Genomic DNA, 288358 nt, shown 5'->3' with positions numbered 1-288358 from the left:
CCCCTTTGTATTTCCGCCTGGCTGTTTGTCGCTCTCGTGTTTTGCTCTCGCTTCTGCAACAGCCGATAATGGTCCTGCGGTGACACCGTGTAACGGCAACAAGGGAGATTGAGGAAATTTATGTTCTCCCCATCAACACGCTTCCCCGAGCATGTGTCCCCATCCCCCCACCGTACAGCAGCTCGCTCTGCCACCTGCCTCTCGATCCGCAGCCCAGACCTTCATCAAGGCCTCTGGTGGAATCTGTGCGTCCCCGTGCTGTTGCTTGTGTGAGCTTCTGCACAAACATCTTGTGTTTTTCCTCAGGAGCTTCTTCTGATTGGGTCTCACATTAAGTTGGAAGCAGAGCAAAGATCAAGGCCTTGGTTTGTCCAGCGAGCTTCACTTGATGCTCAGACTGGAAATCCTCATGAAATATTGAGGCTGGGTGAAAATGGAGGCAAGATTTGTCATGCTTCAGCGACACTGAACCTCACAGAGGATCATCTGCTGTGGAGACATAAAGAAGCTGAAGGTGAGGGCTGCACCTGAAAGCAACAGCTTCACGCATACCTGGACACTATTAACGTGACGTGCAAATGTTAATATGTAATATACAAATGCACAAATATGCAATTTTAACGCATTTTATGTTCAATTATTATCATTCCTGAGCTTCCACATGCTGGAGGATGCAGGTTTTGTTGGTGGTGGAGGCTCCTCACACGCTCCTCACTGTCACGCTTTGTGTAATATGACAAACCTCCGGCCTCTTTGGACCTGTGGTCACACCTGCACAATCCTGACACCTCCCAGTTACAAACCAGCTAGTGCTGCCTGGTTCCTCATTTCACTCCAAGCAAACACACATGATTCCAGGCAGGAGGGGGAAAAGAGGAAGAGCAGGTTTTGTTGCAAAAAAAAAAAAACCATGAGATAATAATAGAGGTGGAGAAAACACTTAACTATAAGATTCTAGGGTTTGACTCTCACACCTGCAGATACACAAACACCTATAGTGGGAGCTGAGCCCACATTTTTTAAATTTGACTGCATAGGCAGCAGCTTTATATCATAATTGAAACTCCTGCAGAAAAATAACACAAATGGCTCTGGAAATAAGGAGGTTAATAGAAAAGCTCAGATAACAGGATGATCCGCAGTCTCTCTCCTGCAGATGCAGCTGTGCCAATAAATCCAATTATCAACGAGATGATGTGCGATGGAGATCGAGGAGAAGAAGAAGAAAAGCTCCTCCGGTGTGAAACGGAGCTTCTTACCGTTCACAGTCCGCAGGTGATCCGCTGAGAGAGCATCGAGCCCGGGGAGGTGGGACGCGTCCAGCCCGGGAGGAGGTGAAGAGGCTCCGGTCCGCAGCAGCATCCCCGGGATAACAGGGAGGAGAGGAAGAGAGGAGGAGGAAGAGGAGGAGAGGAAGAGAGGAGGAGAGAGGGAGAGACCCAACGCCCATGTCAACATGCACTCAGGTCGCCCCCTGCAGGTGAAACCTTCACTTTATTTTCCAGAACCTTCCCAGAGCAGCAAAACTGTACAGTAGTCTTTAATATAACAAATACAAATAAATATTAATGTCATATATCATGTAATCTTTTTTGCATGTGGCTAAGCTCTAGTGTCTAATGCAATCAGTAATGAATAATTCATGAAAATCCTATTTAATCAACTGTGCCTAAATATTGTGGATTAATTAAAAAGGTAATATAAAGTGCTCTGTGTGTTGTGGACGGTGCAGAACTAGTTACAACTTATTCAAAATTATGTAATTTAATTTATGTGAAAATGTAAAACACATGAAGCAACAGGATTTATCTTTTTATTTTTTTAAAATGCAAAATGCAACATGTGCAATATTGTGCATGGTTCTGTTCGAGGCTATGAATATTGTATATATTTTCATACTTCACTATTTTATTTTATATATTCAATGTCATTATATAGTGTTGTACTACAGTACAGGTTTTTAACATACATGGAATTTGCTTTGGTGTTTGGTTCATAGAAAATCTAGATAAAAAAACTAGGGTGAAGGATAAAGCAAATAAAGAAGGAAGTAGTGTGGTATAAATATATATAATAATTTTTAATATCCATGAAAAAATGCATAAAATAACAATATTTATAGCCCTATAAAGAGCCATAGAGCGCATTGTACATTTTGTATTTCTTACTGTGATAAAATGAAAAGATAAATCCTCAAAAATCTTCATGTGTCCACAACATTATCAGTCTTGCACTGTCCGTAAAACACAGGGTAGTGAATCTAAGATTTTTTTATTCAAAAATGTTATAAATAATTAATGATGCAATTATGAAAAACCAATAAATGTTGCATGGACACAGGAATAAAAGGGGAAACAGGACAGTACATAGAAAACCATTTGTGACATGAAGGTTGAATGTGTTGCTACAGTAGCTAAGAAAAAACACACAAAATAAGTGGCTTTAAAATTTCAGCATTATTTATTTACAGCAGAAAACTATACAAACTGCAACCAACGAAAAAGGCGGCTGTAGAGAAGCTGGACATCTGATCTCCTCGCAGCCCTGTGATGTTTACACTTTAAATACGTCACCATGCAAATAAAAGGTTTTTACAGAAGATACAGAGTGAAGGACAAACATCCAAACACGGCATCGATATCAAAAAAGACACAACATCAGTGAAGATGGCGTTGACCTCGAGAACAACTCCCGTCTGGTTCTTACAAAACAAACGCACAACATGAATTCAGTGCTGACACATTGAATCAGTGTGATTTACTTCACATGATGTCAGTAACAAATGGGTTTAGATGGACGCTGATAGTTGTAGACAAGTTAAACTTGTACTACGGGCAGTAACTTCAAATAAATCAATCAAAACTGTATTTACAAATATTCAAATGTAGAAAATGAGCCTTTCAGGTAATAATGCAGATGTTTTAATTTAAATAATTGCAAAGAAAACAAATTATTATTATTACAGATGCATCTGCGTCTACATGTTATTTACATCTAGTATTCTAAACTTAAAATTACGTCAATAGAGGAAATACAGCAGCTTTGTCTTTTTTACCATATAATCCAATTAAATTAACACAATTTCATTCAGGTTACAGGTCAAAACTAATAGTTTAACATAGAGTAAATTTAAAAAGGGGAGAGAGATTTTTTACCTGGTTGCATTTTCCGTTTTTTAGTGCAAACTAAAAAAAGGGTAAATCATCTGAAATTGCTCAATTTCTCCTATAGATCTATTTACATGTAGGATTTTCAAAAATCCAGAGTGTACATTATATACAGATAACACGGCTTATATATATATATATATTTCACAATCGTAGCAGGTCAGGTGTCTAAAGGTTTTACATTCATTTGGCCAACACGCACTTAAATACATCCCTTTAAATACCCAATGAATCCAGTCACATTAGCAGCTTATTTTACTTGTGTTACGTTGACAAGGTGAGTAAGTGCAGTTCCCTGGTAGAGACAACACTGTGGTGTGGGGCCGTGTATCACTGATACACACAGCTGCCGAGAGGACTCACGCAAGTTACATCAACAGAAAACACAAATGCAAAAAGCCACACAATCTCATCGGAAGCAAGCGACAACAGATTTTGACGATGAAACGAGAAGAGTAACCTGATGAGATAAAAACGAGGACAATCCAATCACTGCTTAAAACAGGATGCTTGTTTATTTTAAGTTTTACGGTAAAAAAGGTTAAAAAAATGCACCTATACCATAACTCCTCAAATAGAAAAGCATCAAAATTTGAGTGAGTTCTCACAAACGACAGATCGTGACCCGACAGCAGAAAGTTACTCTGCTCATTTCATCGTCAGCCTCCGTTGTCGCTCACTTCTGTCGTGATTGTGTTTCCATTGTGTGGCTTTTGAAGTCGTTTTTTGGATTTTGTGTTCGTATCTTCCGTTAAAGCGAGAGACGACCGGACCTCTGCAGATAAATGTTTGTGCCGTTAACATGAGGACAAAGACAAATCCACGAAACATCAACCTCTTCAAATCACAGTGTACGTAGCACCATGCTGTGACTGTCCGAGCTCCACAGTTATTGTATAAAAATAAAAGACACACAGTTGTGTTTTCTAGAACTTTCCCCAGTAACAGCAGTCATCCTTTTAAAACACAGTGGAATTCTCAGCTGCGATTTGAGGAATTATTATTTACAGATTCTTAATTCAAAATTCAAATGCAACGGAAAAGGATGTGGATGTAAAAAGTAATAACCCGGCAAGATGAGTGACAAAAATCTACCAAGAAATCTGCCAAGCGAAGTTGCCCGAAAGCCAAGTTGAGCTGCATTTCATTAAAAAAGCTTTTATAGTTTGTAATTATGTACTTATTAAAAGTCCCATCGACGTCCTGTCAGTTAATTTACTGTTAAAATGCTCTTATGATGTGTGTGTGTGTGGTGTGTGTGTGTGTGTGTGTGTGTGTGTGTGTGTGTGTGTTTGTGTGTGTGTGTGTGTGGGGGGGGGGGGGGGGGGTTTGTTCATTGTTCAGCATCGTTCCTCATCAGGAAAGTAACAGATACTGAACTCTCAAAAAGGTCAAGCTCAAATAGAACTTTAAAAAAAAAGAAAAAATAACAATCGTAATAAACTTTAACCTGTAGATGAAGGAACCAAAATAAACGTTACCAATACACATGTGTACGGCCCGTATTGAACTTTTGCTCTGGTTCCTATCCACAGCTTCATTTGTGCTCAGTAAAAATTGATCATATCAAAATTGTTAAAACATAAAAATCCCATTTTATCTATAAAAAAATATTTTTGGGACTTAAAGTCTTAGTTTCCAGATAGTCATCTCGTCTTTTACTGAGTCAAACAGCCAAATTAGATGCTCTGAGTGACGGGTTCACACGAGTCTCCAGACGTATTTACAGCGATTTCTGACACACATCATTGTTTTTGATACGCAGAACAGAGTCGATTAGGGAACCTCCTGTTTCCTCAATCGTCGTCGTCGTCTTCATCTTCGTCGTCTGCGGCGGCGCTCTGGCCGTCAGGCAGGAAGGCCATCTTCTCCTTGGTCATGGGCTCGCCCTTCATGGTGCAGGCCGGCTTGTAGGGGCCGGACTTGTTGGACGTGGCCTCTGCGCTGTTTCGAATGCCGTAGCCAAAGTAGATACCAAAACCTGCAGAAAGGGTGGATGCATTAATGCAAAGAGGAATTCCTTCTAACAATTAATAACAGTACAGGTCTTATTCTTTTTATAAATCACAAAAAAATCTTAAGTACCTAAAGCCATCCAGATAGCAAAACGCAGCCAGGTTCCTCTGTCGAGCTGCATCATCAAGTAAACGTTAATAAACATACTGATGACTGGGAGGAACGGCAGCAGGGGAACCTGGGAGGAGAGAGAGAGAGTGAAGTTTAAGACTTTTGATATCGAGAAAAGACACAAAAAGTGAATTGTAGACAATATGACAAAACAGCCCAGAGAGTAGAGTTACAGGGAAATACTTCGAGCAGATGAACTGGAAAGATGAATAACTTTATATATTTGCCAAACAACTTTCAAAAGCCATAGATCTTAAGTATTTTCCAATTTTTTTTCCAAGAAACCTCTGGGTTTCATTTATGTTATTTCTGCATGAAAAAGTTTGCAATGAATCTGTGTTACTCTATATAAATAAAAGTGTCTTATGTTACTGCAATTTTGTTATAAAAATGAGTTGTGCAAAATGTAATCAGTTAAAAAAAGGTTTGATTCATTTTGTAAATACTCCATGATAAGAAACAACTTCTTGTCCAAAAGATGTGTAGTAACTGAGCAGGTAAGAAGCAATAATAGAGTCTTCAGTGAAACTATAATAAAGCTGTTCTCTCCGGGGAGCTGTACCGTGAAGGCGAGCTTGGTTTTGCTCTGAGGTTGTCGGCACACGATGCCGCAGAGGAGCAGACAGATCACCGTGACGATGGTGAGGATGGCCAGTGACCAGGGCGCCATCCCTCCATGAACCGCTACAATACTGAAGACAAACACCAACACACCTGCAGGGGGGGAAAGGGAGGGTGTCAGGGGATGATAACCGGGTAACCAGGAGAGAGTGTGTGTGTCTGTGTGTGTGTGTGTGTGTGTCCCTCACCGAGAATACTGGTGGAAACATTCACGATGGAGCCAGACAGTCGGGAAGGTTCTGTGTTTGAGGGGCAGAGCAGGTTCCTGATGGTGAGGCGATCAGATGGGGGGGGCAGCATGTCGATGTTGCTGCACGACTCGCCGAGGTCCGGCTCCTCCTGAGTGTTCGCCATCTCGTAGGACGCACTGGGCTGCACGGGCTGGTACCTGCACACCACAAACCACCACACATGAAGGAGCAGCAACTGATGGAGATGATTCAGAAATGTAATCTGACATCTGTCTTAACCCGCTGTTAATATTACATTTAATTCTATTGTTTTATCACACATTTGGTGGTTTATTTTATGCATAGCTGTATAAATAAAGTTTATGATTCTTATTTTTTAACTGCAACATGCATAAAAAACATGAAATGTACAAGATACATTCACAAACTTTAGTAAGGCTGAAGGTTAGTTTCCAAATCATCGTCTCTTTTTATTTTACTTGATAAACTCTCAGTATCTATTAGACTTTTGGACGGACTGGTCTGATTAGCCTCTCCATCCTTAGTGGAGGATTTCCTTCTCAGCCTGTGGATATACTAATGTGTTGTTCTCCAGCCTGAGGACTCTACCTGAGGACCAGCACACAGGCAGCCACCAGGGTGTAAGCCAGCAAGGTGCCGATGGACATCAGGTCAACCAGGTCCTTCAGGTCAAACAGGAACGCCATCACAGCTGCAGGAGGAGAGGCAAATACATGTCAGCAAAAAGAAAAACATCTTTAAATTATTCCAACAGGTTAAAACAGCAGAGTAAGCCCATTATACACAGGGTAAAATAATTTCTAGACTTTGAATTTTAGAAAGTTGAGCAGAACAGCACCCAAAACACCACCATCCTCCTGCCACAAGGGGGCAGTCTTGCCTTGGCCCTCAGCTCAGCTACCTACCAGACAAGAGCCCTGCCACCAAGGTGGCGATGATGGGCGTCTTCCTCTTGCTGACACGAGCCATAAAGGAGAAGAGAAGACCATCGCGAGCCATAGCAAAGATAATGCGAGGCAGAGGAAACAGGGAGCCGAGGAGACTAAGCCCAGGGTGAAGGAAGAAGGAGGAAGAGGAGAAGAAGGAGAAGAAGGAGAAGGAAGAGGAGGAGGAAGAGGTTTATAATGTGGAGCAGAAATCCTCAGTTTGTGAACCCTGGTTCCTCACACAAGGCCTCAGCTGCAGCCACACACATCCTCACATCCTGATTGGACAACACAACATGTTGTAATCAGGATGTTGCCGGGTCACGGTTTCAAACGGCTGAAATTAATTTAGGATACATATAAGTTTTGAACTTTACGCCGTGTGACCATCTTTTGTTTTGTGCCGGTGCTGAGGCCGTGGGAACCAAGAGTCACACAAGGCTCTGACAGGAAACCCCCCCCACCCCCACCACCACCACCTCCATAACCAGTTAGTAGGTTTAGGTCGCGGCCTCACCTGCCACAACACCCGATGTTATTGTAGCTGTTAGAGGGGTTTTGGTTCGTTTGCTGATTTTAGCCAAACACTTGAAGAGCAGCCCGTCTTCCGCCATGGCCCAGATCACTCGGGGCATTGGGAACATGGAGCCTAGTAAACTAGTGTGGGGGGAGAAAAACAAAAAGCATGCCGTGCACGTGAATGCACACGATTAGAAAAGGGAACAAGTGTGAGGGTCAATTCAAGTATTTAATTGCACTCAGAAGATCACAGAACTCCGCCCAACTGTCCCTTTATGAAACCACATTTAAATCCACTGGATCAGGATTTTTATTTCTATGAGCACAAATTACATAATTAAATATTAACTGCTGTGACGAATTGAGGAAAAATGTGGGTAAACGCCCGTCATTGTTAGTTGGTTAAAAAAACATTCCTGGATCCAACCGCTGATCCAGACCTGCAGCAACATTTCATAGGTTCTTCCTAGGGTAATAAAACCTAATGTGCATATGTCATCATTCTAATTCATCGCAAACACGTTCAGAGAGTCGGCCGAAGTCGGCGGCTCGGGGAAAGTCACACATGGATAAAACATTGATGAAGTAGGAAGTGGAAAAACAGATTTGCAGAGGAAAATATTGTTTTGCTTTATCGTTACCAAGTGGCTCAAACCATTAAAAAAATCATCAACATCATCTTAAGATGAGCTCTGCAAATTAGCTTGGGCTGTTAATGTCAACTAGTAAATATATTATTTATACATCACACCCACATGCAAAAAATATTTTAAATTTTAGGACTACAATTTTTCAACGAACAAAGGTTGTGAAGCTGGATTAAAAACACAGGTTTTTATCAGAACAATTTCGTTAATATGTGGATGCCCATTTTGTTTGCTTTCATGCACCAGTGACAATACAGGTTCCTGCCAATGGTTTCAGAGAATTCCACTGATCTACAGGTGGTGTTTACAGCAAAGCACCAACACAAGGCTCACAGGATGCAAACAGGAATACAAACCATGCTTTGTAAATGTTTTACGATGCAGGAAATGTTTTTCAAAGTTTCATGCAGAACAATCCCAAGAGGCGGCAGGAGGTCCTCTTACCTGGTGGACAGGGCGCACAGAGAGCCGATGGCCACAGCGTAGGTGGCTCCCTCCCAGCCCACGTACTTAAAGGCCACGGGCAGAGGGCTGTTCTTGTCCAGCAGGTAGTACGGCATCATCACGGTGAGCGCAGCCGACACGGCGAAGTACGCCACGAAACAGATGAGCAGCGAGGCCACGATCCCGACCGGGATGGCCCTCTGGGGGTTCTTCACCTCCTCTCCTACGAGGAGGAAACACAACCCGGAGACGTCAGAGGAAGTGATCGTCATCGTGTGAGTCGATGATCAGATCGATGGGTTTCCTCTCACCTGTTGTGGCGATGCAGTCAAACCCGATGAAGGCATAAAAACACGTGGCCGCACCGGAGAGGACTCCGGAGAAGCCAAACGGCATAAACCCGCCCTCACCAAGGGATTCTTTTGTTGGCAAATCAGTCATGCTGGAAATAAAAAAAGGGAGACGTTTGATTATTTGGAACAGCAATATTTTTTAATGGGGACTTTCTTAAAAGGTTCCTAATGTCACCCACTTGAGGCTGGAGTTTCTGGTGAAGTTGAGGATCTTCTCAGGGTTCACGTTCCAGTTGTCCAGGTTTCCCTTCACCATGCCGGAGATGACCACAAACAGCAGCACCAGCACGTTGATGCAGGTGAACACTTTATTTACAATGGCCGACTCCTTCACTCCGAATACAAGCAGTCCTGCACGACGACAGGAAAAAAAGACAAAAGAGAAAAATTAAAACATAAAACATCAACAACAAAAAGAACATGAGAGTTTTCGCATCTTTGTAAAAGAGGTTTCAGTTTCAGTTTGTGATTCTCTCTCTCAAAACCCTGCACTCACACTCATACACCGTCCTGTGCTCCAGCTTCAGCTCTTCTCTTCATGCTCAGAAGAAACAAATCTGAGCAGAAATCCAAAAGCAGACGTTTCACACGTGCACGGAAGCAACCCAAGCAGGAAATATTTGAGTCCAAGCGGCGAATTTTGAGAAAAGAGCATCACAAACATCTGAACGTGGAATCATTTAGTCCTGCTCTCAAACTGAAAGACTGAGCTCTTGAATAAAGATAGCAAAACAAAAGAGAAAGAAAAAGAAAGTATAAATGATCCGTTCCTGACCCGTCAGAATAATGATGATGAAGACGGCAAATATGTCGGGATATTCTGCCAGATAGCCCGGGGCATTGATGGGCATGTATTGTCTGCAGAATATCTCAATGTGCCGTCCAATCAGCTCGTCAAAGGTCGCGCTCCACGCTCTGGCCACGCTTGACGTTCCTGTGCAGAGAAAATCATTTTATAGAAACTGAAGGGAGGGAGGGAGGGAGGGAGGGAGGGAGGGAGGGAGGGAGGGAGGGAGGGAGGGAGGGAGGGAGGGAGGGATGGATGGATAGATGGATAGATGGATAGATGGATAGATGGATAGATGGATAGATGGATAGATGGATAGATGGATAGATGGATAGATGGATAGATGGATAGATGGATAGATGGATAGATGGATAGATGGATAGATAGATAGATAGATAGATAGATAGATAGATAGATAGATAGATAGATTACTTTATTCATCCCCAAAGGGAAATTAAGTCGTCATAGCAGCCGGTATATTTACAATACAATACAATAAAAAATATTGAGGTAGAAGCCAAACTCCTCCCCTCCCTTGTTTAAAGGGTCTCACCGATGATGTAAGAGAGGATGAGGTTCCAGCCCGTGATGAAGGCCCACAGTTCTCCCACGGTCACGTAGCTGTACAGGTAGGCCGAGCCGGTTTTGGGGACACGGGCCCCGAACTCGGCGTAGCACAGGCCGGCGAGGACGGACGCCAGGGCGGCGATGAGGAAGGAGAGGATGATGGCAGGTCCGGAGCTGATTCGGGCCACGGCGCCGGCGAGCACGTAGACGCCGGCCCCCAGCGTGCTGCCGACCCCGAGGGCGACCAGGTCGAATGTGTTGAGGCATCGACACAAGCGGGAGTCCTCGGCGTTACAGTCGACCACCTTCACCCGCAGGAGCTGCTTCCCCACGTCTTTCAGTTTGGCCAGAATCATCCTGACTGGTACCGATGCTCCGCTGTAGGTAACTCACCTGTTGACATAACAAGAGCTTGGAGTTACCACACGACTGAAAACAGACACAATGCATGTGGTTTGTATTTCTCACTTCCTCCAGGGAGGGTATGGTTTCACTCCAGTCTGATTTTTGGTCGGCTGGTTTGTTTGTAAACAGGATTACTCAAAAACAACCTATCAGATTTCTCTGAAACTTGGAACGTGTACCATGCAACTAACATGGAGGAGGCAGGGTTTATGACATGTACTGAAGCCAGCCACTAGGGAGTGATTGAGATGCTTTGGCTTCACTTTCGGGGAGTTGTTTATTGGAATTATGAGATATGGACTGAGAGAGAACCCCTTCAATTTGGGGTTGGATCTGGACATAGGGCAGATTCTGGATTTTGTAACCCTTTCTTCAATAATAAAAATAATTTTAATCTGTATAGCCCTTATCTAAACAAGGTTACAAAGTACTTGACAGAAAAAATATCCATGGCAAAATGAGGAATGAACTATAATAAAAGATATTATGTTCAATTTGAAGAGCCAAATCAAAACGGTTAAAAAAAGGTTAAGACTTTAACTTTATAGAGAAACCCAACTGTTCCTGTTCCAAGTTCAAAAGGATTCCAACGGCTTTGTGCTCATCAAGAAACTAACACAACAAAACCTGCCTCAGGAATCAGAGGAAATAACCTGAAGATACATATATGGAGGAGTTTGAGTTCAGTTTTCTCAGCTGTGAAGATGAAAACATGACAATAAACAAATGTAGAAAGTGTTTAGGAATAAATATCAAAATGATTAATGGAGCTGTTGGTCTGAAAACAAAAATATCTCCCAAGATTCTTTGCGTCTTGTTTCGATGAAAAGGTTCAAATATGCCTTTTACAGTTTAATAGCACTGTTACATATTTACACCGATATAAAGAGTAAACTGGAAACTGCTAAAATGTGCAACAAGTACATTGAGAGAACAAATTTAATACTAATACACAATACATCTTTAGTATTGATTAGAGCCTCAGAAAAAAACAGACATGAATCTCAACAAAAACATTTTAGCTTAAAAACTAATGTGTAACTATTCAAATATAGTTTACATCTAAATGTTTCAATGCCAAGTATATAATTACGGAAAATGCCTCTGATCTGTTTGATCTTAAGGAAGCAAGGCTGATTGCGTAAAGTCCATTAAATGACATACTTCAGCCAACACAGCTTCTGATTGGACGATCATTCTACCTTAAAAAGACAGACTTGTTCCTATCCTATAATTATCCGTGGTGAAGATCTTTTGTTCCAGGCTACGATGACGGCAGCAGCAAAACAGAATGGACGAGACCAAGATGTGAAAGGATTGCTGAGCTTTTTTCCATTTAACAGAAATATAGCAGGTAGAATATCCAGATGCTGTAAATGTGGATTAATCCGGACTTGCCAACCTTTTCTAAATCCAAGCGAGATCCAGTTTAAAAGCACAGCACAGCACAGAAGGCAGATCTACACAACAACACACACACAATACTCACTGTCAAAACAAAACAATACAAAGCAGGATGTTCCTTCTTCACCCTTCTTTCGATCTATAAACCCTCTCCACCACTTCCTCCGAGTGTGTGAGTGTGTGTGTGCAGCTGTGGACCGATTTCCCTTCTTCAGATGAACAAAGCCGAGAGACACAGAGGTTTACAAGCGCTGGCTCGACATGTGACGCCGAAGCCTCTTAGTATACAAACCATTCAGGTGTCCGGTTCACAAATAGAAGCGTGACGTGTCACATGGCCTCGGGACTCAAACACCCGGAGCAGCTGTGACGCTGGCCGTGTTCCACCCGCACAGGACTGACCATCATCATCATGGAATAACAAATACAAGAGGGCAAGATGACCCGATTTGACAGCAGAGATACGGTCATTGTAGATAGTGGAAAAGTTGTACAAGACTTAAGGAGGGATTGTGATTGTAAATGTGTCTGGGATAAGTTGTTACAATCACAGAACTCTTGAAATATGAAGCTGCAGAGAGAGGGTTATCTCTTCTAGTCTCGATTTTCTTAGAAGAAAAACAAATTCAAGGACTAAATGAGCCGTAGTTGTCGTTAAACAATTTCATGTTGTCCGTCTGGGTTGGGATGACCTGGGACAGTCGGGGCCAGATATTGAAATCAGGCCAGAAGTGTTTGATTACAAGAAGGCAGAAGTGTCAATAAAAGTATAGGACATGGAAAGAAAATGTCCTTAGAGGCGGCTCAAGGGTGAACGTCCCATCCCAGCCAGGGGAGAGAAAACAAAGGTGGTGGAGCAGTCGATGGTTCAGCACGAGCACATACGCACATGTGCGGGCACGCAGAGATGGAGCTATAATAAGCAGGTTGGGCGGAGAAAGGACCCTGCCCTCTCCTCGGCCAATCACGGGGCTCACTGCGTGGGTGAATCTGGAATAGCAGTGAGTCACATGCTCGTCACTGCTCGGCTGGAGGCAAAACACTCCTTCAAACGAACCCTGTGCTGGCTGTGACATTGTTTAGGCTCACGAGGAATTCAGCACAAAGCTCCAGCATAATCTATACAGCTGAGGTCAAAACTTTACACAAACACGACCTGAATCCATCTGAAGATAGTTATGTTTAACAGATTTTATCATATCTTCGCAGCCACAACAACAAGGACACCACTCAAGCGGTAATATTGAACCAGCATGTGCGTGTTGGCTGATAAACGATGCAACAAATGTTGTCACGTCCGTAACTCACAACAGACGGACACCTGCACAACCACCTGCGTCCGACAAAACACCATCATCTCACAGATTTCCACGAGGCAACTTGACATTTTTCTCTCCCGAACAGAAATTTGAGAAATGCTGCCGGGTGTGTTTGATTACAGTTTTTCCTTGCGTGGATTGGAGCTCCCATTCGCTTCCCACTGAGCTGGCACTGGGCACGTGAAGGGCGTTCAGCCGCACACTACAGAGAGCCCACCTGCCCTTGTTGTGTAACCGGGGACGGAGCACACAAAAGTGTCATGTGAGGGCCATCGCACAGCAGACGGCTCACACCAGCCAAACAAACGTTCCTTCCCGGGGATTCGGGCCTTGGCGACACCTCGAGGGCCACGACGACCTTGTAGCTGAGGGAGGACAGAACTAAAAAAAAACAGCCATCTTTTATATAAAAAGAACAGCTTCTACTATTCCGAGTCTGAGGTGTTTATAGCTGGAATATCCGTGTAACGTTTATTGCACTTGTGACAATTACTAGCACACAATCACTTTGATTTAACACTGGAACAACTCTGCCTGAATGACGCACATGAATGAATCTTCACTGCAGACGTGATATCTCATCTCATATATAAAGTGGGAAGCTGCTCTCTTGTGCTACACTGGTCGACTGGATCACATCAAACTCAGTCTAACAACTGGCTTTCACTGCAGCAGGGGCGGGTCCAGGGGCAGGGCTAGGGGGGGCACGGACCCCAGCTGAAATCTGATTGGTCCCTGAAGTTCCCCAGTCCTTTAAGTAGTCACTAGTCAACCACTAACAATAAATATGACAACATATAAAATGTTTATATATTTTTAGTCTGTGCTTGAACAAGGAACGTTTTTCAGAACATATCCAATGATGTGTGGCTTTGCAAATGTAACATGCCCCTCACTTGTCCTCTTGTCCCGATAAGGCAGATAAGTCCCCATAATTTGACTATGTAAACAGATTTATGACCCCACAGCATGAGGAAATAACTGGACACACAGACACACACTCACACACACTCACACACACACACAGTAGCCCATAATAGTATAATCCGTGATGTGGATTCTGAGTTGTCGTCACGCCCGTTTGGAACCAGGTGCGGTGTCAGAAGCCGGCTCCTGTTCTGGCTCGGCTGACGTGACCTTGCAGCTTCTCACCGTCTGACTCGCTGTTTACATTCTGCCCCCCCCCCCCTCAGGATTCACACTCCAACTTGTCTCAGCATGACACCACAGGAAGCCATATGTTTCAGGCTAACGTTTCACAAACTGAATATTTACATATGTTAATATAAATGTCCCGGGTTTGCCAGGATCCCTGGGTGACACACATTAAATGTTCGAGAGAATAAAACAGTTGGCAGGTTGTCACACTGTCACAATGCACACATCGTTGTTGAGATTAATTTGCAAATATTTTGAAAAACGCACCTTATTGGCCCATTCGATATTCTACATTTTCAGTCTTCCAACCGTGCTGAAAATGTGAAGCATCAAATAAACATGCATCACTAGAAATATCACAAACCCATAACAACCCTTTTAACAGAGGTCTGAAACAAGAGCCTGTGTTTCCAGGTATTGAGGCGTTAATGATCATAATAATTATTTGGGATTACAGAAACTGTTTGGAAACAAATGTGAAAGAAGACACAGCTCCTGATTTAAATAATACGTGATTAATACTTAAGCTGCTTGAGGGCTGACACACACACACACACATTAGGTACATATCTGGCAAGCGTTAGCCTCATATCAAGTGACTGACTCTCAGATCAAACATGTTTGACATTAGATATTGTAATATGTGGGATTAACATTAACAAATTAAAAGAAGCTTAAGAAGCGTTTGTGCCTCATGCCAAAGAATCTGCTCCAGGCAAGTACAGAGCAGAGGAATGTTTAGAGAGATCATAAAACGTACGCACATGCAGACACGTGAGGTGGGACAATATATATATATATATATATATGGAGATATAGATATATACGTGGGCCACGATTCCTGTATCGATTCCCAACCTGAGAAAGTACGATTTTAATCCCTGCCAAAACCTTAAACTTTTTCCTTTTACTATTATTGGGAAAACTTTCCCCAGTACGCCGACTGAGAAGTTTCCTGTTTGCCTCTGTCTTAAATCTAACAATTGCTCATTTCTTACACTTCACTGTTACCGTCTAGCTTTTATAACTGATGTTAATCATCAGTTTTATTCTCTATTTAACTATTTTCATAATATTCTTTTCTCTATTGTCTTATGTTGCTTTTTACAATTTGTCATGCTGCCTTTTATATTCCACATCAAACCATTTGAATTGCCTCGTTGCTGACAAATAAAACTTGTCTTTCCCAATATGTTGATATTGATTGGAAATGAGTAAAGTCTTTATCGGAAAACTGTGATTATGAGTTTCTTTAACATAAGTCTAATATACACTAGGGACGGGAATCGGCAGGGACCTCCCGATACGATACTATCACGATACTTAGGTGGCGATACGATATGTATTGCGATTCTTTGGGTATTGTGATTTTGTAAGTATTGCGATTCGATATTACGATTTCCTGGGATTTCTTTTGGTTATTTTTTTTTTTTTAAGTACTGGACCATGGAAAAATTTTGAATCATAACTTCAAATACAACACAGTCAAATTCACTTAGAGCTTTACAAGTTTTATTTCAAATATTAACATTAACTTAATGACTGCCGGGCAGCCAATAGAGAAAATAAACAAAAATGTGCCCTATTATTGTATAGCCTCTGTCAACTGCACACAAACTGACAGATTAAGAAATGTATGCCACTTAGGCTACTTTTAAACAATAAATAAAAGGTAAATTAAAAAGAATGAATAAAAGTTTACTTAAAATATAAACTTTGAAATAAACCAAAAGTAGGCTATTGTTGTTTGCATGTAGGCGATACAAAGCTACTGCTTGGGTATGTTTAGATTCTTGTGCAAAAACAAGAGCTGGTCAACATGCTCTGGGGTGATGTTGCTCCCCCCATATATCCCCCCCCTTATAAACCAATAAATATGTTGTTTTTTTAAAAAAAAATCGATTTGGGAGGCAGCATGGCGATTTAAAATCGTCATTCACAAGAATCGCGATTTGTAACTGAATCGATTTTACCCCCCATCCCTAACATACACAGGGTTTGTTTGCTTACATGCATTTTAAAACATATAGAATTGACGGCTGACAGCTTCACATAGTCAGAAGATAAGTCCTCATCGTGGGAGAGATGTTCCACTTAAGTCGTTTGTTGTATTTACAGTGTGGGTGTGTTATTGTTACACACACACAATGCATTGATGTGTAGGCGTTCTCAAAGGAAAAGTTCCCCCTTCTGTTCTCACTCGATCTGTGGAAATGAGTCAAACTGAAACTTGCAGGAAACACATTTCTCTCTCTCTGTCCAGGCACCGGATCAGATTCCTCCTCCACAGTAAAAGCTTCTGTGTGATGAGCTGAGTTCATGTTGCATCAGCCTCAGGACACTTCCTGGTTCCTTCTTCTCAACACGTGGTGCACAAACCAAAAGAGAGAGGAGAAGAGAAAGAGGAGCAGCGCGCGCATTCTTCTCCTTTTTCCGCCACAAAGTAACAAACTTCAAAGCACCGCCCGTGCAACATGTATCATTTCAAGCTCTGATTTCAAAATAAGAGTTTGGAGAGGTTCTTATTAAAGTTTTAAACGCCTCTTACCTTCTTCTGCACAAACACAAAGGAGAGGAGGTGAAGAACTGGTTTCCTGCCACTGGGACGCATGCATCGACTGGGTACTACTTCTGACAGATGGGTTGAATAGAGGTGTCGCCCTGAAAGTGTTCGTGGCTCCGCCCAGCTGTTTGTGGATCCGCCCAGCTGTAAAAAAAAAAAAAGATTGTCAGGCTATAAATGCACTCTTTTCTGCAAGCATCACCTGCAACCATTGGGTGGCGCTGTTCACTAGCAAATGCATCCTCCATGCTCGTGCTTGCTGCAGCCACCTCTCTCACAACACACACACACACACGCACACACACACACACACAAACACACTCACAGACACACACACACACACACACACACGTTGCATAAACCGTTGAAGAGCATTTCTTTGTTGTAACAAACAAGAAAGGACAAATCGAGATTTCTGGCAGAGGGAGCTCAACACATGCAAATATATATATAAAAAAAACACGTGTACATAAAGAATATTTGTCTACAAACATTAATTTGTCGACACATGCTCTGCACCCCAAAAAAAGTGATGAAGCTGCTCTGTAGTTCAACGCTCCGTGAAGTTGTTGAAGTCTGCTGCTCGTCAGTGGTGATGGAACTTCACAAAGCATTGAGCTACAGACAGCTTAATCACTTGTATTGGGTTCCCTGGAAACTCAATTGTTGTTTTTCACTATTTGCATGTGTTGTGACGTTTTGCAGCTCATGTGGTGTCAAATCGATGAAGTTCTCTCGGCCACCTTACTCTGCTGACAGGTAATACAATCAAGAACTTGCCGAATGGGTTAAACTCCTGCAGCAGGTGGAGAACTGTTTCTCTTTAAATTATTATAATGCAGGACTTGGATCAACCTTAGTATTCTGAATGATTGTGTCCTGGACATTAAATGCCGACTGGCTCAACATTTCTTGCAGGGAAAGGTGATAACTACTGACCCGACAAAGTCAAAACCTCCACATTGAAGCACCTGTGTTCTCTGTCAATGAACATTGGATTCTAGTGTAAAAACCTTGGAGTCACCTTCGATAATGGCCGACCTGAAAGAGAAGGTGCAGCCTGGTTTCTTCAGATTAGACCTGACACTTCTGACCAATAGGCTGAACGCAGGTGTTGCCCTAAGTCCGCCCAGCTGTTTGTGACTCCATGCAGCTGTGGGAAAAAAAAGAAAAAGGGAGGATCAGGTTATGAAGGCTGCCTTTTCTTCAAGGGCCATCTATTTGCTACCATTGGGTGGCGCTGTGGACAAGCGCATGCTGCCTCCATGCTGGTCCTGCTGCAGCTGTCTCCTTGAGGCCTCCTGGATGGCGATCACACAACAACACACACACACACACACACACACACTGCAGTCACGTCTTAATTTTGAAATTTGGCTCCGTGTCGGTATGCATATGTTGACATCTTCCCCCTGCTGTTCCTCCTTCCTCGTCTTCTTCACGTCAGCAGAGGGTGATTATTGCGTCGCATGTGAAAGTTTCCCAAATTCCCGGTGGGGGGAAACAAAGCTGTCACGCTCTATTCTCCCAAGTTCCCTGCTGGGGCTGCAGAACGCCGCTGCACCACGTCGTGATCCTCTTACCTCAGCCCGATGCTCGATATACCAGCCGAGACCTCAAGTCCTGCTCCAGGATTTGGGATTATCGATATAAGGGGATCCGGGCAGTCAGCAGAAGCGGGGGCTCGGTGCAGCCTGGGACGGAGAGATTCCCTCCAGCTACAGATCAGTAACTTCTCAGACCTCGCAGGGACTAACTGCAGAGGTTGTTGCGATCAGCTGGGGATCTGCTGCTTCATGATTCCCTGCTTTGCTTTGACTATAACTACTACATGTATCAAAGCTCGCAGAGACATAATTGGTGGAGAAGTGCTGTATGTGCTAGCTGCCTTATCTGACATTTCTGGATTTACGGTTGACTGCCGCTCACCCTCCGGGCCAATTGTGGATGGCCTTGATAAATGGGAGTCAGTGCTCTAAGGTGATTTTGAAGTAATGCAGTTCCTGTGGGACCTCGGAGGAGGAAGTACTTCGTAAGAAATACTTGCATGCTCCCCCAACCCCTCTCTCTCTCCAGATATTGCAGCATTTTTGCTCCTTTTAGACACAGTAGCACTTGTGGTGGATTTGTCTGAAACCTCCCCTGCATCTTACCCTACGTTCACAGACGACAGCCGGTGGATTCTGTGTCAATGCAGTTCTCACCATGTACATTATTTCCCTGTTCTGCTGCTCAGGAGCTCCAGCGCTGGTGGTTTCCATTCAAGCCGTTTTTAATGAGGACAGAATAGACATGAGACACCAGGAGGATGCGGTTAATTACCTTGTACAATAGAAAACAAGTGGCACTGTGGGTCCTGAAGATCTGCACTGGAACCAGTCACTGCCAGTGTTTTGCATAACGTGAAAAACTGAATGTTATTAATGCCCTCTGCCTGATATACTGTCTATAAGAGCCTTTCACAACCATCTCAACCACATTAAAACTAAAACCAGTCCAGTCAGTTTGATCCAAGACACAAAGGACGCCCCCTCCCCTCCCTCTCATATCCTCATAATGACACTTATGAATATTAAGACATTTTGGGAGAAATTTGCTGGTTTGCTGAAAATATTCAATCCGCGACACTCTCATGCTTTCAATGAGTGATGCTCACATGATTAATTCATCAATGACCTTTGCGAATGAAAATGAATATAAACAATAGAAAAATGTAAAAATAACATAAAAAATGTGTTTTTCATGTATTACCATTGTTTAGCTCTGCAACTCAAATGTACACGGGACTTTTTCCATTTTGTATCCACTGTCTGGTTGTGTTGAAGCCCTGTTCATTCTGACCTGTTACACACCTTTCCTCCAAACCAAACCACAAATGCGACGCCTTTGACCGCGTGAGAGACTGAAAACGTTCTGGAGAACAATGACTCAGTCCTGGAGAAAAATGCAGCCAGTCGGTGTTGAAAGGATCAGGTTCCATACTGCGTGCCCCAGGTGCTCACATCGTCAGGAGCTGATTGTTCCTGAGAACCACAGGCAACCTCTTCTTAGAAAAACAATGATGAAAAGTACATGTGCTTCTCCTGCTCCACATACTTAGCATTGAAAAGAACAAGTGGTCTTGAGAAGGAAGGCGAACTTTATTCTTTATATAACAGAATGGGAGAAATGTATTGAATAATCAAAAGGATGCAAAAAACTTCTCTTAGTTTGTGACATTAATGGTCTATTATATGTCGGTCAAGGTGCAGCACAATGGGTAAAGAACCATTAGACACAATTACCTTAAAGACATTCTGTGTATGTTATTTCAGCAGGTTTTTCATCTTTTCCCTAGAAGTTATTTAAACACCATAACAGTCACAAACTCATGTTTTCTTGACGGATCTTGTTGCTTTAAATCCGAATTTGAGCGCTAACACCAAATAGCCGCCAGCGTTTGTCCCCAAAATGATTAGATAAAACATCACGTGACCTAACCAACATTTCACAAATTAACCTTATTCACATTGCATTTCTAATTAAGGCCCGAGCACTGACATCAAAGGTCAGGTGAGACCCTATCGAAATTGTAAGGATTATTATTATTATTCAGGCAAATTAATTGGCTTTTTGAGGGCTTTACCATGCTCAAATTCTTACCAAAATTTGCAGAAAGTTAGAAAGTGGTGAAAGTGTACCCCCGGAACGTGTTCACATTGACCGATCTTCACAAAAATCAAAACACAGGTGTATCATGACCAGACAAACAAAACAGTCTTAGGTGCAATTGGAAAAACGCCACAGGAAGCCTGCTATTTTGCATTTAGTGGCCATTTTGGCCATGTTCCACATTTTTACTTTGAGGTACTTGTATCAGGGCTTTCATCAGACCGACTTCAAATTGAGATGAGTGTCATCACAACAAGATGCAAGATGGGGATACAAAGTTATTCAACACACAACAACTCCACTCCTGCAGTGTCAGTGGTCATAGATCAAAGGAATCTTTTTAACTCGTATTAAATATGTTTCTGACAGCCACAATTACTGAATGCCCAAAGTCACACTGTATAATTGTGTCACACGTAAGGTATAATAATCACGACAAAATATACAATCATTTGATGATGTCATACTTTTTACTGCACTCACACACAAATTAATGAGAAAACTTGAGCTGATTTGAATTTATAAAACCATCTTTTAATTTTCTGACAATGTGTCCATTTGTTTACACTTTGCTTCTGTTTCTTTAAAAATACTTCTGCACGTCACAGACTAAACAAACACCTCGACTCAGACAGGAAGAGAACCTCAGAGAAGTTTGTGGTCTGTTTTCAGCTTCACCTGGAGAATCAATGGCTTCCAGATTAGAAGAGGATCTCTGCTGTTCCGTCTGCAACGATGTCTTCACATATCCTGTTGTTCTGTCATGTAGCCACAGCTTCTGTAAAGACTGTGTGAAGAGCTGGTGGAAAGACAAAGAAGTAAAAGAGTGTCCACTATGTTAGAGAAGACCTTCAATGATTGAACCACCTGTTAGCCTGGTGTTGAAGAACCTGTGTGAGACCTTCTTACAGGAGAGAGATCAGAGCTCTTCACATGCTCTCTGTAGTCTGCACTCAGAGAAACTCAGACTCTTCTGTCTGGACCATCAGCAGCCAGTGTGTGTCAGCTGCAGAGATTCAAAAAAACACGCTGACCACAGATTCAGCCCCATTGATGAAGCTGCACAACAACACAAGAAGCAGCTTCGGGAAACTCTGGAGCCCTTGAAGAAGAAGTTACAATGTTTTAAACGTGTAAAAGTAGAGTTTGAACACACAGCAAAACACATTAAGGTCCAGGCCGAACTCACAGAGACACAGATCAAGGAGCAGTTTAAAAATCTTCATCAGTTTCTGGAGGAGGAAGAGGAGGCCAGGATGGCTGCACTGAGGCAGGAAGAGGAGCAGAAGAGTCGGATTATGAAGAAGAAGATTGAGGCTCTGAGCAGAGACATAACGGCTCTTTCAGACACAATCAGAACCACAGAGGACGAGATGAGAGCTGAAGACTACAAGGCTGCAGTGGAACGAGTCCAGCAGCACCCCCTGCTGGGTGATCCACAGCTGGCCTCAGGAGCTCTGATAGACGAGGCCAAACATCTGGGCAACCTGAGCTTCAACATCTGGAACAAGATGAAGGACCTGGTCTCCCACAGTCCTGTGGTTCTGGACCCAAACTCTGCTAATCCAGTACTCGTCCTGTCTGAAGATCTGACCAGTTTGAGACTAGGAGCGAGACAGAAGCTTCCTGACAATCCAGAGAGGTTTGATCATTACTACTTAGTCCTGGGATCTGAGGGGTTTAACTCAGGGACTCACAGCTGGGACGTCCTGGTTGGATACAGTACAAGCTGGGCACTGGGTGTGGAGGCAGAATTTATCCAGAGGAAGGGAGACAAACTGTCTGGAACATGGGGAATATGGTTCCATGAAGGTAAATACACAGCATGGTCACCATCAGGATCATCTGTTCTCTCTGTGAAGAGGATCCAGAGTATCAGAGTCAAACTGGACTGGAACAGTAGTAAACTGTTGTTCTCTGATCTAGATACTAACACACACATTCACACCTTCAAACACACTTTCACTCAGAAGATGTTTCCATACTTTAGTATTGCAGGTCACTTGAAGCTGTTACCTGTGAATGTCTCTGTGACGCTGGATCAGAGCAGTTAGAGATAAAGATTTTATTCATCGTGTTTATTTCTTCAAGAGAAATCTGCTGAATTTAAATATTAAACTTATTATTTCTAAAGCTTTGTTTATTTCTCCTTTTACTTCTCACTCATTTTTATTTCTCCAGTCGACTTTCCACGTGTGTTTAAATATTTAATTTTTTTCTGATCTTTGTATTTGGTTTGTTTTTTATTTCCAGGGAAAATATTTTCTATCATTTAGATTTTGTGTGGATCCATGAAGTCGAGCAAACTGATGAAGATCCACATAAAAACACATTTATCAATCACAGCTGATCATTGTTTACATTCAACAAACTTTATTAAAACTCACACATGAGACATGATTCATGTTTAATCACATAAAGTCTGTTCACATGTGAAATAATCCAACATATATGAACATGTGACGAAGCCAAAATGATTCTGTTTGTAAAAGTGTTTATTCAACAGCAGCCTGGTGGTGTGATTTAATATTGTGATAAAAATAATAAAAGCTATGAAACAGAAACAGAGTTTCCTGACCTTATTTAAGTTGTAATATAAATATAACATTATCTGTCATTAAGTAGGATTTAACACTCAGATAGTTTCAGGTTTTTAAATTGAGATATATATACGTTTAGTCATGAATTATTACTTATTTAAATGCTGAGACCTAATAGTTGTGAACAATAGTTGGGCCTACATGTGAAGACAAAGCCTGAGACCACATGTCTTCTTTGTTTTGGAGACAAAGATGAGCTTCCAGAACTCAGTCTCCCAGGGTGCTTCACACATCCAGTCATTTACTGTAACTAAAAAAATAGTTCCCCTAGAACTGCACTAAACAGTCATTTACTGTGACTAAGCATTTCCTGCACTGACTGTAATAAAGGGATGTAATTAAATAACCTCTTTTGGTCTACAAATAAATATTCAATAGATTCTACAACCCTAACATTTAGCTTGTTGCTTTCTTTTGTAAGAAGAGGCAACAGTGCCAAACTTTCCCAAAAGTTTAGCCACAGGGTTAGAAACACATACAGAATTGGCAAGTTCTTCAATAACAGCCTGACCAATATGGAGGTTATGGCTTTGGAACATTTCTGTAACTGTACGCTTTGTGACAGGTACACTAGCTGAACTTAACAAAAACAATGCAACTCTTCCAATAACTCATCTACGCCTTTTGCTGGAATAGGAAATATGTTTTCCAATTTTAATAATATTACGGCTATTTTTCGCTAAATTAGTTCGGGCATGTTTTCAACAACACCATCAACACTTTCTGTCACTGACTCAGTTTCCACATCACCATATGATCCATCAGCAGAACAGCCAGCTCTCACATTATCAGAGGTATCTTGACACTTGCAATGGGGACACAAATACAACTACATTGGCTTTTAAATCTTTTATTGTGTGTGGATGATGCTTTCTCTATTTGTGTGTATAAAATGTGCTGTAAATATTTGACTTGAAAGGGCAACCAAGAAACACACAACTAACAGTCTCGTTACTTCGAAGATGTGTTCCAATATGAACAAAAAAATCTCTCCCTGTGGAGAGGTCACTGCATTCAGACTTTATTCCTTTTTTTAATTAAGTTGTTTATTAGGGCCCGAGCAATGACATCAAAGGTCAGGTGAGGCCCTATTTTCTCTTATCTCTGCATTAAAGAGCATTTATCATAATCCTCCAGTCGTAGATTTGAATGCATCCTCACAGGCGTGTTTACATTCGAGCTGCAGCGGCGTGCGCGGGGAAACCACTGCCTGACTAGTTCAGTCTCACGGGTCAGACTCTGAAAACATCCTCTTTGTGCATGTCATCGCTTCACTTCTGACTACGACAACATTGGATTCCCCTGCATCCTCCCTCCAGGCATTTCTATCCTCGTGTGCTCACAAGAAATACACAAAAACAGACAAACTGTTACAACACAGAATACACTCTGCTGCTCTCAGGGTAAGGAAATCTTCTCATGTGCAACACGACACACATACACACACACACACAAACATGTTACTGGTTTCACTGCTAAGTGTGTGTGTGTGTTGTGTGTGTGTGTGTGTGTGTGTGTGTCCTGCATATTTCCTGGCAGTCGTATCTGCAGGGGATGGAGATGAAATAACCATGTATCCATCTAAAAGCATGTTAGTGTGCAGCTAGCATGCAGTTAGTGTGTTGACTCATAGACTGTATTTAAAGATGGAGGGAATGAAATGACATGCGTGTCTTGATCGCCCCCTAGTGGCCGGCTGCAGTATCATAAACCCCACCTCCTCCGTGTTAGTGGATGGGACATGTCAAGATACAAAAATGGTTTCTCTCATTGTAGATAGAGTTCTTATTTATGTTCAAGTGGGAATTTTTCTGATAAGTTTGGTTTTAATTAGTTATTTGAGATGTGATGATTGACAGCTGAGGCTGCCTTGCGATTCGTCGAGCTCCCTCCCCCGATCAGCGAGATGACAGGATTCAGGAGGAGGTGGAGATGGGTTGGCCATCTTCAAACACAGAATTACCTACGTCTGTGTTTCGATCTGCGTTTGTTTGTTTGTCTGTTAGTTCGCAGGATTATACAAACACCTGTGGACTGTTTAACACAAAACTTTACATTCTTTAACATTGAAAAGTAGGGTGTTTTTTGTTGTTGTTGACATTTTCACAGTTAACCAGGGAACAGCTCTTGGATCTAGATGAAAACAAGAATGATATGAAGGTGAGTGACGGAACAGCAGGATTAGACTCGGGGGACTGATGGGCCTCGTTGGGAGAGATGAGCTCCACCGATCAAGTTTCTTGTGGATTGACACTGATTTACTGTCATTAATAATAATAGTGAAAGAAATGTGCTGCAATAGTTGCTGTGAACCAGACATCAGATGTTCTTTTGAGAACAAATGCAGACAATTAATTTCGGCAGAGGTAAACTGACGATGACACGATCTGATTAAACTTCTTTCTACCAACCTCGTTGCTTCAGGTTCACGCAGAGCGATCCTCTCAGAGGAGGAGAAAAGGCTTTTTTTAAAAATGCTTTGCTGACACACAAAAAGAAATGACACGCTCATGATACTTTTGGCTAAACACAGGGGGATGGTCCTGAATATAAATGTGTTGTTTTTTTCCTTCAGCTGCAGGGGAGGAAGATCAAAACCTGCCATATGCTACAATACACGGCTTAAATGACTGAGAGTCTGCACTAATGCAGTAGGTGTGGATCGCAGTGAATCAAAGCATTCGCTTTTTATCCGGGCTGCCCACAGTCAGCTCTTGTTTTACTCGTAACAGAATTACTGTTATAAAACGAGGATTGAATCCTGAAAATGTTTCCAAATGAAATTCGTTTGTGTGGAAAAAAGGGGGGGCTTAAGAAGACGGGTGGAAAATCAAGAGAGGACACGATCAGTCATCACAGTCGTCTGAGAAACACAACCTGAGAAGAGGGAACCCGACGTATTAAAGAGCATTTAAACGACCCTGTGAGTGAGTGAGCGAGTTCAGCTGTGACAGACCAGTCACCTCTGTTCCTCAGCTGGAGGTCAGGTCAGGTCACGTCCTACTTGTCTGTGAAACACAAAGATGCACCGTTGATGGACCGTCTCACCGACATCACAGCTCGGACAGCCTCAAACGTTTTCACTTTAATGAAAGTGACCAGTGGTGTCTGGGATATTAACCTGTGTTCTCCATTATATGTAAAACCCACTGTAGAGAAATTACTTAAATTTAGACAGATTCGGAGATCAAATCTTGCTTTTTAGCTCCAACAAGGTGATTATTTCACCCCAGTTTAAATCTGTCTATTTTATTTGTATTATCCTTCTCTTTTAACTTATTTTAAAATGTTCATACATATTTTTCCCTTTTACCCTTTTAAATCTCTATACCGCTTTTATCTTCTAAATAAAAACTGTAAATGTGCTTTCCTAGTGGTGTAGAATTTTCTTTTATAATAGTGCTACACAATTGTAAATACTAGCTGAGACAATGTGGATTCAGGGAAATCAAGTTTACATGAATCTTCAATATTTTAAAGTCCAAACAAACATGACGGATTCAGGATTTGAGGAGATTATTGATGTATATGAGCTCGACTGAGTGACACTCTATAGTCTTTAAGATGTTTGAATGATTTTGAAGGGTAACACATGAGTTCATACTTCCCTCATGTATTTATTTTGGTGTTACCAGGCTCTTCTCCAACAGTTGGTGCAGAACGCTGCAGCTCGTCCTCCTCCGGCCTCCCTTCATGTTGTAGGATTGATTTAAGATTTAAATGTTCACCTAGAAATCGATAAACTACAGCTCCAAACCATCTCTCTGACCTCTGACAACCACCTCCCCAACCCCCCATCCAGGTCACTCAGGGTCCGCTGACCAGTTAAGACTTATTGGTTTGTCCCAAGATCAATGTCACAGCACAGGGGACATGGTGTCATCCGGCTGACCCCTGCGCCGCCCGTCTTAAAACACATTTTTATTCCCCCCTGGGTTTTTGCTCAGCACGACAGTTATTTTTTTATTGTTATGGTCTTATTGCTTTTACTACCTTATTGTCTATTAAATCGTTTTTTTGGTTTTATTGTGTAGCTTTATGATATTTGCTGCTTTGGTTGTGTCGCACAAAACTATTGTTTCTAAACGTGCTTTATAAATGTATTGGTTAATAAATGCTCTTCTCACATTAATAAAAACACAGGATTTGGGCTTTTTCTATGTATTCTGTAATAATCCGAGTGGAATATGATGAGGTCTCTCATGAACATGGTGAAAAATGAACAAGAGTCTTTTGCAAAACAAAATAATCACGATCAGAATCAATTTATTTGAATTAGCAGTTTGAAAAGTTTGCTGAACTTCACGCCACACATTGACTTGATGGGATCTACTGCAGGAGGAAACTGTGCACGACTTTATGCAAAGTGGAAACTCTGTGTTGGTTCAGTTACTAGTGCATTACATCCTACAGTCTATGAACAATCCAAATTAGGGGATTTTATCACTTTGCTTCAACTGCAAATTACTGACTTAATAACTGGGCCATAAATAACCACATAAATGCTCCTGGTAGCTGAATAAATTCAAACATTACAACACAACTGTTACAGACACCCATTAAAAGTGTAATAATTCAAAGCATCTTATTATTTTGTGCAAATTACAACATTTTTTATGCGTCCCACAAGGCAAATTAACACCCAACTCAGTGATTAAATACGTGGACGTAAGTGCTGGTGAAACTATAAATTGCTCCGTGTCTTTGACACCATAATACTTTTTGCATTTAAATACAAAATAATCAAATCAACTAACGTTCTAAGATATTCTCGTTTCTCTGAGCTTTCATCATGTGTCAGGATTCTGCTTTTCCTCCGCTCGGCCACAGTTGTCAGTCGTGTGTTTCAGACGACACACACCAGAGTCAGCAGAGCCTATAAATGGCTGCTGGCTCGTGGTGGATGGGCTCTGCAGGGTTGTGGGTTTTAGCATCTAGCTGCTGGTAATGTTGGACGCTGCCCAAATGGACCAATCTGCAGCAAATGGGGTTACACAGCATCTAATGTTGCAGATGGTGTTTTGAAAGCACACAAGCTCACAATTTTCTCCCCGTTTAGCAAAAAAGACTCAAACTCAAAAAGTGGGTTTGGGTGGCGCGCAAGGTTGACACTTTAAGATGAAGGTGATTGTTAACACTCAGTTGGGGTTGGAATCCATTCTCGATCCTCGTCTCTGTGGAGACAATCATCCTCTAATAACAGTAATCTATCTCCTCGTTGGCCAGGACAATAGCTGTTCTGCAGGGGATGTAGACCTGAGAGAGGGAGAGAGAGAGAGAGAGGGAGAGAGAGAGAGGGAGAGAGAGACACAGGGAGGGAAGAGAGCAGGGAGAAAAGTGAGATGACAATTGGAGATTAATGACGTTAACGTGATCAACGATTTTTGGAGATTACTGACTCCTCCGGTTTATCCTTTTTTTTAGGAGTGAGAGAGTTGGAGGTGCCTTGATGAACAGGCCTGATTGCTTCTCACAATCAAGGTCAACGAAGACGAGGAGAAAGAGAAAAGAAAACTACAACAAATGGCTGGACCACATGCGTGTGGAAATGAGGAGCTAGGTGAAAACCGCTGCAAACAGCTGCAACGGAACGTAAAGAGTGGAAAAAAGTCAGTTGATGACACGGTGCCCTAATTAGCATATTCATGCAGTTTCATTTGCATTCCGCATGGTGTCAGCTGGTTTTCAAACCTTTATCTGTCTCTACCCGGCTTTGTGTGATCATAAATACACCATAATACAGCTGAATTGCAATTTCTATAACTGTCTATAACCGAAATATCTACCCTGTTCACACTGGACAGATTCTGTTTGCTTTACAGTATTTCTTATGTTTTATACTTTCTTGTGTTCACATATGTTTACTTAATTGTTTCTTTCTAAGTCAGACGAGGATGTTCTGTCTCGTCATGTTGATTTGTTTGTTGGTTGATTTGTTTATCGGCAGAATTTGCATAAATACACGAAACAGAATTTCCATGCAACCTGGTGGAAGGATGGAACATGAGCCAAGAAAGACTCCATTACGTTTTGCTGCAAATCCGGACAATAGGTTGGATTGAGGCTTTTATTTCTACCTTCTTTAACATTACTAACTTTAAGTGGTTCCTGATTAGAATCCCAGCTTGGCCTTTCTCCTTCCATGTGGAGTTTGCATGTTCTCTGAATCCCCAGGGAATAATTAATGGATCTTGATGAATAGAGTCAGTCACACAAAAGGGGAAACGTATTATCAACGAGTGTGTGGAATTTGGTGCAGCTCGGCTGGATTCCGTGGGCTTGTGCTCGAGTGTCATTCTATTTTACTGATGTTTATATTTTCACTATCCCCTTTGTTTCTGCTACACTGCAAATTTCCTTGCAGTTGGGACTATTAGAGCATCGTCGCTTTGTATCTAATGAATTCCTAATAAACATCTGAACTGAGACATGTTCAACAGTCACTTCCACTCTAAGCTTGGAATCCTCCCTGGGAAACCGTATCCAGATCATGAAGCAGAAACTGCAGCATGAAGACGAGCGGGTTGCAGATCTGCAGCGAGGAGAAGAGTCACTGAACTGGTGCTGCAGCAGTTCACTTTAAACTTTGATCTATGGAGAATATGCGTTCCTTAATCATTGATTAAACAGTCTCAGATTCATTACATTAGCATTACGCTGCATTACGAGCTTGTGCACTCGGGTGAACCATCTCCAAATGAGCAGCCCAGCCCGGAGTGAGGAGGCAAAAAAAGAAAAAAAAAATCCTAATTTTCAATTCTGAACGCTCTGATCAATGCAATAACTGTGCGTTTCATCATCTCTAAATATTGGCCGTGCATCAACTGTAAATGTGGGATTCTGTGAAGATGCAGGCTGCCAGCGGGCATACGTTCGGCTAAAAGAATCTCCTGAGCTCTAGTGGACTGAAGAAAAAGAATAAATATGTCAGCAAAAAATAAGCACAGCACAAAAAACAGAGAGGGAACCCAGTGTGGAAATGTCAGACACCTCGTATATACAGTTCAAGTTGGTTCGGAGCGGCGCAGCTAATAAAGGGTTTGATCAATCCTTTTGATATTCACAGTGTCATTTGGAGGCGAGACGCCACTCTGTACCATTTGTCATTTTCAGACGAATGCCAAAGGAACAGCCGAGCAGACGTAAACGATCCCGCGTTTCCCCGCGGAAAATAAAAAGTGAAAAAGAGAGCAGAGCTGTAAACAATTCAATCACCCCCCCGAAACTCTGGGAGCCGCCCCTCGGCTTCAGTAGATCTGAGCTCGCTGTGGATGTGTTTCTTTGGCAACAGTTTGTCACAGAGGGAGTCGAGCAGCCCGGCGCTGAAAGCACTGACACAGACATCGGTGACTAATTAAACAGTCACAGTGGGAGAGTCTCCACGCAGGAGAGACGGGGGAGAGAGGGAGGGAGAGAGAGAGAGAGAGAGGGGGTGCAGTGAATCATCGCACCTGTTTAGACGACAGCGACCGCCGCGGCTAACCTTGAATGTGTCAACAGCTTTCACTTCCACCAAACAGACGGAAACACAAACCAGATCCTGAGTCATGCCGAGGAGCAGGGAGCAGACGTATTACTCTTCACGACAGAAAAGGTGCAAATTAGATTCATATTTTAACTGTCAGGTGAATAAAAAACATTTTATCGGTTAACAGAAGAGTCATTTCATCCGTCTTAAAGGTCCAGTGTGTAGGATTCAGGTCATAGGGACCTAATGGACGGACGTAGACACAGAGGTTGAGCCGGGGTTAACGGCTGCTCCAGTGTCAGTGCCGTGCTGATCTCCCAGTGTTAATTACTTCCCATTACTGGTTAACCACTGATAAGATCTGATTCAATCACTCATCCAGGATTAATATCCTTTTCTCAGACGCCATGTCAGACACAGTTCTCGTCTGTGCAGCACAAAGTTTGCAGGAATCCCACCTGGACCTCCTGCGTCGGACTGGACTCGTGTGAACACGTGCATGAAGCTCTCTGCTGCTTTCTGATGAGTCACTTGGAGTAGGTGTTAATCTCTTCATCGACCAACTCTCACAAGCCACATTTCAATATCCAAGCAACAGCAGCAGTCAAATCCGACAGAGTTCACAGAGACAACAGAAGCTTTGCAAATCGGATGATTGGTCCCAATTGCTGACGTCAAATCAAAATGAGACGAGGTGCCTGAGCTGTGTTGGAAGAAAGTTAGCCGGGGCAGTTTGTCCTTTTTTTGACTTCTTGTGTTTCGTGGACGCTCTCGCCCTCGAATCGAGTTCACACGTGAGGATTCAGATATTCTTCTCCCTTCAAGAGCAGAGTCCAGCCTTCAGGCTAATACTGGATCTGATCAATGTTCAAACACACCGATAAAGGATTCATGAGGTGCTTCCACAGGAATATCTCATCCTCCAGGTGTCGGTCTCCTGACCCCAGCTGCCGGTGAGACCACCGCCTGAATATCTGTGCACTCGCCAGACATGTCTCGCTTTCTCTTCATTAAACGAGGATCAGCTCCCTCTAAACACCTGAATACGCAGCTTGTACTTCAGGCAAGGACCAAGGATCTGAGTGAGTAACAACACAAACCGGACTAGATGGTAAACTGATCCAGTGCTAGATTAGAGGAGCCATAATCCTAAAAATGGATCTGTTATTATTTCTAGATTTGCTTTAAGATTTATTGGATTTTCTCCCCAGGCCTATCTCCTCCTTATGGTATTTGACTCAACACCATCAATATACATTCATTTATTTCCTGGGAAATTGGTGAAAATGCCACAAAATGCCATAATCCTAAAAATGGATCAGACCAGTATTTCTAGATCTGCATTGAAAATGTATGGATTTTTTTCCAGTCATATTTCCCTCCACCATGTCTCGGGAAAATCATTTCAGTAGCTTTTGCATATTTTGTGTAACATGGATGGACCACATGACGTTTTCCAAAAGTGGAGCCAAAGTGTCTTGTTTGCCACCTAGTGGATGTGTGCAGTACATGTCAGAAGGGCTAAAATAAAAAGTCACAATAACATCAAATATATATATATATTGTTTAAAGATGATTTGATGTAGTTCTTATCACACTGACATATGTCCAATAACTAATTTTTCTGCGAAGTTTGTTTTTAATCAATAATTTGACACGATTTAAAAAACAGGTGAATTGTCAAGATGGCAGCTTCACTTCTGGAAAGTGAGAGTAAGTGGATCTTTATTTACAGTCTGAGGGAAACACAACCTCCTTTGTAAAGGTAAAAGAAAAAAGAAGCTAAATGAAGCTTCAGTAAAGTGGAAAAACTTAAAATAAGATCATGATTCCGCGTCGTAACTTTTCTGAGGCGACAGTGTTTCAGTCTTCAGCTCACAGGAAGATTTACACGACAAACTCAAAAAGAGAAATTTAAATGACCTGATCTGCATCACACACACACACACTGTAAACACACACTCAGGATCATATCCCGTTACATATGAATGCAGGCTCAGTTCAGTATATGTTCCATATGCACGTATAGGGACTTCACAGTGTGGAGCAGGTCGTCTGCGTCTCGTCACACTCTGACTCGGTTACTTCACACACACACAGGCCTCAGATCTCCCTGATGTGCGTCTTTTGATCATTTGCAACAAGCCCGCCACACTTTCTCCTCACTTTCTTTTTTCCCTTCCTAACTTCAGCTTCATTTTCTTTTTTTCCCGTGAATCTGTCAAAGGAGACAACCGCTTTGAAGCGTGCAAAGTTTATCAAAAGGTTTCCGAGCGGCTAATTACTCATCAGTGTTTCTTAGTGTTACGTCTGACACCATAACGCTCAAACAAAACTGTGAATTTGACAAATACCAGAGGAGGTTATCATACATTTCCTCACTTTGGCAATTTTAGGTCCCCAACTCAAGTTTGGGCTTTGATTGATGAATTCTTAACGTTCAATTTGAGTAGTTATTGATGAGAGAGATTCTCCGGAGCGTTGAACTGTCAAATCTCTCAGACAAAGCCTGAGCGGCAGCAATGTTTTTATTTGCGTAAAGAGAAGAGTGCGTTTTTCATTTGTTTTTAATTCATCACCACGGCAAATTGTTTCAACACATCATCAAAACATCGTTCTCCTCATTTTACCATGGGTGAAATGAAATGAGCCGGAGACCCGATTCCTAAAAAAACACTTAGGAAAGGGAAAACAATAAAGACCTGTTACGTCAAATAATAAAATACACTTAAAGAGTAATGAGGACCCACTTAATACATATTGGTACTATCGGTATTTAATGGCTACAAATATTAATATTGAAATTTTATTTAGAGCTAGTCACTGACATTGGTGTTATTAGAAAGAATATATGTAAATTACCAAAAAAATGGAAAACATTTGTAGAGATATATCTAATAAGGCACATTTTCTTCAGGATTTACAACTAATAGCTTCTTTCGTTTGTTAACAAATGATATATAATTAATATGAGTTATATATTTTGGATGTTAAGATTGTCAGCATATCACCTGTTGTTTTGTGCAGTTGTCACTGTTATCACCAACTCAAACTTTAACTTTACTCCAATGAGCATCCGTTGTTTTGTTTTGAAAGACTCTCTGTGGGGGAATCGATCAACACTTGATTCTAAACTGCAGCAGAACAATGTACGACAGGGGAAACATTACATTAAAACTAAATATAATATGAAGGAAAGCAATGGCTGGAGTAACGATAAATGCAGCAGAAGTAGCTGTGTGTAAAACTCTAACGTATTAGTTTAATCTCACAAACCACATTTTTTTCCCTTGTGAAATATTATTTTTTGAAACCGAAACACAGCATGAAATCAACTTCTTCATCTATTCCACTATTTTCAAAGCCTATTCAGCATCTGCAAAGTTTCTTTCTTCTTATTACACTTGTTTAGTTTGTGGAGGGTGCAGGCATTTCTCTTTTTTAATAATTTTAAGAAAAAGTCAAATAGAAAACGCCTGGAAGAACCATAGAGATGTCAAAAGACAAGAATCCGGCTTCAGATTAGTAAACACGGGGCGTTACAGGTACACAGGGTTCACCAGGGTGGTCCGAGCCCCCCCCCCCCCCGGTGTTCTCGACTCCGCTGGTTTCATCCAATTATGTGCATCCTCGGTTTGAGGAGTGATGCCTTCGCGGAGGATATGAGAGTTTATTATCGCTCCGTAATGAGGACGCTGGAGAACTTTTAAAAAATACACGTTTGTGCAGATGTAGAAAGCAACAGTTGTTAAATTAATCACGGTTGGTGTGGGCACCTTTTGCGGCCCCCCTAGGTTCACCCCGACCTGATTATTCTCATCAAATCCAGGTAGGAGGAGGAGGAAGAGGAGGAGGAGGAGGAGGAGGAGGAGGAGGAGGAGGAGGAGGAGGAGGAGGAGGAGGAGGAGGAGGAGGAGGAGGAGGAGGAGGAGAAGGAGGCATCTTTATGCAAGACTACAGTCGGACCATGCAATCTCTATACAAGTGTCTACAGGTTATACAGTGTGTGCATTGGGGTCCCCAGCATTTCTGTCAGCTCCATTTCATCCACTTCCTTTCATTCCCCATTCATCAGCCGTGGTGCCAACATTAGCGGATGACTTGTTAACTAAACTTCACATTCACGGCCGAGAGGGACGCGGGCGAGGCGGCGATGTGTGTGAATTAATAAGAGTTGGAGAAGATTTAAGAGAATGTGGAATTGGGAGTCCTCACCTGATGAAACCTAAGCTAATACGACGGAGGATCAAAGCCGGCATGAGAGGGGACGGGTCGACAGAGTCTTAAATAATGCTGAGTTGATGCTCTTAAAAGCAGCGGCAGTTTTGCCAAACACATTTGCGATGCATTAAAGTCCGTCCGTTGCTTAATATGGAGAAATATCCTGTATCCAATAACAGCAACACGTTCTGGATTAATCTGAGGAGGTCTTCTCGAGGGGATGAAGGTCAAACAAACATCAGATAAACAAACTTTCCCCATGTGATATGTCAACTTGAATAAAAACTAAACCGACCTAAGAGCACTGACTCTCGATGTTTGTTTTTTTTCCACTAAACCCAGAATGATGATGTGATGACCACTTCACACACTTCACTGCCCTCACACATTAATTGGATTCATTTAACATTAGATCCAAGCCGAGCAATCAGCAAAGTTACAGCTGGAGTGTTTGCGTATCTGTGCCTCGCTAATTCATCCCCCGACCTTATTCATAAACATCTTGTTGCCTTTCAGCGACTTTAATCAGGAAAACAATTACATCAGGAGGCGAACGTGCGCGCTCCTCCAGGCGTCTGCTTAGAATGCACGTCTGTGTTTCTTTCTCTTTTTCAAGGACCGACCTATTTCGTGCTATTAAGCCCTAAGCAGTCTCCTCCATGGAAACCCGGTGGTTCGTCCTGCCAGATATTTCTCTGTGTAATCTTAAGAGCCGAGAACATGAAAAGGTAAATTCTAACACCATCAATAATGCACATTGTTTGGTGGAGAATCTGAAACCACATAACGCAGAGCAAAGAACGCACAAATTCGATATTCACAAAAAAGTTTGAAAAACCAAACGCTGACAGGCATCGAACCTTCTTTTTCTAAACGCAGCCCTTTTTGATACATGTCTGGATTCGGCATTAAAGGATAATCATGTTAATGAAGACCATGTTAAATTATAGAGCAGCGTTTAGCCAGCGAGGCTCAGACCAGGGAGACGCTGTCGTTCTCCGGGAACAGGCAGAGCTCTTTCATGGCGACCCGACGCCGCCTCATTAGAACGACTCGCAGAGATCCTCCCGCTGCAAAACTCTTTTTCAAGCTAATTAAACCGATTCATGAAATCAAGCATAAAAAGGACGAAACATTACCACGCTGACAGCTGACATTTGGTAATTGTGAGCTGCTTTTGTGTTACACCTCTGTTCCTGCACAGAGAACAACGTTACCTATAAAAAACATCCAGCTGGTTTCATTACATTTTATAAATGGCTGGCTGGGGCTGCAAAGAAAATTGAAATAGTTTATCTGCTCCTATGAATTATTGGGGTTTGGTATATTTATTATTTATCTTGGGGAAAAGATACTGATCCTCAAATTGCCCTTGACGGTCGTACCGGCAGCGTGTGAGTGATGTGTGACATCGACAGAGATGTCAGGAGAGTTTTGTGGTGATAAGAGGCAACGTCGGTGTCAATGTGTTGTAAACAAAAACACTCAATCTACGTTAGGTCCCGCCGCCGCCTGCTGCTGCACCAGCCCTCACCTGGATCCTCCACAGGATCTGTCACTGTGTTGTATATTGTGTGAAAGACAAACTGCGGAGAAAGTCCGGACCCACTTGAAAAGGTTTGCGTGCTCTACTGCTCAGTGAACACATCACTTTCCTCAGACTGTCCATGCTGCAGCTCCTCCTTTCAGCCTCTGTCTGAAACACTTGGTTTCAGGTCCTGTCTCTTTAAGGCCCTTCCTCCTGATTAAGCCCAGTCTGCTCTAATTGGCTGGCTGGCCCACTTCGTTGTGATTGGTCAACTGATTCTAGCACATATAGGAAATCACGGCCTCCACTCTCGTTTTACCTTGCATTACCTGTTATGGGAATAAAGTATTATCTTATTTTATCATTGTTGGGGGGGTGTGCCAGACAGGGTATTATTCAAATGTAGAATATAGGGATGTCACATGACAATTTGCAGTACTTTAATTTAATAAACAAGCCTAAATAACTAAAAGAGAAGAAAGAAAAACTGAAAAAAAGCATAGTATGTCTCCTTCAATGGAGTTTTGTGTGTTTTTCAAGTCAAAATATCTGAAAAGTGAAGTGAAAAACATATGTGAGACCGAAGCTTAAGCTCAAATGACTCAAGTTTTTACCTTATTGGTTTTCCACAGTGTTCAGTGACTTTTTATAATAACAGGAAATAATCCAAAAAATTTGCATCCTACATTTTTTACTTCCTGAGATATTTCTGGAGCCTTCTCATCAGCGCCCACACCTCCTTCTGATGTTTTTCAGCTTTGAGAGTCACCCCCCCACATCACATGTGTGCAATGCATTGTGGGACAATAGTGCCCATCAACAGCCCTCTCAACATTCATCTAGTGTGCACGCTGACATTCATGAGTACACTTAATTTTGTCACTTTTTCAGTTCAGCTCCAGACCTCGTCGGGATTAGTATGCAGAGTGGGGGGGGTTGATACGGCGCTAGGTTATTAGAAGAGCGGTCTAGAGTCCGGACTCGGCTACAACACCCCCGCACTTCTAATTGGAGCATCCTCCATATTTAGGAGCCAACAAACAGGTGACCTCCGATGAGTCTAAAAACAGTGTGATGATGGAGATAGTTACCTGCATGGAGTTGGCCCGGCCGTTGAATGGCTGCGTCTCGGTGAAGAAGTCGGCGTTGTGGTCGACCCGCCCGTGACCTCCGTACAGCCCCTCATCCGTATCCAGCTTGATTTTGTATCTGGCGAAGACGTTGGGGTTAAGGTGCAAAAAACAGCAGTGGGAAACTCGCTTATGGGATCTGAGACATAAGAAGCAGCCGAGAGGGTTTTTATCACGGGTGCTTTCGGTTGTACAGTCGGGGTTTAGCAGTGCTCCGCTGGTTTAGACTCATTGAAATCCTCACATCCATCAGCATCCGTCTCCTCCTCTGTAACAGCTCAGAGCTCCGACAGACAAAGAGAACGCTGCCGGGAATTTACATAAATACAAAAGCGATTCAGTAATGGCTCAACCATCCTGCCTGCCTGTCTAATTTATCTAATTCACTGCATACATTATGAATTTGATCAAAAAAAGTGATCCAAGTGAGTGACAACAGATATACAGACACAAAGAGAGAATCCACTCCTCCTCCTCCTCCGAGACGCATTTATATTGTTTTACAACTCGGAGCCACAGCGGATTAATCAAGCTTCTTTTCGTCACAGATCAAGAGAAAAGATTCATTAATGTGCAAATCATATCATTAAGTGCTTCCATCCATCCCGCTTATCCTTTCAGGGTGAAAGACGAGGGGCTGGAGTCGATCCTGTCTGACTTCGGGTGAGAGGCGGCGTAAAAACCTGGACAAGTCACCAGTCTATGAACAACTTAACCTGCACGTTCGGACTGGAAAATAAAAACATGCAAACTCTGCACAGAAGCACCTCCGACAAAACTGGGACTCAAACCGGGAACTGGTTAAAGTTCGGAATGTTTAAGAAAGAGATAAAAACAATTCTTCCACCAGGTTTCAATAAAAATCAGTTCTGAACTTTAAGCATAATACTGCTAACCGACAAACAAAAACAAAAAGCAATGAAATCATAACTTCCTTGGCAGAGGTAATAAATCACCTTCATGATATTCATTCCTGTTAAATTAGTAGAAGTACATCTACCATTTATGTTTAATACTGACTTATCCAATACTATATCAACTTTGCACATCTGGACACTGAAATCTGTATTGCTTTCCTATGCAAATGCTGTTTTGTGCTGCATCTGGAATAAACTTTGCATTGTTGGTGCATTTGATATATTTGTAAGTGTTTTTCAGATGATGGTCGTTGCCAAAAACTATTGATTAATCCACAGTGGTTTAAAGTTGTAAAGCGGTGCATCATGTTAGAGCGGTCTGTGGGATGTTCTCTGCTGCACTGAGACGGTTAAGAAAAAAAAAGCAACTCTCTTTGATCATGCAGAGCAAAGATGCACGTACTGTGAGCGTGTGTGTGTGTGAGTCTCTGTGTGTGTAGTAAGGGAAGGCCCATTGCCATCACTTTTTCTTCATTCTTTTTGCACAATGTCTCCGCTGTGCCTCTGAACAAGGATGCTCAGGCACTGAAGAGCTGACTGTTGGCAGCTTCCATAATAAGGTTACCACAGTTTCATGGAATGTGTGCGTTACTGAAGCGGAACCAACGTGAGAAGCCATTGCATTAGAAGTAATATGTAAATCGCACCATATGCTCCAGTGGGGGCTTCAGCATATATTCAGCTTTCCTTTTTTTTCTTGCAAAAGTGCGAGATCGAATTGATTACACGATGAAGTGGCCTTTCAGCAGGAGGAAATGGAGAATACTGTCACATGTGATATCTAAATTGTCGGGGAAGACAGCCCCAAAGTCTGACTGAAGAAATTGATTCTTTTTGCTTTACAAAAAAACCCCCAAAAAGGTTGGATGTCAAAATCAGTTACCAGGCAGTTTTCTATGTGAAAGGAAATATTTGAAAAAAGACAGATTTAAAATGAGGGAAAAATCCACTTGGAGAAGAACGTATTTTTTCATCTGAAAACTTGTCTCCAGGCAAAGTTTAGCCTTGCTCACGCCAATCAGAAACACTTCAACTTGCACTCTGATGTCCGTGTTTAATGTAAATACCCTTAAACATCTTATTAACTCCCGTCTCTGCAGGGACGGCGAGCTGCGAGGAGCGGCACTGTGGCCACCGCCGTGAGAGAGGAGCACACATGCAAACAGCGCCCTAATTGGCTGGCTGAATAATCACCTTTCTCTCCCCATGGGCGGCGTTCTGGAGAGCGTGTGTGATCCTCAAACACCGCCTCGCTCTGCCCCCTAGCCGGGGAAATTCTGCTTTTTGCTGCTTGTCTGCTTTGATAGTGATGATTAAAAAGAAGTGCCGCTCGGTGCATTGTTTTCCTGCCGAGGAGAAAGATCCCCTCCTTTGCACCTCCTCTCACCGCCGTGGAGGGTTATTAACAGAACAAACTCAAACTTATCTATACGGAGGTTCCACAGGAACCATCAGAAAGATATGCAAATAGATGAGCTCCAGGGATATACTGCTAAAACAGAGGATATATGCGATTTCAGTCGGGTTAATAATAACAAAAATACCTTTCAGTAGCTATAGTGCATGGAATATGGAAACATTGCATGCATAAGGTATTTGTGTGCATCTATGACACTGAATGCACAGAAATGTCAAGTTTCCCTGCAGCAACCCAGAAGCAGCACAAAGTGGGAGCTGGTGGCTTAGAGTGATTACATCAATAGCAACAATAGCTTGCAGGCGCAGAGTATTGTTATCAATACAGCCTTTGTGAATAAAGGGGGAGTCTTAAAAAAAACACAATCAATTCTGCCCGGCGAGCAGAGGGCAGTCCGACGCTCGGTGATTAGAGTCACTGATGACCTGAAAACAATCTGCCCGTGACCGTGATTGCAGAACAAACCACCGCTTTCTCCAGTTTCTCCACCAGCTTGTCATTTTTCTTCTTCGCTGGCTTTATGAAAGCAATAGCACTCTGGTATGAGTGATGTCGCCTGTTTGTGTGTGTGTGTGTGTGTGTGTGTGTGTGTGTGTGTGTGTGTGTGTGTGTGTGTGTGTGTGTGTGTGTGTCTGAGGAATGAGGCACGGCCTTGTAAGCATTCTAAACACCATGTCGTGCCTTTTCAGAGCCGCTCTCTGCTCAGCCCGGGCGAGAAACTGTTTCTAAGGAGAGGCGGCAGCAGCTGAAACACAGACACTGGATTAATTTGTGACCCTGAAAGTGTTTTCATTTTTAAAAAAAAGAGCATAAAACCTATTGGACTGATCAGCCTTGAGAATACATTTGTTTTATTGTGACACGTCCAGACAGGATTTTGAAATGATCATTGTAAACTGACGAGTTCTTGGACAGACTTGGTAAATGTTTATGCTTTTTCTTGTGAGTTTGACTATCTCAACCATAGCCTGAATATAAAGATGGACGACATGACAGCCGCCCTAAAGTGAAGCCAATCGTCTTAATCACCCCCTAGTGGCTGATTGGAGTATAGTTCACACACCTATGTTAGTGGAAGAGACCTGGATCCTAAAATAAATTATTCCCGTAGAAGGTTTCTGTCATTTTGGGCAGTTCTTATTAAACTGATGCTTGTTTGTTTTGCGTTTTACGAGCTTATTTGATGCTATAAAAAAGGGGTCGAACAACACATTTTTGACAGCTGAGACTGACTCTTGATTGGTTGAGAGGATATCACCACCACGGCTCCACTCCATGATCACTGGCTCCAAATGATGGCGGAAGATGTGTCCAGGAGGTTTCAGCTCCATATTTGCACTTGAAGGAGAAAGTGGAGACACGTTGTCCATCTTCATTTACTGGACTTTACCAAATCAAACCAATCACCAGAATCGTGTTGTCAAAGCAGACGACATGAAAACACAACAACAATTTGTTCTCCAGATTAAATGTAACAAGCTGTCAGAGAACATAGAGTCTTTACCGAGCCGTTCAGATATTTAAGTTCTGTTTTATGCCTGAAAGTCAATCATGATTTCAGAAGGCTTGGGATGTGATTATCATTCAGATTTACCTTTTATAGTAAAGTAGTGAGTTTTATTCAAACTAGAGATGAGACTAAAATTGCTGTGACACATTTACGGATGTCAAAGAGCTGTTATCATAATTCAAGCTCCAAAATAAAGTGGCAGATGATTTGGCTAAACTGTTCACTTGTTTACAACCTGTCTGAACATCTGACTGCTCGTGTTTCCTGTGAAACCAATAACCTCGGGCATTACTTTGTTATGAACGTCATCTTGATGGAGACAAACAGTGGTCAGAGCTGCACAAATAACACACAAGTTGTAATATAATGGAATTTTCCCATTAATACCTGAACCGAAGCAGCTCATCAATTTGTCTAAAGCAATAGAACATGACAAAATTCAGGATAATTGCAGCTTAAGCATCTGGAGTTAAACCCTAATGGGATCCCACACAGAGAGAAGTAATACGACTTTGTTGTCGTCATCCATCTTGATGCAGCTCACCTGCGATGACTGATTCTGGATAATATCCGAGTAAATTATTGTCACCTCTGCGTATTTGACTCTGAATTCTTGTTAGCGTCACCAGCACCCGTGGTTGAATTATTCCAAATGGCATTCGAGGAACGGCTCAGAGAGAAAGAGAGAGAGAGAGAGAGAGAGAGAGAGAGAGAGAGAGAGAGAGAAGAATGATGACCTGACACAATCTCAACCGCCTATTGGCACAGTGTAAATCAAAGACCAATCTGCCCTGACAGGTACAGCTTTCATGACAGGATCCTACTGGGATTTCAAATAGTCTAACCAGCCAGATAAAGCCCACTGCCTGCAGAAAGCATCCACCACCAGTCAGAGGGAGAATAATACAAAAAAAAATAAAAAAAACCTCTGATGGTTTGAGTGGCTGTCGAAAAGCTGACTTTGACTGCGTTTTAATGGTCGACGTTTTCAGTGGAAGGTGCTTCACTTCGCCCGCTCTCCTCTTCCTCGTGCATTTGAAAGAAGACAATGAAAAGCGATGAAAAAGCTTGTATAAAAAAAATATGAAGAGGACGAACAGTCACTGAGCTTCCGACTGAGGACTGCGGGATGACGTCCATATCGCTGTTGAGTTACGACAGCAGACTTTCAGCTTCACAGTTTGGCCCGAGACGCTAAAAACCACAACAACTCCTCCACAGCGTCGACTGTGGAGTTTTCTTCACCGTGACAGCTTATTGTTTTTCTTGTATACTTAAGCAACCTATTGAGAAGTCATGCAGAACAAGTGGGGTTTCTGCTGCAACCGGGCAACGTTCTGCTTATGCTTCTACCTTAAGAGATAAAATAACCTGAAAATCCATCACGGCCAACATGCGTCACAGAGCAACTGAAGGTAACTTAATGCTTGTTTTCTTTGCTAGAGAGGAACACCCTCTGATAAAACACAGAACTCGTCACGTTGCCAAAGAGGATAAAACCTGCATTGGATCCATTTTCAGTGATGCACAGCATGGCCGGCTCCATCCAGCCATTATTTCCAGATGGAGCTGTGGTGTGGGGGGCACCTCCGTGACATCGGTGACCCTCACACAGGTAAGAAAGTTTAAGTATATGACAGCTGAGTGTAATGAAAAAGCACTTTTGGACTCATTGAGCTTGTCTTGTTTACCTCCTCTGCCTCTGAGTGGCACTTTCATCTGTCTTCTCCCCTAATTGGATCCTCTGCACACATTCCCATCGGAGGATCGGCATCTCCTCATGCACACGGCACATTTACCTTCCTCACACACACATACAGACACACACACTCACACACACACACACACACACACACACGCAGAGCACATTTGCCTTTATGTGTTTACTGCTTCTCTGTATAATGACAGCCGGAGCTTTGCCCTCGCATTTATTTGCATTTCCTCTCAACCCACCCAGTGTCTGAGGCCTCCTCTCAAAAACATCAAAAGAAGCACCAGGAGGAAAAGATGTGGTTCCATCTAAATGAAAATAAACCCTCAAAAATGGTGTTACAGACACTGTGCAGCGAGGCTATTAGCGCTGTGCCCGAGCCTCACCCCCATCAAGGCAGAGCGGGAAGCACCAGGCAGAATATACAATAATTGCACATCAAACAAGCTGACAATTAACACATGATCCCGAAAAGATTAGAGGTTAATTCTGTTGTTTCTTTTAATCTTCAAATACACTTGATTAAAGTCTCACAATTCATATTTAAAATGTGGTTTGTGGTTGTAAATAAACACCTAGAGATTAGAAATGTTCTTGTATTGTTTTTCTTTTTCTGATAATCATGGTATTCAGTGACATTTGCCAGATAATGACATAAGGTAAAATTATAAATTATTCAATATAATGAGATCAGGCTGATTTTTTAATTTTAGGTTCCAAATAGAACTGCAGATCGAGTGAATTTCAAAGTTTCCTAACAGGAACAAAATTCAACAAAGCATCAATTTATCCATCTAAATGAAACAAAGACAATCCAGGAACAACTGCTGTTTAACGGCCTCATCGTCAGACGATCCAATCACCATCATTTGAGTCTGAGCCGCTCATGTGTGGTGATTTGAGCCGCCGGCTTCCAGAGGAAACCAACAAACTCTGCGTCTCCACTCGCCGCCGCATTCCTCAAGTCACAGACGAGGAAACCACACAGCTTTGAATCCCGTTCCGGTGGAGAAACCGTTGGCGTGAGCGACGCAGAGCCCCAAAAGAGAATGATGTCCGTTATAATAAATACAAATCTGTCAGATTTCTCTGTCCCCCTTCACATCCCTGATCATTAAGCCTGGTGTAATCACAACTGTGGGACTCATTAAATTCCTCCGCGCCGTTCGCTGGGAAGACAGACAGCCGCTGCAGCTAAAGAGAGCTCTTTCTGAATCACTGCGTCCTGCTATTATTTCTCGACACCAGCATAACAACACCACGATAAACAACTGACTTATATTCCTCCCAGCAGTCAGCGCTGAGATGATATCACACAAGTGCTGGCCTCGGACAGAACGCTGCCATTAAAAGTTTGGGTCTTTACATTTACTTCAAAACTCTTGTGGCAACGTGTTTAGATCGGAGATTCACTTCTCAACTCCGGGGGAAGGAAGTGATTTTTATTTATTTCCTTCCATGCGCCGACGGATTTAATGGTAGACTCGTTTAGAACCACGTCCAGGCTTCAGTCTCGTATCAACAGTTTGTAGTGAGGCGGAGAAGTGGGGCAGCCTGGTGACAGAAACCTACAGTACAGTCACAGAGCCAGTTTCAAATGGAGCTGGTGGTCACAGGCTGGAGATCAGTGAGTAAGACCTGTCGCACGTTGTGTTCTATAAGAAAAACTTCATGAATTCCAATAGCACTCGGTGGAGCGCACACACTTGCTATGGCCCAACAGTTGCCTTAAATTCAATCAAGCTGAATCAAATTTCACACAGTCACAGATATCAGTTCCCTAAACGTGCATGAATCTCTTCCATTCAGGACCATGAAGTATTCTCTGGGAAATCAGTTGATATGTCAAAGAACGAATGTGGTAAAGAAAGTGAAAAACATCCTGGATCCACACCAGAAACACCACATCCTTCCAGCAAGTTTCGTGGAAATGTGTCCAGTAGATTTCTTGTAATGCTGATGACAGCAAGACAAAGAAAACATCCTTGATGAAGGTGATAATAATACTCTGACACTTAAACAGGAATAAAGTGCAATCAACACACACAAAGTGATCATATAACACACAATCAATGCGGGAAAAGACAACGGCGACAAACCCACAACCAGCTGGTGTGTGTCGCTCCAACAGAAAAGTCCAATCCAATGGAAAATCAAAAAACCATCAGTATATTTAAACTACTGCCAAGTAGCACTGCCCAACCTGCCAGGGCCGGCAGATGAAAACTAGCTTGTATGGCTAAATCTGGCAAATGTACACGTTGGACTCAAATATGCATGTTAATCAATGTGCACTGTTCCATTTAAATAGACATAAACTCAAATCCTGAGTTTACCTCTTGGTAGAATCGCATTTGATAACACTCCCCATTGTTCTGAAGTTAACAGGGACACTAGATCATTTGTAAATAAGCAGAACAGAAACCGGAAGACACCAAACACAGTAGCATATAAGGTCTATGCCCACTGGCGTTTTGGTGACACACACACAACTATGAATGCTCACAACGGCGACTACATGCCTCCTGCAAAAAGTGGAAATTTAGACATGTTGGTGGTGCTAGACAAAAGGTTTATATGATTTTTTTAGTTGGTACTGAATAGGTGTTGACTTATCTCTGCGTCTCAGTGAGGCACAGAGATAAAAGAGACTGTCAATGTCTTCCCAAATAAATGAGATAAAAAAAGAAAACCCATGTTTGGATTTCTATCTCCTTTCTGTCCCCTTCTGACGAGACGTCTCGGGCGAAAAAACGGCACAATCCTCAGTTAGTGATCGAGTCAAGCTCCAGAAGAGATTAATCATGTTATTGTATCAAAGAAGTAACTAACAAAGGCGTCATTACTCCGAGAGGCAGAGCGCGTGTGCAGCCTGGCGTGACAGAGGGAAGATTTTCAAACAGAAAGCGGCGCCCGACATGACAGATGACGGCTGAAAAAGGATACTTCCCTGGAACGTCCACAGCCACCCGGTACCCCTGGAAGCTGGTGGAAGGGTGGAAGTTGAAGATAAAGAGCACGTTTGCCCTGTCAAACACTATGACCTTGTCTCCTTCATGCTGGGCGCTCACGAAGGCCTGGAAGGGGGGGTGGGGAGGGTGGAGAGGGGGAGAAGAGAGGGAGAAGAGAGGAGTTAATGAACGACTTCTTCATGAATAGTCATTACCTTTCTCATCTTGGATTAAGAGAGTTATAATGGGGCACATTATATCAGCGGCCGACACATTTCCAAATAGACCGGAGTAACATTCCCGCATCAATTTTCAGGTGGCGCTCATCAGCAGGAAGCAGCGGCCCGGGGGGGGGACGGCGAGGCGGCGGGCGCTGTCAGCTCGAGTCAGGCGCCACGTGATAAAGTCGCCGCTCTCCCGCCGAGCCGGCTACTGTTAACGTGTCATTAGCGGAGATTATCAATGTCACCCAACCCCCCCTATTTTTAGCGCCTTGTTCCCCGGAGCCAATTTCTGGGCAGCGTGTTCACGGCTGAGCGAGGAGATAAGCGCCGCTGCCCCCCCGTCCGTCAGCGAGGACGGAGGTTAGGGAAGAACGGGATGACAGTCTGGAGTTTGTTTTCTAAAAGAAGAAGTCTTTAGATTTGTAGCGATGCCAAAGCTCCTCTGGCTGACGGCGACGGCTTGAACAAACGGAAAAACAAAAATAAACCTGCATTCATTACGTTTGATCCTAACAAGCATGTACAGTAAGTACAGATGTGGGCGGTGAAGAAGTACAAATACTCTGGTACTGTTCTTAAGAAGATTTTTCAGGTATCTGTTCTTTACTTGAGTACTTATTTTCTGTAATTTTTACTACTAACGTTTTTAAAAAGGCATTGTACTTTTGTTTTAGACATTGAAGGGATTTATCCATTTTCTAAATATTTATTTGCAGTGCAGAGCAACAAAACATTACCCATCTCTGGCCTTAAATCAATAAAGAATAGTTTATTCAATTCACTGAACACAGTCTTCATGTTTTTAGGATATTGTTTTTTATATTATTTGAAGTAATTTCAAGTGGTTTAAGGTACATATTCTTCTAACTACACTATATAAATGTGACACAGGTACAAGAGGTAGAAATTACCTTCAGAGGCAAACCTTTAACTTTCAGTACATTTCAGTGTCATACTTTGGTACTGTTCTTAAGAAGATTTTTCAGGTATCTGTACTTTACTTGAGTACATATTTCTCTAAACCTTCTACTCCATCCTTTTTAGAACAGGCCTGTTACTTTTGTTTTTATTTAAGGGGAATTATCCATTTCTTTCTCTTTTATTTTGCAGTGCAGAGCAGCAAAACATTTGCATCTCTGGCCTTGAATCAATTCAAATACTTCATTCAATTCACAGTACACACTCTTGTTTTTAGGATATTGTTTTTTATATTATTTGAAGTTATTTCAAGTGGTTCAAGGTACATATTCTTACTATATTAATGTGACTTTGCACAAGTACAGGAGGTAGAAATGACCTTCAGAGGCAAACCTTTCACTTTAAGTACATTTCAGTGCCTGTACTTATAAACTTCTACTTGAGCAGACAGAAAGAATCGGTGCTTAAACTTTTGCATAAGTTGTTTTTAAACACGTGCTATCTGTACTTCTACTTGAGTAAAGAATGTGTGAACTCTTCCGACCTCTGGATTAATGTGCATTTTTACTTATAAATGAATAAATACATGTAAATGCAATCAGCAGAACGGGAGGTAATCATAAATGTATTCTTATTTTATTCAGAAGCCGTTAGTGAAAATGCAAATTGTTATCTTATAATTTTCAAATGAAAAAAAAACATCTCCCTCAGGCGATGTATATGATGTATGAACAGTCATCTAGTGTTACACTGCTGAAGGAGCCTGAAGTCCCAGCAGCCTCCCACTGTACTGAATCAACAGTTTTGGGTGGAACTAAGTGAGGCAATGGAAGTGGGGGGGTAAATCCCTACAGTCGCCCCATTTGTGACCTCAGCACTCCTGAATGAAAACATCTTTTTGTGTGAACCGCTGTTTCGAATGCAACATTTCCACAAACCACCGCCTCAGTCCAGTCGCACTCGGGACTGTGTGTGGGAAACAAAAATTGCTTTTGCCCCGGGTAAACATTTTATGTATCCAGGGAGAAGGGAGAGACATCCAAAACACATCTGAAGATGCAACCTGCTATAAAATTATAAAATTAGATTTTCCATCCCTCCCTCCCCCTCCCCTGAGGTTTTCTCAGGGAACGCCGACCACTGACTGAATCCCAGCCCGATGTACGAATGCTGCTCGGTAAATCCCTCCAGTGACCTTGAAATGATTAAATACAGCTTTCTAATGTGATCATAAAACAGATTTTACTGCTGCACATACAGACGGATACAAGTTATACTGCTGGAAAATAAAAAGCACTTTACGGGCGTCTGAATTGGCGTCGCAGCCGTTAACACAGGTGTAAGTGGAACACGGACAAACACTGAACGCTGGAGTGGGCGTCGCCTTGTTTGCATTTCATCACAGCCGCCTCTGCACCGACTCCAGCTTCACGTCCTCGGCCTTTTGAAGCTCACAGCTGCCCGGCTTCAAAGCAGGAACACAAACCAGACTTTTAAGGCAAAGTCAGTTGGCTTCTACCTGGGACGACCGGAGAACGGCCGACAGATCCTCTCTCCGCCCTGCTCCTCTTTCCAACTCCACAACCTTGGATCCTCCCACCGCGGCTGAATTATTGAACCGAGCCATAGAATATTCCCACTAAGCACGATTACCTTGGCAATGTCATTGATAAGCTGTGCAGGGGGATTCAGACTCATCTGGTTATTACAGCGGAATCTCGGAGCAGTTATTGGCGTTATCTGTGAGCAATGTTCTACAAAGAGCTTTTGTGATATTGTATCAATCCCTGATTTTCTTTTTGTATCAGTCGCTTCCAAGGACGGAGCCCGGAGCTGGAGAAACTCCTGGAACTGATTTATTACAGAGTACACCGTCATTTTGTCTTTTTCAGACCATTTACCTGCTTTCTTAGACAGTTTTTTTTATTAGTATGTATTAAGTGTCTTAATATTGAAATGCTCGCAGATGTGATTCATGAATTGATTTTTTTGCTTGTGATCTGTCATGTGACGTGAATCTTCTGCACAGATACACTGATGAGTTTAAAACTTTCCCTGACGAAGGCCTTAAAGGTCGGGTTGGTAATTTGACACGTTTTGTCCTGTTTGTTGAAATCAATAAATTACATAATTGTCCAGGATTTCCGATCTTAGCTTGAATGTCTGGAACCCGTAGCTACGTTTTCACAGTTGATCTTAATCAATAGATAAGAGAAATTAAAGGTCATTAAACTTGTCTGACCTGTAAAAACCTTCCTGATGATCACGCTCTTATTATTTGGCAGCTTTGTATCACAGCAGACTCTTAAATTGGATTTGATCAAAAAACAAATCCATAATATATAGAACTAATTACCTCCAGTTCATCCTCTGTCAGTCGGTCGGTAGCCACAGCCCTAATTCAATGTTGTCCTCGAGAACCCTTTAACAGGGTAAACTCTCCACATCAGAGACAGTGTCTGTAATATTCATTATCCTTAATTATCCTTTTTTTGTGATGGATGATCTTCCTGCTCCCTACACATCCCAAACGCCTGCAGCTTCGCACATAATTCAACTTCACGGAAATGATATCCTTCAGAGCGCCACGACGTAAACTGAAATATTTTACTTCAGTTTCTGAGGTAATCAATCACCGAACCAACATAATTAGATGATGTCTTGAGTGTACGCTTCAGAGCTGTCATCCGCGGCAGTAGATGAAAAAAGAAAACTTAACAGAAACAGCCAAGAAAAGCAGCACCCACAATGTTTAGCAGGTCAGCACCGGTGCCAAATCTATGCATCCTCTCTGCCAGGAGCATCCTCTGGGATCAGCTTTCTATCCAACTCCACAGCAGGGAGCAGAGGAACCAGCCAGACTCGGCTTTTCCTTTTGCCGCACCTTCAAAGCTGCGTTTCATCCAGTTGTAAAATGTGTACGTCAGAACACACCTCTCTCTGATTGATGGACCAATATGCAGAAATTATCCTCGTGAACCAGACATGTCTCTTAATTACGCTCTCTGCTCAAATACATTTCCCGACACCGCTGCATTTGTCTGTCTGCTGCGGGGGGGGGGGGTCAGAGTGTAACGCAGCAAGGTGAAGTAGTTCTAATCTTCAAAACGAATTCCCGGGGATGTGAGGGAGGTTTTTTTTTAATCAATTACACAGACTTACTTCTAATCCCTGTCAATTCAGCAACACTCTCCATTTGCATTATCCCATCACTTTGCTACCAGAGAGTCTAGAGAGAGAGAGAGAGAGAAACACCTTCTGTCTTTCTTCCAGAGGCGTCGACAGCTGGCGGAGACAGAAGCTACAGGATGAACTTTATTAACGTTCACCTTGACAGCAGCCAGAGAAACAAGACGTCTCCAAGATGAAACTCTCTTTATGGAGCATTTATTTCCTGCCTCAGTCCAGGATTTAAGTGCCTCCAGAAATAAAGCTGTACGTGCGTGTTAAGACGGAGGCTTCAGAAAACATTCACTCAAAATCCTACATCAAATAAATCATTTTGTAAATATTGGCTGAGTTATAATATGCATCTGACTAAAACTGGTGGAGAATTAGATACAAGACCTTTACTGTGATGTTTCTTAAAGATGGACAACGTGATAACTTCCCCATTTCATTGGCCCCCTGGTGGCTGGCTGCAGTAACGACCATAAACCCCACCTCCTCCATGTTAGCAGATGAGACATGGGCCAAATGAACAAGTCAAAGTACACGTCTACTCATTTTTCTTGAAGATATTAAGTAATTTTTAGTTCATATTCTTGTGTTGGTTCAAGTGTTACTTTTTAAAGTAAATAATTGTTTTTATTTAGTTTATTTGATTTTTGAAATGTCATGATTGACACCTGACCGACGGGAGATCGATCAAGTGTATCAGCAGGACCACGATACCGCTGCTCCATTGCTCGATCGCTATTTTATTATTATTATCTACCGTCTATATATGTCCCATTTCATTTTGGATTTTTAACTTTATGTGTGGTGCCACTATAATAACATGTTAGACAGAGGCACTTAAAGAAGTGAGTAGAGACCCCGAGTCTTTAATGGGGACTCAACCATTGGAGCGACATGATTTATATATAATCTGTTTTCTTATAAACACTGTATATGAAACCTTGGTTGTTTAACCTTTGTACGCTATGTTTTGTATATATTAATAATGACATTTCTATATGTTTTAATTGCTTTAAATTGTTGTCCTACATCATGTGTGTAAGAAAACATGGATCGCAGGTATTAAAGATGACAGAAGTCTGAGGAAGGGTTGTGCACTTTAAACGTCACTACGTCAAATACAATCCATTAACAAGGTCTTTTAGGTGTGCGTGTCTTGTCCTAAAACTTATCTCAATATCTCTAATGTGAATGTGTAATTGAGTCTGTCTGCACAAAGAGCCTGATGTGGAGTGAGCGTGTGAAGTCCTTACAGGTGGGGCAGCCAGCCAGCCGTACTTGTCCTCGGTGCGGTTCATGTCCCGGTCAAAGGCGTAGAGCTGGCGGTAGCGGAGGTGATCTATATCCAGGAGGTTAAACTGCCGCCGGGCATAGTGGCAGCTCTGATTGTTCCCCTCTCTGGGGAAATCCAGCCACTCAGGATGACCAAACTCGTTCCCTGCAAGAGAGAAAGTTATTAAAGAATGTACATAATGAAGGGAAAGGCACACACAGTCCCTGTGAATTAGCATTCTCTATCGCACCACTCTATATGAGCTTCTGTTCAGGGCCGGTGCAGTTTTTAACAAGACCAAAAAGAAATGATCAAAAGAGACCGGAGCCACAATCTGTGGCCTTTTCATAACCTCAGCAGAGGTTAGTACATTCCATATTTGAAACAGAGACACAAAGCTCCTGCAACTTTTTCATCCAGAAAGTGCGCCGAGCTTCCTGTCACAGAGGAACCTGCCCATTCATGAATACAACTTTGGGAAAAGAAGCCAACGGAAGTGAAAACACTGCAAATAAATCCCAACGCTTTTATTTGACTCACACTTTTTCAACAAATATATATGCGAGTCATTGCTGGAAATGGGGAAAAAGTGCAAATAACTTTATAAGTTCACACAAATAAATACATATAAGTCTGGGAGAGAGTCCTCTTTATAACCTTGTTGATTAATTCAACTTTATTAAAACATTATCTGCATTTTCTGAATCATTCTCCCACCTAACAACTGCTGTGATTTAATGCAGCTTCTCCAGCAGACGGCTAATTTTCTTTAAGAAACAGACGAGTATCATCGAGGCATTCAGAGCTGCACAGGCCAGATGTATAAGCTCAGCGTGTTGGAGACAACGGCCCCGTCGCCGTGAGGCTGTCATGAGACGAGATAATGAATCCGTCTACGGGTGTCACGACAACATCATAAAAACAACGGCCGGGATAATTGAATTCCCGGCAGAGCAAGAAATACACGAGACAAGAGATGGAGGAAGATGCACAACAACAGAACGGAGGCCAGTTGTTTGTTTGTGTGCGAAGAGCGACTCCCTCCTCCTCCTCTTCCTCCTCCTCCTCCTCACAAAGAGGAAGACCTCAGAGTGGGGATGAAGTGGAACAGACAGGGAGTGACGGTGGATTCTAATGAAGTACATCATGTAGGTGTTAAAGAAGTAGCAGGCATTAAGGCATGGACTGGACTTGCCTAGGAGGAGGAGGCGCTGGCTTTTCTTGTGACATGTGCATGAATAACAAGCCTCCCACACTGCTCCAACTCGAAAAGTAAAAGGAGAGAATTGCACTTTACACTCGCAGCTCGGGCAGTGAGGTGCCCCCCCGAGAGGAGCGGGCACGCCACATGTTTGGCGTGCACCGGAACATTTCCCCAGTTATGAATATTTCACGTGCAAATAATCTCACACAGCAACAGGAGCTCTGCAGCTTTACACCCTTACAGCAGGGGCACGGCTTTAATTGATCCTAATGCAAAATGAAATGAATCTAAGTTGTTGCTCTTTGTTTGATCTGTAATAGAAAATCCTGGGAGAATTACATCTCATTTTGTATCAGGCCATGAGATCTACGCACTTTTTAAATCTCTGTGTTGTTCTCTAACGATCGAGCTACAGTGAACGTCACGAGGTCAACGGAATCAATAGCATTCTTGCTAATAGGAACATTCGTTTTGTATTAGAGATATGTGGAGCATTTATCTTGTTGTGCACTCGGTGTTGAGCAGGAGGGAAGGTCACAGGGTTTCTCCTCCTCGGGGGAGTCGGAGTCGAGATTACATTTTAACACCAATGTGGTTGTTAACGTTCGAGATACGACGGTCGCAAAAAATGAAGTATAGCCTATATAACGGCTGGAGTGTAGGTCAGACACCCAGTCTCCTCCATGTTAGTGGAGAAGACATGGACCAAACTGAAAAGTCACAGTACGTGTTGAATACTTTCTTCTCTAAAGATATTTTCTGTCATTTAAGGCAGCTCTGATCACACTGAATATGCTCATTTTTTTGGTAAGTTTTGTTATTTGATGCCATAGAAACAGAGTGAAGGGACCTGATTGACAGCTATTGCACAGACTCTGGCCCAAATTACGTCAAAATCTCATATCTTGGAAACATTTTGGGTTCAACTAGTGGAGGTGGAGACACATCATCCATCTTTATATACGATCTATTGTCATGAACCACAAACCATGAATAAAAACTCAAACTTGAACTCCTAAAGGAATAGCATATTGCTGCAGATGCTTTGGTACGTCCTGAAATATCAGCTTATTTTATTTTAAATAGTTTACTGTGAACACAAATTAAGCTTTGGGCAGTTTAGCATCTACATGGTGCGATTGTCCTGATTCGTCTTCATCGAATAACGCGATCTCCTGACTCAACGGAAGTTATAGCTTCGTCTTCCAATCCCAGAAACAGCCGCTCTGCATTTTGTCAGAGTGAAATCTGCCTGCCCTGTGTGTGCTCAGCCAGTCAGAATGAGTTTATCCAGCCCCGGGTGGAGCTTGTGAAAGGGCAGCGATGATGCCGCTCTTCATTTACTCTCCTTTACTGCGGCTCACCAGTGTCACCTCAGTGCCGACACTGCTGCCACGGGGATGAACCACGAGCCGGAGTGTAAGGATCACATGGCTTTGTTGTGAGATGACAAGAAAAACGGCAGTGCTATACTGCTGTGTAACATATTCACGATGGCTAAAGCTCCAGTGCAATCAAAGTGAGGCATACTGGAGTGTACTGGGATCCCCTGTCCCTCCCAGATCCTCTCTGCTGCTGTGTCCTCGCTTGTGAGATGAAGACAACTCTACACCTCTCGGCACAGCAGAAGACAAACCTTCTCGTCTTCCTCACACTGGGGATTTGGTGAGACATCACCCTTGTGGCCCTACTTAACTTTTCTAGAGGGCACCTCCAAGTCAGCTTTTAATCCCATCAGCCCCTAAGAGTAATTTCACACTGGACGCTGGATACAGCCTCTGTCCGTCGTGTCTTCCGGAAGGCATGAACGCCCTGGAGCAAAAAGAAGTTCTCTTGAGTGCTCTGTTGCCACTAGGGGGAGTGTGTAGTGTCAATCTCCTCAACTAAATGTTCAGCGCCTCGAGGAAGAAAAAAACGATTTCATGCACCTTCCTCAAATGTGCTCCCTCCCTCTCTGCTCATCATCCACAGAACTGTTTAACACAATGTGAACACAACACACAGTGAGTAGAGGGATTATTAATGTGCAAAGATCTGAAAGACTTGTAATGGAAAAAGTGCAAAATTTTAGCTACCTCTAGACAATCCTCATCTTTAATGAGGTTGTGTTTTTTTGTCGTTGTCCATGATTAGTTTTTTTTGGAAACAAGATTACAAGAAAAAATACTGAGCGAATTTCCACGAAACTTGGTGAAGGGTGGAAAATGGGTCCAGAAATAACTTTAATGAATGGATCCTGTTATTTTTTCTCTTTCTCTAACGTTATGAGATAGGAGAGTTTTACAGAGAATGATTCAACGATCTTGATGACAAAGAATCAGATGTATTTAGGGGTCTGACGTCTATGAGTGTTCGCAATTTGGTTGGTTTCGGCTTGACTGAATTTAAGTGGACTATTGGGCTTTAGCTGATGAACTGACATTCTGGTTTGTTTTTTTGGTTTGTTTTTTTTGTCAGCATGATTAAGCAGAACACTACTGAATGGATAAAGGATTGGGCCAAATAAAATCTTTACATTTTGGCCTGAATCTGGATAAAGGGTCTGATGCAGCACTTTTCTACTCATTTTCACCATTTACCAGCAAATAATTTGTAGATCCTGATGAATAAAGAAAAAAAGGCATATTTATGGGACTGATATTTAGTAATGTGTGTAATTTTGTGCTGCTTGATTGAATTGAAAGGGAATGTAAGGCCTTTGCCGACATATGCGCTCTATCACAGATCTGTTGAGGGAGATTATTGGTCCAGCTCACATCCAGGCAGCCACAACAAGAAAAATGAAGTTTTATAGAAACCTCTTGTGCTTTATGGACAGGAACAGATAATATGTCTTAAGTCACTATGAGCCACGTCAGGATTGTTCTTATCTTCTGGAGGATGGAGACTGTTTCAAGGAACTTCTTATCCCAATGACACGATGGCACCAAAACACTCAAATCTAAAACATTCCAATTACTCAAGGCCTCTCAACCACACATAAGGCATGGGACATCATACACGACATTAAAGATATTAGAGGATGTATTAAGTCATGGATTTACAATGAATGAATGAGGAGCCAGCAGCACTGAGGTGGACAATCCCAGGCCTTAGTGCTCCTTCTAAGCAGGACCAGTGGCACCTGATGTGTGGAGACTTGGTAAGTGACTGGATCTGCTACACGTGAATGACCTCTACAGTTTGACAGGAGTAACCCCCCCCGACTGTTTTATTGTAAAATTCTCTGCAGTCAATCACAATTTAATGCAGCAAGTGGGGGTCTGAAAAAAATCAAGAAGACGACGTCAGCCTAATAACAATTTGCCGTCCATCAGTGTCTATTAATGAAGGTTTCCACCGATTCCACCATGTGTAAAGTGTGGCCCCACATGGTTTAATACGCTCAATGCGATTGGCCGAGCTCATGCAATCCACATTTTCAGTATAAAGGAATAATGATCAAGAGATGGAAACGAAGGAAAGACGTGCAACAATTAAGCAGTCTTCCTTTTTAAAATATTTACAAAAGCAATCAACGTATATTCTCTGGATTGTATCAACGACACGTCAACGGCAGGAATGAGGCTCCTCCCACCATCACCTCCCTGTGATCACCTCTGGGATCTCGTTCTCCAGGAGAAAAGTGGAAACTGTCAGGTATGAATATGTCATGTTCAATGCATAATTCACTATTTTGGTGTATCCACTCTCCGTCTGCCTCGTCAACTTCGACACTACTTTTGAGTTCCTACATTTCCCAGAGTGGCTCCCCCCCCCCATGGGAAGTGGTTCTCTCTGGGTTGCAGTGTGTTGCGTACAGTATGTGTAGGTGTTGGGACCGAGAGCAACCACAGACGCATTGTTATCCTTCTTTTTTCCTCCGTTGAGGAAGAAGTGAGAAGAGGATCAATGCGGCGGCGTGTAATGCACAGTGCAGGCTGTTGAACTTCACATGCCGCTGTCAACACACACAGAGGGAGACGCCGAGCTACAAATGAATTACACAGACGTTCAGCTGCGTGCTATGTGTAATACCACTGAGTCGAACCAGCTGAGACACAGTTGTGAGTCGGTTGTGTGTTCACGTTGAAAGGATTAATCAGTGTCAGGGACGGGAGTGTGTATAAAAAAATCGTAACAACACGCACAAAGGATGGGAAGCTACTCATTTTGACAAAAATATAGAAAATGTATTTATAGACTGTATATAAAGATAAATGAAATGATGTCTCCACAAAAGTGAAGTCTATACATCTGTATTGCCCCCGGTGGCTGGCTGCAGCATAGGTCATAAACCCAGTCCCCTCCATGTTAGTGGATTGGACACGGGCCAAACTAAAAAGTCAGAATACACACCAAATAAATGTTTCCCGCTTCAAATCCCATCCAGACTGCACCCTGCCTTTTGTCAGCTGCTTTGGCTCCAGCAAACCAGCCGATGGAATGAGTCTGACTCGTGATTGGTCGGGCCTGCGAAATTCCACGAAGACGCAGGTTCTGGAACCAAATGTGGTCGGCGATATTTTGGCTTCTTCTTTGTACAGACGGAGGAAGTGAAGACGCGTCGAGCATCTTTATTTACAGTCCGTGAGTGCAGCCGGCAGCAGGGTTCCAACATGCACAGTTTGAGTGACATCTGGTGGTCCCACTTGATTTTAGATTACTTCACCATGAACATTAGTATGCAGTGTGGACTTTGGACAAGTTGTTCCAGCCAAAAAAGTGCAACAGATGATTTCACTGATTAGTTCCTTCTCTGTGGTCGAAGATGCACATCGGTGAAAACGCCTGGTGCAGTGAAGTGGAACGACACGGCATATGTTCAGAGTTTGGAGCGACCACACACACACGTTACACACTGATAACCCCGAAGACCAGAGTGGAAACACGTATCCAGATTACTGTGGTTTGAGAAGGAAAATCATGTTGATCTATGAGTGAGATTATTGTTGCTGTTGTTACTGTAGAACCACATGGACCGGCCAGAGGGAATGTGAGTACGTGAAATTCAAATTCAAACTGTAAACTAAACGATTGTCCATCATTCCTCTGCTGGTTATGGCAATAATCCACCAAATCATTCTTTGGGATACGACGACTCATGTCTGTCTACTTTCTTGAACCTTTTGTCACTTCTATGGCAAATAAAGTTTCTTTTTGAGCAAGCTTTTTCTGATCTATAGAGAAAGCAGGTAAAGACTTCAAGCATCACATGCTCTTGATATCAATTTTGTTTTGGATGACTGATGATGACGCAAGTGTCCAATGAAAGAGCACCCCATCAGCCCATGTGACTCTCTGTTTACGACTCTGGGTTCAGAATAAGTTGGCGTGAACCTTACATGAACCAGAACCAAAGGAAAACACTGGATCCCTTCTTTTTCTCCTTTGCTCCGGATCGAGGGAACTGAACTCAGAGAGGGATAAATAATGAGCAAAAGAAAACCCGCTCTCCACATCGGTCATTGTGATGTGACTTCCTCTAGTGGCCTGCACACGACCTCACAACCAACTGTCCCCAGTATTTTCCCCCTATACTAACTTCACAGTGTTTAAATGTTAAAGTGTGGACTCCTCCATTAATGAGCACTCAGCATTAAGCTCCTTCTTATCATGCACTTGCTCTGTGAAGCCTATGGAGGAAATCACACATTTACAGGGACAAATACACACACACACACGCGTGAAGACACAGGAGGAATAAAACAGTTTTTTATCCGAGATAGCGATCCTCCGTTTTTAAAGAGCTTCACTTCATTAACGGCGTTTGGGCTCCAGCCCCTTTTTCTGCCTGTATTTACTTTCAGTTTTCCCTACGTTATTATTTTATAAAGTCTAGTGGAGATGATTGATTTCCTGCGCAGGCTGGTTCAGTAACCCATGGAAGCCTCTGACTCTTCACATTTCATTTCAGCTTTTAAAGAAACACATTGGACACACCTCCATTAGGTAATCATTCCCCTCTCCTCCACGATAACACGCCAATGTTCCTCCCATATGCCCAAATTAATCACCATGATAATCACCCTCCTCTGCCCCCCCCACGGCTCAAACCAACCAGAGAGCTCATTCTGCACGACCCAGAAATAAGATGAGTTCTCACCCTGAATACACATAAATAAAATAATTTTGTGTCTCATTATATATCTTGGGTACTGTTATCCGGAGATGAAATACAAAGAAGGGTTTTTCTATAGTATATTACACACGGCTTGTTCTTTTACACATTATTAAAGGATAGTTACAGCTTCTTCAGCAATTTGCACTGGAAAACTATGCATATATTATGGTTGGACACAGTCAACTCAGCAAGTTTATATCAAACAGTTTGGCTTAAAGTTTGTTTCTCTTTTAAAACACTATAAAGTAAAACCCCAAATTACAACAAGGGATTGCAGTGTCAGTGAGTCTCTTCTGAAATATCTAAATAACTATTAGACTGATTTCCATAAATACTAATAACTAATACTCGTGTTTATGTTCCTGTAATTTTCATCTACCGCCTCCAGCAGGTTCACATTTTTAGGTGTTAAGTGAGATATCTCAACAACTGATGGGAGCACTACTGGTCGAATAATAAGCAAAATTCATTCCTCATTACTGTGGTGAATCTCTATTTGTGTACCAGGCAGGAAGTACGCACATTGTGTACCCACCGGTGTAGCTGCAGTGTATCCTCATCGTTGGAGATGTCACCACATCCACAGCAGTTAAGCTGCTGAGTGAGACATTATCATGACCATTAAAAATGATGGGTAAACTAAAATATATATAATCAGGAGGTTGCCCCAAGGTTTTGCACCCGTGTTTTAAGGGTAATAAAAATAACTTCAGCTTTGTCGGAAGATGTTGATGCTTAAATTTATCGTGGTTCCAATAATGATATGATTAACGGGGGCGACCGTGTTTACACAGGTTGATGTCGGACAGCCTTTCAACTGGCACATCCCATTACTCCTCTACAGCGGCCGGCATCAGATAAGAGCCTGACAGTGACACAGTCGCCTCAGTAATTAGCAGCACAAGAAGAAGCCAAAGGATCAATGTGTTTTCCATTGGAGGGATTCTGGCAAAAGGAAGATCAATGACGGAATCAAGAGGGGGTGGAGAGGACGAGAGTCACAGAAGGTTTTAGATACAGCGCAAAGAAAGAGGAGGAGAAGAAGAAAAACGCCTGGAGACGAGATGCGATGTTCATTTCCACTTGCGGGATTGATTTCCTGTTAATGCGTCCATGCACGCTCCAACAGAGAAGTCCAGATCGGCACATGTATCTACTAATTCCACAAGCTTCTGTTCAACTTATCAGCTTCAGACTTTGCACGTGTATTGGGGGGCCCGGGAGGGTGAAGTCACAAATGCATGGTGCATTTTGATAATTTGGTTATTTGTATTTGAACATATCGGACTGACACACACACGGAATATGTTCTGATCGCCGACATCACAAAAACATTGATAGAATCACTTCCTGTTTGGCAATTTGTCTTCAAAGTTAAAGCACAGTCTTCAATTTGTTGCTCGAAAACCTTGGTAACAAGCAGAAGTATTTAGAAAAACTATGAACTTGAGTTTCAAGACACCCTCTGAAATAGACAATCATTCATATACAAACCACACACATTAACAATTATAAAGAATAAGATTCTACAATCTGTAAAATCTTCATTGCAGATAAACCAGGCAGGATGAACGCAAAGTTTTCTAATTTCCCTCTGCACCACAGACTGTTTATAAAAAGCTCTGCACACAACATCCAGCACACATTCAAAAAAAGTGTATTGTAGAAGTGTGTGAGGTGGACTCACTATTCACAATGAATAAATGTGAAAATAGCTCCGCAGCATCAACACAGGCGAAGCTAACAGCCGACTCCAAACAGGCGAGAGGAGAACTGACACTGCACTCGTGCAAACCCAAAGCTCCACACGACTGAAAGCACCGTCGGCTCTCAGCAGTGAGATTATCTGTGTGAAATGTATGAGGAGGAAGCGCCAGCTCTCAATTCATCATCCAGGGCCGCAGCATAATGGCTGCCTGTTGCACTGTCACACTCCCTGAATACAGAGTGCAGGGAGAAGTTTTTAGCTCAATAATTTAGGCCGTAAATCTGCAAGGTTATCTTAAGTCTGAGTGAGCGCTGAAAGTCAGGAAGTGCGAGCGGCTCCATTCTGCCCCTTGCCGATGCGATGATAAAACCACTGAGGCGTTTCATTACTGCCACACCACTCGGCGCTTTAATGTCATCGACACTCCAACATCCTCAACAGTATCCATCGCTCAGCATCTCAAATACCGGCGCTGCCTCTGCCCTCCGTCTGTGGGCTGTTTGCTATCGGCCAGGAGTAAATAAATGTGGTTTCTTTTCAGGCACTTCAAATTGATTTGGCTTGCTAAAAGAATTTGCTCTTGCTCAGCACTGGCTAAATGACTCTCATGTCATTGATCCACTGACACGGCATGTCATCTCGGATTCACTTGATTTTCTTCTTCTGTTCTGTGAGCGTTTCCCTTCTGGTCGCCCACCTGGCGGCTTGAACTCTGAGCGGTTCCCAGCGATGGGTTTAAACACTTTCTTCTCTCTTGCTTGATTCTGTAATCTTCAGGAAAAAGGACTTTCATCCATTATTGTGATGAAAAGACGACATCATCGTTCTTTTAGTCGGTAGAGAATCTTTCTTCCTTTCCGTGACTCTGCAAGAACTACTTGACAGCAAAAGGGAAAATATTAAACTTTTCATTTCTGCAAACTATGATTTAAGTGTAAAAATAGGATTCATCATTGTGAAAAGGCCGATTTGTATTCGACTTTACTTGCTCTGTTAATATTGCAGGAGACGTTTGCCCTTGCACATCCATGACACAACTCTTACAAACAATAACTGATAAATTAACTGACACATAAAAAGATTTACACACTTCTGTCTCTTCCAATAAGGATCACGATCGCATGCATTACTGTTCGCAATAAAAAAGCTTTCTACGTCCTCGTAAACCTTGTGGGGAAAAATAGAATAACTGGGGGAGTGGAGGACAGTCACAGAGAGTACGTGATAGAGTATCCATAAGTTCCTGCAGTAAAACTGGTAATAAACGTCCTCCAGTCTCAACTGCATCAGCGAGAGGAATTATCTCTGATCTGGATTTTAAGACCTGCTCACAGCGAGGAGGACAAAAGGCCAGATTGCTATTAAAGGCAGATTTCATAAGGTAATAAGAGACGTGTTTCCACTTAGACTGTGTAAGGACGGGTGAAAGACACATTGTCAAGTTCAAATTCAAAATGAATATAGATTCAGAACATGTAAAAGTCCAAGGTTATATTTGAGCAGCTCTAATTTTGGTTTAATCCACCAATAAATTAAAGCATGATTTTGAAAATGCAATTTGTATCTTTCCACAAATCTAATTTTGATGTTTAATGGAGGCTATCTGAGAATTCCATTGTATGGCACATTGTCTGTTTTACAATAAAGACAAGCCCGTCAACATCATTTTCACAAAAATATGAATAATAATTGGAAATAATACAAAGGTCTTTTTTGGTCTTTAAAGATAACACCTACTCAATATGAGTCGACTTAATGGACTTGGACAAAGTATAAGCTGAATTTAATTCACATAATGAGTTGCACGTAGACTGAAGCATTTTGATCTGCAAGAATATAAAACTCTCTGCCTTATTTTCTATTTTTAAGCCCTCTTCTTTTATGCATTTGTTAGTTTGTCCCTTTTGTTTGTATTAATTATAAAAATGTTGACCATTAACAATGTATGATTTAAAGCTAAGACTTTACAAGTGAGCCATACCCCAGGGTAGCCCTTAGAAGAGATGATTGACTGATTAAATGAAATCATTGTGGTATTGACTGTGCAAGCAGCACTGCATCTCACTCGTTGTATCGGCTCCTTGTGCACTGATTGGTTGAGAGCACAGGAGATCCGAGAGAGACAAAGCACCAGGAGTCCACCAGTAGGAGTCAAGCAGGAGTCCAGCAGTAGGAGACTAGCAGTAGGAGTCCAGCAGTGGGAGTCCAGTAGCAGGAGAAAGCAGGAGTCCAGCAGTAGGAGTCCACCAGCAGGAGTAAAGCAGGAGTCTACCAGTAGGAGTCCACTAGTAGGAGTCCAGCAGCAGGAGTCAAGCAGGAGTCCAGCAGTAGGAGTCAAGCAGGAGTCCAGCAGTAGGAGTCAAGCAGGAGTCTACCTGTAGGAGTCAAGAAGCAGGAGTCCAGCAGCAGGAGTCAAGCAGGAGTCTACCAGTAGGAGTCCACTAGTAGGAGTCCAGCAGCAGGAGTCAAGCAGGAGTCCAGCAGTAGGAGTCAAGCAGGAGTCCACAAGTAGGAGTCAAGCAGGACCCCAGCAGCAGGAGTCCAGCAGCAGGAGTCCAGCAGCAGGAGTCAAGCAGGAGTCTACCAGTAGGAGTCCACTAGTAGGAGTCCAGCAGCAGGAGTAAAGCAGGAGTCCAGCAGCAGGACTCAAGCAGGAGTCTACCAGTAGGAGTCAAGCAGGAGTCTACCAGGAGGAGTCAAGCAGGAGTCTACCAGTAGGAGTCAAGCAGGAGTCCACCAGTAGGAGTAAAGCAGGAATCCACTAGTAAGAGTCAAGCAGGGCCCCAGCAGTAGGAGTCAAGCAGGAGTCCAGCAGTAGGAGTCAAGCAGGAGTCTACCAGTAGGAGTCAAGCAGGAGTCCAGCAGCAGGAGTCCAGCAGTAGGAGTCAAGCAGCAGGAGTCCAGCAGCAGGAGTCAAGCAGGAGTCCAGCAGCAGGAGTCAAGCAGGAGTCTACCAGTAGGAGTCCACTAGTAGGAGTCTACCAGTAGGAGTCAAGCAGCAGGAGTCCAAGAGCAGGAGTCAAGCAGGAGTCTACCAGTAGGAGTCAAGCAGGAGTCCAGCAGCAGGAGTCAAGCAGGAGTCTACCAGTAGGAGTCAAGCAGGAGTCTACCAGTAGGAGTAAAGCAGGAATCCACTAGTTTAGTCAAGCAAGGCCCCAGCAGTAGGAGTCCACTAGTAGGAGTCCAGCAGCAGGAGTAAAGCAGCAGGAGTCCAGCAGCAGGAGTAAAGCAGCAGGAGTCCAGCAGCAGGAGTCCAGCAGGAGGAGTGAGCCTCTTAGCTCCACTTTACTCAGAGAATCAGACATAATTACTATCAACCGTTCCTCCACTGCCCACATGAGGTCAATTCTCTGACATCCTGTTCATTACGAGCTGCCCTGTTATCACTGTCTATCAAGAGCAGCTGCTTTGATTGCACCCCCCACCCCTCACACACACACACACACACACACCCCTAAGTCAGACATCAGTCCACTTAGCAGGAAGTCACAGGGTGCTTCACTCTTTTCCCTTCGAGTACGACTGGATATGGTCGTAAAACCCTGAGTGATAGTGAACACAAACATCTCAGGGAAGAGAAAAGCATATTGTTTGGGCTCCGGAGTCCGACCGGATCACCGGGTGGAGCTGAAATGCTGCGACCACGCGTGCAGGCTGTATACGTACATCACACCAGAGAGCAGCACATAGAGGAAAACACGTTCCCCTCAAGGTCGGTCGTTAATTATCACTTTATTATCTTTAGCAGCAGGCCTCGATAAAAATCACACAGCAGCTCGGTGCTGAAAACTAGGAGCTCCCCTAACAGCGACTGAGACAGCAGTAGATCCACTGGAAGAGGAAAAAACCAGATGGGATCTGAGACGGCTTTTGTCCTGCACGCGTTTCACCATCAGCTCTGGAAAGTGAGTGTTAATGTCAACCCCACTTCAAAAGGCTTCTTTGATGCTTATCGCCAGCCTTGACTCGTCGGTGGCGAGCTACTCCACTGATATATTCCGTTAAAGAAATACAACACATCTAATAACTGAGCACTTTAACCCCCGATGGAGACTGAGTAGCACGGGGCTGTTTTGAAGCCTTTTATGAATTAGAACATGTTTATCATTGCTGATTTTAACAGAAACACACACACACACACACACACACAAACACACACAGTGAGATCTCTGCTTCTCATTCCCTGCTAATGTGTGTGAGAGTTATAATTAATTATCCCTTGTTGCCTTATCTTTATATCTGTTAGTTCAGTTGTTGTCTGTCTGAGCGATAAACATGGAAATTCGGGGGGGGGGGGGGGGAAGGGGGGGATCCTCGCAGGTCACACGAGAAGGATTTGAAAATATTCCCCTCATCTCTTTTAATAACAAATAAAACAAACAGAAGGACGATGCCTCATTCTTACGACCTCCGCAGCCTCTCGACAGCTGAACCACAAATCCATGTGGCATGATTCTATAATGATATGGCCTAATTAGATTGTATGATTATATGATAGCATATGAAATTAAATTAAATAACATATGAAATATGATACAAGCTGTGAAAATGATGTGATGATGGTGATGATGATGATGATGATTATGGAGCCATTGAACTGGGATTAGAGTAAATTAAATTTAGCCTTACGAGGGTACTGTATTAAAATATAAATTACAGAATAATTTGTCCTTTCTGTCTAATTAATCAAATCTTTGTTTGAATCATTGGCTGCAATATTATCATAGATGCGCAGTCAGAAAAATCATCACTTTTTCCAAAAGTGACATTAAATTGCTATGTTTTGTTTGATCCTCGTTAAAAATGATATATTTAATTTAAAATGATGTAAAAGAAAAACCACAGTAAATCCTCAACAACAAAAAAATGAATTTAAGACCGATAAAAACACATTTGATGCATGGTAGGTGATTAAAATCATCCATGGATTATTATGGATTAATTATTTCAATAATAAACCATAGGATGATATCTATATATTACTGGATCCCATTGAATTGCAGATAACAACTACTACTTTAAAATGACATAATGGTTTAATTTACTTTATATACAACCGTGGCGTTTACGGTGTGTTACCATGATGACTCACCGATGAAGTTGAGGTATCCTTCTCCACCCAGAGCGTGTGTGAGGAGCCGGATCATCTTGTGCAGCTGCATGCCGCGGTCAATGACAGCGGTCATGGGAATCCTGGTGCTCATGTTGGTGTACATCTCCTTGTCCATCAACCAGAAGGCCAGACTCTTATCCCCAACCAGAGCCTGAGGAGGTAGACCAGGTTTTTATTATCCCCAGTGGAGCATGAGACGGACTCTGTTTGACACCGGGATCACGTAGGACAACAGCCCACCTGATCGTGGCTTTCTGCATAGGCTATGCATTTCTCTCCGTATCGCCTGTTGGTCAGCGTGAAGACAATATCGCCCATGCTCCACTCTTCATCCTTTAACTCCTTCAGGATCTGCAGAGTGACAGAGAGGGGTTATTGAAAAAGGGGAATGATAGATGTGTGGCTGAGAGATCCACTCGGGCTCTGACTGATGTCTGAAGCCCGGTCTTTCAGTTCCCGGAACCTCTCTCTACCCTTCCTTAAGTTTTTTTTTTCCTGGGTTACACTTCTTTCTCAGATCAATCTCTGTTTTGACATCTCTATCTCCGCACGGTGAGTTATGTCTACCTTTGAATGGCGGTAATGGAGTTTTTAATAACTTCAATACAGCCCATGGGTAGTAAGGCATCAGCTCTCCCCGACCCGAGATGGGCAAGGTCAGAGCCTCTCATCCAAACCTGGGGATCTGACGATAAATCCAAGCGGGGAATCAATGCCCTGTCGCTGGCCTGCCTACATGCACACTTCCTGCCACAGGAGTCATTTCCAGGGGTCAGAGGGAAGCGGGGGGGGGCAACACAACGTGCATTCAAAGCACATCTGCCCACACGGAGAGAGCAGCAGTGCAGTTCCACCGACTAACAACCCAGAGACACACGAGCAGATGATAGCACAGGGCAGAGTGGAGATAACCACATGTACTGCAGCGGGCACTGGGGGGGGATTTAATGAACAGCAGAGCAATGGAAAGCCGCGGTGTCGATAACATTCCTAAATGTGTAAAAGAAAGAGCGTGTGCCCTCCACGAACCCCCGGTGATAGACACGCGCTCGGGGTGATTGGTGTGGGAGTTGGCGAGTCCGACCCGGTGACAGGCTGACGTCTGCTCGCCGGAATTGGCCGAGACAGCTGATTGACACGTCAGGAAACCTTTATGTTACTCTACAGAGCCATAATCCTCTGAGTAAAGAGAGTAAATTGTGGCGATCAATATGTCGGAGATGAACTGGCTGGTCCACCGACGGAGAGGCTTCCCCTGCTCTATATATCACCATCTGTTCACACCAGCTCCTCCTCACCTTAGCCTTGTGTGGTCGTATTACTCAGCGCCGACGCCACCGGGGGAAACTGGCCAAGGAACATAAGGTGTCGTCTCCGTGAGCGACACATTCTCAGACCTTTTCACTCTCTCCCTGTGTGCTCTGTGCATCGCCTCGGATCCTCAAGAAAATCTTTGTATTGCATTTTAACTCACTTTGTTCCACTTAAATGGATTTTAACCGTTTTGGGTTGCAAGTTTCATTCGTAAAAGTTTGACACGCCAGAAATGAATAGTTTTTATTTGTGAAAGATAAAATGTGTCAAAGCTAACAGAGCTACTCATGATAAAAAACTTTTAATCGAAGGCAAATATCCATGGAACAAGTTATAATTATTCAAGGAACATAAGGTGTCCTCTCCATGAGCGACACATTCTCAGACCTTTTCATTCTCTTCCCGGTGCTCGGTGCATCGCCTCCGATCCTCAAGAAAATTTTTGTTTTGCATTTTAACTAATTTTAAATGGATTTTAACTGTTTGGGGTTTCAAGTTTCATTCATAAAAGTTTGCCACGGCAGAAATTTATAGTTTTTAGTTGTGAATGCTGAAATGTGTCAAAGCCAACAGAGCTACTCATGATTAAAAAAAGGAAAGAAACTTTTAATCAAAGGCAAATATCCAATACAACAAGTTATAATTATTATAATAAATGCGACGATAAATAATCATGTATAACAGTATAAATTAAATCTGAAAAAGAGCAGAGATCAAGAACATAGAAAAGGGGAGATTTTAAATTACCAAGGTAAAAAACTAAAAGTAAAGCAGGTTATTTGGCAGGAGAATGAAAAACAATGAATTCTAAAGACATGACAGATATTTTCAAGCTCTTTATCTAATTAATACTGTATTTTCTATTGTATATAATAGTGACGCAAATAAAAACTATGAAATATGAGTAGAATTTAGCAAAATATATATAGAAAAACACCAGGGAGCTTTGTGGCATTGCAGAAGCACAGAACCATAAATGACAAAAGTATTAAAACTGTGAATAGCATAAATACTAAATTTCCTGCTGATCAAATCATAGAGGTCACAGTGACCAGGTTTCTATGGAAATGATCTTGTTAATGCAGGCTGGGTTATCATCATCCTGGACAATATGATAATACAACACTCAATTGTATTATTTATGTGAATAAATTGAGCAGTAACATAAAGTTTGAAAAAAGTGGATATTATTCCTGTGGTCTAAACTTAAATACCGCAAAATACACGACTCCTCTAAACTCTGGTTTCCTTTCAAACAAGTGAATCCACTGAGATCACCCCCCCGCCTGCACACCCACCTACAATCAGACACTTTACACTTCCTTATGAATCATTACAATCCAATTCAACCGCAAAAGTGGTCTGGGAGCAATTAATCTGGGAGTGGGACTGTCGGAGCGGAGACTGGGAGTGACTGGGTTGACGACTTCGCCCCCCCCCACCAGCTCACCCACATCAGCCCCGACCAGCCGAGCTTCCTGGCGCCACTGACAGTCCACTTCATCAACGATAATGAGCAGTGCACAAATCTTACTTTACAAGCCTGCTGTCAGGAGCCAACCGGAATGCCCGGATTAATTAGGCAGAGCCAGAATAAAAATAAAAAATAAATAATAAAAAGATTCTAGCAGTGTAGGATGAGGTCATCTCTCCGCCGCCGCTGACACGCTGTGACTGACTCAAGCTTCTCTGATTCGGTCACATGGTGCAGAGACGGACGGCCGACTGTTCCCGGCACCTTTCCAATCTCCAACAGGATGTGTGTTTGCGTTGCCATGGGGACGTCCTCTCTTCAGCACGCTCCCTGCTGCCCCCGGGGGTCAGAGAGTGAAGGTGTGAAACTCTCAAATCCCGCGGATCAACCCAACGCCTCCACCGTTCTTTATCTTTTCACAGTTTTTAGAAATTAATGAACTTTGCCGCCCACGCTGACGTCTCCTGCCGGAGCTTCACTAAGCTGAGCGGCTCTCCTCAGCTCACCTCACAGTTTGAAAAGGCTCACGGCTCCGTCTCCATCATCCTGCACCGCCCGGGTAACACCAGCACCAGAGAGGCCTCAGAGTGCAATTAGCTAATAAAACGAATGCCAAAAAAGACGGGGGGGTCAAACAGAGTGGGCGCCCTTTTAAAAGGCTGCGATAAAGCCACTGACATGTTTACATAACCGAGCCTGACTCCATCGCTGCTTGCCAGCCGCCTGGATTTTTTATTAAGTCATTTTAATTGAAAGTGTTTTCAGTATGATGGACAGAGCAACGTACAAGCACCAGAAATGGATTTTTCCTCCTGAAACTAATAAGGAGAGAGCGGCGCAGACTGATATTTTAATTAAATTAAAAGGGAATAACGGAAACAGAAAAAAATTGGGGCCGTTTGACTCGGCGGTCGTTTGAGTTGAGGAGCCGAGAGAAACCAGAAAATTCCCCCCGTCGCCCGCCCGCTCTCTTATCCACGCCGCGGCCGGCTCTCTCTCTCTCTCTCTCTCTCTCTCCCTCCTCCGCCTCTAATTGTTTCAATTACATCTCAATCCATTGTAGCTGGAGGGAAGGGAGCCTGTTAAATTAGAGGGCTTTTGTAATATTATCCATTAGGAGTGACAGCATTTTATGGTCATAACCAGATCGAATCATCCAAACTTGTGCCGAGCGCCTTATCTGCCCCTCTCATTAGGATATCTTCATTCCTCACAGCCTGTTGGTCCTGAGCGTCTTCTGCAGCCAGTAAATGAGTCGTATCAATCCGTCACGCTGGGGACGAATCGCAGCGTGGGGCCCGGATCCAGGAACCCAGGGAGATTCATTCATGCGCACATGTGAATCTAAAAATAAGCTCTGTCGCTCTGACTCTTTGTCTCTCTTTCCATCTGTTTCCTCCCGCCTCTCTCTCTCTCTCTCTGTCTATCTTTCTGAATGCCTGTAGCCCGTCTGCTCCATGTCTCCTTCTCTGCAACACACCCTCACTGGAGGCTCCACTTCAGTCCATTCAAATCCCTCCCTAATTGACACTCTGTGAGAAGAGGCAAGGCGAGCCCCGAGTGCACTTCACTGACTTTACCAAGGCACGTTCACACCCATGCTCTCCTGCACCGGAACACATGGAATTTCGCTGCTCACTTTGCCGACTTCTACGATTCGCTAGGCATCAAAATCTCATCAGGGAGACGACAAATCTAATTGAAAAAAGATGCATCCAGGAGAATCTAAGTGATAATTGCATTGCGAGCGATGTTGTCTGGAAAGTGTCGGAGCAGCAGCAGCCTCTCGGGGGGGCGTCCCAAGGATAATCCTGTGAAAGGAGGCAGACTCTCAGCGGTACAGCGCCGCCCGCCACGCCGAAGTGCAAGCACCGCCGAGGAAGGTCAAGTCCGGGACTATCCCCCGGCCGCTCCCTCCCTCTGCCCCTGTGCTCCCTTCCCTCCATCCTCAGCCACAGAGTTAAACCCACCGCTGCGATATACAGACTTGATTAACGATGCATGGTCTCCTCCCAGTGAGAGACACCAAAAAAAACTGTAGCGCAGGAGGATGCATGCGGCGCCGAGGTCACACGCTCCGCTTCGCTTTTTCCACCCAAAATATGAGTAAGTGCAACTTTCAGTGTGGGCGAGCAGATAAGAGGACACGGCGTTACATGAATCTTACAGCAGATAACCTCTTCAGGCATTCTGCAGCGATGTTTGTCAAGTTTCAAACAGGAGAGGGATTCTGCGTATACTCGTAACGTGCACACACACTGAAACAGGACTCAAAACAATACACCAGCCAAAACACACACACACACAAACACACACGCCTCCCCAGAGATAACCTGCTGCATGTCTGTTTCCCTACAAACGTACTTGTAATATCTGCTGATTTCATTAAAAAAAACATTGTGGCGTACTGATGATGAATGGTTTGGCATTTTTATTAATGCAGACTTTGAAGAAAACTCCAAGGGGGGGGCCATGGAAATAAATGATGAGCTACGTGTTGATCCCAAATACTGTCAATTTATCCAAGTTCTCCAGAGGAGGCAGAAAACCTCAACAAAAACTTGTCAGATAAAGAAATGCATATTTATTCACCTCTGGATTGGGATGCACGCTCGTTCCCTGTGCTACACGGCGTCACCATCATGCAGATTTTCAGACCTGATGGCATCACGGTTATAAACAATGTTTTTCCATCGTGGGCCATTAAGTACTTTCCCAGTGGCTGAAGTGGGAAGCATAAGGGGGCTTCAACACTTGTTGAGCGGGAACGGAGAAGATTCGTCGCCCTGAATTTCCCATCCAGTGTCCAGAGTGTTTAACAACTCCCTCATCGGGGTTATCATGCTCAGCAGTAATAATTAATATGGCTATTAGTAGTCATATTAATTATTTAAAGGCTCAGTGTGTAAGATTTAGGTGAAAGGGATCTATTGGCAGAAACTGAATATAAAATAATACTAGTCATGTTTGTCCACTATGTTTCATTTAAATTGTATGAATTGTTGTGGTCTTTACCATAGAATGAGTCATTTATATTCAAATACTTTATATTTACATCAGGAGTGGCTCCTCTATACAGAGGCCACCAAGTTTTTTACAGTATTCCAGACTGGACAAACTTTACACCTTTTGAGTTTTTATTACAACTGAAGCTGCCACAGGTTCTCTGTCATGTTTGGAAGTGGAGGGTGAGGTGAGGTGCATTCAGCTGCAACATGTAACTCCACCACTAGATGTCACTAAATTCTACACACTGAGCCTTTAAGTTGTTTTGGTGAATAAATACTGTATCAATTAACTGAACAAATTTTGTTCTCACATTTGGTGAAGATGTATGATTGTTTAATTCATTGACTCAATTTAAAAATTGATGACTTTAAAAGTGACACCGAATCACCTTGATCTCCCCCTGGTGGCGGGCTGGGTCATTAACCCTGCCTCCTCCATGTAAGCAGATGAGACACGGGCCAAACTAAAAAGTCAAGTCTCTGTCATTTTAGGTACATCTGTATTGATGTATGTTCGAGTAACGATGTTTCTGGTAAGTTTGATTTTAATTAGTTATGTGATGCTATAAAACAGGATGAAACATCATCATTGCCTCATGATTGGTCAACGGGCCCTGGCTACAACAGCGCCACCAGATGGTCCCTACTGGGAAGATTGTGGCTCAAAGCATGGCAGCGTTCCTATTCGTGATATTCTACCTTAGTTTCTGGAGAGTGGGAGGAGGTGGGGTCACGTAGATCATCTTTATTTATGTTCTATGATTCATTCCAGAGTTCAAACTCTAATTCATGCCTCTACAATACTTTCATTTAAAAATGAACCATCAGTGTTCAGGGAAAGTTTAATTTTGTTTTAAATTGTAAATTACAAACTTACATCCTCCATAATTTAAACCCTTGCAAGTTCACCATGTTTGCACAGAATATCTTTTGTCAATTATGTATGAGATGTAAGAATTCAATATGAAAAGCAGCGTGAAGGTTTTTCCATCCGAGGTTGTGTGTGCAGCTAATTAATCCACTTTGAAATTATATCAGAGTATTTATGTAAAGCTATCAGTGAGTTTTCTCTGGCTGTGTGGAGCTATCAGTGTGCAGAGTGAAGAGGACGTCTGTTAGCAGAGAGATTAAAAATAAAACCATATTATTGTAGGAGTGAAGCAATGGATATATAGACGTGTTCCTCTCAGCAGATCACAGAATGTTTGAGTTACATTGAATATTGACACAGGAGTCATGATAAATACACATTCAGTAAGTATTTCTCCAGTGTTTGTGTTTGAGCGTGTGAACACTACATTGCATTTTGTCCAGGAGATAGAAGAGCAAAAATCTGCCCTTTGCTGGACGCTGTGAAAGATGCTAACCTTCAGGAAACATGGAAGAAACTCCGAAACTCTGACAGGACACGAGGAAAGAAAACTGCTCCGACCAACAGAGCATTTTACTCACAAGTATTTTCACTGCTCCACAGAAAAGACAGCACAACCGAAAATAAAAAAAGAAAAGCACAATGTGGTTCATGTGGTAGATAATGTTCACTCTGCTACTAAAGATCAAATTCTAATTTAATTCATGAAGACAATAAAAAGCAACAGCGGCCCCCCCATCAATCTTGAATACTTGAACCTCACACACAATAAAAAAAAAATTAAATAATGAATGTTCATTTAAGCCTGAGAATGCAAAGTAAATCTGGTCAGGGAACTCACAGTTTAACGAGTGTCTATAAACTGTCATGCTCTATTGCCATTTAATGCAATTTATTCATGGGAAAGTTCCTTCAAGTTCAATTTAAAACATATTTTTCAAAAAACAAAATAAAAAAGGGAAGATTATAATTGGTAATTTCCTTCTTTGATTCATTACGGGATGAAACTGTATTTCCCTCAACGACGAGCGGAGGACGACACGAGCGTGAGGATTTGTTTGTCGTTGAAATTGTGTTTCTGTTCTTCAACTATTCAGATTTTCCGACTGGTTTGTGGAGAGAGAAAAGCAAAATCAACAGCGCATTGAATTCAAGAGGAGAAATAATCTTTGCTTTATCGTACAAAAAAAAATATACGACCCCGAGGAAAGAATATTCAGGCTTGATAATGAATCAAAGTGAAATATAAAAGGTGACGCTCTATTCAAATGCTTCACTTAAGAAGAAAAGCATCACAAGAAATATCCGCCTGGATCAGTGACTCGATGACCTTCATGATAACATTATTAAAGCTCAGCTTTCTTCCCACTCACATCAAATGAAAGCATACATCCACTGAAAGGACTCGGAAAAAAATTACTTATCTAAGGTCGTTACTGATGAATAAGTCAAATGCTTATATTTGTTTGTTTCTTTTCCATCGTGACTTTGTGTTTGGTGGGAGGAGGAATGACCTTCCCGTTCGCACAGCAGGTACGATGAGAGAATGAAGCAAAAGAGCACTTAATGAGAAACAAAGCACAAGGACCTTCTTTGGTTTGATGAGAGAAAGAAACTAACTCTCAGCTCCGGGTGAAAAACAAACACAAGAGCAAAGAGTTTATGCCACAAACTCCAGAAAAGACGTAAAGATCCAGAAAACTCATGTACGTGATCTGTGTCCACCTCCAGTTGACATGTAATGGTTTGTAGTCTGACCAGCGTCTGGCTGGTTGTGGTGTTTTGGATTCTGCGATTGCATTCATGAACATTTTTGAATTAATTAAATAGGAAAGACAGCTTCTTTCCATTTTAATTGAGACAACTAAAAGAACTGGTTTTCTTTGTAAATTTCTTTGTCACTGAAATATCATTTTAATATTACTACCAGTAAAGTGAGCATCCATGTCATTCAAAGATTAGAGATTCTATCCAAAAGACTGTTTTCACTATGCAAACTATTTAAACCTGGATTGATCCGGACTGAGATCACTTCTTTAGGTCAGATTACATTTTGGTCCATGGTTCCTGAAACCTGTTACCTTGGTTCGGACTAAACTAAAAAGTTGGAAGGCCCAAAACAAGGTGGGTGTGAAAGTTCCCACAATGTTTTAATCCAATATTTATACCTCATTGTATTATATAAAGCAATCTAATACAACATTTATATCGCGTAGCAGCAAATAAATTAAACTGAACATTATAGAGTTCTTTGCCCTGGGGATATTCTGCTATTAAATGCATTGTGCAGTTTCTCTGTCATTGAGTGTCTCGTACAAAAAATTACTTTTCTCTAAAGAGAGAAACACTTACACTGGACTAACACATTCCCGGTATCAATTGACAGTATTTCTGCTATTTCTCTACGAGTGTGTTGCCGCAAATAACTCACATTATCAAGCCTTCACCAGAGTCTTGCACCCGAGCACAGCGGTGTGCAGTTATCTCAAGGAAAAATAAAGGCTGTGGATCTCGTGTCACTATCATGCTACGATTTATATACTTTCTAAAAACGCTCCAATGCTTAGCAACAAGCCACAGAGGTACTTCAATGCCTCCCAACATACCCAGTTACTCCCTTTGTCTTTCATCCCCGCCTGGAAAAACACATGCTTTCATTTCTCTCTCTATCTGCGGCTCGTAGAGAAGTTTCTCTGTGAACTTATGGAAAGAGAGAGAGAGCGAGAGAGAGAGCACGGAGAAAAAGAAAGAAGTGAATAATCTTACCTGGATCCACTTGTCAGGGATGGCCATAGCCAGTCGGTAATCAAACCCAAGCCCCCCCTCCACCACTCCTCTGCACATAGCCGGCATCCCTGACACATCCTGTGGGGAGAAGTCACACTATTTCATATCACAATTTTTCCCTCTTTGTGTGTTCACAGGTTCCTTGTCCCAGGCGTCAGCCCGGATCGCGTCAACAGCACACCGCCACCCACATATTAAAAAAGGAAGCGAAGTCCTATATCACAGGGCCAAAGGGAAAAAAGAGTGACATCCCATTTCCTTTTGCATTACTTCTTAATTACGCCAATGAATACGTAAGTGGGCTATAATAAGTGGTTTTAATTAATAATAGCTGTGGGCGGTGTCATTGCAAAGTGAGTGCATGCTGACGGCGATAATGTGTGTGTGTGTGTGTGTGTGTGTGTGTTTCTGTTACCTCTGCAATAGTGATGCAATCAGGATAAAGGGTATGAAGAATGTGATTGGCAAGCATCAGGTAAACCAGGGAGTCTTCATCCACCTGAAGGCCAAAGTACTCGCTGTAGTCCCCCGAGAAGCCGGTGCCTGAGGAGTAAACACCCACACAGTCAACTCTCCTCATGTTTTTCAGTTCGAAACTTCTGAAATCCTTCACTCTTCCCTCTTGCTTGTTTTTTTCTTTCTCACAAACACATGCCGCTGCTGGGTTTTTTTGCTTCATTTCTCTGATATATATTTTTTTCTGAACAGTCTTTATTGTAAAAGTCTTAAATGTATTCTTTTTTTTTCAAGGTTCATTTTCAAACTCGCTCATGTGAGAAACTGGGGATTCACTGTCGGCTCACAGGTGCATTGTAAAGCAGCAGCTAGCAGCACTTCTTCAGAGATTCCTGGGAACATACTGCAGATACTCCAAACTGTGTGACAGCTGCTGCAGATGTGCAAGAGGGATTCAGACCTGTTCTCTCCACAGGTTTGATTTTTAAGTCCATGGATGCAACTAGTATTCACAGGATTTGAGCTAAATATACTGTATTTATGTGTGTGTTTCTCACATAAAAAATGATACGTGTGAAAATGATTGTTTAAAAATCTGGCATTATTGTACAATTACACACTTTCCTCTGAAGAATAACCTCATTTGAAGGTTTTGTTAAGTAACCAGATATTCTCCTGCTGCGTTCAGAGTGGGTTTGGACCCAATTTTCACACATTTTCCGGAGTTCATGTCTGAAAAGGGCTCGGCTGTTCTAAACTCCATAAATAGATGTTTCACTTTCCTTCATGTGTTAATTAAATTGTTTCATTCCTGTTGCTTTATCTGTGTTTAATTGAAACGAGTTTTTCAGATAGATATTTCACAGCGTGTGGGCTGAGATCAGTCAGACCTCTTCTGGTTTGGTTCTTTAACCCTCTGGAAGCAGTCGTGCATATTCTGGTGCCCTGCTGGTTTTACAGAAGATGATGCTTTACCCTCACAAACCAGTCTTACCGACGCCATGGTGATGATACAGCATGGAGGTCACACCATCAAATCTGAAGCCGTCAAAGCGGTACTCCTCCATCCACCAGCGCAGGTTCGACAATAGGAACCTCATTACCTCCCAGCTGGAAAAAAACACACACACACACAGACACACTCAAGGTCAGATAAACAAGAGCCTGTGAATTATTCACGCACCTCATCATGCACTTTAGGCGCCACAGATTGATTTTCCCAGCTACAGGACATTCACATATTGATAACCAGAGCTTCATTATGTTGGTGAGTCACTGAGAGGAGATGGTGTCTTCATTCACAACAATGTAAAGGAGGATTCTGTCTTTCCAGCTGAGGGGGCTGAGAGTTCAGTGGTTTACAGTAGACACTGCAAACTTCTTTGATTTCCATCGAACCACCTGCGTGACCACTGGGCGAGCGTTTAGTGCAGCCGGGTCCATTCCCCAGTGTTTGAACTGATGGGATTTCACGCCGCACTTTGGTAAACACACAAACAAACAGCGAGCCGGGGAACTGAGTTACCTCTCCTGGGGGGGAGGAGATAAATCGCACGCCTCTCCTCTCTTTGGCTTCCATCATCAACACAGGACGAGCTCCTCTGTCCTGCATGCGAGAGCGAGAACACTCTGGAAACCAACAAGCCCTCTGAGTGCGAAAGCGTAACTCATGGCTGTGTGTTGTTGCCCGTGGCGAGCTACAAAGCACATGAACAGCCGCGTGCGCCTGTTGGCAGGACTGTGTCGGTGGAGGCTGGAGGAGGTGGATTCCATAAATGGCCCCAGTCCCCGTTTGCCTGCCTGAGCGATGGGAGAGTCATCTGGATCTGAGCAGCCACTCAAGGCAAAGTACACTAAGCGCCTCACCTCTTCCCCAGCTCGGCGGCGTGTTGCCATGGAAACGTCGGTTAAAACTCAAGATTTGGTCTTCTGGTCTATAGGCAGTGTGCGTAATGAGCATCGAATGAAACATTGTACTCGCGGAGAGCGGCCGCAAAGTGTCGGGGACGTGAGACGAATGACACATCGGTGCCGGTGATTAAATGAGAACTGCTGCCTCCGCTTAGGTCGAAAAATTCACAACTCTCCAAGAACGATTTTAATGATACGTGTCCAAAACACCTGCAACCATTCTGGTATTTCTGCTCCTGAGATAAACTGGAACGACATCTGGGGGTTTTTGTTATTTTTTTTTCAGACCAAAACTTTCACGAAGTACCTTTTGACCTCCAAAGCTTCACACTAACCTCTACTGAGCCTGTTGGGTTTATTAACACTATACAAAACAGAGTCAGTGGAAGTCAGTACTACAGGTACCTGTGTTTATCTATGAAAACACTTGATATTATGAAGAAGACCTTTCATGATTTCAATGAAGTTAATAATTGATACATCAACTGAGTAACAGTCCCTTCATCTTCACGAGCATATAGAAGGTTCTGAATCGGCCATTCAGAACAACATGAAAGCTTGAAAGTTTTTCTATAGAGCCGGGCAACATGGTCAGACGACCTTGCTACAGATAAAGATGTAGATATAAATGGCCCATTCTGACGTAACATCATTATAAAGCAATGAAAACACAATTATGAATATTATATCCAATTTCTGCCAATAGATCCCCTGACATAAAACCAATTGGACCTTTAACAAAATCCTACAAACACTTTATTCCATGACCAGAATATAAATAAATATATATCATCATGTTTAGGTTTGAGTGAGAGGATATTTTATGTGGCAGATTTTATTAGCAGGTAATATTGTAATGACATTAGGTTTAAGAAGTTATGATCCATCAAAAAGGTAATTTTGCTGTGTTGAAACGTTTCATAGGAAAACATAATATACAAGAACTGCAGAGTCTCCAGCCGGTTTATGATTTGAATTTGCTAAAAACAGATTTATATATTTACCTCCCTGTCGAGACGTGAAATGAACCAAACAACCTGCTGTGATCAGAGATATACTTTTACAATGAACTCTAAGCTATTTTCATTATTGCTAGATTTTCTCACCTCTGGAACAGAACTTTAAAAGTTTTTGATCTACAGAGGCCGTTTGAAAAAACAATGAATCCCTTTCTGAATTTAAAGAAGTGTGATACAGAGCATCATTTGTTTTTCTTTTCGCTTGTGACACCACCACACCGACCGGGCAGTTCAACACTTTTCTGCTCGAATGATGAAATTTCATCATGTCAGAAAGTTGGCGAAGCAGCGAGCGTAGTCCCGGACTCATGCTTCAGCAACACTTCAATAACATCTCAAACTACGAAAAAAATCCATCCAACCCGAGACAGCTCCTGCTCTCGACTACACCTCCTCTTTAAAACGTATCATTGATTCTCCCTCTGCATATTCAGAGCTGAAGATCACATCCTCCACGGCAGCAGACACAAAAAAATCCCCTGATTTATTTCATTTCGCTCGGGTGAGGCGTAACACAAAACACATTTAAATGCAGTGCCTTCCGTGCTCTGCTCCTCAGGGATGACCGACCCCAACTCTGTCTGACAGGTGTGAAGCCGCATGTTACATCAGCGCTGCCCCCTTCCCCTGAGGAGGAGCACGAGCGAGCCTAGCATGATCCGATATAGCAGCCTGGCTGGGTGGTCACGCAGACCCTGTGATAAATAGATTAGGTCCTCCACTTCGCTGCACAGAGCCAACAAAGGCTCCCACACAATGTATCCCCACGGGACACAGATAATAGCCAGCGAGAGCCAGAGGCCCAGGATGAAACCATACTGCCACATTAGGGCCCACAATGCCATTCATCATCAAGTCCAATTACAGAGGGAAAGTTAGATCTCTGTACCTGATGCAACCCAGCCGCTTATCTGCCCGAGCTCGATGGAGCCATCGCCGAGTCTGTGGTGTTAATAAGAGAGCAAATTGACCTCATGCTAAAACTCAGCAATGACAGTGAAACCTGGTTAGGGGGCGCTAATGGAGTAAAGCTCTAATGTCCTTGCAGAGTGAGACAAGGTCATCGATCATGTGAGCTGCTTTACCTGCAACAACACGCTGCTATAAAAGCTCTATTCAAAACAACATACTTGTTCCACATCTGCTTCATGCTTAGCGGCTTCTTATCGGACTCCATGACTGTGACTGATAACACAGCACATACGTCCCGTTCTTCCAGGAGTCGATTTTTGCATAAGGCGTCACAGCAACTTATTGTCATGATGGCGAGAGATTTAAAGTCCCTGTGTTTTTCGCGGCATCGCAGGTAAGCCGCGGATAAGAGCAAATAAATTTCAGGCGCTGACAGCCCATTCCACAAGAAGTGTGATGCTCAAACAACGGCGGCCGACAGCCTGATGGATGGTGTTGGGCCAAAGAGGACAAATAAGGTCCTTTATTTAACGCATTTCAAACTTCCTCCAGCCGCTGCAGCCATTAATGCAAACAGGACAAAGACTATGACCCTGCAGGAAAAGTCATATTACAATAGTGCAATAAGTCATTAATTCAGCTAGTTTACACATGAAATTCACATACCCACAGTAGATTATTAAAGGACATGAGCAATGAGCACATTAATTACAGCCGTGACTTAAAGGTAGACATTTTAATCACATCTAGGTTTCATAAAATAACCTTCAGTTGAGTGAATCGCAGCTGAATTAACCAGTGAGCTCTGTTTTGTCTTTATTCTTCACAGCACCCTGTTCAGCAGCCTTTCAGGCAGTCTGGTGAAGCTGGCGGCCTCGCAGGGTAAACTCTCATCTCGCCGTCTGACAGTCTGTCCCTGTATCGCTGTGCTTTGTGTCAGATATCTGCCATTTGTCTGTTCTTAAGGCTCCCTGGCAGCTCGCCGCTCTCGCTCAGCATCCTGGGAGGGAGACTCTGCAGCCTGTGAGGCTGCCTGACTGCTTGGGAACCTGTAATTAGGATTGTCACGTATTCACTGCCTTTAGGAATCAATTGCTCTCTGATGGGCCAATTCTAAACTCTGGTTTGAAGGTTTTCCCCAATGGACCATATTTCAGTAGTGGCTGGATATGGAAGTGTATAATCCCTAAAGATATTTATACGGTAAGACCCTTCTGACAAAGTAAGAGATAAGGTCAATTATAGACATGCCCGAGGAATCATAGCTGTACAGTTATCTAGTTGGCTGACATCATCATAACCCATTGTAATGTGCTCACCTCCCAGAATTGGTTAATTATAAAAATAGGAGGGTCGGAACTTGGCAGAGAGCCCTGAGGGAGGGTGCAGCCTTACAGGCTTTACTGAGGGAGTAGCAGTCCCTGAGGTCAGGAGAGCAGAGGAGGGAGGATGAGCTGCAGCAGGCACAGCGGAATTAGTATTTGTTACACTTATAAAACAGCTTGATACACCGGTGGTGATGGAAATGAAACATTCATTAGCAAGATACTGCTAATTATCAATCTTGTCATTTAACTGCCTCTCCTCGTTGAATAACTGCTAAAACATCCAATCAGGAGATATTGTAAAACAAGTGAGTAATATGTTTCACGAGAATTCAAGATCGGCATGTACTCAAATAATAAAATAAAAAAACATTTATAGGTTTATGGGCCTATATTTCATTTGTATGATCTTAACACTTACAAAATACGTAATTTCGTTGCAGTGCTTGAGCATTTAAGGGTTTTCATTTTGCACCATTAAAAACTCTTTGCACATATTGCCGACACAGAATCTTTTTGATCTATTTATAGTTACAGCCCAACCTATACTTGGATAGTTTAAACCCATTGTTTGTCTAATTAAACCTTGAGAACATCACACTTCACTCGAGCACAACAGGTAAGACGATACATGGATTTAAAACCCTGCTGGTACACATAGGGCCGGGCAATGTATGAACCGAATTAACCATCATGAGCAGGATCAGAGGTTATAAATGTCGGTTTCAATACATTTTGGGTTAATTGCCCAGAACACCCTGTTCTGAATAAAAATATTTAGTTTTGCAGCCACGTATTGAGGTAAGCTGTACACAAGAAACTTAATAAACTGAGTTCAAGCAAATATGGTTTCGTTCAGTTTATACAAAAATAATATATAGACAAGCAATGTGTAGGTTTCTGCTTATAAAGTGCGGGGGGCGGGAGGATAGCGAGCTGCTAGGATCGTTCCCACTGGCTCCGTCCAACACCTACTGGAAGCACCACAGGCTTCTCCCACCAGCCACCATGCACACCTACAGCTCAGCTCATTAGCTGAAGCTCACCGGAGGAGAAAAACTGCTTCTCCTCTTGCTGTGTGAGTTGATGGAGCAGAGGGGGGGGGGGGGCATCTCATGAGTACTAAACCCTGAAAAAGACTGAACTTGGATTGAGTTGATCTTTTAACTTTATTGATGGATCAGACATGAGTCAGGTCCTGACTACAGTGTGAAGTCCCAGTTCACTGAAACGTGAGGGAATCAGATTTATACAATGAAAGCTGTCGTTTCCCTTCACATGGTCCCTTGTGTATGAGGCTATTATGGTTCATTATTACATTACATTACATTACATTTCATTTAGCTGACGCTTTTATCCAAAGCGACTTACAATAAGTGCATTCAACCCCGAGGGTACAAACCAAGAACAACAAGAATCAAGACAGTACAATTTCTTTGAAATAAAGCAAAACTACAAAGTGCTATAAGTAAGTGCCATTTTAGTGCTACCAAAGTGTTAGTTTCAAAAAGTGGTTAGTTTTTTTTTTATACACATTATTGTGTATTATTACACACATTTCCTAATTCAAAAGGATATTTAGCAGTAGGTCGACAGTGAAACAGTAAATGCCACTTGTAAAAGTCATGTTTATGTTCTGCTGTTTGTTCCATGGCTTTAAACACAACATGTAAATGTATAATAATGGAACAAACTAAAGTATAATGCAGGGCAATAAGGAAACCTACATTACTTCCAATAAAACCCTACTTTGATCAATGGCTGTAGAACTTCATTATATATCAGAGACCATGAATTCTTTGATTCTGCTGTATTTGAGCTCTCATGCTATAGACCATTACAATCCGAGCTATGCTAAACTCCCTCGTGAATATTAATGCTCTCCTCATTTTTACTGCCTTATTCACACATCATTAACTAATATCTGGATGTAATAAAAAACCCACGTATGGAATAATCATGTCAAAGAGAGAATTATTGGCCCTTAGTTCTCAGACACCGGGCACATCTCTCAGCACGAGCTCACCAAGAAGAGTTAAAGGGAGTTTTCAAACGCCTGGCCGTGGGCCTGCGCTTCATATCTTGTGAATTCACACAAAGATTTGATAAAAAATGGATGCAAATCATCCTGTGGGACGTGAGCAAGGGGGGTGGGGGGGATTACAGGACGAGCCCACATCAAGCTTCTCAGAACTCTCACATCTGAGGACCCTGATCTGCAAAAAGGCTCGGCTGCTCTGACTGCCAACCACCCCCCCCCATACACACACCCAACCGTGGGCTCCCATCACTCAGTCCCCAGTCTCAAGGTGACTTTGGGCTCTTTGAAAAGGAATCATGAAGGTGACAGTGGCCAAAGAGAAATGCAGATAAGGCCGAGTTCTGCGTGTGAAGAGCAGCAGAGTGTGTGGAACATGAACCTCTTGACACACACACCCAGCAGTGTGTGTGTGTGTGTGTATTGTGAGTCTCCACCGTGCGTCCTCACACATTCTCAATGCAGCTCAGTCCTCCGACAATCAAGTTGGTATTCAGCGAATGCAAAAGCTACTTCTCGCATTTCAACAGCCTGGAACCAATGTTCTTAATAGTGAATGAGGACGACTGGAGGCAACTGGAGTTAACAAATAGGACAGCAGGCATCTATCTAAACAGCGTTCCTCCCAGACGGAGTCGGAAGCCCTATGAGGGGAAGTTGAATAAACACGCATACCGACTAAAAATAAAGAAGGTGCTCTTTGATAACGAAGGTGGAAGCGGAGAGCGTATAAGAGGCGGCAACGGGGAGAATATATCTCGGGCTGCGATAGCCCGCATCAGTCAGGCGTCTCCCAGCCTAATAAGAACATCTTGGTCAGACGCTGATGGCTGATAGCGGCGCTGCTTGATTAAAGAACAGCCTGTGTTTGGCACGGGGTTCGCGGCCAGCCTCCGAGGTTCATTTCCCTCTGAAGGGAGCGCCAGAAAAAAGCTCGACACAAGCGACGCGTCCAAACAAGCTGCCAGAGGCAGAGAAGACAAATGAACCCAGGGTGACATTGCAGAATCCTTTGGGCTTTTACAAACGACTCCTCATGTGCCTCCCGGTGGCGGCACACGTCTGCACCGTGGCTAATGAGTGCTTCTGATATGAGGAGAGTTCAATAACTAATGAAAGAGGAACCATGCTCTCTTATTATAGCCTCCGTGTCTGACACTAAGCATTGTGTAATGTATTGGAAACGGCTGCACACAGAAGACACACGCTTATTAAAAGCCAGTTTGAAAAAAGAATCCGATGGACCCGACAGTGGCCGGTTCCTCTTTACTGCGAGCCGGGATCACGTTGCTGCCGAGGCGACAGGAGACACACTTCATTAAGACGACTTACAACAACACCAAACAATAGTTTTGGTGCCGACTGAGCTCTGTTGATGTTTTTTCACCTTTTTACCTGTGTTACCATCAGCATTTGTCTTAGTTTGTTTGTTTCTCTGGTATTTTTACACAAAAACTGCAGGACCGTTTAGCAAGAAACTTTTTAGACGCACTCGGTATCGATCAGAGAAGAACTAATTCAATTTTGCTTTGGATCCAGAAGATCTTGATAAAAACAAGGACAATATATACGAATGTGTGAAATTTGGTCCAGTCTGATTGAATTTAAATGGACTGTTGGGCCTTGGTGGTAGGGACGGGAATCGGCAGGGACCTCCCGATACAATACTATCACGATACTTAGGTGGCGATACGATATGTATTGCGATTCTGTAAGTATTGCGATTCGATATTACGATTTCCTGCAATTTCTTTTGGTTATTTTTTTTTTTAAATACTGGACCATGGAAAAAAGTTGAATCATACCTTCAAATACAACACAGTCAAATTCACTTAGAGCTTTACAAGTTTTATTTCAACTATTAAAATTAACTTAATGACTGCAGGGCAGCCAGTAGAGAAAATAAATAAAAATGTGCCCTATTATTATATAGCCCCAGTCAACTGCACACAAACTGACACTTTTACTACAACTTTTAAACAATAAATAAAAGGTAAATTAAATAGAATGAATAAAAGTTTACTTAGAATATAAACTTTGAAATAAACAAAACGTTTTTTGGAGTCAGCATGGCGATTTAAAATCGTCATTAACAAGAATCGCGATTAGTAACTGAATCGATTTTTCCCCCGGTCCCTACTTGGTGGAGGTTAATGCCATTCTAGTTCCTCATGCTATTGCAATTAGTTGATAAACTGAATATAACCAAAGTCTAACAACACCGTAAACATCAAACCATTTCTGTATTTAAATTCAACACCTGCCTGGAAAAAGTTGTCAAAGTTAAAGAAAAAAATCTAAATTCAACATTTATTAGCCCATTTGATGCCTAAGGGGAATATCAGATTGACAGTAAACCTGACTGCTTGGCCACTTTGGGGAAAGATTGAATCAGTCACTTTTGCGATCATGTCTTGCTTCTGACCTTCAACACGTCGCGCCGCATCAGATAGTCTCAGAAAATATAAAGAGTGGTATGTCAGCCACCGTTTGGGCCCATTCATCAATCCGTTAACATGTGGATCACACGTTTTTTGATTTTAAATTCAAAAACTCCTAAAAGCAATGCGCTCATTAATCAACCTTGTTTTTTAGAAGGTTAGCTTTTATATATCTGATGCAGCCAAAGCTGGTTTTAAATCTCCTACGTGAGTTAAGAGTCATATACAGCATTTGAAATCAGCTTTTAACCTCAACATCTACTGCTCGACATACAATACGCCTCTTCACATATTCTAGCATTACTGACAATAACTCCTAAATTCATTCGTCACTGCTGCTCCCTTCATCTCTATCAGACATGCTCTTATATTAATATACATAACTACTTAGAGGACAGAGGATGTTGCACCTTGTTAAGCCCTATATAGATAAATGTGATTTGTGAATATGGGCTGTACCAATTCAATTTGATTGAGGATTAATTGATCTACAGCACAAAGGAGTTCAGAGGAAATTGCAGTAATCAGTCGGCAGTTCTTTTCTTTTATATCATGAATTGTGCTAAAAGGCAAACCGTTGGATTTACCTCAGTTAGCACAAAGTCAGACAAAAGAAAAAAGGAGTCCTACAGAGCTTATTAAATGCAGCTCTACTGTTAACACGATATAAAAAATATATACGTCAGGATAATTGCATTCTGACTAAATAACACCGTGCAGCTCTCTGTATTGAATGTGGTCTAAAGGCTCCGGCAGCTTCCTGAAAATACTTCACAATTGCCCGTTAGTGTTTCCTAAGAACATGCCCCCCCTCCCCTGATGAAACAGGAAATGTAAATTGCAGTTTGCGATACAAATGCATCAAAGTGAAATACATCATGCTTTAACCATAAGCCACGATGCACATCTAAAAATACGTTCCGCAGCAGAGCACAATGTATTTTGAAGGCGATGAACTTAATGCATATTTATGCTGCAGAGAGACAGCGTGACGTGAGGCCCTGCAGGTGGGGGGGGTGAATACATTTCTCATTCGAACTCAATAAACATACAGATCAAATATATTAAAAAGGTAAGACTCTCACTCTCACTCTCACTCTCCTGTGAAAGCAAATCATTTACCGATATTCTTTCTTTGGCAATAAACCTTCAGGAATTGACATTTATCGACTGGACCCTCTACTCCAACAAGCCTAATGGATTCATGAACTGCAGCGTGATAAAACCACACAGGTACACACAGGTTTAAAAAGTACAGTAGTTAACACTGGCACCAAACAGGAAGTACCTGGAATAGTTGAAGAGGCGGCTGCCCCAGAGCTTGTGCTCCCCTCTGGGCGGCGAGTGGAAGAAACACGAGTCGGAGCCATCGAACTGGTTCAGTCCATCCACAGTGTTCATGGAGGCGTGGCTGTGAACCACGTCCAGCAGCACCATGATGCCCATCGAGTGGGCCACATCGATCAGCTGCTTCAGCTCGTCTGGGGTCCCGTAGCGACTACACACACAGACACACACACACACACAAACAGCGGTATAAGTTGTGGGGATGGTTCACTGCAGTCAGGCCCGGTTCTAACCCAGTTCATCACCAACATGTGACACATATTTAACAAGACATCCAGGTTCTCGTTTGAAAATCAACATCAACTGTCATCACAAAGGCAAAACCGTCCAAGCACACAAATAAAATGACAAGGACACACACAGGTGTTCAAGAACAAGCTTATGTAAACATTTCTTCTCCTCAACATAACTCTGCTCCTTAGCCAAACTCCTTATACCCCAAAAAGAAAAGTTCTCGATTGGGAAATTATATTTTCCTATGTATGTGCGTCCAAGTTTGAATTTTAACCAAACTTGGTAGGAATATTATTTGGGATGGTATCTCCACAGGATTAACTTTGAGAGCTGATCAATAAAGGGAAGTTGGTTATGCATCCCCTTTCACATGCTTTATATTTTCACTAAAACCCATCTGTGATTTATGATAAGATAAGATAATCCTTTATTAGTCCCACAATGGGGACATTTGCAATATTACAGCATCAAGAGTCAAAAATATGCATAAGTAAGAAATAATAAGTAACATGCAATACTTAAGTGTAAGGAAATATAAGCAGAAGACCATTAAACAGTTAATTATTTCCCAAACAGAACTTTCTTCTATCTATAGATGCATCGTGACCACACTGTCAAGAGGGCCTATGAGGATTTTGTAATTTGATAGCTATGAAACATCAACTTTGTGGAGCTTTATGGAGACACAGCAGACCACAGAGCATTTGTATGTATGGATACACACCTCCAAACACAAACAAACATACACACATCTCTGTGTGCGCACTTCTCATCTTGTCCAGTAACGACCGTCTGTCCTTCCAGATATCGTTTCATCAGCTTCCTCACAAACCAGGACACATAGCGGCAGTATTACCCGGCTTCCCGGTACTCAACCGCTCCGGTTTTAAATGACACCGGGGGATCAATCATGGGTGAAATTACACCATATACATTACACTTTGGGTTTATGCTCTACTCGGAGCAAGGAAGGAGGGATCTTTGGAAGGAGATAAATACTGTCCTCCTTTATCTAAAACTCCCTCCGCTGCCTGGATTAAAGGAAAATGTATTTATGGAGAGGTCTGGGTTTTTTTTTCTTTTTTTTACCGGTGTCAAACTCCCTAACCTTGATTTAAGGTGATGGAGTTGAGCAGGAAGTTACTCACTTTGTTCTCTTTCATGATGGAGGGAAGCGACTGCCAGATACATTCCTCAAAAACTATTTGCAGTTGTAGAAGCTGCAAATGGCTTCGACAACTATGTTAAGTGATGTAAATGACACCGGGAAATGAAAAGCAACAGAGAGAGAGCAACTGGTGTTGTTCTGCTCACAAACTGTGAGCTGAGAGGATTCATCGCGTTACATTTAGAAAAGAAAGACAAAAAGAAAATGTCATCTATCACAGAAATATTCATCTCATGATCCGGTCCTAAACTTCATGTGAAATGTGCACCTGATCTAAATCGGATGGTTTTACATGTTGTTCTTAAGTGTGCATGTCATAATAAATAATGCATTGTCCCTTCTAAGTCTATCTAATAATTCCAGAAATTTTAAGAACCGCTCATCGTATCCATTTGGACATACGATACATTCTATATCAATAAAAACAGGAAACCAGTTCTCTGTAGCATCGGCTTGGACTCATCAACGTTAGTGACGTCAATGCAGCTCATGCACAACAACAACAACAACTGATTCTCGAGTTCTGCAATCTGAGTTGAGCTTCACCGAACTTTTGAATCACCAGAAAGAATAAACAGACAGAAAGCTACAACCAAAATAGCCCAAATCGCCAAATAGATTAAACCTGGAAGATGAAAACATCGTCAATGATTCATATTTCTGACTTGAAGACTGTTGAAGCACTAAATAAATGGCACAAACAGAGAAATATGTACCTGGACGCAGCAAAGAAGCTGGTGACCTGATATCCGAAGCTTGCGTAGTAGGCGTGCTCCATGACGGCCATCAGCTGAATACAGTTGTAACCTGAACACAAAGGACACAGAGAGATAAAATCAGAGAGTAAAAACCTTATAGTATTTCAAAATCTCAATTTCACACGTTCCCTACCAGATAAAAAAGAATACATTCTCTAACTGATGTAAATACTTTAGATATTAGCTGTGGGTAAAGGACTAAATTATGTATGGTCAAAGAATCTGGGTGTGTTATATACTTTATGGATGGCAGAATGATGCAATGGCGCTTGACATCCTGGTGCCGTTTTATTATTAACATTACATCCTGTCTATTTGGATAGCCTCATTTCCTGCAATAACTGGAAGGGCCATTATGTTTGCATTATTTCTATTTAAATAATAATAGCTTCTTAAACAGCAGAACAAACAACAGTTAAAGATTTAAAGGACTCTGGCCACACAGGCTAGAATAAAAAGGATAAAGTGCATTTAGATTCACACACACTGCTTTCATTTAGAACCCTGTACTCATACGCTGGATTTGCATATTTCTATACAAAATGCACATTAATTTGGTGCAACATATTACAACCTGACTCTATTTGCCCTGTGACAGTCACACTGTGATGAGGATTTTGCTCCAGGCGCTTTCTTTCTGACACCAACGTTCTGGCATCTCAAAGACAAGCTGTGGCTACGAGGAAACACCGACTATCAGAGTCACCAGGTCGCGTGGAACATTTCAAAACAACCTGCGACAAAACGTCTCAGAGGAATATGAGAACAACAGCACTTTCTCCCTGTCGTGTGCAGAAGACTTATTTATTTGTATCAGAGGTTCTTTATGAACAAGAGAGACGGGTGGAAACAAGTTTGGCTTTTCAAGGAGTATGACAAAGCACTATGGTGAGAGGAAGTTTCCCCTTCTTATAGTATATATATATTTATATACATAGACCTATATATGTACCCTCCATAGTCTAGAAAATGAAATTGGCAAAGTCTGCCGTCACTAGAGACAGTGGAGTTTATCCTCCTGGAGATTCCCATCGTGCAGATTCCCTCAGCCGCTGCCGGTAGATTCTCTGACAGCGTTTACTCCTCGACTTTCCTCCCCCACTACACGGGATGACACGAGCAAGGAAGCTGCGTTTATCAGATTGCTCCCGGTTTGCTGTGCCAGTCATATCTGTGCCTTTTAATAATGTCACTGCAGCAGGGCCGTATTTAAATGCAAAATAATGCCACATCTCCCGCGAGCAGAACGGCAAACAAAGATAGGGCATCTGCTCAATAAGGTTACAGTCACATTTGAATTTATATCTGCGTAATGATTTGAGTTAAAATGGAAATTAAATCATGCACTGCAGTTAATGAGTAGGAAGACTTGGCCTGTGTGGAGACAAGATCATATGTTAAATACTTTCTTTTTTCCTTCAACAGGAAAAATAGATTTTATCTTTTCTTTTGTTGTTTCAGTTGAATTGTCTTTGTTTGATTAATTTTCATCACGGCAGAGTCTCGGTCAAGGTACCAGCCGAACAGTCACACTGACTCGGTCATTCATAACACTAACACTGAAATAAAATCACAATTACACTGAATGTTTTCTACTAATTTAAGAATTGATTCATTTCTTGAATTGCTGCCCAATCACTCTTGTGCTTGTCGCGTCATTTATCAAATAAAAATTGTGAAACGATTTCTTTCACCAAATCCCTTCGTCTGTTATATTAACTTCATACACATTAAATATTTGTTGTCAGTTACATCAATATTCCCAGTCACCTGATGAACATTAAACCTTTGCCAATGTTCATGTTTGTTTTTTGAGCAAAATAACACATAAACCCTTGGATGGATTACAACAACACTTGGTGGAATGGTGCATTGTGGGTAAGGAGGTTGGCAGATCCACTTTCTTTGACATTAAGAGAAAAGGATGTTTTTTGTCATTTTTACAAATTTCACAGAGAATAATTGATGAATCTTGGTGGAAACAATCAGATTAAACTAATTTGATGTGCTTTTTTTGTATTTAGTATGACTATATTTGGCCTCAGCAGAGATATGTGCTCTATGTGCACAAATGTAGTTGCTGTAGCTTATTTATTAGGCAGAAGGATCACACAGTTCTGTTAATTCTTCATGCAGCAAAACTCAGTGAACTGCTCTTATACACATATAATGAATTCTTTTATCAAAGTTGACTTGTATAAATATTCAAAAAGTTAATTATCTGAAAACTGTATAATTAAACTGAGAAGAGCTGCAACCGCCAGTAAAACAGCCCGCAGCCACATCATTCATATATATACTATATATACACATACATGCATGCATCTTAAAATATAAGAGATGCTTATATCATCTAACCCCGAGTACAAGTTTGTGTGATATTTCACTGAACAACACTAGTTGCAGGGAGTCGGCTTCTCTCCACTACTGGCAGCCTGAGTCCAGATCATGCAAATGGAAACAAGTCGTCTGTTTTGGAGCCATGACTGCAGAGTGGTGTGAACTGTGCTGTGGAGCCCTCTCTACAAAACACTGTCCAGTGGTCAGTGAGCCCCTCAGGTCAGTGAGCCCCTCAGGTCAGTGAGCCCCTCAGGTCCTGCCAGTAAACATGATGTTGACTTGCTGATGTGCCTTTGTGCAGAGGGAGGGTGACAGGTCCGCCGCTGACAAGGCTGCTGGTGCCACTGAAATCTGCTCGGCATGAGTGCTCAGTTACAGCCCAGTGTTGACAGAGATGGAACAGGACACTGACAGTAAAAAAAAAAAAAGCATCTCTCAGACCCCCCCTTAACTATTGTTTTTCCAAATAATCCGATTTGAGGCATATACAGACACCACCCGGATACTTTCCCTCTGACAGAGAAGAGATGGAGAGAATCGCGGCGGGATGATTGCTGCTTTTACTCGACAGACCGGAGAAGCCCAACAAAATAAGAGCCAGGCGGGCGGTAATGAGGTCTGACGTCTCACCCAGGTCTTTTATCCGCGGCAGCACGTTGGTGGTGAAGTTGGTGTACGAGGCGATCTTTGCCTCCGGGGAAGCGATGCCCACGTGGGCCTCGTACGTCCTCAGGCTCGCTGGCTTCTTGGGCCGAGGGTGGATTTGCTGGTGAACAGAAACAATCAGTAAGTTGATTTTTCTTCCTAAAAGATGCTAAACATTACAGCACACAGAGTTATTCTGAACCATCAGGTCTCTGCACCAATATCTCACCACAGCACGGTCGTTCTGCACGTTAAATATTGAAACGTCCGTGATTCACTCTGTCTGAGTTACACAACGGGAGAGGGGTTTTGTTATATAAATTTCCTAATGGCTGCCCCACCAGGCGTCGGGAGCCCACTATCTTCACTACACGATTGCCACTTGAAAATAAAGCGAATATACGAGAGCTCCTCTAATTAAAACGGTGCCGAATAACAAGCCATAAAGAAAAGCGAGGGGGTCTTAAACAGCTTCTCATTGTTTTGCTCGTGCACACTTGTGCCGAGGATGTGGAATAGATCCTCTCGAATCAGCGGCATCAAGAAGACACTTGAAGAGCGGCCACAACTCGGTTCAGACTTGAGGACGTGAAGATGATTTCAAACATGTTTCCCTCTGCAAGAAATCAAAACTGTGACGAGAACGAGGGACACTTTTTTTAAAAAGTCTTGCATGTTTACTTATTAACATACTAATGTGTATTTTTGACATCTCATCTTGTGATTTTTACAGTAAATCCTAATTGTTTTCACTGAAATAACATCCTGATGTTTCCAAAAGGACCTCATTTCATCCCATCTCATTTCAAACTTCAATTTAATCTTTCCTGAAAACCCCCGAACTGATGCAACAAGACACAGATCCCCTCCGTTTAAACTAAACAAGGTTTTCCTGTGATATTGACAGCTCGGAAAACGCAAAAAGAAATAAACCAATCTCTCTATGACTCACTGTGCTGCAGTGGTGTTTTTCAAATCCGATTTAACCCAGACATTTTTTAACCCATTTCAATATAAAAACAGACAAATAAATCTCAAAGAATTAATAGATCGAATAAATATCGAAAAAGTGAAAACCACGTACAATGTAAGGGTTCGGGGGGTCCCAGTGAACCCAGTCGTAGATGATGGATTTCTCCTCCCTGTTCACATATTTTGCCCATGGTGAGATCCGGTACAGCCGCTCGCCGTCCTTAGTGTGAACTACCACCTGGGAAAATAAGACAAATGAGTTGTATGTTATAGGAAGGGCACTTAGAGAGTGACAGTCATTCAAAAGACACTTAAGGTACTTTACACAGGCTGAGAGGAAGAGGACAAAGGATACAGGTTGCAAAAATAAGGTTAAAACATTCAGAAATCCCTCCGTCTTGAGAAGGCCAGGATGCAAATTGAATTAAAATAAAGAAAATGCTGCAAAGATGAAAACATTATTGAAAAGGAACGGGTGGAAACGTTTGACAGAGATAACACTCATCTGGCTTTTAAAAGCTCTGAGCAACACAGCGAACAGGTTTCAAGGTTCTCTGTGACGCCTCTCCCTCCATGTTTGCCATTTCAACATTTGTTTACGTCCTCCAGCCATGAAATGCTTACAGAGAAACCGTGCTGTTGCTCCCAATCCATTATACAGGAGAGATGGTGCAGATTGTTCGAGCGATAAACATTTTTCAATGTGTCGACATAAAAAAAAAAAAAAAAAAACTACAAAAAACAGGCAGCTCCTTCCTCTCCAATGCAGCGGCTGTAAAACTTTTACACAGGAGGGATCTCGGGGGGGCACTGAAGACATAATATGGTGAAGAGGACAAAACGCTGCAGTATTGACTCGAAAACCTGTTGTGGGCGAATCTGGATTCAATGGTAATTATGTTTCGTTTTTCTTATTTTGCTAAGGGGGCAGCTTTATCATTGGGTTTAATGCAGCCACTTACTGGCCCCTGCTCGAGAGGGGATTTGAGCCAGAGAGCAATTTAGAGAAACAGGAAATCTAAATCATTATCCGTTTTTTTGGTCCTCTCATCTATTATGTCTGCACTGGAAGGGGGTCAAATAAGCAAAGTTTGAAAAATCGTACGCGCCACGTCGCTTTGCCTCCATCGGTTAAATAAGAAAGGAGAAGGCCAGCGTGAGAGTTTGAGAAACCCACCGAGGAATCGATCCGGTCGAGTTATCCCCAGTATGTGTTCGCCCTGTTTGGTCTGCCTGCAGAAACCGGCATTAGAACTCAGCTAATTCTGGCCGCTGTTGTGAAGTAATGACTGTTCCAATGCCACCTGCCTGCGAGCCTTTGGCCAGACCCCCCTGTGGGGTTTTTTCATTATGCCCGGGCCACCTGGGGGTTAGCTGCCTGGCCCCCCCCTTATGACATGCTTCACAGTTTATAGGATTAGGAAAAAGATAGTTGGATAAATGGACTGGCATAAAGCCTGACAGAGCCGAGGTCCTTCAGACAAATTGGCCATCATCAGGTGCATTAAAGAAAGAAATCTGACTTGCTGGAGCGGCCGAGGGACAAACAACTCGGAGCCAAGCAATTTGCAAGAAGTTAGTCGTGGGGACGGTAAAACGTGGGCAGTCGATCACTTCGATAACGCTCGCCACCTTCAAAGTCGTGCACACTTGCAGCCGTGAGATCTTGCGGTGAACACTGTACCTACAAGAGCACATTGATTGTGTAAGGGGACAAACTGGGCTCGGGAACAAAAGGGGGGCTGGACGGACAAGCTGCTCTACATGGGAGCGATTGTGTCCGAGCTTGTGCTTCCACCAGGGAGTGCTGTGGAACGAATTCTAAAAGGGGGGGGCTCACGGCAAGACGGCCAATCACAGGCAGCAGGGGGGTGGTTGCACAAGGAGAGGCCAGGTGCCAGCGTTTCCATCTGCTTCTTATCGTCCTCAGACTGACCTCCGCTGACAATGGGAGCTGGGCAGCCTGTCTAGGGCGGGTGAGCGTGCCAGCGATGACCCGGACGGAAGGAGGGAGGCCGTTCCTCGCCTGGCGTCTCATGTCAGGATTATTTCTCCTCCGCGCTGTTTGCTTGGAAGACAATGCAAAATCTGTCTTTTGCATTTTATCCCTGATGAATTATTTACAAGAGCTAAAAAAAACAAATCATCTCCGCCCACTGTGGGCCGCACCAGCCCTGAGGGACACCTGCCACCGATGGGAGTGGAAACAAAAAGGGATCAGTCGGGCTCCTCAGGTGGATCTGGCCTCCGCTGTGCAGGCTGTGTACAAACAGTAATCTCCCTTCTGTGCGCCGCGAGGATGACATGTTGTTGACGGCGACACGCCAGGTTTTCGCTTGGTTCATGAGACACCACACATGACAGGCAATCTCCCTCGCACATTACGGTGACACGTTCCCCGTGCCGGCGCCCCGGCAACACGCCAGCGACTGCCGGAGTGGAAATAGGCATGGAGACGTCCAGCTCTCTACCTTGAGTCTGGTGTTGTGATCCACAGCTGGAGACTTGTCCGGTTTTGGCGGCAGAATCAGTTCCCACTTTCCAAATTCCTTCTTGGTGTAGGAATGGGAGAATTTGTCCCAGTCATCTGAAGAGGATTGAAAAAACACATCAAATGAAATGGGTTAGAACTCGGATCTGAACGGTTCTGGTTCCCTGCGCCCTGATCAAAGAAAGGAGGACGATCATATGACAAAATCTAAATCAGTACATAAATCCCACTCTCACATAACTTAATTATTCTACTTTGTTCCATTTTCATTTCTTCATACGTTTGCATTTACACTTTATATTTTAAATTGTTGTATTTCATTCTCTCCTCCCTAATATATATTGTGTTTCTTTAATCTGGAGCAAGATGGCACATTCATTTCCTTTAGGATCAATAAAGTCTCATCTTTTTTTAGGAAGTGACTACAGACCTAACTATGCATCATTTTAGATATCATATGTTATTTTTATTCATGTTTTTTTTTTAGGCTCTGCAATTTGCTGGTAACCAGTCTAGGATGCACCCTGCGTCTCTTATCTCACCAATATCCACTGGGATTGGCTCCAGCTTCCCCATGACCCTCAAAGAATAAGCGGTAAAGAGAATGAATAGATAAAAAACATAAAGATAAGAAATCTTCGCTTCAAAACAACCAATAGGCTGAACTTACAATGAATTTGTAGACAAATGAGACGTAAATATTTTTTTGACCTAAAACCTGTATATGCAGAGTTGACATGTTTATAGGTATAGATAATAGATTAATGTTCTATAGGTTCAACACCTCTTAATTGCCAGAAATAATTAAATTCATCCACCAGGGCTTTAATTATGTTTGAGTGCCAAGAAAACTGTTACTCCAGTGACATATCACCATTTCTCTACGTGCTAACAACAGTTTGCAGATGAGACTCGCCCACGGTGGCTTTTGCTCTATTTCAATATCCCCATGTGGTCGCCGAGCCTCTTTATTTCCCTGACTTCTCCACTCGCTCTTCACACAATTTCTTCCTCTGTGCTCGTCTCCTCTAAATTCTCTTACATAATTCGTCCTTGTTGTTTTTTTTCGTACTCTGCACCGCTTCTCCCGCTTCCTGTGACTTTTGCAGGCAAGCGAGAATAAAGCAGCAGGCTCAGTGATCTCAAAAAAGCAAAACTGATAAAATACCACTTCACTGCTCATTGAATTATATCTGCCAGTGAACAACGGAGAGGCGTTACGTTCATAACCTGCTGATGGCACATTACCAGCTGCCGTTGACTGGCAGGAATATATTACGACTCAGAACATTTATTATAAAGTGACCACCGTGGCATGTCAATTTAGGGCTTTGTTTATACTCACTAATCCATATCTGCTTGTTATTCATGAACAAAAGAAAACAACGACGGGGTAGGAAATGAATCACGGATGATGCTCCAGAAGTGACCCGGCACGTTTCACAATTCCTATTTTATTCCACAATTTATTTCTCTTCCTTCGCTTAAACTCCTCTGGAAAAAAATGGAATTAAAAAGGTGCACCCAACCTGCATCATATTCATGAATACGGCCGTCTGGGCTGTTTCCACATTGACTCTGATATTGAAATCAAATAATATGACGGAGCGGTGTCAGAATATAATCTCTGGGGGAATAGAATGTTGGAATTGAGCGGCTGCCCCAAGGTCCCGGGAAGTGAATTTAAAAAAAAGGCACAGGCATGATATGGAAAGACGGAACAGCGGCAACAAAACAAGCAGAAAATATATTTTTTTAGGGACAATAAACAAAACGAGAAATCTCGGGTTTCGCAGCAGTATCAATCCAGGGATATTGCTTTTAGCATTTGCTTTTCCTTTATCATTATCTGCGGGGTGTCGGCTCTGAATAGCGGTGGCAGAGGTGAGTAGTGTTCCTGCCGTGGTCGGCATGACAAATGGTATTTGAGTTACCGGTCCATAATCACTCACCTTGTTATTTTCTTTTTTCCTATCACTATATTTTTGAATTTGTCCAATAAGAGTAATACACGGCTCCTGGCGTCTGTAATAGATCTCAGTGCATTAACAAATTTGATAAAGAGAAAAGGGCGGAAGAGAACAAAGAGAATGAATTGTTTTACCTTGTGTATCTATGTGATGGATGAAAGCAAGTCTCATTTAATCTTGTTAATGATGATAAAAATAAATAATTTTGCCGCACTTTCCAAAGCATTAAACCGAAAATAACACTCAGAAGACTATTAACCTGAAATCACTTTCAAAGTTGGCACCGGGGGGGATAGAGATTTCAGTGCAAATACAGAGGTTGCACTCTCTCCCCAACTTCGCAGGCGATGATGAAATAACCAGCTACTAAAATATTAACCAACTCTCCCACATTCAAAAGAACCCCCCTTAAGTATGCAAGTTTATCCCGTGTAATCAATATATTCTACACTTCCTACTCCCAGGTTGATTGGATCAAAAGGGTCGATGCCCTCGTACCACGATCCGCTGTGCCTCTTCTTAAGAGTCGGTCCTTTTGTGTTCAAGAGTGTAGGAATGTCAAATGTCTTATTAAGTTCACCATGGAGATACGCAACCTTTGTATTTGCACTGAAACTTCTTTTTTTCTCTCCGTTTCGACAGAGGATTTAACTTTATACTAAGGTGTCCATTTACTTTTTCATCCCCAAACTGGGATGTTAAGTTTAAGTCTGTGGTTTTTTTTGGTTTTGCAGAAAAACGCTAAAACTACTGAGCAGATTTCCATGACATTTTGTGGAGGAAGCCTTTCAATTTTGGTGTAAATCTTGATAAAAAATAAAAACTACCATGAATGTTTGCAATTTTGGTGCAGCTCCCCATAAAAATCCAGATCTGGTGAATTTAAAAGTGGTTTCATAAGGGGACTGTTGGGAGTTGGTGGAGGAATCAGCTCTACTGAGTTGTACTACTACTTTGATAACTTCTTCTTCATCTTCAGTCTTCTGCATGTTTCTTTAAAACATAAGATATCTGCTGCGTGATAAAGACATTTAAAACTCCTAAAGCTTGACCTTGAGGGGCTCAGGGTGCAAACTTCCGCCTGAGCCAACGTCCTATCTGGCCATGTTAAAGATAATGAAAAAAGAATCCTGGATTTCCGGGTTTATGTGCTTGGAAATGTCATGGATTATTCATTGGATCCTGCCCCACCCCTCCACAAAATGTCATGGAGTTCAGTTTTTGCGTAATCATAATGAAAAACAAGTAAACAGACGTGGCAATTATGTCAAAGCTCCAACTTCTAATTTCCGGTTGTTCACGTTCACATCAACACCTTTATCCACACAACAAGCAAGTGTGGATACAAATAAATGAGGAGCAGCACTCAAACTCACTTTGAGGGAAACAACCTGGGTATCACACTGGTGCTGTATTGTTCGGGAGCCGACACTTCTCTTCGGCTACTTACTGAATTCGCCGGTGAGGAAGAGGGCCTCTGCAGCCGGAGCCCACTCGGTGAAGGACAGGCTGTTGTCCGGCTGCCGCTGCACACCGAAGGTCTTGTAGCTGCGAGTGAACTGGTCAAAGCCTCCCTCCGCCTCCTCCAGCTGGAACAGCTTCTTCTGGAGCAGCTCATACCTTCAAACCACAGGAAACACACACACACACACACACACACACACACACACACACACACACACACACACACACACACACACACACACACACACACACACACACACACACACACACACACAGACACCTGAATGAACAGACTGGATAACTGAGGTGTTACATATCATTTCTCAGTGAGGATGAATATGTTTCAATTACTTTGCACTGTTTGAAGTGATACATTTGTGCGTGTGTGTGTGTGTGTATCTTTGTGTGAGTGTGTCCAGGTATTACTCATGTTGTGGGGACTCTGTTTATACAGGTCAACATTATGTAAATCAATATATTTTAAGGGGAAGATTAAGATAAGGTTAGTTTAAGGTTAGGTCTAGGTTAAGTTTATGTTACAGTTAGGTTAGGTAAAGGTTAATCAATGTAAGTGTGTGTGTGTGTGTGTGTGTGTGTCCGCTCTGCTTCTACACTCTTAACCCGGATTTTATTTGAACTAAACTTGTTTAGTGGTCATAACTTATAATGTCTAGTTTCGTGAAAACAGTATGTCATTACTTAATCAAATGAGTTGTTTGCACTATTCACCTGAAACACACAACGTTACTAATGATGTTAAGCAGAGCTGACTTAGAATGTTGCTTTTCTGTAAGAAAGGGGAGGGGCCTATTTGAATTTCTGCTCGGTGGCATGTTGGGACATGCCTGCAGGGCCCGGTGTGAGGAGTCTGGCTGCTGCTGCTTCACGAGTGATATTCGACGGTGTCAAAGCCTAAACCAAGTGGAACGGTAAATATAATTTTCAGTAGCTTTCCTGGATATGTTACTACAAAAGAAAAACGGTCCAGTGACCATACAAGCTAAAGTTAACTTGTGTCAATGTGATTTTCTGTCGGCTCATAGATAGCTGCCGACCACAAAGCTTCAGCATTCATTTGAAAACCTTTTTTTTTCTTCTTTTGTATTAAGCAGCGTTTATTAATCCTACACCAAGTGGAATGGCGAGTGTTTAATTGAACAATCTGTGGATATCTCTGGGAACAGTGACCTAAAGGCTTTGTGTTAGTGAGGGGCATTATGATTGCACGTGCTTGTGGCTAACGCTAGCTATTTTCTGTTCATAACCATATTTATTCAAAATGCGTTTATGTTACTGCAACTAAGATGTTAGGCTGACGTTTTTTAATTTTCTCTTTGTTGTGAAAATGCAGTGGAACTGTAAGTACTGTGATTTTATATCTGAGAAAAGGGGTCACCTTTTAAAACATTACAGGTTAAAACATGGGAGCTACACCAGAACTGTAGCATTCCCTTGCTTACACCAATAATGTTTGTGCTAATTGAATTCCATAAATGCTCTTAAGGTATACTTATCTAAGATTCACCCAAATGCACAGGAGGCACACATGTGTGAAACTGCCCAACTGACCTTTCGACTCTGAACCTGACATAAGCACGATAATGGAACGCTGGCCTGCTCTATTCACAGAAGACCAGGTATGTTCACCCATTATCTTCTCACCACTACGTCGAATGGAGGGGTGGGTGAAGTGTTTGAGTCTACAAAATACTAAAAAGCAACCAAAACCAATACAAGTGAAGTAACTTGTGACCACTTCTTCAGAAGTAATAAAACGGCAGAAAAAACATAACATGCCTCCATTCTGCTTCCATCAGTGGTGTCATCTGAGTGTCACCAAGCCCTGACATTCATATTCGTCTCGAAATGGCATCATTTACACCAAGTTTTTAGCCTAAATGTCCTCTGATATCCTCCTCTGGAGTCTGTTCACCCTAGCACACTCCACACAAGCTCTCACCCTAGGCTGCGCAGTAACATAGCTTCTTCAGGTAGTGGACATTTAGGGCAAAAACTTGGTGTAAATTACGCCGTTTCGAGTTGAATTTGAATGTGACAGTGGGAGTGGGCTTGGTGACACTCAGATGACTCCACACAAGCAGTATGGAGGCATGTTATGTTTTTCTGTTTAATTACATCTGAAGAAGTGGTCACAAGTTACTTCACTTGCATTGTTTTTGTCTGAAAGCTTGTAAAAACTTTAAATGATACATTTTTTTAATGTAACTTTGTATTTTTCAGATCTACATGAAGTACAGTAGGATTGTGGGCAAGAACCTCAAAAAAGAATTCTTTGAGGGCATCGATCGGCACAGTCCTTGTCTCGTTGAAATATTTTGATGTAAGAGAGGGATCATTGGGCAGCAGTTGATTCAGCTATCACAAGAGACCAAGGTTGGTCCATACCCATCCTGTATTTGCATTGTTTTCACACCTTATGTAATTTTCCAAAAAAGTTGTACTTTATTAATTGTGCAGTACAATCCAAATTGTGCTTGGTTATTTGGGCACTCCCATACAAACCATTAATTTCCTGTCATTGCATCCACAGTATCTAACTCTTGTTGTCATATTACTCTCCAAAAGACTACAGATCCAACAGATATTCGTACAATGATGCTCAGAGGCCTTCTCCAATGACTTGTTCAAAGCTTGCTTTGTAAGTAACCTCTTTCTTTATCAAAGAGTATATAACATTGTGAATGTGTCATGTTGATCTTTTATCAATTATTTGTTAAAGGGACTCATTATCTACTCACCACTATACCGTAGGGGTGGGTGAAGTATTTGAGCCCAAAAAACTGCTTTTTTTTTGTGATGTGTTTGTTAATTTACTCCTTTAATCATGACCAATTCAACCCTCCCTCATGTTTCGCAATATCCCATGACTAGGCTACATTGCTAAACGTTACTAATGCTTATTTAATGACAGAGATGTCTTTGTGCTCTTATGTTTGTCTCCTTAAGGACTCATGATGATTCCTACCAACACATCGACATTAGGATCCTTCTTGTTGAGCAGTCAACAAGAAGATGCTGCATCTCTATCCAGCATCTTTGAAGATAATCATTGAGGGAAAAGTGGTGATGGTTAACATTGAAGACCTGCTGAGGGCTGTTTGTCTTCTATTGGGACTTGCATACGCACTTAACCTCAACTACCCCAAGTCGATGAAGCACAGATTCCAGTTCATTCAACAGGTACTTCTATCGTTGGGCCAGAGTGCGCTAAAACCAAGGTTGCAAACACTGAAAAATGTAATGATCTTAAGTGAAGGTCAATGTGGTTTTAGGTCAGTTAATACAAGATGGTTTAAAAAAGGCCATGCACCCACAAAAACTCCAAATCCACAATTTGCTTTGCCCTTTCTACATGACTGTATCTGTAAAAATAATTCTGTGGGTATATTTCTGACTAGTTTTCTTACGAACACAAATGAATTTGTTAGCACTCGATGTATAACATGTATACATGTATATAAAGTTTTGGTCTCATATGGACAAATCCACAAGCTTGGTGTCTGGCTACACGGGAATAGCACATAACAAAACGTTTTTTGTTTATTTGTATTATGCAAGAATTTATCTAAGTTTAATGAAAGACAGGAATTTCCAGCCATGTGTGTTCCATGGTACAATATGTGTTGTGGTGTATGCTCAGGACTGAATATTGTGTTCACCAGATTTGAAAATTGACACGGTTTATCTGTCCTTCTCCAGTCAGTTTAAGTTTTAGAGGCTTGTAGCCAGTTTATATGTCCAGTTTTTTATACATACATCAGATATTGTTATATGCTGTGTGTTATAATCCCTTTCCAAACAAATTTTTATTTAGTTTATTCAAGCTATTTGAGTGATTGTCATAAGTGGTTTATTTGCCTTAGTTTCTAACAGTACTACTAGCAACAGTGGAAGAGGCCGATTACGTTTTATTTGTGGTTGTTCTAAAAGGTAGACAAAAGTCAAAAATGTCAACACTGAATCAGTGTTTATTACTTTGTATTATGTTAAAACTGATATAAGTAAAAAAAGAGAGAGGGGAAAGGAATTTTCAGCCACTTGTATTGTACGGTGCAAGATATAGAGGCATATGTTTGACTGCATTTTCTACTCAGTTGATTTTTTACAATCTCTTAAACAGTGTTAAATTGTTGTTTCCAGTTTAAATTCACTGATGTATGGGTCATAATGTTTACAAGGATTTAGCAGATATTGTTATACAGTACGTCTATGTTCCTTCACCAAACAAAGTGTTACAGGCAGTTTTTTTTGTGTCTGTTTATACTTGTCTTAAAAGTATTACTGTTATATAACATTTTAAATGTTTTTTCAAGAATAAAATACATTGGAGCATTTATATGTATTGTTTAATGTCTTACTTTTCATTTGATTTTGTTTAAACAATGCATTTTGCAAACTCAAAATATGATTACATTAAACTTAAAGACATCTCTTACATTAACAAATGATTTTAAGTACAGTTAAATAATGTTGTAGTTGTTATTACTTAAACAAGTTAGTTTGTTTAACTTAAAATTATAATTTCAATTCACTTAGACTTTCTAGTAGAATTAATTTATGTTAACTAATGATTTTGAGTTCAGATTACTAATGTATACTCAAATATGTGGACTAAATCAACTAAGGTTTTTATGTTAATACAACTTAACTTGTTTAGTTTTTACCTTATGTAAAAACTTAAACGGTTTAAGGCAACGGGTTTCCTCACCTTTTTCAAGTAATGTCAACTTATTCGGGTTAAGAGTGTACTTCAAATCAGTATTTTCCTCCATTTCCCAGAATGCCTTTTGACAACGCTCTCAAAAACATCATTTGCATTTCTCCGGCTTTCTCTCTACATTCAAGTGCAGATACAGTGAATCAAGCATTTGAGGATTCAATTGACGCCAAACCTAAAGCTAACTGTTAATTCTTAGTTAAATTATCGAATAATATATGAATTTTTAATGTGCACTACTCATACAGTATAACAGTTTTCATTTAAAAACATGTTAACACCACAATTTCATTCCCAACTAGCGACCTCTGTCCTCAAAAGGAAGAATAATAGAGTTGAAATTATAGTTATATACACACAACATATCACAAAACAACGACTCATCAAATTGAAATTACTGGTGGAGAAGATACTGATCAGTAATTACCAGTATTACCGGAAAAAGCCGCCTCTCTATTCTGCCTCTCTCTCTACAGTGTTATCACTTATTGCTTATTGACAACTAATCTTAAGGATACAGCAGCGGAAGCAATTTTCAAAATCACCGGTCACACTGGAACGTCGTTCAAACGCAAACAATCAATTTAACTGAGTCTTTAATTATTTCCAATTATTTTTGTGCAATTAATGGTTTTAAATTTAGACCGTTCATTAACCTTTTACAGTGGATTTGTCCTTTAAGGCGGAAGTAGGAACTAGTATGATTAATAAAAAGTATTTCGTTGAAAACGAATGAATGGAAATAGGCAGTGAGCTACGATAACATCGATATTATACATTGTAAACGACCACTTTAATGATAACATCGCTTCTTGTCATAGATTTCAATATTCTTTACAACAAATGTTAACAAAACGTTCTGAAATCCTTATCCGTATCTTTCGGACGAATTCAATTATTTTAGAATGTTCCATTTCATTTTGTTTTTACTCTTTTCTTAGCTGTAACATTTTCATTCTTATGTTTGTGCTCTAATTTTGTCTAGTGTTGCCAATTTCCTATTGACAGTGCTATATACAATAGTTATCATAAGTATTATATATTATTATTGTTGTTATTAATTTGAATATAACAAATTATACTCAAACTCTCTGTGCCTTCACATTCTGAGTAACAAAAGTTTTAATACATGCATATTGTATGTATGTGTTTTGAATTTGAAAAATACACTTTTACCACTTTTCTCAAAATATTGAAGCACAGGCAAAGCCGTCGTGCCGGTGCGTTATCTCAACGTTCCCATGCTAACGCTATCTTAATGTTCCGATGCTAACGCTATCTTAATGTTCCCATGCTAACGCTATCTCTCTGAGGTCCGAACCTCAGGATGCAGACCTGCCTCGCTCCCTCAAGAAAGTGTGACTACAGGCATATCCGGAGAGATAAACCTCTGTCCGTTACCTGCGGCTGGGAAGGATGGACTAACTACTTTGCCATTTATCTCACTTAAGTTCCTGCAGCCAGCTGGTGTCCGTATCAGATCCCCCCCCGGTACAGAAAGCCTCTTTCAGCCAGCTGAGTTAAGTGCACTCTCTCCCCTATAGCCCCGGAGCCAAGCTCAGACTGGCCTGTGAATGCCCTGGGGCTGGTGATGATGGGCTGAAGTAACAGCGCCATTTCTCAGCAGCTGCTCCCTGTGTCGGGCGAGGTGGATTCAGACGGCGCTCGCCAAACATAAACCTTTAAAGTCCCGACAAATGCCGCCACATGACTCCTTTCGCCACTTTGATGCCACGTCGAGGATCTGCTGAAAGGAATGAGGGACAAAGGGAGGATTCATTTAAAAAGGCAGAGCTGCACTGCCGGCGTATTAATAAGCATGAGAGTCATGCCTATGATTCTAACAAATGAGTTCCGGGTGGGCGGGAGGAAACCAAGAGCCAAAAAATCCCGTATGGATGCAGCGTTCACCTCTTGTGTCTGTTTGCACTCGAGGAAGCAAAAATCAGCCGCACATCACAAATGAATTGTGCCTGTGAAGACACAGTTCATTTCGGAAAGTCATTAACGCAGTTGAAAGCAAGAAGCAAAATCAAAAAACTTTCATTTATTTCCCTGTTATTGATAGTCAGACGTCTGTCTCCACTGTGTCTCCCTCTCTCTCTCTCTCTCTCTCTCTCTCTCTTTTATCCTCACACTGATGCCACATCCACTTTTTACAACAGTACCCAGCAGGAGTCCACACACGGTATCCATGGGCAACATGTGGCCGTCAAACCCTCACCCATCAAGCTGAAAGGAGCAGAGCCTCAGACTGTGACCATTTCATAACATATGGCAAACCTCTTTTTTTTTCTCCTCCGCCAGCAGCAGCAGCCCTGAATTCTTAATAAAGTCAAGTCAATGTTAGAGGAGCCGAGTTGGGGAGTTGTGTTAAACTAGGACACAAAGGGTCGAGAAAGATGCATTTTGGAGCTGCAACAATGCAGCAGGAATAAAATTCATCTCACTGTTATAGGTTGTTGTGCAAAGTTATCAGGAGGAGTGTGATTAAAATATAGAGTCCGGCTCGGGCCGACATTTTCTGTCCAAACCCCGACTTAGTCAGAGAGAAAATTGTCCGAGCCCAATGTTTTCCCCATTTAAAGTTACGTACATTCTAGTTATTAGTATTGATGCACTTTAGTCAGGATTATATCAGGGCTTGTACAAAATTCTGCAGCCATGGTTTCAACAGGAAAAGGGCAAAGAGATCACATAACTCTTTACACTGGCTTCCCGTATCACTGAGGATTGACTTTAAGATTATTTCACTTGTTTTAAAGTCTCTTATGGTGCAGCACCCTCACACACTTCTGATTGTTTATGCGAGTATGTTCCAAGCCGTTCCCTCAGGTCTTCTATTTGCTCGCTAAATATACCAAAAGTGAACTATAAAAAGTGAAAGGCAGCAGCTTTACTCCCACCACACATCAGACAAGCTACTTCTGTTGATGGTGTTAAGAAACAACACAAGATTTATATCTAGGATTGTTGCTTTTAATTCACTTTATTAAACATTGCATCTATTTTATATTTGTTTTTCTTTACCTTCATGCTTTTAGTTCTGTTTCAATGCTAACTTATTGATATATCTTATTTCAGGTCTTTGATTTTATTGTAAAGCACCCTGAGCTGCATTTTATTGTAAATACTGATGTTATTAATATTATAACTATTATTATTAATATTATTATTATAAGAAGGCCCAACCAACATGTGCAAACCCAACCTGATCCCAGATATCATTTCAAAACTTGAAAGTAGAAGTCACCGAAGTCCGAATTTTAAAAGGCGTACATTTAGGAGCTGTAAAAACTTTTTTAAGTGGAGTTCCTCCGTGGGATGTGAGAATCAATTGTTCCTGACACGACAAAGAATTCAACTGCTCTCAAATCGACACGCATTTCCCAAAAGTAAGTTGAATAAATAAACACAGGAGTTGATAAATTGCTTGTTTACACACCCAGAAGACATAGAGCACCACAATCATTCATTTGTCCGGCAGAAAAAAGGTGATGTCCAATAAACACTCCCCTTTTAATTCTGTTCAGGTCTCCATCGTAACTTAAAAGTGATGATTCTCATAGTTAGAAAATAAGACTATTTCATATGATATCTCTAAAATGAAATAAAGTTAGAGTTTGAGTCTTGATTGTGGTCCACGGTTTTAAAATTCTCCCCACAGCTCAGCTCGGCTCTGTACCTTGTTCATAGACTCACTGTTAGACAATGCGGTGTCTAAATTTAGCCCGAGCGTTCAGGTCTGTTGTGTTGCGTGTGACTGATGGTGACAGCTGAAGCACAGAGGTGTCAGGACAGCCTGCATCAGCCGGGAGAAACACAAGTAGAAAGTGGAAGCGCCGCCAGCCAGTCGAGTCGCAGGAAATAAGGTCACATTCTCCACTTCTGCTCCGTGACGTCACAGGGAAGTCGACATCAGACTTGGGTATGGATATTTACTGGATATAAAACTTTCATCACTTTATCATTTCATCCAATTAGACTGATTTGACTTCATCCTTGAGTCTGAGTGGACATTTGTGCCAGTTGCAGTTAAATTCCCTCCACCAGGTCGTTTCTGATATAGCACACAAAAATTTGACGGACTTGTGGTCGCAGTGAACTTGACCTTTGAACAAAACTCCGATCAGGTCATGCTTGAGTTCAAGTGAGTATTTGTGTCATATTTAATGACAGTTCTTGAGATATGGCCTTGAAAAGAATGGGACGGACGTAAAAAGCACAGACATCATGAAACCATAATGTTCACCACGTGTAGAAAGTAAAGCCTGACCAATGAAACCAATATGGGCCTTTCACAGATATGTATCAGCCTCTATGTTTGCAGATATGTGCATTACATTTTAATGTTAAAGTATAATGTTTATTTTCTTAATTCAAGTTCTATATATTGAGATTTTTGTTTTAAGCTATAGTTATTTATAAATAAGACGTTTACAGCTGAAATGTAAAGTATCAAACCTCAGTTATATTTCATTTTAGGAATCCTTGCCATATTCTTTTCAGACATATATCGGGTGATATATCTGTTTCGTATATTCGAACATTGCCCTAAAGTCCCCTTGACTCAGACGTCTCAGTGTCCTGATCTCAGTTCGCCTCCAGGGCTTCAACGCAGCCCAGGAGCAAGGTGACTTTCAATTATTGTCATTTAATTCCCGTCTTTGACTAAGTGCAGCAATGAAGCTGGAGTGAGACCTGAACATTTGCAGAGAGGTTGATTGATGAAGGCGAAACTCCCCCGGCTTGAACTTCGTCCCTTTGTTGACCCTCAAGCTAAAACAACTGCTGCCTTAAGAATAAAAAAGGTGTATAAAAAACCTGTTCATTATAATTCAACAGGCAGTTTCAGACATTTAATCCAGTCACTCTAATAATTCCAATGGAACCGCCCGCTGCCTTTTCACTACTTATCTTTAATTCCTGTTTTTGAGCTCATTAATCTTCAGTCAGAGCACACGCACTGGTAGTTATCTCTTCAGAGTCGATAATCAGTTTTTGCCTAAAATATATATTGCATCACCGTCACAAGCACAAGACTCAGGCTTACTGCGCTTTTTCACTTTGAAATGAGCTGTGATGACATACTGAAATGCAAAAAAAAAATTAAAAATAAGAACTTTGCCATAATCCCAAAGCTCCCTTCCTTCATTCGGTCCAATTTAAGAGATACTCGGTGCCACGAGCCTCACACTCCTCGTAGCACTTCCTGCTAAATTGTGCAACAGGAAGGGGGGGGGGAGTGAAGTGTGTCAACAGAGCACTGCTCACTGGGGGTGTAACCCCGCGTGCGGCATCAACGGTTGTTTTCACAATCAATCTGAAACAAACATCCTGGTAGGAATAAAATAAGAGCGGCCTGCAGCCACGGAATAGTAAATCAGAGCCGGAGCTTTGGAAAATGTGTCGTCTGTCCACACCGGCTGGATCTGACACCAAGCAAAGTTCAACAAGCCCGAGATGTGGGCAGCGGTGAGCCGTGACATGGCGGTGAAATCTAAAGAGTCACTCTGGGTGGTCATAGGTCTCCTGATAAGCCGGCTGAATTCGTAGAACTGTGCGGCTCAGTGGGGGGGGGGGCTCAGCGTGACACCGCAGCCCGAGAAGGTTCTCGATTTATAAACCCTGTGTTCACGATATGGTGTTTGGACGCCGAGCCTGAGAACAACGGGGGTTTGCCGAGATTTAACCTTCACACAGCAGCGATCCTATATGTTAAAAAATAATTTACCTGTACCTTTCATCAGCGGGACGGGCGTTTGAGACGCGTCTGCAGCTCGGTGAAGCCTGGCAATCCCAAGCTGTGTCTGTGATGGAGCTGACACGCTCATCTCTCTGCCCGGCTAGAGCTCAGCACGCATGTTTCAAATACAAGGCAGGTGGTCTCCTTACCTGCCACGTTAGAGACGGCATCATACCCGCTAATGAAAATGGATAAAACTATATGGCCCCTAAGCAGAGTTTTAAGGCCTGATTTTGGGCACAAGCCAACAGTGAGCAGGCAGCACTGCAGCAATGTGAGCAGGAGATGATTACCACTGTCACACTGTAAGTAAAATACATTACACTTCTTTAAATCCAACAGGTAGAGCTAATGTGACATGAGGTCGGGAATGGAGCTGAGGAATGAGACTCATTGTGAGCCAGATGTTCTTCCACCCGGAATCAGTTTATAAATGATGATGATTTCAGCCTTGTGTTATTATTACATATGATATGCTCCTCAGTCACGGTGGAGCAGAAAATCTCTTTATTCTAATACAATCTGTTTTTATGTGTTTAAAAGCTATTTATAGATACAAGTAGCAAACAATCATATTTGAGTGTTGACTTATACAGAAGGTTTGGACACATGATGGTTATTTTCAGGTACTGCACTGATTTGAACCCATTTATAATTTTTCAACTGCCTTCAAATATTTATATTTATGTATAATATAATACGTCAATTTAATTAATATTCTAATAAAAGGTTTTGTATGTTTTGTCTCTCCTGCATAAACGCAATCCTGGTATATGAATATGTTTGGCAAGTTTTCATGGTCTGTATATAAAGATAAAAAATGAAGCAGAATCATTTTGCAAAAAAGTGAAAAGGATAAATCCAAAGGTTATAAACAAAGTTATAATCTGAAGATGGATTCTGGTTTATCTTGTACCTATGTGTCTCTGACTGAAAACAATATAAGCGTCATAGATTGGCGTTAAAACATCTTCCAGTGAACCACCAGCGCTGGAAGTATTATTAATCAAAACCTTTTGCTTTGGTTTGTCCATTTCTGTCATTAACTCATGACCCAATTAAGAAGATGCCGCATGCAAACATATTCTAGTCTGATAATAAAATCTTGGAATCTTCTATGTGTTGCTTGACACCATCAACCAGCACAGCTTTGGCAGCTGCAGTAAAATGTGATTGGAATTCCTGCTGGAAATAATCCACAATAAATGCACCAGCCCACACACACACACACACACTGCACAATCACCACTACCACACATACAGTGTCAGCTACTTAAGACTTCCACCCTAATAATTAATTTGTACGGTGGCCAAATGGAGGCTGAAGGAGAAAATCGTGCAGCATACGAGTTCTGCATGAAGTCAATTAATGTCTGAGGGGTCATTTCCTTTTTGCAAAGCCTGCCACAATGAGAGAAGCAAACCAATCAGCTGCTAGTCCAGTCGGAAGCGTCCATATCTGGGTTTTCAAAACACAACTCTGATCAATTGACAGCTTCAAAAAGCTCACACAGGACAACAAACTGGTCTTCGAAAGGCACACAACAACATGTAAATAAAGAATTTGTGATCATATTCTTATCATATTCTTGTGTACACAATCAAGCCAATAGTTTTCATAAACCTGGCTATGTAAACATTTTCGGCTAAGCCTTAACCCAAATAAGGTCATACTCGGAATAAGCAAAAATCTAATTAAGACATTCTGACCTCAGTCGCTTTATGTAGACATATAGATGCATAACGTGCATAATGTTTGAAATCACCAATTCACTTAAAACTGCACTGTTTCGCCAAATAAGTGCATTCACAACCCAGGTGTCACATTTCGATCACTGGAGCAGAATCAACCCTGTGTCTATCTGCAGAGTCATGGAGTGAATCCCATTGGACCATGACTGTGGACTATAGTGGATCCCATCTTGATGCTGGATCATGATCTTGCTGGCTGCTGACCATAGACTATAATGCAGGAGGACTGCTTGATATAGTATTGAAGTTATCCTTCAAAATGTTTACCCTCATCAATGCTGCTAAAAACTTGAATCCCAATGAAGGTTTTCCTACACTTGACATCTATTGCACTTCTGTCCGACCTGGGAGACAGATCCTCACGTGTCTCTCTGAGGTTTCTATGTATTTTTACCTGTTAAAAGGGTTTTTTGTAGTTTTTCCTTACTCTTGCTGAGGGTTAAGGACAGAGGATGTCACACCATGTTAAAGCCCTATGAGACGAATTGTGATTTGTGAATATGGGCTATACAAATAAAATTTGATTGATTGATTGATTAGAGACTAGAGACAGATGTTAACAGGCTGTGAATCTTTTTAACAAATGGAAAAGGGGCTTTAATGCCAGACAGGTACAAAAGCAGCCAATCATTAGCCACGTCGTATTTCAACAAATAAGATATTAAATAAGTGTTCCAGAAGCAATTGACCAACCATTCCATTTAATACAATTTTTAAAATTTTAAATAACTGATGCTTCCATTGCAACCCGTCTGGGGAGGAAAGAAAAATCATTTAAATATAAAACCAATCACGGAGGAGCCAGGTCCTGCACAAGGGAAACTCTGCTGCTGATGATGCACCAGACTCTCACTGCAGGACCAGCAGATAGCGTGACGAGGGGCCGTGACGTCACGACGCAGCGCGCACGTCAGCACACCCGGAAACGCGTGCGTCCTCTGTCAACTGTCAAACAGGAGAAGTTGAGCAACAACGACTCGATACATTCTGTTACATTCACTGAGATTCCAGATACTTTGTTATTATCACAAACAGGCTGGAGAGAGAGAGAGAGAGAGGGGGGGGGAGGTGAGAGAGAGAGAGAACAGACAGGGGAGTGAGAAGAGGGAGGGAAGGTGTGGGGGGGAAAGGGAAAGGGACTCGACCTCTCCCCCCCCCCTTTAATGTCAAACCCGCTTGTTTAATCTGTTAAATTAAGTGTTTTTAAACGTGCATCACGCAGGAAGCCGGTCCCCCTCCTCCCTCGCCCCCCCCCACGGGGACGCACAAGCCATGACGCACAATCCGCTTCCCAGAGTTCCCAGTGTTCCCAGTGCTTTACCTCCGCTGGAAGTCCTTCTCGTAGGCTTTGAGCTGCGGATCCATTTGGAGAAGGCAGCTGAACTCGGGGATCGAAACATGATCCTCGCTTTCTGCCATCGCGTCCCCCCCACCGCCCACCTCCACACCCCCTCTAGACAGAACCAGTCGAGCACGGAGCTGCCGATGCGGGGTCCTCTTGGACAATGGATGGCACAGACAGAACTGACCCGGTGCAAGGACCGTGCGGTTTGTTTTTTAAATGTCCGGAGCAGGTGACAGCGAATCGGGCTGCGACGTGCAGAAGCCCGGCCCATCAGATCCAACGTGCCGGGGTTTCCATTGGGTGAGAGATGAGAGAGAGGGTGTGTCCCTTTAAGATGACAAACATCTGGCGCGTCAGAGGAGGATGACCCCATGCGTGAGGGCAGATGTGCACGTTGGCAGGCTGAGGCTTCACCTTAATATTCAATTCACCTTAATACACATGTAGGAGCAGTGGTGGGAAGTAACGAAGTAGAAATACTTTGTTACTGTATTTAAGTAGATTTTTCACATATCTGTACTTTACTTGAGTATTTATTTTCCTGACGACTTTTTACTTTTACTTGTTACATTTGAACAGAAATATGTGTACTTTCTACTTCTTACATTCTCAAACTGGCTCGTTACTTGAGCAGCTGACCTCTCTCTCTCTCTCGCTCTCTCTCTCTCTCTCTCTCTCTCTCTCTCTCTCTCTCTCTCTCTCTCTCTCTCTCTCTCATCTAGGGAGAATTATACATTACATACATTATATTCATATTGTTGTTATAATTCTTCAATCAGTTGAGATAAATCTTGAGGAGAAACATTTTGGGTTGTTTTGTGTCTGTATAGGCCTACTATAAAAAGCACTTTGCATTTTAATTTTGGTACTTGTACTTTTACTTTTGATACTTAAGTACTTTTAATATGAGCTACTTTAAGACTTTTACTCAAGTCATTTTCTGACGGGTGACTTTTACTTTTACCGAAGTCACTTTCAGGTAAGATATCTGTACTTTTACTCAAGTATGGCTTTCGAGTACTTTATACACCACTGTGTAGGAGCATGTTTGAAAGTCATCAGAGCTCAGAGGGGAAAACCAAACAAAAAAATACGTCACATCAGAGCTAGAATTATTTATTGTGACATATTTGTATTCTGTGTTTTTTAAACTTTCTTAGATTTGTCAGTATTTAGTCTTTTTGTATGCGTCCGGATGAATTGTCTGTGCACTTCTGTTTCATCTCCTGTTTGAACTGGATTGAATATCTCTGGTCAACTGAGGTTTATTTATACCGCGCTAAAAATACCAGCAGTTGAGTCAGAGGACTTTAGAACAACAGCAACAATGATAATCCTGATAATAAAGTGAGCCTGATTTATATAGAACAAAGTCACAACGTGCTTCATAAGATGATGAAAATAACAACAAAACAACAACAAAATACAATTAGATTCTAAATAGTTATAAATCCAATTAAATATGTTTTAACAACGGATTTAAACGCAGTGCCAGATTTAGATTGAGCATTTCTGATCTCAGCTGGTAAATCACTCCAGAGTTTGGGGACCTCTAGTCCACCTCTGCCCAGTCGAGCACTGGGAACTAAACCATTATCAGCTGATGGCCCCCAGGCTCATAGGGAGTCAGTAAATCCTTGATATACACACAGGGGTGTATCAATAAATCACGGCGAAGGAAAGCAATTCAAGCATGAATATAAGAAGAACAAAGATAGAATCAAGATCAATGTCATAAAATAACACAGGCAGAAAACGAGGCTATGTTGAAATAAAATAATGATGAACATTGACAGAACAAGATTAAAAAGGTACAGGACTTAAACTTAAGATTTTGTCATAGTGTGGATCAGGAGAAGTTCCAGATACTTGTGATCAACAACAGGAAGCTCTGTCTTTTGTAGTTTTAAGATGTGAGTTGTTGTGAGGCTGCATTTGTGTTTCACTGAAAGGTATCAGTCGTATATATTTTGACCTGGGCTGGTCGGTCACTTGTGTTCAACACAAAAAAATATCTGAAAAACAAGAGAGCTCAGATCACGTTCACATTTTGTTTGCCTGCCGAGTCAAAGTTCAGAGTCCAGAGCAACATGGAATAACACAGGTTACTTCAGTTGTGTTACAGACACTCACTCACTTCAGAGAACTTCTAACAAGCGGGAAAACTTCCACTCTCGCAACTTCTGGGATGTGTAGGGGGCGCTCACAAGGTGTTAGCTCTAGCCACAAAATATTTTGTAAAAAAAAAGAAAATCTGACAATTTTCTTTATGTTTTTTGATATAAGGGGATAAAATAATGTGATATAGCTTAATTTGTGGCCTTTAATTGTAGCGATATAATTTTCTGTAAGTATTATTGACGATATTCACTATTGTTGTTTCACCTGAGCTAGTTTTTGTGTGTCACCATGACTGATTAGCAGCCGCTACATCAGCTTGATTTACATCCGGCCTCCTGCTTCTCTTTTAAATGATCATTGACTTTCACTCGACTTGTGCCATCAAGGAAGGTGTGCTGTCGTAATTAGAATCCTTAACGGACCAATCAGCTTGCATTAACAGGATGATACTGGGCAGAATCGCCATTAGTATTTTTTCCTTTTCAATTACGGCAACTAAAATAGAACTTGTGGCTTTGTACTTCTAAAGCGAGTGATTTTAAGCCGTTTAGCTCCATTCACTCCAATTTATTGCGTTGTACCTCGTGACTGCCCTCTAGGTGAACTGCATCCTATTGCGACGTCTCCTTCTAATCTCCTGGTGACCCCGCAACCTTTTCTAGAAGTAGGTGAAGGCCAGTGTCGGGTCAAAGTTCTGACAAGCTCTCCTCAGAGTTATTGGCTGAACTTCTGAGCAATATGAGATGTTTGTCCACTGTCCATACTTCTGACGGATCCTCAGACTTCAGTCTAGACCTACCGTCAGGCTACATTTTCCATTTTCGAGGAATATACAATATAAACTGATCAGATTTTTGTGGATTTATTTGCTGAGCACATCAATTCTTCACAGGGAGCGACTCATTCTCATTATGGACGCTCCCTGAGTCTGTCACCTTGCAGCCAAAATACCAACCTCACACACTCATGAGACTTCTTACAGTCCATTTAGACAGATTTGAATTAAATTGACTTCTTGCTCCTAAAAGAACGAGCCCCTTGGATCTTGAACGACCCCTCCGCTGTTCATCACGCGCTTCCCTCAGGACACTTGAAGCCTTTCCACTGTTTCTGCTTCTAAAAATAAAAGCTGCTCCGTTTATTGTTCGGTGTGTCCGACTCTTTCGTAATATGAGGTGTAATGAACAGTGCAGCCTCTCGGGGCCACTTCTGGGGCTGTAGACCTCTTGTTGTTCTTATAATGAGTCATTTTCATTATTTATTTCTTTTGAAAGTCATTTAATCTTGACATTTTGTTCAGTGCAGGCTGAAAATTAAAACACAGGGCTTTTTAAAAGGAAGGTTTTGCAAAAGGGTAAAGGTAATGTATTCCCATTTAAAAACGTAATGGATATAATACCTAAACATAAAGAATTTTACAGAAAATAAGGAACATGAATGCATTTGCTGCGTGAAATCATTTCTTGCTACGTCATGTAAGGTGGAGAAAACGTTACCAGAGGACCCTGCATTGATTTAAGTTGGACGATGATTCTGTACAAAGTTAACCATGCATTGGCAGAGTCACGCTACACGAGGAAAGATCCCATTGATCTGAGCAAAGTTTAATTTGGGCAAAGTTTGTTTAATGTCAAGGCCCGATGTCCTGGAACCACATGGATCCGCCTCCAGCTCCGAGACAAACAGCAGCAGCGTGAGAGCCTGTGTGCGCTCGTGGGTGAGGGAATCGTCTGTAAGGACATCGAGTTCATTCGCTGATTCGTTGTTTTCAGCTGGATATGTTGTGGTTCTCCTCCACAGATTCTGCATCTGCTTCCACTGCACCGCCTTCTCTCCTTCTAATCTTCCCGTCTCCCTGGAACACAAATCTCACAGTGTTCTGCTCTTATTGTCTGTGGCCTCGATAACTTTCAGCACAAACTGCCTCACAGAAGTGGAAGAAGTAACTTAATAATGGACTCCAGACGGATAACCTTGCGGTAATTTACATCGACTCCCTCTCGAAAAACAGGGCTGATAAATATGCACTGCGCCTGGAGAAATAGTGCGGCTCTGGAAATTGTTGTCCTTGTCATGACGTAAAACTGTCCACACTAAAGGTCACGAGGTCAGTGTCATTCTGTCTGTGGGTAATAGATCTGTGTCGCTGTCCAGCCCAGAAAGTCCCGCTCATAAAAATTCTTACCAAACAACAAATGTTCACTCAGGGATTTGTGGGGAAAATGTTCGATTTTAGCAGCTGATTGATTTCAATATTGCAAAAAAACAATAAAAACAGCATCTAAACCTTAAACCTCAACGTGATCTTCATGTTTAAAAATTCAGAATCCAAACGGAGAAGCTACTCTTTGTTTTGCCTGCAGGTGTCACACACAAAATCCTTATTCCTGCCAACCTGTCTCTGATCACAGGTCAGGGTCAGAACTGTTTGTTCAAGTTTCACCTGCCTTTAGTTTGACTACAGGCTTAAAGTCATGGGAGGAAAAACTTTTAGCTCTACAGAACATACTGAGAAAGAAACAAAACAAACATACACATACATATATATTCTTTCCTAGTACTTTAGAATAGTCAAAAAGCATGTTAAACAATTTCTTCTCAAAGATCTGTGATTCTTTGCATTTTGATATCAAACTGATATAGGCTATATGATATATAAGTGTTCTTGATTCCGATTATTTAGTTTTTTTTATATTGTATAAATGGACGATCGACAGCTAAGACTGACTCGCGATGGGTGTAACGGGTGTTTCAACGGGACATCTCTCACATGCGCCAGTAACTTTGATATTATAGCTTTATTTCCCCAAAGTGGGAAGAAGTGGAGCTGTATCGTCCATATACATGTCTATGCATTTTATACTGTATCTTGAATTGAGAAATAAATGCTATAAACCGTGGCTCTCTCCTCGAGCTGACATTAGATAATGACCCTGTACCTTTGACAAGTAAGAATCTGAATAAAAATGGTACATTTATATATTTTGTCATCAAAACATTATGCAATTTATTAATAATTACAGTGTGTGGTGGTGTTACTCCTCTCGTCCTATTTACCCAAATTTCACCCCAAGAAAATCTCATTTGTTTTCCCCAAGACGATGCAGTTATATCTGAATTTTTCTTCGTCAACAAAAATACAAATGCTTCAAAATTCCCGAGCTTTCAGCCCTGCCTCCCTCGCTGCAGAACTGAACTGTCCCACAACAGAATCCTATTTTGATTTGAAAGACTCACTCAGTACACAAGCCAGCTACACTAATACATTGTGTAATGATGACAACACAAGTCGTCTTTTAGCTCCTGTTATTAGCTTGATAACGAAACCAGGCTGAGAGAATTGCTTTCCTCCTCCCAGACAAAATGTAAAGCTGTTGTGATTGAGACGGGAAGTCAATGAATAATGAAGCTGTTACACTGAGTGTTTATCATCAGACAGAGAATAATTTATTAGACAACTTGAAGTTAATTTCAGTGACGCACAAAGACTTTCATTGAAAATTGCACAAGAAAGTAAGAAAAAATCTGCTTACGTATAAATAAGATATATTAAAGTTTTATCTCCTTGCATTCTTCTATAATTTCGCGTGTTATTAGTGAAACAATATTACTTATATTATATATAAGGTATATTCTAAGCTATTATCACTATATTTTGGTCTTTTGCTGCATGTATTTTGAGTTCCTGACAGCTTTATACTTTGAAACTGACAAAATGATAAGTCATACTAGGTTTGAACTGAAAACCATGAACAGCACACATATGGGATATGAACAGTTTAAAAGGTGAAGACAGAAAATCGATGCATAAGCTCGGCAAAATCTGATCCGAAACCTGATTCAGAGCATTTCCACATCTGTGTCTCTCCGTCTCTGTCTTCCTCTGCATCTCCGCACTTGACTGCATGCGACCAGATGAATGAGGACGAGGGCATCGCTCGAGAGAGACTGAGTTTGTTCAGCAGAAATCTTGGATAAATGAAAGTTGAAAGGAGGAAAACAACTGGTGGCAGTATATGTGTGTAGGCAGCTGGTGGGCAGCAGCTGACAGAAACACAACAGGTATTATACTGTTATTGTGTTTTTTCCTCTGCTTTTATTTGTCTTAAATCGTTCTCAACACAACACAAGACAAAAGTCCCACAACAACAGAAAAATATGAAGGACTTAACTGTACACGGTGTTTGACGCAGAGCAATTCAATGGAGCTTCGAGGGAAACGCTGAACTTGTGGCATGAGAAAGTTGCCGCCCGCCTTTGTTCAATATTTTAGTTTTAAAGAAAGACAGATTCATTTGTGATTCCCAGACAAATGTGCTATTTGCATACAAGTAAAGAAAAACAGCTTTGTCGAAATATCTTTCACGACTGAGACGTTGACAGTTTGATGTGGAAATGAAGCGCTAAAACATCTGCTGCGTGTCTGAGGATCACGCGAGGACACGACAGTAAAGGATCAAAGAAAATAGAAATGAGACGAATGCAACTCAAAAATCAGGTCCATTTGTTAAGATATTAAAAAATATATATCCCAGTGAGCAGCAGAAGAAATAAATTAAATAATATATGCATGTCCAAATGGCAAGACAACGAGGATAGATGAATTCAATGTCAATATGAAAAGTGGCGAATCGCAAGTCTGCATCTGTGCATGTGACACTGGATTAAGATAAAGACGTTGTGTTTTTGAATGGGGGGGGGAAACATGTGTGGACACTGCATCACAGCATTCTGTGGAAAAAAAAGATATTCTCAGAGGAGCAGGTTTTGAAAACAACAGACATTTCCTCCGACTCCAGCTGTCAGACAGGAGCAGAGTCAGCTCTTCTGTTTGTGGATTGAACAAAAAAAAGCGGCGGCGCCAATTTACTTGCAAAATACATCAATCACACTAAACAAAAGCATAAGGCAATGCTTCTGGAACTGCATCCATCCAACATCATAATTGCGTTACATTTTCTGTGTCTCAAATTGCGGCTGATTTCTAAGTCTGTGGAACTGAATATTACCCAATTCTTCATCGGACAATTAGGTTCAGACAGTTTTGTGATTTACAAGCCGTGAACAGCTCAAAAATATGCTCTTCAAAATAGGTTTTCCTCGGCTCCAATCGCTCTAGAACGGAGCTCTATAAATTAAACTGCTCGTGCACTCCTATTAAAACAGGTCTCCTAAACGGAAAATGGAAATGTGACAATTAATGAGAAATTATACTCGGCGTAATCGGAGGATCCAGGCGGGTCACAGACAACCTCCTTCTGTCTGGGTCTCAAATTAGATGTCACGGATCAGAGTGGGGTGAAATATTGCAACGTATGTACAGGAAGAAGGACACCACTTCTCCGTGAATACCACCAAAGTGAGAAGGTTAACATCCGGCAATAAAGGGAGCCATGAGAGAATTGGAGAGGAGCAAATGAGAGGAGATAACATTCACTCCAGCCTTCAATTTCAAGGATGGGGGAGCTGGGATGTCAGAGGACCGGAGACTGACAGAGAGACAGACAGAGAGAGAGAGAGAGAGAGATCTCGATGGTGATGATGTCTGAGAGACATCAGAGACAAGACGAAAGCAGAGATATCAGTGCGTAAGTGTGAGGCGGAACACAAAGCCGGTGCTGACTAAGCCCACCAGGTACATGGAGCTCTTTATGTAGGCGAGATGTTTCCGAGCGATACGTCATATCAGCGCTCTCAGGGCTCGTTGTGCTCAAAGGATGAAGATGCATTCAAGCAGTGAATGCAACAAAGTTTAAAGCAAGGGCAAGTTGTATTAATTCAATCGACTTTTTGTCAAATTTTGCTAATATCTCTGCTCGGTGTGCTCTGTAGCAGCCTTGGCTCTGTGTTCGGGAATCGACCCTAACAGCACAACACTGTTTCAGCCAATCAGCAACGAGCATATTCATGCACAGGAGACAGCGGTAACCAGAGTTTCTCTGAATGGTCATAAAGATAAAATACGCTAATCCTTTTGCTTGGAGCCATTTTGAATAAAAGTTGTTCAAGATTCAATTGAAGATTCAAGAGTTTATTATCAAATGCACAACACTAACATTAAGCAGTCGCTGGCAATGAAATGCTTGAGTCAAAACAAGATAATGTAATCATTCATCTGCCGTCTACTGTCCAGGGACGACCTGAAGAAGTGGCCTGAGATATCGTGAACCCCCCCCCCCCACTGGTCCAGAAGGTGTCAACTACTGTTGGGCACTGGAAACGCTAACACCACTATCACCAGTGGATATTCTAAAGAGTCAAATCAGATTAGTGACATTATAAATTCCCCTTTGGCCCCTCAAACAGCGTTCATCCACATTATGTTATAAATAATCTTACTCTAACAAAGGGTAGAAAGTACACTTACATAAGTACATTTAAAAAAACAAAACAAAGAACATTTAAACCTTCCTATTTTAAGAATGAAAATATAAAGAACAATAAAAACCGAAAGAAAGAGCCAGTGTTCACATTTACAGACGTAAGTTGGTAAAATATAAAACATCATAAATAACTTGAAATAAAGTCAAAAGAAATATACAACAAAATAAAAAATATATGCAAAAGTATTTGCCTGTTCACAAATACTGTCTCACAGGATGTTATACCCACAATTACTTTTTCACGTTCTCCAAAAGCACATAGCACGATAGCTAAGCCAGAGAAGGTAGCGAAATATCGAAAGGGCGAAATAACGAAAAGGCTTCTGAAGGAATCGTTCTGCAGAATCAATAACTCCCCCTTTTTAAATAGATGAATCTCTGTGGTTTCCTCTGGTCGGTGTCGTAGGACATGATGTAGTCTGAGGACATGAGGAGGTAAGCAGAGCCTTTATTACCATATCTCGGCTTTTCAGGCAATAGCCGTTTATGAATTTCAGACGAGTCAGCCCCCTCAAGAAGGAGTGAATTGTTAACACTTGACCTCACGATATAACAAGCCAAATGGTTTCAATCGAGCCGCTGGAACTCAGGGGACGACGTCAAAGAAACGCGGGTGAAGAGGCCAAGTTGCTGCTGGTCCTCAGTGAGGGGAAGTCGAGGCTTCTCTCACAGAAACAAGGATATGATTGTCAAATCATGTTCGCAAAAATTAATCACACTGGCCGCTCAGTATTAAACAAAGCTACTCAGTGTGTGCTGTGGTCATTAATGTATAAGGGAACCAGTGACCCGGTCAGTCAGGCTCGATTGGAACGCCAGGAGAATAACATTTCACTCTCCGGTCCTTTGAGATTGTAAAATACTTATTGTGTCCGAAACCGAGTGATGTCCGACTGTGTTGTCAATCAAGAAGAATTCATGAATAAAGATTGACAACAATGTCTCCACTTCCTTACAATCTACAAAAATTAAGCCTAAATATCACTGATGCAGTGGTGACATTATTTAGAGCCGGGGTACTTATGTGGGAGGGGTTTATGACCCATAATGCATCCAGCCACTAGGAGGCGCTCAAGATGATTAGGCTCCACGTTTGGGGAGCCGCCACATCATCCTACTATACATCATAACAGGCTCATATATATTAATATATAGCTCAACGTCAGATACATATAAGGATGGAGCTCTCTGTATTAACACGTCTTCTAAAGATATAGACAAAATTGAGCAGTACCACTGGAAATCATGCAGGGGGCACTATAGCCAATAGTTCAAGCGAAAGGATCATAAGACAAGGAAGAAATTTCACCAATGGCAGAAACCTCTTGAAGAGAGACTTGGTAAGAAACTACACAGACATCAAAATGATGTTACTTTCCCGGGTAGAGGGGTAAATATCCACATGTGCCTCTTTTGTTTGTGAAACTCTCGCCTCTGTGCTGCCCCCTGTTGCAGGAATTACTACAGTGTCCAATATCCATATTATCAAATTTTTGGAAAGTTAAAATGAATCCATGTTCCATAGGTATCCGTATTTTGTAGGAAATCAAACAATGGTACAGAAATAATAATTCTCCTTCAGTGGAGCCACACTTAATCTGGTCAGACATAATAGATGATCATTTATTTTTCAGCCAAATTGTGTTATCCAGAAGGAAATAGCACACACACACCGTTATATACAGAAATTCATGTTCAGATCATAACTACACTGAAGCTACATAATGACCGCTTTGATCACGTCACTTGAATAATGTCGGGAAATGTCGTTACAAGTGTGAAGTGACAAAGAACTAAAAGTTTAATTCAAAGCTGTTCCTGTTTTAAGCTTCTTTTCTAAGTCTTTAAGCCCAAAAACCAGTGATCAATTTGTACCAGCGAACATTTGCATTAAAATAATTAACTTAAGAGGCACATAATGTTCTCCATTAGCCTCGACGAATGCACGAATGCCTTGAAGATCTGAATTCAACTGCGTTCTGCGGCGTGCCTATAATTTGACTGAATGTGTCCATTAATGTATAAGCTTCCTCATAACCTGTTCAGTCAGGGCTAACTGTTCCCAACTCAGAAAATATTACTTTCATTAAAAGGCTACGGTAACATTTTCATATTTCATTTCACCTGACACTCTAACACTCAGTGGAGGAGTCTTCAACACGGTCTGAATGTATAATCAGAGGCAATTACCAGAAGAAGAAAAAAAAGCGAACCACATCAGTTTTAATGAAGAATGTAGAAAATGGGCTTTAATTATTTCTCCTGCACGTTACAAATTAACTTGTTTTTAATCAAAAACATAATATTTTCTTAAGTTACTGATGTATTTACGCTTTATGCTTAATTAAACTCAATTTGCACTTTTTCCAATTAATCTTGTACCAAAACAGACACAAATGGTTACTACAATAATTCATGAGCTTATTGAAGCCATAACTCATCTATAACAATGATATGTGTGCAAAGTGATGTATGCAGGGCCGTGGATATAAAATTATATTTATCAATTTAGTTGTTCTCTTATGTAGTGAAGATGAAAACTGAAGCAGTGCAATTATCATGTAGAGCTGTGAACATCGTGAATACAAGAAATCATGCTCCTGCACCACTGACTCCACTCCACAACAATATTTCAATCCCAGCAGGGTTTAAATAAACATAGGGATAATTTACAAACTGAACATACACACACGCCAATTTGAAAGCAGACAAAAGAAGAAAATGTGTAACTGTTCATTATTTTGGTAAGACATGTATATATTATTTATTGTACAGTAGGGGATGTGGAGTGACTCATTTTATTCACAGTCTCTGGTATGAACTGGTTTGCTACTTGTTTCTGGTAACTGGTTGTAAATTTGGATTTCTGGTTTATCTGAGTGCCACATTTACATTAAAGATAAACAGGACTCATTCCAACCCATTTACATAATACATAATAAATGATATTTCCTGGAAACTCATTAAGGACGCTGTCACACAAGTGGTCCACAAACCTTCACTGCTTCATATTGTCATGCAGCAGCCTTCATGGATCCCTGAACACAAACATTCAGATGCATGGGGTGGAAATTAGAAAACACATATCATGAATATTGATTCATTTGATTTGTATACAAGCAGACATAACACAAACAAATCCAAAGGATAACAAGGTAAAGGGATAAAACACTTATTTCCAACATGGTCACATGTCGAGACGAAAGCAAACGTATAAAAAAAGGCACACAAATATTTAACAAGGACTAATTTAAAAACAAAATAATCTAAAATAGCAAATCCATTCTTCTTAATGTTGAAAATGAAGATCACAACCATTTTTTTTGTTTTGAATAACAAACAAATTAAAAACGATATCAGAAGCAGGTGAACAGTTAACAAATATGTGTCTTTGAAACTTCTCAACAATGGTTACATGAATTAAACAAGATTAAATGATGATGAAGAGTTACATGTATTAAATTGTCTTTTCAGCTAATTTTGGAGGAAGCTTCGTCTTTGTCCGGTGCAAACAAAATCAATAAAGTTTGAGGTTTGGTGTTGAAAACCCCCCCAAAACAAAGCAGGTCCACAGGAACAATCAAACGCACCCCTCAGAGCACCTGCGTGTGTTGACGAAGTAAAGTTGCTCATGTTTGGATTCATAACCACCTGGATAGGTGTGTGTGTGTGTGTGTGAGTGTGTGTGTGTGTGTGTGTTTCCTCTTTGGGACCCTTTCTAAAATATGCACTGATCTAGACACAACTAGTGGACGTCATAGATTAGGATTAGAGTGAATTGGTCATGGCTAAGGTTGGAAATACGGTTAATTGGTCAAGGTTAACGTTAAGGTTTATCTGTCATGGTTAAGGTTATAGATAAGGTGTATTGGTCATGCTTAATTCTTTCAACAAGGTTTATTGCTTATGGATAAAGTGTATTAGTAATGGATAAGGTTACAGTGCAAACCTGTGTGTATTTGTGTGTTCTTGTTGGAAACACAATGTTAATGGGGTTTGTGTATGAGGGTTGTGGCAGCCAGCTGTTGTCCCCTTTTACAGCTGCTGTGCAAAAAAGTGTCATCCGAAGGAAACTGATTTGGCAGCTTCTTAAAGTGGTATTACACAAACCTCTATATTTGCTTTTATCTGCATTAATCAACTTGTGCACACTTAAGTTGTCCGTAATAAATCTGTATTAACGTTTCTTAGAAAGAAATAATCAGATTTGTGGCCAAAGAGGAGTTTCAGGTGGACTGGTGAGCGTTATTCAATCCATCTCTATTCAATACATTATATATCCTCCACATTGTTACAGACTTTATTGAATAGTATACCAGATGGTGGCCGACACAGTCAATTCTTTATAGTCTCTCTCTGCTGAACTCAGTGAGTGGATGTGACAAATGGCAAATCTAGAGCAGAAATACTAACCGAATTTAAGACTTTGGTCATTCAGGAGCCAAAAGAGTGTGATAGCTTTTGAAAATCTGCACTTGCTGTTCATTCAAGTCTTGAGTGGGTTCAGTTAGTAGAGAAAGAATTCTGTGGTCAGTTGTCTTTGTTGAGCTGCACAGTCAAAGCTGGAATAACAAGTGTTTCTGCCGAGGTTCACAGCTTATTTCATCTAATAGAAAGAAACTGTACTCTTTTCATACACTGAATATTCAAATCAAACTTAATTGTATTTGCAGAGACCTATTACATAATAGTTGTTGTTATTTGAAAATTGTGTTGCTAACAATTAGGCTGTATCCAATGATTCTTTCATCTGTGATTTGTGTGCCAGGTCATTTTAAGCACACCAGGTGGAAGAATAAGAAAGATATAAAACAAGATTTACAATATAGAAGCCCTTAGTTTTATTTCAGCGGAAAAGGACATTATGTTTACGGATGTCATGGCCAAGTGGGATCATATACAAGGAAAATAAGATAGGACCTAAAATTGAACCCTGTGGGACCCCACATTTTATTTCTGGTGAGGAGGATGATAAACTGCCTACGGTGACAGAAAAGGTTCTTTGGGAAATGTTGCAGCTGAGCCAGCAATGTGCTGTATCTCCAACCAGAGCTGGAGGCAGTCAATTAAAATTTCATGATCTCTGGTATCAAAAGCGTCACTGAGGTCTAAAAGGATTAAGATTGAGCTTTCCCCGGCATTTCCTGTTAGAAATAAGGTTATTTGTTAATATAAGAAGACATTTCTCAGTGTTAATAGAGCTCTTAAAAATGTTAAAAAGGAAAAAATGCTGATATCTTTCTCAAAAGGAGCAACATGTTGAAAAAATAAAATTCTAAGCAGACATTTGAAGAAGATGCAGGAGCTGTAATTTCTGTCTGAGCTCTCAGATCCAAACTGTGATTATTTGAAGTCTGAATTTAGAAGTGGACAGCCAAAGAGCAGCAAATGAGGCTTTTCCATCTCAGTCCGAGTTGTCAGCCTCGTGACTGTAAAAGGTCTTTTGAGATGAAGCCTAAATACCCGACAGAAGAACTTAAACTGTGGTCAGGACAAGCTTTCAACATTTGATTAAATAATAGTGAGTCCTCAGTGCAGAGTGGTTAACTATGAGGTGTCTTTCTCTCAGCAGGACTCGAGAATTATGACAAGTCTTTCCTTTTGCCATCAAAGACAGTTTAATAACTTCCATTAAAGTTCATATTACGCTCTCGCCCCATTAAGACCTCCTTCTGTGGCCTCATCCGACCATTCAAATTTGCTCGGCTCCATTGAAAGAAGTCCATTACAAAGACTGACATGAGATTTTCTCCACAAGTCTCAAGTTCTGGTTTTTGGAAGGTAAACGACTTGTCGTCTGCTCCTATGTTCTTTAAACCAGCGATCGGCTTCAAAGACCTTTTTGAAACAAAAGCAGAAAGCAAAGTTCAAAGTACAACAAATCTGTTTTACTTGACACATAAAGTGAATTCATTATAGTCTTCAGAATTCTAACTTGTTGAAATAGAAACCCTGATTTGACTTGTAGTAATCGAGTGGAACATGCAGCTCTTCCTTTCTGATAATCTGTCAAACACCTGCACACACGTCCAGCTTGCAAGACTCGGCCAAATTAGTCAGATTTCAAAATAATAAAGACAAAGGGTATCTATTAATTGCATAAAAATAGATTTGGGTGTTATCAAAGCAAAGAGGTAAGAAAGGATGCATCCCAAAATGTATCTGGAGCAATTTAATCGGTTACATTGCATCGAGGACTTCTATGCAGGTGCATTCATGCGAATCAGTAAATCTTAGCATCCTTAATTAACACCTAAAGATTAGATCATTTGAAACAAATATCACGATGTTCCTCTACAAGCACAACATAAAACAGGAGGGTTAGAATTGCAGTTATAATATAGTTGCAAAGAAATCAAATCTAATCCAGAACGCGATGTGCAGTAAACAGGTAAACACCATGTTCCCCTTGTCGCTTGTGTGTGTGAGATTTTCACAGCTGGAGGTCTCCGGGGGGGGGGGGGCGATCTGTTTGAGCATTCATGAGCGATCGGTCACACGTGCACACTGTTGGTGAGTTTACCTGAGGAAACTGAACCCTAAAGCCCAAAATGAAGCAAGAAGTAGATTTAGAAATCCTGATACGGTACATGTGCTGAGCACCGTTGTTGCTGCTTTGTTCTATTAGGCTATCGTCCATTTCTAAGTTGTAGTTTTATTCTTATATTGCCTGTATATGAACTGGAGGCCACAGTTAATCCACCAGACCAACTGGTTTTGGTTAAATAGACGGCATGAAACACTCACATTTCTTTTTCCTTGATAACAATATGTTACTTTAATTTGTTGTAGTTAACAATGGGCTGTTTTGTTAACCTGTGGTGATGCTGGTTGCAGCTTTTCTTTGTGAAACTGTAAAACAGTTACCAGTAGTAAATGAGCCACAGCAAGTAAAGACAGACTGTCGGACCCGGAAGCTGCTGCACAAAGAGCTGGTCACCTGTTCATTCAACGTTCGGTGAAACTCGGCTCACGATCAACATACATCGATGAGTCCCAGCCGCTGGTCTCCTGTTTATTCAGCTTACAGTATATTAACAGCTTCTTCAGATATACGAGTAAGAATTCTTGAATTCGTACTCAGACACATTATCTTACCGCCCTTCATAGAGCAAGGTTGAGACCTTTTACAGAGAGAAACCGACCATTTGACAGGTTTTAATGAGGGATATAAGAAGTATAGCTCCCTGTGAAAAGATCTCTTAAATGCACCTCCATACCGTCCCTCTCTGTGTGAGTCTCTAATGTCCCAATTAACGGTGATGACATTGTGCTGCAGATGAGGTGAGAGCAGCTCCGTTATATGTCAGTCTGACTTTGCCCCCCCCCCTCTCTCGGTGCCATGAAGGGGCCTCTTCTGTGCGCAGACCTGTTTTGGAGTAATGCCACAGATGGTGATGAGCCGGTGTAATCCCTGTAGATTTCCACGGTTTATAAACAGCAAGACAAGCAGCAGGTCGCTCCGATCTGAACAAACACTCCTGAATCAGCGGGTGGTTATCGTGCCTGTTTGGGGTGCAGGTTGTAATTATTGCAAACAAGAGCAAACATGCAAAGAGAAATGGATTTCACAGATCTAATTGATTGGGGGAAGAGCAGCAGATTCAGCTGGTGTAACCGTCGCCCCCCTCCCCACCCTCCCCATCTCCCTTGCACAGTGCTGCATGACACGAATTAGATTTATTATAGTTTACAGCACCTGAAGTATTCATCATTTCAAATGAGATGCATCCAAAGTGATACCGGGGCGCGTTTTCATTTCCTCGGGCTAAATCTGCAAAACTTAAGCACAGTTGGAAATGGCTTATTGCTATGTATCTCTCCGAAAACAACAGATTTCTGGCTCATAACCCTGCGTGCACAGACAGAGAGAGTGTGTTGAGATAATTGACAAAGTCCTCGGTGAAATGAAATGCCGCGCACGCCGAGAGGAACATCAGTGTTTGCTCTCTGTCTGGCGAGAAGAATCACAGCGTTTTGATGTATTGCCTCGCCCCTACACAGAAAGGCTCTTTTCTTTTTTTTTCTATGTGTGTGTCAGGTGAATTCCTTCCCAATTTTCCAGGCAACAGCAGGAACATTGCGAAACTGGTTTGATCCATTACGTGTTGACATTTTCCTGCGGAGAAATCAATCCGAATCTACCGGTAAAAAGGGCACAGGAAAACGTGGGGGAATGAAACGGCTGAAATCAAAAGTTTTATGGGGAATGATTTTCGGAATATTTGTCAAGTAAATGAGATATATCAGAGCATCACACAAATCACAGGAGAACTAATCAAGATTTTTTTTTTTCCCAGCTCTGTTAGCGAGAGCGAGCACCCTGGGGAAATTATTATCATCTGCAAGGCTAGTTTTGTTTTGTGCTTCTTTGATGTGGAAAAAAAACACAAATGTATTAACGTTGCAAATTGGAAAATCTATTTTGATTGATGGTATGTGACATTAAAAACACTTTTACTGTGAGCGTGCAAGCGCCGCAACACAGGTTTTATGGTAAGTACGCTTTTTGCTTTTGAGGGCCTTCACCTTGTTTTCACATGTACAGCGACTGGAGAGTCGTCTAAAATTAGCTGCACAGTTTGAGAAACAGCAGGTTGTGCGCACTACTAATAGACTCTAGAGGTGAATTAGCCATTAACTGAAAAGGCAAATTCACCTCTAAACCAGATGTCCTTTGTGAAAGTGCAAAAAGTGAAATTGTAAAACACAGAAGTGCTGACAGGAAAAACAAAATGTGTTGATTGGCCCAGAAGTAAATGAGCAACCACGGTATGATTTTCCACTTTTGAGTTGAGGTGATATATTTGCCACGAAAATATCCTGAATGTTAAAAGTTTAGGATTTGAAGTTCAGGTCATTGTTTCAAACTTTGCAGTTCTCCGTGAGCTACTCACCTGGCAGGTCGCCCTCTCCTCCGCTGTGGTCTGGCACTGTCGCCCTGGCAGCTTTTGTTTTGACCAAAGAGGACATATTGAAACTCTCTCTTTAGGGGAGAGGTGCAAATGCCTCCTAATGGATCGGGCTTGGCACCTGTCAGGTCTGCACACAGAGCCCCGGTTAGCATAGAGCACCACAACAAACTCGAATCACCCTGCTGTGGCCTGACAAGCTGTTCGTGAGGCCCATCTTTAAAGTTTCGACCGGCCGGGGAAAACAAACACAAGTGCACTTTCAAATTCAGCTTTTAGAGAGTGAAAAAAATCAGCTCGCTTGACCAAAAAAATATGATTATACAACTTGCACTGTGGATTCTCCGGGAGCCTCTATTAGCCTGAATGCATGTTTCCTTACGTACCATCATTTATTCATATCAGTTTATTTTACTTTGATGATGGCAAAGCTTGTAATTGCGTGTACCTCAGTCATCATGTTTCCTTGATGAAATTTTCATCTGCGTATGAATTATTTACCAGTTATGCATAATGCACTGAAGGAATTTCACTTTTTCTCCAAAACAAAACTTATGAAAGTTATCTTTTCTATTTTTTTGTGGGAACTTCCATTAATGTCTGATGCTCGCGTTTAGCAAATTGGACACAAACATCATAATGGTCATATTTGCCAAACGCCGGCGTTCAGAACGTTGGAGAAGACGCAGACCTCTGAGTTAAATGTGTTGACCACAGTGTATCACTGCACCCACATGCATCACTCTGTTTAGGTCGAGATGTTTTACAGCGGCCTTTCAGCGGTTTGCAAAGAGTGTATTAGTCATTACTTTAAAAGCCTGAGGCGAGCAGCGGAGTTCTTAATACACTGTATTGGACGCCAGCCACTGGCTCCAGGAGGACGTGGTGAGTGCAGAGGTCTGAGGAGGAACAGGTACAGTAATGTTCTGTGGGGAAAAGTAAAGTTTTATTTTAAAATATACAACGCGAGATATTTCCCTGGAACACACATCAATATTTGGCTGAAGATGAATATTCTGCTCGTAGATGTGTTCTGGTCGGCCGGTAGCCGGGACACGGTGGTGAGTTGACTGCAGGACCTGGTAATGGGTGCTTGTCCGATAATGGGAAGCAAAGTGAAGGTTTGGTTTGGTCGCAAAAACCAGAAAGTAGCACTCACCACCGCGGCTGGACCATCATTTCTTTCCCTTCCATTAGTCGGCTGAGTTGAACAATGAAGTATTTTCTCAAGGAAAGCTGGTGGCTGAACCTTTTCTTACTTTGCTGCCGATGCCTCCGTCTGCAGCCAGAATAACACAATATGTTTGGTTTTTGTGTTTCAGTTTGTTTTTTATTTTTCAGTGACAGCAGATCAGATGACACATTTTTAACGAAAATCAAAAAACCTTGAGTCGCAGACTTATTCTAATTAAACTCAAGGTGAAACCAATGTCTGGTTTTGGCTGATCAACAATCTAAAATCAAAAAATATTGAATCCAGCATCGTAGGAGGCGACAGAAACCAGAAGTTGTTTGTGAAGCTGAAATCAGAGGATTTTGGCACATTTTTTTCCACAAACAATTATGCAAAATGAATGACTGAAAATTTGGGGATTCATCTTTTTGTTGCAGCTTCATCATAACTTTAAAAAATATATTCGAAACAACCACTCATTGGTAACCAACAATTTTTTATAACAACCGTAATAACCAGAAGACAAAAGGCTTCTGTTTATTTAATCCTGATATATGAAATATTTGACAGATTCCTTATGGTTTCTATTGGACTGTACGTCAGCTAAATCATAAGTTCAGGATGAGTGACACAAATCAAACTATATATTCCAAACCGCCGCACTGATCAAGTCTTCTGTTTGCAGCTCTATTGTTCTTCAGACTGACGTGTGTGTGTGTGTGTGCGTTATTGTGTGTGAGTGTGTGTGTGTGAGTCAGTGTGACTGAGTGAGAGGAAGAAGGACAAGAGAAGGAGAGAGGGAGAATACGATATCAATACTAAGATTGGCTCAGGAGAGAGAGGCTGTCGAGGCAGAAGCTGGCACGCTCAGAAGATTGGCAGCAGGGAACAGATGGTCAGGAGGAGAAAGGAAACATGACCAGGATGTGTAGTTATGCTAAAATAAGCAAAGGAAGTGCAGGGAGTGCTGATGAGCTACGAGACACCCGCATCATAATTCTGTGCGTAACTCCGCCGTCCAACTATCAAAAGTTTTGCTAGCGCTCGGCGTGTCACAGTGCAGAGGAAGTCGTGCAGAGTTTCCGAAAACTCAATGTGGTGAGACGCCAGATGTGGCACTTTTTGATTGATTCCCATATTCAGATGCGGTGCATGAATATATTTGAAATATATATCGCGTCAGAATCATTTAGGTTTATGCTGTTTTTTTCCTCCTCTATTTACATCGACAAATGCGATGCGGTGACCTTGATGCTTGAGTTGAGGCGTAATTCTCCCGGTCGTCGTAACGACCACAACAGATGCATCAGAGGCTGTTTCCTCACTTCAGATGCAAATATTGAATAGCTGTATGATAATTGGGCTGCTTCTGTCAGAGCAGTGTGATGACAGGCCCATAGCAGGACAGACGAAGGAAAACTCAGCACAATGAGAATCTATAGAGGCTAATCTTTCGCCATGTGAAGTGTGTCTGACCCCAGATCAAAGATTATTCCTTTAATCTAACCCAAGATGACACTAAATGTATTTTCCAAATGATTAATTGTCTCCAAAGCCTTTCGATATTGATTCAAACACCATACAAGATCAGAGGATTTTGAAATTTTCTCAATTGTTTTGTCTAATGTCTCTGTTGATTGACTGCCGGAGGAATCAAAGCTGCATGATGGCGCACGACAGCAACAACAACCAAACTGGGACCAGGGGACTGAGAATGTTGTCGTCTATCTTTAGCTCAAAGGGTTTCAGGCCCCAATAAGCACAGAGGGAGAGAATCGAACCATCGCATCAGGGTAATTAAAGATTATTCCATTTAGGTGAACCCAAGATGACACTAGTTTCCCCTTTTGACTGATTACCTGTCCTAAAACCCCTAAATATTGATTTTGATATTATATATATATTATATTATTATTATATGTATTTTGAATTATATAAATTGGCATTAGTGAAGCTGAAACAAGAGGAATTTGACATGTTTTCCTCAAAAAGTTTAGTATTAAGTAGTTTAAAAACCTTGATTCAATACTTGGGTAGTCGAGTAACGGGCGAACGTCAGCAGCAAACAACAGCACTGAGACCAGGGCCTGAGAATCCTTTTCCCTAATCTTTTGCAAGTCCACATCAAAAGTGTTTCTGGCCCCAACAAGCGCAGAGTGAGAGGATCCACCACGGGCAGATAAACCCTGAGACCAGCCCACTTTCCATGCAGTGGCCTGTGAGAACACCAGCTGCCGTGGGCCATGGTGGTGGACGTGAGCCCGAAACACAAAGCTCTTCACTCTGCACAGCCAGGGCAGCCGGCTGAGCTGGTGTCGGCCCGAGGCTGGAGAGGAGGAGAGGAGGAGAGGAGGAGAGCTGGAGAGGAGGAGGAGAGGAGAGGAGGAGAGGAGGAGAGGATGAGAGGATGAGAGGAGGAGAGGAGGAGGAGAGGAGGAGGGCTGGAGAGCTGGAGAGGAGGAGAGGAGGAGAGGAGGAGAGGAGGAGAGGAGGGCTGGAGAGCTGGAGAGCTGGAGAGGAGGAGGAGGGCTGGAGAGGAGGAGAGGAGGAGGGCTGGAGAGCTGGAGAGGAGGAGGAGGGGAGAGGAGGAGAGGAGGAGAGGAGGAGAGGAGGAGAGGAGAGGAGGAGGAGAGGAGGAGAGGAGGAGAGGAGGAGAGGAGGAGAGGAGGAGAGGAGAGGAGGAGAGGAGGAGGGGAGGAGGAGAGCTGGAGAGGACGAGAGGAGGAGAGGAGGAGGAGGGCTGGAGAGGAGGAGAGGAGGAGAGGAGGAGAGGAGGAGAGGAGGAGAGGAGGAGAGGATGAGAGGAGGAGGAGAGGAGGAGGGCTGGAGAGCTGGAGAGGAGGAGAGGAGGAGAGGAGGAGAGGAGGAGAGGAGGAGAGGAGGGCTGGAGAGCTGGAGAGCTGGAGAGGAGGAGAGGAGGAGAGGAGGAGAGGAGGAGAGGAGAGGAGGAGAGCTGGAGAGGAGGAGAGGAGGAGGAGGGCTGGAGAGGAGGAGAGGAGGAGGGCTGGAGAGCTGGAGAGGAGGAGGAGGGGAGAGGGGAGAGGAGGAGAGGAGGAGGAGAGGAGGAGGAGGGGAGAGGAGGAGAGAAGGAGAGGAGGAGAGGAGGAGAGGAGGAGAGGAGGAGAGGAGGAGAGGAGAGGAGGAGAAGAGGAGGGGAGGAGGAGAGCTGGAGAGGACGAGAGGAGGAGAGGAGGAGGAGGGCTGGAGAGGAGGAGAGGAGGAGGGCTGGAGAGCTGGAGAGGAGGAGGAGGGGAGAGGAGGAGGGCTGGAGAGGAGAGGAGGAGGAGAGGAGAGGAGGAGGAGAGGAGAGGAGGAGGGCTGGAGAGGAGGAGGGCTGGAGAGGAGGAGAGCTGGAGAGGAGGAGATGAAGAGATGAGGAGAGGAGGAGAGGAGGAGAGGAGGAGAGGAGGAGAGGAGGAGAGGAGGAGGAGAGGAGGAGATGAGGAGATGAGGAGAAGAGGAGGAGAGGAGGAGAGGAGGAGGAGATGAGGAGAGGAGGAGGAGATGAGGAAAGGAGAAGAGGAGGAGAGGAGGAGAGGAGGAGAGGAGGAGAGGAGGAGAGGAGGATGAGAGCTGGAGAGGAGGAGATGGAGGAGGAGATGGAGGATGAGAGGAGGAGGAGAGGAGGAGAGGAGGAGAGGAGGAGAGGAGGAGAGGAGGAGAGGAGGAGAGGAGGATGAGAGCTGGAGAGGAGGAGATGGAGGAGGAGATGGAGGATGAGAGGAGGAGGAGAGGAGGAGAGCTGAAGAGGGGGAGAGCTGGAGAGGAGGAGAGAAGGAGAGGAGGAGAGCTGGAGAGGAGGAGAGGAGGAGAGCTGGAGAGGAGGAGAGGAGGTGAGGAGGAGAGCTGGAGAGCTGGAGAGGATTAGAGGAGGAGAGCTGGGGAGGAGGAGAGGAGGAGAGGAGGAGAGGAGGACGGGAGGAGGAGAGGAGGAGGAAGTAGGAGAGGAGGATGAGAGGAGGAGAGAAGGAAAGGATCAGAGGAGGAGAGGAGGATGAGAGGAGGAGAGCTGGAGAGCGTCTGCCTGAACATGCCTCCTCTCTGGTCCCACGGGGGCGGAGCCTGCGTGTGTGTCCTTGGAAAAGATGCCTGGTTTGTAAAGTTAAGACAAAAGGCCGTTATTGATTGAATTATTACAGCTGCTGCCGGAGCTGTGCGGTAATGATACGGTGATTACCAGCTCCTCTGGCCCGGCGATGACTCATCATCTTTCAGTGGTACTTCCAGCAGAGACTGAGGTGGGGGGGTGGGGGTGGTAGTTCTCTGGTGGCCCCCGTGTTTATTTAACATTTCATTGGCAATCAATGAGCCGTACGAAGGTGCTGCCCAGAAATCCTGTGATTTGAGTAACACAGCATTGTGCACCGTTGTCCTACGCTGGGTTTCCTTAGAAGCTCGTCTACATTAAACGCTCCTGAAATGTTTTACTCGAGCGAAAAAGGAAAAAAAAAGGAAAAACCCTCACTGAAGCCAAAAATGTAATATGTGTCGGGATACTTGGAATCTGAAGGCAGTGTTGGATAATGGGGCTTTCAGGGAATACCGTGCACCTGTTTGTGTGTTTTAACAAAACTTTCGTTATAGATTTAAAACCCCTGTTCAAGGTTGTGTTATATTTTCAATAATCTTGAGTGGCAGAGTGTGTTGTGGGTTAAATAGTTTGAAAGGAGAACATGGTTGTTTCCTGGGGCCGGTTGCAACTCACCAACCCTGAAGATGAGCTTTTAATATCGCATGTGAGAGGGAGGTTATCTGGATTATTCTCCTGTAATGGTCTTGACCACCAGTGACCTGCACTGACTCCCTTTATACCCAGCTGGCTCAGAGCGCCTAGCAATTTTTATGGGAAATTAATTAAAGGTCAGTGGTGTTAAAGTAAATTATTATTAGATATTTAGAGCCATGGGTTTTGTGTAATATCTCAGACCGCTAAGGGAACCAAAATAAATAAACCACCTTTTCCGGGGGCTACACAAAGCAACACTGCAGCCGGATCAAATAGTACATTCCTCATTCTGTCAACTCTTCACAAAAGAAATAATACTTTTATTGTTACTCGTCATCCAGGAGTATATTTTTATCCATGATCAAATGTTTGCGGGCGGGGGGGGGGACCAAAGTTTAAATCCAATATATATATTTATTGACTCTCCCAGTGTATCAGAACATATGCAGACCTACAAAATGAGTTTTCCCCGAGATTAGAGAACTCAATTGTGATCCAAGCACAGAGTTCACAACATTCACACATGCAGCTTTGTGACTTTTGCATTATGCACAATCTATTTTTTTCCCTCCAGGTGATCTCGAGCTACAGTTACTGTAACAAACGGGTTCTGCATGTGAAAGTGTTGAATCTGTAGGCGAGGGGGGGGAATATTTTTACGGTTTTTACGTTTCTAATCGTGTTTGAGGCGGCATGCGCTTGCTCAGCTGTTTCTCTGCACTCGTATGCAGCTAGCTGTTCATGGAAATGGGCCAGAATGTTGTCTGGATCTAAAACACCTATAGAAGAAGAAGAAGTATATCTGCCTCGTGTTGAGACTAACTTGGGGAAGACAGCTTTCTGTTATAAGGCACCCTACATTTGGAATGAGGTCCAAAAATCTTTAAGGTTGTGCTCATTTGTTTCATTGACGGAGTTCTCGAGTCTGGTCTCATGTACAGCTGACTTCTCCTGCAGTGATTGTAACTGCTAGTTGACTTGGCCATAGTATTTTATACTGACGATGTATAATTCAATGTATTAACTCTTCAATGTATCAACTTTTTATTGTACCCTCGGCACCATTGTAAATGAGGGTCTTGTCCCTCAATGTGTTTTCCGAGGCTTAAATAAATATTCAATCAATCAATCAAGTATCACTGTTTGGAGAAATGTTTAACTTGTGTGATAAAGGAAACTAGTCAGGATGGAAACAGAGAAGCTAAATCTCTGCTTCCCCCAGAGGCCATTTGGTTGCCAGACAATAGTCAGGATTGCAGCAGGTGTGTCCCGCTATAGGAATGTTGATCAAGACCGATGAGTGAACTACTTTAACTTTGTCCAAAATCTAAATTCATTGATTGCAATTTATATGGTTTATGTTTTTAAATGTGAAAGAACATTTGATGAAGTCTCAGGTTACTTCTCTCCCTGTGGCGTTCGACACATTTGTTTTCCACTTCTAAAAATGTTTATCAGAACCCGCGTGCACAACAATCATGGCTCTGTATATTTATGTATATTTGATTTTGAATTTACATTAAAACACTGTTGGGAAATGCTGCGGGGGGTGCGTTCATCTCCAGACGACATATTTAAATGTTTATTTACATATAACAACAACCCGCTGGCTGCTGACTTGCATGTTCTTTGCCTGGTACAGAAAAGCCATTTTCAAATGTAATGTTGTTCGCAGTGTCCCATCCATAAGGCCATAAGCAGATGGTGTTGTATTTCCCACCGAGCAACAATAGCAAATATTCCTCTAAGAAAATCCAGTGAGGACATGAAGCGTTGATTATAAAACACTGTTAAAGTTCAACCTTTGCAAAGCTTGAGAGAGCAGGTGTTATTTACCCGTGGAGCACCGACAGGAAAAGAAAAACATGCATGTGTCAGACGTGGGATGGAAACAGAAACGGTCTCACAGAGGGAGTCGTGTGCAAAGTGCTGCTGAGCTTCAACCCTCGGTTCAGTTCAGCTGCAACGACACCTCCTGAGCTGCAGCCGCTTGTTAGCCTTCAAACTTTTAGTCAAACAAGAAAAAGCTTTTTGCATTGAGTCAAACTATAACGTGCGTTACTCTGACACAGCGGTGGTTGTTTTTTCCGATATGCAAGTTATAGCAGAAAGCTGAGAGAAATACAAATGGTTTAGAGCAGAGGTCTTCAACATGAGGTCCGCGACCCCTAGGGGGTCGACGGAGGTACTGCAAGGGGGTCGCAAAATCTTTGGTTTGTTAGACAATTTTTTAAATTTTTAATTTTTTTTTATCATTTTTTAATTTATTTTTGAACCAATTTTTTTCCCACAAATTTAAATGTCTTTAAATACACATTAACATGCATCCACCATATTGAGAGGCTGATTTGACCCTCTGCCTGACAACCTCCATCCGTCCAAGGTTAGATAAGTTGTGTGCTACCCATCAGGGTCCAACATATCACTAATGTGGGAGTATGTGTGCCATCCACAGATGGCTTGAGGATTCACTGTCTCTTCTACATGTATGTTAAAAATAAAAACATGAATCTGTGAATTACTTTAATAGCTCATTGTTGTATGCAAGATGTATGTTTATTAATGGCAGTGGCATGGCCACCCTGTACCTTGCACATGTTTAAATTAAAAACATAAATATATGAACCTGTGTAATATTTGAATAGCTTAGTATTGAATGCACAATATCAGGGTAGTTATGTATATACATGGCACTAGGCCCATTTTAATATAAAACACAATTTTATACAATATATATAATAGTTGTATAAAATAGCTGCTCCATCTCTCCACCAGTTTGGGGGTCCTTGGCCGGAAAAACGTTGAAGACCCCTGGTTTAGAGGAACTGGTTTGAACTTCTAAGTGCTCCTCTTCATCTTTGTCTGCTAACGTCTCTAACAGCTACATTTACTCACAGCACGTCGTTACACAGACGTGCTGCAGAATAATTAACCGTGGCCTTAAAATATTAGTGTTTATCTCTCGTTATGATAAAGTCTCTTAGTGCTATTTAAAATGTTCAATTGCTTCCCTAAGCATGCTGCTATTTGCAAACTCTTTTACATGATCAAGAATATCAGAGGCACATTAGAGCTGCATACGATTCCCAAATTACATGCAGGTACATATGACAGCCAAATACTCTTCTGCAGTTTATTGATATTTTGCATTAAATTGAGCAAAACATGAACAGTGCTGACAGGAGCCCTTTCAAAATAAAATAACAACTCTCAACAGCGGGAGAAAAGCGCCTGAAAAAGTGTCTGATGAAAATCGGAGTAAATGTTGTAATCTCAGTGACAACATATGCAGTATTAATTTAATTCAAAGGGAACAAGGGTTTCCGATGCCTTTGCGTTCCGTAACTTGTTGGCACACTCATTCTTTGTCTTCTCGGTGTAAAACAGAATCTGTAATGTGTAACATGCGTAATTCTCCCTGAAGGGAAGAAGCAAACTGAAAATGCTTCTGTGACTGATACGTATAATTGAAATTGTATTATATAATTAATTAAAAACAGTTCCGGGAGCTCATTAGTATGAAAACTGAAGATTTTAATCTCAGTTATATCTCTGAGTCAAAACAACACGTCTCGTTCAAAGCCGGCAGATTTAAACTGACCTTTTGTCAGGTTTAACAAATCCAATAGATTCTGCACATGTGTAACTGCTTTAACTAGTTTAATCTTTAGCTTTTATGTCACCAGGAAATAATATGAAGAGATTTGAGAAGTAAATTAATACTGGATTTCAGTAGAGTAATCCCCATATCAATATTTGAGAGTTAAATAACCACATCAGTCGTTATTTGAAAGGTTTAGTGTGGAGGATCTAGTGACCTCTAGATATGAACTTGAAAACTGCAACCAGCTGAACATCTCTTATTACAGAACATATAAAAATTAGAAAGGGCCTCTCTACAGCCAGTGGGGAGTTTGTGTACTCTGGGCTACTGTAGAAACATCACGACACAAGAGAAGGACGTGCTCCTGATGTTTTCATCACTGCTTCATCACCTGACATTAAGAACCATGTTTTGTTTCCTTAGAATATTCATCAATATCTATGTTATTTCTTAAAACTGTATTTTCTTTCAATAAATGGAATACAATTATGTTTTATCCCCATACGGTTTTCAATCTGGACCTTAAATGTAACTTTACACATTTGATATAGACCTTAAATTAGTTTATTAAAGAACTGAGACCAACATATGTTTTGAGCAGATAATTTCACTTTGTTAATGTTATCTGTTGAATAAATTGTGTTACGGTAACTAACCTGATTTATATAGGATTTTTCTCGACTTATGGAAAGAGCTTTTCTACAAGCTACATTCACCTGTTTGCACCAAAATTCATAAAGCACTGGACCCTTCTATAAGCCCTGCTATCACATATTTATTGTATTGTCTGAGGACACTTTCATACCCAGAATGGGGGAGCCGGGAATCGAACCATCCAACAATCTAGCTCCTGAGCCACAGTAATGCTATGCTACTGCAGATATCTTAAATCACACGTTTAACATCTGCGTTATAATTATTTGTTCACAATCCAAGCAACATTTCTGCGGACTAGCCCGGTCTCTTTACAATAAATCTTGTAGTTTATGATTCATGAGCTCTACTGAATGTGGATGTTGTTTTAAATCCTGTTTATTCAAACCACACACAGAAGAACAAACCAAGACCGCGATCGGTCCAAGTTCAAAGCTCATTTACATGTTGAGAGATTCCATTCGGGAGAAAACCCCCTGATGAAAATGGCGACATCAAATTTGGATTCACGTGCAGGATCATGTTGTGTAGTTCAGTATTTATTGCACGAGAGGCAAAAAGATGGAAGCAGCCGATCCTATGAGCAGCACTTCATCTCTGGAAATGGACGATATGAAGCATTCAGCCGACGACTGCTGTCACTCAGGCCCGTGCTGAAATGGATTGTGCACCGAGTGTGTCTGGATTAGTTGTTTTTCGATCAGTGCGGAGGATTAAATGCTATCAGTGACAGGTTAATGCATATTAATGTGTTTCAGCTGAGCCTAAACTTGTGTCTCCTGCTTTGTTTCGGATGGTGTCAGGTTGGAACCCAGACTCTCTCGTTGTGTCGAGTTTCAGTTGAAACTGAACGTTTTCAATAAAGATTCTCGGATGAAAACAACGTGACGCGAAGCTGCTCTTCTATTGTTTCCTGTGCAGGTTCATTCTCAAGTGCAGCCGGTGACCTTGTAATATCTGGCAACGCGAACACAGTCGGGCATTTTAAATGATACAAACACTCCCAGGGGCAAAAGAACAGAGTATCGTGCTCCTCCGGATTACAGATGTGTGTCAGCACCCGTGTGCTTTTCCGCTGAACCCACATGGTCAATACATTCTCAGTGTTTAAACAGCACACGAGAAGAATTCAGCTCTCAAAGATCTAATGAAATGACTTGGAATTGACCTTCAGGACACATGGGATTGATTCTTTACCACCATCCTCATGGTAATTAGGTTTGCATAGTTCTGCCCTGAATTATAAGTGAGCCGTATAGAGAATGTGTGTCACGCAAGAGCGATTAGTCCTTCAAGGTTTACAGTTCAGAAAGGCAACAATGGTTCCGTGGGGATTAGAGATGTGCACGGTTCCATGTTAAAAAGCTAAAAGGCAGCATCAGCATCCAGACCACAGGATGTGCACATCTTCTGTAAAAGGCACCGATTTGAACTGTTCTGATTAAAAGCCATAATGGATTAGAAAATGCAAACAACAACAATGCATTCATTTCTTGTTTGGCAATGAAAATTAGTGATCCAACAGATTGCTTGTTTAGATAATGAATGGTGCAGGTTCACGTCCCATTTCCTGTTTATCCCCTCTGAGAGCTCGGCTGCTTTTTTCCTCAGGTGGCGCGGCCAGGTCAGCAGTTTGATTCGAAGTGGGAGTGGCGTGGAAGGCCACTGTGCAAAATTGAACCAAATTCCCCCAGCAGCATGTTAAACCATGTGTAAAATCCTCCCGATGGGCTCAGAAAACGATCCCTGGCTGGAGCCGCCGCTGCTCCCCCCCCCCCCTACCTCTGTCTTTAGGGACGGTCACACTCGCCTTCCTGCACCACTCACAGGGACCTTTGAAGGGAGAGGGATGTCTGGGAGCCCATTAACCTTCCCTGTGGCCGGGCACTGCTACACAGACGCCAGGTCACAACCGGCTTCTTCCACACAACGCCGCCCAGGTCTTTTCTTTTTGTTACTGCACAACCTGCTGCCGTTTTCATTGCATTTCCAATGAGTGCAGAGATGTTTTTTCTAGAAATGAACTCTGGAGGATGTCCGAAGAATTGGGTTCGTACATTCTCCGGAGGTTTCCCTCTTAAGGAGAGGCGGTGGACTAGTGGCAGAAAAAGGTCTTTGGTTCGACTCCACGGTTCGACTCCACGGAGTTTCAACAAAAACTTACCTGGATGGAATAACAACAAAAAGACGAACCTGGATCTGTCCAAAAAAATCAAAAAGACTATTCGCCCTACCCTGTCAAATTTCCCTCCTTGCATGAGTGTGTCTGTGCATGTTTGTGCATGTGTGTGGGATAATAAATAAAAATGTATCTTATCTTATCTTACACAGGGGTTTTCAACCGGGGGTCCGCGGCCCCCTGGTGGTCCGCGACGGCATTGCAGAGGGTCCGCGAAATTCACTTTGATATTTCAACACATTTCCAGATTACTCTTGAATGTCGTGAAAAATATCGAAAAATAAGAAAAATATGTCTAAAATAATATAAAGGTGCTGGTGATCATGAGGTTAAACTTAAGTAGGCCTCACTTGTTGGTGTGATATTGTATGATTATCATTTGTGACATATTCTGCCTTACTTTGTCATCTTCCCTCTTCAGTTGTAGCCCCAGTTTATGTTGATTGTTATTGATCACCGTTACTTTAACGTTCTCAACATGTCAGCTACATGTACATTTAAGTCATCAACGCTATTAACGTTATATATTGATGTGCATATGGTTCTCAGATGCAAACTGCATTTTAATTTTGTTTTCAATTCTTAAGCACTGAAAATCAACTGTTTTTGTTGTTTTTTCACAGATTTTTCTAGATTTGTTTGAGGTTTTTAAATAAAACCAACATGGAAAACCAAATGTTAAAGCTTCCTTCTATTCACATGCACGGGCCTCGGATTATTTTCTAGTCAGAATGGTGGTCCCTGGGACAAAACCAGTTGAAAACCCCTGCTCTAACACATGAAGAACTCAGCGGGAGATTCTCCACAAAGACATGTGTATAAAAAACTCACAACCTGACAAATTCAGGTGTGGAGATCAAGTTATTTCATATTTGTGTGTTCGATCTTCTGCTGTGTTCTCACGACTGTTCCTTCGGACATTCTGTGGACTTTTCACTGTCCGCCCGCAGAAAGTCCTCAGAAAGTCAGAAAGCTCTAACTGGTTCATTCCCACACATCCAGCCCCTCCAGTAAATATCCGGAGCATCTCCAGAGTTCAGTTCACGCCTGAAAGCAGCTGAAGCGAGACACTTGTTATGAATCCTAAATGTTTTCCCCATGTGATAATAAGTGTTTTTGCAGTGGTGCTTATTTGGCGTAGTGTGGTGTTGACTGCAGGCTTGTGTTTGTGTGTTCACGGAGCTGTCGTGGCTCAGGGGCGGCTGTTCAGAACTGTTTAAAAGTGTTAAATTGACTCTACTAGCTGTGGGCATATTTTAATACATTAAATCACTGGCATTGTGATGTTTGCACAAACAGTCGACTCACAACGACAATAAACACGGAGCAGACAGCTTCATGGAGAGCTTCATCGAATGGGGGGGGTGTGGTGCTCAATAACGGCCATGCAGATTATCAGATATGATCACCCTCATGTCTCAGGGTGTGATTGTCTGGACAGTTTACCAGAGATCACATTTCTAAGTGTCCTTCATTGGTGAAAGGTCTCCATATTAAAAATGTTTAAACATGTGCATGGAGTGTGATATTCCTGCAGAAGGTGCTCACTTTTATTTCTCAGGGTGTGATTGTTCTGACAGTTTAGCAGAGATCACAACTCTCTCATCATCAGTGAAGCATCTCATTATTCTTCTTTCTTGACTGTCACGAATATTTCTGCAGAATGTGATCAGCCTCATGTCTCAGGGTGTGATTGTCTGGACAGTTTACCAGAGATCATATTTATAAGTGTCCTTCATTGGTGAAAAGTCTCCATATTCACGTTTTTGTGCATGGAGTGTAATATTCCTGCAGAATGTGTTCACCTTTATTTCTCAAGGTGTGATGTTTGGACACTTTAGCAGAGATCACAACTCTCTCTTCATCAGTAAAGCGTTTCCATGTTTATTAAGGATGTGCATTGACTGTCCCTATGTCCCTGCAGAATGAGATCCCCCTGAAGTCCCAGGGTTTGACTGTTTGGACAGTTTACCAGAGATCACAACTCTTTTCGAGGTGTCCTCCATTGGTGAAACGTCTCCCTATTCACATATTTTTTTTAACATGTCCATGGACTCTGATATTCGTGCATAATGTGGTCTCTTTTATTTCTCAAGGTGTGATTGTTCTGACAGTTAACCAGAGATCACAACTCTTTCTTCATCAGTGAAGCGTCTCATTATTCTTATTTATGACTGTCACGAATATTTCTGCAGAATGTGATCACCTTCATGTCTCAGGGTGTGATTGTCTGGACAGTTGGTGAAACGTCTCCATGTTCACATGTTTGTGCATGGAGTGTAATATTCCTGCAGAATGTGTTCACCTTTATTTCTCAGGGTGTGATTGTTCTGACAGTTTAGCAGAGATCACAACTCTTTCTTCATCAGTGAAGTGTCTCCATGTGTATTAAGCATGTGCATTGCCTGTCCCTATGACCCTGCAGACTGTGATCCTCCTGATGTCCCCTGGTGAGACGTCTGGACAGTTTACCAGAGATCACAACTCTTTTGGAGGTGTCCTCCATTGGTGAAGCGTCTTCATTAGTCAAGAAACGTGGGCGGGACTCTTGCTCTCCGCAGCGAGTCAAAGAGAAAAGGCAATAAAGGGAGGCAGGCAGGAGCTGCACTTTGCCGACGAGCATCTCTTCCGTCCTGTCTCCAGCAACCACACACACTCCTCCCTTGCTCCCCCCACCCCCCCACCCAGCAGCTCCGGATCTGCGACCGGATCTCACACACACAGGGACTCCGAGGAGGGACACAGGCAGAGTTCATGAATGTAACTCCGGTCTGTCCACAAACCTGCAGCGTTCACCTGGATAAGTCCGTCCCGACGAGAGGAAGACTACAGAGGAGAGGAAGACAGAGGACAGGAAGACAGAGGACAGGAAGACAGAGGACAGGAAGACAGAGGAGAGGAAGAGAGAGAGACTACCTACCCGCGAGTGGAGTGTCGACGCACGCACGCACGCACGCTCCTGGGAAGGAAAGGAAGAAGCAAAGAGACGAATATGATTGTCAAGCAGCACTTGGTCTTCATCCTGTACAGCCTCTGCGCCAGCGTCTTTAAAGGTGAGGGAGCTGGATGCTGCTGCTGCTGGGGCGTGGTGGTGGTGTGCGGGGTAGTGTGCGGGATGTGCGGGTTGGGGGGAGAGAGAGAGAGAGAGAGAGAGACAAGGTGGTGGCTGCGTGAAAGTGAGAAGAAAAGAAAGATAAAGATGACAATGTGGCGATGCCGGGAGTTCAAGTGCGCAACGCAGATAAGAGTTGATGCTGTGTGTTTCTATGTGTGTGTGTGTTTGTGTGTGTGTGTGTGTGTGCGTGTGTGTGTGTGTGTGTGTGTTTGCGCAGCGGCTGTCTGCAGCCGGAGCTTCATCATGTACGCGCTGTGCCGGAATGTGCTGCCTGGGAAGTTGAAATTGTGCAGAATGCGGCTGCACACAAGTTTTGTGTGTTTGTGTGTGCGTGTGCGTGTGCCCCCCCCCTCCCCTTCTTTTGTGTGTGTGAAGTGACAGATGAGGCGTGAGGCTGCGGATGAGTCGTGTGTATTTGCGGTTGGGGGGGGGGGGGGTTCCAGCAAGCCGTGCGTGTTGTCATGTTGCCAGAAGAGAGCTGTGTCATTGAATGCATCGTTTCTGTATAACGCGCACGGTCTTCTCACGCACGACTTTATGAAAACCAGTGGTTCTGCAGAGGTGAGAAAGTCGTGGGGGGGGGGGGGGGGGGGGGGGTCGGTGGCTGTTCCACTCACTGACCCCTGCGTGCCATCAGGGTCGGCGGCAGTGAAAGTTGTGCTGCCGGGACAAGGGGCTGTGAGTGAGTGATGCCTCCCATCATCCCCCCCCCATCCTCGTTGTCTCCTCATGACACTGCCCCCCCCATCCCACCCCCCCCACAGACCGTCCCGCTCTTGGACATGATCACGCAGCCACCGCCCTGTAGGCGACCGGTGCGCAGATACATAACGCTTCCAACGCGGGAGGAGGAGGAGGAGGGTGGGGGGGGTGGTGGGAGCTGTAAAATAAATACATAAATAAATAAATAAATAAATAATCCTCACTCAACCCAACCCAACTCAATAAGATCAATGTGTTTGTGCTTCAGGTCTCACAGAGTGAATCAGGAAGGAGAACTGACGTCACAGTCTCTGTTCGGCTTTTCATTAAAATCCAAAACTCATAATTCATCGATTTTTCATCCATAAAAAACTCTCACCGAAGTTGAAAGTATTGGTTTCAAATATCACTGAACTAGACGTGTCTCTTTTAAAGCTGGGGTTGGTAATCTGTGAAAAGCTTTGATCCCACCCCCTATTGTGAAGCCACGCCCCTACAACACCTAAACACATGAAGGAGCACAGACCAACTCCTAGTACTAGTGATGGGAAGTTCGGATCATCTTACCGATTCGGTTATTTGAATCATGTTCAGTAAAATGAACGAATCTTTTTTCGAGTCATTATCAACATTCATATCAACAAATGTATCATGACAGTTTTGATGATTTGAAATGGTCATTTATTATCACACTAGCATTTAATTATCACGGCAAACAATAACGCTGCTCACTGAACTGTAAGTAAAGTACCAAAAAGTTAAAATAACGAAACCTGTAATTATTACTTGTGAACGAATATCATTCACGTCTTACTAAAGCTAGTCACGCGAAAGTGAACGAGGTAAACAAATCCTTTCTGTTTCCTCTTCTGAGCCTATGCAGGTCACGTGAAAAAGGATCCAAAGACTCGGAACGAATCGTTCACCTCCCGACTGTGTCTTCGGATCGATGATTCGTTCATCGGCCGGATACGAGTCTTTGGATCCTTTTCTCACGTGACCTGCCGATGCCCGGCCACGAGAAAATGAACGAATCTCTCTTTGAGAGGACTCGTTACTCCCGAGGCCCTGTAAGGATTCGTTCAAAATGAAAGAATCGTTCACAAACGACACATCACTACTGTGTACGTCTTGGTACACAGTAGCAAAGGTGAGCACCGGGGTGAGCACCGGGGGGGGCAGCCAGGTCGCTCAGTTCCAGACGAGAACTTTATCTCCAGACGACGTTAGCTATTGATGACTATCGGGTGGATTTCAACAAATAAGAAAAGTGTATCAAACAACTTTCCAACCTTACACCTTTTTAAAGTTTCAAAGTGAAAATGTTATCATCTTTCCGCCTTGATGTGTGTTGTTTTCATCCGTCTCTCACATTGGGAGGTCGTCCCCCCCCGACACATCTCACTGATCTGCCCATCCTGAGATGCCATCAAGTGGTGCACATCCAGCTGTGACTTGATGACACATCCAGCCACATCCTCCTCACGTCACGGCCTCCGTCCCCATCGATCTTTCCTCTTTTAGCCTCTAATCCTTCCTCTGAACAGTTTCTCTTGTAACTTCGGCATCAGAAAACTTTTCTTGGACGCGTCCACAGGCTCTTACAGGTCGTACTCTCCCTCCCTCCGTCTTCGCCTCTGGCAAACCAATCGCTGCTGGTTGACGTAAAAAAAAAGCATCGCGACCGCTGTGCAGAGCGTAAATGTCGCCCCAGACCACAGATTTAAAAACAGACTGTTATAGTGCGAGACACAGAGAGATTTACCTGCTACTGACGGGATTAATCAGCTCTGTGTGAACTGGTTTGGCAACAGATTAAATACAACAGACATTCATTTTTATGGAACAGTCCTGCAGTCCAGCTCTAAAGGTTTGTTGGTTGGCAACAGACCGATTGTTTTCATAACTGCACATGTAGGTTTTTGGCCTTTTTGGATGTTTCTATCGAGGGTGACGTTAAAATATTCAGAATACTGAATAGCTTATACACATGTTAATATTAAGATTTGAGATGCAAATCAGAAATACCAAAGATCAATGTTTAGTTTTAATGCAAATCAGAAATACCAAAGTTCAATGTGGATTTTTTTGAGGAGGCTGGATTTGGTTTTTGCTCAGAATTGACAATTTATAGTTCCTTTTTAATATTTCTATTTTTGCGCCGGGAGACAGTTTGAAAGGCTTCATCTATAAATCATGGCCGCAGTCCAAAAAAGAAAATCTCGGTCAGTTTAAATCAACCAACTAATCTATTAGTCACTGGGCTACAATATAAATCTGCGCGTCATCTGTAGATGAACAAAATTGGTAAAGAAACAAACAATTGGTGCAATTTACATAAAACACACTCGTGAAATCATCACTAGGATTATTTTATGTTAATCCATTAAGTTGGTCAAGGTTGAATTTGCAAAAAACGCCTTCTGTCCACATCTGTTCGTTCCACCATGCAAAACATTGGATTAATTCTAAAGGGCTGTTAATGTAGCTCCTCTTTCCTTACGGATACAACACTGGTGGTTTGAATATAAAGAGAATACCTGCTAAGGTAAAGCGTAGGATTTTATTCCCAGCATCATCAGCTGGACATAATAGTGGTGAGCGTAAAAGTGGACAGCAGCGAGCTTGGCCATTGTTGGAACAGATTTCTGGTCCATGACTTCCTGCCAGAGCGAACAGGCCACAGAGAGTCATCCCGTCCAAGAGCTCTGCTAAGATAGTGGCCACTTCAAGGGCAACTTTAAATATTCATGCCTGTGTGGCTTAACTTCAAACACATGATGTAGCCGTTCCCAGGACAGTGGCCCGAAAGTCTGCATCTAAGAAACTATAGAGAACTTCCTGTGTAGAGGAGGCGAGCAGGTAAACAATGAATGAAATAAATAAAAACTCGGAATCATCCAGAGGGCACGCCTCTCTCCAAAAGGTCGGCACCAGCCTCCCAATTCGTTTTTAAAATGTAAGTTTCTTTTTCCATCTGCCCTGAGATCAAGGTCTTCTGCTACATACACAAAGGTGGGCAATTATCAGATGCAGACATAAAAAATAAAAAAAATCATATAGGAGTTGCAATTTTTGGCAAACATTCAGTTTTCTACCTTGCAATGTTAACAGGTCCTCTTAAAATTGTCTGACTTATCCGTTGCTTAACCGTTCATCAGATATCCGACGTTGTGCCAAGCTAGCTGAGAGACAAACAAACACACAAACGAGACTGACAACACAACCTCCTCTGCAGGAAAATAAGGTAAAAGCATCTTCTGTGTGATCGCGGCCTAATCGACAGTTAAATCGTCGAGCGCCACATCACACGCTGCAGTTAAAGTTCCCGACAGGACTTCAGCCGGAGCAGCTTTCCTCGTGCTCTGTGTTGCTGAGAGTCATTTCACGCCGGCTCATCCTTCTTAGAACAACTACATTATAGTATTTTGCTTAAATGCATTGTTGCACTCTTATCTGCAGCCGCAGCCCATGGAGCGGTACACTGCTTAAATGTTTAATGTGCTGTAGTGACCCGGTGGATTAATTCTAATGTGTAGTTTGCTGCACATCTATGGTATTGTGTGTGGTGTGTGTGTGTAGATGCTCCTGCTCTGATTCTGAGGTCCCCGTTGTCCCACATGTGCACCAGTGGGAACTTGTGTCACTCTTTGAAGTGTTGTTGCATCACCAGACCTGAGTCAACACAACACATTCCACTAAACGCAGACACCTGACTCGCTTGTCAGGGCCAGTTAGCAGCTACTGTGGCTGGCAGGCTAGTAATGCTAATTAGCCACGTGGTGCGGCTCTGCTCCATCGCTCTGCAGACCTCTGGGCTGGTTGTGTGAGAAACGTAAGTTTTATAATCTGCACGTTTTTCTTTGTCGGCCTCACATTTCTTCCACTCAAGTGTTTCATCACCTTCCTTCTCGTAGAAACTCCCGAAAAGCTCCCGTACCGCCTAGGGAACTTTTCTTTTGTTTGACCGAGGAGCCTTTCATCATTTCTGATCTTGGCCAGAACAACCTGCAGGTGACATAAGCAGCAATGTGTGTTTGACCATCACATGTGAGGGCAAGCAATGCAGTAATGAGGACAGAGCGGAGAATAAATGAAAGTGGCTTCTTCTTCTTTTTTTTTGCCACACACGTCAAAAAACTACAGACACGGGAGGTTGAGGATGAATAATTCCCTCATAATGTAAATGAAAAATGTCTTTCTTGATTAGGGAGGGAATTGAGGTTTGTCATTAATAATCCAAAAGAACAACGTTTGATATTCATTGAAATATTAGCCTAAGACTGGACTCATGCGTTGATCGTTGATCTGATATTGTGGACAAATCGTAGTACAGGATTCAACCAAACCTAATTAAAAAAGTTGCATCACAAACATGCAGACATAACAATATTAATCTGTTTGCAACAACATTTAGGTGAATAGAAATTGTTTATGTGCACATTGTGACATTGGTACAATATTCCAGTTCTTCTGTTTCCATCTTTTTTCATATGAACTGGAATTCACATCCAAAAGTAATGGGATGCATAATGTACAAATGCATATTAACACATGCATCACATAATATAAAGTGCTTTGAATTATGTCCGTGTTTTCATTTGCATTCATCAGGATGGAAATCTCAACAAATAAGCAGGATGAACTGAATGTATTTGAATTTGAATCTTGTCACATAGTCGGGACCATATGCATACAGACCAATATTCAATCAGCTTACAACAGAAACATTCATTATATATATAAAGATAAAACGAAACACAGCAAAAGTTTAGAAGGATGAGGATTAAAATCGAGGATCTGCGTGAGTCCTTTGAGCTTTAATGTGCAGCCGACAGTCGTCTGGGGCAGAACTCATGTGGCCTAGTATAGAATTCACCATGGAGTCACAGTTTCTACCATTAAAACCCCTGGTTCCTGCTGCAGCTTTCACCGAACCCAGAGAGTGGACATCGATGTGAGTGACTGTCAGACTCCACAGTGGATTTGTCATTTTGAGTTTACTGGAGGACGGTAGGAGGTTCACCTCTTTGCATTTTCCATATGTTAAAAATGGAGTTCTGTTTCACCTCGGATCTGGTTGTTTTGAGAATATCTGAGAATGAATAGTAGAGACTGGGCTCGGGTGAAAGTGAACCCCCCAAACTGTCACATACTGTGAGACACAGGGAGCCGGGGAGATGTATGCATGGGCGCATCTCCTGTGGGTTGGAATAATCTGGCGGGAGGAATAAGCTGGCTGAGCCGAAGGCAAGGTATGGCAGGAAGGTGGTTTACACTCAAGGATACCCATTCCCCTCAGCTGAGGGTGAGCTTATCCCTGCAGAACGTCTCCCAGCTGCCAAGTGCTGGCTCCGGAGTCGTGCTGCTGTGTGCTATCGCAAATGAATAATCCAGTAAAGGGGACAAACGCTTTCCAAAAGAGCCTGTGCTGCCCTGCTTGCGTTTTTGTTGACAGATATACATCTGTAGGGATAAGCCTCAAGCCAGAGGCAAATGTGCTCAGACAAGTGGGGAATGGGCTTAAAGATTAGCTGCTCGCTGCCCCGGCCGCGCCACGTGCCGTCAGGCTCCCTTTGCGATGCTCTTTGTCAGAGCACTTCTACACACTGCCCTCTCGGAGTGGGCATAAGCTTAGCAATGAAGCTGATAGACTGTAAGGCCAATTACACCATTAAAGATTATTTTGACCCCTATTTTTGAGCGGGAGAGATTTCCTTGACTTGCCAGGAAGCGCCGGCTCCAGATACTCCTGATAAGCCTTAATGCCACAATTGGTCACGCTGGCGAGTGGTTAAATCTCCGGCCTCCTGAAGAGCCACCTGCTGTTCTCACGTCTAAGAGTGGAACTCACAAGGCAGAATTTACATGATCCCAAGCAGTCGATTCAATATTTCCCAAACATTAGTGGCTCGCCAGCGACGCCGACACCCAGAGAGCCATAAGTATTTCATTTGTCATGTCATCAAGCAGCAGCGGCGCCTTTACAACCCGAGGAGAGCTGCTGCACGCGTGGAGGCGCACACCTGCAGGAGACCGGCTTCATTGTCGGGGCAGGATTTTATATTATCGTTTGGAACCATATTGATCCGAACCCTCGGGGAACGGAGGCTGATTGTCGGAGTAAAATAAGTGGAGATTTGTAATGCGGGGAACATATATCTCAGAACACTGCAGTCTCACTTCCTGTTGCATCCTTTAATAAACAGTGGCTCGGAAAATATGGGGGAAAAAGGAAAATAAACCTAATGGAATAGAATCAATCAGGTCTATCTGTTTGTTTTCTCAAATCATAATCATTACTTATACTTATAATGATAGATAAACATATTTAACAATGACAAAATGATATATTGGTCTCTGCTGAACATTATGTATTAATGTTTACCTGCCTGGGTAACATTAGCAGCAGCTCCTTAACATTTAATTTGTTTGCCAGAGCTGATCCTCAAAGCTCTTGTCATTCAGGTTTATAAATGACAACGATTAACTCTCTGTTAACCTGTTAAACATATTAGTGAATTATTGCAGTCATTCATCATCCTGCTCACAATGCAACACACTGCATTCTGCAATCTAATAATACAAATGAAAAGACGAGTTTTCCAAAGCTTGAGAATTATGCTTTTGAACACTACAGCCTGAATTTAGTCTTTTTGTACAATATTCAATGGATTCAGGAGCGTCCTCTGAATCCATTGAATATAAATAATATGTGTTACTGTTTAAATACTGCAGTATTTTCACTGTTTTTGTGATAAAAATGTGATATGTAAATCACCACTGAATAGATAAAGGTCCTCAACATATGTGGATGTACAAACATAAGGAAAAAACTGGACTCAAACCTTTTTAGTGGAATCTACAGAGGAGGGAATAAAGTGCATTTCTCATTGAGGTTCAGATGAATGAGATTCAGCTGCGTTGTGTGTGTGTGTGTGTGTGTGTGTGTGTGTGTGTGTGTGTGTGTGTGTGTGTGAAACAGTCCTTTGTGTGAGTTTTATGCATTCCCTACATTTCAGTATTGCGCCCGAAATGAAGCCTATACTTCATTTTATGCCCGTTTGCAGCGTTGACCTTTACCGATCTCTCTTGGCCCTCATCTCTGCTGAAGTGGGCTTTGTGCCCGACGCTGGATGAGCCTCTGAATCTCATTTAGCCCGTGTGATGATCTCCAGCTTCTCCTCTCGCTGGAGTCCACATGAACAAAGTTAATATTTTTTCTGTTCAGATATGACACGATACACCGGAGCACGACCTGGCGGGTGATGTTTTTTTTTGCGGAGGAAGATGTCTGGTATCATCCAGAAGTCGCCTCTGTTTTGTTTGTGTCTGTTTAAAAGCTTCTCCGATTAATATCGCACAAGAGGAAAACATCATCGCAAAAGTAGTTCCTCTTTATGCTGAGAATATACCTCGGTGTATTAATGCAGCCAAGAGAGGGAGAGAGAGAGAGAGAGAGAGAGAGAGAGATGCAGAGTGCACCGTATAAACTGTGACATACCGGGAGCGTCTTTGTGCGGTTGCCATAATAGATGCTCTTTTCCGTGTCTGCTGTGCATGTTTGGGAGGCTTCCAGAAAGAGTGATTGACTATCTGAGGGTATCGCACTGCAACCAAACACCTGGCAGCCCGACCTGCAGCGGCCGCGCTTGTTTTGAGTTATGTCAGGATCTTCTGCCAAGGCACAAACAAAAGCTGCAATATTGACAACAAACTGTGGAGCCTTTGTTCGGGGGCTGTGTGCGTTGTTTTTTTTTTCAGATGTGGCGATTGGCAGACGTGTCAAGTTCTCACAACCTTCCTCCTCTTCCTCCTCTTTCATCCGTGAAAAGCCTCGGTATTCAGGAGCAGAGGTTCCAGATGAGCTGTTGTCAACCTTTGTTTGTTTGTTTGTTTGACTCCTTTTCTTTGCTGTTCTCACAATAGTCCATTATCCTTTCAAATAAGACGTTTCTTAACAGTATCCAGAGGTTCCTGCAGATCAGAGAGCTAAATGATTCTGCTTTAGAGGTGAAGTGATTGTTGTGGTGATATTGGTTAGTTGTTGTCTCAGTTTATTTTATGAACTGATTTGTGTTATTGTAAATTAACTGTATTTATAATATGCGCTTTGCACTGTGGGCACAGTAGAACAGCGGCACACGTGGGGTTCTGTGTCTTTGGAGGAGGAACCAGGGGATCGAACCACCGACCTGGTCCTGGATGACCCTCTCTATACTGGGACTGTGTGGGAGTGAAGACACCACACGTACAGCGCTCGGGCCTCTTCATTTCCAGCACACTTTATTTTGTAGCAGATTTAATTGTAAGTGACTGAAATCAGTATTTTGTCCATCACTTGACCACAAAGCCAGATCTTTGCAAAATGTATGAAATTTAAAAATTTAATTTATTCTGCGGACATCCGAGTAGAGGCCTGAAGATGATGTTCGCTGCAGCTTCGCCTCCCAAGCGGATGAAGGAGGAACAATGGTTCCATCCAGCTGTGCAGAGCTTTCAGAGGCTTGCACATGAAGGAGGAAGTGAATTAAGGGTCTGAATTCTCCATCCATTTGAAATAACACATGTGAACACCTTGTTCTTTTGGGGTTATTGAGAGTAGATGATGGATAAGAGTGGAAATTTTACCCATTTAGAATTACAAATCTGTCACAGTCAGCGTCTGTATTCCAAATGGCAACAACACAACAGATGTAATTGCATTGGGAACGACTGTGTCCTGGACTTTGAGGTTTTAAATGTTCCCTCTTTTTATGTGTCAACACATAAATTCCATCAGTCTCACACAGGGAACTGGATTTTGCATCAGTGTGCGTCTGTGCTCGTAAAGCCCCCCCCCCCCCAGTCGGGCAGGACATCTGAGCGCCAGATAAAGGACACTCTGTTGCTATCTTTGGAAGTTTGATAGCTTGCTGGAATAAGTCATGCATTTCATTGACTTGTAAGCAGGAAATCATGGCCGGTGCAGTTTTTCATTCCAGGCTAATGTTTTGTGTTTATAATGGTCTTGTGTTTTAGTATTGCTTGTGCACAATAGACAATTAAAGACCCCGAATAGAAAATGAATAGGCAAACCTCCTTAGACCAATAACTATCTGTCAGGGCTCGACTTAAAACCATTTGTATTCTCCGCTCGCTGACCCGCCCCCCCCCCTCTCAGGGTCTTGAGGAGCTGTGGATCCCAGGCATACATTTTGCAGAAGCTGTCCATCACAGAGGCCATCGTGTGCAGACATCTTGTCCTAAGGCGATTTAATGTCTCCACTCCGGTCCTTTACAGTATATCTCTACAATTGTGAGGAAAACTCACGGGAGCTTGTGGGGGGAAACATGGCAACTTAAAGGGGAACAAACTGTAGAACGTAACAAAGACGAGGCTAATTAAAAATGTCTCCATGTCTTGCAGTATTTCAGAGCATTTCAGGACATCTTCCCATGTGCCTTTGGTTTTTCTCTCCCTTCCCCAGTCTTGTTTTCGCTGCAATATTAGTAAAGCGCCTTAGAGCAAAAAAAAAAAGAAGAAATCACTCCTGTCTAACCTGTTTATTTTCCTACAGCAATTAAATTTGACAATTTTGCTGAGCAAACTTGCTCGTAGTTATCAGTCGACTGATTCCCAATGCATAGACAGTCTGAAGGCAACGTCTGCATCTTCACGTCGTCGTGTTAGAAAACAGCTCTCGACAGTTTTTAAGGAAAGTTCACTGCTGCATCAATATGCAATGTTTTGCATATTATTATCATTGGAAGCCACATATATAATAGTGTATGTTAAAGCCCATATTTCATAAACACATTCATATCACACCGTGTAGCCAATGTATGATAATAACATATAAAATCAATACGTACTGTGGCAGAGTTTTGGATGAGTCTGCCCAATGAATAATGTCCAGTAAGTAAAGTATGTACTTTACATACACTTAGGAGTTCTGTGTTTGTAATGGATTACATTCACTCACTAATGGTATTTATATGCTAATCAGATCCGCTAATGTTAAATATTAACATTTCCACCACGAGAATTATGTGTTCAGAAAAATATATGCAACAATTTATTGGGAAATTTATTTTCTTCTTCGTGATAGTAAATAAATTCAGTTTCATTGCTGCAACGCAAGAGCAGAAAATATTTAAAATTCAGCCTCTGCTTCAAGGTAACAACCGAGAAATTATTTTTTTGTTCTCCAACCCAGCTTGAGCGGTGATGCCGTCCCGCAAACCCAACTTTGGAATAAAGACACAAAAAGCACAAAACTTAAGCTCATGCATGTTTATACAGTTTTTATTGACTTCCTCTTTAAAAGCTTCCCACGGGTCCGTAAAGCTGAAGTGTAGATACGGAACGCAGGCATATTTGCAAGTGAAGGTGGGGGATAAAAGCATTGAAACTCATGTCCTCATAAAGAGGGATCAGCAGTCTGCACGGGAGCTGCATACCGATGCAAGAGATGCCAGAGCTCCGAGCCAGAGAGCATGCTTTGCTGAAAAGGAAAAAAAAAAAAAAGCCTTAAAGCCGCTAAGCTGAGAGCAAGACAGGGGAGAGCAAGAGAAGGTGTGAAGCAGGAAGCCACACAAACCACAAAAAAAGCACGAGAGATTTGCCGTAGTGTAATGCAAGATACATCTGCCATTTCCTTCACCTGCTGCAAGCGAGTATCGCAAAAGAGGTTAATGCAGTTTTAAAATAAAGGTTAAACCATTACATGTGGGACGGCGAAGCGCATTTCACAGATTTCTCCCTGATTCACTCTCGGTTCGCTGTGACTTTAGGGTTGAAGAGGAAAAATCTATTTTTCTTTACAGATTTATGTGAGAAACGAAGGCTCAGGATCTGTGAGGAAATGAAACATAAATCCGAGTCTGAATGAGTTGCCTGTGTTCGGTGGAGCATTACAATTAGCACAGATAGATGACCTCCTCTTTAAAGACTCTTTATGGGGAATGTTTCCACCGCCTGCTGCAACGAGCCTGACTTTCTGAGGGCGTGTTCGCTCAGGTCATGTTCGGGAAAAGTTTATTCAAACCCTCGAGCGTTGTTATTATTACAGTCAAGTTTACTTTGGCAGGCGTGAAGCTTCAGGTGTGCAAGTACAGTCACCGCCCTGAGCAGGAAAATACTCATCATACAGAATCCCACATTTTGTTTTCTTCAATTTGACTTTAGCTTAGCAGTATGTGCTAGAACTAACTTAACATAGTTTAGTCCAAAGAAGCCCCCTGAAACCACGTATATATCCACACGCTTAATTATATTGCCTCTAGAGGGTGCAGGTGAGACGCGTCGACTGTGAAAACAGATCAACAACAGGTCTCCGCCTCCACCTACTCTCCAGAAATCAAGGAAAAATATTCTGGATATATGAATACTGCCATCTTGTGGCTATAACGTAGAGTCTGCGCAGAAGCAATCGGGGGGAACGATACGCATGCTTGACCAATCAGTCTCAGTCATGATGGTTCAGCCCGTTTGTATAGTATCAACTAATTCATTTAAATATGCATTTTAAGTGTTTCTCCCTGCCCGTGTGCTTGCATCGAAGAGCCAGGGTTTATGACCAATACTGCAACCAGCCACCAGGGGTTGATTAAGACATTCGGCTTCACTTTCAGGAGCCGTCATGTCGTCTATCTTTATGTGCAGTCTTTGGAAAGACACAATAATCATAATATTATGCCATGTATGCAGGGCCACACAGGATGTGATGACAGCACCAACAGTTAATAATATAAGTATGGAAAATATGGAAAAACTTGTGACATGAAATAGATGTTTAGAGGTAAGAAAAGTAATTTCACAGCCTACAGACAACTAGAGATCTGCTCATTGAGTCTAAAAGGCTCAAAAGAGATGAAAGTACGAATCAATCAGAGTCTGTTTATAAAATCAAAATCTATAGGAGGATGGTGAATGTCCCAATTCCCTAAAAGCTCACTGCAGCAGAACTGTGAATTTGCTCGTCTATAATTGTGTCCACACAGGCAGAGAGAAGTGAAACGTTCCTCATCTTTAGGGAAAACTCGGTCCGAACATCACACATTGTGCTTCGTGGGATTTTAAACATATAAGGAAAAATATTTGGGTAAAAAACAAACGGCAACTTCGGAAGCCATTTAGACAAAGGACGTGTGAGCACAGTTAAAAATAACCTGCAGGTAGGCTGGGGAAGCAGGAGGAGGGGTTTTTTTCTGCATTATTTTTAGAATCGTATTTATGATTTCAGCTGAACTGATGGAAAACTCTGGAGTTTACTCGCCTGTGCAGCAGCGGCCTCGGCATCGATTTTCACCATGTGTACTGAAATAAAGAATCGAGGGTGGATGTGAGTTTCCCCTGTGGTCAGTTAATGTAACTCTTATCTGTGAGGGTTGGCATATGTAAAGTAAATACCTGCCAATGTTTAGATATGTTTAAATAAATAATTAAATTAAATGGCTGGAAAATATTGATATGGAGCAATGTCTCGAATCAGCGGCTGCATCCTTCGAAGGCCGCAGCCCCCCCGGCCCCCCCGGCCCACGGTGACCAGCTCGTCCACGTGAAGTCGAAACCCAAACGAGACGCTCTGATCTACGGATGTTTTCTCTGATCGGCGTCACCAGCTCGTCCTGCCCTTATTGCTGTTGCCTAGCAACAGAGCTGAAGTTGAACCTGACGAGAAAGTTTTTAATGCCTTTTGTTTTTTGTTTTATTTATTTGTTTACATGTGAGCCGTCAGCTGTTCGGTACAGATGAAGCGCGACTCTCGAGCGTTAGACGTCTTCATCGCTCGTCGGAGCTTTTACCTCCTTGAAAGATGTTTCGTCAATGAAGCGCAATGCATCCTGGGACACGTTGAGCTGCGAAGGATCCGCCCTTTGTTTCTCAGGGATGGAAGGACGCTGCGTTTGAAGGACTGTGACGCAGTCGGTCTTCAAAACGCAGCCTCCGAAGGATGCAGCCCCTGGATCGTGACGCAGCTCAGCTCTTTAATTCACTGACCTTGTGTCTGAGCATCTAAATCAAAGCGCTGCAGATGTTTCGCTGTTACTTTTTCCTGCAGTTATACAATCAAAGTGAAGTCGGTCGATACGTGGATTAAAGGAAACACACGGGTCGGGCTTGTTAACCCAGGGGCTGCTGGATGATAAGAATCTCACTGTACATGTCGCCATGTCTCTGCAATGCAGTCAATTCGTTTTTCTGTCATATAAAAAAATGATTTGACCTTTCAGGCGATCCACTCGTTCAACGTGTCACTCCTGATCTGAGCATTTGACAGAGGTGTAGGCAGCAGTGAAGGAGACATCACAGACATGTCAGTGGTTTTTCTTTTGAGCTTTTTGAGACGACATATCAGAGATTGTTTGATCTGCATTTTTCTAATGAGTCAATTAATTGTTAAGTTTAGGAGTTGACGAAGAAACAAGGCCAAACTCCCCAGAAACTCAGGTGAGGTTTTGTTCCTGAACATCTATTAGTTGACTGATTGATTTATAGACCTATCGTTTAAGCTCCTGTGCAAACTAACCCTTTTCTTGGAATATACATTGATAACAATTCATTGAAAATATTGGGCACATAGAGTTAATGATGACTGTTTATGTGACATGGTTAAAATGGCAAATAATTGTAATCTTGCAATGCAAATGAAACTGGGGAAAAAAACTACATCTTTCCACCAAATTTTGTGGTAATTCGTCCAGTATGTTATTGAGTAATCCTTGTAACTAACAGACAAACAAATGCAATTGCTTCTAAAATCTGTGAAATAAAAGTAATCACGACCAGGAATGGGAAACCGTAGAAACAGTGTGACCAGTAAGAGGAGCAGACACAATAGTTTTGCTCTCAGAATCAATCCTGAGCCCAGTAAGACTCCCACCTTCACCGGAGTCACCGGTATCTGCTCTCTGTGAGAAAACAGCCACAGGAAGGATGCACTGTTTTGGATTGCGCTGCTAAAATAGCAGGATATAAAGCCAGGCCGGACCCTGCAATAAGCTGCTGTAATGGCCGGTCTGGACAGACCCGGCCTTTTGTGGGCTCCGAGATGATTACACATTTAGTGTCCTCCGGTACTGGAGGAGTGCGAGGACATCCGGTGCACCAGGCGACCTTAACTACTGGAGCTGCAGCATCCCCCAGATAATGACCACTCTGAACCCCAGGAGCAGGCCTCATCACCCCGTAAATACAGGGACCGTATGGACTCTCGGTGAAAAGCTGCCGGCAGTCACTTTTTCAAATGGACGCATACTTGTAGGAGGCTTTTGTGCAGAGGGGGAAAAAATAGACTTGGATGTTATTTCCACAGGTTCACAAGGACTGTGTTTTGTGGAGGCTTGAGTTCACTTACACTGGCCAAACGGCAGATGTCTCGAAAGAGTATAATGTTGTTTTTTTCGGTGCAGGTCTCCCACTGGAAAAAAATGATCCGGTCAGATACTGTATGCAAACCGAATTCACGGCTGTGTAAAAAATTGCCGGTCCGTGATGAAGTGCAGCTTTCGGGAGCAGATTCAGGGTCAGTGCGCAACAGATAATGTTGAATTTCTGCTGAGCAAAAGAGGAAAGTTTTCAAAAATCAGAGCCAATTGCAGTTTTAACACTGTTCTGTCAGTTTGAGAGTCGTTGCTGCACACACTGCATGAAAAGAAGCGTTTGTGTCAATCTGTGTCGCAGAGAAGTGTTGGCACATCCTTCGGTTAACGACTTTCACACGTATCTGCAGGCAGCAAAGGAAACGCTCAGGGTTCCTGCAGTTGTCAAGCCTGTGAGCTGTTGAGATTTGACCCCCCCTGCTCCAACTCCTAGAGGACGCTTTCACATGCAAATGACAATGCTCTGAGCTTCACAAATGCAAATCAGTTTCCCTGAGAGCAGATAACACCAATGTGTTAGAGGCACCAACAAACTATCTGGCTGAGTAAACCAGGCTTAAAATAAATATTAAACCTGAAATTTTAAATTGTTCTTAAGTAAGTAAGTGTGCTATAATGAATTATATTGTATACCACGAACAAAGGTCAATGCAGTCAAAAGAAATGAAACAATGCACTTTATTTCAAATTTTTATTGTCATCCAAAACAATCCTAAATCTCAACAACTGTATAGAGTGGCATGATTACAGTCACTTTTTCAATTGTGCTGGTTAAATGCACAGAGGAAGTGTAAACCACACCTCTACCAGCAAATAAATGATGCTGGGTATGATCATATGTGTCCTGTAAGCTCCAAACTTCTACTGGCTTTCCATAAAAATATCTGTCCTCCCAAAATACTGGCATCAAATTCACATGTCAATGGCAAACTAAGCTGTTCCATGAATTATAAATGGAACCTTTTCACCACTACTTTCAAAATTGCTATGAAACATTCATTGATTTAATGATTTATTTTTTCAGTGTAATATTTAATCCCCCATGTTTAAATCCCACATTATTATTTTAAATATAAAGGAGACACAATATAGAGCTTAAATTCCTTCATAATTTGAACTTCAATTGTCTAATTGTTGTTATTAAACTTTCTCAGTATTCCATTAAAACAGTCAACACTTTTATCCAAAGCGACTTACAATAAGTGCATTCAACTATAAGGTTACGAACACAGAACAGCATGAGTGAATCATGTGTGTAAATTTACTAAACACCACAAAAAATAAACCTGGCCTCAGTCAAATACTTATCCCATGAAGTAACCGCTGCTCACGTCACCCGCTCGCGTCATCAGCTGATGGACTCGTCCAATCAGAGCCTCGTAAACGCCGTGCAGCAGCGTCGAGTGTCCCGCAGACAGGAAGCGGGTCGTGTTTAGCTTGTCCCGTACGAGTGACTCTGTCTTCGGGGTAAATAACTTGCTGAAGTCGACACGACGCTGTTCCCTGGAGGAGAAGATGAGTGCGTGTGGAGGCAGAGCCGCGGGCCCGGTGTGGACGAGTCGAGGCGGAGAAGACGGATGCACAGTCCCTGAGTTACGGTGAGCTAGAGACGCCATGCTAACCACTAAGCTAACTGGTACATCTGAAAGCATGTCCGCCACTCTTTGGGATAGCGAGAAAGTTGCTAAAATACGAATACAGCATCGAGTGCTGGAGCAGATCTAGTGCATGTGTAAATATGTATGAATTACTTAGATGTAACAGTTTGTTCTCGTTAAGTTTTTTCATCAACGTGACTTTTTTCTGTATGTTTTCACAGCCTCAGCCCCCCCCCCCACACACACACACAAACAAAGAGGCGTTAGGCTGAGACGCTGAAAGTCCGGATTTAAAGTGCAGAAAATTAAGCCATTGAATGTAAGTAACTGTTTATGAATTGTTTTGGTGTTTTTTTGCTGTGGATCTTCCAACGGTGATGCAGCGCGGCTATTTCCGTTTATTAATAATAAAGTCATGTTACATGTGTTGTTTTCCAGCTGCCTGTCCATGACGTACAAAGACACACTATGAGCCGGTATGATCCGACCAGACCTTACATCAGCATTGAGGAGTTGTCGGAGAAGAAAGAGGGTAAGGTTATATTCATTAAATAATTTTCCAGTTACATGTAAAGGTGTATGTTGTCATTGAACTGTGCTAATTTTACTGAATGTGTTTACAGCTGATTGAAGCGGGACAGATGACATGGATCCATCCTTCCACAGCCAGGAGTGCACCGACCTGTGTCCCACACTTCATATAAGACTGGAAGCTACACTGGATCTCACAGCTACACACCACAGACGTCTACACACTGGAGAAGAGTCCCACAAAGAAGTCATGACCCAGAGGCTGCAGAGAAACATTTCAAGCCTCACCTGAGATTTTGTACAATATTTTTGCTGTATGTAAATAAAGCTTTCACTCCACATATACCTTGTTCACATTTGTTCCCTGTACAATATGTTCACCTATAGCATCAAGCATCACATGAATGTTTAGTTTTAATTAACTGCAGTGCTTTTGGTAAAGGCTTACTTATAAATAATAATAAATATTAATATATACATTTTTATTATAAATATTGTGTGGGAGGGGCTTACCCCACGTGCGGAATGCTGTGACCCCACGTGTGCACTACAATGACCCATAAGGTGACCAATAGCAACACTTCTACCAGCCAATCACGAGTGACATTAGTTTCAAGGGTCTGTGGTTTCCTCCAATGGTGAGTAGAGAGAGGTTCTAGCCAGCGGCTGGACTCCGATTCATATGCTAATTAGATCACACGTCGCGATCGGTCCGCGAGGCTCAGCGAGCCCCCCCGCGGCTCTCTCCTTTGTTCTCCAAATCCCCCTTAAGGTCCGCAAACGCCGATAGACCCACCTTGTCTTCACTGGCGAACGCCGAGGTAACATCATGGAAACAGTTGGTTACAGCAGGGGATTAGGCCTGTCCGTAGAGGTTCACTGTGACAATAATACTGCTTTTCGTCTAGTGACAATTCAGTCATTATCTGTTTTTACTGTCTGTTTGTGTTATTTTGACTTTAGTGTTTTGATGATGAAGGTGGGATTTATCCCCAAACTGTTAAAGTGTTCGAAACAACTTGACCACAAATCAATTCAATTCTATTTGTACAGTCACATTTTGCCTCATGGAGTTTAACAAGGTGCAGCATCTTCTGCCTGTTCCCCTCGACAAGAGTGAGAAACTGTCAATGTTTAAAAGAAAATATGTGGAAATATGTGACCAATAATGGTAGTGTGTGTGTGTGTGTGTGTGTGTGTGTGTGTGTGAGAGAGCTGGCATATTGTAAATCTAAGCAATATTTGAAATCATCAATCAATCCACGATCTGCTGAGTAAAGCACTTTTACAGAAACATGCAATGCTGATTTAATACAACAACAAACCATTTGCTATGAATTGGATTTAGCTGTAACGTGACCCGGGACTCTAACCTTCCTCCTGGTCTGCACGGACTCGCACTGTGCGCTCGCTCGAGGCCAATCAGACACATCAGAGGGAGTTCGCTGCTCAGGTGATTTTCATTAGGTGTTTTTTGCTCCTTTTGCCTTCAGACAGTTTGACTTCTCGTGTGGCCTTTTTAATTTTTAGTCCTGAAGGCTGGAGACTGGAATTAGCAGCTGGGGGACCGGGGCAGAGGCAGGTGCACGTGTGGTTACTGACGTGTTCAGTGTGAATCATTCCACATCGGGTTTGATCGCCCTCGGTCTTCTGCTCTGTCGGAACGATGGAGGGACCGTCACAAGTCCCGGCAATTGTTAAAAGAAATCGGTTAACGAAGGGGGAATATTTGCCTCCCGCTCAAAATGCGACAGCGCTGCTGGGAGCACTGGAGTCACACTGGAGACAGACTGGAGTCACACTGGAGTATGACTGGAGTCACACTGGATACACACTACAGACACACTGGAGTCACACTTTTTGAGGACAATCATGTGGTTTCTTTGAAATAACAAATTGATCAATGTAAAACCATTAAGGATTTTCAGAGCTTAAAGACGATTAAATATGTACGTCCTCTTCTTTCTTCACAGCGTAGGACGATTTCCTGTTTTTATCCTTTCAGTCTCTGTGTGTGGTAGCTTGTCTGATACAAACCAGTCGCTGTTTAAGTACGAGTCATATTAAAAGAAGTCCGTTTTTTTACTATATTATCATTAGCACCATAAAATCATAGTTTTTCGTCCTTATTCCCATTTTAAGTCTTATATTCCTGTGTATTGTCTCTCGTGCAAGTGAGTTTTAAAAGAAAAAGAATGCACTTAAAGGGACTCTTACCTTTGTTGCATTTGAGAATTACAGCACATTCAAATCATCCCGCCTTCCTCCAATGTCCCACCCCCTCGTTCCCATCCGCGGTGTTTTTTTGAAGAAACTTTATTTACAAGCAGACTTACAATCTACTGCCTCCGCGCAAGCACGTGAGTTTTTGTTTACCAAAGCAATGGATTCGGTAAGTTATATACATTTACATTCACATGCCTTGATGACGCGGGCCCGAATGCGCCACAAGAAGCAGACGGAAAACCTGCATGTCCATGCAGCAAACAGACAGGTCTGTCGGCCAATAAGGTCCTTCGGTCCGAAGAATTTTATTGGTTGAAGTTTTCACTAAATATTATGAGAGTGAAATAATTGTTTGTTTTTACTCCTGGTGGGTCTGTCTTGCATTTTAGAGTGTCATTACCTTATTAATACCAATTTAACCTTATCCAAAAAAAGTGTAAAAATGCAACAAAGGTAAGAGTCCCTTTAAACTTCAAACTCAGTAGAGCTCAATCAATTAATCAGTCAATCAAACAAATGTAATTATATAGCTCATGATCACAAATCACAATTAGTCTTTTAAGGCTTAACAAGGAGCAACGGAGGGTAAGAAGCAGGTGGAATAACAGGAAGTAGTTTTAGTCCCAGACAGGAGAGAATGTTCTGTAGAAATCATCCCAGTGGGCGACCTCCACCAGCGGCAGGAACATGATGCAACAACCAAACCTCGTCAGCACGTTGGAGTCCCGCACCACAAAAACCTGTCCCAAGGCCAAAAAACCCTGCACTAGATTGTTTAGTTTGTATTGTAAAAATATATAAAAGGAAAAAAAGCAAGCGGTCTTATGTCCTAAATTATTTATTTTTGGCGTAAAACATTGAGCAAGAAATTGGGTTCTTCCCTCGCCCCCAAACTGGAAATTGTATTTTTGGCTTTGCAAACAAACAAACAAACAAACCAACAAGACACCAATTAATAACCGCATGTGGAATTCATCTGTGTGAATGAACTTGAGCTGGACAGAGGACACAGCGTGTGTGTGTTTGTGTGTTTTGCACGTGCGGACGATGGCTGCAGCGGCTGTTTGTTTTTTACTTGTGTTTGTGTGTTTGTGTTTGTGTGTCCACGTGTGAGCAACCTGGATAAACATCACAGCAACTGTAGTCCAGCTCACATTATTAGTTCCCTTGTGCTCAGGTGGACATGATGCAACAACACCAGCTACAACCTGCTACAGCTCAACCGTGTGTGGATGTGACTTCTGGGCGACGACATCTTCTCACGGCTCTTTGCCTCAGTGCTTCTGCTTATCTGGATTTTTACCCACATTTTGGATGTGCAAATAACGTAGGTGGAGCCAGATGATAGTAAAAAAAAGAAGGTCCCAGGTCAAGTGGAGCAATATTTCTCCACCATGGGCTGTGCATATTTTTCCATTTCTGTATTAAAGGTTATCTGTATTATTTTGCAGGGTTTGCAGGAGATAGTACGCTGTTCATTTCCTAAAAGTCGCCCCGATAACAGTATGTTGTGTGCATTTGCATAAACATGCATTTTGTTCCCCTACAAAGATGCTCAGACACAGATCAGATGATAATATCTGGAGTGAATGAGGTTTCTTTGTTGCCGGGTATCAAGGTGCTGAGAGCGGAGACGGCTAATGTGGTTAGCTGTGTTTCTTCATCATTGTTCCCGTTCAACAAACCCTCCAAACATTGAGTTAGTTCCACCAGGGAGATGATGCTTAAATCAGGGTTTGTCTGTTTGTTTGTTAGTCTCTACTGATTTTATTTAGAATATATGACCCACGGATCAGATCTAGATAAACCAGGAATTTACTTTTAATATATCATATTGGGATACGGCATTTACGCAGGTATGAGGTCTTGAAGCCCCCTTGTAGTTGGGTTGTTTGTTTACCTCAGCCATGGAGGTTATGCTTTAATTTGCATTTGTTTGTGTGCTTGTTTGTTTGTTTGTCTGTTACTTAGCAGCATTACACAAAAACTGTTTAATGGAGGATCCAGGAAGTTATTATCACTTTACATCTTGCAACATAAAGAATTTTTCAACATTTTTGTTTATTTCGGATCTTGATTTTCAACAGTTTTGGGCTCTGTTCATGACAAATTAATAATTGCGTTTATTTGACCACTTCCTCCTTTTCTTTTACACTTCCACTATAAGAGGACAATTGGATTAAATGTGATTCTAGTTTATCTAAGTGTTAAATGTCTTTCTCTGATGACGGTAATGATCAGGATTACAGCTCTGTAGGCGGTTTCATGTCTGTTTGCATTACACGTCTGTTCAATGTTTCCAATGGAAGTGGAAAGTTTGTGCACTGGGCTTCATCAGATGAAAAAAGTAATAATGTGCACAGTGCAAGTTTAACGGATGATTCTTGTAATGTCGTCTGACTTGATACCGTTCTCTCTGCTCCACTTTTCCGTAGTTTCGAAACACAATCAGTGAAACACAATCAGGGTATTTTTAGAATTCCTCCTGAACGCTGCACAGGGCTGATCCTGAATTACTTACCCTTTTGCCAGTGGCAACGCAGGAGCAGTAATAGGAAATATGGGTTTCCAAGGTATTCTTAGCTTCACAAAGGCTGTGTTAAATTTATCCCAGATTGACAGGATCCAGTGGGGATTTTAACGCTGAATCTAAAAACCCACTGTCATTTCCTCGCTGCGAGACCAGAGGCAACACGGAGGATGGTGTGAAGGTTGGTGCACATCGGATCAGGAGCTTGTGCTTCACTGAGGGTCATGGGATGCATTGCACCTTCTTTTTCTTTCTTAAGATTTTGGGTTATTGTCATTGGAAGAGTGAGCTACTAAGCCAATGGTGACAAATATCAAAAACGATCACAAGAACATTTTTACAGGCGACTTTACTTTATTAAATATTAGATGAGATCATTTAATAATTAACTATTAGTCCCATAATAAGGAAATGTTCCATGTTACAACAGGGGAGAGTAAAAATAATAACCATCAGTAAATACAATATAAAAGTAGTTATGATATACGCACTATTTAAATGAGATTAGCTCAGTTGCTTTGTTTGAATTAAACAGTGATTATGGTCAAATGACTGGAACATGTTTCACTCTTTATGCACAATTAAAACACGACATATTTTTAAGATGCATATTTTTACAAATAAAATTTGCCACTACTAAATATTTAAATACACAGAATACAGTCTCATTACTATGCATATTTTTCCTTATCCATGTCACTGGAATCATTAAACATTCAATTTGAAATGTTGGGAAACATTAAAGCGTCTTTATCGTCGTATACACTGAACAAATAAAAACTTTGCAGATGGTTCAATCTCTGACTCTCGTTAAACTTTTAATATCGTCTAGAAAAATATCCTCTTTCGCAGAGTGTCTAAACTGCATCTCTATAAAGTGAAAGTAGTGTTCTCATTAATTGTATTAAAGTCCCGGGGAATGATTATGAAATTTCCCAGAGCGGAGAGTGAGCCTGAATGCAACATCGCAGCGTGGTGACTTTGACCCCCCACGCTGACAGAGACCCCCTGCTGTGTGATGTACTGTACCTGATGATGATGTGACATTCACCGAGAGGACATTACATCTACTGCATGAAAAGCAACTCGTTCTGACTCATAGTCTCAAGTAGCCGGTTGTGCGCTCTTAGGTTTTCATATTTTGTCCTTTGCAAATTATAAATAGCCTTCAAACTCTTTTGCTTTAAGAGGGAAATAAGTTGATGCATTATAACTATGAATTAACAGAAACCATGGAAACAGCCCTTGTGATACGCTGTCAGGAAGTCAAAGAGCCCGGCTCTTAGAATCGTGGGCAATAATTGGCTTAATACTTCAACAAAACAACGCATCTCTCTAAAGAACAGAGAGACGCCAGAGGCACGTGTCTGCTTGAAAACATGAATTATTCACTGTCCTGTTATTCTTTATGTAATTTCTCTCACCATTATATAATACCTGCCCGATCCCTGAATAAATGGATGCAGTGTGTATACATTGAATGTTGAGATTTCAAGTATTTGTGCACAGAGCTCAGAGTATTTCTGTAATTGAAGATGTGCTGTTAAAAAACCCTTTAGACGGCTAATTTGCATTGAAATGAAATGTTATTTTGAGTGAACCTCTAATGGTTGGAAGGTTTGAATGTACAGTGTAAAGTAGATCAAGATGTTTGATATGAAGAAGCGCAGAGTTGCAGCAGATCCTCAAAGGTGTTTCAAAATAAAGCAGCTTTTCTCCCCCCCCCTTCCATACTTTAAATGTATGACATTAATGAAAGTGAAGGGAGCGGGAGACTTCAACAGCAAAAGTAATTAGATTGAATGATTATTTAATAGCTGCTTGCAATGGTTATTTTCCACACCTCTGAAAAACGGCGTTGTGTCTGGAAGCATCACTGACATGAAACCTTTAAGTATAAAAGCCACTGATTTCATTCGTTGTGCTAATGTCAATGTAACTCATGTGAATTAATTTATTTTAAGTACAGTATGGTCTTTAAATCTATACACCAGGTTGAATAAAGTGCAGCAGCAGTGGGTGTGTGCATAATGATCCTGCACTCGATTAATCACAACCTGCTTCTCTGAATGTAGAGTCGAGCAGTCAACCCTTTTCATTTCCTATCAAAACTATTTGTTTTACTGTATATGTGTTACTCTAGGTAAGGGTTAGGGTCAAGTTATAACCGCAGTAAAAGCCCAGCACATGTATTTTACACAATATGGGCCCTTTTAATCCTCACATGAGGATTCATTCATTCAAATCTAAAGAAAATGTAACAGTAAAACAGGAGCATTTAATATGGACTATTAAATATTACACATTTTTATTCAATGAGCCTAAATACCTTTTGTCGTCATTGACAGAAAAAAATATAACAATATTTTTTTCTGTTGCTGGAGATGATAGCGATAATAATAATGATTATGAAGTATATTGGGTCTCATTTGTTGAAGCACAGGATGTTGGGAAAATACAGCTCATAAATCAATGACCTCTAGTTCTATTTAAAAGTCTTTCTCTTGTCCTTTAACACACAAGCTGTTGATTATTTATGTTATAACTTATATTGAAAAGTATCCCATCACATTGTAAGATAAGATCAAACTTTCTCGATCCCACGCCGAGGAAATTATTTTCCCTACAGCAGCAGATTGTCATAAATGAGTACGAGATGAGAATGTGTAAATAAAAGTATAGATAGAATAAAAATAGGGAATAGAAATCAAAGATATGAGAATATAGAGACCATGAGGAATGATTCCTCGAGTCTTACATCAGACGAACCAATCCTCTCCTTGTACACCGATGACACCTGGAAGAGGAGCAGTCTTCTTCGTTGGTGCTCACATGCTCCTTCATGTTACATTATAATCAAATCCAGCACGTTTTTTTACCTTTAGTATTTCCTTGAGGATACTGGCAGGAAGGATTTATTTGATGATGATTTGATATTTGACGATGTGATCGCATCACACCTTCTCCCCTCCACCTCTCCTCCATGAGAAACTTTAAGGCTAAAATTGATTTACCGGGAAGCCCAGCTGCACGTTTGGAAAAAAAATACATTTACTGTAATGCACTTTCTCCGTGACGGGCACATTTGTTTCATACATCTGTCACCGTGGAAGTGATTCAAAGAACATTAAGAACAATAAGGGCGTTTTCTTAAAATGGTAATGTTGAAACGGCAGATGTGGAGTTTCTTCCAGAACGACTCACTCTCCCGAACGCTGACCTCCCACATGATGCTTGAAGGAAATCTGGGTTTTCTGATTTGTTTGTTCGGGGGGAGAATCATCTCACAGTTGATTGTGAAACCCTGGGAAAAAAACACGCTATTTCTTATTTATTGGAGCAAAGAAATTGTGATACTTAACTCCCCACACTTTCGACATGATTCCTTAAAGCGGCTGCTGAAGTGCTTCTTGCTCCCGACTCGCTCCGTCTGAAAAGCTGCACAGTAGCAGCCTTATGCGCCCGTCTTCGCTGAGCAGTTACGTAATTGGCCTGCATTCACAAGAGATTATAGTGGGGTGCCTGTTGCTCGGGGTTTTTCTCTGAGCCTCTATCAAAAATATATGTCTGGGCCTAGATGAGGCAGGTTTGAAAAATAACGATACTCATAATAAGAGTGATAATATTTCACGAGGAGCCCGGAGAGGTTCAGTCATCCCTGAAGACGACGATAATCAAGTTGCGTTTTTCCTTAATTGTATTCGAGACTGATATAAAGGCTCCTTGTGGGGATCATTATGAAACCTGAACATTGGTACTCATCACCTCTTAGCTGCTGTCTCTATATGTGCTGGAATAATCAAAGTACTTAAGATCACATCCACACCATAGACTTAATATACAGATGGAAGATGGCTCCCCAAAGGAGAAGCTAAATCGTCTTGATCGCCCCCTGATGACTGTTTTAAGTATACGCCATAAACTCTCCATGTTAGCGGATGGGATATGAACCAAAATCGAAAGTCAAAACACTTTAGCTCATTCTCATCACACTGATGTTTGTTTTTTTTGGTTAGTTTGTTGTATAAGTTATTTGATGCTTTAAAAATAGGGTGAACCCTCGGTATTGACAGCTGAGACTGACACCTGACACCTTTCTGGTGAGAGCCTTATGTTTGTCGAGACATTCGAAAACCAATAGCGTTATCTGAAGTTGTTATGCCATATTCTGCCTGCATAGGACAGTAACACATTTAAGGCTGTTTTAACAGACCAAAGACACAGTAAAGCCCAAAGGTTTGCCTGTAGCCGCGAGCATTCATAGTGGTGTATAGTTGTGTGTGAGTCGCACTGCAATTACACAACTTGTGGTGGTAGAGTTTCAATGTCTCTACATCTCTGGCATCTATGTTCATTTCTGAACTGATTGGATCGTGTGAAGAGCAATTACTGTAATGAAGAAAAAGAAGAAGTTCATCGAAAACACCATGTCACCACTTCCTCATGATCCAAAATGTTTTCTTTTTTAATAATGCGATTCCAAGTTAAATTCAGCTTCTGTTAAAGCTGAATTTAAGTCCACGTCATCCCCCCTCGTCATCATGGAGATCTACACCAGCTCCTGTTTAACACTGCACTGTGGGTCGGAGGAAAGCTGTGAGCAATACCCGTGTTTATGTGTCTCATTATTGCCACTGCACTGAGTTTCAAGAGGCTTCTTATGCTTATCAAAGAGTGAATTATCAAGCATGACACAAACAGGCATAATTAGACCATCAATCAAGTAAATTAGTTATGGATTATCTCTCTGTAATTGACCCTTTTGTATCACGGGTTCAAAGGGAAATTTAGTCGAAGATTTTCAAAAGTGGGCCGGGAGGCTGTGATTTATGTTTTTTCCCTTCCTTCCTTCCTCTTATTAATATAGTGGAGGGAAGCCTTTTGTATATGCTCATCAAATCCCGGCAATTGCAATCTCTCGCTACGCCGCTGTTATTTTGTCCCGGCTGTTTCCGTGATGACAGATTCCCCTTGAAATGTGTCTGAAGGCTTTAGAGAATCGCACGGGGAAGAGAATGGATGCAGGCTTGTTTTTTTTTCTTCTCAAAAAATAAATTATTTGATCAAGAAATGGGGCAGGAGTCGGTTTTAAGTCGTGAATCAGAGGCTGGAATGTAAATGCTTTCTGGCCGGGCTTCTATGAGATCCCTAAATGAACCTGACGCACCGTATCAGAGGAGATAACAACAGAAGAGCTGCCGGTGTGTGGAGGTGATTTGCATTGAGGCGCTGCTGGAGCCCTCTGCTTTACCTTGGTGAGCTCAGACAGGCTCCCAGACGCTCTCTGCTAAAGCAAGCAGCAAGTGTGGGGCAGCTGTGTGTGTGTGTGTGTGTGTGTGTGTGTGTGTGTGTGTGTGTGTGTGTCTCATCCCCTGTATAGCCCCACAAGTGCGTGATTGTTGCTTGAAAAAATCACTTGAGCAGAAAGTGGAGTACAAGCGGAGAGAGAGTTGAGTAAGCACTTTGAGATCTGGGCAGCGTGTATTCTAATCGCCCTGTGTGTTTCCAGACGCTGTGGCTGGGAGGGGGGGTTTCACTGTGTGGGTTCAGTTTGTGCAGCTTCAGGACACAGGCCAGCTCAAGTTCAAAGACCGTAGGAGACAATTCATGCAGCGTTATGTGACACCGTCCGCAGGCTTCTGAATGAATGCATTAAATCATCAACACACCAACGGTTCCAGCTTCTCACATGTGAGGATTTCCTGCCTTTCTCTGCTTTTTATTGTAAATAAAATATCTTAAATATATTTAGACTGTTGGCTTTACAAAAAACAAGATATTACCTTGTGCCATAGGTTTAATTATATATGAATAATATTCTAATAATTGCATTTACCATTATATGGTGTATACACACTCAGTGGTCAGTTTATTAGGTACAACTGTATGTCAAACTAATGCAGTCTAATACAATGGTTCAATAATTCAATCTCCCCACTGATGCTTATAGTGTTGATTTTGTTAAGGAGTCAGTTGTGATTTGAGGAGCTGTTATTTTTCCTGCCCCAAGGATTTATAGAGCGTGGACTAAATATTAGGAACACCTGTCAACACAAATAGGTGAATCTTTGCCTCTTTAACAGTTTCAGCTCAGTGTTCCTAATAAACTGATAACTGAGTATATGTGGGGAGTGTTTTTGTTTATCCGTTTATTTTATTTTTAATTTATCATTGAACCATTATGGAAAATGGAAAAGTTATTGATTCATTGCAATCACTGATTTACTGTGATTTTTCAGACCTGCATTTCTTTGGACTATTTCTGAATTCATGTGTAGACAGATAACATTAAATACATCTCTAGGGCTGTCGTTGAATTAATTATTCGAATCAGTCTTTTCTTCATCACCTGACCTACAACTGCGAGTATTACAGTCGCTCTCCTGCCAAGTTTGTCTGCCTCACAACTCCCGCCCTACTACATGAGTTTCATGTGTTAACTCGCATTTATCTGTGATGTGAAAATATCAGATGCACAAAGTGAAAGTGAAAAAAAAATGTGTGAACAAATGTGAACTGGCAGATAAATATTCGTTTAGCAACTTCGAAGGCAATTAATTAACTATTAAGTCTACTTAGTTGATCAGGAACCGTACAGTTAAGTATAATTAAATTCAGACACCTGTAGCTAAAGCAGAATTTGGCCCAAACATACTGCTCTTCAGAAATTAATATCTGGAACAGAAATGGACACATGAGAAGACGTGTCATTAGATATTCAGAGTCTAACTTCTGCAGCAAAAAATAAGCAAACAAACAGTTGACTTTGTATTTCTATAGAGAGGTTGGAAGTTTTCCCGTTCACTTCAAAACAGTTTTATTCAGAGCCGGCATCCCAGCCTTCAGGGAGCTGCATCTTAAGGCACTTCCACATTAATTTCAAATTTCATACGCGGTTTGCTGGCGCTCCCGGCTCCGTGTGGCATCTGTGGACCTTGGCAATTCGTCTTGTCCTTTCACGAAAAGAAAAGCTTCCAATGTTTTCTTTATTTTTGTTTTGACGGAGCTAATTTAACCAGATTTGTTGCATTTGCGTAATTTATTTATTTTACCAAACACTCTGCCATTTTTTCATTTTTGCAGGAATCCGGATTTCCTGGCAGTGAGAGGGAATCATTGTTATGGTTTTTAGAAATATTCCTCTTCCTCTGATTGTGTCTCCATCAGTTTGTTGCTGTTAATTGCTTTACAGAAGAAACGTGCAAATCAAATGTAAACGTGACGGCAGCAGCAGGAACCAAATATAAACGAGTGCATCGCTGCTCTCACACATTCGGCTACTGCTGTTTTTTTACACATTTGGCTTCCCAGCGGTTGAAGATGTCAGCATCTCAATTGATTAAATCAATTCAACTTTTCTTTTTTTTTTTCAAAAGGCTGCATCAAGAAAGTGAAACATTCCGAAAGCAAATTGTCTCACAGTCAACTCCTACAGGCGTTTATATAGAAGACACTGACATTCAGAACAAATTGTCCTGAAGCTCAAACTAGATATTTGTTTATTTTTCTTTTGCAATGCATCTGACATATAATCCTTTGCAGTGATAAGAACTTATTCCTTTAAAAAAAACAACACTGAACAACTTCCAGGTTTGTAAATAGAGATGGACGACATGACGGCAGCCCTGAAGAAAACCCCAAGCATCTTGATTGCCCCCTGGTGGATGGCTGTAGTATAGCTCATATAACCTTCGTGATCCATGTTAGTGAGTGGGACAAAGACCAAACTAAAAAGTCAGAGTACAGGTTAAATACATATTTTTTTTAAAAATGGTTTCTGTCATTAACATTTGATACATGAAAATGGGTTTCATGATTGACAGCTCGACTGTCGGTTTCCGGAATCACATAATTTTCGTCCAACGCGTCGTCCATCTTTATTTACAGTCGTCTCTGGTTAATACGGACTTGGATTTATAACGAGAAAGTCTGATGGCGCTTGAACCAGGAAACAACACCCTATTATTCCAGACTTTCTGGTTTGAAAGTGCTAATATCATTGTGTGACCTATTTTCATTGTAACATTTATTGTAGAACGAGGTAATGTGGAGCACCAGTGTCCTCGGTGTTAGAGAGCTGCTGTTGTGTGTATGTGTGTGTGTGTGTGTGTGTGTGTGTGTGTGTGTGTGTGTGTGTGTGTGTGTGTGTGTGTGTGTGTGTGTGTGTGTGTGAGCCTGCAGGGAAGGCCCATACTGCGGATATCTGTCATTCCACTATTCCAAAGAGCTTATCACAGAGGGAACATTTTCTGCTTCACCAGTTATTTGAATTGAGAATCTTTTCTGTAAGTCTGAGTAATACCGTTTTTTTTTTTTAAGGGGATGAAATCTACAGCGTTAATATGCAATATATTAAATACCAGATGTGCCACCGTTTGATGCGGGAATATGAAACTGTTTTAAATTCCCCTCACATGGGTTAAAAGCATTAAATGATGTCGGCGAACCCGGGCCGTCAGGAGTGTTTCTAATTTTACAGCACTGTGGATATGGAACTTTTCAAAGGTTACTGTACTCCATGAGATAAATTAATTTTCACCTTCAGTGTAATTGTGTCACCGGGATGAGTGAAAGACTTTCCATGTGGCGCTGCGGTGTTCTCGCAGTAGGTGTTAATGTCAAAGCCGCGATGAGGCAGATGGCAGGGAGAGGCCTCGAGTGGAAAGGCCTTCAAGGCATCTGGTAATTGTTTTCTTTTTTTAGTTTTTTTTTGAAGACGACTTGCTGCCGTCTGCAGGAGCCGTTACGGACATGTTTGATTTCATCTTGGTATCAGATGACCACGGTTGCTTTCTGATCAGCGTGTGTCTCCTGTGTGTCTGTCGCAGCTTTGACTGGAAACTTCTGTTGCTCCTGATTTCTGAGAGCCTGATATGATATAATGTGAATCACACTTGTTGTGAACAGGGGAGAGAACCTGGACCTGCTGCACAGAACGGTAACAGTTCACAGTAATTAAATATAATGCACATTTCCAGAGCAGTAGTTTCATGAGTGATAATCTCATAATCTCCCGTCGGCTGCTCCCACTTTGTCTTTATTCAAATTAACTAGTTATTCTCATAAATGATGACCTGCGCCTATAGGAGCTTATGTTTTTAACTGAATCATTGTTTGTTGGTTTATTTGTCAGCAGGATTAAGCAGAAAATACTGAACTAATCTCAACCGTATTGGGTGGGGGGGTGAGGTGTTGGAGGAAACCATTCAATGTTGGGGTGGATGCGGATTAACGGGGAGATCATAAGTCGAAATATGACAAATTAGCTTCAGGATCAGTTGCAGGTGAATTTACTGCATCACAGGAGACACAGTGACAGGTGGGGAGGGGGAGGGGTATCAAGTCCAAAATAGCCTTCAGGGGTTGTTCACCCCAGGAAATTATATAAATATAATATTTAGTGACAGGAAAATATTAGCAAATGAAAATGGTATTTCCAGAAACTCTTGCCACAGAAAGTGTATTTTACTTTTAGATTAAATTACTGAATCTTGAATTGAAAATATTTGAATCCTTCTGAGTGTATAAATACAAAATGATGGTTAAATATGGAGGACGTGTGAGTTTGCATTGACACCAAACTAAATTAACAGCTAATTCAACTGGGAGCAGATCAGGAAACAGAAAGATTCAGAAATAAAAGCTTGTTTCTATTGTAACTTGATTCTTGTTTCCTGTGTTACTTCTTCCAGTTTGCCTGTTGTCTCACAGATGATCAGAGGTCTGGTTAATCTCTCCTCAACTTCAAACACACTTGAAGTCATCTTAAAAATAAATCTTTAATATTCATGAGTTCAACAGATTTTTCTCAGATGCATCTCGGTGATGAAAGGAAGCGCCCACACAAACCAGCGCTCGACACCAACGCACGAAAGAGGCTAAATGGTGCTGATGTGCAAAGTTCGCAGGGTCGGGACTTTTTGACGAAATGTCAGATTTAATGTCGGCCAATGCAGTGGCAACCCTGACTCGTGGTAGATGTTGGGCAAATAACATAAAAGAAATGTCAAATAGCATCCTGACATTCATAATATTTGTATTTTACTTCCTACAGCTGCTTAAATTGCCAGCCACACATTGATTTGGCCCGTGTATGCACTGACAAGGCCCATACTAATTCCTGGAGTAAGATATTCAGCGATTGCCCTTTCTTAACAGCCCAAAGTTTCCCCACCAACTTCACGTTAATAACCAATCGGCCCTAGAGTCTGGTGCTGTGTTGTTGCCTGGAATTTATTTGTCCTCCCATAAATTATTCAGTATTTTGCATCGACTAACTGCCATACCTTTAAGGTTGTGGATCCAGGACCTTGGCACACCTTGCATGTTAATACAGCCGCACTCACAAGGTGAAAGCCAGTCCCAAAATGACCAAGGCTTTAGTAGAGAGATCCTAAGTTTCCTCCTGCCTCCTTATTGTTCCTCTTGCTCTGAGCTCTGAATCCAAACGGCTCAGCAGCAGCTTGTTGGTGCCGAAAGTCCGATTATTGCGCCGTGGAAAGCTCCTTTGCTGTCAGGTCCAACGTGGTGTGAGGTATCATGGCCTGTCGGCGTCAGGATGTCGATGCAGATCCTCCGTCCATCTGTCTGTAGATATCTGCTGTGAGGGCTCGTCCCACTCGCTCTGATGCTCGGTGCAATTAGAATCGCCTGGAAGAGGCACTTCAGCCGGGAGCCGGGATGAAACGAGCTCCTGCTGAACCATGTTGCTCACGCTCAATCCAGCGTCCGTCAGTAAATGATGTCGAGCGTGTGTGTGGCAGATTTCATGTTGCTGTAGGACACATAACATTTTGGTTCTGGACAAAGGGAGATCTATGATTTTCACTTTCTTTAACATTGTGAAATAGGAGAATTAGGGAACTGATATTTGAGTTTGAATTTAGTTTTTCAAAATATTCTACTCCGCAAACGGAGCAAATGCTAAATCAAGGTGTCTACAAATCTTCTTAGGATACTTATAGTTTAATAGATTTTAAAGCTTAATACTCATGAATACTCAGGAGCATATTAACTAGCAGATCGGTAGATAAAACTCTTTTGTCTATCTTACTAGTACTAGTGACATGGTGTGGTGAGATAGTGTGTATTTCAAATGAACTCATCCTGGTGGTCACTGCTGCAACTCGGAGCAGAAACACATCCCTTCCCAGATATTTACATCCTTGAAATCTGACCTATTTGCTTAGAACTAAAAAAATATAGCAGCAGCTGTGAGGATGTTCGAGGAGAAGCTGGACACTTGAGCTAAGACATTTCCCCATCACCATCTCTACTCCCACCAGCCTCCTGAACGAGTCCAGGTCAAAATGTTAAAAATGTTGTTACCACGAATTAAACTTTGAAAAATTGAGAAAAATCTGCCGCGGCCACCCGGGGCGACCGGAGTGCGAAGCCTCCTCCTGCAGCTCTCACATGATGAGCAGACCCACTGATCAGCATTTAGTCAGTACTTTGGAGGAGTATTTGCACCTAAGCCTCAGCTCTGAGCGCCACTGGCGAGTGAATAATTGCCTGTGTGTGTGTGTGTGTGTGTGTGTGTGTGTGTGTGTGTGTGTAGGTGTGTTTGTGTGTGTGTGTGTGCTGTAGTCGTGGATGTGCTATCGGAAGCTGACGTGGTTTGACACCAGGAGTGTGAAGAAATCACACCCACTGCAGGTGTGACTTTGGCGTCAGGGGTCACTGAGGTGACTCACGCTGCTCAGAACAGACAGAACCGCAGCCGGAGTCCGAGATGAACTTAGTCGGTCAATCTGCCAATGACAGAAATGTTTCATCTGGACATAGAACTGCACAGGTCAGTGTTTCCTGTAGAGTTTTCTGTGGGTGTGATGTTACTGTGTTGGGTTAATTAGCCCTAAATCATTGAAACATCTTTTAAAGGTTGTTCATTGTTTTGTGGGTTGGTTCGTTTGTTTGTCAGCAGGATTACGCAGAAACTCCCCATATACAGTTTACGTTTTCACCTATTTCCCAGGGAATACATTTTTATTTTAGAAAAAACTGGCACATTTAAGGTAACTGATGGGCTGTAGTTGATATATTTCCATTTATCAAGTTAACTCTGTTATTTTGTGTTTGAAATATGTTGCAACCAAGGCTTGAGACGTGGAATCTGTGTTCCCCATCTCGACTTCCAATATGTTTGATCACCTCCGGTCAAGAACTATACAAGTGTCAGTCTTTGAATACGGTTTTTATATTTAATGTGTTGGGACAGTAGCCTCCTGTTATAGGGAACAAGCTTCAGAGGAAGTCGTGCTTGTTTTCTCAACCTGCCATTTGAGTCCAGGCAAGAAGAAGAAGAAAAAAAAACTGAAATAATATCAACACTATAAAAGTAAAGTGTTGAACATTGTGATAAGTAAATAATTTTCATTGCATTTCTCCAAACTTTTTTCCAAATGTCTCATGTTATGTACAATAATACAGGATGACTTATGGGAATAATTTTGCTGCTGGTGGTTTTATTTGAGGGGAGATTTTGTTTCCAAGTCTACAACAGCAACTCTGAACAAATACTTAAACTCCTACACAAATTCTTTTCCACCTCGTTTCAAATCCAAAGCGACAGTACCTCTACTCCAGGCTGTAATTTGAGTTCGATTTTTGATGTTATATGCTGTTTTTGGCTTTGTCCCTGCTTTCTATAATAATCAAAAACAAATCAGAGTTTCAGCCTCTACAAAGTAAAACATGTAACTTATTTCACGCATGAGGACTCCAGGAGAAACACAGATTGTGCAGAACAGTAAATCTCCACTGGATGATTCATTGTTGTGTTGGATCAGTGGTGAAACTGTGTATTCACGTGTAAGTGTTGTGGATTATATCTTCACACGGTTAAAGAGCTTCATTCTATGTGAATACAAGCAGGTCTTATTGCAAAATGCACAAGCGGTTCACACAGAGTCCACTGAGCATCACAATAAAAGCATCCAGTGCTGCAGGTCGCTGTGTGAAGACGCTGCTGGAAATGGAATCTGCTAACTTCGGGCAGCATTTGTATTGAACTATCGAGAGAGCAAGAGAGAGAGATAGAGAGAGAGAGAGAGAGAGAGAGAGGGCGTCCGTCTGACTTCTATTTGCTGACATCGGCCATCTCCCTCCTTTTAAATTGCCTATTAGCTCAGCTACAGTAGTGTGCTGATGTGGTGGCTGCAAGAACGCCGGCCTCTTCCCCGTCTAAATTTATTCAGGGCAGGATTCCACGGCCACAGATGCTCAGCGCCGGTCGCTCCACACCTCACGTTCCACACACACGCCCCACATGGGAGCCGCCCGGTACAACTAGAGTCTTATACCGCTGATCGCCGAGCAGCGGAAAGGTTACGTGCCTTGCTTAAGGGCAGCTTTAAGGTAATCATTAAACAGATCTTCCCAAATGATACACGGATTAGAACCAGTGACCTTCTGATCCCGAGTCTGCATTAGTTTGCTGCTGCTGCTGCTGCGGGTTTAGATTCTTTTATTTGCTTTCTTTGAACTACTTTTTAATCCTAATGATGGAAATTTAAAAACTATATGATGGAGATGAGTTAAAACAATATATAACATCTCTGTTTTAAAATATGTACTGTTAATTTCAGATGCTTTGAAATGCTTCTTCTAGTCCGTAGTGCAGTCACAATGGAATAATATATTTATGAAATGATAACGAGATAGTTATGAGTTTCGCAGTAAAGCAGCAGGAACCATTCATGAAGTAAAGTAGACAAATGGAGATGTTGACACATCGATGGCATTTGAAAAGTCTCTCAGTGAGAATTCATCCTCAGGGGCACATGAATATCTGCAGGAGAATTCTCGACAAACAAACTCAGTAGATGTTGATTTATTTCACTAATAACATTCTCTCAATGTCGCACATAAAAGAGAAATGGAACTTTTGCCATTAATTATCAACGACTGGCTTTCTCAAGGTAATTATAAAGACATATTCTTCTACTTATCCATTGCAGTGATGAGCTGAGGCAAAGTAGATGCATATTTAGATTTTTTAAAAACAGTTTTGTTACATATTTCGTCCTTATAGAGTATATTTAACACTAGTATGTCATGACAAAAATATCTTATATCAACCATCAAGCATTTCTGGTTAACTTGATCTATTTTAAATCTGGTTTTTGGATATGCATCTTTTACTTTTCTATATTCCCACAATACGGTGGAAGTGAATCTGAAAGCACTTAACTCAACAACATGCTTTTCCAGTAACAGAATCCTGGTTTTACTGGATAATCCACAAACCTCAACTCAACAGCTTCTTACTGAATCGCCCTTGTACCACAAATAGTCCAAAACTATGAGGAGCATTTGGATTTTTCACAACATTTATACGAGATGTTTTTAACTGTAACACAAACACATTTACTTTCAACCCCATTGGATTGATGTGGCAGCAGAGGTCTCAGTACAATAGAAAACATCTGGCTCTGAAGGGAGGATGTGTTTTTGCTGGTGCCCCTCTGACCCTTAGACTCTTATTTGTGCAGATTCATAAATCACCGGGGGCCTGTATGTACATTCACACTCCATAATTCATGCATGTGTGTTTGCTCACCTCTGCGTGCCCTCCCAGCTCGTTAAATGCGCTAAACACGATAACCGACAACATTTGCGAATAATCCCCAAGTGGCCCAAGAGCTCGGCAAGGAAGTCCGATAACAGGAAGAGCCAGAGGAGGATTATCCAATCCAGTCTGATGTCCCGCGCTCCGTCATTACAGAAATATGTTGCATGTGCACAGCGCTCTGTAAAGAATCACTTAAATTCAGGGAGATAATCATTCTTTGCCCGTCTGGGTGTCGAGGCTTTTTATGATTATGCAGTAAAATGTGACATTTTCAGTAATTAGGAGCGTTGCAGCCGCCCTGAGGAACCTGAGATCTGCTGCACGGCTGACAACTGAATGAGGGGTTTATACATTAAGATTAAAGGACAATTCAGAGCACTTCACCGACAGCAACTCCTCTTTATACCTCCTCAACAAGTTCAGCGCTCATCCAAACATACTTACCCTCACAAGGTTAAAAGCCTGATGGATTCAAACTCAGACAAATCGCTGCTTTTGTTCGGATGCGAGTCGACGTTTGGCTCCGAGCTCGGGAGTCTGCGCAGGAAAATAACTGAAGGTTGCTCGAGCAGAGTGTCTTTTAATATTCACTGCGAAGGTCTGTTTTTTTCCAAACAAACCAGACAGGTAATTATGTATTATTTCTAACAACAATTATGTGTCTCTGAGCTCAAACTCCACATCAGACATATGGGGGCTGACGTGAGTCTGAAGTGTTTTTAGGAGACTGTGACTCTACCTGTGTCCCATCGAGCAGAGAGAGAGAGAACAGGCCTAAAACCTACTTAAGCACATCTTCAATTTAATGCATCATTTTATCAGACTTATATTTTAATATATTGTAAATCAACCAGGAAGAAATAGTTTACATTTTCAGTGTTGGACTGTAACTTAGTAACTTTCTGCTTTACCACATCTCAGAATGAATCGTTTTTCTTTTTACTCCATGGCACGTGTCTCCAGATGTTCTGGTGTCATGATGAACTGGAGGAGGAACTTTTCATTCATGTGTTGAGACAATTCTAAAATTAAACTTTTTGTCAAAGATACATGGTTCCAACTCGCAGATGAGGAGGTTAAAGGATCTGATAAATTGCTGTAATTTAAATACAGTAATCCAACAATATCAGATAGTAGAACATTTGATTTCGCTCTAAGAACCTTTACTTTTCATACTTGAAGTGCATTCCGCTGATAATACTTAGATACTTTTACTACAAGGCAGAAAACGATGCATGATACAAAGTCTTCAAGGTTTTGAATGCAGGAATTCTACTTAAAGTGGAGTACGTTTAAATCGAGGAAATACTCAAGTAAAGCTCTAAATACTTCTTCCACCACAGAACATTTCATGTTTTTCTTCATGTGGGAAACACTTATACTGACAGAAGTGTCACTGACTTTCAGTTTTTATCGTTTACCGTCGGCTTAAATTATGAATGATATAAAAATGAAAGGACATAAATAGGAGTTATGAGTTAAAAAATGAATTTATTACCCAAACATGCAGCACTGCCTTGCCATCTCCAAAAATGGGTTTTAAAAGTCGGATCGTAAATTGAGCTGCTCCTGTGTTTTCTAATTCTAAGCATTTATGGCTGAAAAGTGATGCAGTCATGAGAAATATAATGTCTGGAGGGGAAGTGTTGCAAAGCAGCTGATGGTGTAAACCAGGGAGAGAGCCGGCTCATCGCTGTAAGACACAGTGAGAACGAATGAATATGTTTTCTCCATGTGATGTGCAGAATGGAAAACCAGCAGCTAATGCTACAGAGCAGCTGAACGTTGTCTATTGCATCAAAGTCATTAAGCTATATTTAACGGGTCGGTCCATCCAAATGATCTAGAGCCACATATCCCTGCTCTTCTACTGGTGCTGAGGCTCTTTAATATCAGGGATGTGTCCTTTAGAGTCTTGCTGCTGCTCCAGAACATAACCACAATATACATTTTAACATTTTCCACTAATACCTCCTGCACTGCTTGAGATTTTCTTTTTCTGAGAGTGCGATAGGATCAGAGAGTTACTGTCCAGAAATCCAAAGATATAAAATACAATGCACACCCTCCTCCTCTGCAGCTTCAGCCTCCTCTCGGTGCCAGGATATCATTAGATGTGTGCTAAGGCAGTTAGCGTGTTTAAGGGTTAAAGCTCAACTTCTATTGGAAATCATTTTTCTGCCTCTGCGTGATGTCAAGCTTGTGCTTTTCTTTTCTTTTTTTTGCATGAAAGCTCCGAGTGAGAGGTGCTGCTGCAGCTATCGACTGGATTGTCTTTGCGTCCCAGTAGGATGTTGTAGTGAACTGCATCATGGGATCACCTCCGTGCAACGAGCGGCGCGACAGTCGATATAAATGACCTCTTCACGCTGGGAATAGATGGCATTTCATTAAGGCCCACACAATAAAACACACATTATCATCAAATATTTAAAAGTCAGCTATTCTGTGAGGGCAAATGCAGTTGTAAGGCCGGTTACACACACACACACACACACCCAGAGACACACACTAACACACACACACACACTATACAGTTACGGAGTCGATAGAAGACAGCTCATAAAAACTTGGTTTGGATGTCAGGAGCAGGAGGAACGCTGTGGTTCAAACGTCTGATCTGTTGACAGGTTGGAGTTTGTCAAAATTGCTTAAAAATACTTTCCTGATGAGAGTAGCTCAGCAGGAGGTTCGTTAATCAAACCATTTTTAGATTTATCTTTTTATGTGAGAGGAACTTTTAAAAATGTGAGTTCATCCTCGTTATTTCCGAGGTAAAGCTTTTTGTTATAGCATCTGAAGCAAAGAGTCGCGCTGTGAGTCTGAGCCGGAAACTCAGATGAGCTTTGTAATTGCTGTGCAATTAGGCCTCATTAGTATTAGCATTTTAATTTAATGTAAATGGGATTGTTTCTCTAGCTTCCCGGGCATTATGCATATTGTAATGCAATCAATATTGAAGTTCTGATGATGATTGACAACAGGGAAATAATAAAAAGTGTTTTATTTCTCTAAGGACTCTGTTATGGCAGTTTAATAAACATTCAATCAATACTCGTTTATTGTAAATGTCAAAGAGGAGACTGTAAAGATGGACGACATGAAAGCTCCCAAAAGGGAAGCGTCTGGATCTCCCCCTGGTGGCCGGGAGCAGAATAGGTCATAAACCCCACCTCCTCCATGTTAATAGATCAGAGTTGGACCCAAAAGGATTGTTTCTGCCATTTAAAGTAGCTTTTCTTCCAGGTTTGGTTGTTATTTCTTATTTTATGCTGTTAAAAACAGGGTGAAATGTCATGATTGACAGCTGGGACTGGCCCACGGTTGGTGGAGCACGTTGGACACCGGGGGTTTGATACCGCGGCTCCACACCACGAACGTCAATTTCCACCAATAGCACAAGATGACAGCAGTTATTTTATAATACATTTTCGTGGATTTAAAATCTAGATAAAAATTGAGGCCAGAACTGAAGGTTTTCTTGATACTGGGCCACAGATGAGTAGAGGTCATCTTCTCCATTTCAAGGTCACCTGCCGCACAGTTTGCTATAGTGACAAAATGGAAAATGGATACAAATAAAAGGCTGCACAACTGTTAAAAATAACTTCTGATACGACTAGATACATGTTAAAAGTGCTGACATTATTATTATCTGTGCTCACTTTACTGCAGCACAGTAAAAGTACACACGGAGGCTGGATGCGTGTCAAGCTGCTGCATAGTCGAGAACTTGTTTTGCAACTGGAACAGAAAAATAAATTTCCTTCGCCCATTATTTTTATTGTACAGTTTCAGCAGAGATGATATGACACATCCAGCACCGGGAGGAAAAAGTGCACAGGCATGTTTTTGATTATACCGAATTCTGGAGGATTCACTCTGTGGGCTTTGGAGTTTCAGCAAGTGTATAAATCTTCAGCAAACTTTATTTTAGTTGTTGCACAATGCTCTTTAATATTTAACAGTCATTTGCACTGGGAGTTTCAACAAATTTCAAGTAAAACAAATCCTCCCCAGCAGGGAGTCGCACAATAACCACAAACCTATTTGAATATTTCACTGGGAAACTGTCAGAAAACCTTAAGCTTACATTGATAATCATGGGCGTTGATACATAGGCTGAAATAAATATCGTTTAAAGCAGCTCCTGAGGATAAATCTTTAATGTGTGTTACTATAAAAGAAAAAAATCCTTTGTTATGCTGAACGCACAAATATTGAAGATGCCACTTTGGATGCAGGTTTCCACACCGAGGCCCCACACTCGACCCCGTTGAGCTAACAGATAATTGGTTTGTAAACTCAACGCTAATAAACAAGATATTACTTTAGTTCATCTTTGAGCTAAAAGTCATCTCGACTGTCAGGAACCCACCAGCTCATTTCCATAGTGCTGCAGTTGTGTGACTCAAAATTAGCCTCTAATTAAATCTGAGGAATTCACACTCGAGTGGAGACTGTTTGTGTGTGTGTGTCTGTGTATGTTCACATGTCTGAGCGTGTGTGTGTTTGTGTGTGTGTGTGTGTGTGTGTGTCATTGGAATTCATTTCACCGCTCCTCACAGAGGAGGCAGGAAAATAATGGGTGATACACTCGAGCGAAAACATATCATTAAGAATCAAGTTTTTCGTTTTAGCGAAAGTAAATGTTGTTTATGTGAGAATCAGAGTTGAGTTGGATCCGAGTGTGAACGAGGCGGCTGGCGGGCGAGTCACCGGAGCCGCTCGATTCCCCCGGAGCCGCCCCAGTCTGAATATGTCTTTTACATATTCTTCACAGGTTTGTTATCAAAAAAACATTTTAACAAGTCTGGCACAAAGAAACAGTGTAGCCTGGTTTTAGTTGCATCGATTCCGTTATCCACGTTTCTACACCCCCGCCTCTCAGATGTGGTTTTCCTCCACTTCCTGTCATCCTGCCCGGCTGCACGCCGTCCAGCCTGAGAAATCACGTATCAATAAGCGCTATGTGTCGGGTTGCATGCTAACAATCAACAAACACGTGAATGCAGGAAAGTGAAGCAGAAGTTTTTTTCCTCTCCCGCCTCTTTGTGTCTGAATCGCATGTGTTATTATTTTAACTGGCTTTTGTTTTCGCTCTCTTCCATGATTATCACTTCTTGATTTATGATAATTGTGCTGTAAGCTCATCTAGGCAATTTGCTAATTTACTGCACAATGTAAGTGCGGTCCTGTAAACTATTCATCTACTCGGGCAGATGGTTTCATACGTATATGGTCGTTAAAACCACACATCCTCCGCGCTGATAGGTTATTTGAATTTGCATTTAAATGTGTTTGACCTTGAGACTTTGGTCACGCCGCTTCCTCTCTTTTTTAGTTTTTGCTTCACACCTTTAATTGGCTAATTATTTTGGGTTTTGTGCTCGGCCTGCTTCATTATGCCTCGTGTTTGCTTTTGCTTTCTCGTGTGTTGCTGCCGAGAGGTGATTAGGCAGGAGATTTGTAAGTGTCGGATTTTCCCTGTAATTTAGTTTTTTTAAGGGATTCGGTGAATTGGCTTGAAATCCGGCCGACGCTGGGTGGTGAGCTGTAATTTGTGATAAGGGCTGCAGGAGCCATTTGTCCTGTCCTGCTGTTAAATGGTTGTTGGGGTCATGAGGTCAGAAGATGACCAACAGGGAGAGCTACACGTTGGTCTGTTGTTATGATGCAATTATGATAAAAGGGGATTCAGCACAGACTCAGTGCAGGTGGAAGGTAACAGTGTGAGTCAGGGCTGAATGAGGCTGCATGGAATCAAACAAAGACAGGAGTGTTGTCATCTGTGTGTTATTAAAGACTCTTGAAGCTGCAGAGGTGTTTTGCTTAATCGTCGTCTTAATCATATTTTTCAATATTCTGACGAGTTTGGCAAATGCATTCTTCACTTTGTGGTGGTAGCTCACCGATCGCTGACAGCTGTTGACATTTGTCTTGTGCGTTGGTGACAAATCCTGCAGCAGGAGTCTGCACTCAGAAAAACGTTAACTCATTTACTCTGGATATTAAAACACTAAATACCTTGGTGTGAAAGTGTGTGATGGTTCTTGACACGTCACCCAGTCTCACCTGGAAATGTGATGGATTAATTTCACCAGTCTGCACGTCAGTTAGCAGATCACTCAAGGTGTTGTTATACATGAATTCTGGAAAATGTACAGATAATCAGGTCCGGACGCATTCGCTACAACAGGAAAATCTCCGGAGCAGTGAGGCGAGGGACGGGATCTGGGTCCTGCAGCTTGTAGGAGGCAGGAAGTGAGTTTTAAATTCATCTGTGAGCGTCGGCCCTGTGTTTCCAAGTGGACGTCTTCAGCATCCATGTGTGTGGCACCTCTTTTTACTCCAGAGATATTTAATTTGACAAATTAAATTAGAGAATAAGACCCCTTGAGATGCACCATGAACGTAAATTACAAAATCAACAATAATAAGAGCACACACAATAAGACAAACACATATTAACATACATCCAGACTCCCTCCCCCTCTCAAGCCGTATTTGTACTGTTTTGGTTTCTTCAGTTCTCAAGAGGGCTTACTCTGACATTTTCCAGAGTTTTCACGAAGGAGCTGGCAGGACAAATGTCCTGATCGTGTCCTCAGCCACTGACTCGGTCATTTGTGTTCTCATATACAGAGTTCAGTGTGTGTCTGCAAGCAGCCTCAGCAGGAACAGATGGGGGGGAAATCGTACAGCTGGCAGAAGTCAATTTTTTGAAATTGCACAATTTTGCAGAAAAATACATAAAATGTCTGTTAACCTTAAAGCTCAGGACTACAACACATCGTCCTGGTTAACAAAGATGAAGCTATTTTAAGGGCGAACAAAGGCAGAAGTTTTGCCTTTTTTTTAAATCTGAGCCACAGGGACACTGGGCTGAATATCTAAGATTTACTTTGATAATATCTTAAATCAAATCTTCCAGGTTTATATGATTTTTTGTCAGGCTGGCTGGGTTTAACAAAGGATGAAGCACTGAGGCCTGCCCAGCAATATCCCGGCAGGGGGACACACAAAAAAACCCAGAAAGAAATCATGTCAGTGATTAGCTCGTTGATGCATCTCTCTCTTCCTCAACAAATAACATTTTAATTTGACATCGCACAAGGATTTTAAGTCACCTTGGAAGCGCTCCGGTCCTCCCCATCAGGAGCATTAGCATGCAGCGATGATCCCTGCAGCCGTACCAGCTTAATGCCGAAGAGCTGTCGCATCACAATAACAGTTTGTCATTTGGCTCAGCCGTCCACCTGGGCACAGAGAGCAGGCACAATGAGGCAGTGTTTATATCCCAGTAAGCCGATGACACTGATAGCCGAGCCCTTGTTTGATGAGGAGGCGCGTGAGCTATTGAGTTCGTTTAAGGTTGCATAAATATTCTAAGCAGATGGAAATTGCCCCCTTGAGAATCAGTGATGAAAGTTGTTGCAATGGCTAAACTGCAGATTGGTCGGAACAGGTCTGAGTCAGATACAGACACGCGTCTCTTTTCATGCCCGTCCGATCCGTCTCTTCGTGTGGAGGAGATCGAAAACACAAGATTGCAGGTTGCACGAGCGTTTCAAGTTTCCCTGGCTGCTTCTTATCGGGGATAATTGTTACTTGATAAAGGAGAAAATACAAAACTATACTCGGGATGCGTTTACTCTCCCCTGGAATCCTGTGAATGTCTGCCAATGCAGCAGTTCCTGTTCAGGTGTGAGCTGGGATGTTCTGGGGGGAAGAAGGGAAAACAGAATCCAGATAAGGTGCTTACCAGCCACAGTTTTTCCGAGAGTTGCCAACAAAAACCAAACAGCTTTTGAAATTCTGGGTTTTACAATAAGCAGGACAGAAGCTTATCCCTGCTGCTGCAAAGAGGATGTGCTTCTTCTGAAGTCGTCTTGTGTTGCACACGTGGGTCGGACTTCACCGCCAAGCAGACGATGTGGATTTGAATTAAATTAGAGATGAAAATTCTAATAAGTTGTCATTATGGCGACTTAAGGACAAATGTTTAAAACCTTTCCCCATCATGTGATGCAAGCCCAGGGAACAATAACTAAAATGTACAGGTCAAGGCATCTCTTCATCTTATTTCAACTGTCACTGGAGCTTTAGTAGAAATCTATCTCTTGCAGGATTGAAGCTGCACTTCACGTTTCCCCTTTAGTTTGCTGTGTTCTCTGCGTTTCATCCTGATCAGGAAGCACATTGCTGCATTATTTTCTCTCGAGGTTTTCATGCAACACAGACCAAATCGTAAGGATCCCTCTGATAGATCGGCTGATGCATTCAGAGCGAGTCCCCTCGTTTTGTTTACTCTCCACGCTTCTCAGTTTTCAGTCGGCGTGCAGGACCATCTGCCCGTGTGTCAGGAAGTGGAAACACTAACCGGCTTTCTTCTCAGCCATGCGGGTAGAATTCCAGGAGAGAAAAGAAAAATAATTACAGCTTTCTGAAATTAGTTTTTTCTTCACAGACTGCAGACTATTTTCAAAAGTCTCCTAATTGCACCGAAGTTTTAATTGATGTTTGTACATCCTGAAATCCAATATTTGGAGGTGCACGGCTTCCACGGCTGAGGCTCAGTGCAGATGGTGTTTAGTGACTTTACTGGTGAGCTCCTGAGATAATTAACAGTGAGTTCTCGCTACGTTAGGTATCAGGTACAATCAGATTCAACGCTCCACTTAAAAGGGTCTGGATTTTTTATTTTGATCAGTGTTCATTATTGTCCTTATTTTAATACTTTTACCCGTGTTATGTCTCATTACTCTTACTGGGCCTCGCAGCTGCCATGTTTAATAATATCACAGGTAGTGAATTTCTCTCAAAACACACATCAAATCCCTGTGTTTTCTCAGATTTAGAACAAGCACTGGGAAAGAATTGCAGTAACAGACGAATGATAGATGTGGAAGACAAAGACAACAGGTAATTCTGTCACATTTCCATATTTGGTTCTGCGGCAGCGCTCTGTTCCTCTCTCAGCGTCGAGTCACAGCAGAGAAACCTTTCCAACTTCTCCCTGTCGCTAATTTATCACGCTCTGATTTTTGTGGTTTTGTTTGGTTGTATTTTGCAACACGGCGAAGGTGCAGTTTCATTTAACAGAACTAATGGAGGAGAGCGTGATCCTGTTTTCAGGGGACGGTCGAGTCCCTGGTTCAACCGCATGAAAAAATAATGAGTTCCCACAGAGGTGATGGAGGATGAGCCCGGTGTGGAGACTCCGGCTCTTTACGGCCACCTGCGCTCCTCTGCATCCCACTCCAGCGCTTCACTCAAACAACCGAGTGACCAGCAGTTGTACCGAGTAATGTGATATTGTAACGTGTCCTCAGGGTCACAGGAAGGACTCCAGCTCGAGTAATGAACTGGTTATGTTGTGTGTAACTGTTGAAATCCGATCTGTGCATTTTGATCCATCCTGTGATGCATCTCACAGATTTTTGTGTTTAGCTGGAAGTTGTTGACTGTCTGAAAATCCATTTTACAATCTGTAGCCTTGAATTTTCTGTTTTATATCTGGAACATGCAGCACCGAGCATGATGCAAGTTTCTCTGCTAGTTTGAGACAAATACATTTGTCATCTTACCCTTTCCAGCGGCAAATTCATTTTAAAGGCAAATGCTCTAATGCTCCATTGTTTGCCCATGATGGTGTTGTGCTGGAGTCAGGGGGAAACTATTACTCTTGTATCGTTCTATAACCTATTTGCACAGTTATTGTTGTCTTTGTTCCTCGCTGCATGTCTAGTTACTGATTAATTACATTAAACCGGAGTCACATTCCTTGTGTGTGTAGAAATACTTCGCCAATTTAGCAGATTCCAATCCTAGAATGAGATGTTGTCAGGCACATTAGTGGTGTATTGTTATCTTGAGGCAGCAGGAAGCTCTTCAGTGATTGACTAATAAAGTGTAAGTGCACGTTATGCATTATACTGTGCGTAGTATGCAACTGTATATAATATGCAACTAAATATACAGGTGCAGATTGGATGTACACATACAGGGAAGTAATGAAAGAAAGCAATTATGTGACCACTGTGGAATCTCACTGTCTTCAGTCACTCTTCTTTCTTAGACTGTGTGATTTTGATGTATTTCTAAAAATATTGCTAGAAGAACTGGACTTGAAATGTATCTGAATCACTGATAATGAAGAATACTGCGACCAGTTTCATGATTCTGACCAAGGACACCTTGAGCTAACTGTGTTTCACACTTGACTCCGTTGCTCATGCATTAGAGTTACTAGCCAATAAATCCAGAATGAGCGTTAAAAGGAATTTTATTGCATTTCAAATGTATTTAATAGGTTTTTATTGGGTAACAGACACTGAAGATGTTCCTCCAAGTTCCACATGAGTGTTTTAAAGCCTTATTAGCTCGATCACTCAAAGAAATATAACTGGTTTTATATATAGTAGCTCTATATATGTTATTACAGTCCAGTCCAACTCAAAAAATAGAAAAACCAATAACCAGCGTTCCCTGATTTTCTGTTAATTGCTTTAAAGTTTTCTCACACAGACGCTGCAGACATCTCGGCCGGCTGCATACAAATGTCTCTGTATTATCAGAGTCAGAGGTTGATGTCTAACCGAGTCAGAGCAGGTACAGACGTGCGCTGAGAAATATCTGTCGCAGCAAAGTGAAAGATTACTGGAACAAAAGGCGAGTAAATTGTTCTTTTTTGTCATTTTTCTTTAAAAATGCACTAAAGTGACTTTTTTTTGTCAAATGGCTCAAAGAGAGAAACGCCAGCCTCCATCCTCCCTTGAATTATTCCCCCGCACCAGCGGATATTTCTGCACAACGCTTGCACGTAATTGTATCCTTACAGCTTTGATGGATGAGGCTGAAGAGTTAAAGTCTTATAGATTTTGTAGGTTTTTTGTGCAGTGTTATTTTAGTAGTCTCTTCCGACTCTCCCTGTTTTTCTTTTTTGTGTGTTTTTTTTTTTTGAGTAGACGGATGAAGGTAGGTATGGGCCCAGTGAGGGCAATGGAGTGTGGCTTGCCTCAACCCTGTCACTTTGATAGAGTGAATACATTGTGAGAGATAATGGAAACTTTCTATTCAGCGAGGGCTGGAATAAAGAGAGCCTTCCTACTCATTCATCAACATTGATTACTGTACAGCCCATGGCCTGGAAGGAGCATGGGAGCACTACTCCTCACAAAGACTCTGCTGAATTGCAGGTAGAGGGAATCAGACGACAACAAAAGTGCAATACTGGCCTTTTAAGAAACATCACCCCAATTTGTTTTAAGGTGAAGCCGAACAGCGGCTGAAACACCGAGCTTTAGGGTTACAGGGAAGGTTGCTCCTGTGCTTTTCCTGCTAATGGAATTGATAGGTGAAGAGGGTGCAGCAGCTAATGTTTTATGTAATGTACACCTGCAGCATAAAGGGCAAACGGTGCCGTTGCATTTCACATGAGGCAGGCACAGCTTTTAGAAGCACACTTATATCTTTACAGACTAAATTTGACGCGTTTGCTGCTCATGTATAATCTTACTATATATTGAGGCCCTGTTCTAATTCCTCTCCCTTGGCCCTACCTATAGAAATGTAGCGCCCTTCACTGGGGCTAGAAAGTCTTCCCCCTAGGAACTGGGACACTACTGGTTACGTCATCAGCAGCCGATCAACGTTATTACAGTGACAATAATAACTGGTTTATTATATTAACAACCGTTTTCTACCAACGTTATGACAGCGACGTCACTCTTTACCCTCAGACTGTTTTGGACGGCGTGAATAGGGATTTTCCTGAAAAGCTTTTGTCAAATTTTTATTTGTTCCTACATTATAATACAATACTCCGCTGGATTGAAAAGATTTTCATGGTTATTTTGTAAGATTTCATACTTACTTTCGTATTTAGGGAGGTCCTGAATACACTATACGGTCAGTTAGATTTGGCAACAACCCCTACACACATTACGTAGTGAAATAGGACAGCACTACCCCTTCACAGCCACATTAATAGGAACAGGGCCTGAAGAGATCTTCTCCCATTTGGTCGTCAGCCTCTCATCCACCAGGTTATGTTTATAATTTCCAGATCTCTGCGCTGGGTAGCATCTTAACATGGCAGCTTGTTGTTGACTAACGGTCCATAGCACAGAGATATCAAATTTACAATGACAGTTACGATCCTCGCATTGGAGAAATCCAGCCCGTGGCATTATAAAGTTATTGATTTGTTCTCAGTCGATCAATTAAATATCCCATCGCAGCTCCTGTGCTTTAGGGCCTTGTGTAAACCGGCTCTTCACTTTCCATGCACTTCCATTTTTGTCACTTCCTCTTGACTCCTTCCAAGCCGGTTCGGAGACGATGGGCTGTAATTCAGCTTTCGAGCGGCGACATGCGTGGAGAGTTTACAGCCTGAGCTGCTGAATGTGAAGTACTTCCAGTGTTAAGTGACAATCAGAGCCGATCCTAAAACATTTGATTTTCTTCCGCTGCTTGATGATTGCAAGGCTGCGGCGATAATTGTTATTTTAATATGAGCTGCTCAGTTTGCTCCGACACACTCCAGTGGCGCTCGCTTGTCAATATTTTCTTTCCCCCCCCCCCTCGCGTCCCCGGGGTGGCGCCTGTATATCGCTCACCTACCGGGTCGGGCACCGCGTGCTCTGCACCTCATTTAGAATCCGGTCCCTCAGCGCCGCGCCCGTGTCGTGTCACATCACGCTGCAGCTCGGCCGTCACCTCAACACCGTGTAAGCTAAACAGAACTCGTTTCCCTTTTCATTTGTTCGGGGCCCAGGAGTGAGTTTTGGCAAAGGCTGCAAATCAGTGGGCTGGTTCCCCAACTCCCCCCTGGATGATGATTTTCAGGCCATACCCTGTTTAAAGGAACTTCTGCAGCACAGTTTATGAACAGGTTGCGTTGGAAAAAACGTGAAAAAAAGAAAGTCGATTCAAATCTTGTCGATTTCAAATTATATCAGGTTATTCTAAGCTTTTGCAGCTTTTCTCTCGGTGGCAGTTAACTTGATAACAAACCTGGCGCGTGTTGGCTGAATATAATTTCACTACAGTGGTGTGGAGCACTGTGCAGACTCGGCTTTATGGCCAGAAAGGCCTGTGATGCATACTGATCAATTCAGAGAGCAGTGCTTTGGAAATTCAAACAGTGCTGTGATTTTCAAGAAATAACTGGAGCATATAAGACCGATATCACAAATGGAAAATATCATATGTACACATGCGCCTGTGTCGTATCGTATGCACTTACTGAAACCAAATTGCCACACTGCTTAAAGGGATAGTTCACCTTAAAATAAAAATGCACTACTATGATGGGATGGTGGGTGAAAAGTGTCTGAGTCCACAAAACACATTTGGAGTCTCAGGGGGAAAGAGAATTGCAGACAAATCCAATTCAATTGAAGTAACTGGTGATTCCATCATATTTCTCCCGAGGTGTCATCCAAGTGTCCGCGAGCCCCTTGAAACGTGGATATTTACCCTATGTTCCATTTTTCTGTGAACTATCCCTTTAATTATTACAACTGCAGGCTTTTCTCTGCCCTCTTGGACAAATTGAGCTACGCTTCTTGTCTTGTCAGGACGTAAAGGCCTGTTTACTCTGTAGGTACAGAACCAGGCTCGCCTCGTCAGACAGCAGACACAGACGAGAATGGATGAAAGTTATCAAATTACATTTCTACGCACATGATTCATTGCGAGCAGCGAAAAATTTCAAGGTTTCAGACTCTGCGAGGCGAAAGCTTTCTCTCCGTCTTGGCAGCGTTGTCGCGGCAATAGTGTGCGATCATTACAATAAGAAATGTTGCTGAATAAGCTGTTGTTTTTTTTCACATGAGAGAAAGAAGCGTCTGCTCAACCTGTTCAGTAGAAAGCAAAACCCGTTGAAAAGCGTTTCATTTCCAGGCAAATCTTCTGTGACGCCATTGTTGTCTTTTCAATTGATGGAAACAGACGTATCACAGCAGCAAGGTTATTAATGACAGAGGCAGATACGTGGAGCAGAATCATTTTCACGTTAGTTAATCATTTAAATTAAATGGAATTAAACGATTCCTCATGTTTGTTTTCAGAATTTGAGAAATCTTTGACTGACTTCCTGGAGTAGAAATGTCTTCACCAAGCTGGTCCCAGGTGCGATCCAGCAGCCACAGCCCTCAGCAGGAGGACAAAGATGTGAATATGAAAATGAAGAGTGATCCGTGTTGCAGCAGCTGGTACTTGTGTACAGTAACATGCGTCGGACTGATTTATTTAGCTGTTTAGCATAATGCAAGTTTTGCAAGGTGGTAATTCCTCGGGGGGGGGAATTGTTCCAGAGGAAATAGCGCACAGATGTGTCCCGGGGAGGACGGTGCATATGCAAAGATTCAAGTGTGGCTTCCTGCAGGGTTGGAGTCGGCTCACTTGCATAAGTGCTTCCACACGAGCTGTGGAATGGGAACAGAAAAGACGCACGAGAGCGAGCACGGAAACTGGAACGGGAAGGTTTTTAATCTTAAAGGTGAAAAATGTAATTTTTCCTCTGGCACGAAATGCAGCTTCGTTCCAGAAGTGGGTCGGCGGTGATGTTCTCCTGCATCGGGCCCCGGCAATTGTAATGTTTGCAAGCGAAGAGTTTATAATACGACCTGTGAGCAGCTTGACTTTTACTGCTGGATGAAGTCTAATGAATTTACTTATGACAATGTTAACATTTAGGATTGTGTCTATAAAGATGGTCAATTGGTCCCTTCCGCCTTCTGCGAGCCAGAATTAAAACCAAAGTATCCTGCATATAAAGGCCATCTTGCACATTTGGACCCAGAGTCTTTGCAGAAGGCGATTGGAGGAAGGAGCCAAACCATCGAGGTCCTGTCGACTCGTGAGCTCAATCCAGTGTGAGACGGTCTCAGCTGTCAATCAAGATGTTGCTACGGTGGCAGAGAGAGCTCAACGCGCTGCCTATAAAGACATGCATATAGAAAAAAAGCACGTGCAAATTAATTAAAAGAACTTTATACATTTGACGACGACACGCGTTGCAAAAAGTCACAACACATGGAAATACAGAAGCAACACGCTAGCATTTACATTGAGTTCTCTTCCTGTTTGACCCTGTTTTTATATCATCAGATGACTCATTGAAATCAAAGTTATTAGAAACATGAACACTTCAACTTACATCATTGTGAAGAGAACAACCTAAATGACAGAAACCATCTCTGAGAAAAACATCCTTGACTTTTATAGTTTGGTCCATGTCCCATCCAACATGGAGAATCAGAATTGGGTTTTATTGGCAAGCAGGTTTACACATACAAGAAATTTGCTGTGGTGTATTTGTGCAATATAAATATAAATAGCATAGAAATAGGAAACAAAAATTGTACATAAAAAATATAAGCACAAACAAAACTTGACCCAAAATAGAGTCTTGGGTTAAGATGGTGGAAGATGGAGGTTGTATACGTCATCAGCAAACGAGTGAGCATTAGCAGTGTCAAAAAACAGCTGTAGCTTCTCAGTGAATATTGTTAAACTGGATTTAAAATGTCTATTGTAAGAAAGAGGGAAGTGTTTTTCTCGAGTCGTATTCTCAGCAGTGCGTCACCTGAAATCTCCCTTCAACACCTGAACGCTGGAGAACAGGAGGGATTTGTATCCGTTGTGATGATGTTGTGATATGAAAACACGGGGGCCACACTGAGCTCTCCTTCCTCATTTATATGGCTCATGCTGCGCTGAACTTAATGAGTCTCATCTGACTCACCGGGACACAGGAATCCACTCGCAGACTCAGACATGATGACATGAAGAATCGGGTTTGACCTTAAAGCTCGAGGAATCCTGCTCGACGAGTCTTTTCATATGAAACCGTTTTTATACAGATAATACACTCACTGTATATGACACATAGCAAACGTTGCCATTTTTGATCCCTTATTATTTTGAAAACCTGAAGCTTAGTTTTACCCCGACAAGAATTATCACGTTAATCCTCTTACTGTATATCGTCTGTAACATGACGAGTCGTACGGCTGCACGGCGAGGACGCCTCGGGTTCTGCAGCGTGCAGCGTGTGAACGCACGTGCAGCAGTCACATGTCAGCAGGCTTCTGTGGGTTATTAAACGTGTTGGATACTGGGTGGGAAGACAAATATGTCCTTCACACAGAGGATTAGATATTATCAGCTTGTGTTTCCCCGCAGCCATCCCAGCCCACTCTGTGTAAAGCTCAGGACTGCACACTGAAGCAAACACCGAGGCCTGGTGTCAGGCGTGGTCGCTGCCAGGAACAGGAGGATGTGTGGGAACTCTGGTAACCAGGCAGAGAAGGCTGGAGTTGATCTGTTCATGTAGCCTGTCTCCATTTTGTACATGTGCTCAGGTCACGGAACTCTCAAAGCTGTTTGTCAATTAGCTTCTATGTTTATTGGATAACAGCCTAATTGTTCAACGTTATTTTTGTCTAGTTTTGGTTTTTCGTGTAAACAATCAAGGGAAAAGAAGAGTTAGTGTCCTCTTGTTGTTTTCTTCTGTCCAACAGTGAAGTTTCAGTCCCTCCAGATGTTCCTGAGACATCACAGTCACACCAAGGTCGCTGTGACCTTTACCTCTCACAACTGAAATCTAATCGATTCATCTTTGAGTTTAAGTTTGTCAAAATTTGACATTTCCTGAAAGGCAGACTTGAGATATGTTCCAGATGCCAAACACATGTTTCCTCGGGGCACGTTGACCTTGACCCGAACCTAATCACAATACCTGAGTCTAAATGAACCAGGTTTTTAAAGGATTCGCTGAAGGCAATCTGGCGATAATGTGTTTACACGATTAAAAAGTGTGATTTGTAACATCACGATGACCTTAATTTGAACATTCATACCAAATTTGAAAAGGATTCATGGAGCGGCTCTTAGGATGATGATGTGTTCACCAGGCAAACAAAAGTGTTTTGTGCGATCACACCCACCTTGACCAACAACATCTTATCATTTTAGCCTTGTGTCAGGTTTATACCAAATCTGAAGAAAGTCTTTCAGTGTTTTTTATACACAACGTGTTCACAGTAACAGACGGATGGACAAAAACATGCCTCTTTCTTCTTGCTGTCAGCAGCGTAGAGTCTTAAAAACCTCCTCACTGACAACATTACAAACTAAGGCCCAGTCTTATTGTCTTTGTGAGGTAGAATCTGTGGTTCAGGGGGAGCCTGGTGATCACTAATGACTAGGGTTGCAAAATTCCGGGAATATTCAAAGTTGGAAACTTTCCATGGGAATTAACGGGAATATACGGGAATTAACGGGAATAAACTGGAAATGTTGTGGGTAATTTATACTAACTGTATTTATCTTGTCATATACAGACATAAATATAAACATTTTGTTGTGTCATAGGCTGATTTGAGCCCTGAGGAAACTTTGGGCACTTGACTATACGCTTCTGCATCTTTGTGTCATTCTTAACATAGGTCTTTGCACAGTATTTGTAAATGTACAGAGCCTTTCCTTCTACATTGGATGGGGTGAAATGTCTCCACACATGAGATAGTGCACGTGGCATTGTTCTGTAGAATAAGATGAGAAAAAAGTTTGTAAAAACACACTGATGCAATGCCAGAGATATAAATAGTTAGCCAAATAATTGGAATCGTCTGTGAAAATATTTTACAATTGATGGATAAATGAATGGAAATAGGCTAGATGAACAGATGAACAATCCTCAATCAGCATGCTAATATATTTTCCCGAGTAATATCATCCAAACTTACCTGACTAGTCCTGCACACTACAGCAGGCCTCAATAGCCCTGCTGTAGAGTGAAGGATCCTGGAAATTATCTGTGCATGTGATGGAAGAATGCACAGTGGAGGGTTGAAACTCAACGTGCAGTGTGTGCTGCATTCCATACATCTTTAAAATAGAGTTTTGAATGATGTTTTTATTGCTCAGCGTTTAATTTGCGTAGTTTTTTTTTTTTTTTCAAAATTCCCAAAATTCCCGAGCTTAACTTCCCATGGCAAGTTTCCGGAAATTTAACGGAAACTTTCCACCCCTTTGCAACCCTACTAATGACAGAATAGTCTCTGAACAATGCTGTGACCAACACTAGTGAGGACGAGGCTAAACTCTCTCGGCACTAAACCAAAACCTCGCTTCTTAACAGACGGAACACCGCAGCGCTTTCTTCCTTTCTAATTAAGTTTGTTTGTTGCGTTGGGATCGAGGGGCCGGCTCGTCACGGCCCACCCACTGGAAAGGAAACCACTCGCACTTTCCTCAATGCCAGAATTCACTTGATGAGGAGAGAACAAAAAAACACGAGGGAGTGAAAATGTAAAAGATTTCCTGAGATAAATCGGCCTGAACTCTTCCATTATGTGGCCGTTGGGATGCAGAGATGGAATCTGCTGTTGACTCGCTGGGTTATCAGCAGCCACGTTGCCCTTGGCCAGGCCTCCCGGTGCTTTCCTTCAGCCTGGCCTGTCGCCATGTTTGCTGTTTCTTTCTATTAATATTAGCCTTTATAATTGAGATGGGGAAAGTTGCCATCGTGTCCTTGATGTCCCACTCCGCCGAGTAAATGAAGGCAATTTTCTGAATGCAAGATTTTAGCCGTGGGCACTCAGCTCTCGATCTTTGCGGAAGACAGAAGATAATCACTTTGTTGTACATATGAAAAGCTTGAAGAAGCAAACAGGCTATTAATTTCTGATTTTAATGGTTATGGGTTCATCAGTCGCTTGATGCCCTCACAGTTTGTCTTGTGTCAAGTCAACACAAACCTCATTCAGATTGCTAAAACTGTTAATAGGTAAATATGGACACTGATGGATCTATTACATCTCAGTAAAACTGTCTTTTTACAAGTTCATGTTTTATATTGTTCCTTTTTTCCGAAGCTATTGTAGTTTCATTGCCAAAATGATTGTCTCAGATTGGACTTTAACATTGATGGTAGTTGTCGGAGGCAGACGCCAGATGATATCTGTCTCACCTGATTGTGGGAGGCTTATATAAACGACCCCATTGTAATCAGGAAGATGGAAGAAAACTTTAGATTTGTATTAAAGCTGGAAGCTCTGTCTCTATCGAGTGCGCAGCGTGACCTGAAAATCACCAGAAATCAGCCTGGAGGGTCCTCACCAAACTCTGCATAACGTCTCGTGGAATTTAAAGAAGCCGGGTCCTCCACAGTTCAGGAGGAGCTGTCGATTTTTTACCAGGAGAAGTGAAACTAAAATCACTCGGTTCAAACCACCTACACTGCTTGATTTTTAATATTGTATAATACCTTAATTAAATCTGATTATATTCAAATCAGATTGAAGCATTGCATAGGAGTTTTTAAATCATATCTCTAGTGAAAGATTGTGATTGACAGTGTGATGAGGTAGAGTTTCTTTTTGCGTGGAATCCATTGCTAATCAAAGGTAGTTCTAGTTTGCATCTTTTGTCTTTTTGTTCACAGCGTTCCCCCGGTGTCAAATATAATTGGTAAAACTTCACACTTCACACTTGGAAAGTATTCAGACCCTTAACTTTCAGTAGATTTTCTATGTAGCAGTAATGAACATACAATAACCTACAACGACACAAATGTCTTTACAATATTTGAGAATTTATTTAAAGGGATAAACTTAAAACTCACATTGACACATTTTCTATGGACCCTCTCCTGTGACACTTTTATTTACGGTAACACTATGGTTGTTTTGCCAAGTGTGGCCAACGTTGTGTTCTTTTCTCACAGTTTAATGTCCACCTGCCTGTGCTCAGTGTGGTCGAGCATTACTCACGTCGAGCAGTTACTTGCCAGTTTAATCCGACACAGCCCACACACACTCTTACTTTCATTTTCTGGATCCGAGTGATGCCAAAGCACCCTTGTTTTATGAGATGTCATCTGTCCCTCTTTCCAGCTTGCAGGTTTACAGCATCTGTATTTATATATGACTGTGTGTGTGTGTGTGTCAGTGTGTGTACTATACCTGTCAAATGTTTTATAACAGGCTGGTTTGTCAGGGCTTCATCCTACAACAAGACGTTGACCCAAAACACAGGAGAAAAGAACTTGACAGTGGCTTCACACAATGGACGAGCTGCACATTGAGCTGGTTTTAGAAGCAAATAACAAGTGCAACACGTTTGTGTGAAATTCAGTGTTGGGACGATCTGGACAGACAGAGGCTTTATTTGTCCTTTTCTGGAAATTGGTCGGTTAGATTAATTATATGAGTTGTATATTCCATGATTCCTTTTCCAAATTGTGCAAAATGTATAGGTTTTGTTCTTGACTGTCAGAGAATGGAGGTGTAAACTAATGTGCAACATAATAAATGTAAATGTCCTGCGGCTTTGTGTTTAGTAAAAAATGCCATAATCTGCATTTTATGAGTTTTTGTTGTGCAGTTAAAATGTAGTTAAAATAAATTTACGACCTGTTATGCGTCTCAAATCGCCTTTAAATATATCTTGATTTAGAAATTGTAATGTAAATCCTATATATACAGAGTATCGGTTGCCCTGAAGCCGGGATAAACATGGAAGAGTAAATACTTTCATTTTCATTCAGTAACGGATCCTAAAAGATGAATAAACATTTGGTAAAATATTGAAGAAGAACCTGTTGCAGTATGAACGGAGTCGAGGATATTTCACAGTGAGCTTCTTGCACACATCAATCATCTATTAAACCTGTTCTGGGTTAAGTCTGTTGTTCTTACATCCGATTTTAAAGTTGCTGCACCATTTACTGTCAGTCCAGGGGTAGAGCAGAAGGTTGGGAGATGACATCAGTCTGCAGAGCACCACTTTATATTCTGAATTGAGTTATCCGACTCTGACATTACCGAGGCAGTGGGTTGGGGCTGTAAGGCTGTGCTCTTTAAAAGACTTTATTATCTGTTTTATCTATATTTTGCCAGTGTCTACAGCGGGAGCCAGAGACGGCATCTGCCCGGGCCGTTTCAGGTCCGCTGCCAGTGGCTGACAGTTTAGTTACAAGGGCACTAGAGCTGGCCGGAGTATCACTGCAGTCCTTTTCAGACCCGACAGATGGATGTGAGTCATAAGCCAAAGATTACGCGAACCAGTGGTCGATAAAATGGCAGATGGGAAGGAACTTGTGAAGTATCCCATTAGCTATGTGGTATAACTGTTATCTTCCTAATTACTTTTTGACTTTGGATCATTAGGACATGATGTCACCATTTTTAGCCGAATATGTTGAAGGGGGGAAATAAGTGACTGCTGGAATTAACTCTATTCATCCTGATAACGAGAAGACAAGAAACAATCATGGCCATATTGTGTTCCTTTTGGCTGTTTAACATAATGCGTCACACTTTCTATAAGGAGGCTCTGCAAATGAAATAAATAAATAGAATAATGCGGCTTGAACGCACAACTGATCAGCATTTCACTGATGTATGTTTAAAAAGTCCTTCTGGATTTCATATTCAATTATAGCCGAGTTTGTCGGAGGCCACGGGGAAATGATAGTCCACTGATGTTGAATAATTAGATTAGGACAATAATAGGATTCAATATATGTCTTTGTCCTCTGCGGCAGATATTTTAATAGGAGTTGAGACCCTACCAGGCCATTAGCCAGATGGGTCAGAGCAACTTAATCTCCAAACACAGTCTTCAATGGAGCTAATGACCTAATTAGCTTCATAACACAGGACACACCATGCAGTCAGCGGCAAACCAAGAAATGGAATCGTACTTCTCTATACTTTGATTTTGAAGCGAAATCGACAGGCTGTGAGAAACACAGTGACGAACCCCACGGAATCAAACCGCTCTCAGTTTGGTGCAATATTCGAAGTCATGATTTTTTCTTTTTTTTCCGTGTGACCCCCCCTTTGACAAACCGAGAGACGTCTGAGGATGAAAGGCTCTAAAATAAAACCTTTTCTCTTAAATGTTCGGAGAGATTCCAGTTGAGGAGGCGATAACCTGCTCAGTTAACCTTCATTAACTATGCTAAGTGGTTTTGAAAGGGAGTCTTCTCCATAAAGCATCTTGAGACCCCCTGGGTGCCATCGGGGGGGAACTGCTCGTCTGGCAAAGTAACACGGATCGTTTGTTTTGAGATACAATTGATTGGCTTTTATTTACTGGAATTGGGTTTGTTTTGACAAGCTGCTCTGCTGATTCAGGAAGTGCAGCGTAATGGGCCCCACACATGATGGTGGGCGCCAGGACATAAAGCCTGGTGAAACACGCCCCCCCCCCCCCCCCCCCCCATGTGACAGACTCGGCTGGTGATGAATGCGCGGCTGGAGCAGATCACGAGTTTGGTTTGCGACCGGTGAACAGTTATAGAAATATTAATGCATTCTGTGAGGAAGCCTCATCACTTTTAGCATAGATAGAGCAAAAATGTTTCATGGAATTTAAGTGGTCCTTATGTGGAAACATTACAAACACATAGAATGAGCTTACTTATATCATCTGTGACTTTTTGAAAAAGGAAAACTCAAATAAATAAGTTAAACGACACACTGCTTTTGTCAGATTTTTCCTTTCCTCTAGTTTATTATTTAGATTTATTTTTGAATAATGCAATCCAAGCAACTAGTCTGGCACGCCCACATAACCTATAGGCACTGGAAGTGGTTGACCAATCACAACAGGGTGAGCCAGCTGGCCAATCAGAACAGACTGGGCTTTTTTCGGTCAGGGCCTTAAAGAGATAGGAGCTGAAACCAAGTTTTTCAGACAGAGGCTGAAGAGAGGAGCTGCAGCGATGGACAGTCTGAGGACAGAGATGTGTTTTCTGAACATGTAAAGAGAATGTTAACCTTTTTGAAGTAATAACTCAAATTAAAATGTCTCCTTTACCTGATGGACCCTTTTCTAGATTAGCAAGAGATTTAATAGTAGCTCAGCTGCAGGTTTCCAGGTACAACAACTGAGGGGCGGCTGTGTGTTGTGTAAATCTTGAACGCACTCTACACTTAAAGAATAAACACTGAGGAAGAGAAATGGACGTTATATATATCTGTGTGTGTGACATGCTCAGCTCATAAACCAGCAGAACACAATGCCTGTGATACTGACTGACAGTGGTTATCTGTCCCCTTTATGAGCACGGGGGGGATTGAAGGAATTACAAGTCCTCACAGCCACCCACCCACTGCCTTTTGTTTAACACCACCTCATGTGGCGTTCCAGTTAGTTATGAATGAATTGTGTTTAACTGGGGAAATGGCGGCATCGTTTGCGGTGGCGACATTAAAGGCGTAATTTCCAGATGAAGTGGCCATTGAAGGTGTTTTTATTGTTTCTGTGCGGCTGCTTTTGTTGTTTGTCTCTCAGTTTCACTTTGGTTGTACCACTCAAAAAATACGTCTTATAAATGTACATATGTACGATGTTATGAAAGATATTAAGGCGATAATTGTGCAGTAGAACTATTTATTGGCTCACTAGTCAGGTTTAGTAAGTCTGGCTTAGTTTTATTTTAGTCAGACCTTTTGTTTTGATGTTTCATTCCGTGCAGAAAAAGTCGATCCTATCTGAGAATTAATAAATGCATCCGAACCTGCACAAATCGATTATTTTTCTTTCATAATGAACAACCTGCAGTCAAGGTGAACCTCATGTCATGGTAATTCCATTCTGAAAGCACATGCGAGTCACATCCGTTGCCCTTAGGCATAAATGTAAGTGTGAATGATTGTCTGTTATAGCGCCGTGATTAACTGTTGAGCCGTCCGCCTTTTGCTCAGTGTCTGCCTGAATCCTCTCTGTGACCCTGAATAACAATAAGGAGGTGAATGAATTATTTATTTTATATTGTTCATTTTCACATCTGATTGAATATGCTATATGAACTACGGACTACAGCACAGTTTTGGATGCGATGCATCATCCTCGCAGTGAATGATGGGACTCTTCTTTTAATCCCATTAGGCGGAGTCGATGTCTGAGTTGTTGGCACGTGAGCTCGGTTTTTCTTTTTTTTTTTGTTGTGCATCCTTTGTCGTACTTCAGCTGTTGAAGGCTTTGCCAGATCTGCTGTTGGTGTAAAATAAAACATGTCACTGCTGAGCCGGCAAACACAAGGAAGGACTGAGACGTCCCGACTGATCTTCGACTCTGGGCTGACATTGATCAGGGTCATTTCTACGGCCCATTTATTTATTTCAGAATGGTTATTCACATATTTCTCATTTGAAACAATCATATAAGGTGAATTCAGGTATGCAAAGACAAAATGTAGTTGTTTTTATTAGTAAAGGTTATTTTCGCATCCTTAAAGGTTATATTTTGCAGTTTGGGAAAATGCCATTAACTACTGAGTCACCAGCTATTGATGAGTTGAAAAATTGCCACTGGGGTCTGTTGAGATTCCACTGTTCTTTGTTAGTGTTTCTTTTTTTTGTCCATTTCATCCGTGGATCATAAGTTATTTTTATTTATTTTTATATCTTGAGATCCATTTGTTTTGACAGATGCTTGTTCTGGGGCAGCAGCCAAAACACAGCTTGATTTTCTGGATTGTCACACAAGACTTGTGGTTGGCACTTTGTTGTCAGACAAACAAAATTGTTCATTTGGCACATTGGCGAATAATTTTCTCTCCTCAAAGAGAAGTAATTGTTGAACTTGTTTTGTTTAGCGGATGGAAAAATTCCGGCCATAGTTTCTCTTTTTTTTTTAGGTGCCTGGATCTGTGCTCTGGCTTCTCCGTCCGTTTGGCTGTCACAGTAAAGTCCAGATGTGGCTGCGGTGGATGTTTTAAAACATCTTGGAAGGCGACTGCAAACAGATTAATTAAGGTTTGATTCCTGGGATGTTTAGCAGAATAACAGCAGACTTAGTTTTGCCAGAGTGAGGAAGTCTTTGATTGCTTCGGGCGCGGCGAGGTTTAGTTTATGTGTCTGAGCTGACGTTGTGTTTCCTGCAGAGGAATCACTTGTGGGAGATTCGGGGCGGGTGATGGGGTATCACTTGAGATCTGACAAGTCGTGCCCTTTATGCACTAGCTGTTAATTATGTGTTTAATCGTTTATGATGTCTTTACTTTCAATCTTAATAACTCACCCTTTCCCCTCAAGCATTTAGCATGCGGTAGATTAGCGGTGATGTTTGAAGGTGTATCTCGGAAAAAGGTGAAGGCAATGTCATTTTTCACGGGGCATAAAAATCTGTGCCAGGCAGAGATTTTATGTGGTTTTAAATTGGAATCAAAATGCATGTGATTTATTAAAAGCGGAAAGGAAAGTAGAAACATCTATTTACTGTTGCTGCGATCAGATGTAATCCTCACAGGTAACTAATGGGTTTTATCACAGAGGAGGTTTGTTCCTTTCTTTGTGTGCGGATGGAGCTAATTTCAAGGCTCAGTCACGCCTTGAAATTACACAATCTATTCCTAATAACACCTCGTTGACACCATTACTCTAATAAATGACATTTCCTGGTTTCCTCAAAATTAAGATCTGTTAAATTTTAGTTTAAACTAAAAACAAAATATCGCCTCAGAGAACATTCTGAGTCTCGCAGGCACCACATTTGTTTTTCCTTTTCTTACCGTTTTCTGGATTGAACGGCTGCTCCGTCGTTCATGCTTTATTTCCTCAGCTTTGATAACGTGGAATGGTAGCAACGCTTTACATCCACACAGATGTTGGTAGCAGCAATCAGCAGTTAACAGTTCACACAGCCCTGCGCTGGCAGCTGGCGTTACCTCTGAGGACCGGTTCAATCACAGGAGGCTTTCATGTGTCAGAGAATTTGAATAGTGACCTCTGTGACTCGGCGGTGCAGCCGGAGATGTGTTCCGCAGGTTGCAACGCTAATCTTGGCTGAAGTCTAAACAGGGAATTTATTAGCTCTGCTGCGAACACGCATAACAAATTCCCATCTCGGGCACATTTTAAAAGCTTTTGAGTATTCTGGAAGTGTCGGCAAGGATATTTGGAGGTGAGTTTAATTAGAGCGCAACTCCCCTCTGCAGCGCTGGCAAAAGAATGCATAATGGCTCCAAGACACAAGAAAACTGCTTTATAAGCTTGTCATGCTGTTTTGATTTCTCTCTTTCCTTCCACTCTAAGTCTTCAATCTGTTTTTGTCTGCGGCAAATCAGCGCTATCATTTTACAAGCAAACAATATTGGTCTGTGCAGGATAATATGTTGCCCACATTGTGTCCTAAAGGTTGGGCTGCAGAAACTAAATAACTCTCTGTTATTGTATTATGGAGGACATTTAATAACCTTTATCAATTCGGATTTTGTGAAAAGTTAATTTCGGGAAAATGTTTATCTCTGTGTGTGTGCAAATGCTGTGTTCAAATATGAACCCCCCCCTTCTCCTCTGGGAAGCAGCCAGCGAGAGGCTGCGGCATGACAATACAGAGGAAGGGTAATTATTGGTCATGTATGTCTTGGCCAAATGTTGGCTCCTCAAACATCACACCAAGCGATGGAAGCGAGCCAAAGAATAATTCATTATCATGTAGCCGAAGCCAAAGTCCTTCCAGCTACGACCTTTTATAATTATACAGAAACATTCACACTACTCTTTGTATGAGGATTTAAATCATAGTGAAATAAATGGAAAATGTTAACGACCCAAACAAGGAAACTGCAGGATTAAAGAATTGGTTATGTCTCGGTTTACTTTGTGCAAGTGGGTGATAAAAGATGATGCTGTGTCCCCGGCTACAAAGAGAGCTCAAACAGCAGCGTTACACTTCACCTCACATTTAACATGATGATGATGAAGAAGATTCTCCTTGTTAAAGAATCCGTATGGACTGAGGGAAAATGGAGGAGACCTGTTGGGGACAGTTGTCAGACATTTATCTGAGAGTGTTCATGGAGGACAAGCAGCAGCGAACTCTCTGTCGTAGCTCAGTTCTAAGATGTCGGTTTCCGTCGACCTCTTTTCGAGATACAGGGCGTCCTGATGTTGTTTATGATTTGTGGCTACTGTCCAGATTCAAATACTACATGTTTAAATATATTTTTTACTGTCAAGGATATAAGTTTAGTCACCACCCCTGTGTTAGAATATTAAAGGTGCAATAAGTACTATTTTTATTGTCCCCTGGCACACAGTGGCCTTAATACTTTATATCTGCAGGGTAGTCCCATTCCTTCACAATGACTTTGTTAAAGTTTGGACTCGATTATCAAACCTTCAGTTTCAACTCACAAAATGCACTGAATTATCAAACCAAACATTCATTCATCTCCATTGTTTCTAATCTCTAAACCTTGAAACAAATAGGTTGAATGTAATTGCTTCTCTGTGGGTGGAGCTCTAATGATTTAACACTTTAAAAATGTTTTGTTAGTCTAAAGGATCTGTGTTGGTTAGATTCAAGAGAGACCTTGTATGTCATCAGTGTAGATAATAATAATATGAATTTAACTTAAGATGAAAGATCCCTTAAGAAGCACAAGTGGTTTGTCACATGTCATGTTGTGACCTTGTTATGTCAGTAGTTGATTGTAATTACATCATAATTCACTAGGGACCATGCAAATGAGTTATTTAGTTCAGAGCCTTTGTGGCTCGTAAAGCAAATTACAGATGATAATTAAAAATAACATACTTTTGACAACTTGATCCAGATTAGTAAAGAAATATAATCTTTCCTACCCTACATAAAACCTAAAAAGGTATAATTAGTTTAATGGATGTTTTGTAATGACGTTAAAGCATTGGCTAGCTAGTCAGTAGATCACTGTCACTGGTGGATTCATTCATTTATCGGCCTTAGTTATGTGATGTTATGTTTCTTTTTTGTTCAGTGTGTTTAAAACCTGTCCACGACTCGTGTCTCACTCTTGCAGATGCTTAAAGAAATTTGTATTGGTGCAGAATCTGAGTTCGTAGAGCTGAGAAATTAGATACAAGGACCAAGCATGGGTCGTAAGGCATGAACTTTTAATGAGAGATTAACAATGCGATGCCTGAAAAAAATGTTGGCAAAAACCAACCCACATTGTCCATCAGTGGACCAGTGGACTGTCCCCATGAGACTGGTTCTAGGCCAGTCACAAACAAGTGAGTTAATGTGAAACATCATTCTGGAATAAGGGAATCTTCCTCTACCAGCCTTCACAGTCTCTTTTCCATCACAGGATTTATTTTCCTTAATCCTTTTATAAGACTTTTGTTGTAACTACATGGTCACAGCTTGACTGACCTCAGTTTTCAAAATTCACTCACCTGCTGCCCTGGAAATTAAAAAGAAATGAAAAAGGAAACGCGGCCAGCACCCCGGCTACGTAGCCACACACGTTGAATATTAAATCCCCCAGTTCTCTCCTGTGTTTGCTCCAAGCCTTTTCCCCTGTTCCCCGGGTTTCTCCATTCTTTATTCTATACCTAACTCGTACAGAATCCTAAAGGGGAATTGAGCGCGCCGTTATTCTTCGCCGCGACTACTCAACATGGATGCAAAGCAGAAGGGTGACCTCTCTCCCTCTCCCTCTCTCCGTCTCTCCTCTGATTTGGCGCTCAGGTATGAATCAGACAGCCAGCTGTGACGGCTGATCATGGAAGCTGTCAGCCGGGGAACTTTTCAAGGCAGTCCAGGTTCATCGGCAACTGCTTCCAAGCAAGATTGATGCCAGGGCTTCGTTGAAGGATTGCTCTCTGGTGCAGTCATTGGCCACGGAGATTGAGACTCACCCATGGCAGAGCAATGGTGACATGACTCATCACCGGAGAATTATATGGAGAGAAAGGAGATGGAAAACACGGCTCCTATTCAATCAATCCTGTTTACTGGAAATTCACAATGAGAGTCACACGTGGGAGGACAGTACAGTAAAACAGGAAACCTGGAGCCGATTGGCTTTAAATGTGCAGCTCTGCCGTATTCCACAGTTGTGTTTCCTTTTCTTCTTGTTTTTGCTTGATGTGCTGCATAGCTCGGCATCCCAGAGGTTTCCCCGAATAAACCAGCACAAAAATAATGGCTTAAACAAACAACAGCACAACCCCGAACTCCCCCGTGCCCCTCGCTGTTGTGTCCGCCGACAGACGAGCAAACTTCTGGAAAATTGCGTAGACGGAGGAAAAAACAAGCAACGGGGTCTTAAAAAAAATTGAATTCAGCAGAAATCTGGCAGTTCAGCTGAAACCGGATTCTGAACACACAGAGAAGACTTCTTCACCAGTACACACGGAGCTGTTCTGGTGATGCTGCAATGTCATTGTGTCCCGATGTAATGTCAAATGCCGTGTTAATATTTGGCCATGATGCATCCGTAATGTGGCTTTCGATAAGAAAAGGCATTTGTATTCTCATTCTGGGGCTGATGCAGAGTGTGTGAGGCGCATTTTTACCCAATATCAATTTTTCACGAAAGATAAAAGCACTGTTATTCCGCACTGACATTGTTTAAATTATGGCGTAGACCCATATTTCTTGCTTCGTTTATTTCTTTTTACAACGCCTCATCCATTACTTTCATCTCCTCATCGTTTCGTTCGGCTCTGTGACTTCTGTCCGACGGCTTTTTGTTCTGAAGTGCAGATGGACTTTCCAGACAATTATTTTAGTAAGTGGAGTGAACGATTAGCTCTCCAAACAGATTCCTCTACCTATTCCCACCAAGGAGGACTGGAGGTCATCCATCTGTCTGGCTCTATTTTTTTTCCCAGTGCTTTGTTGTTGAGTTGCTTTTCCAATATGTGAGGAGAGTCATTCCGTTCAATACACCGCCTGCCCCGGCACTGCCGCTCGGCACAGTGATAAATCACAACACAGAGAAACAGAACTTTATTTGCATTCAGCTTCCGTCCACTTTTGAAGCCGCAGATCTGGAATTGAATTTTTTTCCCCCGCTCTCAGCTCTCTCTATCTCTCCGGTAAGAGGCTATGATCTGGGAGCTCGGAGCTATCTACCTTGTTTTTCCGGGGACACCTGATTCAGCCGGAATCTGTTAAAGCACAGTGAACATTTGCATACCCATATAAGTGCGGTGTTCTCGGCTCAATACCCGATCCGTGGGGGGACTATTAGTTGTAGAGCAGCAGTCTTTCAATCTTGAGAGAACGTTAGAAAGTGCCTGGTCATTTATGCCCCCATAAGTTATGGTGATTACGGTGAGAGCGCCGAGCGGCTGGGGCCGGCCCAGAGGAGTCGACCCGACACCAGATTTTGGAAGATAAACAGTGGGGCATGTGGCAGGAAGTTGACCGGCTCCCTCCTGGCTGTGCAGACTGCAAAAAGGAATCTATCACGTCAAAGAGGCCGTAGCCTCCAGCACACTCCAGATTGCTCCGTCTGCATACGTATAGACACAATCACACTAACACACACACTTACACACACACACACATGCTCAGAGAAGTGCGCCTGCTCAAGGGCCGGCCTCTTCCACTTGACCGCTCTCGGTGGCACAGAGAGTTTACACTCAGCGTGACAATGGCAGCCTCTTGTCCTCCTGGAGCCGGAGCTCGGCCCCTCCAACCTGCCTGGCTGCCGCGAGCTGGCCCCCCCCCCGCCGACCCTCGTGTGCCGCGACCTTCATGTCCGACAAGCAGAGGTGAAAAGCAGAGCGAGCCTGGAACGACGCCTTCCATCCGGGCCGGTGCGTTCCCGTATTTGCTCGTTCCGAAACAAATTAGAGATAATTTTGTGTTCATCTGTGAGTCAAATGAGTCCACAGCGTCGCCCGGTGTGGAGCCGGCCTAATCTGCTTCTGCTCGGTGCTGTTTGAAAATGACTGACAGAGCGCTGATAAAGCCCAAACAAATCCAGAGCTCAGGCCACTGGTTAATCAGAAGATGCCAAAAGATTGTTCCCCCCGGACTGAGGGAACACAGGAAATCACTGTGACACAACATCCAACCTTGTTTATCTTGTTTTATTTATTCAAACTCTCTCCAGGGATTCACAATAAGGAAATGTCTTTTAAAATTCAAGCAGGCTATATTACTCTCACAGTGAATAAGAGCAAAATAAAACAATCGTATTCATTTGGCTGGAGGAGGTACACTTTAAAGAATTATGGAACATAAATCGTATGATTATTTTGTGTTCGACTACAGAAAATCTCAACTGCATCAAATGTATAAATGAATGAGCATGGTTTCAAAATGATGCTTTGACAAAAGTTGATTTCTGCCTTCCCTGTAAAAGTTTTGCCATTTGTAAGCTGCATAGGAAATTAAGGGATTTTCCCAATTCTCAAGAGAAGTCAAGCTTCTGAAACTTCGGTGTTCTGAGGTCGGACGCTGCATTGTTGCTGCTGCTGCATGGATTTACATCCGATCACCATAATCAAGGACAGAAGATTTAACTCAAACACCTTATTCCCCCTTTTCAAAGAATCAATTTTGGAAAAGTTTTTAGCAAAGTTTGGGTTGAGAGTTGGATTTGTACCGTCAACATTTCCACACTATTCCCAACTGTCAGTATTTGGTGGCTGAAGAAATGACGCCAGAGGAAGGCTGCTAGGCAACGATGTCACGCAGTTAACCTTTCTTTTTAATAAATTCAGTCACTGCTGCCACGAGGTTACTTGGAAACACAAAGGTTCTTAAAGGGATATCACTGAGGAACATGGGATTAACCCCTCTCTGCAGAAACTGCTCCTGTTGCTGTTGTAGCAGTGGTAATTTATGCTGTTTCTAAAAAGTAACAAGACACTGAAAACTTTCCTGGTGAGATTATTCTGTCTCAGCACACCGCCGGCGGCTGTAGGATTTTCTTAGTTACTCAAGGGATTTTCCGAGACCACCTTCACATACATGTTTTTTTATGCACTGCTGGGTCTAAACAGCTCTAAACACAAAACGCAGGTCATGATTAGATGTTGAGTGAAGCCATTATGCGAGGAATTGATTTGATCCTTTAAATAATCATTCTGGCCCTCCTTAAATAAAGTCGATACAGTGGGCAGTAATGAGAGGCATGCAGGATTGCATTTGAGGTCCTTCGACGTTTCCCTGGATCCCAGATTGCTCTGGGCGCAGACATCCCTCCTCACTCGGCCTAATGAAGCATCATGCTTTCCCGTGGCAGCCCACTTCATCTCCCCACCACGGCTGCATTGTTTGAGAAGAAACCCCGCGTCGGGAGGTTGGAGGTGTGATCCCATCTGCTCAGGTGTTACATCGGGGGGGTTCAGGCAGAGTTGAACACCCTTTGGATGTGGTTGTTTCAGCGTTTTTTGGACTTTAAACGTTGATGTAAATGAAGCTGTGCACGTAGGTGATTGTCAAACTAGTGCAGCGGCAGCATCTGTAAAATTTAACAGCTTTGCACTCAGTTGCCTTTTCCGTTAATTGGCAGCATCACAACAAAAACGGATTTCCATGAAACCTGGTGGAAGGATGAGGTATGACTCACAGAGAGTGATCTTTATTCAGACACTGTAGCGTACAGTAACAAATCATCCTTCCACATAAATCAGAGAATGGATATTTTGCTTTTTTATTAGGAAAACTTCTGCCTACATGTGTCTGATCTCGACACATAATATGGCGATAACATGGCCCCGGTGGAGGTTTGTGGTCTCTGAGGGCCCTTCTGGTTTTTACTGGGTAGCATTGATAGCAAGAAATGATAGAACTATATAAAAAAGTTTGTACACAGTGTGTTTTGATTGGATTTCTTAGCGTCTGTGGAGTTTCTCATCATCTAGGTCATAAAGAGATTGACAAGAACAAAGTCAAAGACAAATGGATGCTCGCAAAACCATCAAGGAAAGCAACTTTTCACTATGAATAATTCAGTTTTTGCCTCCTAACTCCCCCTCTGATGGATCTGATTCGTGGTTTTGACGGACAAAACAACTGTTTACTTCTCTCTAATCTACAGTTTTGAGGAGGGCTAGTGAGGAGATAGGCTGCACTCGCCTTTTTCCCAGCACTGTTTGGATTAATCACCCGCAGCATAGATACAGGAGAGAAGGAATGTGTGTTGCTAGCTATCACTGCATGTTGGATCCACTCACTTGTCACTGTTTTGCCACACTGGAAGCCAACAGCCGGCATTCAGAAAAGAAAAGTTTGACAGCTCCTTTTGTTTCTGAAAGTGCTGCAGCCCTGACACCGCCTGGCTTCCCTTCTTATTGATTATAGAGTCGGCGGGTGCTCCACCAGATGTCATCGCACCGTTCTGTTTATATTGGCATGTTGAGGGGGCGAAACACTGTTATAGAAATGCATTACCACCCTTCATTAAACTGAGACCAATCGTAGGCAGGATTATGTAAATGAGCCCTGATATGAGGATCGGTATGCCCAGGACAGAGAGCCGGCGGTGCCAAGAGGAGCTGGCCAGGAAGCTCCGTCTCTGAGCCAAGAGTCTCTGGCTCCAGCAGTGGAGAACATGTGTTGGTCTCGATGTTGGAGTTACTTTGCATTTCCGCTGCTGACAGTCTTCATCATCCGTCTGGAAATCATAAAGGTAATTGAGGAATGTGTCAGCACTGGGATAAAAAGGTAGTCATTAACTCCTCCTGGAGGACGCGGTCTTTTCCTCATTGTTCCCCAAATCCTGTGTAATGGTCCATTTTTTAAGCACAATCACAATGCGAATCAATCAAGTAATGACCGTCGCCATCTGCGTATCTCCCTGTTCCTCCACAACATCAGAGGCGGCTTGCTCCGATCTGGCACGCGCACATAGGCCCACGCGGAGGGAAGTCATTAGCAGCATATTTTTGAGAGAAATCGCCTCGGCTCTGTTGCTGGAGCTGTTGCAATTAATCTACACTGCTTGTTATTTCACAAAGAAATCGGAGCCTCCCTGATAAGTTGGCTGCACGCGCCGCGGAAACAAAAGGGAGGGATGAGTTAATACACGCTTTGAGGCGCGGCGGCATCAGACAGTCCAAACCGTCTAATTCTGCGTTTCACAACGACGTTAAGTGGTCTCCGAGAAGTGAGTCTAATCCCGCCAGCTCGGGGACAGAACAGTACCTGCACATTAGCTTCAAGTGCTCGCTCACATCCCCACACAACACAGACAGACATCTCCCAGAGCGGGCACCACCAGCGGGCACATTTTTAATATTCCTGCCGCAAGTAAGAGCCTTCACGAGGGGCATCAGCATGTCTGAGTGTGTGGCTGTCCGGGGAAGTGAGGCTCCGTAGAGCTGAAGGTTACGGCCACGTCGCCTGCAGCTCTACCAGGGGAGGGATGAGTGTTGCCGCAGGCCACTGTCAGGAGAGGAGGGCTGAGCGCCGGTGTTTGTCACGGCTCCTGTGTAAGAACCATTTTGAGATCCCTGCCCCGGCAGAGAGCTTCTCCAAAGTATCGGTGGAGGAATATCCTGCTGATATTAAAGCGCCGCCACAACAAAACCTCTGATGTCTTCTCGGTGAAGCGGTGATTCGATGACAGCAGCTGGAGACGAGCTCCGGTTTGAATATTAGACGCCATCAATTATTCAAAGATTCACCTGGCGTCTTCGCTCACTTCCTGTCACCGAGCTCCTGTGACGCCGCTAGTCAAGTCTCCCCGGGATGCTGGCGGTGTGGCGGAGGCGGCTCGTGCGGATGACTGTGTAAAACAAGAACAACATTAAGTTTGACTGATGTCACGCGAATCCGTAATTAAACCGAACATCATCCCCAGGGCTGGATATATATATAAGACAAGATGAGTCAGGCAACGGGCCCCAGGAACAGCATGAAATAACGCCCCTGGCTGTAAGCACTTCGTCATGGAGCCACAGATCGCAATGTGCAGACCCCATGGCACCGCGGCCCCCCACTGGGCAGTGGACATTATTACAGAATGGCCGGTGGTTCTGATGTGATTTAGTGTTTACCCCCAGGATGTGCTGCACAGACAAAAGAGCTATTTTTTTTCTTTTATGGTCAGTCTGTCAGTGATGTATTGTACATAATTCATAACGAGTGGAAATGTGTGGCTTTCTTCAGTAGCCTTTAGCACCGCACAGTGCCGACTGTTGGTTTACTGATGTCTTTTTAAGTGCGTGGGCCCTTTCAGCTTCTTTGATACCAAATTGTGTGTTTGCGGGATTGCGATGAAAGCCAAGATGGATCACAGCACATTTCGAGCCTCTTCTTTTTTTTGTATTATTCTCTAGCCGTAATGACAGCACGCTTTATGTTTAATGTATTTATGTGGTTTTCCAGGTAGCGTTTACAGTCGGGGGGGTGACGAACACCTTGCCTATGGAATTAGAGAGCGAGAGAAGAGAAAGTGATTTTGACGGACTTTTCTCTGAGGTCTCAGTGACGGATTAAACCGAGGTTGGTGTAAGAGTCACTCTGACTCCTTCAAAGCACTTGAGTTGAAAGATAGTTTAGGTGCAAGTGCAATAACAGGGATGTTGTTAAAGTTTCCAATGCTTTCTAATATTGAATATGAAGTACTTTTCTTTTGTACTCTCAATCCATTTTGGCACTATTCTGGTTTGCACTACTCTCATCTCTTCAACCATGTGACTTATGACTGCATACTACGTGTATACCATTCAGTATTGTGTACTTCATTTTGTATACTTGTTATTTGTACTTATATTAACTCTCTACTTATGTTAACACCTGATATCAGTATGTCCTGTATACTATATAAAAATACAGTTGTTGGTGTTTGCATCGCTGCTCACCAGTTTTAAATAACTGCTTTTCATAACAGTATATAAATAAAAATGCAACACTTTTGAAAAAGCCCATGGGTTCTGTGCATTTATAGATATCTCTTCCCATGCATAATCAGCTAACAGAGGCATTTGGCATTGAGCACGGAAGCTAAATCTAAGGTCAAAGAGACGACGGAGGAGAAGCTGGGAATCTGGTGCGTCTCCTCGAAGCCAAAATATTGGGCGGCTCTGGTTGCTCTTTCTAGAAGCCTCCCGGCCCCCCCCCCCCCTCACCTCCGGGACAGAGACACGATCAGATTTATAGGGCAACAGCTGCCACCCCGCTAAGTTCAAGCTTCTTGGCTGGAAGGAGATTTGTTAGTATTCACTTTCATCACTGATAATCTGATTCCCGTTTCTGACAGAGCGGCGTGATGATGATGATTCTTAAGAGTGTCGGCTTATCCCTGACCGCTTCAGTGGATCAGTTCATTTAAGAGTGTGGCTTCTCACCCTCAAACAATGGAGACGGTGGCATTGTGTGAGCGGCCGTATGGATATTTTTTTTCCAGGCAGCCACAGCATCGGAGTATCGGGAGGTGTTGAAGTGCGGGTCAAGCGCTGTAACCGTCCTGATGCGAACATCGATCCGTCCATTGACAGAAACAATCTGCGGGTTTTCAAACGCTCAAGTGCGTTGTGGACTCGGTTGATCTGGGGGCAGGGTGGTGTTTTGTTTCAGTGAATCCATACAGGCTGATTTTCTGTGTTTTTTCCTGTGAAAGAGGAGCAGACATTTTCCATTAAGCTTCAGGACGACTTGCTGGAGCGTTCAGGCCTGTCAAATCCTGAAATGCCACTTCAAAAAAATCTGTTAGTCTTCACATTTGTCATGTGTCGTCCGTCCTTCCTTTAAACCATTAACTCGCTGCTTTCATGTTTACGAAGCTTAAGACCCAACTCGTGGTTGTTGGTGCTGATGATGCTCATCAAAGGTCGTGCTACGGTTTGAAGGTCACTGAACTATTTTCCATTTCCCTCATTAGTTGTGGCAGATGTACTGGGGCACAGTGACGGGAATTCAGTATAAATATACAAATATGCATTGAAGTGAAAATATGCAACATATGTTGCTATGCCGCCATCAGAGTCATACGATATAACTTGCTCTTAAAGATTTAATATACAAGTATCATGCAGGACCATTTGTTTCACTCAGTGGTCAATCTATAATCAGTCTGTGGTCTGATGGGCCAATATCCTTCATTTTGAGCTTATCTGCCTGATGATGAAAAAGAAAAGAAAAATTATCAGTGGGTGCTGATTACCTGTGGATGTATGTGAATACTTTTTTGTCCATCTGCAGTAAATATCTACTTAACAGAGACAATATTCACAATAGCATTGACGGAATGTTGTCTCATTATATATATATGTTATCAGATGAATAAAAAAACAACACCATGATATTGACATTATACATCTGACATCAGATGATGATGGATTCATTTCTACATTGTGTTATTAAAATGTTTACTTTGAACTTAAATCAAATGCTTTTCTAATCAGGCCCGTAAAAGAAAAATAAACTTATGGCTTGTTGAATATAAGTTGTGAGCATTGAGATGTCTGAAGAGTAGTTTCATCTTTCAACCACATAGATTTATTATCAACCATTTGGAGATATAAAGATAAATCTGACCCAGAGATCTTACCCCAAGATTGAAAAACAGGAGACTTAAGTAAAAATTTTCAGAATCAGAATCAGAATCAGAAAGGATTTATTGCCAAGTAGGTTTACACCTATTTTATTTGGTAAATAGGTGCATAAATTGAACATAAAGCATATAAACACCCCATAAGTACTTCTTCCCACTCTTGTGGTTAAAGTTTGTGTTTTTGTTTGGCCTGAGGAAATGACTGCTGGGTAGATGGAGGAGGAGTCTGGAGGGTGGAGCCTCTCTGCCCCCCTGGTGTAAGGTGGGTGAGCAGAGTGTCTGGCTGGAGAATCGGAGGAGCTGCAGTAGTGAGTCGCAGCTGTGAGTCCTGGGGAAGCCAAGGCTCGATAGTTCCGGTGAAAGAGAACGTTCACGCTGAGCAGATGATACAGTCTACTGCAACTCTGGAGATTCCTCCGCCTCCGTCTTCAGCCTCTGTGCTTCCTCGCCAAAATTGGATACCGTCCTCCTGTCATGAGTCATTGGTTCCTTTCAGAGATGTGAAACCTGCTCAGTCTGGCTCCTTCTTGTGTGCCGATGAAATTGAATGAACAGAACGCTTGTAAAAACAGAATAATTTGCTGCTATTCATGAAGGAACATCGGTTTTGTCTAAGTGATTCTGTAGCTGTACCCCAAGTCACAAATCTTTCAGCTTTTAGCAAACAGAGAGGTGAACCAGACAAATGCTATTAGGCAAAAGTGGCTCGTTGATTCTTGAAAAACAGGTCGTCGAGGCGGCACAAACAGCCGCTCACCCTGTTTGACCCCCCCCCCCCCCCACACACACACACACAGAGGAGACGTGATCGGGTGTTTCCCCCCCGGTGCAGTCGTCTACCTACAGCATCAATGAGACGCTCATTAGTTCTCTTCCTCGCTGCCGATCGTGGCCCAGATGCTTCTGCTACAGTGGTTCTGTCAGGCCAGGCTGCCGGTGTCAGAAATAATGGTTCTGTAGGAGCACGGCTGAGGAAAGTGCGATGAGTGCAGTTTCCTTCTTCTCTCCACAAAAGAGGAATAATGAAGTACATGGTCCGTGGTTCCCGTGGGGGGTGTAATTTCGTTTGCACACCTGACAGTCTGTGATGTGCGTTCCTTTCTCGGGGGGGGGGGGGGCAAAGAACATGATTTATTTGCTCTGCTATTTTTGTCTGACCTAATTGGACATTATTCACATCACACCAGTGACAGGTGTAAATGCACCCGAGCAATATCAAAGTTAAATTGTATTCCCCGAAGGCTCAGAAAAATAGTATAGAAGTATAAAGTGCTTTATGTCTGCTGACCTTGGTTTGTGCTATATTTTGAAACTCTGTCAGCTCAACCTCGCATCACAAATGAACTGTGGGGGGGGGGTGGAGAGTAAAATGCAAGCAGAGAAGTATCAGGACAAATTCAGACTCATCTTTACACCATTGTTGAGCTGGATTACACTTATCATTGCACCCTGTACTGTGGAAGTAACTGGATGTTCTGTCACCTGTGTCGATGAATCACTATTAACCTTCATTGGTTCTGATGCTGCCAACATTTCTCATTTACTGTTATTCATGTGTAAACATCTGCAGAGCCGGAGAGCCCCCACCGCTCCTGATGTTTACATGCATGAGTCATGGCACAACAGTTTTAGATCTACGCATGCTCCAACAGATTGACGTACATATACGTGCAAAACCAGGAGAAACAAACTGTCAATCTGCAAATAATATTAAAATAATACATATAAACGTCAATTTTTCTTGTCTTCTACTAAAAGTTTCTGGATATATGTTAACCAATAAAAACACTAATTACGTTAAAACAGCCATATGCCTAACTAAATGAATATGTAAGAGTGTATGTGCATTAGTATGATATAATTTATACTGATGTTGTGTGTTTTTCAAAAGAAACAAACTTGAAGAGCTTTGTTTGACCTTCCTTTAGCACAGCCATGGAAATCTGAGTGGAGACACAAAGTGCTGCTTGAAGCTTTTCACTATTATGCCACCATTGTATTTATTTGTCTATCACAGAGTGCTTGAATTAATTTCCGGGCTGGATGATGTACTAGATGTTCAGTTTCCTTCTCTTAGTGGCTCTGGAACTAGTGCGTGTGTAGGTCTAAAACAGTGGCAGGCTCTCTGCTGCTCTGCAGGTCGATGAAATTGTGGTCGGGCTTCACTCCGCAGACCAATATCTGCTTCCCTGTAAAACCGGACCAATCTTTGCCTGTGCAGCTCCGTTATGGGATGTTCATCTCACAACAGATGTGTCAGTAATGTGGCCCAGATACTGGAGCAGGCTGGAATAAACTAAGGGCCTTGTAAATTATACTGAACTTCATCATCTGTGATGAGACCGTTCTGCAATGAAGATTCAGTTTCACAAAGAGAGAGGAAAAAAGCGGATTTGTCATTGAATCAAATTTTAAAAAGCCTTATTGTCCCAAAAATAAAAATAAATCGTCCACAGCTGCTTTTAGATGTTGGTCGAAAAATAAAAATGGGCTTTTGTCGTGATGATCTGAATGTTTTTACTGGGATGTGATGAAAATCTTTCACGTGAACTGTTCGTGGATTAGGTTAACGTGTTCTCATCCATTAGCTGTAGCCGATCATATCTTTCAGTCACAGAGTTTCAGAAGTAATAAGTTGTTAACAATCTTTTTTTAGTGTAAATTATACAACACTATACATTCAACAGTTCCTCTTGTTCTAAAAGTGAATACAGCTTTTCTGTTGTCATTGTGTTGCTGTGTTCATTCTGTCAATCCTTTAATCTATCTTTGTGTTTATTTAAATTTAAAAAAAATTATGTAGGCAGTGGCTAACTTCACTGTTTCTTCACTTTGTAGTGCTTTAGCCTTGATAACCCAAACTTCCTTGTTAACCTGCGCACAAACTCTACATTTTAATCTATCAAAACTTCCCTGGACGCAGATGAAACCTTACATTCCCCAACTCGCAAGGTTAATCTCTGCCGACAGCCGACTGGGGGCAATCAATCTCGGCGGAGGAAGAGTATTCTCTCTGTCCGTTTTGTGAGGAGCGTGATGGAGGGCTCAGTCAGGGACATCACTTAGCTAACACCCCTCCACGGCTCTGCCCTCTCTCCAGGGGCTGGAATGATACTTCGGCAACCAAGTGTGAACGGCCCCTTTTCGCACAGCGCATCCATCACCGCGGAAACGTGGCAATCCAGACACATTAGTCCAAGGTGATTTTGTTTTAATTGCGGAGATGTGGCTCCAAGGGTGATATAATAACTGTCGGATAAACATCGCGGCGTGTTTTTTGTGGCATGTATTAAACAAACGTTCGAATAACAGCGCATCGTCGTCAAGGGCGTTCAACGTGGCTGCGGAACTGACAACGCCGATAAAATGTAAGGTCTTGTTTCTCTGTCAGCATGGGGACATGAGCAAATCCGATGATTGTTAGTCTATGAGGGAACTATCAGCGAGCCTGTCACAGATATCGGTTATGACATGTGTAATTACACATTGCACGGGAGGCAGAGGCGCGTGTGAAGGAGACACTTGTTTTGGACACGGGGCTGAGATCAGAACACGCTGAAGTCGTTGTATCGAGAATGTGAGGAGCTAGCCCCGGCCAGTCAATAGCTATGTCTCTCCCATTTCCCCCGAGAGAAGAAGAGCAAAGCCATGAATACATAATCGAGCAAAGGGCGAAATAGTCTCGGCGTAAACAGCAGCCACTGTGAGCTCCATTAGTATTAGCTGCTTGAGCTAAACAAAACACTCATTCCACTTTCTGTTCGATGCTGACGCACGAGGGAGAGAGAACTGGAGGGAGCCTGAAACGCTGGGAGAGTAAAACACTGTCGTTAATACACAACGCTTCAAATTCTGCAGCTTCCGTGTGATTGCGGTGATGAACGTCCCCGGCCTTATCTTGAAGTGGTGTCTTCGCCCTTAGACCTCGGCAACTGGTGGATTAGAGAGCTGTAATTATCGAACGCAGGGAGGAGAAAATGGTATTTATTGGCATTATCTCAGTTCATGATGTCAGCCTGACTCGATTAACTCCTCCAGTGAAGAGTGAATGAGGTTATGGGCCTTATCAGGTGGAACTGTGCCTGTGAGCTGTTTGCCTGTTTGCCTGTTTGCCTTTGTCAGTCATGAAGACCTTCTTATTGATGGCGGGGGTCCGCGAGGCTAAACCGATATTGCAGTTTTTTTAATGGCAGCCGTGCAGATACTGTGCTCCTCTGTACGGCGCGGTGCACAAAAACCCTTTTGTTCTTCCTGCCTCCGAGCAGAACACGCCCTTTTAATCAACTCCGGGACCTCGTGCAGGAGAGGAGCTTCGGAGATACGTTAGCGAAGGCGCCGGAGAAGCACCGGGTCCACGCAGGCGAGGGCCGACGGTTCGGCGCTCTGCGAAAAGCTATTTGCAAAAGCTATCATCCTAACAACTCGTGTCTCATCTTGCACTCGTGGCTCAGACTCAGCCCATCATCGGCGTCATCTGAGGTGGGCTCACACAGAACTGGGAGGACGCGGGCCTGATGACAGATGAGGTGTTTGTTTCGTAAGACGTAGATATCTGCGGCATTCTGGGTAAAAACAACAGATTACACATGATGGATGAACAGCGTTGACTGCCACTTTGAGTGCAGACTCCCTAAGAAAAAATGAAAAAGTGTAATAAGTAGAATGCTGACACCCATTCCACGAGGATTCAGTAAATTGCATCTTATCACAGGGGTGATACGGTTTTATGAAAAACCATAACAGGCTGAATGTACCTTTTATTGCAGTGATGCCACGACAAACACCACACAGGCAGAATGCATCAAGGAAGACAAGAGCAAGTCATGACTCAAATTACATAAAGGAGAGAGAGATGTTTGCAGAAGGAGGTGATTTCTAAAAAACTGTTCACTGGCAGACGTGGTCAATTTCCCACAAGTGAACTCAGCTGTTTGAAGTCACGCTTATTTTCATGCATATGTTTTCTTTTAACTGCTTATGTTTGAATCGTCCTCAGCTGCTCCTGCGCTGAGATGGCACAGAGGTCTTCAACAGGGGGTACGCGACCCCTAGGGGGTCCGTGTTAGTACTGCAGGGGGGTCACGAAATTTTTGGTTGATTGCCAATTTTTTACATTTTTTAATTTAAATTTTTGTTTCTACAAATTTAAATGTATTCAAATACACATTAACATGAATCCAACATATTGTAGCGAACGGATAAATGGAGGCAGAAGACGTTATCTTTCATTCAACGACACACAATAATAAAAACATGAATATATGAACCTGTGTATTATTTGAATAGCTTGGTATTGGATGCACAATAACAGGGTAGCTATGTGTATACATGGCACTAGGCCCAGTTTAATATAAAACACAACTAAACTAATATATATAGTAGGGGTCCCTGCACCATCTCTCCATCAGTTTGTGGTCCTTGGCCTGAAAAACGTTGAAGACCCCTGTTCTAGCAATCAATCCCCTTCCTCTCCTTATTTCCTACACTTACTTGTTGTTCAAAACTAGCTGCTGAGACAGTTTCTTTTTCCCTGGCGCAGTCTCAAGGTGAGCTTGTGTGTCGTTTCTCCTTCCATCCTGTGCGACACGCTGCAGAACGCTCGGATGCCCTCAGAGCACAACTTTGATGATAGCTTGTGATGGCCTGCCCAGGTGCGAGAATAACATTAGACCTGCTGGACAGGTGGCAATGCAGAGAGAGAGGGCTGGGAGGCTCAATAATGAGGGGGTGCAGCCAGACCCCCATCTGTTGCTGTGCACACAACTCTGATCCATTAAATTGCAGCAGTCCCAAGTTTTGTCACACATGAGGAGGCGTCTACTCCTTGAGGCCATTTCAGGTCACCTGTTTAAGGAAGTATTCTAAAGGGGCCGTCCACCGTCTTCTTGTTGAACGTTATTTTACAGATTTTGTACTCGTGGAAATCGGCCACAATTGAAAGAAGGCGTTTTAACAGGGCTCCACATTTACTCTTTGAGGCACTTGACCTTTTATTTATCCTCGGGAATAATGTTACTTGTCTGGTTAAAAATCATTTTGTTTGTAAAATGCAGGGTTCAGATGAACCAACAGTTGACAGCAAATAGTGTCAACAAATACGATCAATTATTTAATTTGTGGAAATTTGTGGCTATGGTAAAAACCCAGTTATTTATGAGTGACACATTTTATTATTGGTCTGGTATTCATAATAACGATGATTGTGATGATGGTTTACAGCTACACGGGAGGAAATAGTGGCATCGGCAAAATAAATAGCCACAATATAAAAATGATGTGAGTGAGAGCGTTTCTCCATCCATTCATTGGTAATTGAAGGGCGGGAAATAAAGATGCGATTGTGCACGTGTGCTAGTTTCACAATGATGGAGATTTATAAAAGCACAGTTGCTGCTCCCAAACTTAATGTCTCTTCAGCATTTCCTCTTCTCATTGCTTTCCCTCACACGTAAAACTTTTAAAGAAAATCAGATTTCCCTGATCCACTTATGTAAATTTTAAAACATTTCAAATAGCTCAAAATAGCTCAAAAGCTGTGTCTGTGGGAATTATCGACAAATGTCATTTATATAACAGTATATGAGAGTAAGCTTAATGTACTTTATGCAATGATATCATCATATATCATGGTCTGTGTTGTTAAATTGAGCATATAAGTTGTAAAGTAGTTACCAAAGAACAAATGTCTCTGTGGTAATTGGCTCTTTCAGCTTGTGTTGAATAGCACAGGGACATAATGCTTATTGTATCCTGGCTGCTGCCAAAGCTCAACTCTCCAAAACAAAGCAATAAAACAGCAATAAAATACAGGAAATAAGCATTAAAATAATCTGCCGGCTGAACAGGAAAATGTCGCTTCCTAAACATTTCTAAATCAAGTAAAGAATGAACTTGAAACCAGTGAAACCCTCAAACGGACCAAAAACCCTGTCAGACAGAAAAACAGGCTCATATTCTCTTGATTTGATATATTTCATCTTTCCCATGTCGTCCTGCTCAGATTTGAGATTCCGCAGTGTACCTGCTCTCCCTCTCTTATCTCCACCATCACCTTCTCTCTCTCTTCTTTTTCTCCTTGTAACGTCTCCATCTCCTCATCTTGTCCCGAATCTCCTCCCTCGCCGAGAGCTCCGCTCTGATTGATGCACTCTTTTCATTTTCAGTCAGTGAAGAAAGTAAACACAGGGTCAATTGATATTTATATGCAAATGCTGCCGCCCTTCACAGAGATAATCGTGCGATGAGAATAAAAATAAATCATTTTAACGTGCTTCACAACCATTGAAGGTTCATCCGTCTGACATTGGACAGTTGGAATTAATATTAACTAGCTACTTGATTAACTAACTACGGTGGTTGCCATGGTGATGGATGGCTACTGTTGGAGATTGGACCTATTTGTCAGATGATTTCTGGAGTTGAACTAAAGGCTGGAATCTGCTCCTGTCTCGGGCGTCAGCGGGTTCAGTCAAACAGAACTGGTTTGTTGACATAATCAATAATCACCCACACACGAGCAATACTGATCTGGATGTTCCACAGTATCTCTGAGCTCAGTTTCATTGTTTACACCTCGGAAAGATAAATTCAAGGTCGGTATCGGCCACACGTGACATAATGTGACGACTAGAGCGCAACCGATATGGATTTCTGGAGGTCGATGTGGACATTGATATTAGAGCGTAAGAAAATTCCAACACTGGCAAGTCGGCTGATATATGTTTTGGGATAAAAGGCAATGATTCCTAAGATGTCGATTTGAAAACTTAATGGAGAAGAAAGGTTTCTGAGGCTTTAATAGTTAAGTATAAATAAAAAGAAGACACAAATACAACCAAATATTTACAGCTAAAAAAAATATATAATAAAACGCTCAAATTGGCCAATTTTTATCGGACAATTGGGAATTATTTTTTAATCATGACTTTTTACTTGTCCTATGGAAAATGCCTGTTTCAGATGCCCTACAAAAGAAAACCCCCCTGTCCAAGACAAGTGGACAAAACTCAAAGTCGAGCCCTGTGTTATATTCTCCCACCTTCACTGTACTTACTCTGTGCCTCTGCGTGTTAATGTGCAGGCAAGCTATTTATAAACAGCCCCTCGGCCGGTGTACTCACTAATTAGAATATGAGGCAGAGCTCGGAGGAGAAAGCCTCACAGGCAGCGAAATGCAGCGAAGCCTCGAGATAAGAAGCCTTTAAAAAACAGTCAATAAAAGAGATGGTTCTTACTCTAGAACCTTTTTTCTCTATACTGGAAGGGTCAGTTCAGCCAAATTATGTAGAGTATTTCAAGTTTTTTAGCCATACAGTCCATCTCTGGTATCCAGTTCAGGGATTTGTGTCGCCCCAGTAAGTCAGGTGAGAGGAATTACATAAATTCAACAGTTTTTATACAAGGATGGTTATAAGGAAGTGTGAACAATTTCCGAATTCAAGGGCTGTTGTATCTGGAAAGGCATTTTTTAAAGATATAATATGCATCTATTCTTTATTAAACCATCTAAAAGCAACAAGACTCCAAAATGTTTAAATAGGCTTTCCACGTCTCTGTAAACTAATTTACGGGTCAAATTACATATGACTAAGGAAAAACACTGCAAGTCGGCTGTTTGTGTTCCTTCCAGACAACATCTCCCATGATCCCATGCGGCTTCATGATGCCATCAAACACAAAGAACTCAACTTCAACTGTCGGCGAGAAACAGAAAATCTTATTTGCCTTTCGGGGGGTGGGGCTTCCATAGGGACAGAGCGGAAATCGAACAAATATTCCAACCCTCAGCAGACTGTGGTGAACAAACCCTCAGAAATATGATCCACTCAGAAGAAGCTACAGAAATCCGGTCCTCACCTGAAATGCCTGATATACCTGGGAAGGAGGCGGAGTGACGTGTCCAGGTCACGCTGGGAGATCCGGTGCGTCTGAGCAAATAGATCCGTGTGTGTGTGTCCTCGCTCTGCCTCACGCTTTTGTCACTTTGAAAATCTACTTTGACGATTACACAGTGGAAGTGTCATGAATAATCCACCGTGTCCATAGGGATGAATGTGGATACGTGTTCCCTGGTTTGAACCCAAACAATCTCTTGGTTGAGCTGTCTGTGCCATTATCTCTCTCTTTCTCTCTCTCTCTCTCTCTCTCTCTCTCTCTCTCTCTCTCTCTCTCTCTCTCTCTCTCTCTCTCTATTTATTTTACTCTCTCCCCCTCTCTCTCTTTCTCTGTCTCCCTCTCTCTCGAACCTTTATTGTAATAACTACAACAATAATTATAACAGGCATTCTAATGCTAAACACGAGGGGGATGTGTTTCCCTTTTTCTTTTCTTGTGGCCCTGCTCGGATACTATGGATTATATTTAGAAGCGAGGGAAAAGCAAAATGAGAAAGTCTTATAGGGATTAAGAGTAAGTTTTGGCGCTGGGAACGGAGCTGCTGGGAACCACCCTGTCCACGGGGATGTTTGCAAGGTGAGCACTTTCCTGGGACTTCCTGTTGTCGGCCAAGTGGTCGCTGTGTTGCCAGACCCTCCGGGGGGCCGGTCTCATCCACAGCCGGAGGGTCTCTGGTGGTCCTTGCTTCCTCTCGTCTCATCCAAGCCCACACTGGTCGACTTATTGGAGAGGAGTGGACTTGAATGCTCTGGGAATGGGGGGTTGGGGATGCATTTGCTCAGTAGGTTATCAAAACAGTGACATTATGTCATCATCCCACTCATGTATTGATCATGCTGCTGGATAATGAGCCAGTTAGAATGAATGAAGCGTGTTTCTCACACTCCTGAGGCCACAGTCGCACTGAGGGTGACACCGAGAGGAGAAGAACAAATCCAGTCAACGGCTCCTATTTCTTACACAAATTGCTTTTTGTTTGCCTCTAAAACTGCTTCAAACACTGTAAATTGTCCCAGCCCCTTTTACTGTATAATTACTGTGTTAAATAAATACTGTAATTAGTTTGTATTCCGTGATTGCTTTTCACACATTTCCCCATAACGGTTAATATTTTACAACCGGCTTATTTGTAGTCATAAAAAGAGGGAGAAGGTGAGAGCTGAAATAATGGAACCTAAAGGAAAGACAATAAAATAAAATAAAAAATCAACCACAATAATAACAAAAAGGGCTTCACGCTAACTGGATAAAATTGGTTTTTCACCCCCCGTTAAATACGAGACCGCAGCAGAATTCCCCAAATCACATTAACGTTCTTCTCACTGCACAGATATGAGCAGCGTCTGAATCCTGCCACGAGGGAAGAACTAAACAAAAGCTCAATTTTTACATTTTAATACATTTTTATCAGTTATTGATTACATATCCCTAAAAGTGATCAGCAGGAAGTATTCAGATATGAATCAAAAGTTCAAAGCCGAGGTGTCAACAAGTGTAGATACCTGAGAACCCTGCCCCTCTAGTTTAAACACTTACTACTTCCTCTTAATAAATTGTAAGGTTTAAAATGCTCTTAAGTGCAATAGTTCATGAGAGGACAATTTAGCTCACTATGCTTTTATTGCAGAGGCAAATGTGTTATTAACCAATAGCTTATGTAAATAATTATAATAATATTAAAATAGATAGTTGCACCTTAAGCATGCCTAATGGATTTTAGACTTTGACCACAGTATCTGTTAATAGCATTACTTGCTGAAAACCACTGAACCAAGCTATTAGTTTCATTAGGTTAATTAGTTGTGCTGGTGTTGAGCAGACGAGAGGAAACACAGTTTATTAGAAACGTCTTAATTTGGAAACACAGCATTAGTAGAAGCACCACAGCTCAAGAGATGGAGGCCACCGACCAATCGGAAAACACAGCATCGTTTGTTTCCAGAACCTCAAACATCCATCCATCCATTATCCACTATCTATACAGCTCATCCTCCGGGGGTCGCAGGGGGGCCGGAGCCAATCCCAGCTGACATTGGGCAAGAGGCGGAGTCCAACCCCGGATGATACAACCTTTCAAGATTAATTCAAAACCTATTATTACCTTTTATCAGTCATGCATACGACCTTATTCAGAAAAGAGACAATAGCTGTGTCTCAAAGCTGCGTTCGTAAACCAATTACGTTACAGCGGCGTGACTAGACCCCCCCCCCACCCCCAATTTGAAGGTTCCTCCAAGTGTCTCTCGCCCAATGCCACCTAGGATTGAAGGACAAGCAGTAAACCTAATGGATGGATGCATCTCTTGCAAACTGCCATCTAGTTAGTGGGTTTGTGTACAATCCACATACTGTACGTGATTGTAAACAGACAAGACACGTATTCCAAATGGTATCCCCATGCTCATAAAACACATTTGATGTCAACATAGTTAATGTTTTAATTGGAAAATGCTAATTCCAAAAGTTGGCCTATTTTGGAATGAGTATGCCGTTTATATGACCCTTGTGAAATTAGAGATATTGTCCTATTTGGAATAATAGTGAAATATTAGTGTGCCTGTTAATATGCTGAGTGATTTCTTTTCTACTAAACGCTCAATCACACCATAAAACTTTCATGGCTTTATTGGCTCTATAAAAAATAAAAAACAGAGCCAAGAAGCCTTTAATTCTGAAGAAGCTGACAACAAAGCCTCTGATGTTTTTCTTCTACATCTTCTCTTTTACGCAATTGTGTATTTGTGCTCCTCTTGATTGTTAGCGCGGCATTGTAAGAGTTGTCAGGCAAAGAAAGGCTTCAGGACTTTGCTGTGGAAAACATCTGGAGATGACCTCCACTTCACACAAACACCATCAACACAGTGCGGTGACAAGTGTTCAGCTTTGATAAAGAAACACGGCGTTAAACAATAGGACGGCTGGCATTGAAATCAAAACATTCACTGAAACACTAAGCAAAAAGTTTATTAGTCATTTATATCGTGAATAATGTCTTTTTAATGACAGGTTTATAATATTTGACCGTGAAGCCCAATTCATGCTTCTTCTCGAAGCTAAACTGAAGCATAGGCGTAGACGTGTGTCCTACACAGAACCCAACACCGTACCCTGATGTGTACCTCCCCAAAAACTGTAACTACACGTCTTGACGAGAAAAAGTAATTTTAAGATAAGTAACGTCCTCTGATCTGAAGTAAACAAAAGTTATCCTAAGAAAAAGTCTCATCATGACCCTTCAAGGGCTCTGTAACATGATGTAGTATTATTCAATCAATCAATCAATCATCAATCAAATTTTATTTGTATAGCCCATATTCACAAATCACAATTCGTCTCATAGGGCTTTAACATTGTGTGACATCCTCTGTCCTTAACCCTCAGCAAGAGTCAGGAAAAACTACTAAAAACCCTTTTAACAGGTAAAAATACGTAGAAACCTCAGAGAGACACATGTGAGGATCTGTCTCCCAGGACGGACACAAGTGCAATAGATGTCAAGTGTAAGAAAACATCATCGGGATTAAAGTTTTTAGCAGCATTGATGAGGGTAAACATTTTTGAAGGATAACTTTAATACTATATGTCAAGCAGTCCTGCTGCAAGCATAGTCTCTGGTCAGCAGCCAGCAAGATCACGATCCAGCATCAGGATGAGATCCACTATAGTCGACAGTCATTGTCCACCGCCGCCAGTTAGGATCCATCATCAGCCGCCGCCTCGGTCGTGGTCCAACCATCATCCGATGCCAACGCGACAAAGGATCCTCCAAAAACTTTCCTTCCATTCAGATCGCAGCCATCTCTGCACCAGGGGACAAATTTACTCCCTTTAATCTGACTTCCATCATGTTGCTCTGAGGAAGCGACAGATAACTAGCACCGGCTTGGACCCCGACTCTGTTTCTGCTGCCACGGCCCCCCCGGGCGGCTCCTGCGTGGCCCGGCTGCAGCTGAGTGTGGCTGCGGCCAGGTGAGACCAGGTAACAGGTGCTGTGGAACCAACTCGCCCCTTAATCTCCTCCAGCTGCAGCTCCTGAAGGCCGGGCGGGGGGGCACGAGATGAGGCGTGGAGACGGAGCGGTTGCCAGGAGGAGCCTGGTGCCAGGACTTAAACTGTTTCGACCATCAGAGAAAGTGATGGGAAGTGAGGCTGGAGATTCAACAACTTCACTTTTTACTGAAGTTGGCGTAAAAGACACAGTTTGGTGGTGAAGTTCCCCTGTGCTCAGTATGTGCACGAGCAGATGTGTGGATGTTTCGGTTTTGTTTAGTCTCCCGCCTGCCTGACAGGAGGATAGTTTATTCATGCTACACTAAGACAAGTGTTTTTATCAATAGACACAGAAAATTAAATATTTTACCTCAAATAAAGTAGATAGAAGGATTTAAAAAACCTCCTCAGACATTTCAGCAAAGAGATATTAGAAGAAAAGCTCATCCATGACCTCTGACCACTAATTTATAATCACACGTACAACATAAAACATGCAGCACTTCAAGATTTGAATACGTTCGAAAATTTAACTGAACTCGATCTCAATTTTAGATTTGAACTGCAGCTGCAGGTGAAGAAAAGACATTGAGATTTGATTTATTATTTGGATTAATACTCTATCCATGGACATTGAGATAATAGGTATTTATATCAGGCAGGATGATTGTTTGTTACCTTTATCATTGATAAGAAATTGTTGTGATTTGCTATCTCACAATAACTGTTTAGGTTTTTGACTTCACACACACCCACACACACACACACAGGATGTGGGGAACAGAGAGCTGAGAAAAGAGCTCAGGGATAAGAAGTTAATGAAGCCTGATAAATCGTTTCCTCTCCTTGAATTTTATATCCACTGTTGTAAAATAAAACAAATACAAGAAATGTGATAATAATAAAAAATGTGGAATTGCTCTGTTATGATGGCGCCTGGTCCATAAACGAACGATCGGGCGGAGAAGTTCAGACTGGAGCAAACTGTTGGGGATGTTGTTTTCCAGTTTGGTCAGATTGGTCCGTTTCCCTCCTCCAGCATCTGCCTGGTGGTGCTGGTACCCCCCCGCCTTGCCAAACTCCTCTCCCGGAGAAATGTAACTCGGAAAAGGCTCTTTCAATAAAAAAGCATTTTTTTGAAAAGGGTTCCGATCCCCAAGGTGGAGGAACTCAGAAAGCAGTGGGGCCTTGGAAGCTGGAGTTAAAAGTGAAACCTCGAGAGGAAGGTCTTTTGTTACTGATGAGTGGGGGGTGGGGGGGGGGGCAGCCCTGGAGCTAAGTGTGGGCGGTTAAATTCCCAGGTTCTCCGGTGTCCAAAGGTAGAGCCACAGTGAGTCACTCCACTCGCCACAGGAAGCACTCGTTTGCATCTACAGGATGGAGAGGCTTGTATTAATCAGCAGGTTATTGCGCTTGAGAGCTTTTTCCTTTTTGAATAGGCACGGAGGAAGAAATTACTACGTTACTATAGCGATACTGTCAAAGCTATTTATCAGTGTTTTCATGGGGCTCATTTTCTAAAACCTGGCGACCTCACAGGCAACACACTGATGTTACTTCCTCATTATGTAGAAAATATGAAAGTCACTTTCTTCCACGTGAGCCCAAGAGAAAAACTACAGGAGAAGAATCATAAAGGAAATGATCAGATGGCTATCGCTGAATAAAAGTAAAAAAATAAATCTAAAGTTAATTGGAATTGCATGCTGGGAAATTAAGCATACATCAAGCATTTGTCATCTGAAACTCTTCAACAGAGTAAAGCTTTTTTAATTTTAGATTTGAATGCCACTGCTCTTGTCTTATTGTAAATATTGCAATCGATGCTAAACTACACATCCCTATTAAGCTGCAGTGTTTAGATTTTCTTCCTGACGCACCGACAGCGTTCAGCTCCTCGTATCATCTCCGACACTTCACGCTGTCGTCCTCAACAGCTTCTCACTTCAGCCTGAGGAGCACAGAAGTGTTTGCCAGCCCAGGTGATTTATGAAACATCTATTTCATATCAAGGTGGAAGTCGACACTCGGTGGAATGTGAACAGATTCATCAAAGTGGATTATCTCTGCTGCCGAGACTCCTCTCCACACGCTGACCTTCTTTACAATTCCATCACTGGGACAAAGAACACAACTGTGAGCGTGTTTTTGAAAGATAAGACGCTGATCTAACAGGAGTGTGCGTCTCACATGTAGTTGTGTACATGACGGCGCCGGACATCTGTATGGATTACGCTCGGGTGAAGGGTGTGTCACCATTGCTCATTCCCAGTTTGCTGTAATGACCTTGAGAAAGTCATCTCCTCCTCATCCTCCGTTTTCCAGGAGCGGGGACACGACAGACCAGGGCTTGACCCGACAGTTCATTTATTTAAAACGTCACCCACCGTGTGTTTCCGATAAACGGAGTCAAAACTAGTTTCTCCTCGGCGAGAGACACTTAATTCCCGTAGATGTGACACACGTGTTTGCTCGGAGTTGAGCGGCTTTATCTGTCTTTCACAGCTTGAAATCCTGTTTGCACAGAACAAGGGCAGAGGCTCTGTTTTACCTTATTTAAAGCGTTTCCCACGACAACACATTACATGGCAAATATATCTGAAAAAAAAAAAAACCTGGCAGTGGGCTTCAGATAACTAACCAGGCGTCACGCAGGGTTTTAACTTCATGTAAATACCTGCAGATACATCCCAGTCCCATCAAGAGAAGTGTAAACACTCAATTCCGTGTTATTCCTTTATTCCCCTGCACAGCGCTCAGTGATGGGAGGATGTAATACGGCAAGATGAACCATTTTTATGTGTCACTCCCCCCCCTCCCACCCCCTGCGGTTCATCAAATCTCTCTTAAGATTGCTTTCCTAAATATCGCGTTACATTCTGAATATATATATGAAAGCGATTCCTGACGCTAGACACTTTTCTGCCTGTACAAGCTGGTGGAGTGATCATCTCTGCAACATTAACACCTTGTGCTTGTGCTCATACAGCGAATATTGCTCAATTCATATTGCATTAACTCACGGAAAACCTGTGTATACCAATTTGGCACAGCTTTAGTTGAGGTATAAATTGGGTGCTTAGTGTACAGGGGAAGAGGGGGAGGGGGGTGGTAGGGAATTCTCATCCCAGAAATGATTGGACTGGTATCGTTTTATCAAATCAAATGGGAGGAAATGTCGGCATAATGTGTAGGTATTTCTCATTTAAACTCCTGATAAATCCTGTTCTCGACATGATTGTTCAACGCTGATTGAAAAATGGGTTTTGGGAATTATGCATTTCCCTTGTGTGCTGTATGAAGATATGAAGTCTGACAGTGTCACCACCGCGAGAGGCTGGAGCCAGAGGGAGCGGAGAGTGGGCCGCGTGCCGGGTTCGACCATTATCCTGCTGGTTGGCAGATAAAGACTTAGGAGGTTTGAGTCCTGGATTGCCTTAAGCGGGTTGGGGGGTGGGTTGGGGGGGGGGGGCCCTCATCTGCATGCACAGGGCTTTAAGTGCAGCCGCATAGGGTAAAGCAATTTTCTGTAATACAAGGAAATTAGATTTTTAGTCGAGCGGGGAGTAGAGATGGACACTTCAGGAATCACTTTGAAACATCTTGGATTGTGTTGAGTACAGCTCGGCAGGTAATGCTAGAACTGCTGGGACTGTGGTTGTCTTTACTGTTGTGTGTTTCCTTTATCACGACTGCCTTGGCAACAGGTTTCTGTTGTATAGTGCACCTCTACAATTAAACTGAGTATTTTGCTCTATTACAAAGATCTCTGCGACTCACAATGATTTGTTTGGAGAGTTCGAGCTGTAGTCGACATGAGTACAGACGGAAGGAAAGCTTGTGTCTTTTCATATTAAATTGCAGGTCTGAATGTCTCATTTCGCTGTATTGAAAACAAACATCTTATTACAATCTGCCGTCAACAAGGCAATTTGGTGCCGAATGGGCCGTAGAAATGGTAAAATCTTAAAAGGTTGAGCCTGAAGCAAGAAAGATAAAAAAAAGATTTGATTCAAGTAAGATGGTAAAGTTGAAGGCGGCTGTGGAAACAATGGTACAGAGGCAAACAAAAAAATCTGTCATAACTACTATTCTTACAAAGCATTATTAACCGTGGCAGAGGAAACTACTTCAGAATAATGCTCCTGAATTACACTAAGGGCCGGATTCAAACCTCAGCTGCTGGTTGGAACTTCTTTAACAATGACACAGTGAGTAGGCTCCATGTTTAAGGTGTAATATTTACTCCTTGATCCTGTTCAGACTTGGTATTAACATATGATTCAAATGCGTCCGGGCCACTGCTCAGCTGACAGCCTCTGGGCGGCTACAATTTCACAATGAGCCGGAAATATTTGACCACATATCAGTTCTTCCCCATACATTGATTTATTTATGGCCACTGCTACAGTATCATCATTGATATTGATCCAAAGCCTCGGCCCCCCTACGCACACACGGGAAAAAAACATTCAAAACTTTAGAAACTGGGAAAGCGTCACAGCCTGATTTATTCTCTTTACACTGCAAGCATTTTTGATATTTGTTTTCAGAGGATCGATAAGCGACTTCTTTGTGTTACCGTTTTTTCTAAATTGCAATTTCATGACGCCAGGAAACAAGTTGAAAAGAAAAATGAGCGTCCGTATGGATTTCGCTGCAGATTAGGTTTTTACTCACGTCCTCCATCAGCGTGTACAAGGATTGTACATTGCATTTATTTTTTCACAACACCAGTGGAACATGGGACAGATCCGTTGGTCATATATATATCACACGGTGGCTCTAGCGTGACATGACACAGCTGTGTGAATCCAGTTTTCTCAATTACTCCGGCTCGCCTTCCAATGCTTGTGTTGCTCTGACCGGAGAGACACTCAGGTTTTCTTTACATGAAGCGCTACGATTGAAACACAGCACAGACAAGATGAGAAAATTGAAGAAGGAATTGGCCCCCGGGTGTCATCAGCAGGTACAATATGTGTGTGTCTGTAATGCTGCCTCACCCAGTAGTGCTCTGGAAGTGTGTTTAAATTGTGGTGTTTTTATTGGCCCAGCAGCAGGAGAGTGGGGAACATGCCTGTGTGGCTCTGAAGGGAGTCGCTGCTGTTTATGGAGGAGCCGGCTCTTTTAATCGGGTAATTCATTCCGTGTTATCGCTGTAAAAAGCTGGAGGCGCCGACCATTTCTTACAGCTCAACCTCATCAATAATCCAATAAAAACACTAAATAATTCCCCAAACTCCGGACGCAAGTGAGAGGATATTACGGCTGTTGAACTTCCCCAGCTGTGTCACCTCATGTTCAGTAGATCGCACCTTCAAACTTTCTGCTTGTCCGCTCCTCCCACACCCCCCCACTCCCGGCCTTATCTTGATCTACTGTAACTGGCTGAAAGATGTACAGCAAATCAACCCCCCCACACACAAAAAGCTCTAGTTTTTAACAGTCAAGAATTGAATCTGTATCATAAACTTAATCTACAACGTTTCTTTAGATGAGACGCCACATTCTCCATATTTGGTAAATGGACATCAGGCCTTAGAAGGATTACTGAGCTGATTGGTTAATTTTCTGATTATGTTATATTATTCTTAATCGACCATTGTGATGTGTTGGCTTCTTATACTCAACATTTTTTTAGTAAATGATGTCCAGAGAAACGGCTATTTGGATTTCTGAAAAATGGACACGTGAAATAATTCAATTTTTCTACTCACTCCTCTCTCACGCATCAAACCTACTCTGGGATTTTTATAGATGAATCTGTATTTTTTCCTATGAATGCATTAATTACCATCTGTGTGTTCCCCTAAATATTCAGCAGTACACATCAGATTATTCGTCCTTATTACTTGACCTCAGATTTGATTCTCCATCAGCTGCAAACTCACACCGGAGACTCGATAAATCATTACTGTCTGATGATGTGTTCTGCACTTCAATAATACAACCAATTGAAGAAGTAATATGCTTTAACAAATCCGACAAGACTAATTTATCACTACTTGGGGGAAACCCAGCTCCTGCTCTCCCACTCCACTTACCACAATAACACAGAGGACATAATTAATAAAATACCAGACACTGATAGGAAAAGATTTGATGAATCCTTCTCTAGATCTGAACCAGAGACGAAGTGAACTTCTAAAATACATTTGATATCTCACCCACAGTAAAGGAAGAACGAATTATACTGATGTTAAGTGGGACAGCAGGGATATGGGGACTGGTTAAAGTCCAGTCAAACACCAGTCTACATCTACACACCTCCCTTAGACTGACGACCTATGAAACCAACACAATGACGTAAAGCCACTGCTGAATCATTGTCCTCTTAACCGCACACAACTTTCATAACTCTATAAATCCCCAAAATAAACAAATAATGGCAAAATACCAGGAACAGATGATTTTACTTTGGATTTTTCTAAGCAATTAGCCACGATACTAGATAATCATTCTCTGTCCTTGGCAAATAATGATTATAATTCAAAGTGCTGCCCTCGAATGGAACTTGAACCAAACAACATATATACACAACTTCTCATGTCGTAACCACAAGCTCGAGTGGTCCGGTCAAGAGAACACTGCTGCTAGACGACAGCAACATGGAGGATAATGTTTCTATGACAATAATTACAAGACTTAAAACGACCAACCAACAATAACAAACTTCCATGGAGTCGATTTCTGAAAACATCAACACAGCACAACTCGTTGAACTCTGTGTTTTCGGTAAATATTGTAAAATGTCCAATATCGTTCAAATATAGTAAACTGTTAATCAGTTTGTGATTTTCTTAAACTTTATTTTGGTTTCCTTTTTTTAATTTGTATTTTTGTTAGTCTGTTTAAACAATTACACAATTTGTTTTGTTCCATCAGACGCATTTTGTGAAAAGAATGAATAAAACAAATTTGTTCACTGATTTATTGATGGTTAAATGTCGTCTCAGAAGATTCCAACATCCAGCGACTCAGTAAACTGCCGTTTCAGGGGCAATATCAAGGGCAGCCGCCCGCAGCCGCTATTAAAAATGCCCCCCCCCTGCTTCAACTTGTGAACATGTGTGTGTGAGCTGGATATGATGGAGTGCTTCCCTGTCACTGGGTTACTTACAGCCCCGTGGACCCAGGAGAGTTTCCTGTGTGACCCCGGCAGAGGGAGAGCAGTGACCCCGGCGATGGCCGACTGAGTGACAGAAGCCAGCTCTCACTGTGCTGGAGGACAAACCTCTCAGCGGTCGGTTAAACTAATCACCACGGGGACCGGCGGCTCCACTCTCCTCACTGGCTTGCGTCGCCCACTTCAGGAAAAATCCTGACAGTTAAACGAACGGTCTTCTTCCTGCTGCACTTTGAGCCGCGAGATGTAAAATGAGCCAAGAATCAGGACGACTGCTCCAAATTTATCCCTCCGCCGGCCAAACTGGCCAAAGTCCCATCTCTCTGCCTCGTTGTCCTTCTCATTGCTTCCTTATCGCATTGCCATTGATATGCTATGAGGCCTTTTATTTATTATTATTTCATTTTTATTGTTCGATCGCTTATTCCATTTATCTGTCTGGCGGGGCGTCTCTGTCCCTATTTATTCTACACAGTGTCCTCAGTGTCTGTACTTTTCTGTTGGCTTCTCTGAGATAGTCAGATAATAATCATAAATAGATCTTAAATATTGTTCGTCTCTAGCAAAGTCATCGTAGGTTTTTGTTATTGGGTTATTGTGTCATTACAACTATAGGAAGATACAGTATAGAGGTTTTTAGTCTCGTATCTCGTCTTCTTTCCAAGTTGACGTGTACATCTCCTTTTTCATCCTGCGATTTTGGATTGTTTTTGTATTTCCAGTTTTGCATCCATCACTAGGACAGGATATTTCCAAGTTTTTACTTTTTGGGGGGGTGGCTCCCAAGAGAAACTATGGAAAATATCTGCAGTAACAGACAAACAAACCCTCTGGATAATTTCAGGAGATTGTCCAGAGTTCAGTTTGTGAGTCTGATTCTGATTCTGAGCAAAACTGATACTCCGTTGGTCTGAGAGAGTCGATTGTGTCAAAGACTAAGAAAAACCTTTAAGGCTGTAACTTATTCTGGTCATGCAGTTATGAATAAAAAAACCAGGTTGGTGTTTGCAGTATTTCTACATACATAGTGTCTGATTTAATAAATGCACTCATGCATTTACTCACGCGATAAACTTGTTAAACACATTGGCATTCCCGCCGAGATGTGTGTGTCGTTACGCGGCCCCGATATTGATTTCCAGTGAAAGTCCTCTTAGGAATGTCAAAGTGTTATACTTTTTTCCAGATGGAATATATTGATATGCTCGCCGTGTGCTTGTAAACATTTCCAGTTCACGGCAAGGAGAATCTTATCATGGTGTCTGACTTTGTCAACACTATTAAATGTAGAGGGAGTCTGAGATTAATAACTTCCACAAAACAGGGAGAAGTGCAGGCGTGGGAGCTTACAGAAGGATTAATGAGTGTCGAAAACAATGCATTTTCCATTAGATTGCAGAATGGCATATGTTTCTTGGACGGTCTTCCCTGTTCCCTCATCCGATAAGCGCTTGTTCAAGGCTAACCGAGAAATGACCTATTTTACAGATAAACATTTTGTCCTTTCTGCAGACTTCAGATTAACACTGACCTATTTTTAAGACAGAAATAGTACCTTTTTTTTTTGTGTCTCCACCCAGGCATCATTCCTCCCTCAGCTATATGTATTGTAATGAGCAAAATGGAGACGATTTTTTATTAAACGTTTGGCCTGGCTGTAGAGGGAAATTCAAAGAAAAGTGCTGTGCAGTTATTTACCAAATTGGCCTTGTGGAGGTTGGTTTCAGAGGGAAATGTGCACTGGACCTGCTGAACGTACTTTAGTGTTTGTACCAAATACTAAAGAGACCGAGAACACACACACACACACACACACACACACACACACACAGACACAGACTCACAAATTGCCTCGTCTGCAAACATGTCATTACCGTTATGATGGATGTGCGGCATTTTTCAAAAATCAGCAATGAGGAAACACACGAATGCTGCACATTTAAAAACATGTTGAATACAGACGGATGATAAGAAGCCAGAAGGTGTTGTTTCGAGAACAACACAAAATAAACGATGTGTGTGTGTTTGGCGTGAACGATATCGCCAGCGACTCCAGCTGGAGAGGAACCAGTGGGCTGTTAGATCTCTGCTGTGATAGACAGGATGTGTCAGCACACGATGCGTTGGACCAGACTAAGAGGGGAAGGAGAGGTAGATCCTGCAAGAGGAGCTGATTTCTCGAGGAGCTCCGAAGTGTTCTTTTTGTCTCTGTGTCCTTAAGAAACTCTGTGTGACCCAGTCAGAGCAGACCTGTCCTCCCTCCCTCACCCACGTCTCTGGTGGAATCATCACACGTGGTGGATGAAGGACTTGCAGTAAACAACAGCAAAATGTCCTTGTTGTTAATAACAGTGTTAGAGAAATCTGCATATTTGTATTGTTTTATATTTTTGTTTGTTTTCTTCTAACCGGAAATAGATGATTTAAAAAAACTCAATATTATGAGCAAAGGCATTGTTATACTGATCTAATACCTAATAGTGCACATATAGTTCCTTCAGGAATAGTAGTCGTCTTTAAATTCACTTTACGAAAGAATCAGTGGCAGTTGATGTGATAATGATGGTAAGTAATGGTACGTTTTTAAATGCCCAGGAACATGTAATTTAGAAAAGTTGTTGGACGATTAAACTCCACTTAAACATCAGCTCATGCCAGAGAAACCAGATGAGATGTGTAAATTAACAACCTCCACTGACAGGAGGACCATCAGGAGTCAAACCTTCAGAGTTGTGTTCCTCATCTAGATTTCCTGTTTGGCTGCTGTGTGCTGGGAGTTTGCAACATCTGGGCCGAATGTTTGCTCTGAATAACTTGCAGGCTCCAAAGTCTGCAGTGTTTCTCTGATCATTTTGTGTGTGTAAACTTTTAAACTTTATAATGACTTGTGCCCTTTTGAACCCTCCTCCCCCTGTTTAGTTTTCTGGGAAAATCCAAATGTGAAGTTTGGAAATTCAGGCTTTGGATTCATGGAGATTGTGTCTTCATCTGTGTTTTGTTTTGTTTGATTGTTATTTAGAAGGATTACACAAAAACGTCTGTAAAATTTTATGGAGGGGTGGGGAATGACTAAAGAAAGAACCTACAACCTTTTTGTACAGAACCAAATTAGTAGGCAGATCAAGGAACTATTTTTCAGCTATTTAGCGGTTATATTATTATATATAATATGTATAAAAAATCTGGATGAAGTGGATTTAAATGTGCTGTAGATTTGCCGTTAAATGGTAACAAATGGTTCTAGAAACCTGTAACTGTGTTGCATGGGCCTGAGTGGAGGTTTGCACTTGTTAAATAACCACTCTCCTTCATACGATGTAGGCAAGTAGAGGTGAGTTGGAGTTAGAGTTGGGATTGTGACATGAAGTAAGCAGTCAGTTAACTTCATAAAGTCGACAGAACAGTCAGACTCTAATCTCCCCTGCAGCTAAACTGGTTGACTGGTTCCTGGTGTGAACAAAAGCCCAAAAACCTCTCAGTGTACTTAAGCTTTTTTTGGAAAATGTCTTGCACTTTAGAAAACCAGTGCTCCATTCTTTCTTCTCAAAGGCGCTTCAAGCACTCAGTGGTGTAGTGGATCCCTTTGGAGGCTGCTCACATGTTCGGTTCTGCTTTGTCTTATTTGGGCTGTGCTGATTTTGCAGTTTGTGTAACGGGTCCTTTTCAAAACCTGACACCAGTGTTAATCTGTCCTCATTACGGTTAACTAAGTGTCTCCACCTGAGGACAGCTCGTTCCCTTTTGTAACCTCCGGAGACAAAGCTCCCGCCTCTGTGGGGACGATGAAAGGAAAGTGTTTCCCAGTCCGCTGTGCCGCTCTGAGCAGCGTGTCGTTCTCACAGAGGGTGAAAGTTAAAGTCATCCACGGGAGTTCTTCCCAGGCTCTGTCAGAACAGATTAGAAGGATTTGCTAATTTGGTTGTAATTAGCCATTTTACAGCGATTAACGCTTTGGATTATTTGCAATATGCCGTGATCCTTTGGCTATATGCAACAGTACATAATCACCCATGACTCTGTAATCTCACACAGAGCAAAGACAACAAAACTCAGAAAAACAGGGAATCACACTGTGGGGAAAATGAGGTTAAAACTCTTTGTTTACAACTTTGGTGTCATTTGAATCATAATCAGCGTTGCTGCAGAAGATTGTTGCAGTTGCATTTTCCCCTCAAGGTCTCAAAGAGACGTTATCCTGCTGTTAACCTGGCGTTTGAAGAGAAATCCAACCTCAACATTTACAAACCAAAAGAATTGTGAACCACAAGTCAACAGAGACCACTGAGAAGCATAGTTGGTGCATTGTTAGTTGGTCTTATAAACGTTTGGTTAGTTTTGAGTTCCCATCCCTCTCTTAACCCTGACCAGTAAGAAATGCCAAATTAGGGGGAATGTTGAATATGACGCCAGTTGTTTGAAACTGAAAACATTTTGATAATTTAATTGCAGAGCTAAAAATCCATTGTGACTATGAAGAGAGTCAATTTCCCTAGTAGAGTTTAGGGAGGCTCAGTTTTGGCTCAGGAAGTAGAACGGGTCGTCCGCTGACCAGACGGTCGGGGGTTTGATTCCTTCCTGATGGCTGAGCCTGGCTGTGTGTGTGGTAGAGAAAGTGAATATATAGAAAGTAGATGCAGTGTATGAGAGTGTGGGTGAATAGCAACTGTTCTGTAAGAGACTATGTATAAACTATGTATAAATACAGACCATTTACAGACCTGCAGATTCAAAATGAGTTGTCATGACCAATAAGCACGATTTTAAAAACAAACAAATTGGTTGAAAGAGCCTGAAGGAAATATCTGTTCTCAAACAGTATATAGACTTCATGTCATTCGGGTCGTATTAGAAATAAAAGTGGATTTGTCTCGATTGGCGCGTTGAGAGTTTTCTAACTCAGATGTGAATAATTCTTCTGTGACCGTCGGCAACAGGTGCCGGTGGCGAAGGTGTCAAATAATTAACGATGTGACTAACTTGTCAGATGCTTTAATTAGATGAAGCGCTGATATTTCTATTGATGTTTTTCCTCTTCTTGTTTTTATAAATGTGTATCGTTGTTATTCTAACAGCTGACATGTCAAGGCTGGGTTGGGTAGATATTAATACTTTGCTCATATGCCCACATTCAGCACATTTAATATTATAACTCCTGTCACCATGGATACGGCAAATAATCACCACCACCATCGTGAGTGCCGCTCCGTCACACTGCCTATCTAACCTGCTGTTTTCTCACTTTACCCCTTCATGCTTTCAGTGGCTGGGACAAAAAGCAAAGCGAAAGGTGAGTTATTGCCTCCATTTTCTCGTCGCATGATTTATGTCGCATACAGATCCCCAATAAACAATGTTTGGATCGTGCCTTTATCTCCCCCAAGAGCTCAGGAAGCATTAACATACGCCGCGTGCTGCAAGGCTTTCTGGGCATTTGGTGTAATCTGCACTTCCCTGTAGGAGAGGCTGGCTGAACAACCTGCTTCACATATGTATAGATTCACACGTTCACACCAGGGAGCCGCCCGCCTCACCCGGTCGTGCTTTTTCATATATTTGACCACTGTAAAGCTCCACTGGAGCAGCTGGGGGCGGGGGGGCTCCTGGTTCAAGGACACATCACTGGTATAGGAGGGAGACGAGGAGGGAGAGGAAGAGCGCTCCTCATTTGCTCCCCCTTTCCTAGAGTTTCCCAGGCATGCTGTGTATTAAAAGCAGAAACCTTCTGGTCACAGCAGAGCTTCTCGTACTCTTTATTTTTTGTTGTTCAGCTGCAACATGCAACTCCCCCACTAGATGTCACTAGATTCTACACACTGAACCTTTAAGCCATTTTCAGACATGACAGGCAAACTCCGGAGAAAGTCCGAACCCAAAGGTGGGGACATGTTTCACATCTTTTTGTTCATCAATCCATTTGTTCACATCTCCGTCGGTGTCTTCTATGTGTATGTAAGGTGATTTTTGCTTTCGTTATTTTAGCTTAGTATCTCTTCCGTGTGAGAAACAGAGAATCTCCTGCTGTTTTCTCACATGATCCACAGATGTCTGCAGAAACTCCGGAGCCCCTCACTCAGACATACTTCCACTCGGCCCCTCCGGAGGATGTCAGATTATCCGGAGTTCAGTGCAACTTCAGCGACTCTGCCTGTCGGGTTCTGAATCCCACGGTTGTTTCTGTTACTGAGGGATTCTGTAGTAAATCCTCTCTGGGTTGCTCAGAGCCTCCAGTCGACCCATTTGAAATTTGAGCTTCCTGCTAATGTTTTGCATTGAAATGAAATCTTGCTTCTAACATGCCTTATTAACAATCATGTACTGAAGCCTTATTTAATTCAGTGTTTTTCATGTTTTGTTTTTATATTTCAACCGAACCCTCTGATTTATGCCGTTAATGTCGGTGAATGAATGCTGAGGGCTACTTCCCTTGTTTTTAACTCATTTTTGAAAATGCAGTGTTTTCTAATTACAGAAGTAATTAGGGGGCTAGTTTTTAATTAACAGAAGATACACATTCAGCATCCGTACCTCTAGAATCTAGTTCAACATTGGGCAGCACTTTCAGGACTCTTTTTACAGCTAATAACTTTTACCAATAATGATGAAGATAATGAATATAACCACATGTACCGTGTTGGATATTGATTAATGGATTTTGTCAGCTCTCCTGTTGCATGCTAATATTAGAGATAATCAACAGGATAATAGATCATTATGGCAGTTGTCAAATATAATGGAAACCAGGCTTCAGATATTTTTACCAGACAAGAAGATGTATTTGCTCTGTAAGGACTCAACTGAGTGAAGCATAGATTTATTTATTTATTTTTTGTCAATCTGTGAAAATACAGGCACCTTACTTTTCATAAAGGCAGAGGGTGAGAGAGGATACTTAACACAGGTTGCTTTTATAGTCGTGTTGTAAAGAGCACATTCAGGGGGGATTTGAGGGTCGTGTTGCATTCAGGGGCGATGTGAAGGGGTCGTGTTGCATTCAGGGGCGAGGATCCTCTTTGTACTGAACAACTAAAGGAGCGACCAGTCACCACATTGTTGTTGAGCGGGCTGTGTGGAAACCAAAGGTGAAAACATGTATCCAACGCAGCCTCATAGAAATTACTTGTCGTGTGCGACTAACCTGCACGAGCAGAAACAGGTTTTTGTGGGAAACATAATTGACGGCCTGGATTATATTCAGAGGAAAATGTAGTTTTTGAACGAATGAAGCGCTTCAGTTATTAAATGGCAGAGGAGTCGGAGCTGTGGTGAAGCAACAAGAGGATTTGGTTAAAGTGATACTGCACATTTTAGAGCTGTAGTTTAAATAGCGTTTTTTGTTTGATTAAATCCATTTTTTCTGGTTTGAATATCATATTTATTATCACATTTATTTCAAATATATCAATTTATGGGTTGATCGTAGTTTATTGCGCCACCTAGTGTATCAAACCATCATAGATTTTGCAGGATTAGTGCGTAAATAGACCCGACCATCAAATAAGAGTAAGGGCGGATCGAGTGACCATTTGTGATTGGGAATCTGGAAAGTTAATAGTTCCACATTTGTTATTTTTGTGATTTCTTGGAAACGGGGTTTGACATTCAAACCAATCAGCTGCTCTAGTGTCGAGTCTAATCAGTGAAGATCTCTCAGAACAGTGTTCCTGACGTTTAAAGAGCATTTGATTATAACTATTCTCCTTCATTCCCACTTCATGGCTCCTAAAGTTTTTAAAGGAAATCAATACTCGAGGGGCGCTGAGAAAATTGTGCTACATAATTCACAATCAGCTGCATGTTCCACTTTATTCTCTATGATTTAAGTGCTAATTGGTCTGTTAGCCGTGCTCTGGAGTTGGAGGGGCTTTTTTCCCCGTGCTGGTGAATTATCTCGACTTTAAACACCTACTTTACTCCCGGTTTATCACTTATATTTCTCAGTGTGAAGCTCAATTTCAAATTTCACCGAACCACGTTATCCCAAAGTTCAGTAGCAGATCGTCACGTGTGCAGCCGTGCAGCCGTGCGCACTCGAACGTGCAATTTCCTGCTCCACCTGGAGACTGTACAGTATTTCTGACCCACTTCCTGAAGCTGATGCATTGCCACTTTCCTCTTTCTTTTTCTTCGCCTCCTGCACAGCAGAAAAAAAAAAAACACTGCTAAGAGTTTCCCCCAGCAGGGATATTTATTGCCAGTTCTTTAGATCGTCCACCCCCCTCCCTCCCCCCACAGGGGAGGCCGGCACTCGCTACCACCTCCGAGTGGAGTGACTCTCTCTCTTGCTCAGGTGCGACTCAGTAACAGGCACCAACTGTCCTTTTTGATGGCAACACTCACATCACCAGCAGCTTACGTCCTTCCATACCAATAAATTAATAAATATTTGTATACACAGTATGTGAACATTTCAGAGCCGAACTGATTAGTTTGAAATCATTTGGGTTAACAGGTGTAAACAGTAGGACTATTAAGAAAGGTATGTTTATAAGAATGGTGATAAACTCTGGTATGTTTGCATTATGTTATTTAAATGTGTTTATTTTATATATGTAAGGGAACAACTTAACAGTATAATGTTAATACCTAAGCTAATTTGAAGTCCCTGTGTTTTTGAAATACACAAAATGTAATAATAAAAAACATATGAAACAGTAACAAGCATATTTTACAGGCAGCAATACTATAAAAGCAGTAATGAAGCTACAACTTGCTCAGGTGCGACTCAGCAACAGGCAGCAACTGTCCCTTTTGATGAAGGATAAATCTGACAGACGGACCAGCTCACTCCGTCGTGGTTATTTCCTGCGTGACTGTGCTGTGGCGACTCAATCGACCGACTGCATCATTGAAGATCACGATATCGGTGCCCGAGCTGTAAATACAAACACCGGCTGTGTGGTTGTGGGTCATCATGGCGTTGTCGTGCATTTCGCCGCTTGTGTCAAACCGCTTGTTTTACAGCTCCGGCAGAAACCCACAATAAATCCCGGTGCAGATAACAGGATGCACGCAGTCAAATGTGTCTCGATAACGTTCCACACAAACACATTTAATGCTCCTGGATGGTTTTGCATGTGACCTGGATATATATACGGCATCTCGTGCCCCCCCCACCCTCCTCCTCCTCTGCTCTATTGCTATGGATGCAAACGGTGTGTGAACGAGAGTGACGTGGGGTACATTACTAATCCGGGGCAAAAGTAATCACAGCCTTTCCTCTTAGCATAATTACATATGGATTTTCTATGACTGAACGCGTTGCATATTTAAAGGCCTGTATGAAAAAGATTTCAAAGACCCCCCCAACCCCACCCCTGTCGATGTTAAATTGTGACATTATCAGGAGCTAACTGCGTTCCGAGCGGCGGCTGCTCGGTTTCTTCGGCGCATGCATCACTCTGGACAGGTAATTCGCAGATTAGCTCCAGTTAATGGATCAGATCGAGATTTAGTGCTAATTAGTTGCCGCCCTTAAATAGTTGCTTAAATCTCCCCGATCAACGAGGCTGATGGCTTTTAAAATGGCGCCGGGTATCGAGTGCCTGAGATCAGCCGCTCGGCCTCGAACACACGAAGCCGCTCTGTTGATGTTGAGACTTAAATCACATTGTCAATGTAAGTGATTGTTTCCGGTGACAGACGTGACCTTTAAGTCATTATAGAAATAAATTACTTGAAGTGTATTTTTTTCTCCCACTCTGTGTTTTCCGTCTACATCTGTTCAGAAAAGGTCAGTGGAGGTGCAAATAATCAGATATGATGAGGTTACTTCAGGGGCCGTTTGATAAAAGCAGTGCCTCTTATCTTCAGAGCAGTTTCTTTATCGACGCTCGCAGTTAAAGACGGTTAATGAATTGGTTAAAGCGAGTGTTTTCAGATATTAGTCAAACATGTGATGAGGTCAGATTCATCATGTTGTTCCCTCCTGTGCCCGTGTGCTTGATGAGTGTTTAACTGTTGTACTTTTAATAACTGTAGCTGCTCTTTGTGTCTTCTTCTCTTGAGATATACATATATTTTCTCAAATACATCACAAAGCCAAGACAGTAAATACCAACAGGCAGTAATACTCTTACTTTTTGCAGGCATTAGTATTCAGGCTCAAACTAGCAAAGACTCGCCAGTATTTTTCCGAGCTGGTCTCATTTGGACGCCGCTGAATGGAACATGTTGTTTACATGATTTGCTTCAAAGAGAGTGTTGCTGCACTCCAGTTGCATACACCATAGAATAATAATGTGCCGAGAAATTCACTATTTTACTATCAGCCTCCAACCGGCAGATAAGGTTCAGGCAGAGCTGCCATTAACAGCAGCAGCTGATATTATACAGTCATTATTGTTATCAGAGTTATTTTATTATAGGAATTTACATGTTATAATAAGACGGGAATAAGACGTTCGTTTCTATGTTGTGCTTAAGGCTCATGAGTCACTTTTTAAAGGATGAATGAAGCGGATTTGAGTTATTTTATTGTGTTTTGTAAGTGTGTGTTAGGATGGATGGTTGTGTTGTTTCCCAGCAGTCGTCCACGGGAGGGTCAGCGTTCATCTAATCCACTTCACTCCCTTTGAGGAAGGGCTGCTGTTAGTTTTGTCAGGAAGACACATAAACGCTATACTAAGGAATAATATCAATAATACGGCGGAGAGTCCTGTGACAGGCGGCCATTATCCCGACGGCCCCGAGGCCGACACTCTCAGGACTGATCACTGAGTCCTGAGCTGCCGAGTCCAGATACGTGTTTGAAAACTCACCGACTTTCAATCAATTTCTGATTAAATTTGTATATAGTTTTTTTACCTTGCACTTCTGCAGGTTTTTTACCTCAAATGAATCACACTGGTCTTTAGAGGGAATCACACGAATGACAGTAAGTCATTCAGGTCCCTCGCAGGCTGCAGAATAGTTTGATTTGAGATCACCAGTCAGACTCTGTGGTAAATACTTGTGTGAAAACCCAGTTAAAAATGACCAGCTCAGGATTTTGGACTCAGTGGATTAGATTTGTCAACACTCTTTGTTCTTGTGAACAAAAAGTTCACAAGAACAAAGAGTGTTGTCGAGCAAAAAAAAGACACCTGTCAAAGTTCAAATCAAGTGGCACAGTTTGTTCATCTTGTTTTCAGGTGAGCGAGTGATTTGCTTTGTTTACAGAATCCTTGGCATTGCTTGTTCTATTCGTTTCACACAATCATAATCAAAATCAAAAGTTTAAATCTGTGTCTAATCATCACCTTCAGGAACTAACATACAGATACAAAGGCAACACTCACATCACCAGCAGCTTACGTCCTTTCATACCAATAAATTAATAAATATTTGTATACACAGTATGTGAACATTTCAGAGCCGAACTGATTAGTTTGAAATCATTTGGGTCAACAGGTGTAAACAGTAGGAATATTAAGAAAGGTATGTTTATAAGAATGGTGATAAACTCTGGTATGTTTGCATAATGTTATTTAAATGTGTTTATTTTATATATGTAAGGGAACAACTTAACAGTATAATGTTAATACCTAAGCTAATTTGAAGTCCCTGTGTGTTTGAAATACACAAAATGTAATAATAAAAAACATATGAAACAGTAACAAGCATATTTTACAGGCAGCAATACTTTAAAAGCAATAATGAAGCTACAACTGTCGTGAGAAACTATCAGATTAAAAATATTAAAGCTCTTAACTGTGGAAAGCTGCATTTGTTTTTATTCTACACAGAAGGACTTGTTATTATTTTTCATCTGCAGTCCCAAACCACCGCCAGGTTAAACCGAGCAAACAGCTCCACAGTTACTGAAACACAAGGGATTTCTAATAAAAAAATTGCTATTACAAAGGTCGGTTTGATTGAAACAGATTCTCTCGGATGTTATTATACTTTTGGAATCCAATCGTTTGCAGCAGTGTGAGCGTAGAAAGGATTAATTCTGAAATGGGCCGGTAGGACGGTTATAAGTGGACAACTGAGCACAACCTGGAAGTAATTTATGCGCTGGCTTCACAGGTTAGAATTTGCGCCATGAAAAAAAAATTCACATTTCCTCCTGCTCACTCTCCGGTGCCTCTTCAATCACCCTGCTGGAGAAGAAAAGCTGAATTAATAAATTAATAAGGAAACATTTCCTCGTACACCCACTGTTACTCATTTGTACTATATTGTTTTATACTGCAGTGTTAGATACTTTAATCATATTAAATTATAAATCTTGCTGATTAAATTACCACTCGTGTTTTTTATCTCTGCTGCAAACAGACGTAAAGAAAAAGGTAAAAAAAAAAAAGCAATGAAATTACTTTGAACTTGAGTTTGAAAAGGTGCTCTTTGTGCCCTGAGGGGATTCCAGAGGTGATCTTAAAGGATGATGGTGCTTTGGCGGTCCGAGCCGCTCTGGCAGGACATTTGACAGCCTAGGTGTCCTGGCAGTGAAATCCACTCATATTTCATCTGGAGCTCAGACTTTACCAACTGCCAGGAGCTCTGCCTGTGGTGCGAGAGCTGCACAGCGACTCATCAGGGGCCAAGAGGTCAGAGACAGAGCTGAGGGCGAGGCCTCCAAACGCCATAACAGTTATCAATAACATCTAGACAACAGTTTAAAGAATGAATCGGTTTCCAAAACGGCTTCAGTGTGACTCAGTCGCTCGGCCCTGGTCAACAGCCTCGGTGGATATATGAAGATATAGAAGCAGGAAGGAAATTCTGCATTAGAGGCAATAGAAACTGGGGAAGGGTCGCCTGGTTGGATACATACACCCCCGTTGACCAATCACGAGTCGGTCTCAACTGTAGCATTAAAATAACTAATTAAAACCGAGCTTACAGGGAAAAATGAAAAGTTGAACACACTTCAGATTAATAAGAAATACTTAAAATGACAGAAAACTTATTAGAGAAAAAGGTATTGTACTTTGACTTTTGGTCCATGTCCCATCTACCAACATGTATGAGGCAGGTTTATGCAGCAGCCTGCCAGCAGGGGGCAGTTGAGTGGTCGTGGCTTCATTTACAGGGAGCTGTCATGTTTTCTTCTTTATATACAGCTCTGAGGTTGACATGCAGGTGTAACAGGTTATATATGGTCGATATATTTATCACTGAGAGAAGCTGTGAAACGATTTCCTCCAGAGTCAATCAGATAAAGACCAGTGAGTGTAAACTTCTTTAGTTTCTAAAGGAAGGTAAAAATCAAGGTCAGTTTTCTTCAGGCTATATGTCGTACAGTGTGTAACACGACCATTAGAGCCATGAGTTATTTACAACCGAGGAAGCAGTCGGGGGTGTAACCTTTGTGAACCCCGGAGAATATAGTAGGTAAAGCGGCGAGTCACCGGCGGACGTGTCAAACCTGATCAAACGTCCATAAGTTCTGGTGGAGAAAGTGACTGAGCGGAGAGATGACAGGTTATTTCCAGCAGAAAAAAAGAAACGGGAGCAACAGAGTCCAACAGGATGTGAAGAGCCGTTCGTGCTCAAGTTCTACTTTTACTAAAACTTCCCCTGTGCTGTCTGCGTCCGTCCCACCTGGGGGACAGCAAGATCTGTTATTACTTGTCCTCTCCACCGAGGACCGCACGCCACAAGAGGCCTCAACTTTTAATTAAATGGAATATTTATACACTGTTCAACTTCCTGTTCCCTCAAACACGCTGGCAAATAGGCCACACAGTTTAGAGCCGGCCATTTAATTACAAATTTGACAAGTCACAGCATTTGTCGCGGTTAATTATCATTATTTTCTCGAGAGCATATTGTCTGTTTTAAATACCTCGTGGGTATTAATGCAAGGCGTTTGATTTTCTTTTCCCTACTTTTAGTTTTCAAAAACAAGTTTTACTTTTAATGAATTTATTATCTGTCACTTTTGAGCCACCATGGAAATAATATAATATTTGATTTACTGACTTTTTTAAGATTCAAGGTACAATAAAATTTTCCTCCAAAAGATGAAACATTTTTTTACTTAAGAAAAGAATTCAAATTGCTTTGCAGTTTCAAAATACAATTCATGGTGGCTCGGTGATAAAAATATCACATTTTACAAACACAAGGAGTGAAGAAAAGATCAAACAATAAGAAAGTGCAAAACATTACATACAGGTTGGATTATACTTGTGTTAATTATGTTTGTTGTATATAAATATACAATATGAACTCACACACCCGAACTGCCCCACAAAACCTAAAATGTAGAGCAACCACACGACGGAGAGAAAGAAAAAGTTTGTCACTCTTTCACTTCATTGTTTAAAATAGATTGTTTGGCTACTTGGGAAATATCTTGATGTACTTGCACGTACATTTTTTTTTAACAAGAATCAAGTCTATTGTATCTTTTAGTGGCAGAATTCAAATGACCCTCTTGATTTCAACAGTCTCAACAATGTATTCTTGATTAAAACAGACAAATAATTGTGTGTTAATTCATTAGATTAATAAAGGACTTACAGGCTTCAGTTTGCAATATCGAGAAATTCATGCCTTGGCTTCGTCCTTCAGTACAGATACGTGTGATTTGTGATATATTTGTATGTGATGTTGATGCCGGATGTTATTTAGCATTTTCTCTGCATATAAATGAAGCTGCCGCCACTAATTCTCAGCACCTCCAACATCCCTCTTTGCAAAGAAGCTCTTGAAGGACCAAGCCCCAGCTGTGAATCCATCGCACATGAAAGTTGATAATCGTTATTATTCCTAATGAACGGAGGCGTCGCTTTATTTTCTTCAACTGTTTTCTGAGTTATTTGTTTTCTTTTCATCCCGCCTGCAGTTTACAGTTCATGCTGCAGTGGTGTTGCTCCACTGCTCTCCAGCCATTCATCATGGCACAGCTTTCCATTATTTGGTGCAGTCAGCTGAAACTGAGAAAGGCTTTTTGGGTGGGTGGTGGGGGGGGCAGCAACTCTCTGTTCTCCTCGACAGAGACGTAGGTTGCATCTTATCACCTCGTGATCAGTGGTCATTACACGAGTCGGTGGAATCACATGTGGTTCTCTAATGATCCATCAGACCTGGTTTCCTGGCGCTCGGTGGTATCGTGTCGAAACGGAACCAAAAACATTTTCCCGCGTCATCAATAATGTTAAAGCACCACATTGATGCTATCTCCCTTCAAGTAGAGGCATAAAGGTTCTCATTTTCCTCATGTTCACGTTGTTTTTTCTCGATACCCACCCACACTGCAAGGCTCTCAAAATCAATAACACTGAATATCATATTCTACAGCTTCTAATATCGCCCGACTCGGATTCACCGGGGCGCCGCCTGAGATGCATTCTGATAACAGCGTGAGGCGAGGGGGGGGTCGGGACGAGATGAAACAGTTTATCCTTAACGCACAGTCAGCAGCCGGCGATTCTGAACATCTGCATTCATGTTTAAACTCCGCCCACCTGTGGAGCGGCCATGTTGTAGCAAATACGTCTTCCTGGCTCGTCTCAGGTAGATATTTGATTCATGAGGCGCGTGTCACTTGATTCCGTATGAAAGTTAAAGTCAGTGGATGTGTCAGCAGCGTTCTGTGTGAAGCAAACAACTGGACTGATCTGCTGTGTGCTGACACTGTGACTGATGATCCCGGCGCCGGTGGCCCAACCTGAATGTGCAGCCATAATCTCCCGGCTCAGGGGGGGTGTTGCTTTTTTTTACAAAGTAGAAAATAATAAAAAAAACACAGCGGCTCTGAGATCCATGTGACGCTCGTAAAAAAAGATGGTGAAATCACGGCCGAGGGACCAATTTACAGCTTTAAATCAAACCATGAAAAAAAAGCTGGGATTTGAGTTCAAATGCAATATTTCAACTCGAGGTTAATTTCAAGTTTTTTAGTCTGAACCTCGTTTTCTGCAGGATTGGAAAGAGAGAGAGTGGAGGGGGGGGAGACAGAAACATCAGTGTGATTTATCTCATATTGATTTTTTTCTTTTTTCTTTTAATATAGCACTTCGTGATATTCACAGGGTAAAGGAATAGAATCGCCAGAGTGGAGGGAAAAAGGGAAAATGTTAGTGGTATTCATGTTTTTAGATGGCAGCAGTTACACTTTCATCAGGATTTCTCAGGTTGTTTAATCCTCAACTCAGCTCTTCACTGGCAGGTTGTTCCAATCTACGGTAGATAGGTGGGATAAGTAGCTCGCTCTGATTCAAGTGTTATTTTATCAGTAAGTTTGGTTTTATTTTCCTGATTTAATGCTACAGTTATCATGATTGACAGCTGAGACTGACTAGTGATTGGCGGGACCTCCACTCCACCAGACGCTGGTTCTAAATGATGTCAGCAGCTCATAGATGGCAGCACTCATACACATGATGTTATGGTTTCATTTGGAGGAAGTGGAGAACAATTATAGCTTTAAGACAAATTTAAAAACATAATTAAAAAGCTTGGATTTGATTTGAGTTCAATTTTTACCTCAACCCAATGATTATTTCATGTTTTTTCGTCTTGACCTCCACTGAGAACCTGAGGAAGACCGAAATATCAGTGTGATTTATCAGATATTGATTTTTTATTTTTTATTTTACTATAGCACTTCGTGATATTCACAAGGTAAAGGAATAGAATCGCCAGAGTGGAGGAAAAAAAGGAAAATGTTAGTGGTATTCGTGTTTTTAGATGGCGGCAGTTACACTTTCATCAGGATTTCTCAGGTTGTTTAATCCTCAACTCAGCTCTTCACTGGCAGGTTGTTCCAATCTACTGGTCTATAGGTGGTCAACATTGTAAAAATCAGTAGCTCCCTCTGATTCAAGTGTTAATTTATCAGTAAGTTTGGTTTTATTTTCGTGATTTAATGCTACAGTTATCATGATTGACAGCTGAGACTGACTAGTGATTGGCGGGACCTCCACGCCACAGCTCCACTCCACCAGACACTGGTTCTAAATGATGTCAGCAGCTAAAGATGGCAGCACTCATCATCATACATGTGATGTTCAGGTTTCATTTGGAGGAAGAGGAGACCAATTATAGCTTTAAGACAAATTTAAAAACATAATTAAAAAGCTTGGATTTTATTGGAGTTCAATTTTTACCTGAACCCAATGATTATTTCATGTTTTTTCGTCTTGACCTCCACTGAGAACCTGAGGGAGACAGAAATATCAGTGGGACTTATCACATATTGATTTTTTTTCTTCTCTCACTATATCACTTCATGATATTCATGGAATAAAGGAGTCGCCCGAGTTGAGGGAAAAAAGAAAAATGCTAATGGTTTTCATGTTTTCAGAGATTGGCCGGTTATACTTTCATCAAGATTTCTCAGGTCGCTCAATCCTGGACTCAGCTCTTCACTGTCATGCGGCCAGGTTGTCGGCTGCCTACTGTAAATACTGTGCTCACCATTGCTTGTGGCCTTGACTGAAAAATAAGCAGCTCGCCTCGGATTTAGTCAAATTCATCTAAGAGCTGCAAAAAGGGTCCAGCAGGGAAATCCTCCAGCCTGTGGAGCTGATATACTTTGTGTTTTTAAAGGGATGGTTTGTCCTGGCATATTGCAGAAGTGCAGTTTTATTCCTCATTTCATCACTGCACTCCACTGAGGCGTCTTGGATCATCTGTGGAGCAGACAACCTTCATACCTCTTATTACTTCTCTCAGAACTGTTTGTTCCCTTTCACCGGGTTTTGCTTTTATGGGAAAATATAGACACGGCAAAGCATAATCGTCTCTAACTGGCCTTCACCTACAGAAGCTTTTACTGTGGCCGTCATATCTGGAGCCGTGTTGTGTTGTGGTTGATGGACTGGCCAATCGTTAAAGACAATTAAGTAAACTTGTTTATATGCTCAGGTTGAAGATTTATAAACCCTTGTATGTTATGATGGGGTTTTGTGACGTGTCCTGTTTCACTCAATCATTCATTTTATTATTTGGATTTTTGTCTGTGACAGGATGAACAGACCTCAATGTATAGACCTCTTTTAAAAAAGGTCTGATGAGAACAGAATGGAACAAAGTTGTGGCTATAAGATTGATGTGCACAGCCTTTAACCCATTAGCACCGTAGACTGTACAGTATATAAAGATATTTTAGATACTCTAAAAAAGTGAAGCCATTACAGCTTGATTGCCCCCTAGTGGCTGGCTGCAGTATAGGTCATAAACCCCACCTCCTCCATGTTGTCAGATGGAACAAAGCCTGTGTCAAATAATTTTCCTAAGATAGTTTCTTCCACTTTAGAGCAGCTTTGATTTCACTCATGCAGCTTATGTTTGAATTTCTCAGTCATTTGGGTTTTGATTTGGTTTTGCAAAGCAGTAAAAAAAAGGAGTTGAACTTTGTGATTTACTCACTCACAATTGGTGGAACGCTTGTTTCAGCTGGAGCTTGATGCTGCGGCTCTGGCTCAAAATAGCGTAACGAGCAAAAGATGGAGAGATGTCATCCATCTTTATTTACAGCCTGTGACAGATAGTGAAAGGTTCCACCATGTGTATCATGTAAGACCAAGATTCTATTGCAGTATTAACGTGTTCGCTACCAGACATGAACCCTTCATTACCCTCCTTCCAAGTTTTAAAGTGCCACCACGTGTTTCTCTACAAGTTAAATCACGTGGCGGATTTCCCCCCCCCCCCCCCTTCTGTCACACGCTCCAGAACATATGCTTCTCCAGAGCGAGGTCGGTGCCCAGGCTCACGCAGCGTAGCCGTGTCCTTGGAGCGGTTTGTGGTTCAGTAACTTTCTCCGATATATTGTTTGGCATTGTACTGTAAAAGTAAAGCCAGCTGCCCACCCCCCCCCCGCCCCCCCCCCAATCACCATCTTAAAGAAAGAAACAGCACAGTGTATATCTGGCACTGGGGGATTACGTCTCCACAGAAAGGACTGCACTCGCTCCACTCTCCACTGCTACAGAATCTCAAGCCAGTGGAATCTCATGAATGCATTAGGTGGAGCCCAGTTAGCTGCAGTGCACCCCCGACATGGCCCTACTTCTGATTAAGTGCACAGCCTTTATTGGCCTCGCAGGTATAATTAAAGCAAATGTTCGTTTTTTTGTTTTTTGCCAAATCAATCCTACACTACCCCCCCGACCTGCAGAGAGTTATATTCATTACTGTTTGGATTTTTACATTCGTCCCATAGCATTTCTGTGAATAGTGAGGAGTATATACACTGGAGAGTTGAAAACTTGCAGATACTGACAATAACACCTCCGCATGGTTTCCCCCCGACATACACACTATGCATCCACTTCCCTTTTTAATGTAATGAGATATGGGTTTGTTGGTGCACCTGCTGACACCCGGGCTCCATCCGACTGGTTGTAATGATGATGTGATGAAATGGTGGCATATTTATTATTATTATGGTGTGTGGCTGTGATTGGATGCAATGAGCAGGTAAGTAATGTGCACCGTTTGAATCCGCCTCCCATTACTATTTATAGTCGGCCTCACCTTCACCTCTTGGCTGACGATGGTCTCCATCAGGACAACCGGGGTCAAGGAAGGTGCACGGACCTTTAACTGTCCCGGCCTCCTCTTCCCCCCCGTGTGAGTCGGACTAATGAGGCAGGCAGCTGCTCCCTGAGCTGAAATATCCCCGTGGTGAACTGTACCTGGGAGAGGCAGCGGCAATGTCACCTTCCAATCCAGGCACATGTAGAAGTAGAAACCAAAGCAGACGTGTGAAATCAAGAGAAAGGATGTTCAAAGATTAGCTTGAGGACAGCGAATCGCTCAGAGGCAAATAAAAGCACAATCAGCTCCAAGCGTGAACTCCAGCTCCGAGGGGCCGGGGGTGGTCCGGCTCATATTAGCCTCAAAACATTGTTTTCTCACACAATCCCCTGCAAAGGAGTGTTGGTTTTAGACAGCCGTTCCTGAATCTTAGCAGAGTTCAATAGGATAGAAAAGCTTCTGCGGGGGTAATTAGGAGACTTTGCTGAGACGACAAGTACAAATGTGGAATAAGAAGGTAAAATCCAGCAAGGCCGGGTGATTAGGCCTCATTTGGATGTCTCCTGCTCACTGTGACGAGCGGATCGAAGGCCCACAGTGTCCCGGATTACGTGTCAATTTACCACCCAGCTGCAGCTCTAGACTCTCCAGCAGAACATGACTACCTCTAATTAGGCCATGCTACCAATTAGGGCCCTGCAATAAGGCAGTGAGGAAGGCACTCTGGGAGAGTAAAACCCTCCATTGTTTCCACCGTTAAAAAAAAAAAGAGACCCACGGTTTCCTGGCTACAACAGATGTCGACGGCTGGAGTCCGTGTCAGCCGGGCTCCCATTAAGCTATCTTTGGTTTACTGTGATGTAATGAAGACATTAATGTAATTGGGCGATGATGATGACAGAACATTAACTCTGAGAGGTGTCAAGTCTAATGTGACTCCATGAGAAGACGGCAGCCTACCGGCCCCGGTGTTCAAGGCCGCAGCCGTGACCTCAAACTGTGTCTCTCTCTCTCTCCCTACAGGTAGCCAAGGTCAGTTCCCCATAACTCAGAATGTGACGGTGGTGGAGGGGGGTGCGGCCAACATGACCTGTCGTGTGGATTACAATGATAACACCTCCCTCCAGTGGTCGAACCCTGCACAACAGACCCTGTTCTTCGGGGACAAGAAAGGTGAGTGATGTTCCCCGGGGATAATGGCCGTAATGATAAAGTGATGGGATGTGATAAAGATGTCTGAGCCAGATTAGATTACTACAGGAGTTCTCTTCATTAAATCTTCACATTTTTTAATGCACGAAACTGTCCCTGCCACGGCTTCACCGAGTCTCAGGGAAAAGATGAGGAAACGAGGGAAGAGCATTTCCCTCCTTATTGTTGAAGCAGAGTTTTTAATGAATTCACGTCTCCGGCACAGACGAGGCAGAGAGAGGCTGTTTTTGAATTGAACTTCTGTAATCACGCAACACTGACAGCGCTGTTTACAACACAGCAACGCCTGTGGATTGTGAGATGATTTGGGTTAATTAGCGTTTCCCGCTGCCCTACATTTGTGTGGCTGTTTTGCGTGTCGCTCCGAAGAGGAGGCGCACTGCTGCAACCTCGTGAAACAAGGCCGGAGCCCCGGATGAATTATAATGCGCTCTCTCGCCAGCCAAATCCAATTTAAAGGTGACAAAGTCTGGAGTTGATAAATCGGAATTGGGGTGAAAGGGGGGTGCAGCGGTGGACCGGTCGCGTAAGGGTTGGGCGGCGGGGGGGGGGGAGAGGGCGTTCATCTTTCAGTGTTTCTCACAGCATATTACCCATTTCATTTATGCTGTAGCTGCTAATACAATATCATTGGTTCAGTGATTGAAGATGAACTTTCCCTTTGAATAACAATTGATGGAGAGAGAGAGACAGAGAGGGAGAGAAGGAGAGAGAGAGAGAGAGGGAGAGAGAGAGAGAGAGGGAGGGAGAGAGGGAACCAGCCGAGTGAGAGGCTCAGTCTGGTTTGAAGAAATACTTTATCCCTCACAAGTGATTGGATTTAGCAATGAGGTCGAAGGTGTTTTATGAGATGAAATTACTTCCAAATACAATTAAACAAAAGTTGCCTGAATCTTAAACAGATCCTCTGGTGTGAGTGTAGCCCGGACATTTTAAACTCACGCAGAATCCATCGAGCCAAAGCTTTTTTTATACATTTTTCTGTATTCTCTGGTGTATAAGAGATGTAGTCTTTTAATGTTTTACTTTGCAGAACCAATTCTGAAAGTCACCAGATTCTATCAGATGAAAAAAAAATTGTAATCTCACCTTCACTCCTTTGTACTCGTTGAAAAGATACTAACACACGATGAATCACTTTTAAATCTTTGCTTTTTCATTCATTGCATTCAGATTAAATGAAGCCAGTCAATTGCGTTTTTTTTCCCCCTCACATTTGTCATCGGCTGTGAATTTAAATCCCGTATCTACCTGTAAATCTACGGTGTCACCGGGTAAGGAGAGCCGGGGCGAGCACAATATGCATGAGCCGCCGTGCCCTTCTCCAGCAGCCATTTATATTTCATGACAGAATCCTTTTTCCCGAGCAATGCGGATGACAAAATGAATGTAGTCCACTCGGCAGAGGTTGCCAGGGCTAAGTGTGGGAACACTTCCTCTCCATCTCCTCTTAAACAGCCAAATGAAAAGCTTCATTGGCACGACTAATTCGATGCCTGCGAGGCCATCAGGAGGAACCGGGAGGCGTGGAGCAACACGGGCGCCATGCGAGGAAGAGGGTGGGACACCTGGGAAGAAACCTCCGCTGTGCCAAATCACCAGTTAATTGCTTGGCAGAGGGCTGCGACTGTCCTTCTTCTCCGGGTTTCTGTGGTGCCTTCTTGTCGGGGCCAATGAGAAATGTTAGATTCAACCTCAGGCTTTCTCTCAGTCAGACTGCAGGCTGGCCGAGCGGGAGGCCGGCTGTTCTCTCCCTGTGATGAACAGCTGGTCGGAGACTGTCACCGAGTCCAGCAGCTTTTCTTCTTTGTGTGTTTTCTGCTTCTCAGTGTTGAGATTTGTTTGTTTTGTCTGTAGGTAAAATCTGCCCAGTGCTTCTCTTGCACGTCCACTGTTGAAGACGTGTTCTTTTATCCTTTAAGAGAAGACGAGCCGAACTCGGTTTGCTCAATCAAAGTATTTATTTAGGAAACAATGAACAGGTTACAGCAAAAGCAATGGGTTTTCCAGTACATTAGGTGTATCAGAGCGCGCTGAACATCCGGCATCTGTCTATTTTATAGCAGTCGATCTTCGTCCCTCCTGCTCGGAAGTGCGCAGGGATAATCCATCCATCCTCCTAGCATTTGGTATATGGAAGTGAAAAGGAAGACACTCCCAATGACGCTATAGTTGCTAGGAAACCTGTTTACTTCATAAAAGTCCTTGAACCTCAGATGCAATGTGGGGCAGAATATTATGTTTCAGCTATATCAAAACAAACCTGACTGTGTAAACATTCGGATCCTCGAAACCAAAGCAACGAAACAGAATTAAGTCAACAACGTCACTCTGTCTGACCTCCTATCAAGACAGCTGTGAGACTGACCATTATTATGACACACACACAATTCCAACTAGTTACAAGATTGAACATTCTGAGAATCAAAAGGTTATTGCTAATATTCTGTATAAAGGCCTAATATCTAACTAAAAATACTTCTATCTTTATTTGGCAAGAGTACAAATATAATTTGAAATTATGCTATCTTTATTTGTTTAGAATTCTGTCAGCCACAACCTATAGTTAAAAGTTTGAAATTCCAACACCACTCCCTCTCTCTGCTCACGAGAATCCCCCCCGGGCGACCATAACAGCGAAGGCCATATGTTAGCATCGGATGCACATGCAAGTTCCCCCCCCGCTCTTTCTTCACAAAGGTAGTCTGTCATTGTGCCCGTGTGAGCCCAAGGAAATTCAGCTTTTACAGCGTGTGTGTGTGATTTTCCCGCACGAGTAATGATGATAAAAATACATCTGCCGTTCCGTCCTAAATTAGACGAAACACTCTGTAAGGCACTTTTGGAAATCTACTCTCGCTCTTTTCCTCAAGCTCTGTATTAAAGATAAGGGCATTTGTCTGGATGTGTTTGGAGTTTGATATAAAGTAGCGAGGCAGAAAAAAGGATATTAAAATGACCTTTTAAATCCTTTTGAGCAGCGACGCTGGAGTAAAGAGAAACATCTTTAAAAAAACACACACACACACACACCCAAAAGCGGAATTTCGGTTTTATATCAATTGGGTTTGACAGCTGCCGGGTAAAGTAAGACAAAAATCTGATCTTTGCTCCAACTATAATTTGTTCCATTTTAATTCAGGTCTGGCAAATGAGTATATGAGGGGGGGGGAAGCCCCAAAGAGTCTCTATTACATCCAAGGAGAAAAGGGATTTCTGAAGACCATTAATCTACTTTCACAAAGCGGCAAGAAAAGCAAAGCATGTGTAAAGTCTATCTTTTGCATCAAACATGATTCTTACACAAGTGCCAGAAATGGAATTCCTGACTGAATAATCATTAAATTAAATGAGGTTGTTAGTCGGTGCATCCCAACGCTCTCACCTCTAAAGAAGCAGTTTGTTTGAGTTTAGTTTTTCACACATGAAAGCTGGAAACTTCCTGTTTTAGCTTCATGTCTTTGTAGCATTGTCAACATTTGGTCTGATTAGTTTTGGTTTCATAATGTAGGGAGCGCACTAAAGACTTTAATAACATACATATGTTGTGTCTTCATTTTACGCACCTGGGCTACGTCTACGTCTTTGTAGATGGGCATCTGTCAGACAACGTTTTGTCAATTTCTGCTGCTGTATTCCCCATCTTTGAATAAACTAGTAGTTGTTATGTTTGAACGGACAAAATGAATGACTTCATTTTGTTGCCAATGTAATATCATCACGATGACAAGGCCAAAACACTCAATGACTGGAGTTATGTCTCTAACATCTGGTGGTGGCCGCTAACACCTGCTAACATCTACTTGTAGTTGGTAAATTAAATTGTGAAGTGGACCTTCAAACATACAAGTGATATTCACCATCTTGTCCTATAATCAAAACATTTTTATCTCTACAAGATAAATGAATCTCCTCGTCGTTCGAACATTATATTATTATAATCCAGTGAGACACTTCTGCTTCTTCTTCTTCTCCTGTTGTCTCAACTTCTGCAATTTGTCAGAAAAATAAAACTATCAAAAATACAAAATGCTGTTACATCGCAAACAAACCAATAATCTTTAAAAGACTATGATTAAAAGAAACACCTGACGATTGACCCAGTATCCTCCATACGAGAACTTGCATCGCCATGATGTCATAGTGCTTGAACTCAAAACCCATAAACATGGGTCATTTGAATCATTTGCAACAGTTACCATGAATGTCAAGACTACTCCAATCAACCAGCAGCAGAATATGGATAACGACTGTGCATTATTATTCTATAAACCAGGCAGAACATGACCCTGGCAGTGCGACCTGCACGTCGTGGCCCACAATCTGTCCATTCTGAAATGTCATTTCTCATCAGAGGCGTGGAGGGAGGATAAGAGATGTGGATGCAGGTGCAAGTCAGCAGGTCACGGCTCAGCAGCTCAATGCATCAAAGGTGAAAGTGTAAACAATAAAAACAGGGGCCTCTGTCTCATCCTCTTCCATTACATGCTCAGTCAAACCTGGTGCAGCTCCAGGAGAGTGTTAACCTTGCAGGATTCCCAGAGCCGATCCATATGGGTTGGACTGTCTCTGCACATTTGTCTACAGCGGAGTTCAGCCCTCCTCTTAGATCATGCCAGCTGGCTCCCTGGCACGGTACCCCTCATCCATTATGTATACCCGGGTCTTGGTTGATTGTTGCCACCTCAGAGGCTTCAGTCTACCTGAGCACTGTGCAGCCACAGACCTGGGACCACGGAGGCAGATTGCATTAATAGCCGGGCCAACACATCATTCATACATTAGGCCAATTAATGGGGATGTGTTGAAGGGGGGGAGCAGCTCTGTGGTGGGCGTCCCCGATGAAGAAATCAATTTGGACCATATGTCTTTTGTAGAATTATCGCTTTTATAAGTTGCCGGGGTTATGAATTATTGTTATTAGGGAGCAGGACAATTCGAGGACAGAGCCGTCTTTATTATGATTTACTTCACTCTCTGGTTTCTTTGGGGAAAAGGTATAAAAACCAGCGTAGGGATGCTGCAGAGAATGGTAATGACATTTCAGGAGGCGCGCGGGATGGAAGCAGAATCTTTTGTCAGATACGGTGAATATGAATAATGCAATTAATGGGAAGTTACAGCAGGTAGCATGTCAAAGGCAGATAACAAATAGTTCATTTGATCTGCAGTTCGTGCTGGTAGGGGGGGGGCGGGGGGTCCGGAAGGTGCATATTGTATATACACGCACGCTGTGTCAAATTATACTTCCCTTCCCTTCCCTTCGTCTCTATTTCATCTCTCAGAAGTTTGCGGTTCATCATTCATGACATTTAATTGGGGCATTCAGCCCGGATCATAAAGGTCACAAGGCAAAATTGATCTTAAGTGGCTTGTAGTAATCAAAATGCTGTTATGTGCTAAACGAATGCTCTAATGTGAGCATTGAAACATTCATTAGCTTCAGAGAATGAAGGATAATTACAAAGGATGCAATTACTGGAGCGAGCACATTGAAAACATCCAGTCTGGTAAACACACAACATCTGACGCTGGTTCTGTCGAGCAGAGTGGACGCCTATTCTCATATTTGGTAAATACTAAATAAAATCAGACAAATAAAGTCGTAATAATACAAGAACAAAAGTGTAATATCAAGAAATAATGTCCTAATTTGACACAAATGAATTGGTATATTATATGATGAGGAATTGTTCCCTGCTACTTTATTAAAGGTCGCACAACTAGTGGAATACTTGAGAGTTTGGCTCATCAACATCACATTATCATAAGTATCAGGACTTTGAAAATTACGTGTGAGAAATGTTCGTCCCACAGAAACAACCACAGACACTTTGAGGAAATTGCCTCATTAGTGGAGGACGGAATACTTGGTCATGGTCGACTGTAGCGTTGTTTACATATGTGTTCGATTCAAATAAATAATTAAAATTCCTGGTTATTCCCTAAAAAATGTCTCAATATATGTTTTTGTCTAATAAGCTTTGATTTTATTCTCTTTATTGAACTTTTTTTAATGTCATATTACAACTTTATTCTTGTAATATGACATCATATATAGAGAGAGAGTGACTGCTCTGTAACAGAATGCAGAAAGGCTCTCAAGGCCACAGCTAATGTCTTTCTTCAGGGACTAATGGAGTTTTAAGTGTACTGGTTACCTTCAGCTTCACTGCAATAGGAATCTGCCATTAAGGCACAATACGCTCAGATATGATCACTAATGGGAAGAGCTGCTCTCGTGCGATACTAAGCTCTGGGCTGCACTGCGCTCTCATGTATAATGTACATACATTAGCTCTTTGGAATTATGAAGAATGTGTTGCATTAAAATTCCTTTAAAAGATGTTGACATCTTCCTGAACAATGTGGCGACCCTTTGAAACAGAATCAGAATCAGAAGGTATTTATTGCCAAGTAGGTTTACACCTACCTGGAATTTGCTCTGGTTATTGGTGCCTACAATGAACATAGAAACATAAAAACACAATAAATACACCACACATAATAAAACAATAATAATAATAAAAAAAACAATATATATTTACTCACTATTTACTTCTTAATTACTTATGCGGGGGGGCTACATCACTGTTATGGGTTGTACTGTGATATATCCTCACAAACCCTGAAGTGGGTAACAATGCATTGCATACCTATAGATTGGAACCCCCCCACTGGCATTTGTTTTAATAAAAAATTACATTTAGAGGATGTGAAAGAAAAAGGACTCAAAGGAAGGAGGAGAAATCCCACAGTGTACAATCAGGCTTATGTCAGTGGGCTGAAGAATGGACGGACAAAAAAATATATTCAGTCTCATTATTTACCACTTGAAAAGAGGACGTAGCGTCGTGGCTGCCGGGTGAATTCCTTCTTCTATCCTTTCCTCCTTCAAGCGCTGGAAATGAGTCCAATTTGAGGAGCATCTGCTCTGTGGGATCTCTGAGAGAGCGGGCAGTAACAATGGCCCTCTGGAACACGGCCCTTTCCTTCTCTTAATTGCAGCCACATGTGTGGTGGGAAAGAGAGCCCCCCCGCCTGCACCAGCAGCCCTGGAACTCGGCCAGAATCGCCCACACAGCAAACTGAGCGAGCACAGCCAGCAGCAAACACACTCTAATTGCAAAGAGTGGAGCCCCTGGCTGGAGAGTGTGGGGGTGCGCCAGGGCCCTGTGTTCTCGCTGAAGGACAGCTAGTGCTTTCACATTCCAGGATTGGTTCAAAGTGGTTACAGGCCATACAGGAAACGGCCAAATGGCGACACTCTGTATCACGGACGTAACACGGTTTGGCCGAACCCGACAGCCATCGGCCGGTTTCCAAGACTAATGGATAGATGTAAAATCTGCTTTTCTCTCTGGATTGTCGGGAGGTACTTCATGGATAAGTATCGGCTAACATCTGCCTGCTGCTCGGTGGAGTGAGAAGGTGACTGCCATGTGATGAGGGCACTTCCACTTCCCCCTGCTTCCAGTTCTATCTGGCCAGAGGAGCTGGAGCCACCGAGCAGACGGAACAATGCACCATATTGCAGTAAACGGCTGTTTGACATGTTTAAAACAGGATCTCCGACATCTAACATTCAAATAACTTCACAGCCAAATGGACCGAGGTTGTTAAAAACTGAATCTGATCAACGTCAGCCTTCTCAGGAGACCTCGAATAACTCTTTCACTGACACGGTCGGTCGAGCGGCGGACTATCAGGGAAACAAGGCTAACATTACTTTGCATCAAAGGGCCACAGCAGCAGTATCCCTTTGCCCTGAGGGGGAGCCGGGCGTCAGTTTTACTGATTTGAGACAGCCTTGGTAAGGCCTCCATCACGGGAGATGTACTGCGCATTAAGCTGCCACGCTGCAAGGCTGCAGCACAGCCAAGGTCAGGGTGCAGATTTATGCCTCCTCCTAAGCAGCGTGAACCACACAGGACCTATCTAGAGTTTGGGGGAAATGAACCTTTTCATCACATTGATTTCCTAAAGCACCTGGAGAAAAGCTTTGTCAGCCGCTGGCATTTGGGTCTGATTGTGACGGATCTGGGCCTCTGGCGTGAATTGGATTCTGGTGCTTTGGTTCCCCCGGCCATATTCTGTTAGAGTTATAGATAACAACTTGTCTTTGGGTTATTCAAACCTTTGTACATCTCGTTCTATCAAGATGTCATTGACCCGCATGTGTTCCAGCGCCATCTGAAGCGCAAAAATGCATCTTTCAAGTCCATCTTTTGTTTAACTGTAAGTTGTTTCTCGGCCTATACTTCAAACTATTTCAATCTGTACTCAAGCCACTGAGTTTTATGGCACTGGGATATTTTTTCAGTAGATAAAATGAGGTGCAGCCTATTGGGCACTTTAAATGTCACTTGGAATTATTAGTGCTCTGTGGTGTTTGTGGCCACTGTTTGGTAATTAAAGTGATCCTCTACATCTATAGAGTATGAGACAGAGTTCAAGGCTTTTTAACGCTGGTAATTCCTGTGAACAGTTGCTGTCTTCAGCTTTATTTCATGTTAGTTTCAATAGTATTTATTTGCTTTACGCTTCAACAAAGAAATCAGAGAAACTTCTGCAGCAGAATCCACTTGTCCAAGGTCCAATCGAAAAATATCGAACACACTATATCTCCCGCATTCAGAGCCAGAGTCTGCACAGTAGAGGCCGAGGGATCATGGGCCAATGCGATGCAAGCAAACTTATCAGAAACATGAGCAAACATCAGTGAGATATAAACTAGTTAAAATGGTAGAAACCATCTTTGAGAGAAAGTTATTTGAAGTGTTCTTTGACTCTTTTGTTTAGACCAGGTTCCATCTGCTTGGCGGAGGTCAGGTTTACAGTTCGGGGCAGCCACCAGGGGGCGATAAACATGCTTTAGATTCTCTATTGAGGAGCTGTCATGTCGTCCATCTTTATGTAAATGTCCATGAATCATATTTTTGTTGCTATGTGATTATAAAATGCAGAAACTTCAAAGTCAACATTAAAAACAACTTCCTTATTTTATGCTGACAGCTTTTTGGTGAAATATACCTTTAACCGAAAGATATCATTTTTCCTCGAACAGATCCTTTCTTAGTAAACAGTCCTATGGTTTATCAGAATCTCAGAGATGCTTGTGCATAGAGGAACAGGGGGGGGGGGTTATAGGGTCGTTCTTTCCCTCCTCGTCTTTCCTCACCCCCGTTGCAGAGATAGAAGGATATGGGGGAAGTACAGTATGTCATCTTGTCCAAAGCTTTGATCCTCTCAGCCGGCGCTTTCATATCTTTTGAGTTCCTGTACAATGTTTGCTTAGACCCCCCCCCCCCCCCCCCCCCCCTCCAATGCATCCATCCACCAAAGCGTTTCAGCCTCTGGGCATTTCCAGGCTCCGCAGTGAGGATGCTCAACTACAAAGAACATCAGGCAGCTTTGTTTCAGGATGTGCTTTGCTACAGTACCACCACCAAATGTTTGTATTAAGCCCCAGAGCAGATAATAAGCTGGAACTCCGAAAGGCACAGCTTGTTATTAAATTTTAATTCTGGCTTTGACGACGGAGTTTATTTACGCTCGACTCTATTCTTGGATGACAAAGAGTCTATAAAAGGAAAGTTCTCAGGGCCATCAATATCTTTATGGCCGATCTTTATTTTTTTTTTCCCCTTTTCAGCACGTGTGTGATTATATGATAACGATCGTGAAATGTTATGGTGTAATTGTAGCTGAAGAACGGCGTTGTTGGTAATGACCTCCGTCTGTGTAGATCTAATAACCATTTCAGCCAATCTAATTTAATTGTGTATCACATGGCTGCCGTGCACGTTTATCACCGAAATCAAATGGGAATGCAGCCGGTGATTAATGATTTTCATAGAGTTGTCTTCTTTATCTGCGAGAACGCCACTTTGCATTGACCTCGTTAATTAAATCCTTACATGCACCCACTCCTGCAGCATTTTTGCCAGATTTGCTTTGGTTGTACAATCTAATATAGTTCAAATTAGCTGAGATGAAAGAGTGTCCGGGGAGAGGGAGCCGGCCAGGCCTACAGGGGCGAGGGATTAAGAGTGTGTAATTTACTCGATGAAGACTCTCCCTCCGTTATCGCTCCGCTGGTACGAGCAGGTGATTCTGAATTTCAGATTCTATGGGAGATGACAGGTGCAGGATGACCTTTCTCAGCCGGGGCTACATGGTTTCCCCGGGTTAATGAGGGAGTAGTCACATCTGAATGAGCAGCAGTGAAGGCGTCCGGTGTTATAGGAAAACAAAAGGTTTTATTTCAAGTGTGTGTTTCAGAAATCTCACGGTGATGGTAAACGAGTTGCTGACCTTCGGAGTAGTTGTTGTTTTCGACTCTGTGTACTGTTGTTGTAGCAGCTATTTAAATACTGTTAAGACAACTAAGTATTGTGTATTAAGTTGAAATTGTTCTCCCAACTTTCTTGATCCATCAACAAGCCACAAATACATGAAATAATCAAATAATCAAACTAGTGTGTTTCATGGTAGTGCAATAGTTTGTAAATATTACATTTCCTATTGGGCCACAATAAAGTTTGTTTCAAATAGAAATTGCTACAGGATACATTTGTAAAACAGTCACACATTATGATTAATTTGAGAATTAATAAACTCAGTATTGTTGCTCATCCCTTGTCAGTATGTAATAAACGTATATTTTTCTCTGTGACTGTGGGATATGAGGTTCTCTGTATGGGATGCAGAAGCTTGAGCCTTTCTGCAGCGGTGTCAGTTCTGTCCATCCATCACTCATAACTTCGTTGAACTATGACTGAACATGCGAAGCTTCAAAGCTGCCACTCGAGGAAAAATCTTCCAAAGACCATGTGTGTTATTTTGCCGAAATTGAGGGAGTTTCAATGTGCGTTTCCCAACAAAAAATCAATTGTCACACACATATTCCAAAGGATTACAGTTGCAGATAGATTTTAGACAAGATATCACTTGAGCCAAAAATATAAATATGATACAGAGGTTCACTTTGTGGGATGGGGCTCACCTGGGCACTCTAGCCCTCCTGGTGCGGCCGCAGGTTTGAATCCGACCTGGCCCTTTGCTCTGAGTCAGCCTCTCTCTCTCTCTCTCCCTAGTCCACGCTACCTTGTCCTATCCTAAATGTTGAAATGTCCCCAAAAAATATATATAAAAAATCATATCTCTGCATGTCCAGGCTTAAGGTTTAGTATCAGTGTTCAGGGTGAGAAGTGTCAGAGGCAGAACCATTTGCTAAGAGTGTTTAAGTGAATGTAAATCAATGCCTAGGATGTGGAATGTACCCTAAATAAATATTGTAATCTAGGACTATAAGCTTTCTGTGCTGCTACGCTCCAGTGCACCCCCGCTGATACCTTCTGTATTCTCACTGACTGTGAATAAGACTGTCAGCCTGGAATGCAAATCTCAGGCGCATGTTTCAAACCATTGGCCACGCTATGTGTTTGCTGCATTTGACAAACAATTCGAAACAACTGAAAGCGTATTCGACCTTGTTGCGGTAAAGGTCATCTGAATTCCACATGGCACCGCTGACTCTGCCCCCCCCGTTAATGAATTCCTTGTCTCTTTTTTGTTTGTTTGTTTGTCTGTTTGTTTCCCTGTGATTCCCCCGCTGCAGCTCTGAGAGACCACAGAATCGAGCTGGTGCGAGCCACGTCGCAGGAGCTCACGATCAAGATCGGTGACGTCAGCCTGTCGGACGAGGGCCAGTACACCTGCTCGCTCTTCACCATGCCCGTCAAGACCACCAAGGCCTTCCTCACGGTTCTGGGTGAGCACGTCCGTTCGGGCCCAGTCTCCACAGGCCAATTACTTCTGGCTAATTCCTCACGTTCTTGACAGCGTGAATACCTGCACCCTTTTTTAAAAAAATGATAGCCCATTGCTTTGCTTCACCCTTGTTACTTTTTAGGAAAATAACATTTCTGCTTTGCATTTTACAATTTTCTACAAGAATAAACATTGACAGTGGAGCCTGCAAGATAGTAGTTTTACTCCATTTTTATTTTCTGCCAAGCAGGACGACCACAAATACTCAAATAGTGAGAATATGTTCACACCTTTGTAAGACAGGTGTGCTGAAGGATAGTCAACACTCGTTTTTTAACATTTCTTTGTCAAGCATCTCACCGGCTGACAGGAAGATAGCTGCCACAGAAATCTGGATGAGTCATTTATTTTTATCTGTATTTAATAAACATCCTTTTATTATTCTTATTTATTGTCAGTCATCGTTTTTCTTTCAATAGAAATCACTTTGGGATTTTTTTAAGCTGTTGTTTTTTTTTTTTGTCCTACCTTCAAAAAATAAGTTTGTGAAAAAGCCTTCAGCAAATATTCAATTTGCTCTTGTCACCAAGATAAGAAGGCATGGATATCAGAAAGTGAATTCTGTCATTCAGTAAATCATTCTGAGTTGTCAGAGGTATACAGGATATTATAACTCACCGGGCTGTTTCCAATTTCTTTTATATACATGTGTACGTTCAGTATGTTGCTTATGATTATAGTTTCCTGCACCACAGGGGTACCGGGCCGGCCAGAGATCACAGGATTCACCAAGCCAGCCATGGAGGGCGACGTGATCACCTTGACGTGCAGCACGTCCGGCAGCAAACCAGCCGCCCACATCCGCTGGTTCCGAAACGACAAGGAGGTCCAAGGTAAGCGTGTGCTGTGGATTTCACTGGGTCTCCTCTTGACACTCGCCCCCTGTTGGAGACCTCATTACTGTCAAGTCATTCCTTTGTGCTCATATTCATGCCTTGTTCCACCGGCCGGGCTCAAACCGTTCTGCTGCTGAGTTTCCAAGTTCTCCTCGTGTCTCCGTGGGTTTTCTCTGGGTATTCCAGCTTCCTCCCGCAGTCCGAAGACCTGCAGCTCCGGTTAATTGGAAACTCTGTATTGCCCATAGGTGTGAATGGTTGTTTGTCTCGGTATGTCAGCCTTGTGATGCTCCATCTCTCCCTCAATGTTAGCTGGGATTGGCTCCAGCCCCCCAGGGACCCTGGATGGATGGATGGATGGATGGATGGATGGATGGATGGATGGATGGATGGATGGATGGATGGAAGGGAGTCTTGGTCTTATTCTTGTTTGTTAGATCTAATCTTTGTTTCTAAAACCCCAAAAGCCCAATGTTGAATTTAAAATGTAATAAAACACAGAACAGTATCATATTATAACCTCCATCGAGGAAGTTATGTTATTGCCTGTGTTTGTTTGCTAGTTTACAGGATTATGCAAAAACTACTCAACCAATTTCCATAACATTTTGTGGAGGCTTGAGGATGAACCCAAGACACAGATGATAATTCATGGATCTTGATTAAAAACAAATCATCAGAATTATTTATGGGACTGATCTGTATGCAATTTGGTGCAGATCAGAATAAAAACCATTCTAGTTCAGATAATTGAACTAATCTGCTAAAAACATTCTGTTGATTATTATTCTTTTAATCGAGCAATAAACTCATGAACTGACTTATCATGAAATGCCAAGTTTGTCACGTAGGCGAATTCATATGTCGGTGAAATGTCATTTGAAGAATAAGAATAATAAAAATTGCATCCTTGCACTTTGAGTAAATGCCTTGTGCGTCACGTTAGGTTCAACAGACAACAGGTGATCATTTCTCCTGTGGTTAGAGATTCTCCGCCGCCCTCGACACCGTTTGCTTGAGATGAATCGTTGTCGTCGGCTTCCCGTCCGCTCTCGACAGCCGTGTAACCATCAATCCCTCGGTAGCTCTGACTGAGTGCCTTATTTTTTTTACGCAGAGCGACGATTAGATTAGTCACACGAGTCAAAGACGATACCAGAACGCACGGAAAAGGCAAACTCAGGGAGGCCACGTAGTTTCACCCAGACGGTAAAAGTATACCCCAACAGGAAAGAAAGGAATTACGCAGCAGATGCAGTTTAGCTTTCTGTTCTTTCACTTTCTTATAGACCTCATCTCCAAACTGCCTGAAGTTCTTTTTACAGCTTTCATCTCCGTCTTATTTCCATTTTAAAAACACAAAACCCAGATAAGACAAAAAAACATAAAAAAATGAGAATGGAATGTTTTTTCTCAATGTGATGGCTGAGGTAAGCTGTGTGCAGCTCTTTAATGTAATGGAGCTGCTGCAGAGACTGGCTGTGACAGTTGCTCTTTATTGAAGATTTGCACCAGAGAGCTTTTTCTTGGTGGTTCTGTCTGTGTCTGCCCAACATGGCATGATGATTGATGGGAGTGGGGCCGGGATATGAAGTTTTCTTGTTGAAATGACATGCACGTAGATTCCTGAAAGGCCAGTGGAGAGATGGCACACAGCATCTCAACCAGACACGCCGTCCATCTCGAGAGGCACTGAAATGATCCCTTTCTCTGCCTTGAAATAAACCTTTCAAACTTCAAAACTTTATTCTTAACACTTTGGAACATGTCCATTCAAGGTAAAAGGTCAAAATGTAATCCCACAAAGTTTAAGTGATGACAAAACAGATCCGGGAGTTTTTGGGATTGTTAGATCCAAACTGATCCTCCTTCAAGAAACACATGATAAACCACATCATTCCAATCTTCCATTTTTTGAATCAATAGAATACATTTTACTGTGAATATACACAAATCATAGTAACATAGTACAAACGTCTCCAACGAAACGTGTAAAATTATGCTTTGGCAGAAAGCTATCATCCTCAATGTCGTTTCAGTTTCCTGTACATACACGATCAAGAAGAATTGAATGGGGCTCTCACTAAATAGGTATTTCTTTAAACTAACGTTACAAGCTGGTTCCAGGGGCCCCCTCTCAGCTCGGGATGCCCACCCTGTTGCAACGGCCATGCACATACCTCCATTCACATCCAACTCCCATCTTCTGTAGATATCAATAATAATACCTCCATCCCACCGTCAGGTCAGCAGGAATCACAGGCCAGAAAAACAAAAGCACGGTTCCCTACAATTATATTTCACGTGTGAGGCTGCATTGACATGTGATGTGTGAATTACACGTCTGCCCTCAACTGCCGCCTCGTATACAGATGTTCTTTCATTAGTTTCACTCGTGCATGGCGGGTTTTATTAAGCCGCTTGGGCAAACAGCCCCGGTGTGATGCATCTCCGAGTCAAAGAGAGAAGAAGAACAAAGGCGAGACTGGGAGGCTTCGACTTAAAAACTTCATTTCCATGTCAAAGTGTCAAACAGGAGGAATGTCAATCAGTGCTGCAGATCCAAGTCTTTTGTAGGCGCCGCTTTAAAGGCGCCATGTGAGGGGGATGTGCTGGGAGCAGCATGTTCTGCCATGGGTTCTTCTGCGGTGGATCATTGCCGCCAGTGTCGGCTGTCACTCAAATCTCTCCCCACCGGGGGACCAGGCTACAAAGCGCCACAGCGACAGCAGGTGCGATAGCAAAAACATGTCATATTTATTTTATGCTCTGATGATTTGTTTTTCAACAATTTGTATTAGAAGCACACGGCATTACAAACCTCAAAATGCAACTGTCATCCGGTGTCAAGCAATTTGTTTGCAGAGTATAGAGCCATACAAATTACTTGTGTCACTGAATGACAGCCGGGCTTCAAAATTGTAATCTATTGAGGAACAAAATCCACCCACTCTCCCTTTCTCTGCAAACACAAAACGGCCTATATATTTATAAGAGCCCGAGCTGCGCGGAGAAGAAGAGTCACAGGTAGATTTTCAAGAAAAGAAGATCTTTATTCACCTAAAATGAAGAATATGACACTTTTGCAAAATGTTCAACGAAGACACGGGGCCATAAAAAAGTCAACTTAGCTGAACTAGAGTCAGGCAAACTTAGAACCATGTGACAGTAACTGAGCCGAGCTAAATATTCTGCATCTGAGGCCAAAGCCACAGTGTCCCGTTTTAATGTGTAGAAAGTACACAGTGAATACATTTTTGTGTTTAATTTTTCCAGTGAGTTTGCTTTGATTAGATATCTGATGCTATAAAAACACAGTGAAACATCATGATTACTAGCTAAAAACATGTATTTGTAGGAAGTCGTTACCAAGGCTTCTCGCCACAATCACCACGGCACAGACTCTGTCTCCAAATTACATTAGAAATATGGCAGCACTGTATTCTATTGTAGTTTTGATTTTGTACAATGGGGGAAGTGGTGATCTGTTGCGTTTAGGTGCGGCTGTGGCTGTAAAGTGCTTTGAGTCGTCAAGACTAGAAAGATTTTAGTTTATTACAGACCATTCACATCTGTAAAATTTTCCAGGTGTTTATTTGTCTATTTTATTCATTTATTTGGTTTATACCATATTTCTCACTTCACATATTCCTCATCAGCATCATAAACCAAGTGTCCCGGCTCCCATTCATACACATGTTGCATTAAATACCTGTTTTTATTTTAGCATCAAGAGTGAGAGATGTGTTGCTGCTCATATTTAAGACCAATTAAAATGTATTTATCTAACATCTGTTCACCTGTTAAAAACAACAACTCCCTGTATAATTTTGCTCTTCTATTTGTGTTTTATATATTTCGAGTGAATATCTGAGACTCGAGCGACATCACAAGAATATTCCAGCATATGTTGTCGACCTTTTAATAGTTTTTCTCACATTTATGCGTTAATTGGTGTGTTTTTGTTGTTTTGCTATTTTTAAACGCCCACTTTTTCACATTGAATTCAACTTTAGTGCAAAGTAATCTTTGTACCTCTTTAAACATTAGATAAAAGTTATAAAAGTAATGAAACAATTAAAATTTAAGGAACCAGAAGCCGTGGGGAAGAGGTTAATCGAGGACTTATGGGTGTGAGATAAAACGTGTCTGTGGCTTCTGCTTGTTTTTGTTACAATCCTACAAATCATGACAATCAAACCCTAAACTTTATTTCGCGAAATGAATTTAAAAACCAAATAAAAGATTTAATTGCAAAACAAATGTGTGCAAACATATTTAGACCTTTTAAATTTTGCCGTTCAATTAATTGTCTGAGTATAAACTTTTCCACACTGGTTATTGATCTTTTGCAGCATCATCACAGAAATACAGAACTCCTGCTTTAAAGAGGAATTATTTCACATTTGCAACGATTTTCCATAATTTTACCTGAGATTGAAAGTGACAACAACAGTTAGACTATTACACCAATGTGTGAAAACATGTGACGGTCTAATAACTGAAAAGATAATTGTGTGATAAAACTTTGAATTCACGATCAATAGTTTTATGGAGCCAGAATAATTATTTCTAAGCTCCTCATTTATTAGTTCAAGCTGAACATTGGAATAATAATAAAAGTCCCCGGGGAATAATAAACTTTTTACACAGCTGATACAAGTCTATTAACAATATTATTTTAGAAATGTGATCAAAGCATAATGGATAATCAATCAACATAATAAACAGTGACAATGAGTGGGTTAAACAGCCTGTTAGCATTAATATATATGCATAAAGTAAGTGCATAAATAAGTGCATAAATATAAAGTGTGTTAACTTAAATAGTGTATTGTCACAACCTAAGACCATGCACATCGTTTTAGGCTAGAAAATAAATTAGGATTGTCATGTTCCTCTTTACACTATAAAATATTTAACTTTTATCCTTAAGCATATCAGGCATCAATGTGTCATTAATAAAAACTGTTAAACGAGGCGTGGGAGTGGGAGTTCATACTTTTAACAGCAAATTAAATGAGAAGTAAGAACATCATCATTTGTTTACATATTGGAAAAAACCTCTGATGCCTCCATGTGTCCTCTGGAAAGATTCTGATCTTCAAAGCTGAACTATAAAGATCTCTGGACGATCACCAGGAGGAGAAAAACACCAAATACATACAGATATGATTCAACTACACCTGCACCAACTCTGGTATTGTTACACACCTGCCACCGAGGCTTCAACTTGTCAAACACTGAGGAGGATCTGCTCACATCTCAGGGATCTGGTTTTTAAAGCTGCTGCACCTGGGTGATTCCCATTGCTCTGTGGCGACGCTGGCAGCCGCCTTTAAAGACCGGCAGCTTCCCTGTGGTATCTCTAATGCTGCGGGCGACTCGGCGAATGAGAGGAAGAGCTGGAGAGATTTGGTTTTGACGCCACAGAGTCGATTCCTCCCCCCTCATGTTCTGCAAGGCAAAACGCAAAGACTTCCCCTGTTTGCTCTGGAGATATGTGATGTTTGATTTATTCATTTGTTCATGTTCTCATATGAGAGGAATTAGTCAATAACAGTGAGGTGTCCTGGAGGTTGCTGTGTTTGTGTGTGTGTGTGTGCGTGTGTGTGTGTGTGTGTCTGTGTGTGTTTGTGTGCGTGCGTCATGCATTCAAACACCACTGACTGTTGCAAAATAAGCCAGAACAGAATAATATCGCACCATTTCAAACGTTGCTAAAAAGGTGAAAAACACAAGTTCACATAATTTACATAATCATATTTTCAAACTATACAGTGCAAATTCCTGAATGACTAATTAAGTGATGTTATTGTATTCAGAGTGAAAGAGAATTAATGTTTAAGCATAAACTTCCACCTCCCGTTTTCTAAGCTTTTGAGAGTTTGGTTATTTTCAGAGACCAACATTAAACAAACCATTCAAATCTGTACTTTGCAATATACGTCGTTATTTATTCTTCACACCCAGACTGAAAAAATATGAATTAATGTAGCTGCAGTAGCTGTTATATTAAAAATCATTACGGTATAATCCTCTTGATGTGACAAAATCACAGAGATTCAGTGGAGTGGAACAAATGGGACAGATCAGCCCAAAATGATGATGATGATGATGATGATGATGATGATGATGATGATGAAGGGGTGATCTATGTTTCATTGAAAGGGGCTTTTAGTGTTTAAGAGACCAATTGATTAAATGAGTAAACACATGTACATTTACTGTATTGACTGATTGAGTCAGGGTTGCACTAGATTGTTAGAAGCTCCTGGGAGAGGAAGAGGGGTAGAAAAGGTTTGTTGTCCTCTTTGCCTCCAGGGGGCGCAGCGAGCAGCCTTGTGCAGATGTTTCCATAGCAACGTGACGCCAGCACACAAATCGCTGACAGCAGAGCAGCAGTCAAACCACAGAGAAATGCTTCCAATTAAAAAGAGGCGTCTCAATGAGGATGAAGTGTCAGGACAGGGGAAGGAAGAGCAAGGTGTGACTACAACTATGGAAATCCACCCCATGCTGCTGTGTGTGTGTGTGTGTGTCTGTGTGTGTGTGTGTGTGTGTGTGTGTGTGTGTGTGTGTGTGTGTGTGTGTGTGTGTGTGTGTGTGTGTGTTGACTGGGATGTTTGAGAGATGGTCCTGGAGGAGCAAATACACCCGACCAACCGAGTCAACACTCGCACACTCCGCTCACCATTCACTCCAGTTTGACTTGGCTTTCAAAGGCCAAGGATTCTAATCCTCAAAGGGGATGCAGAGAAAAACAACAACAACAACAACAACACTGCAGCTTTCTGTGTCATGCTTCTCACGTTTCAGTTTTTCTCTCCACTTCTATTCAGAATACTTTATTTCTCCGTATGAAGAACTGTTTCTCCAGTTATATTGAAAGGAATTTCCCCCCTCTTGTGTGTTTGCCCACCTGCAGGAAGCAAGGAGCTGAACGCCACCGGTAAATCTTTCACCGTCCGGAGCAGCCTCCAGCTCCAGGTGGACAAGCGGGACGACGGCGTGGCCTACACCTGCAGCGTGGAGCACGTGTCCCTGTCCAACCCCTACATGACCACCGAGGTTCTGGAGGTCCACTGTGAGTGTCACACACACACACACACTCCCCACAAAGCTGGATTAGGTGCCAGATTAGTATTGAGAAGAAATACAAGGATTGAGATTACATTTATGTCTGCAGGTTTAGCTTTGCATTTGCTCAGGATTAGTGTAGGATTAGTTTGCAGGTAAGGGATTAGTAGCAAAGCAGAACAGGGATCTGGGCTGGAGCTGGAGCTGCCCGGTGGGTAAAGAGCTAACTACTGTTGTACTTTGTTGGTGTTAGAGTTAAACCCTCCATTTCACAGTGCTCTCAGTGAAATGGATTTTTCTTTTTTGCGTGTCTTTCCCACAGATGCTCCCCATTTGGACATCGCACACCCATTGCTCATTCCACAAGAAGGGCAATACTTCAAATTGGAGTGCGTGTCCATAGGCAACCCAATGTAAGTTATCAAAAGTTGTTGTAAAGCTTCAATTTGGTGTTAATAGCATGAGGAGGGAAGGAAATAGAGTGTTAGCGGTGAGCGGCTCTGCTTCTGGAAATAAATTACTAATTCATTTTCTCCAATGACATTTCAGAAAATCCTTATGAAAAGCGGTTTAAGCCAGAGAACATTTGATTGGGACGAGAAAAAAAAGGGCAATGGTACAAGAGTGTGAACATCATTTTTATAAGAGTGAAGGAACTACGCATCCCACAAGCCATTGCAAATTATACCTTTCCAACGATTTCCTGTGATTTTCTCCCTGATTTTAACCTGTAGTGTTCCGATATACTGTAGTTTTTGTCTTTTATATACGTAGGTAACATTTTGATTTAGTGTTGTCGACTGTAATCGTGGCAAATCCTGGTTGCTATTTTGTAAACATCATATAATTCTGAAATCCAATCGTAGACGACATGATTTTTTGCGTTTGTGGTAAACGGTGAGCTCCACCAATCAGAGTTACTCCTACACCTGAGGATTGTGGGTAGTTGTGGTCCATCTACTTTACTATACAAAAAACTGTAGAACAGACTTTCATTATCATTTATAATATGTCTACCTTGGATGGCGGCTATATTATGGCTGATAAACAATATCTCTATTCAGAAAATGAAGGGTATTTTTACTTCCAGAACCAAGCTGTGGAGCTCCATTGGTCTTCATCAGAGAAAATAATATTCTAAGATGTATCTGTAGTTTATTGGTTATTAACTGACATGTAATAAAATATCAGTATTGTTTTTTTTAAAAGATCAAATTGTGTGTTTTCTTTCCCAGACCTGATTCGGTGCAGTGGTCTAAAGACGGCGGCGGGCTGCCCGACATCGAGCGCATGATCGTGGAGGGAAGAGAACTAACCATCACCACGCTAAACAAAACCGACAACGGCACATACCGCTGCGAGGCGAGCAACCACCTGGGGACCAGCAGCGCCGAGTTCACACTGTTCGTCTACGGTGGGTTCTTCAGTCGGGGGTCTCGTTATGGATGATCAGTTCTGTGCGCCAGGCGAATTATGTGCTCGCTCAAAGATGCTCGGCTTTCATAACAAAGATTCAAAGTCAGCAGGGGGGGGGCTTATCAGTGCTGCAACGTAATCTGAAGAGGTTATAGATTTAAATATATATATATATGCTGCTGGTATAGGTAATGATAAAAAAAAGAGCAGGATAACAAAGCCTTAACATCAACCGCGAATATGAAAGGTTTCAACGTCTCCTGGAAGTGACAGATGCTTTTAAAATCAATGAGTGTGGGAGACGTGTGTCTAAGGGAGACTTTCCGTATGAAGACGTACAACCGACAATCATTTACCCGTCATTAGGCGTCGATCAGGAGCCCACAGCCTCCGTGAAGGAGAAACACGCACAGAAAATCATAATGGTTACATGCGGAAATCTGCAAATATGTTTTAAATGAGATTTATCAAGTCATTTACAATTTTTTCCCTGAATAATGTTTATCGCTCCTGCACCTGTGTGGTTTGGAGGAAAGACAAAAATCAACACCTAGACCCTGCCAGTGTGTTTGCAAGGTTGAGCTCTAGATTTATTTTATTTTGTCAACATTTCAAACAGCCATTGGTTGCCATAAATTTAAAAAAAATTGAGATTTCTTTCTTCAAGTTAATTCTTAAATCTGCACAGAATGTGGTTACCAATATATTATAACTGTGTAATTGTGCTATGACAGGCTAACAAATGCAAATCTCACAAGATAATTAGCAACGCGATAATTTGGCTGCAAATTGACGGAGTATTTTAACCTTAGTAGAATAATACATTAAATAACCTCAGCAGGGTTTTAACGATTTATAGTCAATGGGATACAACATGTAAAAAACACTGGTATGAGCCATTGTATTATTACTTTGATAAATCATTTCTTTGTTTTGGTGAATAATTGGATAGAAAGAGTACAACATGGCCGGCCACAGTATTTATCTAAAACAAACAAAAGTGTGGTAAATTCAAAATCCGTTATTCTATATGTTTAATTCAGATTCAGATTAATCTTATTTTTGGAGCAGAATTTATGTCGCATAGCAAAATCCTCCATAGTCGTGCATGACACCTGTTTTCACACCAATTCCTCGAGTTTCATATATTTCTTGCCTTGTCACCGTACAGGGATATAAACCGGTTTACTTACCTGCACCACACAGGTTCAGCTTGTGGACTCTCTCCCTTGTGAGAAAACCGGGGGAAAAGTGTTAAGGAAGCAGAATTTAGCTTCCAAGTGCCGCCTGGAGGAGAGATAAGTTAAATCCGAGACAGTGGAGGGAATAAAGACAGCGTGGTGTGGGTAACGGATCATTAAGGCCTCTGCGGCACGTGTTTGTAATGTTTATCAAATACAGCCAAGTCCCCCAAACTTTACAAAACAAGGACAAAATATAATAATTCAGTTTTTGCCAATTAAACAGTCCCCACAGGAGAGGGCAGTTTGCTTGGGAGTGACTTATCACAGCTCCAGCGACGGACTTCTTCGAGATCACAAGCTGGTAACAGGATTCACGGCAGCTTCTTTTATTCACATTTTAAAAAGCAGAGGGTTTTTGGGAGAGAAACACTGGAGGAAAAGGAGACACACTCGTCCTTTCAGATTATGTTATCTCGGTCGCTTCTGTCAGCTCAATGAACAGGGTGAGGCAGCGATGTCAGGCTGGTCCATATCATCCTGTCACATCTGGGGGAACCATGTGCTGCCTTTTCATTCCTCACATTTCACAGCCAGGGAGATTTCTGCATTATTTAAAATTATACATATATATATAATTCAAATTTGTTGTTAGAAATACAGAGTATATTTTCGCGAGGAGCTGCTCCTCGCTCTTTGAGAGATCAACCGAGACAAAAAGCGAAACTGATAACCCTCAACAAAGATCCCGGTTAGGACGGATGAAGGATCGAGTGAAGCAGGTGAAAGACGAGCGAGTCGTCCTCGTTTCACCGATGACGACACTCGTTCTCCAGCTCCACCGCGGCTGGCTCAATACTTACCGGGTCTCTTTTAACGGCGTCTCAGCCTCTTAGCCTAATTCACTAATGACAGCCGAGCCACGAAGCAATAAATGTTATCGCTCCGCCGCAATTCATCATCTTCCCCCGATTATGCTCCATGATACAGTGTATTAAATAAAGCGAGCAAACGCCACACACGATAATTACTCTGTCTGAGAAGCCGGGGGAGATGGGAGCAGATATCAGTTTGATGACACACTCCCGTTCCCGTCGTTCATTCTACATTTTCACCTCGACGAGCGAGACACACGCTGAGACTTTCACTCTCTCTCTCTGTGTGTGTGTGTGTGTGTTTGTGTGTGTGTGTGTGTGTGTGTGTGTGTCGCCCATTCACCAGCCAATCATCAGCTGCTGGGAAATATACAACAGATGCTAGAAATCGGAGTCCTTCACGTATGACTCATCCTCTGCCCAAAGATTTGAAAGAATTGACTCATTCAGAGCCTGAGTCATTTGTGCAACTCTTGTATTTCATCATCTGTGCATATTTGAGTTGGATGTTGCTTGGATTCACTGAGGTCAAAGGTCAGCAGCAGCAGCAGCCACGCGCTCTCATTGATTTGTGCTGTTTGGGTTCTTTCTCCTCTGAGTTTCCTCATGTTGAGCTTGTTCCCTGTGGACGGGTTGTGTGTTTTTCTTTGCTCCACGTTGTTCCTGTTTTCATTTAGCATCTCCACGTCCCCCTCCTCCCACCCTCCCTCCCTCCCTCCCTCCCTAGCTTGTTCTTCCAGTTCGATAATGCCGGCATTCCCACACCAGGCCTCGCCTCACGGCTCCGTGCACTCACAAACACGACACCGAACACACACTTGATGATTGATGAGTTAACAACCAGGGCTTTGAGATAGAAAATAACATTGTGTTTCTGGATGAATTCGATACTCTGTCTATTTTTTTTCCCTCTTTCCATTTTCATTCACAGCACCGGTTACTTCACCGCCAGCTTTCTTTTTTATTATTTATAGCCGTTTTCTGATTAGAGTTATCGCTGGATCAATAAGCAGACCTCGCCGAGTAAGTTACGGAATCGGGTCACGACGGTTTGTAAAGCACCAGGAGCAGAAGATAGAAAACATGTATATTTTATACTTTAGTTCTAATGCTTTCCTCTGTTTGAACCAGGCACGAGAACAGGTTTACAATCACGTTCAAACAACGTTAACCAGTGTGTTTACTTCGGTTCACGTCTCTTAATGTAATTAGCATTGTAGTGTTTGTGTGTGACTTTGTCGTGTTGAGCCACAACAGCTCTCCGCAGGTAAAATATGCAAAGTAGCTGCTTTAACAGTCGGAGAAGCTTTTGATGTTGTGTGAGAAAACAGAGGTTAGCGTGATTCGGGACGTGCTTCATTTCGATAATCAAACCGGCGGAAAGTTTTCTTTCAAACAAAAAGGAATTATGTTTTTATTCAGTTTCATTCCTTGAGGTGCAGCAAAAAACATTTGGACTGTATTTTCTTCCTCCATGAAATATTCGCAAAAAAACAAAATTGTTGTAGAATAGCTGCAGGATCTTGTGTCTGTGCCCGTGGAGCTTTTGGGTCTATGCACAGTCCCAAACAAAACAGGACCCTAGTTTTCACACTTTGATCCAAAGCAACAGTGAGGGTAACACAAACAGACAGACAACACAATCCACAGGGGACCTTTAAACTCTCAGGGATTTGGCCTCTAGAAGCAGTGCTTTAAAATATGTTTCAAAAATATTTTTATACTCTGCCCGATATTGTCTTTTTTATACTGAGGTGCAGGTGAATGAAGTGTTACCAGTTAATGAAAAGTACCTGGGGGGGGGATTGCTTGGTCTCAGTATTAAGGGGTCTGTCCACACAAATTTCCAAAAACTTATTTTCTCATTTACCTCTGGTGCTGTATAGGTTTGCACTTACCCTTTATTTTGCAGGTTTTTATTTAGTTGTACTTCTATTACTATTGAAGAAACATACAATCTGTTAAATCCACATTATCTCTGAAACTTACATTGGCTGGAGAAAAATCCAAGAATTTACAAGTGAAAGCACTTGTAAATTCAATAAATTCAGCTTTTTATTTGGATCTGCACCAAGTTGCATAAACTCATAGAGATCAGCCTCCTTATTATGCGTGATTTTATTTTTGCATGAAGATCCAGAAATGATTTCCAGGGAAGTTAGGGGAAATAAAAATTTTTTAAAAGTTCTCTCTTGGCTCTTGTCAGATCCTCCACCAAATTTCATGGAAATCTGTTCTGTAATCTTGCTAACAAACAAACAAACAAGCAAACAAACCGGAAGGGGTTAAAACAAAAGCCTCTAAAACACAGACTTGTTGCTCAGATGCAGCAAATACCAAACCTATCTGCATCGTGTTACAAACCAATGATATTTGCTGAACAGACCCATTAAGAATGTACCAATCACATGAAGAAACTCAGAAAGTTTTCCATCTTGTCAATGTTTCCTGTGCTCCTCTTCCCAGTCACAGTTCCCAGTGACTCCAGTTAATCCTTTATTTACAACCTTTGCTTTCCGCCACTTCGGTCAAAGTGAAACCTCTAAAGTGGAAAATAAAAGCACTATGTTAACTTCTAGTGTTTCCTTTGAACCTTGTGGCCATCCTGTTATATCACGGTGTTGTTCCCCTCATCTTCCCTTACTGCTGTCACTGTCTGCAACCATGGCAACAGCCAAAGACTTCCCAGGGCCCACGACAGGTAAATATCCCACTAGACGATCATTGCAAGCCAGATGTTACAGTGTGTGATGCTGGATCTGGATCCGGGTCAGGACACATCACGGCCTTTACCCAGCATGAGCCGAGCCATCACCATGCATGGACGCTCTCTCTCTGGCGCCAGCCGCTTCCTCTCTGGCCGTGTCACAGGCTGCATAAGTTATCACACCATAGGTTTCTTTTGGTTTGCTTTGTCTCAGAACCATCTATATTCCATCGTGCAATCTGAGTGATGCTGGGCTGGAGATTGTCTGTGCCGCTGTGTAAATATTAGATTTTAGATCATGTGGGTGTACGGCAGCGAATGGAAGGGAACGGACCAAATTCTTATTTCTATCGCTCACGTTTCTGATCACGTAAAAAAAGGAAAATTTATTTAAATCTATATAGATGCACACGTTTGTGGTGTGTTGTTTTTCTAAGGTTTAAAATAGCTGGGTTGGGTCGATTATATGGCAGGAGGAAAAGAAAATAGAAAGAGTTCAAGTTTCATTCATGTACCTAAACTAAAGTGTCGTTGAAATACTTTACCCCCCGTATTGATTATACGTCTGCAGCTTGTCCGAGGATTTACGACAGATGCTCGGAGCAAAAATGGCCATTTACTCCCCCAGAGCAGTTCTGCTCGTCTCCAGTGTGTGATATGAAAACTGCTTATGCTCCTTGTTGACAGTGGAACACCTGCACAGGTCATTACATCCATCGACATCCAACCCAAAACTCAGCTAATTCCACGGTTGTAGCCGCTAACATTTATTTGCTTTGTAAGTCTGCGGCGCCTGCCTGTGAATCCCTGGTAAAACAGTTGTGGTTTACATTCCGCATGGGGTGAAGCTGCATGTTCCACAATTTCATCTTTTCTTTATTTTGTGTGTGTGTGTGTGTGTGTGTGTGTTGCTGGAGATGCGGTTTTGCATTCTGTTAACAGTGGAGCGTAACGAGGTTTGTAGGAACATCCCCGTCGTCATCTCCCAGGGTCACTTTGCAGAAACCCGAGCACAAGCCACAGCCATTCATCAGCTTGAGATAATGAGAGCGCACGAGGTGCACGGTGGAGACACAGCCACTTAGGGGGTTATTACACAACTGACACCAAGGCATGCTCCTGCCTCGGGAACCCTCAGCTCGCTCTCGGCCCCCGGACGCCGAATGTTAAATAACACTGACTTTGTTTTTGTTTTTTTTTGTTGTTGGTTTTAAACTGATTCTCAGCAGAAGAATGTGGCAACAAGCAAAAAACACACACAATCAAACAAACAATAGCTTTTTTTCCCCAATTGTTCAGAGATTTGTGGTGTTTCCTATGATTGCTCCTTTTATACATCGACTCGAGCTCTTCAAAGCAGCGACGTCAGGTTGCTCTAAATACAGCAGCCGCTCATTTGGGGGCTGTGGAGTCTTTGTTCGCTGAGGAAAGAAGCTGCATCAGGATAATTGAAGGAGCAAAATATTTTCATGGCTGTTCAGTAAAATGTCTGCAGCTGCACGACACACCAGCTGAACATCTTGCAGGTGTTAATATCATCTCTCCACATTTCCATCTCTCTCTCTCTCTCTCTCTCTCTCTCTCTCTGTCTCCCTCTCTCTGGCTCATTTCAGATCCTAACGCTCTGGGACAACACGGACCGGACCACGCTTTAATCGGCGGCGTCGTTGCAGTCGTGGTCTTCATCACCTTGTGCTTGATAATAGTTCTTGGGCGATATCTGGCCAGACATAAAGGTAAAGTAGGTCACCGGAGCTGCCTTGAATAGTTGATTTACTTTCCTGAAGGGGAAACGTGTGTGGATAACTGGCTCTGTGGTTCCTCAGGGACGTATCTAACGCACGAGGCCAAAGGAGCGGAGGACGCGCCCGACGCCGACACAGCCATCATCAACGCCGAGGGAAACCACGTGCACGCAGAGGAGAAGAAAGAGTACTTCATTTAGACTTCAGTTTCACTCTTCTCCTTCGTTTCATGACAACGTGTGACAGCAGACATGCAATTTTTACTTGCCTCAGCATCACTGTCTGTGTTACTTAACTCCATATTATTTCTTTTTCCGTGCTCCGAAAAAGCTCATGCTCTGATATGCTGGTTTTTGTAAGCATCCGCTGGTAATATCGCCTTCTCCTTTTGTAAAGCAATGTGCAGTTGGATCGTGTCCATTTCAGTTTTTGCGGTGCCTAATTGCTGTATACATTTCTGGCAGGTTTTTCTTTATTTTGTAAAAATTCAGAAGCAACGAGAAATGTGCTTCAGTTCAACTTTGGAGTCAAGATTTAAATTTCCGGGCTGTTTTTGGCTTTCACAACAGATTACGTAAAGTCCATAGATTTATCAGACATTGACATCAGATTCATCTTTTTAGGGATTGAATGTTCCCGGGTGTTGCCTGGAGTTTTCACCCCCTCCACAGCCATACTGCACATCACCTTAAACAGCCACACAACAGACCAGACACACAAACAAACACACAGAAGCACAATCAAATGCGATTGTCTCCAAATGAAATCGACTCCCACTTCTCGCTGTCAGTGATTTCTTTTCCAGCTT

At 42.2% G+C, this 288358-nt stretch overlaps 3 protein-coding genes, 3 long non-coding RNA genes and 1 pseudogene across 7 annotated transcripts; 5 read left to right on the top strand and 2 right to left on the bottom strand.

The window, feature by feature from the left end:
• Positions 1–4497: 4497 nt before the first annotated feature.
• Positions 4498–17304, bottom strand: LOC133003560 (high affinity cationic amino acid transporter 1-like). Of its 2 annotated transcripts, none has more exons than XM_061073329.1 (12): positions 17205–17304; positions 10357–10763; positions 9792–9950; positions 9196–9367; positions 8975–9105; positions 8664–8886; positions 7571–7710; positions 6716–6818; positions 6104–6303; positions 5857–6008; positions 5253–5361; positions 4498–5148 (listed from the first exon to the last, which is right to left on the bottom strand). In XM_061073329.1, the coding sequence occupies exons 2-12, from the start codon at positions 10724–10726 to the stop codon at positions 4964–4966; spliced, it is 1944 nt and encodes a 647-aa protein (XP_060929312.1). In that variant the 5' UTR covers positions 10727–10763; positions 17205–17304; the 3' UTR covers positions 4498–4963. The 2 variants fall into 2 exon arrangements, with proteins under 2 accessions (XP_060929312.1, XP_060929313.1); XM_061073330.1 differs by lacking the exon at positions 17205–17304 and adding an exon at positions 12472–12530.
• Positions 17305–21559: 4255 nt separating this feature from the next.
• Positions 21560–24044, top strand: LOC133003002 (zinc-binding protein A33-like; annotated as a pseudogene).
• A 3675-nt stretch (positions 24045–27719) lies between these two features.
• Positions 27720–112745, bottom strand: gbe1b (glucan (1,4-alpha-), branching enzyme 1b). The gene is made up of 16 exons (XM_061072437.1): positions 112549–112745; positions 98978–99147; positions 95538–95653; positions 93179–93304; positions 92080–92215; positions 89068–89158; positions 86891–87100; positions 76951–77066; positions 75916–76043; positions 75480–75578; positions 66287–66397; positions 66026–66197; positions 51899–52083; positions 46319–46449; positions 37779–37896; positions 27720–28726 (listed from the first exon to the last, which is right to left on the bottom strand). The coding sequence occupies exons 1-16, from the start codon at positions 112644–112646 to the stop codon at positions 28664–28666; spliced, it is 2070 nt and encodes a 689-aa protein (XP_060928420.1). The 5' UTR covers positions 112647–112745; the 3' UTR covers positions 27720–28663.
• Positions 99664–103348, top strand: LOC133003380 (uncharacterized). The gene is made up of 5 exons (XR_009678278.1): positions 99664–99920; positions 100529–100628; positions 101233–101385; positions 101578–101650; positions 101959–103348. It is a non-coding gene; the product is annotated as an uncharacterized LOC133003380 (long non-coding RNA).
• A 3611-nt stretch (positions 112746–116356) lies between the features above and the next one.
• Positions 116357–116986, top strand: LOC133003809 (uncharacterized). The gene is made up of 2 exons (XR_009678300.1): positions 116357–116410; positions 116494–116986. It is a non-coding gene; the product is annotated as an uncharacterized LOC133003809 (long non-coding RNA).
• A 28331-nt stretch (positions 116987–145317) lies between these two features.
• On the top strand, positions 145318–287750 carry cadm2b (cell adhesion molecule 2b). Its single transcript, XM_061073562.1, has 11 exons — positions 145318–145378; positions 244505–244531; positions 259687–259836; positions 271499–271651; positions 272406–272543; positions 279475–279633; positions 279949–280039; positions 280862–281040; positions 285773–285799; positions 287419–287541; positions 287632–287750. Exons 1-11 carry the CDS (start codon positions 145318–145320, stop codon positions 287748–287750), a joined length of 1227 nt encoding a protein of 408 aa, XP_060929545.1.
• On the top strand, positions 162315–162981 carry LOC133003480 (uncharacterized). Its single transcript, XR_009678287.1, has 3 exons — positions 162315–162426; positions 162546–162639; positions 162731–162981. It is a non-coding gene; the product is annotated as an uncharacterized LOC133003480 (long non-coding RNA).
• Positions 287751–288358: the final 608 nt, after the last annotated feature.

The sequence above is a fragment of the Limanda limanda genome, chromosome 6 (genome assembly GCF_963576545.1).
Source record: "Limanda limanda chromosome 6, fLimLim1.1, whole genome shotgun sequence".
NCBI classification, from domain to species: domain Eukaryota; kingdom Metazoa; phylum Chordata; class Actinopteri; order Pleuronectiformes; family Pleuronectidae; genus Limanda; species Limanda limanda.
The sequence above is the reverse complement of the archived record's forward strand: the minus strand, read 5'-3'. Positions and strand labels throughout refer to the sequence as shown.

Excerpts from the sequence above, each read along its gene's own strand:
- LOC133003560 (XM_061073329.1), bottom strand. The coding sequence starts at position 10,726 with ATGATTCTGGCCAAACTGAAAGACGTGGGGAAGCAGCTCCTGCGGGTG. Across the intron at positions 9,951-10,356 it reads CATCCTCTCTTACATCATCG|GAACGTCAAGCGTGGCCAGA; the intron begins GTGAGACCCTTT and ends TTCTCTGCACAG. Across the intron at positions 5,362-5,856 it reads AAACCAAGCTCGCCTTCACG|GTTCCCCTGCTGCCGTTCCT; the intron begins GTACAGCTCCCC and ends CTCTCCTCCCAG.
- gbe1b (XM_061072437.1), bottom strand. The coding sequence starts at position 112,646 with ATGGCAGAAAGCGAGGATCATGTTTCGATCCCCGAGTTCAGCTGCCTT. Across the intron at positions 92,216-93,178 it reads ACCCCCCGAACCCTTACATT|CAAATCCACCCTCGGCCCAA; the intron begins GTACGTGGTTTT and ends TCTGTTCACCAG. Across the intron at positions 75,579-75,915 it reads ATTGCATCACTATTGCAGAG|GATGTGTCAGGGATGCCGGC; the intron begins GTAACAGAAACA and ends TTCTCCCCACAG.
- cadm2b (XM_061073562.1), top strand. The coding sequence starts at position 145,318 with ATGATTGTCAAGCAGCACTTGGTCTTCATCCTGTACAGCCTCTGCGCC. Across the intron at positions 244,532-259,686 it reads GACAAAAAGCAAAGCGAAAG|GTAGCCAAGGTCAGTTCCCC; the intron begins GTGAGTTATTGC and ends CTCTCCCTACAG. Across the intron at positions 259,837-271,498 it reads GTTCTTCGGGGACAAGAAAG|CTCTGAGAGACCACAGAATC; the intron begins GTGAGTGATGTT and ends CCCCCGCTGCAG.